Source organism: Giraffa tippelskirchi, chromosome 9 (genome assembly GCF_054371585.1).
Source record: "Giraffa tippelskirchi isolate mGirTip1 chromosome 9, T2T-mGirTip1v1.2.pri, whole genome shotgun sequence".
NCBI classification, from domain to species: Eukaryota; Metazoa; Chordata; class Mammalia; order Artiodactyla; family Giraffidae; genus Giraffa; species Giraffa tippelskirchi.
In genome coordinates, this window is record NC_137283.1 from 100,723,152 (window position 1) to 101,011,509 (window position 288,358).

General features: G+C 39.8%; 2 protein-coding genes and 1 long non-coding RNA gene across 8 annotated transcripts; 1 reads left to right on the forward strand and 2 right to left on the reverse strand.

The window, feature by feature from the left end:
* The first annotated feature begins 38,205 nt into the window (after positions 1–38,205).
* On the forward strand, positions 38,206–161,601 carry ROS1 (ROS proto-oncogene 1, receptor tyrosine kinase). 2 transcript variants are annotated; one of them, XM_081530933.1, is made up of 44 exons: positions 38,206–38,979; positions 50,893–50,937; positions 53,356–53,415; positions 55,984–56,010; positions 61,066–61,126; positions 65,093–65,241; positions 66,192–66,330; positions 69,247–69,448; positions 70,109–70,185; positions 71,623–71,745; positions 71,909–72,093; positions 73,252–73,349; positions 75,299–75,795; positions 77,152–77,364; positions 78,065–78,175; positions 79,428–79,606; positions 81,666–81,857; positions 85,212–85,312; positions 90,755–90,969; positions 91,292–91,452; positions 91,825–91,969; positions 99,996–100,258; positions 102,430–102,493; positions 103,140–103,342; positions 105,103–105,308; positions 106,414–106,697; positions 109,710–109,889; positions 115,080–115,282; positions 116,803–116,947; positions 117,814–118,046; positions 118,134–118,310; positions 121,852–122,020; positions 123,893–124,010; positions 126,977–127,167; positions 129,022–129,105; positions 132,785–132,917; positions 134,160–134,322; positions 135,612–135,676; positions 136,604–136,733; positions 143,192–143,289; positions 143,505–143,708; positions 145,094–145,228; positions 152,642–152,805; positions 159,509–161,601. In XM_081530933.1, the coding sequence occupies exons 1-44, from the start codon at positions 38,857–38,859 to the stop codon at positions 159,817–159,819; spliced, it is 7,026 nt and encodes a 2,341-aa protein (XP_081387059.1). In that variant the 5' UTR covers positions 38,206–38,856; the 3' UTR covers positions 159,820–161,601. The 2 variants fall into 2 exon arrangements, with proteins under 2 accessions (XP_081387059.1, XP_081387060.1); XM_081530934.1 differs by having other exon boundaries at positions 109,713–109,889.
* LOC145521985 (uncharacterized) lies at positions 49,861–175,343 on the reverse strand. 2 transcript variants are annotated; one of them, XR_014065823.1, is made up of 6 exons: positions 175,195–175,343; positions 118,587–118,642; positions 81,714–81,846; positions 80,140–80,277; positions 51,187–52,704; positions 49,861–50,980 (listed from the first exon to the last, which is right to left on the reverse strand). It is a non-coding gene; the product is annotated as an uncharacterized LOC145521985 (long non-coding RNA). The 2 variants fall into 2 exon arrangements; XR_014065824.1 differs by lacking the exons at positions 49,861–50,980; positions 51,187–52,704; positions 118,587–118,642; positions 175,195–175,343 and adding exons at positions 77,472–77,783; positions 90,712–90,815.
* Positions 175,344–177,875: 2,532 nt separating this feature from the next.
* On the reverse strand, positions 177,876–185,593 carry VGLL2 (vestigial like family member 2). 4 transcript variants are annotated; one of them, XM_081529565.1, is made up of 4 exons: positions 185,301–185,593; positions 182,714–183,026; positions 180,255–180,782; positions 177,876–179,000 (listed from the first exon to the last, which is right to left on the reverse strand). In XM_081529565.1, the coding sequence occupies exons 1-4, from the start codon at positions 185,379–185,381 to the stop codon at positions 178,960–178,962; spliced, it is 963 nt and encodes a 320-aa protein (XP_081385691.1). In that variant the 5' UTR covers positions 185,382–185,593; the 3' UTR covers positions 177,876–178,959. The 4 variants fall into 4 exon arrangements, with proteins under 4 accessions (XP_081385691.1, XP_081385690.1, XP_081385692.1 ...); XM_081529564.1 differs by having other exon boundaries at positions 177,876–179,145; XM_081529566.1 differs by lacking the exon at positions 180,255–180,782.
* Between the last annotated feature and the right edge of the window lie 102,765 nt (positions 185,594–288,358).

A 288,358-nucleotide genomic window follows, 5' to 3' on the forward strand; every position in this document is an offset into this window, starting at 1 on the left:
AGTCTGTTCACACATGCAATCCTTTTTTCCTCTATTTTTTAACTAAATAAAGTTAGTCGAAACTTCCAATGAGATTATCTTTGGGGCTTTGCTTTCTGAAAGGCAGCAGAACTTAGAGGAAAGAATTTAGGCTTAGAAATGATGTTGATCCAAGTCTCGATCTCGGATCAGCCACTGGCTGGGACTGATTCTCTCTGGGCTTCTCTTCAATGGGGAGTGTAATACCTAACTTTCCTGGCTGTCACAAAGACAAGACAAAATGTGTATAAGAAGTTCTAGCATACTTCCTTGGTGGTCCAGTGGTTAAGAATCCACCTGCCAATGCAGGGGACATGAGCTCCATCCCTGGTCCGGGAAGATTCCACATGCCATGGGGCACCTAAGCCAGGGGCCACAACTACAGAAGCCCTTGTGATGTGCTGTGCTTAGTCGCTCAGTCGTGTCCAACTCTTCGCGACCCCGTGGACTGTGGCCCGCCAGGCTCCTCTGTCCACTGGATTCTCCAGGCAAGAATACTGGAGTGGGTTGCCATGCTCTCCTCCAGGAGATCTTCCAAACCCAGGGATCAAACCCAGGTCTTCCACATTGAAGGCAGATTCTTTACCATCTGAGCCACCAGGGAAGCCCAAGAATACTTGAGTGGGTAGCCTACCCCTTCTTCAGGAGATCTTGCTGGACCCAGGAATCAAACTGGGGTCTCCTGCATTGCAGGCAGGTTCTTTACCAGCTGAGCTACCAGGGAAGGCCCATAGAAGCCCTTGGGCAGCCACAAATAAAGAAATAAAAGGGAGATTTTTTTTTTTTAAGTTCTAGCATGTGAGTAATCAGTAAATAATAGGTTTAGCATATTTGTATTGAAAGCAAATTTATACCTATGAAAATATTATATATTCTTGCACGCAAAACACAAAAAGATACTTTGATACATTGAATCATTTCCTAACTCCATTTTTTCCTTTTTTTTTTTCTTTCATTCTTTCTAAGAAGGTGGGTATGGGCAGCTTCTGGCTTCTACCAGGTGTGGCTCCGAGAGTAATGAATGAAGATAAACAATGGGAGCATTGTTCACCCTGAGGAATTCATAGGGTGGGGCAGGTGGGCTCCCATGGGGATCTTTTCTGTCTAAGACAGTACCTTGATGGGAATCCAGTAGTTTATTCTACACCAGAATCCTGAGCCAGATCAGAAATTTTGGGATCAGGTAATGAGAAAACTAAAAGGCCAGGTGGATCCTAGTACTTTCAGATGCCATTCTTTCCTTAAAAAATAAAGTCTCTAGTCAAAAAAAAAAAGAGCATAGTAAAAGAAAAACATGAAAATACAACAGAATATCGATTATACTTTTGTATATAATACAATAGATAAGCCTCATTGAATTGATATACTTCAGCCACACAGACTTTTATGTTAGGCATGTGTGCCTGTTTTATTCTTGAGTTCGTACCATTTTGATTTTTCTTTTATAATGCATCTCTGAAGTTCATGTAAAGTTCCAAGATGCTATTAAAGATTATAATTGTTAGAATCCATCTACAACATCTCACAAACTAAGATCTAAAAATTATTTATCATGTGAAACATTTTTCAGAAGGGTCTCTCACAGGCTATCTAACCCCTACTCCAACTTACTATCTAATCTTGCTGTATTTTGCATATCTAACTATAATTTATGCTTATATTTGCTAGCCCTTCTGTGAAAATTGAGAATAGCTGGTCAGGGCTCCTTTGTTTTATGTATAAAAAATGTATTCTGTATTGCTTAGATAAGACAGAATTTAAACAGAACTTCAAGCCTAGTTTTATTCTAAAGTAGTTACAGTTCTTCAGATTGTCAATTTGACGACCTAATCAATTTTGTCCTAATATTTAGTAACCCTGATTGTGACTCTCTGGAGTAGACCAAATGAGGTATCAGTTTGAAACCTTTACAGGATACTGCTTCCTTAACACCCTCCCTTTTCTAATTCAACTCAATAAATATATTTTGAATATTTTCTATATGTGAAACAATGTGACAGAGATTCAATTAAAACAAATACAGGTACCTCTCTCCCTGATTCATGATCTATTGATAGAAATTTGAGACAAGTAATTATATAGGTTGGTAAGTACAATGAATGGAAGAGATCACAGAGGTGAGAAAGGTTCATAACTTGGGAGGACAGGGGAAGGGTAAAGATGGGAAATAGGAGAAATAATGTTTGTCAGATGAGAAGAACTTGTGAGAAAGCAGAGAAGTAGACTTGACAGGTGCTTACAGGAATGGAGTCTAATTCATGGGGGCTGGAACAGTGAGCCTGAGACAGAAGTGGGTGCCTGAAGGCGAGGAAGGAGACAGCAGCAGAATCTGAGGCTCTGAGGGTTACGGGAAGCAGAAAAACTGGCAGAACTTGTTTAGATTTGCATTTTTGAAAGACCACACTGGCTGCAGCATGAGGAATGGATTGGAAAAAGAGGCAGGGAGACCAGTTAGGAGTTTACAACAATACTCTAGACTAGAGACAATGACAGCTCACCTCTTATACTCTAAGTTTCCCGAACCAGCAGCATCTGCAACACGTGGGAGCTTTCCAGGAACACAGACTCCTGTCCCCACCCCACCAGGACCTCTGAACCAGATTCTGCATTATAATTGTATTCCCAAGTCAGGATAGAGCCATGGGCAAATCTGAGCAATAAAGGGTGACAATACAAGACATTTATTGAGTCTTAGAATGTAAACAGTGCGAAAAAAGAAAGATTCAATTTTGAATGCCATGGCCGAAATAATTTGTATTATCCACATTATTTCTTCATCTCTAACTCCCTACTGACTTTTCAAAAACTGGTTGCTGATGTTCACTAGTAGCTCCGTCATCTAATCTCCAGCAGGAATTCTTAAATGCTGTAGCTTACCGTGGCCAGGTCTCACCTTCTGGGCCTCTCTTTTGTGGGCCCAGAAACTTGTTTTCTGTCAATGTGCTTGCAGTGGGTATACTGCTCCATGATTAAGTTAGTCACAGAAATATACAAATCAGCACCAATGCCAGTATGTTAGATATCAGTGAGAACTATAAGATGGTGAGGTACAGTTTCTTCAGCCTGAAAACAATTTTGGGAGCTAGACTCCATCAGAGGTTGTTAGGTAAACATAAAAGAAAAGCAAAGTTGACTGTTTGAGGGATTCTAATGTTAGAAAGCAACAAAGTAAGAATGCTTGTCCTTCCCACCTCTCAGTCCTATTAAAGACAATCTTGTTCTGACTCTTATTAAAACTGTAAGGAAGACTTTGCTCAGGACTATAGCAATAGGGGTCAAGACTATGGCAATAGTGGAGAGAGATCAAGGTTCACCTCTGAATATGGCAAAGACAGCCGGGGATTTCCAGGCAAGGAGCAGAATGACAAGGAGTCGATGGGACAATACTAGGAGGAGACATCAATGCGAGGGGGATTCTTGTTGAACCCACTTAACAGGATTCCTGCTGAAGGCAGGTCAAGGATTTACACATCAAAAGTGGAGAATGAGGAACTCAATCAGATATCAGGGGTAATCAGATGTTAAGGATGGGGGATTCTCTCTAAACTGACTTAGCAGAAATCTTGCTAAAACTGAACTAAGCAGGCCAGAGAGGACACAAGAACGAGGCTTAATCAGAAAGGGGGCTTGGAGGAGTTTGACGTTAGTTTGATCAAGGAGAGAGTCTTTGTCATCCCCATCTGTGCAGTTCTGCCACCAGCACTGAGTAAGTGAGTCAGTGAAAGTCACTCAGTCGTATCCGACTCTTTGCAACCCCATGCACTATACAGTCCATGGAATTCTCCAGGCCAGAATACTGGAATGGGTAGCCTTTTCCTTCTCCAGGAGATCTTCCCAACCCAGGGATCGAACCCAGGTCTCCCACACTGCAGGCAGAATCTTAATCAGCTCAGCCACAGGGGAAGCCACCAGTGCTACACAGCTAGAATAAGCTGACCAAATCCCCTCCCAGCACAGAGCTTAACAGAGCACTGTCTAGCTTGCCTCCTAAGCTAGCCTTTCTCTAATTTCCGTTTCTTCTTTGAATGTTAATGAGAGAGTTGGGCTTTCTCCTGCTGAGACTTTTTCCCGTGTTCCCTCATTCTGTTCCCAATTCATCCTCTATTGATTTACAGTGTTAACGTTCAAGGAATATCCCTGCTTTCAAGTTCTAGCTGCCTGTAATACATTTGTGTAGTTTAAAAAAATAGTTTTGGAAGAACATTCATATACTTGATCTGAATGAGTTCTTAGTTAACCTAATTGGGGGACACTCAGAGAGCCCCTGAGGCTGGAAAAGTTGTGGGAGCCAAGAAAATGATTTATCGAAACTATTGTTTCCCAAATGGATTTTATTTCTGTTTCCTGTGGTGTGTTGGGTGAGATTTAGGGTAACTTCATAGTTTCTATTTTGTTTTTTTTCCAAACACCTTCAGAAGAGGCACAGTGGGGCAGCTTCCCCCTACACGCTTAAAAGAGACCGTGACTAAGCAGTGGCCTGTTTCCCCTCTCTTGTGGGAGACTGAGATGGAGGGGAAGATCAGTGTGGATTTCTGGAGGAGAGTTCTAGGTTCTGTTGTCATCACAGTTGCCACCTGCAGTCCAAAGACCTGAGTTGTTTGCCTGGCTGAGAGGCAGGGATGGGGAATTTTGAGGCTGGCTCATTTCTGCAAGCAGACTGAGCCAGGGTCCTCTTACTTCTCCTGGAACTGCATGTCTTTAATAGCTGTCATGCAGACACCCCAGAGTACAAGAGAGCCCTCCACCCCACTCATAACAGCCACAAACCCTTAACTTGAGTGTTGAAATTTGTCCTGGGGGCTGAGTGTCAGCCTTAGCTTATGGGGCTAAGATCATTAGGGCTCTACCTTCATGACCTGATTACCTCCTAAAGGCTCCACCTTTGAATACAATCACATTGGGGATTAGAGCTTCAACAAATTAATTCTGGGGAAGACACAGCAATTCAGTCTATAGCAGAGGAGCTACTGAAAACAACAGTATTAAATCCAACTTCCTGGGCCAATGTTTTCTGGCCCTACTTGAAGGTGAATCCAATTGGCTTTATTCCTAAGGCATCTCTTGAGGACTAGGACACACTCAACAGTGGGACTTGATATTATGTACTATTATCAAATTTAGGGGCTGGTGACCTATCACATCTTTACACCCATATTATTAAGTTTTCTGCTCTGTTTAATGTAATTGAGATTCAATGCACCAGCTTGCAGTCACCAAATTTTCCATGGGAAGTGAGGTTGGTCTTACTTTTCATTGGAAGGAAGCAAATACACCCAATTTCCAGCTGGAGACATGACAGGGAAGTATCAAAGACAAAAGAGGGCAATGTTAGGATCACTGAGACCAAGCAAAAAGACTACAAGCCAGAAGTACTATCAGGATGAGGGTCTCAGAGCCAAGTCAGCAAACCAACCTGATTTGAGGACAAGGTCTACTTATGAAGGATAGCAAGTTCTCATCATGCTGTTCATGCCCATCTGACTGAGGTGTGAAAAACAGCTTTGATGCTCAAAGAATAGAAGTACAACAGTGGAAATGACAAGCTGAGGAATTGAAGATTTTGTTGAGGTCTCAGCTGCTTGCTTCTGCACTGTATACTGGCTCACTTCTATTAGTGTACAAGCTTGATCAGATTATTACCCTGGAGAAAACTGTCCTTTTCTACCTGCCTGGCTTTGATGACAGTAAGGCTTAGTTCTTCCTGTTCTTCTGTATGTTCAGATATTATAGAAATTCTATAAGCCTCTTAATTTACTCTGCAGCAAATCTGCTCTAGAATGTACTGTGCTGTATTATCAAAATGTGTTATTTAAAAAGAAGCAGGTTCAATCCCTGGTCTGGGAAGATTCCACATGCCACGGGACAGCTGGGCCCAGGAGCTGCAACTACTGAAGCACAGGCATCCTAGAGCCCATGCTCCAAAACAATGGTGATCACTGCAATGAGAAGCCCCTGTTCACTGTAGCTAGAGAGTAGCTCCCACTCTCCACAACTGGAGAAAGCCCATGCATAGCAATGAAGACCCAGAGCAGCCATAAAATAAATAAATCTTTAAAAAAAAAGATTCAAGAAGGTGAATGAATCTCAAACACTATAAATACAAAGAAATCCACAGAATGGCATGTCATAATTAAACTTCTAAAAATTAAAGACAAATAAAAAAATTTTAGAAAATAGAAAGAGAAAATAACACCTTACTATGGTGGGGAAAAATATCAGAATGACAGCAGATTTCTCATCAGAAATCATGGAAACTAGAAGGAAGTTGAACACTATTTTTAAGTACTGAAAGAAGTCAACCAGGATCTTGCATCCAGAGAAAATGTCTTTTAAGAATAAAAATGAAATCTACACATTCTCAAAGGAAGGAAAAATAAGAACTTATCTCCAGTAGATGTACTTAAAGAATGGCTGAAGAAATTCCTTAAACAGAAAGGGAAGTTTAATGAAAGAAACCTTGGAATATCAGGAGGGAAGGAAGAACACAAAAACCAAAAATAAGGGTAAATACAAACTAAACCCATAGCAAGAAGAACCAAGGAAATAATAAAGGTGAAAACAGAAATCAGTGATAGCAAATTTTAAAAAAAAATTACAAAAAGTCAATAAAATAGTTGGATCTTTGGGGAAAAAAACAAAATTTGACAAATCTCTAGCAAAACTGATAAAACAGAGAGAAGATACAAATTACCAATATTAGGAATGAAAATAGAGATAGTAGCTCAGATTCTGCAGAGATCAAAAGGATCACAAGGGAACATTTACAGTATAAACTACTCTATACACATATATTTGGCAACTTAGATGAAATAAACCTCTTTTTTAAAAAAGATGTGGACTACTGTAATTCACTCCATATGAAATACTTTGTAATCCCTGTAACTATTAAGGAAATTCATTTCATAAGTAAAAATCCTCCAAAAAACAAATCTGCAGGCCCAGATGCTTTCACTGGAGAAATCTACCAAACATTTAAAAAAAATTAGTATCAATTATATACAAACTTCCCAGAAAACAGAAAAGGAGGGAATAATTTTAATTCATTTTATAAACCTAATTTTACCCTGACACCAAAATAGACAGCAAACAAACAGCAAAAACATCCCAGAAACATACAGACCAATATTCCTCAACAGTACATATTCTAAATCCCTAACAATATAGAATTAGCAATGTATAAAAAGAATTATATTCCATAACCAAGTGGCGCTTATGCCAGATTTACAAGGCTGGTTTGATATTTGAAAATAAATCACTGTCATCACCGTATTAGAAGGCTAAAAAAGAAAATGTACATGCTTATTATATCAATTGAAGCTGGGAAAATATTTGGTAATTCAGCATTCACTCACTCACCAAAAAACTCAGAAAAATAGAAATAGAAAGAAAATCCCTCAACTTCATAAAGAAAATCTATCAGAACCCCTACAGCTAGCATCATATTTAATGCGAAAGTCTTACGCCTTCCCACTAAGATTGGGAACAAGTTAAGGATGTCTGCTCTCACCATTAGAGGCTCTAGTCAGTTCAATAAGACCAAAAAAAGAAAAGAAAGGGCATAAGATCGGAAAAAAAGAAAATAAAACTATTCTTATTTGCTGAAAACATGATTGTCCACGTAGGGAAAACCCCAGGAATCTACCAAAACTTCCTAGAACACAAAGGTGAGTTTAGCAAGGAATAGCTTGATTTGTGAGTTTTTGGGCAGGTCCAGACAGTCCTCTCTCTCTTCCCACTTACTAATCTACTGGCGGGAGTAATTCGGTTTGTATTCACTGTAGGATTCGGTGGATATTTTCACTCAACTCATATTCTGTACTTATCAAGTCTGTCTGCCCACACTACCCCAATACTAAAACAAAACAGCTTTTTTATTGAAAGCAAAAAGCTACCATTTTTATATAGCTAAAACAGATCATATAAATCTTTTCACCTTGATTGTGTAGGGAACAGCACATACAGGTAGCCTAGACTAAACTGTCATAAAAAGAAATATGGACTCATTTAGGTTTCAGAAAGAACTAAAAGCACAGCCATAAGGCAAAAATAATTTAGGTGTTTGAAGCAAAAATAAGAATTTCTGTTTTGCAAAGGACATACTGGACATACTGGTAGATGAAAGACTGGGGGAAGATACTTGTGACTCCTATACAGACAAGGAACCAATAGTTGGAATACATTCATATATGTATAAATCACCCTGAAAAATCAAGGACTTGTTTCAGAAAACAGGAAAATTGTATGACATATTATTTACAGAAACCTAAATGCCTAACATGTGTATCGACAGCTGTCCAAACTTAATAATGAATTTTAAAATAGTTTTTATTGCAAGACATTTGTTTTACAATATTGTACTGGTTTCTGCCATACATCAGCATGGATCAGTGATAGATATACATATGTTCCCTCTCTCTGAAGCCTCCCTCCCACCTCCCACCTCGTTCCACCCCTCTAGGTTGTCACAGAGCCCTGATTGGAGTTCCCTCAGTCATACAGAAAATTCCCACCGGCTATCTATTTTGCATATATTAGTGTGTATGTTTTCATACTAATCTCTCCATTAGTCTCATCCTCTCCTTTCTACCCCCACCTCCCTGCGTCCACAAGTCTGCTCTCTCTGTCTGCCTCAATAATGAATTTAAAATGCAATGAAACACCAGCTTACACTCTGTGAGAATGGCAAAAATAAAAGGTAATATAAAATTTGGTGGGGACATGGGATAATAGGGACCCTCCTGCACTGCTGGAAGGAGTATAGACGGGTGCAGCCATTCTGGACAGTAATTTGGCAGTGCTCAATCAGATTAGGTACCCACGGCTCTGTGACCCAACCGGGAACATAATGGGACATGCATGAGGATGTAGAGGGATCAGGACATCCATCACTTGAGGGATTGAGCAAAGTGAAATGTGGTGTTTGTACACCTTGGAGCACCATGCAACATTTAGAATAAATAAATTTGATATGCATATAACAACATAGATATTAAAAACAGAAAAGTAAGACCTAGAATAGGACTTTGTGTGTGCAAATTTATATAAAGTTTTAAAACACACACTCAAACAACAATGCTTTTTATAAAGTTGCATGTAAACTCAAGAAAACATATAAACTACATTGGTTTTGTTGCCTGTAGTGGGGAAGAAAACAGGGTGGTATATAAATAACTAAGCATAAAGGGGCTTTGTATGGACTCTTGACATTGATGACGCTGTGACTTGGAATGAGTATCTTAGCTCAATCCTCTGAATCTAAGGTAATTAAGGAAGAAAAGATGGAGGAGTAACGGAAGGCTGGTTGTATAGAAGAGTGAAAGCTGAGATGATTTCATGTAACATCATCTAAGTGGAGCTGATAAATTAGAAAGTCACATTGGGCATGCACAGCTCAGCTGTTTCCTGCGTTCTTGGGAGGGAGGCCTCCATCATGTAAGCCTGCTTCCACCCAGGGCTGTCTAGGGCTGGGTGGGAAAATTTTCCTAATTTTGTAGTTTAGTCAGCAGGCCTAGTTGGGTCTCACATTTGCAACCAAGGACTATTGGTAATGGCTTCCATTTTTACTGTATTACTTAAATTGTTTAAAATGGGTCATGGGAGAGGGGTACTATTTATTGGAAGCTGACCCAGAGACTGTGACTGTCATAGGCACTCCCTAACCTGAATTGCATTGCTTTTATTATTTGGCAACTAATTTTTCTACCATCTTACCAACCTGGATCAAGATACAGCATAGAGTTGGCAAAAAGCTGTGGAGTACTGAGTTGATTCGTAAAGGTCATGGTCTCACCGCTGGAGAGGAGTGAAGCCATTAACAGAGCTTGACATTGATTTCCAGTGGTGAAAATCTGAAAGACGGACCTCAGTTCTTGTCTTCTTTGAAGAAAGAATTCGGCCAAGACTGTGAAAAAGGCGAAAGCATTTATTAGAAGCAAAGTATGTCTGGAAGAAACAAAGTGCGTGGAAGAGCATGCAGGTGAGCTCAGAGTGAGTTACCCACAATAAGGGCGGCTTAGGTTGCTTATATAGCGGCAGTTTTCTGGGTTGTCTCGGGCCAGTCACGTCTGTATTTGGTCCTGGTGTGAGCCTGGAGGGGCTTCCCAGGTGGTGCTAGTGGTAAAGAGCCCACTTGTCAATGCAGGAGACATGAGACGTGGGTTCAATCCCAGGGTCGGGAAGATCTCCTGGAGAAGGGCATGGCAACCCACTCCAGTAGTCTTGCCAGGAGAATCCCCATGCACAGAGGAGCCTGGCGGGCTACAGTCCATGGGGCTGCACAACCGAAGCGACTTAGCAGGCAGGCAGGTGGGCACGATCTCTCAGTGCAGATGGATGCCAGCTTCTCCCTCCTTTCGTCCCTCCCCTGGGCTGAGGGCCTTCTCTGTGTATGTGTCAGGAAATCCACAGGAATGCACCCAGTCAGGGTCCACTGCTGGTAAGCCATCTCGAAGCGTTGGCAGGAGACCAGGTGCAGCTACTCAGACTGGGGCCTGTACATCTCCTACCTCAATATCAGAGCTTGTTGACTCAGGTTTGTGAGTAAAATTACATGAGCTTGCTTATCAGTCTTTTCGCTGGCTACTTTCAATTATTCCTGTGTTCTTAGGGTGTGGCATACTAGGAGAGAACATGAGACAGGGGCTGTAGCATGCTGGGAAAAACAGGCAGCGAAGGAGGTAACAAGGGAGCCAGACAGCGTGTAAAACCCTTAGTCATCGTGGCGTGCCTCCCGCAGCACAGTCCCTGATGTCCCTGAACCTTAGCACAAAGGTGAAGTGTTCCTCTGTATATTCTGTTCAGTCAGGCAAGAAAATGTCTGTTACAGCTCTAATAGATTGCCATTAAAACGAAGAGGCTATTTAATACAGCTAACTTCAGCTATCTTAAAAATTGCTCATGTAACACACCTAATTTCCCAATCTTGTTTGATAAAGACTTATGACTTGATAGTACTATTTTAAAATAACTATTATATTTACAGAATCTACTCTTGGTACTTTTCTAAAAATGTATATCTTAGGCTTCTCCACAGTTGTCGAAGTAATAAATCCAAGTTCATTATTATGAGTTCCAAGTCCTTTCCTAAAGCCAATGAAACGTGTAAGAGTTTTAAACAAAAGAGGTATCTGTAGTTTGTTGTTATTTATTTCAAGTTTTCTATTGCTTTAGGGAATGTTGTGAATTTACAACGTATATATTTTGTGTTATGTAATTGTACACTTTGATCAGAAACACACAGTTAAATAGTAACCTGTAATACATTTATAATACATGTGTGGCTAGGTTTGCAAATTCTCTGTCCAACTTAGAATGATAATAACTTTTAATTTCTTCAGTTCAAGTTTGAGGAAACTGTGACTGTGTTTGAAAACCTGGGCCGGCAGCAATGTTTCTAGTAGGACTGTGTGTATGTGCTCGGTCACTTATTCATGTCCAATTCTTTGCAACCCCATGGACTGTAGCCCAACTGGCTTCTCTGTCCATGTAATTTTCCAGGCAGGAATACTGGAGTGGGTTGCCATTTGCTACTCTAGGGGATCTCCCTGACCAGGAATCAAACTCATGTCAAACTCATGTCTCTGGCATTAGCAGGCAGATTCTTGACTGCTGTGCCACCTGGGAGGCCCCTCTAATAGGACATCAAACACACATTTTGCAGTGTCTGTACTCTGATCTCTGCAGCCCTCGTCGTATTCACTCAGTTGCTTAAATCTCTGTGTGCACTGAATTAGAAGGAATCACTATGAATGAGAAAACATCTTTATAATGCAGAGTAGAAATTTGCTGGGAATTATTTATTGATCATGCAAACTCCAGAAGCTGAACATAGTTTTACATTGTTTTTCTGCTTAAAATACAGTATGTGATTATTGTAAAAAGGTAAAACATTCCAGAAGTATAGGACAGAATTAGGATTTTTGTCTTCTTCATTCCTTTTCCTCACCCACACCAGAAAACCACTACTAGGTTTTTGTGTGAATTCCTCAAGAATTTGCAAAATTGAGTTTTGATTTTTGCCTCAAGAACATCACTATTTACATATAAGTAATATTTTGTGATTATATTGCCCATCACATAGATAAACTGTTTAAAAGCAGATGAAATTTGGTTCACTATCTGTAAAGCTATCCTAGGGACTTTAAGGAATCACTTCGCAGTGTTAGACGTGACTCATTTTATTTATTTATTTATTTTTTATTTATTTTAGTTGGGGGCTAATTACTTTACAATATTGTAATAGTTTTTGCCATACATTGACATGAATCAGCCATGGGTTTACATGTGTTCCCCTTCCTGGACCCCCCACCCACCTCCCTCCCCATCCCATCCCTCTGGGTGACTCATTTTAGATTCCATTCTTTGGAACAAGAAGAGCTGGTTAGGCCTGTTTCTCTTGGTTCCCACAATCTTTTCATGACCCAGTCCAACTTTACCTCAAATTATTACACACCCAGTAAAACTTGCTTTCACGTTATTGATGTATTTTTCTTTTTAGTAGTTCTTAGATAAATTATATTTTTTGCTTCTTTTCTGTGTAGGAAAAAAGTCAGCTGGTGGAAGTACTAGCAGCTTAAACTTTGATGAAAGCCTCTGTCAAAGCAAGAAAAGCTTTGGGGGCAATTAATACCAAGTTCTTTGTATCCTGTGCTGGGCTGTGCTTAGTCACTCAGTCGTGTCTGACTCTTTGCAACCCTATGGACTCTAGCCCACCGGGCTCCTCTGTCCATGGGATTCTCCAGGCAAGACTACTAGAGTGGGTTGCCATGCCCTCCTCCAGGGGGGTCTTCGCAACCCAGGGACTGGACCCAGGTCTCCCGCATTGCAGGTGGATTCTTTACTGTCTGAGTCACCAGGGAAGCCCTCTGTATCCTAGATAGATACAAAAGCTTAGCAATTTGTCATTTTACACTTTCCAGTCCATTAAAGAGGTAGATAATTGATCTCTGTTGATTTGCAACCAAAATTCTTGGCACATTAAATGGATGAATAAAAGTAGAAGAGTAATTCTCAATCTTATGTTTCCAGTTAATAATGCTTAATTAAAGTGACAAAATGCTTACTAAATAAGTGGATAAATGTGCTTTTAAATTAATGGTTAAATACATGGCTTTAACAAAGATGTGGTAATATTTTCTCATCAATAATTGAAAAGCTAAATAGTTCTGAGTCCATTCGTTAATTCATTCACTCATTTGTTGTGTGGTTAATATATCCAGCCATCTGTGCATCTATCTTTCTTTTTATCCATCTATCATCTCAAAAAGTACTTTGTAGAACATCTTATCTGGAGGTGGCACTGGGAGAATAAAAAAGCAAACAAAAAAATCCCATAAAACATCAAAGATATCCCCAGAGGCTAAACAACAATGCTTTGGATATAATTCTTGAAGTGGATTTTTTGGGGGTAGTGTTTCTCTTTTAAAAATCATAAAATTGATTTATATGGATCTGAAGGGGATATTCTAAGAAACTGAAGTTAGAGGTAAAAATGTATACTTTCAAAGCCCCACCCTAGAAGATCTTGATTTAGGAGGTCTGGATCTGTCATTTACTAACTGTGAGCTCTTGTTCAAATAGTTTTATTTTTCTTTGCTGGATTCCTCATCTATAACAGAGAGATAATAAAACCTACCTTTCAAGCCCATCAGGACTATTAAGGGAGGTAGTATACATAAGAACCTTTGCAACTCCAAAGTGTTATACAGTTCTAAGGTAAGTCATATATAAGGTGCCTCAATGAAGCACAAACACATTTTCAGGGGCATAGAGCCTTTTTCTTAGTTTTGACAAACACTGTTAATGGCTAATGATATTCTGTTCTAAGTAATCAGTCAATGTTTGTGAGTTAAGAAAAATATGTATCTAAAATTTTTTTCTGATTGATTCCAGTGTGGAGTGTGGGGAGGACTGGGAGAGAGGAAAGATGGGCAGAAGAGAGAGGAGGTGTGGAATGTGGGGTGAGAAGATGGAAGTGGGCAGGAAGAGTTGGTGTGTGGGATGCTGGCTCTGCAGATCAGGGCTGACCATGGATGGTCTTGTGTTGGTGACCCTTCTGGGGATCTCAGTCATCCTGAGAGCCCTTGGAAATTTTGAAAGTACACTAGAGTGTTAACTCTAGAAAAGAATGCACAGTTATCCATTCCAATGTTCCCAGTTTTGAAAGAGGAAATAGTACCAGAGAGGTTCAGTGACTCAGTCAAAGTCACACAGCTAGTTAGCGGCAGGGACCCATGATAATCAGCATGAGTTGATTTGACACTGGGCCATTTCAGAATTTTAAAACATAAAGTGGTTTAGTTGCTAAGTCATGTCCAACTCTTGCGAACCCAAGACCCTGTGTACGAGGGATTTCCCAGGCAAGAATACTGGTGTGGGTTACCATTTCCTGCTCCAGGGGATCGAACCCAGGTCTCGTGCATTTCAGGCAGTCTCCCACATTGCAGGCAGATTCTTTACTGGCTGAGCCACCAGGGAAGCTCTACAACATAAAGTGTTGAATTTCTATTCTTATTTTTAAATAATGTCTACAACAGACATGGGGCATATCTTATGCCCGTATCACACTGGTGTCAGGATTAGTGAGGGGCTGGGATGGGTGCGGCTCAGATGTATGTCACTAGAGCACGTGTTTCTAGCACTAGTCGGGTGACCACACTAGCTCTTCCCAGATTTTGGCCCCCATTCTATGAGAACTCTCTTATCTCTCCATGGGGTTACATCTTACCTTCTATGATTTCACTTTTGAAATTACAATATTTTTTATTTTTTATATTTAAATGTGTGCTTTTTTATTGGTGATGTAAAAAAACAAATATTGATACCTGAATCCAAAGCTATTATGTATTCACTTGCTTTAAGTTCTCCATTTATGGGACTGTTACTAAGTAAGTGGAAAGCACCCCAAATATGTACATTTCAACTCTGCCTCTTACTAGCTGGATGAATTTTGGCAAATAACTGGGCCTTTCTCAGTACTGGTTTCCTTACTAGAAAAAAATTTTACATAATAAAAATAGTAATATTTACATAGAGGGCTATAGTGAGTACTGAAGGAGAAAAATGTATGGGAAATAGTCTGTCATAAATAATAGGTCCTCAGTGCAGAGCACTTTCTTTATGGAATTTTATCATTTTATTACTTTGTCTCAGCAAATGGTCTTTAATTTTATGAGATAAGGTTCTAGTACATTTGAATTCTACCTTTCCAAGCAACTTGATTATAGATTTATGCAGAAGTTTAAGTTGGCAGGAGAACACAATGTTTATTTTTATTTACTTTAAATTAATAAATATATTTGTCTGCATAACAAAGGAAATGGATTTTCACTTGACAGTCTAAGACATGCCTTAGCTGATGATAGTTTTTCTAACAATGCTAATCTTACTTGAGTTGGTATAGAGAAGACAGGTGATGATGGAGAGATATTTGGATCATAGTATGATCTCTTAAGTCTCAGTTCCACACTGTTCAGAAAAATCTACAATTCAATTTTATCATTTCTCTCAGTACTCAGTAACACATATGCTATACTCAAAGTTATCAAATGCCTAAATAATGTTGGTTTTGGCCAACCTTTCTGCAACAGATTTTTGTTAAATGTATCTTCACTGCCTTAAAGATTATAGAAGTAACAGATGTATAAAAAATTCAGACAAACAGATAAATAAAGTGGAAAGAACCTTGAAATGGGGCAAGGTTAGGGAAGGATAAGAGTCAGAGACATACATAATAAAAAATAATGTTGCCGCTATTAAAAAAAAACCCCAGCAAATAACAACTTTTGGTGAGGATGTGGAAAAATTAGAACCCTTTTGCATTGTTAGCAGGAATGCAAAATGGTGCAGCTGCTATGAAAAGCAGTATAGAGCTTCTTCAAAAAATAAAAGAAAACTCAGAATTACCATATGTTCTGGCAATCCCACTTCTGGGTATATATCCAAAAGTGCTGAAAATAGGATCTTGAAGAAATATTTGCACATCCATGTTCATTACAGCATTATTCACACTAGCCAAGAGATGGAAGCAACCTGTGTCCATCCACAGATAAATAAACTGTGACATGATATAGGTATTAATGCTACAGTGAAAACCATACTGCAAATATAAATGTATCAATCAAACCAACACATTGTATACCTTAAACTCACACAATGGTATATGTCAATTATATCTCTTTTAAAAAAGGGGAAATGTGGTCTATACATATAACAAAACATTATTTAGCCCTTAAAAAGAAGGAGATTCTGTCATATGCTACGAAATGGATGAAACTTGTGTACATTGTGCTTAGTAGAGGAAGCCAGTCACAAAAAGACAAATACAGCATGATTTCACTTAAATGAGGGATCTAAAATAGTCAGACTCTGAGACGCACAAAGTAGAAGGCTTGTTGAAGGTGTTGGGGGGAAGCGAAAAAGGGGAGTTGTTGTTTTATGGCGTTTGAGTTTTGTAAGATGAAAAAATTGTGAGCTCTGTTGCACAGCAATGTGCATATAGTTAGCACTAAGAAATGGTTAAGATGGTAAATTTTATGTTATGTGGTTTTTTTTTAAAAGCACAATAAAAAATAGAACCCACATGTTCTTGAAACAAACAAACCCCAGTGATTATGTTTTGATGGAGGGCAAATGTTCTGTCTTAGTAGTTCTGGGGCTGGAGCTCGAGTTCTCCAGCTTTCTAACTTGTGAGATGGAACCTGTGCCCCTTGGCTATGTTGTCTCTTAGGCTAGAGATACAGATGTTTCCCAGGAAAGCCCCGTCATCCCTGGGGAAGGGGCCCCTGGCCAGCAGAGCGCTGCTGGAGAATCAGCCCCAGCTTCAGAGTACTCTGCACTGAGTACATCTGAGTACTCTCTGCACTGAGTACATCTCTGCATCTCTCAGCCTCAATTTCCTTGTCTGTACATGTGGATAATATCTACTTTGCTCTGTTGTGAGGATTAGACCTTGAGCCTTCCCAAGTGGCTCAGTGGAAAAGAGCCTGACTGCCAATGCAGGAGATGAGGGTTCGATCCCTGGGTCCAGAAGATAACCCTGGAGGAAGAAATGGCAACCCCTGCCACTATTCTTGTCTGGGAAATCCATGGACAGAGGAATCTGGTGGGCTATAGTCTGTGGCCTCGCAAGAGTTGGACAGGACTTAGTGATTAAACAACAACAACTTATTAGCAAAGCATTGTAGCTATTTTGATTGCCACCTCCAGGCTGTTCTAGTTTGATTTTGGGGGCCCCTCTGTTAGCAACTCAAATTCTAAGTGATCCAAGCAGGCAATTCCAGAGGAAACTCTTGGGGACAAAGTTTAATGAGCTTGGAAGGAGGGCATTGCTTTCCAGAGCAACCAACAGTAGGCACGTTATCTGAATGGGTCTTTGAAAACTGTTATAAAGGTGAGCAACCATCCCTAAAAGAAACATCAAAGACACAGCTCTCAAAAGCATCATTCATAGCAAAACAGTGCTTATATTGCCTTTTTATCAAACAGGAAGTTGTTATGTAAACTTCAGGATCTATTGAGAAACCGTAAGTGGGAAAGGCCTGGCTTCCTGTGGAAGAGAGTGATGGAATTAACTAACTAGTGACTGAGCCCCCCTACACGTATCAGGCAATGCGATTTACAGAAAGTATTAACTCAAGCAATATATTCCATTTTTGAGGAAAGTAGCTTTCACGGCCTAGATATGTACTTTAGGCCTCAAAGATCCTCTGCCACAGTGGACTGACGTCCTGGAGGGCACTTGTTAATACAATAATAAAAACAATATTGAAAACAAAAAAATGACTCTATTCAATCTAATTATAGCTATTCAGTGTCCATTTTTACAAGAGTTATAAAAGTGGGCATTTAGAATTTCCAAACAGAAGTTCATAGACAGAGTAGGACAAGAATTTAAACATATGCTACCTTCTCTCTTAGAGAATTTGGTAGAATTAGAGGAAATTAGGTAGTCATTGTCTACCTGTTCAAATTTCGGCAGTGTCATGATAAATATCTGAGTCAAACATGGGCAAACAAGAGACAAGTAAAATTCGGACTGAAGACTCCTAGAAGAAAACAGATGGCAGCCCGGGGCACCCTTAGAGATCAGATTGATCTTTATGCCATGAACATTGGGACCTGACATTAAAAAGTGAGAGAGAATATACGTCTCTAGATTCATGTTTAGTCTGTGTTTTCTTTTCCTCCTTTAGTTTTACTCAGTTGTTGAATCTATCAGTTCAGTTCAGTTCAGTCGCTCAGTCGTGTCCAACTCTTTGCGATCCCATGAATCACAGCACGCCAGGCCTCCCTGTCCATCACCAACTCCCTAAGTCCACCCAAACCCATGTCCTTTGAGTCGGTGATGCCATCCAGCCATCTCATCCTCTGTCGTCCTTCTCCTCCTGCCCAATCCTTCCCAGCATCAGGGTCTTTTCCAATGAGTCAGCTCTTCACATCAGGTGGCCAAAGTATTGGAGTTTCAGCTTCAACATCAGTCCTTCCAATGAACACCCAGGACTGATCTCCTTTAGGATGCACTGGTTGGATCTTCTTGCAGTCCAAGGGACTCTCAAGAGTCTTCTCCAACACCACACTTCAAAAGCATCAATTCTTCTGTGCTCAGCTTTCTTTACAGTCCAACTGTCACATCCATACATGACCACTGGAAAAACCATAGCCTTGACTAGACGGACCTTTGTTGGCAAAGTAATGTCTCTGCTTTTTAATATGCTGTCTAGGTTGGTCATAACTTTCCTTCCAAGGAGTAAGCATCTTTTAATTTCATTGCTGCAATCACCATCTGCAGTGATTTTGGAACCCAGAAAAATAAAGTCAGCCACTCTTTCCCCATCTATCTGCCATGAAGTGATGGGACTGGATGCCATAATCTTAGTTTTCTGAATGTTAAGCTTTAAGTCAACTTTTTCACTCTTCTCTTTCACTTTCATCAAGAGGCTCTTTAGTTCTTCTTCACTTTCTGCCATAAGGGTGGTGTCATCTGCATATCTGAGGATATTGATATTTCTCCTGGCAATCTTGATTCCAGCTTGTGCTTCCTCCAGCCCAACGTTTCTCATGATGTACTCTGCATATAGTGCTGCTTTATTAACAAGAGGTGAAGGCTGGCCTGGTGCATTACTTAGAAACTATAAGAGAGAAATGGTTTTTCTCAGTAATTTCAGTGTTGTCTTTTCATCTTGCAAAAGAGAGCCCATACCTCCCTTTACCCCTACCTTTAATGATGTGAACAAAGTTTCCAAACTCCAAGTCTGCTGTTGTTTGCAGTAAAATGTATACATTTCTTTCTAGACTCCTTTTTTAAAAGTAAATATAAAAATTTGTGAATATCATGTCTGCACCATTGGATTTATGCTAATAGAGCCAATTCAAACTAAAGGTAATTGGTTTTGTGTTCATTTCCCAGATAACTTTGAGACTGTTCAAGAAAGGGATTCAAAAATGTTCAAGAAAGGTTGGACTAGAATTACATTTTCTCAGTTTAAGAATTTTAACACACCCGTGTGTCGAGATTTGGTGTTAAGCATATAAAAGTAATTTATATCTAAGAAGCAAGTATTGAAGCTAGTGAATGAATAAATTAAAAACTAGACAGGATTCAAGATTATCCTTATATGCCTGTCACCTGAATTTCAAAATTCTTCCTTAAATTGAGGGAAAGGAGTGAAGTTACAATTCATGAAAAGTCATGGGCATGTGTAGTGTCTGAAAATGTGTTTTGTGTTTTTTTTGTGGAAAAAAGGCAGAAAACACTGAATTTTGTGATTTTTAAGGCCCTAAGATTCCATAATTTTGTCAAAAGAAATTTTTAAGAAAGCTTTAACAAGGGCATGCAATGTTAGCCTTTGAGCTGTTTGATTAAATTTGTATTTCTTCTGCCATACAACCTAGCAATCCCACTGCTGGGCATACACACCGAGGAAACTAGAATTGAAAGAGACACGTGTACCCCAGTGTTCCTTGCTGCACTGTTTACAATAGCCAGGACATGGAAGCAACCTAGATGTCCATCAGCAGGCGAATGGATAAGAAAGCTGTGGTACATATACACAATGGAATATTGCTCAGCTATTAAAAAGAATGCGTTTGAATCAGTTCTAATGAGGTGGATGAAACTGGAGCCTATTATACAGAGTGAAGTAAGTCAGAAAGAAAAACACCAATACAGTATATTAACGCATATATATTGAATTTAGAAAGATGGTAACGATAACCCTATATGGGAGACAGCAAAAGAGACACCGATGTAAAGAACAGACTTTTGGACTCTGTGGAAGAAGGCAAGGGTGGGATGATTTGAGAAAATAGCATTGAAACATGTATATTACCATATGTGAAATAGATCGCCAGTCCGGGTTCGATGTATGAGACAGGTGCTGGGATGACCCTTAGGGATGGGATGGGGAGGGAGGTGGGAGGGAAGGTCAGGATGGGGAACACATGTACACCCATGGCTGATTCATGTGAATGTGTGGCAAAAACCACCACATTATTGTAAAGTAATTAGCCTCCAATTAAAATAAATTTAAAAAATGTTTGCATTTCTTGTTAGGGCTCCAGGGTGGTTTGGAAACATCAATCCTTAACCATCCAGCTCCATTTACCAGCCACAAAATAAAGCCACTCATCTCAGGAGGAGTTGATTGGCCTTTGCCGTTTCCCTATAAAGATAAAGATTAGGTTTTATTAACACAGGCGTTACTTAAATTCCATTTGGGTTCACGGAGTGTTACACTGCCCCCCTGTGGACATGAGGCTTTTCAGCTTTTGGGTAGTGGTGCTCAGTCATGTCTGACTCTCAGTGACCCTTTGGGCTGTAACTGCCCAGGCTCCTTTGTCTGTGGCATTCTCCAGGCAAGAATACTGGAACGAGTTGCCATTTCCTACTCCAGGGATCTTCCCCACTTAGGGATTGAACTCATGTCTCTTGCATCTCATGCGTTGGTAGGCAGCGGATTCTTTACCACTGTGTCTCCTGGGAAGCCTGTTTCAGCTTTTAGGGAGGTCTTTTAATTATTAACTAGTACCCTGCCTAAAAATATTCAGGGCAAGCAATTGTAACAAACATACCACTTTACTGGGAGACTTTGATTATGGAGGAGGCAATGTATGTGTAGGAGCCAGGGGTATATGGGAAATCTCTATACCTTCCACTTTATTTTACTGTGAACCTGCTCCCAAAGATAAAGTCTTAAAAAATATCAAACAAGGAAAATAAAAATGAAGGGCAAATAGTATGTATCTACCTACCATCTAGTAGATAAATATGTATAACTTTAAAATAGTATATGTGAAACTGTGAAATTTTGGGGCATTGTTCACCAGGCAGGAATTAAAAGAATAATGGTTTTCTACTCGAATGAAACTATGTAAAACAATAGTTACTCCATAGGCCAGTTTAAAAAATATAACTATAACATCACCAGAAACCACAAAACTCATTCCAGGAAATGTAAAACAATAGTTACTCCAGAGGCCAGTTTAAAAAATATAACTATAACATCACCAGAAACCACAAAACTCATTCCGGGAAGGTGGGTTTCTTCTCTGAGCTAAGTCCCAGTTGAGATTGGCTAACCATCCTGGTTTGTCCGGAACGAAAAGTTTTCCTGGGATGCAGGAATTTCCATGTTAAAACTGGAGAAGTTCTGGGCAAACCAGACTTCCCTGGTAACGCAGACAGTAAAGAATCTGCCTGCAATGCAGGAGACCTGGGTTCGATCCCTGGGTCGGGAAGATCCCCTGGAGAAGGGAATGGCAACCCAATTTAGTATTCTTGCCTGGAGAATTCCAGGGTAGACCATGGAGTTGCAAAGAGTTGGACACAATTGAGTGAATAACGCTTTCACTTCACTTTCTGGACAAACCAGGAAGACTTGATCACCTAGAGTGTGACCCACATATTGCTATCTTGCCCAGGGATTTTAGCCTTCTTTCTTTGTAGTAATTTGTCACAGACATAGGGGAGCTCATTGTAATCACTATAGAGTAAAAGGGAAGTATGGTTAGCTGAAAGCAAATGGAGCTAGTGCCATGAACAGCATTATTCACAATCATCCCAAAGTGGAAGCAGTTCAAAAGTTTGTCATCTGTTGAATGGACAAATAAAATGTGGTATATTCATACAATGGAATATTATCGAGCAATAAAAATGAATTAAATACTGATACAGGCTATAACCCTGGATAACTTATGTTGAAGACACCACACTAAGTAAAAGAAGTGGACCTAAAAGGCCACAATTGTGATTCCATTTATATGAAATGTCCAGAGTAGGCAAATCCATAGGGACAGAAAGTAGATTAGTGGTTGCCAGGGGCTGGAGGGAGGGGAAACGAGGAATGTTAATGGGTATTGGTTTCTTTTTTGGATGATGAAATGTTCTTAGATTAGATGGTGGTAATGATTTCACAACTCTGTAAATAGACTAAAAGCCATGGAATATCAGACTCTAAATTGGGCAAATTGTCTGATATGTGAATGATATTTCAATAAAGTTGTTTACAAAAGAGAATAGATCCTCAGTGTCATGCTTCTACTGTAGCAGACTGTCAGGAAACAGAATGATGAATAATATGGAAAAACATGAAATATTAATGTATGTGTAAAAGTTTCCATGATTAACCCCTTTCAGATCTATAAGCTATGGAATCAATTAACTTGCAAATAACTTGAGAGTAAGGAAGCCATCAATTTCAGATGCAACTTTGCCTGAGAGATTCAGAGATATATCTATCTGGGTTTGACTCCTGACTGAAGTACCTCAGTGCTCAAGCCTCAGTTTCCTCACCTGCAAAATGGGTTTGATAACATGTTCACTGAGTTGAGCTGCTGTAAGGACTGAAGGCAGATGGGTCTTGAGCAATATGATTGGCCTCCTGAAGCACAATTGTTGTGAGTGTTGTTCATGCACATCCCATTTTCCTGTTGTTGTTGTCACCCCAGATACTGACCAAGTGCTGGGTTGGGTGAACTGTCATTCTGGGTAAACTATTCAGTATATTCAGTATAAAAGTTAGGGGAGTTTTGGCAAGGCATCCCTGGAGAGGAGCTCCTAACTGAGAGAACCAGTTATGGTTTTAAACAATTAAATTCAATTCAGGAAGGGAAAGTGAAGAAGGGCATCTGAAGCAGGTGTGTGGCAGTGCAAAGTCTAGATCTGGTCCTGGTTCCTCCTTCCACAGGTAGGAGGGAAATCCTGTGGAATTCACCTGTAGGGGCTCCCGGGAGCTCCAGGTATGACTATTTCAGCTAAATCTATAGAAGAATGAAGAAAACTCACATGAATAGAAAACTGGCCTAAGATCAAAGCAGTAGAGGGAAACTACTGATGTATTTCAAGTAGGACCCGTTCTTTAGAATTCATTATTGCATTTAACTTTGAAAAAAATTTGTGTGAAACCCAATTAAAATTTTTCAGTTAGCATAATTTGATATTTTTAAAATAACATTTAATACATTTGATAACAGTTAAAATTAGCGTAATTTGAGATTCTTTTAATAACAGTTAACAATTGCTGAACACACACCACACACACATAAATCCTAAAACCACAGTGAATGTTTTTTAATGTGTTTGCTTAATAAGTATTTGTTGAACAGGTGTTAGGTTGAATCATGTGAAATTGATGTTCAGATATCAGCCCATTTCACATGCTTGAACCTATTGGCTAAATTTTAGTTCAAAGAGTCAGCAGTGAGAACACTGCTACTCTCAAGTTATTGATACTCTAGTAAGGAATACAGCCTTAATACAGATAACTGAAGCGTAATTAATCAGCAAATAATTACAGGTGTGCCAACTATGAGCTGAAAGAGGGACCCAGGGGACCACGGATGAGGGAACCAAACTAGTTTTGGGAGGGCAGCTGAGAACATGGTGGGAGGGATGGGCAAAGGGAGTCAGATGGAGAAAGGGGTAGGTCTTCTAGGTGGTGGAGACTGACGAGGGAAGGCCCGCTTGGGAAGAAAAGAACCAGAAAGAGCTCTGGCCAGTTGGTGGCTGATGTAGGAGGAGATCAGAGGGAGAGGAGGCCTGGGTAAACCGTATTCGTTTTAGGGACTTTTAGATGTTGAACTATTAAAGGGTAAACTGCGGCACATTAATAATTTTAAGAGTTTATGTGGGCAAATATAGATTCTAATGGGGCAGCGCCACATCAGAATTTGTTAGGAGGGAAGTGGGTAGAAGTGTTCTGTGGACAGGAGCTAGGGGAGAGACTCACACAGCTAACTGAAGAGGCAAAGCAAGGAAATTGTTTATCTATTTTATTTGGCCTTGCCGCTTGACGTGTGTGATCTTATTCCCTGACCAGGGATCAAACCCCGACCCAGGCCCCTGTACATTGGCAACGTGGAGTCTTAACCACTGGACCGCCAGGGAAGTCCCAAGGAAATTATTTGATTAAGCAGTTGCCTTATTTGGGAAAAGCCCAGTTGGCTGTTCATGATGGATTGTTCTCAGGTTTCAATTTCTCAACCTCAAGAAAGTTTTGGTTTGCTTACCTCTACCACGAGAGCATTAGAGCCAACTCAGACTAATGGCCTCCCTGTTTAATTAAACAGTCTAAAGGGAAATGGGAAGCCACAAAGTGTTTTAGGTAGGGGAGCAGTTGATTTTTATTAATACATTGTGTATTGGTATAAAATTAGTCTCAGAGACCATCTAGTTGGCGTTTCCAAGTCTGAACAGAATGAAGCATCCAAAGTCTGAATTGGTGCCCAGTCTTAGGAATGCAGGCTGTGTATCTGTGCCTCTAGGAGTGTCCACTCATGATGAGGGCAGTGCTTGTCCTGGTGGGTAGAGAGGCATTGATCACACCACAGCCCTCACAGCTGATTCCCTTGAGATTCATTTACATTACACAGTCATTTAACTGTGACTATTCAGTTTCCAGTGGAACAGATGGAAGTTGAGATTCAGAAAGGTGGTGGCATATGGAAGACATCCTACTTCTCTTTTACACTTGAAATAAATGGCTTGGGGTAGATTAACTGCTGAGAAGTCCCTTCAAAACAATTGAGCCAGGGTTTTAAAGTGACTATTTCAGTAAGAATTCAAGGTAGGTAAAAGCATCTGAAAGAGTACAATACTGATTACAGTAGGTGATCTGCTTTATGTAATCACACTACACATAATATTGAAACATACAGTCATGTTGATTGTAGATAGTGCAGCAAGTTTGGTTGTTGTTGTTCAGTCACTGAGCCATGTCTGGCTCTTTGTAACCCCATGGACTGTAGCATGCCAAGCTTCCTTGTCCTTCACTGTCTTCCAGAGTTTGCTCAAACTCATGTCTATTGAATCAATGATGCCATCCAATCATCTCATCCTCTGTCACCCTCTTCTCCTGCCTTCAATCTTTACCAGTATCAGGGTGTTTTCCAATGAGTCGACTCTTTGCATCAGGTGGCCGAAGTATTGGAGCTATAGCTTCAGCATCAGTCTTCCAATGAATATTCAGGACTGATTTCCTTTAGGATTGACTAGTTTAATCTCCTTGCAGTCCAAAGGACTCTTGAGTCTTCTCCAGCACCACAATTCAGAAGGATCAATTCTTCGATGCTCAGTTGTCTTTATGGTCCAACTCTCACATCTGTACATGAAATGTTAGAAAAACTGTATGCTGGAAAAACATAGCTTTGACTATAGGGACCTTTGTCAGCAAAGTAATGTCTCTGCTTTTTAATATGGTGTCTGGGTTTGTCATAGCTTTTCTTCCAAGGAGCAAGCATCTTTTAATTTCGTGGCTGTAAGACTGTTTAATACCTGGAACAAACCTTACTAGTAAACAGCTCTGTGCTCCTGAAACTTAATTAGGATCCATCCTTTCCATGTAATTAGGATAAGCTACCAGAAAAAGAAAAATAGAGTTATTGTGAATTTTAGACAGTAAATCTTTTCATGTTTGATACCAATATTATCACCCACAAACATTTTTGTATGACCTGCAAGATGTTAGGCTTCATTTTTATCTGTTATCATTTCATATTTTTTGTTTTTATTATAGTGTATCACTTTAGAAGCTCTTGACTAAGAATCACAGTAACAAATTGAAAATGTCTTAAACAACACAAACAACACAAACATGATCTCATTTAAAGAAGTCTGAAAATAGGTGGGCCCCGTGTTAATTCAATAAACTGCTAAATTAGTATGAATTTTAAAGTCAAAACTAGAGATAGAAAGAAAATTTGAGCTCGTGAATGGCTCAAAGCCCAAAACACAAACCCAAGTCCAGAGATGGCCATCATCCCCATTTAACTCATAAATTCTCCTTTGCTGTTAGAGTTATCCCAGGGAGAGGATTCAAAAGCACAGAACATTGTGATCTTGTGAACATAGTGGTGTTGGTGATTAGAACAGGCCAATGAAGTTTAGTTATCTCACACATGTCAGAGGGATTTAGTTGGATCAACTTTTCACAGTTCTAGAGATCAGGGAACAATCTGATTGACTTAATGACATATTCACAGGGACAGTTTTAGTTCCCTGTAAGCAAAAATTTGGGCTTCCGTGGTGGCTCAGGCAGTAAAGAATCTGCCTGCAATGCGGGAGACCTGGGTTTGATCCCTGGGTGGGGAAGATCCCTTTGAGAAGGGTATGGCTACCCTCTCCAGTATTCTTGCCTGGAGAATTCCATGCACAGAGGAGCCTGGTGAACTGTTACAGTTCATGGGGTCGCAAAGAGTTGAACACAACTGAGCGACTAACACTTATTTAAGCCAAAGTTTAGTCTTTTGTCCAAACCCTATTTCATCTTAGATCTTTGTCTTGGTAACTCCTTTGAGAAATAGGTAGTATATTTCATATATTCTGGGAAATATCTAGTATAATGTAAGTCTTATATAAAGAATGTTACTATTACAAATGATAATAATATACTTAAAATGTTGCCATTCCTCCAAGAACTTAATTCAAATCTAAAACTTGAGAAATGATTAGTTATGGCAACAATCAGAATGTAATATATTATAATTCAGGGATTGCTTTTCTCCTGTTATTATCATTATTTTAAATTTGGGGGTGAAGGTGGGGAGTGGGAACTACTCTAAACTTTAAATTGATAGTGTTAAATAAAATGCATTTCTACCTTAAAAGGAGCAGGAACATTCTCTAAATTAGATAGTCCACTTCAGAAAGATGAAAAGATTGCTGATGTGCCTCTGAAAACATTACCTGGCTAAAGACAGTTTAACGTCAAGGTTAATGTTAAGATTAAGGTTATGGACTTTCAGTTCAATTCAGTCGCTCAGTCGTGTCCGACCCTTTGCGACCCCATGAACTGCAGCATGCCAGGCCTCCCTGTCCATCACCAACTCCCAGAGTCCACCCAAGCCCATGTCCATTGAGTCGGTGATGCCATCCAACCATCTCATCCTCTGTCATCCCCTTCTCCTCCTGCCCTCAATCTTTCCCAGCATCAGGGTCTTTTCCAATGAGTCAGCTCTTCACATCAGGTGGCCAAAGTATTGGAGTTTCAGCTTCAACATCAGTCCTTCCAATGAACACCCAGGACTGATCTCCTTTAGGATGGACTGGTTGGATCTCCTTGCAGTCCCAGGGATTCTCAAGAGTCTTCTCCAACACCACACTTCAAAAGCATCAATTCTTCTGTGCTCAGCTTTAGTTATAGTCCAACTCTCACATCTATACATGACCACTGGAAAAACCATAGCCTTGACTAGACGGACCTTTGTTGGCAAAGTAATGTCTCTGCTTCTTAATATGCTGTCTAGGTTGGTCATAACTTTCCTTCCAAGGAGAAAGCATCTTTTAATTTCATTGTTGCAATCACCATCTGCAGTGATCTTGGAGCCCAGAAAAATAAAGTCAGACACTGTTTCCACTGTTTCCCCATCTATTTACCATGAAGTGATGGGACTGGATGCCATGATCTTAGTTTTTTGAATGTTGGGTTTTAAGCCAACTTTCTCACTCTCCTCTGTCACTTTCATCAAGAGGCTCTTTAGTTCTTCTTCACTTTCTGCCATAAGGGTGGTGTCATCTGCATATCTGAGGTTATTGATATTTCTCCCGGTAATCTTGATTCCAGCTTGTGCTTCCTCCAGTCCAGCGTTTCTCATGATGTACTCTGCATATAAGTTAAATAAGTAGGATGACAATATACAGCCTTGACGTACTCCTTTTCCTATTTGGAACCAGTCTGTTGTTCCATGTCCAGTTCTAACTGTTGCTTCCTGACCTACATATAGATTTCTCAAGAGGCAGGTCAGGTGGTCTGGTATTCCCAACTCTTTCAGAATTTTCCACAGTTTATTGTGATCCCACAGTCAAAGGCTTCAGCATAGTCAATAATGCAGAAATAGGTATTTTTCTGGAACTCTCTTGCTTTTTCGATGATCCAGTGGATGTTGGCAATTTGATCTCTAGTTCCTCTGCCTTTTCTAAGACCAGCTTGAACATCTGGACTTTAGGGTTAGATAAATATGGATTTCATTCCCAAATTCTGCTACCTTTCATCTATCTGAACCTAAGAAACTTTTTTAACCTTTCAGGCCTCAGTTTTCTCAACTGCAAAGTGGATATGCTAATAGTTATTTTTCTGAGTCTTAGACTATAACAAGATAACCCACATAAACCATTTCTCACTGTGCAGTACACAGACATTGCTCATTCTGTGTGAATTAATCACAGCATCTATATTTGTGTGTTGATACAAAACTCATGATGGAAGAAAACCACAAGAACCATCCTGAATTATGTGTGTACATCCAAACAGAGAAATTAAACTCTGACACATAAACAAAAACATTTGGATAGCATATTTTCCAAACTCCAATTGCAGACATTTTTTCTTAGTGATTGCCTTTTAAATGGTAACCCTGATATGCGAGACAGAATAAGAGACACAGATGCATAGAACAATCTTATGGACTCTGAGGGAGAAGGTGAGGGTGGGACGTTCTGGGAGAATAGCATTGAAACATGTATATTATCATATGTGAAACAGAACACCATTCCATGTTCGATGCATGAGACAAATGCTCAGGGCCGGGGCAATGGGATGACCCAGAGGGATGGGATGGGGAGGGAGGTGGGTGGGGGGTCCAGGGGGGGGAACACATGTAAACCCATGGCTGATTCATGTCAATGTATGGCAAAAACTATTACAATATTGTAAAGTAATTAGCCCCCAACTAAAATAAATAAATTTATTAAAAAAAAAAAAAATGGTAACCCTGATTGAGGCCCGCAAAGCAATTTACCTTGCTCTTGCCAGGCAGATAATGGAGACTCTTGCCTCCTTGATGATATTGCAGCTCGGCACTGATCGCCACCTTAGGCTGTTGGCTATTGATGTCCAGATGCCTGTACTTTGAACTAACCTCCTTCTCCAAGACCAATCTTTGAAATAAAAAAGTAAATATTATAGTATTTTAAGTTACATTGTTAAATATATTTTTAGTAATATTAAACTACATTGTTTAATGATATTTAATCGTATTCTATTATAATAGTATATCATATTATTACTTATATTTAAAATATTTGATTAAATTTTAAAATTTAAAATATTTAATGGCATAAATCTGTTATTAAGACTTAAATAATTGATAAAAATAAATATTAATTATTTACAATACAAAATTATATTATTATAAACTATTTTAGAGGGGCTTTGCAATCATTTTGTGTTGTAAAATTTCTTTCTAGAGAAAGGTTCAATTGGCACGTTTGTCTGAGGTATTTGTTGAAATATTTGCAAATGCAGATCTGGTGATTTGATAAACAAACAACCTTGCTAAGTCTGAAGTCATGGTTTCCTAGTTCATCATCTCTGAGTTTAAACAGTGTGTCTATCGTCCACAATAGCAGTAGGAGTTTTGAAAGAAAGCACTTTGCTCTTGGCTCTAATCTTTGCTTGTAAGTGGTCAAAGTATTCTTGTTGAAAATATGTGAGAGAGATGGAGATGTCTTTTTACTAAACACAAATAGCTAAAGAAAATAATGTTTGTGCAAATGTTTTTAATTTGTGAGCAGATAACCTTATTATATGGAATTAATTCATATAATGGAACTAGTTCACTGTTCCAGTTAAAATCACAGTCTTAAATATATTTAAATAATAAACAAAGTTATATAGAGTTTACTCAGTGCTATAGTATCTAATATAGCAACCTGCAAACTCAGCTCTCTATCCCCCCAAATCTGTTCTTTTTCCTCTTTAGAACTTATTAGCATCTAATAACTTAGTATGAGTTTTACCTGTTTGTGTCTAGTGTGTCTTCTGGTCCCTACCCAAGTGACGACAGGGATTTTGATCTGTTTGGTCCACTGGTGTCTTCATAGTTCTCTGCATGGTCTTTGGCACATAGTGCCAAATAACTGTTCAAACAGTCAATTCAATAACTGTTAAAGAGTCAATGAACAAGTCATTAGAACTAATTTAACCTCAACTAGAGCAACCTAGATCAAATCCCTTATGAGTATATAGTGGAAGTGACAAATAGATTTAAGGGACTAGACCTGATAGACAGAGTGCCTGATGAACTATGGACAGAGGTTCGTGACATTGTACAGGAGACAGGGATCAAGAAAATCCCCATGGAAAAGAAATGCAAAAAAGCAAAATGGCTGTCTGAGGAGGCCTTACAGATAGCTGGGAGGAGAAGAGAAGCAAAAAGCAAAGGAGAAAAGGAAAGATATTCTCATCTGAATGCAGAGTTCCAAAGAATAGCAAGGAGAGATAAGAAAGCCTTCCTCAGCGATCAGTGCAAACAAATAGAGGAAAACAACAGATTGGGAAAGACTAGAGACCTCTTCAAGAAAATCAGAGATACCAAAGGAACATTTCACAAAGATAGGCTCGATAAAGGACAGAAATGGTATGGACCTAACAGAAGCAGAAGATATTAAGAAGAGGTGGCAAGAATACACAGAAGAACTGTACAAAAAAGATCTTCACGACCCAGATAATCACGATGGTGTGATCACTCACCTAGAGCCAGACATCCTGGAATGTGAAGTCAAGTGGGCCTTAGATAGCATCACTACGAACAAAGCTAGTGGAGGTGATGGGATTCCAGTTGAGCTATTTCAAATCCTCAAAGGTGATGCTGTGAAAGTGCTGCACTCGATATGCCAGCAAATTTGGAAAACTCAGCAGTGGCCACAGGACTGGAAAAGGTCAGTTTTCGTTCCAATCCCAAAGAAAGGCAATGCCAAAGAATGCTCAAACTACTGCACAATTGCACTCATCTCACATGCTAGTAAAATAATGCTCAAAATTCTCCAAGCCAGGCTTCAGCAATATGTGAACCGTGAACTTCCAGAAGTTCAAGCTGGTTTTAGAAAAGGCAGAGGAACCAGAGATCAAATTGCCAATATCCGCTGGATCATCGAAAAAGCAAGAGAGTTCCAGAAAAACATCTATTTCTGCTTTATTGACTATGCCAAAGCCTTTGACTGTGTGGATCACAACAAACTGTGGAAAATTCTGAAAGAGTTGGGAATACCAGACCACCTGACCTGCCTCTTGAGAAATCTATATGTAGGTCAGGAAGCAACAGTTAGAACTGGACATGGAACAACAGACTGGTTCCAAATAGGAAAAGGAGTACGTCAAGGCTGTATATTGTCACCCTGCTTATTTAACTTATATGCAAAGTACATCGTGAGAAATGCTGGGCTGGAAGAAACACAAGCTGGAATCAAGATTACCGGGAGAAATATCAATAACCTCAGATATGCGGATGACACCACCCTTATGGCAGAAAGTGAAGAAGAACTAAAGAGCCTCTTGATGAAGGTGAAAGAGGAGAGTGAAAAAGTTGGCTTAAAGCTCAACGTTCAGAAAACTAAGATCATGGCATCTGGTCCCATCACTCCATGGGAAATAGATGGGGAAACAGTGGAAACAGTGTCAGACTTTACTTTTTTGGGCTCCAGAATCACTGCTGATGGTGACTGCAGCCATGAAATTAAAAGACGCTTACTCCTTGGAAGGAAGGTTATGGCCAACCTAGATAGCATGTTTAAAATCAGAGACATTACTTTGCCAACAAAAGTCCGTCTAGTCAAGGCTGTGGTGTTTCCAGTGGTCATGTATGGATGTGAGAGTTGGATGGTGAAGAAAGCTGAGCGCCGCAGAATTGATGCTTTTGAAGTGTGGTGTTGGAGAAGACCCTTGAGAGTCCCTTGGACTGCAAGGAGATCCAATCAATCCATCCTAAAAGAGATCAACCCTGGGTGTTCATTGGAAGGTCTGTTGTTGAAGCTGAAGCCCCAATACTTTGGCCACCTCATGCGAAGGGTTGACTCATTGGAAAAGACCCTAATGCTGGGTAGGATTGGGGGCGGGAGGAGAAGGGGACGACAGAGGATGAGATGGTTGGATGGCATCACCGACTCGATGAACATGGGTTTGGGTAGACTCCGGGAGTTGGTGATGGACAGAGAGGCCTGGCGTGCTGCAATTCATGGGGTCGCAGAGAGTCGGACACGACTGAGCGACTGAACTGAACTGAGAGCAACTTGGGTACCTAGAGTGACAAAATTCTTAAATGTGAAGAAATTGACCAAGAACATACCAAGTGGCAGGTACTAATACACTGTGATTGAATCTGTTATAATCTCCATCTACAGATGAGGAAATCGGGTCAGACAGAACTGAAGTAACTCCAAAGCTCATAGGTGGAGCCAGAATTGGACACAGGCTAATATAGGAGTCCGTATTCTAACTACTGTACTATTTCCAGAAGACGGGAAAGGTGAGGGCTCTGACATCAGGGACATGTTGGGAGTGGGGGACATAAGAGAAATAAAGTGCTTTGAAATCTAATACCATGTCTACCATGATGGTAGTAACTGATCTTTCCATACACGCTAAGGATGAAGAACTGTTTTCTGACATACCAAGAGCCTCTCTTTACCACTGCAGTAATTTCTGAAGCAAAGAAACACCTGGAAGATTCCTTTTCTTCTCTTTCATAGGTGAACTTTGGTGTATTCTTGGAAAGACATTAGTATTTAAAGATAATTGGTTTTGTGCTCAGACTAAGTCATAAACGGTAAACAACAATTAATGATGTAATAGAAATAGGAAGGAAGGGGGCAGGGCACAACCATTAAAAGAATGACACAGCTGTTGAGGACACAAGGAAAACTGGTTAGAATCTACCAGGCTCAAGATGGTGGAAGACTGGACTTGCAGTAGACCTTGAACCTCCTTATACAGTCATTGTAATACGTTAGCAGGCTAAACAACACACCCACAGGCACCATGGCAGCTCTGAGGCTGACCAGAAGAGGCCAAAAAATGGGCAGTGCCCCAGTTCCTGGAAATCTCTACCCATTCTCAGAGATAGTTAGAATATTCCTCCTGCTCGGTAGCCTATGAAATTACCCAGACCATAAAAAAGTATTGACAACTACTCCTGCACCCTGGGGCTGCTCTCACCTTCTGAGATGGACCTTATTCTGACTTGGGAATGTGTATCTGTCTAAATAAACTTGCTTTCACTTTACTATGGATCACTCTTGAATTCTTTCCTGTGTGAAGCCAGGGACCCTCACTTGGTGGCCCGTCCCAGGAATTCGCCCAAGACCTGGGACAGGACCATCCTCTTGATCCCCATTTTCCTGCAACTTAATTAGTTATTGGGTAAGTTTTCCTGTTCTTCCCCCTCTTTTGTTTGTTTCTCGATATCTGTAATAAGGGCAATGTTGGAGTTTTCCCCACATCACAGCTTAATAATTACAATTATAATCCCACATTTCTTAGAGTGTGTGACTTCATTACAAGATAAAAGTCCTGGGACTTGCTTCTCATGAGTCAGAGTCGCTGCCTCCCTTACCTACTCCCATGTCCCATCGAGGTTCCCTGGCTCAGTGAGCTGCGTCAGTGCTTTCCTGTCCTGAGCCCACCTTCTGTCCTTTAACAGTTGCTTTCTTTGCTCTGTTCATGTATTTCATGCCTGGAGTAGGGTTTGAAACAGCAGCAATTCTGTTCCAGTGGGGTGCTGCGGGTGTGGATGGCAGTCTGCAAGGTGGTGCTGTGTGATGTTGCGGAGTTCCTGGGCCCCAATGCCACACTGGTAGGAGAAGCTTCATTAAGAACAAAAGTTGGGACTCCCCTGGCAGTCCAGTGGTTAAGACACTGCACCTCTCCTGCAGAGAGCACAGGTTCTATCCCTGGTAGGGGAACTGGAATCCTGCATGCTGTGGGGTGTGGTCAAAAAGTAGAAAAAAAGAAAACAAAAGTTGGGGGCACTCTTGATGGAGAGGAACCATGAGAACCTTGCTGTAGATTCTGACTCCTCTGATCTGGAGGCTGGGAGAAGAGGGCCTGATTTGGCATTTGAAAAACCTCTCATCTTTATTACAAAAGCAGTTTTCACTTCAGGGCTCGCAGTAGGTAAAATGTTAAGTGGTCATCCAGTGTCTGGATTCAATCTCTGAAAATATTTTCCCTGAAAACACATTGCCTTTTAGTCTCAATTAGATGGAAAAGGCTCAAAAAGTGCAAACACTTTCAAAATAAAACTGAAAAAAAATCGGTAGAAATACATCAGAGTATTTTTTCCCTGAGTGGTGAAGAAAGAAAGAATGGAGAAAGGAGGGAGGCAGAGAAGGAAAGATGGGAGAGGGAGAGAGCTGGTTTTACTTTACATACTTGAGAGCAGTCTCAGAATACATATATAATTTTACACACTCCTTTCTACCTAATATTACAGCATTAATTTCCTCAAGCCATTAAAAAACTCCTCCTGAGGCAGATTTTTAAGAACCGTTAAGTACCTGATACAAAGAGCAACCACTTAAAAACCAGCCTCCTAGAACTTTATGATTCTGAGAAATCTCCAAACTTGGAAGCAGCAGGGAAACAGGCTCTGAACAACAACAACAATAATAAAATCCCTGAGCACTCAGGTAAATAAATATACCAGAAGAGCCAAAAAAAAAAAAACCAGCAAAAGACTCCAAATGATGCCTCTATGTTATGATTTTTATCTTTTGTTATTCTATGTAAAAAGTGTGGCGTGATTGATCCTATTTCCACCTTCAAGTCTCAGGGAAGGAGTGTGGAGGACACCAGTGCATTTCAGCCACTGAGGTCCCAGGCTAAAATGGAACTTAAATTTAAAATAATGTAGCAAATCCAAATTGCAGACCAGAAACTTAAATACGTGTTTCTGGCTTCGGTTCCTCCTGGCGAGGACATTGGCTGTTGAATCTGAAAAGCTAGTAATTTAATATTTTCCTCCTTGGCACGCCGTAGCATCATCCCTTCCTTGAGGCATGGAGAAGAGATGCACTGGCTCTGACAAATGTCAGTGGGGGACCATACCCCCTCGATTGATACTACCAAATATCCCACCATAGGAATAATTATTGCCTTGGTGATGGCTAGTGTATCTGTCTTTTTAGCCAATTTCAAGGTTCACCATATGTGCTATGATGCGATCAGCCTCTAGTGGGTCTGATAAAGCAGTAACTCAGGGTGGCAAGGCCGTGTGCTTGAGTAAGAATTCGGTTGCATGGCAAATTCTTAGGCCATGAATGTTGACATGGCCCTTCTCAAGCTTGGTAATGTGAAATGTCCTTCTCTGGGGCTCCTTTTGATGATTGTAAAATTTTATTTCCCTGTAAAATTTCATTCCCCATGTGGTGCTGATAGACTGCAACTGAGTTTGAGGATGTACATTGTTTATTTTCAATATATATAATTTCAAAACTCATGTATTTGATCACGTCAAATCTGTTGTTAACCATCTGTAAAGCTTATTCTAACGAAATAGGATTAGAATAAAGGAACATTTTAACAGTTTCTCTTTTATAGTGCCACCTCCCTGATTCAACTATGAACCAGGCCATTGTTTCAGAATGTGATCTCTTCATTGCAGAATTGATCCCATGGGAAAGTCAATTTATTCTAAGGGATTTTGTGGGAGTTTAAGTCTTATTTGTTAGGATAACATTTTTAACGCATGTACAAAAATTGTGTTCAAAGCCATCTTGGAGGAACTTGTTTGGTGTGAACTCTAGTCGTATGTTTCAAGTATCCTATTCTAACTTGAGATGAATTTGGAGGCTTGCAAGTAAGTCCTATGCTTTCAAATTCTCATTCAGAATATGTTAAAAAGTTATTAGTTAAACATTAATTTTTTGAAGCTGTAATATGTACACATGGTACAAAACTCAGACATTACAAATAAATATTAACCTCTTGTCAGATACGTGATTTAGAAATATTTTCTCTCATTCTGTTAGGTTGCTTTTTCATTTTATTGATGAGTTCCTTAGCTATGCATAAACTTCTTAGTTTGCTATAGTTCTCTTTGTTTATTTTTGCTTTTGTTGCCTTTGTTTTTGGTATCAAATCCTCAATTTACATTTGATTCAAATATCACTTCCAGTTTTATCAGTTTTTATTTCTCTGTTGCAATTTTATCTTTGTCGGCCAATTCCTTTTTTCAATTATCCATTTTTCTAAACATTATTTTGCAAAATGTCATGTGGATTTATCACTGGGAGACAAGGAGGCAACACGACACCTTGCTTTGCTGTCTGTGTAAGAACCGAATAACAGATATGCAGTGAGTGGCCAATCACTGATAAACTTTGAAAGAAGTGACATGATTGATGTCTGATCTTAATGTGCATCTGTTATATACATCTGATTTGTGGACTGCAGAGATAGAAGAGAAGTTTGTATTTCATGCATAATACTCTCAGAAAATGTATTGTGCTAACTGAAGTTTGAACTGTGTTATTAGTTAACTAAACTGTGGTAACTGAAATGTCTACATTCCAGTCATGACTGCCTATACAGTGGCAGATTTTATTCCAAAGATGGTGCAATAGTCTCTCCCATCCTACATGTTCTTCTAGGACTTTGCCATTCCCATCTCAAAAGGCAGGGTCTATTTCCCCTTTTCTTGAATCAGGGCAGTTTTGTGCCTTTCTGGTAACCTATAAGATGGGGGAAATAGCCTCATTAAAAAAAAAATAGCTGAATGGTTTCTAAAGATGAATCATTAAAGTCAATACACTTAACACTGGCACACTTTTATCAAAGCTCTAAGTCACCATGTAAGCCACCCAATTGCTTGGTGACTATTGTGCTGTGAAGAAGTCCAAAGAAGTGTGTTTGCAGAAATCACCTGGACAAGTTGTGTGAATTGGTTGATCCACTATTAGATTATTGAAATTTTAGGTTAGGTCTTTTGCTAATATAATTAATTTTATAACAAACATCTTGGAACATACTTCGTTTTTCACAAGTGCGAATCTATGTGCCAGTTAAATTCCTCAAACCAGAATAAGCACAAATCTTGATATTGAAAAGATACACCAAAGAATTAGATTCAGTTCAGTTCAGTCGCTCAGTCGTGTCTGACTCTTTGCGACCCCATGAAGTGAGAGTAAAGATTATATTTAGGTTTTCAAGGAAGTACTTAGTGGTCCACTTCCTAGTGAAGTAACAGTTACAAATATTACTTGTGCTAATAAGACAGAAGGCGCTAGTGGCACTGGGAAGATACATTTCTTTGGGAAGAGAAAACTCCATAGGCAAGAAAGTTTATTCTCTGATTTAAACATGCTTTTGTAGAAAAATGGCCATATCCTCTGACCAAGAAATTGAAGAGTTGCATATTCTTTGATCTATGTTCTTTCAGATGCAGACAATGAACAAAAAACAGGCAGACGGTGGGGAATTTTTTCAAGAGCACAGGTTTTAGGGGTCAATCTAGAGTCAGTACCATTCTTCTTTATGTTGTTCATCAGTTTGGTTAGCATCTACTAAAGGATGCTCAGCTTGAAACAAACCCTCAGGTGGGTGTTCCTCACAATGAGAACTTCACATCATTAACACAAGGGTAAGTTACATCAGTATAATTTATTTAAGAAGACAAAGAAGTTGATTTGATACTATAGATGTTCATGAGAAAAAATACCAACATGACAATATCTGGCCTTAAAGAGTTAACCCTCAGCAATCTAAAAAGTAGCTATCCAGATTGAGTCACTTCTGTACATTGCAAACTTTTCAAATTCTTTGTTTCGGGCTTGAACTTTATCTCCATGCTGAGCTGATTGAAATTTATACAATATTTCCTTTTCAAGACAGTTACCCTCAGACATGTCTTAGGTCTCTGTGGTGGCTAGTTTCAGTTCTCTGTCTCAATAGACTTGATAAGGCAGTGTTTAGTTAATATGTAGTGAAGTTCTGAAAGTGTCTAACAAACTTCCTTGTCTTTAGCTGACCCTCAGAGTATTTGTCTATTAATTTCAGGTTTGTTTGCTTTTTCATTTTAAAGTATGTGTGTTAGGTTTCAAAGGGTTATGTTTTTCTTCTCTGCTGCATCATTTGATTTGGGCGCTTTGATTTTTTTTGATAATTTTTTATTAGAATAGTGTTACTGTTTGCTAAACATGGTTAAAGCCCAGTTTCCTGCATAGCTGAACAAACCTCAAAGAAGTGAAGTGGTGGAGGGTCCACTGAGTCTGATCCCGTCTCAAACTGTGCACGTGTCACATGCTGGCTGAAATACAATTTGCATTCTCTGCTTTGTTTATTTTCCATGTGAAGCGCTCTCCTAAGACCTAACCTTTACTCAGTGGGTGACTTTCTTTATGGGAGTAGAAGGAAGCCTCCTTATGAAATAGCTGTTACGGGAATGATACAAACTATCTAGGATTCAAAGTTCTAAACTTTATTTAAAAGGCAAAGATATTCCAACACATCAAAACAAGACCAAAAAGGCCACCAGCCACACTTTCAACTGAAGTGATGAAACCCAAAGAATTCAGATAGCGAAATGGAGAAAATGAGAAGAAAGTTCATCTGAAAATCCGCCATTAGTGAAGTGATGAAGAACGTTTACTGGCTTAGTCTGAAACTTGTCAATTTTGCAACTCTTGGCTGCCTATGGATTTCTGTGGTCCAGTGTACAGTTTTAAACAGCTGTTTAAAGTCATGTGTAACTAACCTGGTAAGTTTTCCTGGTCTAATATTTGTCTTTGTAGGAAGTAGAACAGATAGAATTCAGCTTGTTATATTGGTTGAATTATTTTCTTTTTATGAGGAGTTTTCTCATGAGAAATGATGGCAAGCCAAGATTCTTTTTTCCAAAATAAGTTAGGAACGTTAGTGATTATAGTAAGTAGGGCAGAGCTACTTTATTTCTTTCAAGTTGTCTGTTCATAGATTATTATTATTATTTTTGCGATGGAGGGCATGGGATTCGGGCAAAGGAGGTGTAAATGAAATCAATTTGCACACCTTAAAAAATATCAGGTAAACTCATTTATTACAAAATCATTTATATTTGTCTTAAAGCATGAACTAGGTTCGGCCACAGGGCAATACTTTGTCATTGCAGGCAAAAGTACTATTTATATTGTGGATAGATGATTGTATCGGGAGGGGGATGATGAGGGAAGCAGATGTGGATGCCATGTAGAACACTTTATCTTATTATTAATCATTATATATTTACATATTATTTTATGTATTATATACTTATATATGATTATCATTATTAAATGACAGAATTGTTTGTAAATTCCTGTCTATCTGTGCATTTATAATTTTTTTGGTGAGTTTTTCTGGACATTTATGATTTTCTTCTCATTTCTGGGTGTCATTCCTCCTAAATAGTGTTTCCTATCTTTACAGTTATTGTGACTTATTTGTGCTTAAAACAGTCACTGAATCAACTTTAAAAGCCAAATACATTCTAGCCAGGGAAAGATGTACTCTTGTTATCTAAAGACAATGTGACAATACTTATAGTCATATTTTTAAAATAAAAAAAATACCAAATACAGTATTCATTATTAGACTAAAGTATTAGAGATAGAAGTCTGTGGTAGAGTAAAAAAGGAAAGGTATTTGTGTTATACTCTTGGTTTAATTTAAACTATAATTTTAAACACTACTTAAGCTTACTATTGTTTCAGCACTTTTTAAAAATATGGTTGGTATTTTATAGAATTCTTTGCTGAAGACTTCACTACCATGAATGTAGAAATATGTGCTTTAGGGTTTTTACAAACCTAAATATCCAAACTTAAAAATGGAAAACTGGGACCATTAAATGTTTTCTTTTTTATTAAAATTTTTTCTCTGATTATAAAAACAATACATATTCATTGTAAAGTGTTTATAAGGTAGAGAAGCATAAAAGAAAAAATCCTGTAACTCTACAACTATTGACCTATAATTATATTTTCTTTCAATGATTTTTCCGCAAGTATGTATATAATTTTTCACACACTGTGCACCCAGCTCTTTCACTGAACATTACTTTGTGGATTTTCCTGTATACCTTGATGTTTTTATAGAAATAGGGTCCTTAATACATTTTAAATGTTCCATCGTATGAATGAATGTGCCACTACAATTTGTTTATTAATTTCCTGACTATCAAAACTGATGTTGGCTGTTTCTATTATTGGAGTCTCCATTTTATTTTTTAGCTAAGCTTAGTTTTATCTTATTTTTGTGTGTGGGCTCCTTGATTTCGGGGTTTGGCAGAAGGAGTAGACAGTCTGTTCCTTTGCTGAGTTGCCTTCCGTTCACCTCCTACAGAGAAAGGCACAGCTGATACGGTGGCAACTGCAGAAGACACGGTCTGCCAGTTTGACTAGTGATTGTAATCATGTTCTCCATCTGTTCCTCCCACATCAGGGCAGGGGAGACAAAAGCTAGGTGAAAGAACAATGAATAGAGCCACGGATCAGAGGAAAAAGATGAAAAGTGCTGGAGTTTATTACACTGTTTGAATTCTTTTTTTTCGGTGCTATCCTTTCTAGCTTGGACTTTGCGATGAAGGTCATCTTTGATTTCATTGGGTGGTTCTTTTTGTTAATTAATTTTTTTGTTATCATGCTTGGTAGATAACATACAACATACTCCCTATAACTGCCAATTCATGTATCTGAACATTTTTAGAAAATTATTAGTCATTATTTCTCAAAAGGTTGCCTCTACTATATCCTTTTCTTGCCTACTGATACTGTGTCCATGTTCAGTCTCTCAGTCGTATCTGTCTCTTTGCGCCCATGGATTGTAGCCTGCCAGGCTCCTCTGGAATTTCCCAGGCAAGGATACTGGAGTGGGTTGCCGTTTCCTCTTCCAGGCGATCTTCCCTACCCAGGGATCAAAACTGCGTCCCCTTTTGGCAGGCAGATTCTTTACCACTGAACCACCTGGGAAGCCCTGAGACTCAAATTAGATGTATATTATATTATCATTCTCACTGAGTGATTCTTGATATTGAGGCATCTTTGCCTTTTAAAAAGAAACAAAAGCATGTTGTACAAAGGAATGTTAAAACTGCTGTCCCAAAATGCACAAACCATAGTTCTATGTTTGAGTGTGGGTTTTACACTAATGGAGGAATCTGTATGTATTAGTTGAGTGTATTAACTGACCTGATATTTTAAGAATGCATATGCCATGTGCTGCAGAGAACAAAAAATAATTATTATTTTTCAGAACACTAGCATTGTGAGATCCTTTATGAAAAAGAAACAAAAGAGATCCATGGCCAAATAATTTGTGGAAATGCTTTTTGCCATACCCTCTTTTTGTAGATTCACAGGATACAACCTCATATTGATGGCTTTGTTTAATCGCAATTTTGTGATCTTCTTTGGCAATAAAACTTTTTTTTGGAGTAACAAATCCCAACAGTTGAGGACCTAGTGCTCAGAAGTGCTCTTTTAGAAGCCTCAACTCAATTCAATAAGATTGTCAGAAATAATAAGATTCAGAAGGTTGTCCTGTTTAAAAAAGTATATGTATATATAGAATACCTTTCTTATATATCAATATACAACTTTATAAAGTGCGTGCTAAGTTTCTTCAGTCATGTCCAACTCTTTGCGATGCTATGTACTGTGGCCCTCCAGGCTCCTCTGTCTATGGGGATTCTCCAGGCAAGACTACTGGAGCGGTTTGCCATGTCCTCCTCCAGGGGATCTACCCAGGGATCCAACCTGTGTCTCTTTTGTCTCCTGCATTGACAAGTGGGTTCTTTACCACTAGCGTCACCAAACCACAATTCCAAAATTCCATAAAATATCCAGAAATTAGTGCAATATGTACTGATATAGGAATAGGCAAGCCAGTAAAACATAATATGCTCCAGAAATTATACCATGTACATATCATATTCCACAATATGATAAAGATGATAATTCAAACCAAGTGAGGCTATCCATTTAGAATGAAAAATAACTCCTTCCTTCAGCAGGTAAAGAAATAAGTAAACTGACAATTCAGGTAAGGAAATATTATTCAAAGCTATTATAAAAAGAAATGAGCTATCAAGCCATGAAAGACATGGGGAAACCTAAATGCCTATTACTAAGTGAAAGAAACCAATCTGAAAAGGCTGTATGACTCCAACTGTATGATGTTCTGGAGAGGGCAAATACTGGAAAGATCCGTAGTTGAGAGTGATGACTTTGGGCTGTGGGGAGATGAATGGGCAGAACACAGAGGATTGTCAGAGCAATGAAAGTACTCTGGATGGTATTATATTATTATACTTTTGTCCAAATACCAAGACTGAACCCTAAGGTAAACTATGGACTTTGGGTGACTGTGATTATTCCACTGTAGGCTCATGCTTACTAAAAAATGTGCTATTCTGGTGAGTGGTGTTGATAATGGGAGAAGCTATGCATATGTGGGAGCAGAGAGTTGATGGGAAATCTCTGTACCTTAAACTCAATTCTGTTGTACATCTTAAGCTAATCTAAATAAAATAAAATAAAAAATTAAGTACTCTTTTCTTTGAAAAGAAAAGTGAAAAAAAAAAGATTCAAAAAATTTCAACTCCTATTAACATATTACTACCAGATTCAAATAAATTCCATGAGGTATTTTAAAAAAATATAATTTAAATACAAACAGACAACAAAAACAGAACAAGACCTCATCCTATAAAATATTTTGATAAGTTAGGGAAGACTATTTGTATAATCTTGGAGTGGGAAAGAAGTCTATTTCAAAAACCTAGACTCACTAAAAGAAATTATTAATAAATTAAACTGCTTAGAAATTAACTATATGACAATAAACAGAAGACAATAAAAACAAAGCCAAAGAATGGAAAAAAGTTTTACATATGATAAACACAATTTTACCAACTCTTATAAAGGAGAGTATTTAAATATTGTTCAGAACAAGAAGGCCTGCTTTTTTAAAAACAGAAACATTAATGGCTAAGAAACATTAATGACTAAAAAATGTGATAGATGTTCAACCTCACAGCAACATAGAATTGCATAGGAAAAATGAATTATCAATTTTTATCTATCAGATTGGCAGAGATAAAGACATCTTATAACTGGCCAAGTTTGGATAAGCTGGAACTTCCATGTGCTTTTCGTTAGGATGTAAGTTGATAGCATTCTAGAAAATAGTGGGTAAATAAATATCAAAATTAAAAGAGAAAGCATACCTTTAACCCTGAACATCAAGAAATTTGTCTGAAGAGATTATTGCATCACTAATGATATGTCTGCCAAAGGCTGTTTATAGCAAATTTGCACATAATATTAATAATAGATTTCTAAGTGCCTGACCCTGTACTATAATAATGAATATATAATATAATTTAATCCCCACAGAACTTTAAGCACTAATTATTATCCTATTTTTGTTTCAGATGAGAATACTAAGTTTAAACAACACAGCTATCTTTTAAAATAATCACATCAGGAGCAAATATCATATGTGGGATTAAAATGCAGATCATTCTGCTCTGTTTCATTATTAAGGTAGGAAGTAAAGAGTGAAGCTGGTTCTGGCTGAGGTGGACAATATAAGGATGCTTTGCCAAGAAGTAGGTGTTGGGTTGAGGATTTAAGATCTGGGACTGGGACAGTGTCTTTCAAGCAGGTAATTGGAAGAGGTGAGCTCAGGTAAATGATGAGAACTCTCACTCCAAAGTGAGGAATTTGGTACAGTTTACAGGAGGCATCCATTCTTTGGTTAAGGGCACAGGCTCTGGAGGCAATTAGCACCCCATTCAAATCCAAACTCTTAGACAATTTACTAGACCTCCCTGTCTCTCAGCTGCAAAATGAAGTTAATAAAAGTATGTACCAAATAGGGTTGTTGGGACGTTGAATGAGATTCAGTGTAGAACACCGAGAAGAGTGCCTGGAACTCGAGACTCACTCACTAAAGTTAGCTATGATTATGGGGAGGAGGGGGATGGTGGGGGAGTTGGAAATTAGGGAAGAGTGTTGACAAAATCATCTTCATCTGAACCTCCTAGACCTGACTCATGAGGCTACCTTGCCCAAGACCATTTGATGGGCATGCCATTCAGTTTATTAAACTTAATTTTGAGAGCTGCCAACAGAAAGACTCAATACTATTACAGTGTGACTTGAAGGTCACCAAGAAACTTTTCTGTTGTTTCATTGTTTAAAAACTACCCAGGCATCCACCCTTTTGCTGTTATGAGCTAACACTGATTTTTGAAGTGATAGGAAAAAATTCAATTGCAAATTCGCTGTCTTACATGTCATTGTATTTGGTTGTGTTTCAATCACATAAGGGGGAATCAAAAGCTTCATTTTGAACAAAATTATGAACACAAAGAACTATGAAGCGTGTGGTTGCACAATTAACCTAAAACATACAGTTCTTACTCTCTATGTACTTAATTATCTAAAAATAAAAAAATATTAAGCTTTCTTCTCCTCTCTCTACAAATATAAATGGTTAGGGAATGGCGATTAGAGGAATCTTTATTCACACACCAAATGAGAGGAAAAGAAGTCAACATTTGTCCTTTGGTTCCTGTGTCTGATTACTTCTCAAGTAATGAGAGTAATCCCTCATGATCCTAGGCCACTGGGTGATGCTTCCAAGGCATTTCTGGACCCTTCCTGAATAGTAGGCCATCTTGAATTCTTGGATTTATTCCTTCAGCATATAGTTATGGAACACCATTATCCTTTTGGCATTGTTCTAGAAGCTGGAGAGACTGAACAGCAAAGTGGATGGTGCTTACATGGAATGGAAAGAGAGGGCTCCATGAACTCAGTGATGGTCCTCTTTTTGCTTCCTTCTGAAAAGCACAGGCTGTTCAGAAGGCCACAACAGATGCTTAAGCCACCTTCCAAGCCCTTTTAGATTTTCTATTGTCTCTTGAAAAGTATCTTGCTCATAGTGCTGGGTCAGCCCAGGACAGATGGTGTGCTTCTTGCTAAATTAATCACCTCTCTAATTCAATGGCTCAAATTCAGCAACCTTTAAGGAGAGGTTCTGGTCAGTACTGGACTTTCTAAGTGACTGCGTGGGAAAAAAATTTGCCTGCCAAGCCAGGAGTCACAGGAGGCACCGGTTCCATCCCTGGGTCAGGAAAATACCCCGGAGGAGGAACTGGCAATCCACTCCAGTATTCTTGCCTGGAAATCCCATGGACAGAGGAGTCTGGCGGCCTACCATCCATAGAGTCCTAAAGAGTCGAACACGACTGAGTACAGGCAGATGCTGGTGAGCACCAGTTAGAGTTACTAAAAATATTCACTTAGTATGGGGTGCTTCCCTGGTGGCTCAGACGGTAAAGCGTCTGCCTGCAATGCAGGAGACCTGGGTTCGATCCCTGGGTCAGGAAGTTCCCCTGGAGAAGGAAATGGCAATCCACTCCAGTACTCTTGCCTGGAAAATTCTGTGGATGGAGGAGCCTGGTGGGCTACAGTCCATGGGGTCGCAAATAGTCGGACACAACTGAGCGACTTCACTTTCACTTTCCTCTGCCTATAATTCTAAGTCAATGAGTAGGGCAGGTTGACAACTATATCATACCTATGTGAGGTTATTTGGGTGCATACCAGGTTATCATAGACTCAGCATTGCCATCCTTTGTAAGCCTTTCTGCTCATGAAGCACTCCTCTCAAAAATGACCAGAGAGAGGATGAACAATTCATAGACTCATCCTTCTTAGTTTCCATTTATTTTCCTTCAGCATAAAAAAGTTCTTAAAATTTGTGAAAATGTGAGAAATAAACAGAGGAATCTGTTGTTTCACTATATGCAAAATTCTGAATTTGTATATTTCCCTTTGCTCTTATTAAGACTGCTTTTAAAAAAAGAAAAATGCCATGTGCCATAAGGTAGGGTTAGAAGGCCTGATCCCTAATTTGTCACATGGCAGCTGTTGCACTTGCTTGCACACATGTATGCAGACACACTGCCTCTGTGTAAAGTTTAGAATATGTTTGCAAACCGGGCTTTTAAGAATTATTATCAACCTCATATCTATCTGGAGAAGGCAATGGCAACCCGCTCCAGTACTCTTGTCTGGAAAATCCCATGGACGGAGGAGCCTGGTGGGCTGCAGTCCATGGGGTCACGAAGTCGGACACGACTGATCGACTTCACTTTCATTTTTCACTCTCATGCATTGGAGAAGGAAATGGCAACCCACTCTAGTGTTCTTGCCTGGAGAATCCCAGGGACAGAGGAGCCTGGTGGGCTGCCATCTATGGGGTCGCACAAGAGTCGGACATGACTGAAGCCACTTAGCAGCAGCAGCAGCATATCTATCTATGAGAAAAATGAGACTTTAGTTTTTGTTTGTTTTAAGAAAAACACCCTGGGTTTCAATGAACCGTCAGCAAAAAAAGTTGAAGCCATGACTCTATGAATGAAAAGAGGATGGTCTTCAATCAAAATGCTGTTAAACCTGCACCAAGCTTGACCTATTGTACTCTTTGTGAACAATCTAGAAATTTCTGGGTTGTGATTGTATGCTAACTTGGTGATTCATGGGAAATCCAGATGGGAATCTAATAATTCTTTTTGCCCGGCATGCGGGATCTTAGTTCCCACACCAGGGATTGAATCCATGCCCCCTACAACAGAAGGGCAGAGTCCCAGGGGAGTCTGGTGGAAATCTAGTAACTCTTAACGACCATGGGTGGTATTCTGTTTCATTTTACAGTAGCAGGCTCTAGTAGTCACGTACAAGTTGTTCCATCTGTGAGATTCAAGCAATGTGAAAGGAAGATGGATACAGATACTCAAAAGCTTAAATACTAACAAGGTTGATGGCCCTTATGCTTATGAGAAGCTGAAAAAGATGGAAAAAATGTTTAATTTTTTTTAAGATTGGCATCCAAGTTATAGAGATATGAGCAGAGAAATCTTTCAAATAGGAGCACAATTTTAGACTCTGTGCCTTAAGTCTTCATGGCAGACTGATTGAAAATGTAGCACTGCCCTTCATTTAACTATGGATAGTTGACATTTTAAAGGACTGGGTGGCAGAAAATTATTTTTATATAAAAATTGCTTCATCAAATGTGAACACTTTGCTAAGTGGCTTATCATGAAATTTGCCAAATCTCTGAAAAAGCAACAGTTCAAAATGAGGTTGAGAGTGTAATTTGAAACAGGATGTCCTATTTTGTTGGTTTGGCTGCTTTGATTAAAACCTTCTGTGAGGCAACTTTCGAGATCGACTGAGATGCAAGTTAACATGACAACAATATGTTGACCTAGTAAACAAAACGCACAATGGCTCTGTAACCATGAACAGACACAGTTACTTCACTGCTTAGTGAAAACAGCACACCCTAACCCCTTAACCACTGCTCCCTGCCCCTCTGTCCCAAGGGGGGGAAAAAACAGTTTCAGCAGTGGCTTCTTTTGGACATATGTAAATCCCTTCATGGAAAAGTTATGAAACTCCAGGAAATCCCACCTGTGAATTATTGTAGTTTTTGACCCAGAGGTTAGTTCCTATAATGCTCATTTCAAGAAAAACTTCCCCCAACCCTCATTTTTTTTTTCCAACCCTCATTTTTAGTGGTTAGTTTGTATAAAAAAAGCTCAAGACTATAAACCTGAAAAACCATAATTTTCCCAAACAGGCAGGATTTTCAGCAATTAACAGGTTAAGCTCATTATTCAGACAAAGTCAAAGTCTCTGAGTATGATTGTATGTGTGTGTGTACCTGCTTAGTCCCTTAGTCTTGTCTGACTCTTTGTGATCCCATGCACTGTAGCCGGCCAGGCTCCTCTGTCCATGGAATTTTCCAGGCAAGTATACTTGCCATCCAACCATCTCATTCTCTGTCATCACCTCCTTCTCCTCCTGCCTTCAATCTTTCCCAGCATCAGGGTCTTTTCAAATGGTAGTCAGGACTGATTTCCCTTAGGATTGACTGAATTGTTCTCCTTGCAGTCCAAGGGACTCTCAAGAGTCTTCTCCAACACCACAGTTTAAAAGCATCAATTCTTCAGCGTTCAGCTTACTTTAGGGTCCAACTCTCACATCCATACATGACTACTAGAAAAACCATAACTTTGACTATATGGACCTTTGTTGGCAAAGTAATGTCTCTGCTTTTTAATATGCTGTCTAGGTTGGTCATAGCTTTTCTTCCAAGGAGCAAGCGTGATTTAATTTCATGGCTGCAGTCACCATCTGCACTGATTTGGAACCCAAGAATATAAAGTCTCTCACTGTTTCCATTGTTTCCCCATTTTTTTGCCAGGAAGTGGTGGGACTGGATGCCATGATATTCATTTTTTGAATGTTGAGTTTTAAGCCAGCCTTTTCACTCTCCTCTTTCACCTTCATCAAGAGGCTCTTTAGTTCCTCTTCATTTTCTGCCTTAAGGTGGTGTCATCTGCATATCTGAGATTATTAATATTTCTCCCAGCAATCTTGATTCCAGTTTGTGCTTCATCCACCCTGGCATTTTGCATGATATACTCTGCATATAAGTTAAATAAACCAGGAGACAATATACTCCTTTCCCAATTTAGAACTATGATTATATGTGTCATGTGGAAAAAATCATTCAAAGGACCCCAAGGTGATGATGGTATAGGCCACTGTAACCTTGGGGTACTTTGAGTCTTTGCATGACACATATAATTGTAAGTCTGATTAGCATAGTCATTAATCTATTTCTGGTATGCATATTCTACATTTATGTTTTAAAGCTCCCGATACCACCTTCGTCTCTGTATGAGACAATTTAAGTGACTTGTGTTTTAAGGGCATTGTGGCATTCTCCAAATCATATGCTTGGCAATTTATTCAAGTAAAGTTGAGTACAATGTTTTTTCATTATCCCTATTTTTGAGGGCTTCCAGGGCTTCCCAGGTGGCACTAGTGATAAAGAACCCACCTGCCAATACAGGAGACTTAAGAGATGTGGGTTTGATCCCTGGATCAGGAAGATTCCCTGGAGAAGGAAATGGCCACCCACTTCAGTATTTTTGCCTGGAAAATCCCATGGACAGAGGAGCTTGACAGGATACGGTCCATAGAGTCACAAACAGCCCAACATGACTGAAGTGACTTTGCACACAAACACTAATTTTTTACACCATAGCTTTATACAAAACTGTTTAATCTGTCTTCTGGTGGTATAGTATTTACAACAGAAATGTTGTATGTTAAATGGTGTACTTTTCAAGCAACCCAAACACCTGGTTAGCATAAATCTTTTAGTGGTATTGCCATTCCATTAACTCCTTTGTTTCCAGAAGTTCTGAAAATCCCTTTGCTAAAGAGTTGGAGACTGACTGGTCATATAAACCTCAAATATTGCATAGCCCAATGGCTCAGCTGGTAAAGCACCTGCCTGCTAATGCAGGAGATGCAAAAGACGTGGGTCTGATCCCTGGGTTCAGAAGATGCCCTGGAGAAGGAAATAGCAACTCAATCCAGTATTCTTGCCTGGAGAATCCCAGGGACAGAGGAGCCCAGCAGGCTACAGTCCATGGGGTCACAAAGAGTCAGACATGACTGAGGATGCATGCGCGCGCACACACACACACACACACACATTGCATAGCCATGAGAATCAAGAAACACTGTTCATATTAGAACATGAGACTTTATAAGGAACAAAATCAAGTTGTTTCTGGGCTTCAGGTTATTAACCTCATGGTCAAATAGATTGTTTAGCTTATGACTTTATTTTTCCATTTCCAAGGGCACTAATAATATTTATGTAAGAAGTACTTTCTTGGATGGAGGAAAATAGCTTTTCACATTATAAAAACAAATCCAAAATAATAAACATAGAAACACGAGGAAGAGATACACCTTGAAAAAATCTTGCCTAGGGCAGCTGTTATTCACACTTTTACCTTGTGTGTCGTGAACACAAATGTATACAGATTTAGGTTAGAATATGAATGCATTTTTTGTATGGTTTGTTACATAATGTTAATTAAATGCAGTCAATTGTTGTTTTAGTCTCTTTAAAAAAAAGAAAAATGCAAACACAATTCATCTCTAATCCAGGAGTCCTTGACTGACTAATGTCACAGGCTTATTTAATACTATATCTCCCCATTGTTCTTAATCATTTCTTTCGGCTACATCCTGACTCCCACTTTTATCATTTCTGCAGAATCCTTAGGCATTGCATCTTATCCAGGCACACTTTGTTTTATTGCACTCTGCATATATTGTGGTTTTTTACAAATTGAAGATTTGTGATAACTTTGTGTTGTTCCATAATGGTTAGCATTTGTTAGCAATAAAACATTTAAAATTAAAGCATGTACTTTTTTAAAAACAGTGCTATTGCACACTTAATAGATTATAGTATAGTGTGAACATGCTTGTATATGCACTGGGAAGCCTCCAAATTTGTTGATTTCCTTTGTTTCAGTAGTCTGGAACCAAACTTGTGGGATCTCCAAGGTATTCCTGTTAACTTACAGAGGCATCTTGCCTGGTTTTATGACTGATTTAATGACTTTAAAATATTTGGCTCCTTAATTTACAGTTAGAAAACACTGGAGGGGCAAAAAAAGGAAGCTTTTTTTTTTAAAGTTGTGGTAGTTACACCGAGCACAAGATTGATAAGGTATTCATTCCCTTTTTCTTCATTTCAGGGCAGACAGCTTGACGTTGGCACACCTCACAATCTGAGTGAACCGGTGAGTAATCGCTTCCACTGCCCGGGACTTTGCAGTGTCTGCACTGATAAAAAGGGACAAAAGTCAGGTTTGATTATCATAATAATAATTCCTAAGTAAAAGCTCGTTTATTTGTGCCTGATGGAGGAAGCTGGATGGGAATAGCGAGAAGTCTGCCTTACAGATTATTCAAACATGAATTCAGGGACAGTGCGTTGAAGTGGAAAGAACATAGGACTAAGCCAAGACCATGATTTTGATTATACCTACCTGTGTTCAGTTCAGTTCAGTCACTCAGTCCTGTCTGACTCTTTGTGACCCCATGGACTGCAGAATGCCAGGCTTCCCTGTCCATCACCAACTCTCAGATCTTGCTCAAACTCATGTCCATCGAGTCAGTGATGCCATCCAACCATCTCATCCTCTGTCGTCCCCTTCTCCTCCTGCCTTCAATCTTTCCCAGCATCAGGGTCTTTTCTAATAAGTCAGTTCTTCGCATGAAGTGGCCAAAATATTGGAGCTTCAGCTTTAGCATCAGTCCTTCCAATGAATGTGGCTTTGGCCAAATTACTTAAAATTTCTGAGATGTAGTTAAAACTACTAAAATATGGGTATTCTGAGAGGGTTGGATTAGACAGTGTCTGCTCTTTCCTCTATCAATTACATTTATGGTCTTATTTCTTTCCTGCACCTGTATCCATTTACACAATACATGTTTGGTGACTCCAAGTATAGGTATAAACCAGGCACTGTGCTGGGTAGTAGAGAGTTAAGAATGAGTAAAATAGGGTCTCTGTTTCAAAGGACTCACAGTCTTGTAGGAGAGACAGACATGTACATAAAATCATAGCCAGACAGCATTGTGAGAGTCAGAACAGCAGTGGGTGGGAGGAGAAAGACAAATACATAGGAGGAAAAGCAGCTTGGTTGTCTGCAGGGCTTGCATGGCTAAAACTAGAAAGATGAAGAGTTTTCTAGAAGGACTAGAGGGGAAAGGTACACTAGTCAGAGGGAGCCCTTTGTGTCCAAACCCAAAAGTTTGAGACAGCTGAGTTGTGCAGAAAAGGAGGGGTACTTCAGCTTGCTTGGGGGAGTGTGGGTGTGCAGAGACAGGAAGCAGAAGACTGGGCTGACAAGCTAGTTGGGGCCAGATGGTGGAGAGCTCAGTATACCATGTTGGGAATATTTGGTTTCAATAACACACAAGGTTTTAGATAAGAATATGATTAGGTTTTGTTGTCCCCCATGAAGCTGTTAGCCAGCGGTGGTGGGCCCATAAAAGCAAGGCCAGTGAATGAGCAAGGAATGGAGACAGAGTCCAGGCAACAAAGAAGTGAATCCATAGAACTTGGTGATGGATTGTCCATGAGGATGGGGTGGGAGGGCAGTGAAAGAAGGAGAAGCTGCCCTGATTCCTGGCTCAGGCAGCTCAGAAGATTGAAGCATATTAATGGAAAACACAGGAGAGAGAGCAAATTCGAGGGTACAAAGGGAGGAATTTGATGTTTCATATGCTGAATTTGGGGCTTCCCAGGTGGCCCTAGTGGTAAAGAACCTGCTTGCCAATGCAGGAGACGTAAGAGACACGAGTTTGATCCCTGGGTAGAGAAGATCCCCTGGAGGAGGAAATGGCAACCCCCTCCAGTATCTGAGGTGCTTGTCGGGACTCAAATGGAGCCATTTAACGAGCAATTGAAATCTGGGTCTGGAGCTCAGGAAGGGGTCTCTGCTGAAATTCAAATTCGATGGTTGGTACTGAGAAGGGCAATGAGCTCAGTCTTGTACAACCTGAAGAGTAAGAAGAGAAAAAGTTGAGGATAAGACATAGACACCAAAGGAAAAAGGAGAGTGAAAAGAGATGGCAGAGCAGAAGGAATCGAGGAAAAGGGGAAGGCGATTTAGGTGTTACTGTGACCTGTGGACTGAATGGTCCACACAGTCACAGGCACAGACAAACCAGGCAAGGAGGCACCAGCTGAATCTGTCCAGTGGGAGGCCAGGGCAGCCAACTTCCCAAACTATCCACCTACTTAGGTTTTGATGTGCTGCCTCTGCTTGAGTCTCCAGCTTTAGGTTTTGCTTGTTGCGTGACACACCCCAAGGACATATATGATGTGCTTGACGCCACGCTGTCCTGGACTTCCCCTGCACCAAGCACCCAGTGGACAGTGTCTTCCCAGACAGTCCATTGCTCCCTGGGATCTAGGCCTGCCCACCCCAGGCTGGACTCCACTCAGCAACCCTGAGCCACACGAAGCCCTCCTCTGTCTGTGAATACGACAGCTCTGCTTAGAATCTCAAAAATCCTGATTGCTGCAAGGCCACAGATTCTTTGGTAGATTTCTACTTCAGAAACACTTTATGTTACTATTTGCACTTTCAGGTGACTAGAAAAATCACACTTCTTCAGTCATCATTGTCTCTTACTCTCTCTTATAGTGCATCCAAGGATGTCATTTCTGGAATTCGGCTGATCAGGAAAACTGTGCTTTAAAGTGTGTAAGTATTAATTATATTTCTGTTTTGATATTAATGTTTCCCTCAAGAGAAATATTCTCCATGAGGATTCCCATTTGAGTTTCCATTGGCTTTTAATTAGCTTGCTTGACTCTAAAGCAAAAGTAATGAGTAATACATAATGGAAATGGAAAAAATGAGATCAGTATTATTATTTTTTAATTAATTAATTTGGCTTTGCGGGGTCTTAGTTGTGACACATGGAATCTTTGTTTGCATCACGGGAGATCTTTCACTGTGGTGCATAGACTCTTTAGTTGTGGAGTGAGCTCAGTAGTTGCAGTGTGAGGGCTTAATTGCTCTGTAGCATGTGAGATCTTAATTCTCCAACCAGGGATTGAACATGCATCCTCTGCATTGCAAAGTGGATTCTTAACCCCTGGACCACCAGGGAAGTCCCAAAATCAACATTATTAATGCAACCGGTGAACTGGCAACCAAAAGAAGTTAATGCAAACCATGGAAGTCAGAAATGACCAATTGCTCCAAACTATAGTGACCTTTTAGTAGAATGTTAAGTATTTGTTAAATTTCTTAGTCCTGTACTTCTCAAATTTTAATATGCAAATATCTGGGATCTTGCTAAAATGCAGACTCTGATTCACGAGGTTTTGTGTGGGGACTAGAAATTCTGTGCTTGTGACATGCTCCCAGGTGATGCAATGCTGGGTGTTTCCAGACCACACTTTGAAAGGTCCTAGATCACGTACAAGGTTTTTGTGCGGGGTGCATGGAAGCAGTCTAACCCAGAGGGCACACACACCTATGTTTACTTCACTTCATGTAGGAAATACATTCCCTAATATTTTTTCACTTTTCATTTATCCTGGCTTTGCCAATTAGTGTGTGACTTTGTTAAGGTACTTTACTTTCTTAATAGGTAAATTGGGATAATAAGCTAATCCCTGCTAAGGATAGTGCTTGTTACACTGTAATTAATTACTTCAATCTCATGGATAAGAGCTTTGTAATTTAAAAATGGGTTTCTTTGTTCAGTTCAGAGATTAAATTAGTTAGGATCATGATAACTTTAGGTAATATCATTTTCTTAAACTTCCTTGGTGGCTGAGATGGTAAAGAATCCGCTTGCAATGCAGGAGACCTGGGTTCAGTCCCTGGGTTGGGAAGATCCCCTGGAGGAGGGCATGGCAACCCACTCCAGTATTCTTGCCTGGAGAATCCCCATGGACAGTGGAGCTTGGCGAGGTAGAGTCCATGGTGTTGCAAAGAGTTGGACACGACTGAGCGACTAAGCACACAGAATATCATTTTCTATTAATGACTCAAATTACAGCATTGAGATTTAAATAAGGATATTAACATCTTCTTACGTATAGTCAGTCCTCACAGCTTTTCTTGTACAGTGTGTCCTCACAGATCTCAGCTACAGGAGTCACTTAAACCCACTCTCCTGCTTATGATGCTGTGCTTCATAGACTGGAAGTTACCAAAAGATGGAGCAGGTGCTGTTTGGACTTGTGAACAATCACACACTCTAAATACATTTTTCCAGGGACTTCCTGGGTGGCCTGGTGGCTAAGACTCCACACTCCCAATGCAGAGGGCTGTAGTTTGATCCCTGGTTGGGAAACTAGATCCCACATGCTTCAACTAAGACCCAGTGCAATCAAGTAAATAAATAAGCAAAAAAATAAAAACACTTTTCCTTCTCCTTGATAGCAGCACATTGTCCAGACGGTAGTTTGAATCATTATTTGCCTAGTTACGTGTTTAATATCCTTTGCCGACATGTAGGGCCATCGGGAAGGATGCTTTCTGTCTTGGTCACACTGTCCCCTGCACCGAACACAGTGAGGAGCACGTAGCTAGTGCTCAGACTGCACTGACGGAGTGAAGGAATGACAGATACCACTGTTGGGGAAATCAGTCCAGGAAGCAGAGTGGATGCTGGAGTGGCCAGTTTGGGCAGAAGAATCTGCTGGCCTTTCCTAACCAGACCTATTGGTGGCTTTTCATTCCGATTCTGTCTCCCTGGGCGCCTACCAACATCCCTTCATTCTCTAACCTGGTCCATCATGGATTGCTGCTTAGTTGGGATTTTCTAGTAGACCTCACGTGTCCTTGTTTTTCTAGTGATGCAAAGAACATAATTTTTACAGCAGTTTGTACAGTGGCCTTCCTGAACGGAAGGCCCAGCTCTGGAATCCTTTGCTTTTGATTATTCTTCATTGATTATTTTGTCGATGTGCTCATGCTCATGCCCCATTGCTCAGTCTTATCCAGCTCTTTGTGACCCTTTGGACCATAGCCCACCAGACTCCTCTGTCCGTGGGATTTTTCAGGCAAGAATACTGGAGTGGGTTGCCATATCCTCCACCAGGGGGTCTTCCTGACCCAGGGATTGAAGCTGAGTTTCCTGTGTCTCCTGCATTGAAGGTGGATTCTTTTACCTGCTGAACCACAGGGGAAGCATTTTGTCAATGGTGGGGCGTAAATTAATTTGGTAGAAATGCCTAGCTAAGTGTCATTAAAATTATTTACAACTTTAAAGATTTTAAGTAATTTTTCTTTCCTTTTTCCTCTGTGCAGAATGAAACCTATGCTGCAGTTTGTGAGGTGAGTGCCAGTCACTTGCAAAAAACGTGTCATTAAACCCCACGTCTTTCTCTCTTATCCTTAAAACACTGTTAAAATAAGGATAAAGAAAGCTGAGTCATTCTTGATGCACAGAAATGTTCTTCCTAGGAGTACTTTAACTCTGGGTGTAAAAATGACTGTGTATTTCCATCTTTGACACAGGTATTTGCTGTGCTCTACATATCTATGTGCATATATAAAATGCATATATGAACGTACATAGATGGATGTGTGCACTCATACATATTCACACGTACATATATCTTACTCTAATCTGGTTTGAAAGGTTCTTCTGATTCCTGAAGCCTGGGTGGTGGGAAGAGAGGAAAAGGCACAGTGGGGATGCCCTCATCTCTGCTGATTTCACCTCTTCCCCCTAAAGCCTGTGGGTTATCATTAAATACAGGGCATTTGAAGAGAATCCTTTATTTATTTGTTTATTTATTTTATCTTTTGGCCACACTCCACAGCAAGGATTAAACCCATGCTCTCTGCATAGGAAGTGCAGGATCTTAACCACTGAACTACCAGGAAAGTCGCAGAAGAGTACTCTTAGGTTGCAATCTTCTTCCTTATTCAGCAAACTCCTTTGACAACACAGCTCTTTAAAATTTAAATTTCAGTTAATTAATTTACTTCTTGCTATGATAATAAGGGGCTTCCCTCTTAGCTCAGTCGGTAAAGAATCTGCCTGCAATGCAGGAGACCTGGGTTTGATTCCTCAGTCGGGAAGATCCCCTGGAGAAGGAAATGGCAATCCACTCCAGTATCCTTGCCAGGAAAATCCCATGAACAGAGGAGCCTGGCGGGCTACAGTCCATGAGGTCGCAAGAGTCGGACACGACTTAGTGACTAAACCTCCACCATGATAATAACGGACCTCACACTGACTCTGGCTGCCCAAGTGCCTTCCAATTACCCTCTCCTCTAGCCCCATGGGAGCCCTCTCCCCTGCACTTGACCTTCTTCTCCTTCAGTCTTCTTCAATTAAAATTTCCTGTCCAGGATTCTATACCCTGCAGAATTTATTTTAGTTTATTTGACAATAGGTACTTATGATGAAACTGCATTATTTCTCAGTTTCGCATCTATGCTGTATTCTATTTAAAATGTCCTTGAAAACAGAGAACAGAACCATCCTATCTTGCATGAGGAAGAGATACAGATGATCATTCATTAGTAAAACAGAAAAAATTCCTTCGAATAGAAAATAAAAGCAAAAAATTAAATTGGAATATCTCTCAATAGTCTGTGGTGACCCTGTATCTGAATGATTTTTCCTTGGGAGTGAATGGTGATTGAGTTAGCTAAGAAGAAATAAAACAAAGAGGAAAAATTGCTCCTTATGTAAATAGACAATTAAAGCTCATTCCTGGATGAGATTAAAAAAAAACCAAAAACTGCCTGAGAACTCTTTTATGTGACCAAAACAAAAGCAGCAGCCAAAATAGCAGGCCCTTTGAGGATTGCATTTAGAAGAGCGAAAGTGTCTGAAGCATCCAAGCAGTTCAGGACTGGGTTTCTTTCTCTTTTTTTAAACTTTGTTAATTTAAAGCATTTTTTTTACTTGGAGGATAATTGCTTTACAATGTTAATTTCTGCTGTACAGCAACGTGAATCTGCTGTATGTATACATATACCCCCTCCTTCTAAGCCTCCCTCCCACTCCCTGCATCCCGCCCGTCTAGGTCATCAAAGCGCACAGAGCTGAGCTCCCTGCGTTATACAGCAGCTTCCCACTAGCTATTTATTTTACATATGGCAGTGTATACATACCAATGCTATTTTCTCAATTCGTCCCACCCGCTTCCCGCCCTGTGTCCACATGTCCATTCTCTACATCAGCATCTCTGTTCCTCTAGGACTGGGTTTCTAGTGTGACAGTCCACTGTTCATCAGTATGCTGCTTATGTTGTGCTTATGTAATGTGTACCTTTTCTCTCTATTATAACATGTAATTACTCTATTCTTTTCTATTATATTTTGCTATTTTATACGTTAAATAATGTAGACCTGAACAGTAATACATGCTCGATAGAGGTGGAGGTAAAGAGACAGATATAGAGATAGATATTTTTAACTCAGCTGCTCAGACCTTTAGGAAATTTGAACTCCTTGACCATCAATGCTTCCACCTAGAAAGCTTGGGATTTGCCCACACGTTTCTTGGAGGGAATACTTTTAGAAGTGGTAGCTTGCAAGGTGTAACTCAGAAAATGATGTGAGCAAGTGAGATGGCTTATCCCTGATAATTTAGAACACAAATTAGATTATCCTAATCTAGAAGGTTCTAAAAACCTTTCTATGACTTCTCAATGCCATTTGAGAAAAAGTACAAACTACCAGTGTTTGCTGGCTCCTCCACCTCATCTTGCCTCCTGTTTCTTGTTCTCTGCACCAGCCATACTGGCCTTTCCCTCATCTCCAAGTCTATGAGGCATACTCCTACCTCAAGGCATTTGCCCTTGTCCAGATTTTTGCAAGTCCAGCTCCTTCTAATCACTCAGGTCTTGTCTTGAAGGTCACCTCTGCATGGTTCTTCCTGACCACCCTAACTAAAGTTAGTCCCCTTCCTGTCTGGTCATGCCTTATGTCTTTGACTTTTATCTTCCTCATGGGTGCGTGCTAAGACTCCTCATTCATGTCCAACTCTTTGTGACCTTTTGGACCATAGCCCACCAGGCTCCTCTGTCCATGGGATTCCCCAGGCAAGAATACATTATCCAAGCGTACTTTATTTTTTAAGTTAGTTACTTTGTTATTGTGTATTTTCTTGTAAGAGAATATAAATTCCATGAAGTCAGGGAACTTACTGGTCTTATACATTGCCCATAGCCTTAAAATCTAAAATAGTACTTGGCATGTAAAAGGTATCAGTAAATATTTTTTGAATGAATGACTTTTTAGGAGATGAAGCCACAATTCACATGGAGACTCTGCAATAGAGGCATCCAGGGAGGGTGGTGGGGCCTGTCCTCCTTGAGCTGCAGAAATAACAAAAGGCACCGACAGCAGGTGTGACAGGAGTGGAGCCAGAGGGATGATGTTAAAAGTAGTGATCTTACTGCTATGAGAACAGAGACAGCAGATGGGTATAGCCCCTGGGAAGGATGAACTTGGCTTTCACAGTGGGAATGGCAGCTCAGTAGCCTGGAATATGTTGTATAAATGCCCCATCCAGGGCTTTTGGCTCAGATTCTGTGAACTTCTTAAATCCAAATTCCTTTAAGTTCTCTCCAGGGCAACTTGAGTTTGAGAAACACTGGATAACTTCATTTGAAGTCTAATATTAGATTAGAGAGAGAGGGAAAGCAAGATAGAGGGAGGAAGGCACAGAATGGGGGGGGGGGGTAAGGAAATCCTATTCAATAGCTTTGCCTCCACTCGAGATAACATTTAAACTCTTTGGAGTACAAACTTCTAGTTATAAGATTAACAAGTTCTGGGAATCTAACGTACAGCATGGTGATTATAGCTAATAACACTGTATTACGTTCTTGAATGCTGCTGAAGAGTTGATCTTAAATGTTCTCATCACAAAGCAGAAATGGTAATTATATGATGGAATGAAGGGGTTAGCTAATGCTATGGTGGTAATCATTTATCTTAATAAAGCTGGAAAAAAAAAGGCAAGCCTCATCGAAGTAAACAAAACATTTAAGCTCCTGGATAGGTCCGAACTAGCTGTATTACCAAATACTCCTTATTCCATTTCCTTTCTTCTTTCTCAGTTTTCTTTCTTGAAAAGAAAATCCCATGTTAATGATAATTTTGCTGCCACTTGTTACATTTATTCTCTGCAGTTAATGAATGTGTTGAGTGTATTTTACTGAAACCTCAAAGAAGATGTGAAAAGTATACTAGACCCTTAAGTTAAATAATCCTGAGCCCACACTGAGGTATTTAATCCTTAACTAAGCAAACCTGGGCTTATCAGGCTCCACTTCCTTGGAGAGCACAGATCAAAAATGGGACAGTTGAGTATTTGCAAATTAAAGAGCCCTTCTCTACCTGGACATTCAGAGTAAAGGCACTGAGTCATGGTTTCCCCTATTATCATGAGAAACAACAGAATGTTGTCCCAGGTATTATAACTATAAACTGAATGAGAGTGGGAAGATTGATCATGCTTGTGTTGTAGTTTTGTGATGTGTGCCTTTTCTCCTTGTTTTTTCTCCTCCTAACTATTGTTGATGTTGAAAGTTGCAGGAAATTTTTGTCTCAGCCACCAAAATGTTTACTCTGTTTTCAGTTAATGAGATGAGATGTTAATCAGCATTAGGTTTTTGTAGACCTTAAAATTTAACTTTGGCCCTAAGACATTCACTGAAATGTTCAATTGCTCTAAAGTTTATAGTCCACTTTTAATTTTTCCAGGAAGGCAAAAAAAAAAACAATAGGCCTCATTTGAGGCTAGAGTTTTAGGTAACTCACTAAGCCTTTGACTACGAGAGCAAACATATAATTGCATTGTTGAGCTCAGCGTTTTGTCACCTTGCGGGGTGTCACCCATTAGAAGGTCATGAAATTAACTTACCGAGTAAAGAGCTACAATAAATAAAATGACATAGAATAGAACATATAAGATTGCATCACAGCTCAGGATTCTTTTTGGAGGTGAAAATGTTCTAAATTCAGATTGTAATGATGGTTTTACAATTCTTTGAATATTCTAAAAACCACTGAATTATGTGCTTTAAATGCGTAGATTTTATGGTATGTAAAATATATTTCAATAAAATTGTTTAAAAAAAGGGAAAAAACTACCATTTCAGCAATCTTTTTTCCCCAACTTGTATGTGTGTAAAAAGTTGTTTTGTTAAATGTATTTTGGAATTTGGGACATGGTCAAAAAAGATTGAAAGGTGTTGTTCTAATCCCACTAGCAAATGGGAACTTGAGTATTACAGCTCAAATTCTTGATATACAGGTATACTTGTATATCAAGCATTCATATTTCAAAATTTGGTTGAAACTTGTGAGCAAAAGTAGTACAGAGGCTGCACTGACTGGCATGCTACCTGTCTTCCACAGCGAGAATCCTGTGAAGTTGGCTGCAGCAGCGGGGAAGGTGCATATGAAGAGGAAGTGCTAGGTAAGCAGACTCACACAACTATTATTGAAAATAATCTACACCACTCCAGGTACCTGTCCTGATGTAGGGGTAATGAGCCATGTCTTAAAATATCTAAACTTCTACGTCTCAGTATGATCAATATATATATGTATATAATTGAATATATATATATTTTTATTAACTTCAAATGTGGAATCCATATTTAGAGACTCAGCAAAAGTCTTCTTTCAGAGAAAAATAGGGGAAACAGCACATGACATGTTTAGAACTTGAGATGTTGCCCTCAGTTCAGTGGATGCAATCACTTCTCAATGAGAGGGACAAATGTGAATCCTGAGCAACTTGATATCAGGAAATGCCACTGTTTTAATAAATGAAAGCGTAGAAATATTTTATTTAATGTGAATTTCATTACTCAGCTAACAGCTATTCAATTGATTGAGTACCTACTATAGTTATGGCTCCCTACAACACATTGGGAAATTTGCAGAATGTATAGAAGTTATGCTTCTCAGTGTTAGATTTGGAGTAAGTAAGGAACTTGACTCCAAGTATATGTCTCCAGTTCCCTCTGACTTATTTCAGAGCAGATTGGATGTCTTTAAGAGACTTTGCTTGAGTGTTTTAATTCTCTAGTGGTTTCTGAAGGACCAACACTTCGATAAACTATAGGCTATGTTAGCAGCTAGCTTTTCCAGAATTCCGTTTTTCCTCCCACTGGAAGATAAACAGTTCCTTCTGGAACAAGAGATGATTGGCTTTTCCATAAGTTGCAGTCCCTGTTTCAGTGGCTGATGGAAATTGGCAGGTGAATCTTGCCTTGCTATCCTGATTTGCTTCTGAACCAGAGTGGTGAAGAAACCTTATCCTCTAAGTTCAGGAAAAGATGCCTGCTTTTGCCACTTCTCTAATAATGGATGTCCTAGCCAAAGCAACTAGGCAAGAAAAAGGCATACAAGTTTGGAAGGTAGAAGTAAAATTATCTTTGATTGCAGATGATATGACCTTATATGCAGAAAACCCCGAAGATACCACAAAATACCCTGATAGAACTAATAAACAAATTTGGCAAAGTAGCAGGAAACAAAGTTAAAACCAGAAAATCAATCACATTACTATGCACAAGTAATGAACCATCTGAAAAGGAAATTATGAAGAAAATTTCATTTACACTAGCATCAATAAAATACTTAGAAATTAATGAAGGAGGTGAATGACTTGTAAAGTGAAATGTTCACAAAACATTTCTGAAACAAATTAAAGAAGGCAAGTAAATGGAAAGACATCCCATATTCATGAATTAAAAAACCTGGTATATTGTTAAGATGTAAATATTATCAGAGCAATCTACAGATTTAATGCAATCCCTATCAAAATTCCAAATACATTTTTGCACATGTTTTACATGGGATAGAAAGACTGAGTCTGCAATTTATATGAAATCTCAAGGAGCTCCAAATCCTGAAAAGAACAGAGTTGGAGGATTCATACTTCCTGATTTCAAACTTATTGCAAACCTATAATAATCAAAGCCAGTATGGTTCTGGCATAAAGACAGACATATAGACCCATGGACTAGAATAGAGAGTTCAGAAATAAATTCTTACATATATGGTCAAATGATTTTTGACAAGGGTGCCAAGAACAATGAATGGGGAGAAAGACAGCCTTTTCAGCAAACAATCTGGGGAAACCTGACTATCAACAAAATAATTAGGTTAGATCCTTATATAATATCATATGCAAAAATTCATGCAAAATGTATCCATGATCTAAATGTAAGACTTAAAACTATAAAAATTTTAGAAGAAAACACAGTGCCAAAGCTTCACAAATTTGAATTTGGCAATGATTATTTGGACATGGCATGAAAGGCACAGGTGACTAAAGAAAAAATAGACAAATTAGACTTCATGTAACTTAGAAGAAAAAAAATTAAGCACCAAAAGACACTATCAAAAGAGTAAAACAGCAATCAATAGGATAGGAGAAAATATTTGCAAGTCATATATCTGATCAGAGATTAATATCAAGAATATATAGAAAACTAAAACAAAAGGAATATATTGAAAATTCCTAAAACTCAACAACAACTCCAAACAATCCAATTGAAAAATGGGCAAAGGAGGATTTAGATATTTCTTCAAAGAAGATATACAAATGGCCAATAAACACATAAACTGATGCTGAACATTACTATTCATTAGAGAAATGTAAATAAAACCTACAGTGAAATACCACTTCACACCCATTAAGATGACTACTCAAAAAAAAAAAGAGCAGAAACCCCCAAAAAAATATGTGTTGATGAAGATGTGGAAAAAAAAATCTGAATGCTTGCACTGTTGGTGGGAATGTAAAATGGTATAACTCCTGTGGGGAAAAAAACAAAAAATTGAAGACAGAATTCTTACATTATCTAGCCATTCCACTTTGGGGTATATGCAAAAAAGAACTGAAAGCGAGGTCTCAAAGAGATATTCATACACCTATGTTCTACTCGAAAGTTGAATTCACAACAGCTAAAATGTGAAAGCAACCCAAATGTCCACTGACAGATGAATGACTAAGCAAAATGCAATATACACATATAATGGGATATTGTTTATTGAGACTTAAAAAGTAAGAAAATTCTGATGTATGCCACAGCATGAATAAATTTTGAGGACATTATGCTAAGTGAAGTAAGGCAGTCACAAAAAGACAAATACTGTTCAATTCCACTTATTTGAGATATTTAGAGTAGTTAAATAATAGAGATGGAAAGTAGAATGGTGGTTTCCTATGGAAAGGGGAGGGCAAGGGGGAATGGTTAGTTTCAATTTTGCAGATGGGTGGTCATGATGGTTGCACAAGAATATAAATGTACTTATTATCACTGAACTGTACACTTAAAAATAGTTAAGACAGTAAATTCTATGCTATATGTATTTTACACAATCAAAAATTTCCGCAGGACTTCTCTAGTGGTCCAGCAGCTAAGACTCCACGCTCCCAATGTAGGGAACCCAGGTTTGATGCCTCGTCAGGAACTACATCCCACGTGCTACAACTAAAAATCTCACATGCTGCAACTAAAGATCCCAGTTGCTGCAACTAAGATGCAGTGGAGCTGAATAAATAAATAAATGGAAAAAGTTCCAGGAAAAAAGCAGGCTAATCATGATTTTGAAAACAGAAAAAGTAAAGTTAAATTTCGTACCAGAGGTACATATCATTCAGAATTCTAACACTTATATAGTGTCCAGGAAGTAGCACCAATAACTGCATGTACCAATTGTAATGTTGCTAATGCTTAAAAGTCATGAAATATTTCACAATAAAAAAGAGCAGAATATAGGATCCTTTGGAGCTCAGACAGTTACTTGCACATATAAAAATGTGTTCGACACAATGGGCTATAGATATATAGTGTAAAATTTTAAAAATATCTTGAGATATGCGCCTTGAGTCAGTGGATGGTTCTGTTGCCCTACACGCACCCTTGACACCCACCCCTCTAACCTATATAGAAGTGTTATGACAAGAGCAAACCAGACAGTCTCAGAACACTCCATGTGGCTTGCCTGTAAGAAAAACTATCTTCAAAGATTAGATGGCTCAGTGAGTAAAGAATCTGCCTGCAATGCTGGAGACACAGGATATGCAGGTTCAATCCCTGGGTCAGGAAGATCCCCTGGAGAAGGAAATGGCAACCCACTCCAATATTCTTGCCTGGAAAACCCCATGGACAGAGGAGCCTACATCCAAAGGGTCACAAAGAGTTGGACATGACTAAGCATGCAGGCAGGATGAGGGGAAAAAAGTTGCCAGACCAACTGGCTGATTTAAAGAAATAAACCAACTGAATTATAGGCATCAGTTACTGTTCAGGTGAATAACTGTGGCAAGATGTAGCAAGAGTGTGCTGAGATGAAGCAGGGACACGCTGTCTTGTGTCGACAGACATGGGATGTGGTGAATGAAATCTTGTTTTCTCCCCAGAAAACGCAGACCTCCCCACTGCACCCTTTGCTTCTTCCATTGGAAGCCATGGTGTGACATTACGATGGAAATCGGCCAACATCTCTGGAGTAAAATACATCATTCAGTGGAAATACACACAACTTCCTGGAAGCTGGACCTACACGGAGGTATGAACCACTGCCTATGTACCTGCGTGCTCATTCAGTCATGTCCAGCTCTTTGCGACCCCATGGATTGTAGCCCACCTGGCTCCTCTGCCCGTGGGATTCTCCAGGCAAGAATACTGGAGTGGGTTGCCACTTCCCACTCCAGGGGATCCCAATCCATGGATCTAACCTGTGTGTCTTGCATTGGCAGGTGGATGCTTTACCACCGCTGAACTTCAATCTTTGCTACTCTTCATGCTAAACCTTTTATTTTTGAGGAAAATATATTATTGGATACAGATATTATTCCTTCAGCTCAGCATCACATAACCAACTACTCATATCATTGGTCCTTATCTGTCCATCCCATTGAAAATGATGCCAACTAGGGTGGAGGTCAGGAAGGTCATCCAGGTGGGTCCCTTTTAAGACAGCAAAAGCAGGTTCAGAGAACAGTCTCAAGACACCAAGTATTTTAACACAGAAAATTAAAGGAAAGCCTTGAGGTAAATGCCAAATAATTGAATCCATAATCTTACAGGTTTGAAGAAGGAAGGAATTTCAGTGTGAATTGTGTGGACTGAGATCGGGATGTCTCAGCTCTGAGCTCCAGGCCTCCCTTTCAGCTGGTCTGGCAGCCCTGCGCTGTGTGTGCTTAGTCGCTCAGCCATGTCTGACTCTTTGCGACCCCATGGACTGCAGCCCTCCAGGCTCCTCTGTCCATGGAATTCTCCAGGCAAGAATACTGGAGTGGGTAGCCATTTCCTTCTCCAGGGGATCTTCCCAACCTAGGGATTGAACCAGGTCTCCCGCATTGCAGGTGGATTCTTTACTGTCTGAGCCACCAGGGAAGCCCTGGATCACTTCATATCCGGAAGGCTATGCATCATCTACAAATGAATCTGTGCTCTTGAGTCACAATATACGGAAGCGATTCCATAAATACTAATGTTTGATCTCTCATTGATTAGGCTGTGTCCAAGCTCTCTTATGTGGTAGAGCCCCTGCATCCCTTCACTGAATATGTTTTTCGAGTGGTTTGGATCTTCACAGCCCAGCTGCACCTGTATTCCCCTCCAAGTCCCAGTTACAGGACTCATCCTTACGGAGGTATGGCATGTACACCTTGCTAGAGAAATCAGGTGTCATTCCAAAGCTTTGGTTTAGTTTGCTTTTGTTTTAAACAGTGAAACAGATTTATTCCTTTGTTAATCGATCCATCTAACAATGGGGTACGTAACTGGGTGTCAAGTGGTCTTCTAAGTGCTCACCATGAAAAGCGAAAAGTGTTAGTCGCTCAGTCCTGTCCGAATTTTTGTGACCCCATGGACTGTAGCCTACCAGGCTCCTCTCTCCATGGGATTTCCCAGGCAAGAACACTGGAGTGGGCTGCCATTTCCTTCTCCAGGGGATCTTCTCGACCCGGGGATTGAACCCAGGTCTCCCGCATTGCAGGCAGATTCTTTACCATCTGAGCCACCAAGGAAGCCCAGGTGCTCACCGTACCTCTGATCAAAACAAAAGTCTCTGCTCTAGTGAAGCTCTCATTTTGGTGGAAAGGAAATTCCCTCGACAGTAAATCTAATAAATAAGGAAAGTATACTGTGAGTAGGAAGACATGGGTTGCTATGGTAAGAAAAATGCTTTGAGCAGGGTCTGTCCATGAAAAATGGGGAGTGCATTAAAGAAGTTGGTCAGAATAAGCCTTGTTATGTGATTAGGAGTTATAGAAGGTTTTAAAGGAGTAATTGCTTCAAATGCTCCTTAAAAAGATAATTGGCAAATACACATAGAATGCATTGAATGATATTGAGTGATAGAGACTGGGAAGTACAGAGGTAGCAAGACCAGCTGGGAGGTTATTATTGTACTTCAACTTTTGGTTAGAGATGATTTTAAAAAATAGTCGATATGTTGGAACATTTTCTGATTTCTTCTTTCAAAGATTTGACTTCCATACTGGGAAAAGGATTCAAGCCTAGAGCCTTTCAGGGAGATAAATGCCAGGGGAAGACATTCAGGGAGAGTTGCTGGTGTTCTCAACATCTGAGTTAGCCAAGGGGACTTGGGAGGGCTTATTCCAAGCCAGATGTTGGATGTCCCTACCCCTCAGTTCTGGAGAATCAGCTGCGTGCAGAGACCCTCACACTGAACTAGGCCTTGGAGCAAACCTCAGCAGGACAGCTGATGAAGCTGATTGTGGCATTTTCCCTCTCCCCTGATTAATGCCTTCTTTTTGCTTATCAGATTTTAGGGGACATGTGGCCCCTCTACTGATTATTCCCTGACCATCCTCAGGACCTCAGATTAGACATGGGTCTGGGGCAATATTTGAAATGTTACAGATCAGAGTAGAATACATAGATCCTTTTTCTTCAGAGCAGTGCTTCATGGACTCCAACAGTATGGGAACATTTTTCAGTACTGGAGACATACTGTGGTCCAGGGCGGATGGCTAGTTTAAATCAAAGTGGTGAAGAAGGGAAATTTTGCTTTCCATTTCTGAGTCTTTCTCTAGATATGCAAGCCCCCATACCCTCCATGTGTTTCAGTTCTTGTACAGGGTATCCTTTCCATGGATAACATCTCATGCTTCAATTCTGTCTCACTTTTTTAGCCACATCAAAACTTACAGAGTTATCCGTTTTGTGTTCCGTCACCTTGTGGCCCTTTTCTCTTTCAGCTATGGGAAATATATGACTTTAGATGGTTATTATCACCTTTTAACTGAGGCCCTTATGAAGATAACTTTTTAATCAGGTGGAATAATTACCTTGCCTAACCTGACCAGCCTTTTCAGGGATGACTTTTGTCAGGGAGATTTGGACTACTCACAACTTGCCATGGAGGTGGCATGGAATGTACTTGTAGCAGGGTAGATCATGCCTGTCTGGGTGTGGACTAAAGAGTTAGGTTTTCTGACATCCTGATTCGGATTCGCTAGGAGATGATTCCTACTTCCCTGTTCACCTGAGTCACTTAGTGCATGGGGCAGAGGAGTGAGGCAATGATATTTGTGTTTGCTCAAGCTCAGTCTGAGAGTTGGGGAGGAACCGTATCAGAGATCAGCTGAAGGGCCTTTAAAAACCCCGCCAGCGGGAGGGCTGCACTGTCTTCTCTCTCCCCACTCTGAGGGGACAGGGCTGATGCAGCGCAGCTGCCAAAAATTGTTCAGAGGGAGAGAGCCTGCTGAAGAGCACAGTGGTATCAGTCTGTCTTTCTATGAAAAGAGGAAATAAATGGGTGTGGTTGTAGGGCATAGGAGGTACGGAAAGCAGGTGGGGACCGGGCTAGAAGATAGGCTGTTAGATTGTTTTCCTTTCTGTTCTTTGCCACTGGGGTAGATCCTACAGTCTGAGGGTGAATGCTTGGTTAGCAAATGCATGCTCCTTTTCGTTTTTCATGAGGGAAGGGAAGCTGTTGAGGCACAGAAAACCTGGATTTGGAGGACCTAGAGAGCTGGAGGGAGGAGAGTGCCCTCTGGGTCAGCAGAGCTGGTGCCAGCAAAAGGGAAGCAGACTGTTCTAATTCAGGCTTATCTAAATCCCTATCTTTAGCTAGAACTGGCCTGGCCACAGGACCCTAGTGAGGGAAAAGGCCCCAGGCCTTACTTCTTTCAACTCATGTTAATCATTGACTTCAGTTTTGTTACAGAGTCTCTTCTTCCTAACCTGGTTCCATCCCGTGTTTCAACTCAGTCAGGGATCTGGAGATTTTTAACAGTTTTTCTTTTTCCCCTACAGCATTATCCTATTTGTTTACTTCCACATTTAATTTTATTGCATAAATTAGAAGTGAGGAAAATACTTTCTTTAAAGAGTCCCTTAGAAGAGTAGCTAACTGATATTGCTCAGGGGTCAAGAATTGCAGTTCATAGAAATATTACCACCTCCTACCACTTATTGTGACTATTAAAGAAAACATTTCATTTATGCTAAGTTTTCAAAAAACAAGACTTTTACCCTACCCTATTTGAATTTTTCTCTGTATATTTTCTGCTCACAGTATTACCATTATCTCTTCTAGTTCCTGAGACTGCTCCTTTCATTAGGAATATTGAAAGCTCAAGTCCCGATACAGTGGAAGTCAGTTGGGCTCCACCTCAATTCCCAGGTGGACCTATTTTGGGCTATAACTTAAGGCTGATCAGCAAAAATCAGAAATTAGATTCAGGGACACAGAGAACCAGTTTCCAGTTTTACTCCACTCTGCCAAATACCACCTACAGGTAAGAATTTAGTGGTACATGAAGAATGTAACCAGCATGGGTGCATTCATGATAATTATCTAAGAAATATGGCTACAAAATAGTTTAAAATGTATTTTGAGAAGTCCCATTGACTTTGTGCTGCTGGTTTGAAGTTGTGGTTTCCCTCAAGTTTGTATGCTTATTAGATTACACCGTCCTAAGCAAAAGCATTTTCAAGCCTTTCTATTATATTCAGAGAAAAATACAAATGTGGGCTAATAAATATGGGCTAAAAAAGACAACATAGGCACCATCAATATCATTTCTTCATTTAATCCAACATGAAAAAAGAGGTAGAATTCTGTTAATGGTATTTTTGCATTAACTGTTAAGGGGATTATTTTATTATTGTTAGCTTTTCTAGCATTTACTAAGACCTCCATAAATTAGGGCATGAATGAGGGTCATGCAGATAGCAGAGTTCAGTTTTTGACCTCTGTGACCCTGAACTATTCTGTGGGGAATGCAAACAAGGACATGATTGATGGTCATTTTAGTGCTGAGCAGCGGCACCAAGTAACTAGATACACGCATTGCCACCTTGTCCTTTAAATAGAAATGTTATTGCTCTTTCTATTTTTATCTTATGTTCACACCATGCCGTGTAAAACACATCTCTCCAAATTGTTTTTGGAATAGGTTTTCTATTGCAGCAGTAAATGAAGTTGGTGAGGGGCCGGAAGCAGAATCTAGTATTACCACTCCATCTCCAGCAGGTATAGACTGGGGGTGTGCCTCCTGTTACTGGGAAGTTGAGGGGTGAAAGGGTGGGTTCAGATCTTACAGGTCCTGAGTCATCCGGTGTTCCTTAAGCCCCTACTCGTCTGCCCAGATAACACTGTCTTGTGAATACTTGATAAGTTTCAATTTTAAATGAGAAATCAGTCCCATCTGACAAACAGGAGTAAGTTGTTAGAGCGAAGTTTTCACACTGAAGTTTAAAAATTAAAATAAGAAAAAAAAAGGAATTGAAAAAATGGCCCCAAGCAAACTCTTGGTTTCAGTTAAAGTCACTAGTGATTATGACTTTCATTTATATACTCAGGGAATACATATATCCTTTCTACTCTAACCTCCACTTTATGGGTCATCATTTAATACAGATCAGATATCTTTTTCTTCCAGTTCCTTTAGGTTTTCAAATATATCTGGACTTAGTAAGTTATATTTTACTATTCTGAATATTCAAACTACCAAATTAGCTTTTGTTATTATTTGGCAAGTACCTTTTTTTTTTTTTTTTGGCTTCAGCGTTTTAACGTTTGCCTTGGGAGACTAAATATTTACTGCATGATTCCCACATGAGCAAAATTTTAATGAAAGAAAGTGCTCTCTAAGAAGCACCAGAAATACTTTGGGAAAAGTTAGTTCAAAGAGTGTGTTTTCTGTCTTCATGGCAACTCTGTTGGCTGACTTGATCTCCCATTACCTGAATCTGCCCTCAGATATGCCGGTGGGTATTTATTGAATGTCATCCATTACTAACCTTTAGTTTCTTTGGCTGTTACTAGACTCTAGGAAAGGAGAGGTATTTTTGTTATGCAAGAAGCATCCAAAGGACGAGTTAAATATAGAGCAGGTTTAAGGTCGTTATTACTGTGATTACTGCATAACATTCATTAATTACCCTAAAAGTGTTGATCAAGGCACAATGCATCTCCAGTCGAATAGCACGTCACGCAGAGTTCTGCAGTCCTCAAACTTCATTACTACAGGCTTTTCTCCTGCCTCACAGGGAGAGATAATTGAAGACAAAACAGAGGCAACCAAAGTCTGTCTATATGTGTGTGTTATGCAACCAGCCCCTCCAGCCTGGGCTGGACTACCTCCACCAAGCAGTCAGATTCCCGAGGTGGAGGATAATGAGCTGAGCGCCTGTCTGGGCAAGGCTGTTGAGAACAGTGATACTGCCCGTGATGTTATTTCGAGGGCATTCAGGGGCACGCAACCCGAAATCCTACTTGGTTGACACTGTGCTTCCCACCCCAGTCACAGAATGTGATACCACAGTTGAAATACCCCGGTATCTTCAGAGAATATCTGGCAAAACTCTTCCATGTGCCAGTCCCCTTGTTTTTAAGGGTGGTATTGATCTTTTTTGTGTCAATATGTATATGATTGGTCTGTCTGTCTATAAAATCGTGTTGTTTTAGTTCAAGAAGAGGAACAGTGGCTCTTTTTATCCAGGAAAACTTCTCTAAGAAAGAGATCTTTAAAACATTTAGTCGATGAAGCACAATGCCTTCAGTCAGATGCCACACACCATAATATTACAGGTCAGTGGAACAGAGAAAAACGTTTCCTTAGTGTGAAAGGAAAGATCCAGGTTGACTTCAATTTTAATACCTTCATTAAAGATTAAATAAATCAGTTCTCTTCAGTGTCGGTGTTTTGTCTGGTTGTTACATAGTAACACATGTATTTGCATCACTTTTCCAGGAATATCAGTTAATGTCCACCAGCAAGTTGTTTATTTCTCTGAAGGAACTCTCATATGGGTGAAGGACGCTGCCAACATGTCTGATGTGTCTGGCCTGAGAATTTTTTACAGAGGTTCAGGATTAATTTCTTCCATCTCCATAGACTGGCTTTATCAGAAAATGTATTTCATCATGGATGAACTGGTTAGTCTGAGAATTTAAAGTGAACAACTAGATATTGAAAATCTAATGCATATCTTGACATATTAATATTTACAAGTAAACATAATTCTTTCATTCAATAATTAATCATTGAGTGTTTACTATGTTTTAGATACTGGGTTAGCAATGAATCATACACAGAGTCTTATAGGAGGGTCTAGACTTTACCTAGTACTAAGTACTTTACTTAGTCCTGATATACCATTAAATCATCTTTCTTGTGATTTTTCAGAGCTGTGAGTTTTCACTAATGATAATTTGACTTCCATGAGACAGTGGTACCTGAATTATCACTGGATAGCAACTGCCAATCATGATTAAAATCAGCTGTGAGCATTTTAAATTATGTAATAACCATGGATAACTTTAGTAGGTCTCTGAAAATATTGGTATTGTCAAATCTTTGAGAGGACACAATATGCTGTGTTTCAAGTTTCCTTTTTTGAAAGAGTGGCTGGATTCAGTCACTGCGTCTGGAAGCCCATAAGCTTCAGTTCAGTTCAGTTGCTCAACTGTGTCCAACTCGTTGCCACCCCATGGACTGCAGAGCGCCAGGCTTCCCTGTCCATCACCAACTCCTGGAGTTTACTCAAACTCATGTCCATTGAGTCGGTGATGCCATCCAACCATCTCATCCTCTGTCGTCCCCTTCTCCTCTCGCCTCCAATCTTTCCCAGCATCAGGGTCTTTTCAAATGAGTCAGCTCTTTGCCTCAGATGGCCAAAGTATTGGAGTTTCAGCTTCAAAATCAGCCTTTCAGGACTGATTTCCTTTTGGATAGACTGGTTGGATCTCTTTGCAGTCCAAGGGACTCTCGAGAGTCTTCTCCAAGACCACAGTTCAAAAGCATCAATTCTTCGGTGCTTAGATAGGCCCATAAGCTTATATATAGCTAAAATATTAATAAAAGTAGTTGAGTATCTCCACAAATATGAAAAATATGTACTTGTATTTCATGGATACCAAGAGGATATGAACTCATTAGGATATAGGATATAAAACTGCCTTTTAAGGGCTTTTTTATGTTTTCAAAAAGTGCTCTGTGACTAGTGAAATTCTAAGCACAGAACAGTTGCTCAAGGAATATTTGTTGGCCAAATTGACTATAGACACTAATGCTACTGATGTACTTTTCTCTAGGTATGTGTCTGTGATTTAGAGAACTGCTCGAACATTGAGACAATTACACCTCCCTCAATCATTGCACCTCAAAAAATTGTGGCTGATTCATACAATGGGTAAGTGTTAGCCTTGTAAATGTGAATTCTCTTCCTTTGGCAAGAATCTTGGGGAAACTTGCTTGCTAGTGCCAGATGAGCCAATCTGATTTCATATTTAATTAAATCCAGGCAAAGTTTTCATTCTTATAGAGCCACGAGGAAATTTCTTTCAAACTTTATCCTCAACTTTTCTAGGTAAGCAGGTTTTCCTTTCTCCTTTGCAGTGGATTATGGGCATATGGGAAAAATCTCCTCTCTGGGACTCAGGGACCTGGCTTCTCGTCTTGGGTTTGTCATGATTTTATGCATGACTCCCTGAGACTGCAAGAAGATCCAACCAGTCCATCCTAAAAGAGATCAGTCCTGGGTGTCCACTGGAAGGACTGACGTTGAAGCTGAAACTCCAATACTTTGGCCACTTCATGCGAAGAGTTGACTTATTGGAAAAGACCCTGATGCTGGGAAGGATTGGGGGCAGGAGGAGAAGGGGATGACAGAGGATGAGATGGCTGGATGGCATCACTGACTCGATGGACATGGGTTTGGGTAAACTCCTGGAGTTGGTGATGGACAGGAAGGCCTGGTGTGCTGTGATTCATGGGGTCGCAAAGAGTCGGACACGACTGAGCAACTGAACTGAACTGAACTATGCATGACTCAGAGTTTTATTCCACTTCAGCTCTCCCCATGAGAAGCCCTTTCTGCCTATCTTTCCTCTTCTCATTACACCATGTTCTCTTGCTGAGCAGTTCAGTGTCTGTTTGTTTTTCTGGTCTGGCTATCATGTCTGTCAGGAGCCGGGTTTAGCATCCTTCCACTGACTCCTTTCTGCTGATTTTGGGTGGCCCTCCCAGCTGTTTTTACTCATTTGTGGGGTATTTCATCATGACTTTGTAAAATGCTAACACTATTGCCTCACTCAATTGTGAATATTTTTAAAAGCTTGTTACTGTTGTTCAGTTACTAAGTCGTATCTGACTCTTTGCAACCCCATGAGCTGCAGCATGCCAGACTTCTCTGTCCTTCACTGTCTCCAGGAGTTTGCTCAAACTCAAGTCCACTGAGTCAGTGATGCCATCCAGCCATCTCATCCTCAGTTGCCCCCTTTTCCTCCTGCCCTTAATCTTCCCCAGCATCAGGGTCTTTTCCAATGAGTTGGCTTTTCGCATCAAGTGTCCAAAGTATTGGAGCTGCAGCTTCAGCACCAGTTCTTCCAATGAACATTTAGTGTTGATGTCCTATAGGATTGGCCTGTTTAATCTCCTTGCAGTCCAAGGGACTCTCAAGAGTCTTCTCCAACACCATAATTTGAAGGCATCAATTCTTTGGCACTCAGCCTTCTTTATGGTCCAACTCTCACATCCATACTACTGGATAAACCGTAGCTGTGACTATACGGACCTTTGTCAGCAAAAAGCTTAGTTTAATACAAATGCAGGATTAGTATTGCTGGGTAGCAACTGTGCAAAATAATACCATGAAATTTTAAGAAAATGGCTTAAATGTTTATGTTTTCTTCCATTTTGTCATTCACAATGCATGGGAATATTTATTGACAGATTTTGACTAAGAATTTCTGTATATCAGAGAAAAATGTTTCATAATAAATGACAGGTTCAGTCATGTAAGTTTTATATAGTATGCTTTCCTTTAAGAGTAGACTTCATTAGAAAACCTTTAAAGACCCCTGTTGTTCTTAAATTCTGATTCCTTAAAAAGTCACATGTAATAAATAGGAGATTAAACCTTATAAGAGAGGCTGACATTTTCCAGGATTCCAACTTCTAACTTAAATGAACAGAGCATATTTTTAATAAATGCCTTTACCAGTTTGCATCTTGGGAAACCCTGTATTTATCCACTCTGGAGATACTTGGTTCTGATTGCCCAACAGGATAAGACAGTGGTGTTGTTCCTCCTTCACCCTTGCATTGACTCATACCAGGCTTCTTTTGCTCCTGTGTCAGGTATGTCTTTTATCTCCTGAGAGACGGCATTTATAGAGTCGATCTTCCTGTGCCTTCCAGTGGGGGCTCAGAAGCTATGCGTATTGTGCAGAGTGGCACTTTAAAGGACTTTGCAATCAAGCCACAGTCCAAGAGAATCATTTACTTCAACGACACCGCCCAAGTGTTCATGTCAACCTTTCTGGACGGCTCCGCATCCCATATCGTCCTACCTCATGTCCCCTTCACTAATGTGAAGAGCTTCGCTTGTGAAAACAATGACTTCCTGGTCACAGATGGCAAGGCTGTTTTCCAACAGGATTCTCTGTCTTTTAATGAATTCATCGTGGGATGTGACCTGAGTCACATAGAAGAATTTGGCTTTGGCAACTTGGTCATCTTTGGCTCATACACCCAGCCACACCCGCTGCCGGGCCACCCACAGCAGCTCTCTGTGCTGTTTGGCTCCCACCAGGCCCTGGTTCAGTGGAAGCCCCCCACCCTCGCCATCGGAGCCAGTGAGTTCCCTGTCCCCCGCCTGGAGGCTGGCCTTGTCAGAAGGAGAGGAAAACTTAATAGGCTTGGTGTGGCAACTCAGCTTTGAGAGCCCTTATGTGATTATTTAGCCATTAACCCAAAGCCCTACTTAGCAATCTCTCTGTCTCTCTCTCTCTCTCACACATACACACAGTATTATTATGTTTGTTCTACATTTATCAATTTTGATAAATTAAGAAAATTTCTATATTTCATCATCGACATCCCAACAGAAGGGTTGGAACATTTATTGAGTGTCTCTTTGGAGCCAGGCACTGACATTCTAGTTGGAGGGAATGCATTAGCCAGGGGGATGGAATACTTGGGTTGAGATTTTGTATCCAGGGAGAACTTGTGTGAATTTGAGCCTAAAACTCTCAGGACTTGAATTTTCATCTCTGGAGAGGCAGCTTGTGTGGTGGGTATGCAGGGGGGCTCTGGAGCCAGCCTGCACGGACTCAAAGGCTAGTCTCACCAATTATTAGCAGAATGACCTGGGCAAGTTACTTAACCACTTCATGCATGTTTCCACTACTGGAAATAAAAATATTAATTATATCCTTCTAAGGGATTGTCATACAGACCAAATTAAGATGCATACGTAGAACACAGAACAGTATCTAGCATAGCAGTTGGCAATTTTTTTTTAATAAAAGGACCAGATAATAAATATTTTCAGTTTTGTGGGTCATAGAGTTTCTGGGATAGCTACTCAACTCTGTCTTTGTGGTATGTAAGCAGCCATAGATAATATGTAAATAAGTTACTGTGACTGTGTTCCGTTACAACTTTATTTATAAAAACAGTCAGTGGGCCAGGTTTGGCCTGTGGGCTGCAGTTTGCCAACCTCTGGTCCCCTAGTAAACTTTGGCTACTTTTACTTTAAGGCCAAGTTAATTATGCCTGTTTGTTGTATATCTCAAAGATGGCTGAAAATGAATTAGCAAAATTTTTTAATTTTTATTTTTTGGGCTTCTAAGGGAGTGATTCTCTGCTGACACTGGAATGATATTAGAGATTTATCATTAAGCGTTTGTTTATTAGGAGCTTGTATAGTACACCCTTCTGATAGTTCTGTGCAGCCAGTCGCACAGCACAGACAGGGGAACAGTGGCCTCCCATTTGTTGGCCAGATGTCTCCTTTGATGAGACAAAATGAGTGAGTAGAATGGCCACTGTCCTAATCATGTCATCAAGTTAACCCTGGCGATTAAGGGGTAACAGGCCCAATTATCCTTCCACTCAAGGTGAAGCTTTAGATAAGTTTACTGACAATCTTTTGTTTGCCCTTGCTGATGTCATCCTGGTCAGTAATATTGTTTAACTCTTCCACGTAGGCCCTTCTGCCTGGCAGGACTGGACTTATGAGGTGAAAGTATCAACCCAAGACCTTCCTGAAACCATTCATGTGTTCTCTAATATAAGTGGGACCATCCTTAATGTACATGACCTTCAGAGTGCTACAAAATATGAGGTTTCTGTGAGAGCAAGTTCTCCCAAGGGGCCAGGCCCTTGGTCAGAGCCCTCAGTGGGAACTACTCTGGTACCAGGTGAGAGAATGCTCTTGATTTAGGGAGTGATTCTGACAAAAAAGTCTTTCTCCCTGTCTTCTTTAAAATTTCTCACCTTAGATGTGGTAAAGAAATGAGAATGAGGGTGCATTGACGCCTTGAGCATGTTTATTGTCTGAGATTAGGAAAGCAAATAAAGCACAGTGTGGTATTAATGTTTCTAACTTTCTATTTTAAACTGTCCAAGATGTTTTTGAACAAACAATATAATTTCCTTCTTCTTCGTGGTTTTCTCCTTTCCCGTGGCTTATTAAGCTGTAGCACTGCTTGGATGCTGAAAGTCTCAACGAGAGAAGTTGAGGGGCTGTGAATTATGTTGAATTCTGTCCTCTTGGTTGAAAGAAAATGGAAAAAACTGACCCATTTATACTACTGTTGCTTCTGAGTATCACCAATAGCTAAAGCAAAACCACAAAAAAATTTGCCATGATGTGACATTGCTATAGTGGCAGCATCAATACACATTTCTCTTCACATTCAATTACAAATATTTACATAAAAATCAAAGTGTGTTTAATATGATAGAGTATTCTTTTAAGCAGATACAATTATTCATATACTTTCAGAGTATTTTTCAAAATGCTGATTTACTTTATAAAAGAAATCTAACAAACAAGATGTGTACCTAAAAATGCGTATTTTCTGTGATATTTCTTTCAATTTTTTTTAAACCAAACAGCTGCAGAACCACCATTTATCATGGCTGTGAAAGAAGATGGACTTTGGACTAAGCCATTAAATAGCTTTGGCCCAGGAGAATTCCTATCCTCTGATATAGGAAATGTGTCAGGTAAACACCAAGTTCCCTGTACACTTGGATGGCAGGTTTCTACTTGTTGGACTTCCTGAGATATTCGACCAATCAGAAGGATTGAGTATATTAATATTAGGTCAATAATGAAAGGAAAAAATATTGACTGAATTATGCTGCCAGTGACATGAAGAAAATGTCTGTTCTCAAGGAGGAGGGCCATTTATTACCTCATAAAATGTGAGATTATTTAATGATGTATGCCCATTTCAGGACGGCTTTGATATACTTCTCGTGTATTTTAATCTCTCAATGTCATCTCAGAGTAACAGCCTATCTTGTTCCATGAAGACAGCTATAGTTAAGTAATTTGTTATGAGTTTGCTATAAGACCGGGGCAGAGAACAGCTATGTGCTGCTGCTGCTGCTGCTAAGTCGCTTCAGTCATGTCCGACTCTGTGCGACCCCATAGATGGCAGCCAACCAGGCTCCTCCATCCCTGGGATTCTCCAGGCAAGAATACTGGAGTGAGTTGCCATTTCCTTCTCCAATGCATGCATGCATGCTAAGTCGCTTCAGTTGTGTCCGACTCTGTGCGACCCCATGGACAGAAGCCCACCAGGCTCCTCTGTCCATGGGATTCTCTAGGCAAGAATACTGGAGTGGGCTGCCATTTCCTTCTCCATAGCTATGTGAAGTTCTAAATAAAGGGTAAGAAAGAATTTCATGACAAAGAAGATTATGTAATAAATGCCTAAGGCAAAAACTACCCATTTATTACTTAATGGCATTTTCCATAATTATCTAATTATTTGATTTCTTTATTTGGTCATTAAAAATTACCATAGCACTTCTGACCAAAATGAGTTGGGCTTAGGAGGTAGTGTGGTACTAATGGAAAGAATGATACTTTGAAGTTGCCTCAAGTCTGGGTTCCTCCTCTTTTCATCTGTGAGACCTCGGGCAAAATAGATAATTTCACCTAGTCTTGGGTTTGCCATGTCAAAAAATGGAAATTATTTCTACTTTAGAGCTTTAAGAGTTGAGTGAGATATGTAAAAGTGCCCAGGACAATGTTAGCAAAGAGGAGATGCTCAATGAATATTAGTTCCTGTGTCTAGTTCCAGGGCTTAAGATTTTAGAATAATATTATTGAAACATTCTTGACACATCTCTGAAGCTCTAGTGAATATCTGTGTTATTGTTGAGGTACATGTGTGGTTTGCTGACGCGCTATGTTTACACTGACATACATGAAAAAATAACTGCTACCAATTCACTTTGTTTTGAGACATGGATTGGTATAACAACAGCCTCTACTACAGCGACATGAAAGGTGATGTTTATGTATGGCTGCTGAATGGGACAGACACCTCAGAGAATTATCACATACCCAACATTGCAGGAGCAGGGGCTTTAGCTTTTGAGTGGCTGGGTCACTTCCTCTACTGGGCTGGAAAGACCTATGTGGTAAGTTAAATCCTACATTGCTCTCAAACAATGCCTACCCACTTCAGTGACTGGAATGTCATTTTCATGATTTTTTTCATACTTGTGTTTCACCTATGTTATTATTTACTTAATATTTGTCTCTAAGCCTACTCACCTTTTAATTAAAATATTTATGTAGAAAGGAAATTCTGTATCAGTATTTGATTAGTCATATATTTTCAATAATATCTTGAAATAAATATATTAAACTGTTCACCGGTAGAGTAGTGTCCTGGGGAAGATGGCACACCCCAAAGGCATAATGAAAAGAAACTAAGTGAGGGGACTATTTTCAACAGTATGGACAGGGCTAAGGAAAATGAGCAAAGGACAGTGAAGCATGCTCGGGGCTAGCAAGTGTGGGAGGATATTACTGCCTCTAGGCATAAAGGACAAGGGAAAGGAGGGAAAGAATGGTGAGGGCTGTAGCTTTAGCAGAGTCGCCGACATGAAAACCAGACATTGTCAAAAGGTATAGTCCAGCAAGGAGGGTTATGATAGCACATATGTACCTCCATCCCTCTTTTCTTCGGGCCTCTGATCTTCTGCCACTGCTTCCATTGGCTGAACCTCCCTGGAAGCCAGCAAACAGGGAGCTAGGTCGATGCTGTCCACTGAAGAAAAGAACGGTTGATGATGAGATCAACGGTCTAATAGATAAAGAAAAAAATTGTTTCAGTTTTATGATACAAAAAAGTCATTTTGGTTTTATGGTACAAAAATTGTTTTCTAATCAGGAGGGCACATGCCTATTTGTTTATTTATTCATTATCTGTTACCAGTATGTTTAGAGCCTTGAAAATAGGCATAGTAGAGAGTATGAGGCAAATAGTAGTCATGTCTCTGTCCTTGAAAAAAATACATAAGCTTTGTTGAGATATAATTTATGTACCATGAAACTCACCCTTCGATTATATAAAATGCAGTGGTTTTTAGTATGTTTTGTGCTGTGCAACCATCACCACTTGCCCTTGCTCTTTTCATGACATAAAAATAAATTCATGAGGACTTCCTTGGTGGTCCAGTGGCTAAGACTCCGCATTCCCAATTCCTGGGGGGCCTGGGTTCGATTCCTAGTCAGGAAACTAGATCCCACATGCCACCACTAAGACCAGTGCCAAAAAAGAAAACATCATGAGTCATTAGAAGAAGCATACAGCAACAACATTGTTGTTGTGTGCGCTCAGTCGTGTCCGACTCTTTGTGACTTCATAGACTGTAACCCACCAGGCTCCTCTGTCCATGGAATTTTCCAGGCAAGCATACTAGAATGGGTTGCCATTTCCTTCTCCAGGGACAGAGCATTGTATTTAGAAGCAAAGTAATATGGTATAGTCTGAGTTCATAAGTGCCAATGACTTGTAGGCAGAATGGAGCTGAGTGGGGTTAATCAGAGAATGCTTCCCAAAATGGATTAGTTTGAAAATAGTTTTGAAGGAGGAAGTAGAAGAGTAGTATAAAAACTGGTTTCAAGTATTTGCTCTGTTTCTTATAAAGTGATTTAACTTCTTGAAAAATCACTTCACCTCTTTGAACCCGGCTTACTTGTGAAAAAGTAGGAAATGGAAATTCTTTACAGGCTTGATGTGAGGGTTATAATAACTAACATTTTAAAGATAAAAAAGAAGTACAGTGCCTGGCATATAATAGGTATTCAATAATGACAGTAATTATTATTAGGGAGATTAAACAGACAGAGAGGAGCAAGGAGACACATCACTATTTGGAGTATACATCTTTGGGAGTCTAATCAAATACATTCTTATGTTTTGATTGTCTAGGTGTATGATTAGAAAGAGCAAGTATTAACTCAAAATAAGTGTATCTCCTTTCTCTTTAGAGACATGAAAAGGAGTAAGCTTCCTTGTAATTACATTCCCGAAGCTAGGCACATGACACAGCACAGAGTGCCAGTAAATATTTATGGTTGGAGAAATGAATGGATGAATGCAGTAATTTACTAACAATTGCAATAAACTATTCAGAAATAATGATGCCATTTAAAAATCAATAAAACTGAGTTATTGTTATTTTATAGATTCAAAGGCAGTCTGTGTTGACAGGACACACAGACATTGTGACTCACGTGAAGTTGCTGGTAAATGATATGGTGGTGGACTCGGTTGGTGGATATCTCTATTGGACCACATTATATTCAGTTGAAAGTACCAGGCTCAATGGAGAAAGTCCACTTGTGTTACAGGCACAGTCTTGGTTTTCTGGGAAAAAGGTGAAAGTTAAAAAAATAAGATCTGATCATTTAATTATACTAAATAATGCTGTTGTATAATTATAATAATACTATTTCCACTTGTTCTGAATACTTCAGGTAGAATCTGAAAGGAAATACTACTATGGTAAGATCTTGGTATAACCAAATTTCTCTAAGTCTTATTTGATTGTCATAATTGATCAAATAAAATATAATATGGAGATTTTTATATTTTGCTTTATCTTGAATGGACTCACACTTTAAGAGCATTTTAATTTGTCCATTTTTATAGTCTTTAGGAATTCTATTGGATATTTTAGAACTTCTTCTTTGGTGATTATTAGGTATTTTATTATTTTTAGTCAGTTTCTGGTACTGACTGGTCTAATAACTATGCAGCTCCTAGGAATGTTACTTGACTTTTCTGTGACTGTTTCATTAACTGAAAAATGGGAATATTAACAATTATCCTCCCTCTTAGGGTTGTTGTGATGATTAAATGAGATCATTCATGGAAGTAGTGAGAACAACCACTCAACAGTTAATTTATATTTTATAACTCAATCTAAAAAATGCACTAATATATTAAGAGAAATGATTCTAAGACAAATTTTTTTTACCTCCTTAACTTCTGGAAGCAATATCTATTTTTCTTGATCCTATTTAACTTCCCTCTAGCTATCCATCTATATTTTGAAATTTTATTTTTTCTGATGATCTTAAGAATATGTCTACTGTAGAAATTTTAGAAATTACTGAAAAGTGTGAGGAAGAAATAAATCATTCATACTATTTCTATCTATTTGATATTTCATAAAATTTTTTATCCCTTTTTGTTGTCAATAAAGATAAAACATACATAATCAGGTATACCAGATCATTTATAAACAAACCAAGAAATTGTTGAATCATTTGATCCTCAATTCCAAAAGACATGCTGGTTATAATTCCTAAGATTTTCATATATGGATTATAACACAGATATTTAAAAGAAATAGAAGTTTATACACCATATCCAGAGATTATTCATTTCTGTCAAATAATGACAAGATCCCTTAATTGTATTTGGGGGCCACTCGAGTCTGAAAACAAAGTATATTTTTTATGTTTCAATTAAAAAATGTTAGGGGAAAAACTCTTTTTTGTAAAAGCATATTAAAGATAATAGTATCTCAAGAGTAACTTCCTATTCGTCCCTTTGACTTCATCTGTAATCATCCTGCTGTCCTGATCTCGTCCTTTGGGATACATCTACTCAGGATAGCCCTGGAGTGGCCCTGGAGACTTTTCTATAAATGAGTGAATTTTTAGACTTCTCAGCATGTTTGAGGAAATACATTTTTATCTAAAATCCACTCCAAATCCTCTCACAGGCTGGCTAATTGTGCTGCTGCTTGTGTCAATATGTGTTCGGGTTCCACTGTTTGATGTTTTATTCATCTATCTCTGTTAATGCTAGTGAGTGTTTTGAAGGTAATATGTTTTGCACTAAGTAAAGTTTTCCCTCTCACTGTCATTCCTTTACATGTTACTCACAAATTTATCATGGAGTCATAAGATACTTTGCAATCAACAGGTATAATAAAATAGTCATTTACAGAAAGACTCATTTGTATGATGAAAAGGGAAAATGAATGAGATATTCCTTTAAAGTGAAAAGATGTAGGACTCATAGTATATAGTACATTTTACCACAGGATTAAACTTCAAGGTTTTAATTTAGATGAAAGGGATTATTTCCAAGGGATGGGCTTTATTAGACATAATGATGGTTACCAAAGGTTTATGGAACACCCTCTGACACTGTTTAACCATGGGCTCCAGTGGCTGGTGTAAAGGAATGGGGTAATGACCCATCCCCTGAATTTGACTTATAGCTGGCATAGTTTGTTGTATTTCAGCAAAGGGAGTTGTAGAATCTTCTTTTTTAAGAGATAAAGTAGAGTTAGTCTGTAATTTAGAAAACTCTAGGGCATCTCATTATAATAAAAAGCAATATTAACCTGGTTTCACTTTAACTGGAAAAATTATCAATAAATCTCTTTTAGCCTGAAGCAAGAACATAATTCAATTCCCAAAGGCTGGGAATTGCTAGAATAGTTTTCTACCTTTTGGAGAAAGAGTAGGTTGAGTTTTCTTAAAGACAGAAGGCTGTGATTCATATGATGACTGAAGATTCTGGCAGCCATGAAACTTGAGATTATTTCTTTATAGCAAGTCTTGGGTAACCAAGTACTTTTAGTTCTTGGATACTTCACTGTATTCTTTTTATATTTTTCACTGGTTGATGCTTTTGTTTATATGCTGTTATATCTTGCTAAAGATATAGTCATCAACTTTATTTTATCTGATACCTCTTAGCCTGCAGGTCTGCTCTAGAAAGACTCCACTACTCTGAGGTCAGACTCCTTGTTTTTCTCAATACCTATAAAGCCAAAGGAAGCAAAAAAGATCCCTTGGATTGTAAATTCTATCTCTTGCACTCTATTTCATAGGAGACTCAGTCTTTCCTAATCAACTTTCCTTTCTCTACCTAATCAACTGGACTTAAAATTAAGACACAAATTATAACAAGAAGACAAAGAAAGACTAATAAAAAGTGGTTATAAGATGTCAGCTGGAAACGGGACTAAAGTTCCATATGTACACCACTCTATCCAATTGTATCACATGAAAACCATGTCTGTATTATATTTTAGAAAATTATCAGAATGTTTTTGGTCATAATTAACAGATATTAATATAATTTAAGATGGTTTGAATGGTTGGTTCTCAAACTTGGTGACACATTGGAATTATCTGGGGAATTTGAAGACATACTGGAGACTGAGTACCATCTCTAGAGATCAAAATTTAACAGGATGCCAGACTAAAAATTGAGATATTTAAAGAATCACAGGTAATTCTAATCTGCAGCAATGTTTGAGAACAACTGATTTAAACAACGATCAGATGCATTGGCTGAAGAGTCCAAAGTTGTGCTAGCTTTAGACAAGGCTTGAAACAGTGGTTCAAAGTTCCTCATTCAGTAGGACCTGGAGTGTGGTTGAAAATTTGTATTTGTAACAGGTTCCCAGGTGATGCTGATGCTGGTAGTCCAAAAATCAAACTTTGAGAACCACTAGAGATAAGTGTATAGAAGTGAATAATAGATAGTTCCTGCCATTTGAGGATTTTTAGAAAACCAGTGCCTATATCCAAACTACATAGTAATAGCATATTCACATGATATTTATATTCAGTGAAAGGTAAAAATCACTAAGTTTATTATTCCAAAGAGGATGCTAAAGAGAAATCTGTAGCTTAAGCATGACATAATCACAAAGATTAAACATGTATTTGATTTGTTTTCTTTCCTTATTTTCTATTTAGGTAATTGCTTTAGCTTTAGACCTTAGTGATGGGTTCCTATATTGGTTGGTTCAAGACAGTCAGTGTATTCACCTGTATACAGCTGTTCTTCGGGGTCAGAGGTGAGTAATACTGAAGGCAATTGGTTGAAAAAAAGAAAGTAACTTTTCCCTTAGTTATAAATGATAGTGCTTAAGAATTCATTTATTCTTTCAACAAACATTTACTAATTATCCACTGTATTTGCAGGCATTGTGCTTGCAAGGAAAGATGAGTTTGTAAACAGCTAATTAGTGTAGAACATGGTGAATATTCTATGGCTTTCCTCTTAGCTCAGTTGGTAAAGAATCTGCCTGCAATGACAGAGACCTGGGTTCGATTCCTGGGTTGGCAAGATCTCCTGGAGAAGGAAATGACACCCCACTCCAGTATTCTTGCTTGGAGAATCATATGGACAGAGGAACTTGGCAGGCTACAGTCCATGAGGTCGCAAGAGTCAGACACGACTTAGCTGACTAAACCACCACCATGGTGAATATGGCAATGGGGTATAAAGAGAGTCCAGTAGAGGCACTGAAGAGAATGCCCCTCAAGAGCCTAGGAAATGAGTGGATAGGTTTCTATGCTTCTTAACATGGTCTCCAACTATGATTATAGACAGGCCTATAGACCTCTTTAGTTGATGTATCTGAATGCTTTGTGTTTAGTATTCTTATCTATATACTTGATTATATTTCCTTTTGTCACTATGAAATATTCTCATTCATCTATGGTAATACTCTTAATCTTAAAGACTATTTTGATATTAGGATATTAAGAAAGTCATAGCAGCATTCTTATGCTTAGTTTGCAGGGCACAGCTCTTTATCTCTTTCAATTTTTGTCTTTACCTTTAAAGTGTGTTTCTTGAAAACAGCATATAAGTTTTTGCTTTTTTATGCAGTCTGACAGTGCCTGCCTTTTAATTGGGGTGTTTGGTTCATTTACATCTAATATAATTATTTATTAATATGTTTGGATTTAAGTCTACCATCTTGGTGTTTGACTTCCATTTGTCTCATCAGCCATTTATTCCTCTATTCTACTTCTATGCATTTTTGACAGTGAATAAAATACTATTTTAGTATTCCATTTTATCTCCTTTCATGACATTTAAATTATGTGTATTTATAATTTTCTTTAGATTGCTTTAGAGAGTAAAATAAGCACTTTTAACAGTAAACATCTTCAAGTTACCATCATCATATTCAAAGTGTTCTTATTTCATAAATGATTTTAAAACTTTATGATGATATGTTTCCAATTATTACCCTCCCCTCTTTGTGCTCTTATTGTCATATATTTTACTTTTACCTATACTATAAAATCCATGTTTATTACTCTTTTTAGTTTAAACAGCCAATAGTTTTTAACTTCAAGGAAAACAGTTGCATATCTCAAATTAAAACAAGGACAAAAAGTCATTAGAGAACAGCAGTCAGAGGGAGAATTGAGAGGTCATACTATTTCATAGATGAGGACATTGAAACATTATACACATTGAGATGTGTATAATTTTTGCTGACTGTCACACAGTAAATTGGAGAGATAGTCAGAAAAAGGTTAAAGTAAAGCAAAAGGTCCTGCTCTAGGGCAGAGATTTCTAATGCTGGGTTCTTGGACCCCCTAGGGAGTTCATGGCTGGCTTCAGGATGTGTGTGAGTGCTTGGAAGCTGAGCATCCAACATTTCATCAAATTTTCAAAAGAGTCTAATCTTACAAAGGCCAAAAATTCCTGTTCTATAAATACAATTTCAAGATTAAAAAATACTTTTGTTTGGTTTGTGGAAAAATTCTTAATCATAGAGAATATGAAAAAGGAATATGCATACGTATATAAACATATAATGGTGTGTGTGTGTGTATATATATATATATATATAGTATATGTACATGCATCCTCAATCACTCAGTTGTGTACAACTCTTTATGACCCCATGGACTATAGCCTACCAGGCTCCTCTGTCCTGGAATACTCCAGGCAAGAATACTGGAGTGAGTAGCCATTCCCTTCTCCAGGGGATATTCCCAACCCAGGAATTGAACTCAGGTCTCCTGCATTGCAGGCAGATTTTTGCCGTCTGAGCCACCAGGGAAGCCTATATATATATATATATATATATACCTATAATGCATACAAGCATATACATAGCAATCTGATTCATCATTTGTTGTATATCAGCTATAACATATAGCTCTAGCTAGTTTCCCAATTGTGAACCATAGAAAACTGGCTGTTCCTTTTCCTAGAAATGTGAAGTACTGGTAATCTGATTGTCAAAAGAATCTGTCTGTGTGATATAGACAGTGCTCAAAGTGACAGTGTCCCGAAGGATCATGATTCTCTGTACGTGTCTGCACATCACAGAGGACAGTCTAACTGGAGTTGTTTGAGAGTCCTGCTCTCAAGTGTCCAGAAAACCAATACTTTTGGATTCAGCAGATAAGAGAAGGAAGTTTCTCCTTTAAAAATGCATTTCTTTATTTCAAGGTTAATTTTCCTTGTATGCATGCCCAATGGAGTGCAGCAGGTCTTGACAAGGTTATACAAATGACAGGCATTTTGCCCTCCAAGTAAGTCTTGCCTTTTTATCACACCAGAAAAAAGAGTGGCAGATAAAGATAGGAATTCCAGAACCATTTTAAAAGCAGAAAATTTTCCCTAATATATAACCAAAATTCCTTCTTCGGCATTTCAAGTTCCTTACCTCTAGTCTAGATCATCACTGCCCAATGCAAATAATGTGAGCTACATACATAATTGTAAATTTCCTAGTTGCTTCATTTTAAAAAGTAAAAACATGGTTAAATTATTAATGAGCTATCTGCACTCTTTTTTCATATTAATTCTAATTAATAGCCTGGGTGTATTTTACAGACATAGCACATCTCAATTTGCACACTAAGTTTTCATAGGAAATATTTGATCTGCAGTTAGATTTTATAAAATTTACAATTGAAAAGTTGATTTATGTACCCAAGTTTTTCCGAAATACTTGAAAAGTTTTCTAATAAATCATATATGTGATTTATAATGTATAAATAAAATATTAGCTTAAAATTCTAACCTAAATTAACTAAGATTAAATAACATAAAGATTCGGTTTCTTAATTTTAGTAGCTAAGGGCTCAGCAGTCACCTGTAGCCTACCTTATTGGACAGTGTAGTTCTAGTATACAGTAGAGATGAGATCGGGCTTCCCTAGTGGCTCAGTGGTCAAGAATCCACCTACCAATGCAGGAGATGCAAGTTCAATCTCTGGGTCAGAAAGATTGCCTGGAGAAGGAAATGCCAACCCACTCCAATATTCTTGCCTGGAGAAATCCCATGGACAGAGAAGCCTGGTAGGCTGAAGTTCATGGAGTTGCAAAGAGTCAGATGTGACTTAGTGAAACAGCAGTAGAGATGAGATTAGCTGTTTGCTGTCTTTCAGCATACTCTGAACTTGGCGACAACTGTAAGTGGCTTTTCAAACTGTTCTTCCCTCTGCTATGTACAGCCATTCCCTTTGGTTTATTAAATAATGAATCTATCATCAGTATAACACCATATCTGTCTTGGAGGTTGAAAAGGGTGAATCTGTCGTAAAAGTTCAGACATATTTAGTCATGTCAGAACTGAGTATATTGCTCCAAAGGTACCTACACCCTGCTGTTCTCTCTGAATAAAATGGTCCCCAAACCTGGTTCTCTTGGTTACTTTGTGTTTAGACTGCAAGGCTCAGCTTAAACATGGTTTTCTCGGAGAGAAGCTTTCTCTGACCAGACCCTATTAGGTCTCCTTGTTAAGGAGCCCACTCTAACTTTCCATTTACAGTGTCATTCAAGGATGTAGTTATTTGCTTCCTACCTGCCTATTCTACTAGGCTGTATAATCTAGGAGGGCAGGGATTGTATTTGTCTTATTTACCACTGTATTCCTAGTGGCCACCACAGAACTAGGCACCCAACATTTGCTGAATAAATGAATAAACCTCTAGTAGAGTAACCTCAGCTGACCTCTATATGTACCTCATGCTTCATGGAAGGATTTACCTTTTAGTGATTTTTTTTGTTGTTGAGCTTTGATTTAAATCCAGCTCTACCTATTGCTGGGGACTGAAGGGTTTGAGGTACTGACTTGCTGCAAGTGAGGAGGTTGTGCTGAAATTGTGATGAACACTGGATGTCAAGAATTTTTGGATTGGCCCAGGAGATATTTACAGAAGAGAAGTCTTCAGCTGGGAATGAGGGGCAGTTCCAGCCAATGACAATTAAGGGATTTCCAGTCTCAGCCTGCAGGGAAGTCTCTGTCCTGGAGACTGTTTTGGGAATGCTGAATAAACCACTTGTGAACAAGGCTAACAGGAACATATCTGTAGGATCTAGGCTGCAGCAGCCCTGTGCATGGTCCAGAAGGGCCGGCCTTCTCAGGTCCAGTGCATCCTGCTTGGTGAGCTTCTTTCCATATGGAATTTGGTTTTATATATCTCACCAAGAGATATACTGGAAAGGTCTCATGAGAAGTGGAAACAAGAAAGTGTAAAATTAGAAAAGGTAAAAATCCAAAAGGCAAGCCAGGTGCTGTCTTCACGTCTGAATAGGTATGAATAAAGAATCTTTTACAAGAAAAAGGACTATGGGAATAGTACGAGTGAATGTAGTTTTTCTTTATAAGGCTTTATAAGGCTCACAACTCACAGGTCCTCTGAGGTAATTTCGGTTTTCTCGAGGAGGTATTACGAAACTCTCAAAACAAAACATTTGTTTATTTTGATTTTAAGTGCCATATTTTTCTAAAAAGCGGAATGTCAACACTTTAAAAGATTTAGAGAAATCATTTTTTTAAAAGTGAAATGACTACTCCATAAGGCTGAGAATCATTGAGATAGTTATTATTGAGTATTAGAAAACCAGAGTAATTTTAGATAAAACCAAGCAGATTTTTAAAGTAAAAATCATTATAAAATTCCTTGTCATTGAGAAAAACTTTAAAAGCAGTCTTAAATGACATTCTGTTTACTTGAAGTCCCTGGTCTGAAACAGAGCATTTGGACTAAACTGTGGAAATTGGTAAGTATCAGTGAAGCAACCAACAGTCGTGAATAGTATAAAGTGAAGGATCAAACAGCTTAGAATAAGATTGGTGAGTAAATAGTATGACTAACCAAGAACAAGAGGAAGGCAGTGAGGAGAAACCAATCAGTGGATTGTGCCTTCGATGTAGGGCTATTATGAAAAATCACGAGGATTTATTAAGATCTGTGTAACACTTCCTATTGCAATATCATGTTCGTAAGAAAAGCCCTGGAAAATCTACTTTAGGAATACTTCCTGAAAAAAGTGCAAAAAGTCAACTTTACATAGAAATAAGAATAATGAGAGTTATTGTCGCAAAGTATGTTCTCTTTGTTTTCAAACACACACACTAAACAAACACACACACTAAACAAACACACATTCTCTCCTCTTGAATTCTCTGCTTGAATGTACCAACCCTTACCCCACTCCAGACACAGACGTTAATTGGCGTCCTGTTTCGGCAGTGCTGGGGATACCGCCATCACAGAATTCGCAGCCTGGAGCACTTCCGACATTTCCCAGAATGCACTGATGTACTACAGTGGTCGGCTCTTCTGGATCAATGGTTTTCGGATTATCACAGCTCAGGAAATCGGTCAGAGGACCAGCGTCTCCGTTTTGGAACCAGCTAAATTTAATCAGTTCACAATTGTTCAGACATCCCTCAAACCTCTGCCAGGTACGATATTTTATTCCTGCTTCCCCTCTCTTCTCCATATTTTCTGTTAAATAAATTTTAAGGTTGTTTTTTTTTTTCTTTAAAATTATGTTTTAAGAGGGAAAAAATGCTTTAGTAGTTTCTGTGCTTGCAGTCCTTTTAACTCTTAACCCAAATTTACAGCCTGAAACAGTCAGAAAAAGATGATTTTCAGGATATATTAAAGGAAAGAAAAATTTTATTTTGGTTCTAATTATCAGTGGTTTCTATTAATATTCGATGTGTCCGCGATACTTGATAATCCCCATTTTCTTCTTTCTCTATTCTTTCTTTCATCCCATAGGGAACTTTTCCTTTGCCCCTAAGGTTATCCCAGATGCCATTCCAGAGTCTTCATTTATGACTGAAGGAAATGCTTCGAGATTTCACATCCTCTGGAATGCTCCCCCAGCAGTGGATTGGGGTGTAATTTTCTACAGTGTGGAATTTAGTGCTCATTCTAAGGTATGGCAGTGGTTCTAGTAACTTCTAGTTTTCAAACAGACTGTACCATCTGCATCAGGCCTGCCTATACTGATTTGCACTTTCTTTACTTAACTGAGTCCATCTCCCTCACTGTTCCTATAGCATTTGGTTATAAAGATTATTCCTGAGAATTCTGTTTTACAGCTAGTCTCTGACTGCTTTATGGTTAGTGTTAACCATTCGTATGTTACATACACTAGTGTTGTGGAACAACATGGAACTTACCAACATTAGCATTTCCAAAATTGCAAGGTTAACTTTCATGTGGACCAAAGTTTAAAGATTGTAATCTGGAAAAAAAATGTTATGATTCTCTCCCTAAGAAAATAATGTTTTGTGCTTATATTTTAGTTCCTGGCTAGTGAACAGCAGTCTAAACCTGTATTTACTGTGGAAGGGCTGGAGCCCTATGCCTTATTTAATCTTTCTGTCACTCCTTATACCTACTGGGGAAAGGGCCCCAAAACATCTATATCACTCCGAACACCCGAAACAGGTACAAGGGTTAAAATCTCTTTCTAAAAAAGGCAAAATCTTGCTTTCTATGATCTAGAATGGATAATTAATCATTTTTAACAATCATTTTTAGTTTTGTGTAGATGTATTTAGATTGAATACTCTTTCAGTGACTTTTTGGGTATTAGAATAGCACAATTAAAATAAATCTGCATAATTAATTTCAAAACAATATTTAAGATTTCTTAAAGACTGTTTCACTTGACTATGATGATGTATGTATAAAATGCAGAAACATGTTTCAGGTTATTTGTGAAATGCTTCATCAGGACAAAGGGGATTTAAGAACGTAAAAATTTCCCAGAAGGCAGGTTTACCAGGAGGTGTTCTTACAGATGTAACTCAGAATCTTCTGTAGGTGAATAACCGATGTCTAAACTTTTTAAAAGTGTTTTTTCTTTGGAATATATTTTTAAAAAGGAAATTAGCCTCATCTTTACATGTGTATATCACTTTAAAAGTGTACAAAGTACATTTATATGTATCATTTATTAAACATTTATTCCATCCCTATCATGTGTCAGAAACATCATTGTATCATTTTATTTGATCCTTACACAGCTCTGCAGTAAGTAGAACAGGTGTTATTATCTCCGTTATGCTGAGAGATAACAATCTCTTAGCAGGTTATTACCTTATGTTAAGCCTAGGACTTGCCCTTTGTAAGATAGTAAGTGGTGGGGCTGGGGCTTACTCCGGACGTTTCACTCTAGTTTCTTCAAATTTCCATTCAGTCAGTTTTGTAAATATTGGCAAATGATCATATCATGTTAATTTAAGTTATGTAAACTTCCCAGCATGGGACCTGGCAGGCAGTAAGAGCACAATAAACAAAGAAATCCATTTGTCATTGCACTTTTTTTAACTGTTAAGATTTTCTCAGCAGTATTTATTCATGAGTCACATAACAGGAGCATAGTGGAACCTGGGCAGGTTCTGGAGCGGTTAGCATTTGGATTCAGGTATGTGCTCTTTGAGATTGCCTTGGGATGTTAACTTTGGTAGAATTCTTCTGTGGAAATGGACTTGACTGCATCCATCAGGGGATGCAATGGGAACAAGGGATCATCAGTACTCGGCAATAAGGAAGAATGATACGATTTGGCACTTGCCTCCGGGAAATTTATAATATAGTTGGAAATTATTCAAATTGACAAACATTTATTAAGCACTTACTGTGTGTCAGTCCTCTACTAGGTTTGGGGGGAGCACTCATCTCACATGCTAGTAAAGTAATGCTCAAAATTCTCCAAGCCAGGCTTCAGCAATACATGAACCGTGAACTTCCAGATGTTCAAGCTGGTTTTAGAAAAGGCAGAGGAACCAGAGATCAAACTGCCAACATCCGATGGATCATCGAAAAAGCAAGAGAGTTCCAGAAAAACATCTATTTCTGCTTCATTGACTATGCCAAAGCCTTTTGACTGTGTGGATCACAATAAACTGTGGAAAATTCTGAAAGAGATGGGAATACCAGACCACCTGACCTGCTTCTTGAGAAACCTGTGTGCAGGTCAGGAAGCAACAGTTAGAACTGGACAAGGAACAACAGACTGGATCCAAATAGGAAAAGGAGTCCGTCAAGGCTGTATATTGTCACCCTGCTTATTTAACTTCTATGCAGAGTACATCATGAGAAATGCTGGGCTGGAGGAAGCACAAGCTGGAATCAAGATTGCCGGGAGAAATATCAATAACCTCAGATATGCAGATGACACCACCCTTATGGCAGAAAGCGAAGAACTAAAGAGCCTCTTGATGAAAGTGAAAGAGGAGAGTGAAAAGGTTGACTTAAAGCTCAACATTCAGGAAACTAAGATCATGGCATCTGGTCCCATCACTTCATGGCAAATAGATGGAGAAACAGTGGAAATAGTGGCTGACTTTATTTTTCTGGGCTCCAAAATCACTGCTGATGGTGATTGCAGCCATGAAATTAAAAGATGCTTACTCCTTGGAAGGAAAGTTATGACCAACCTAGACAGCATATTAAAAAGCAGAGACATTACTTTGCCAACAAAGGTCCGTCTAGTCAAGGCTATGGTTTTTCCAGTGGTCAGGTATGGGTGTGAGAGCTGGACTATAAAGAAAGCCGAGTGCTGCAGAATTGATGCTTTTGAAGTGTGGTGTTGGAGAAGACTCTTGAGAGTCCCCTGGACTGCAAGGAGATCCAATCAGTCCATCCTAAAGGAGATCAGTCCTGGGCGTTCACTGGAAAGACTAATGTTGAAGCTGAAACTCCAATACTTTGGCCACCTGATGCGAAGAGATGACTGATTTGAAAAGACCCTGATGCTGGGAAAGATTGAGGGCAGGAGGAGAAGGGGATGACAGAGGATGAGATGGCTGGATGGCATCACTGACTCGATGGACATGGGTTTGGGTGTACTCAGAGAGTTGGTGATGGACAGGGAGGCCTGGCGTGCTGTGGTTCATGGGGTCGCAAAGAGTCGGACACGACTGAGCGGGTGAACTGAACTGAATAAGGATTAAGAAAAGGTGCTTTCTCTCTTTCTCTGATGAAGCTCATAAAACAGTTATGAGTTCTGGGGATCAAAGTACATCATGGTATACTGTATTATATACCTGAAAGTTGCTAAGAGAGTAGATAGTAAATATTATCCCCACATTAAACAATTATAATTATGTAAGTTTATGTGTTAATTGACCTTAATCATTTTGCAATATATATGTGTGTATCACACCATCACATTGTACACCTTAAACCTAAACAACGTTATATGTCTATTGAAAGTATTAGCCACTCAGTCATATACAACTCTTTGCAACCCCATGGACTGTAGCCTGCCAGGCTCTTCTGTCCATGCAATTCTCCAGGCAAGAATACTGCAGTGGGTTGCCATTCCCTTCTTCAGGGGATATTCCTGACTCAGGGATTGAATCTGGGTCTCCTGTATTGCAGGCGATTCTTTACCATCTGAGCCACCAGGGAAGCCCATATATCAATTATATCTTAATAAAGCTGGGGGGAAAGTTAAAAAAAATGCAGAGAGATAAACACAGATACTGCTAATAATAATAGAAGTGAGACAGTGACAGTTGACTAGCAATAGCATAGAGTGAATAAACAAGCCATGAAACCTTCACCTCTATCAAGTGAAGCATTCTTTTTTTTTTTTCCGATTTAATATTTTCTAGACTTTATTTCCAACAATTCTTACATGAACTGCAAGATTTATGCCCTCTTTTTTTTTTCTTTTCTTTTTTTTGAATGTTAACATTTATTTTTTTTTTTTATTTTATAAATTTATTTATTTTAGTTGGGGGCTAATTACTTTACAATATTGTAATAGTTTTTGCCATACATTGACATGAATCAGCCATGGGTTTACATGTGTTCCCCTTCCTGGACCCCCCACCCACCTCCCTCCCCATCCCATCCCTCTGGGTCATCCCATTGCCCCGGCCCTGAGCCCTTGTCTCATGCATCGAACATGGAATGGTGTTCTGTTTCACATATGATAATATACATGTTTCAATGCTATTCTCCCAGAACGTCCCACCCTCACCTTCTCCCTCAGAGTCCATAAAATTGTTCCATGCATCTGTGTCTCTTATTCTGTCTCGCATATAGGGTTATCGTTACCATCTATCAAATTCCATATATATGCATTAGTATACTGTATTGTTGTTTTTCTTTCTGGCTTACTTCACTCTGTATAATGGGCTCCAGTTTCATCCATCTCAGTAGAACCGATTCAAATGTATTTTTTTGAATGGCTGAGTAATATTCCATTGTGTATATGTACCACAGCTTCCTTATCCATTCGTCTGCTGATGGACATCTAGGTTGCCTCCATGTCCTGGCTATTGTAAACAGTGCTGCGATGAACATTGGGGTACACGCGTCTCTTTCAATTCTGGTTTCCTCGGTGTATATGCCCAGCAGTGGGATTGCTGGGTCATATGGCAGTTCTATTCCCAGTTTTTTAAGGAATCTCCACACTGTTCTCCATAGTGGCTGTACTAGTTTGCATTCCCACCAACAGTGTAAGAGGGTTCCCTTTTCTCCACACCCTCTCCAGCATTTATTGCTTGTAGACTTTTGGATAGCAGCCATTCTCACTGGTGTGAAATGATACCTCATTGTGGTTTTGATTTGCATTTCTCTAATAATGAGTGATGTTGAGCATCTTTTCATGTGTTTGTTAGCCATCTGTATGTCTTCTTTGGAGAAATGTCTGTTTAGTTGTTTGGCCCATTTTTTGATTGGGTTGTTTATTTTTCTGGAATTCAGCTGCAGAAGTTGCTTGTATATTTTTGAGATTAATTGTTTGTCTGTTGCTTCATTTGCTATTATTTTCTCCCATTCTGAAGGCTGTCTTTTCACCTTGCGTATAGTTTCCTTTGTTGTGCAAAAGCTTTTAATTTTAATTAGGTCCCATTTGTTTATTTTTGCTTTTATTTCCAATATTCTGGGAGGTGGGACATGGAGGATCCTGCTGTGATTTATGTCGGAGAGTGTTTTGCCTATGTTTTCCTCTAGGAGTTTTATAGTTTCTGGTCTTACGTTTAGATCTTTAATCCATTTTGAGTTTATTTTTGTGTATGGTGTTAGGAAGTGTTCTAGTTTCATTCTTTTACAAGTGGTTGACCAGTTTTCCCAGCACCACTTGTTAAAGAGATTGTCTTTTCTCCATTGTATATTCTTGCCTCCTTTGTCGAAGATAAGGTGTCCATATGTGCGTGGGTTTATCTCTGGGCTTTCTATTTTGTTCCATTGATCTATATTTCTATCTTTGTGCCAGTACCATACTGTCTTTTTTTTTTTTTTTTTTTATAAATTTATTTATTTTAGTTGGGGGCTAATTACTTTACAATATTGTAATAGTTTTTGCCATACATTGACATGAATCAGCCATGGGTTTACATGTGTTCCCCTTCCTGGACCCCCCACCCACCTCCCTCTCCATCCCATCCTTCTGGATCATCCCATTGCCCCGGCCCTGAGCCCTTGTCACATGCATCGAACATGGAATGGTGCTCTGTTTCACATATGACAATACACATGTCTCAATGCCATTCTCCCAGAACGTCCCACCCTCACCTTCTCCCTCAGAGTCCATAAAATTGTTCTATGCATCTGTGTTTCTTATTCTGTCTCGCATATAGGGTTATCGTTACCATCTTTCAAATTCCATATATATGCATTAGTATACTGTATTGTTGTTTTTCTTTCTGGCTTACTTCACTCTGTATAATGGGCTCCAGTTTCATCCATCTCAGTAGAACCAATTCAAATGTATTTTTTTTAATGGCTGAGTAATATTCCATTGTGTATATGTACCACAGCTTCCTTATCCATTTGTCTGCTGATGGACATCTAGGTTGCTTCCATGTCCTGGCTATTGTAAACAGTGCTGCGATGAACATTGGGGTACACGCGTCTCTTTCAATTCTGGTTTCCTCGGTGTATATGCCCAGCAGTGGGATTGCTGGGTCATATGGCAGTTCTATTCCCAGTTTTTTAAGGAATCTCCACACTGTTCTCCATAGTGGCTGTACTAGTTTGCATTCCCACCAACAGTGTAAGAGGGTTCCCTTTTCTCCACACCCTCTCCAGCATTTATTGCTTGTAGACTTTTGGATAGCAGCCATTCTCACTGGTGTGAAATGATACCTCATTGTGGTTTTGATTTGCATTTCTCTAATAATGAGTGATGTTGAGCATCTTTTCATGTGTTTGTTAGCCATCTGTATGTCTTCTTTGGAGAAATGTCTGTTTAGTTCTTTGGCCCATTTTTTGATTGGGTCGTTTATTTTTCTGGAATTCAGCTGCAGAAGTTGCTTGTATATTTTTGAGATTAATTGTTTGTCTGTTGCTTCATTTGCTATTATTTTCTCCCATTCTGAAGGCTGTCTTTTCACCTTGTTTATAGTTTCCTTTGTTGTGCAAAAGCTTTTAATTTTAATTAGGTCCCATTTGTTTATTTTTGCTTTTATTTCCAATATTCTGGGAGGTGGGTCATGGAGGATCCTGCTGTGATTTATGTCGGAGAGTGTTTTGCCTATGTTTTCCTCTAGGAGTTTTATTGTTTCTGGTCTTACGTTTAGATCTTTAATCCATTTTGAGTTTATTTTTGTGTACGGTGTTAGGAAGTGTTCTAGTTTCATTCTTTTACAAGTGGTTGACCAGTTTTCCCAGCACCACTTGTTAAAGAGATTGTCTTTTCTCCATTGTATATTCTTGCCTCCTTTGTCGAAGATAAGGTGTCCATATGTGCGTGGGTTTATCTCTGGGCTTTCTATTTTGTTCCATTGATCTATATTTCTATCTTTGTGCCAATACCATACTGTCTTGATGACTGTGGCTTTGTAGTAGAGCCTGAAGTCAGGCAGGTTGATTCCTCCAGTTCCATTCTTCTTCCTCAAGATTGCTTTGGCTATTCGAGGTTTCTTATATTTCCGTACAAATTGTGAGATGATTTGTTCTAGTTCTGTGAAAAATACCATTGGTAGCTTGATAGGGATTGCATTGAATCTATAGATTGCTTTGGGTAGTATACTCATTTTCACTATATTAATTCTTCCAATCCATGAACACGGTATATTTCTCCATCTATTTGTGTCCTCTTTGATTTCTTTCATCAGTGTTTTGTAGTTTTCTATATATAAGTCTTTTGTTTCTTTAGGTAGATATATTCCTAAGTATTTTATTCTTTTTGTTGCAATGGTGAATGGTATTGTTTCCTTAATTTCTCTTTCTGTTTTCTCATTATTGGAATATAGGAATGCAAGGGATTTCTGTGTGTTAATTTTATATCCTGCAACTTTACTATGTTCATTGATCAACTCTAGTAATTTTCTAGTAGAGTCTTTAGGGTTTTCTATGTAGAGGATCATGTCATCTGCAAACAGTGAGAGTTTTACTTCTTCTTTTCCTATCTGTATTCCTTTTATTTCTTTTTCAGCTCTGATTACTGTGGCCAAAACTTCCAAAACTATGTTGAATAGTAGTGGTGAAAGTGGGCATCCTTGCCTTGTTCCTGACTTTAGGGGAAATGCTTTCAATTTTTCACCATTGAGGATAATGTTTGCTGTGGGTTTGTCATATATAGCTTTTATTATGTTGAGATATGTTCCTTCTATTCCTGCTTTCTGGAGGGTTTTAATCATAAATGGATGCTGAATTTTGTCAAAGGCTTTTTCTGCATCTAAGTGAAGCATTCTTAAGAGAGGGCCATGCTTGTGGACTGGTGTGACTGGGGAAGGCCTTCCTTCGGGGAGTGGAAACTTTAGCTGGGCTCTAAGGGATGAAGCAAGAAGAGGTTTATCCCATGTATGTACAATGTAAGAAGGCCTGGGGATTGGATAATGATGTGAATGCTGAACATTAAGGAGCAATGGGATTGGAGTGACAGACTGGGAGAAGACCTTGTGGGGGAATCCTGAGAAAGAAGAAGAATGTCTTGGATGGCACGACTTTGAGAACAGGCAGTATTTCTCTTGATTGACATACACCCAGAGAGAGAAAGTAATTAAAGGACTGTGAGAGGCTCAATTGCTTGGTTTGGCTCTAGAATAGATGGCAACAGTCAAGCCATACTCTCAGAGAGGGTTCAAGATGAGATGACCTGGACCCTGGATATGCTTTATTTTACACCCTGAACTGTCTAAAATCTAGATAGAGATAGTGTCTTCCTTCCAATGGTGACTGCCATTTACACCTCCAGAATGGGAGTTAATACTGTATTTTATAAGGAGAACTAGTCAGCTTCCATGTACACAAACACAGACTAGAAAGATGAGCCTCAGTGGTAGTAAGCAGGATTTGGGTTGGAGAAAAGGAAGACTGGCAGAAATATCAGGATAGGTTCCTGAAGAAATCTATGGCGTGTTCTCTCCAGAAGATCTTTAAGGACAAGATAGATACACCTTAACTGTCTGGAATGAGAAATATTTATTACGATGTTGCTCTGCACCCTCATCATGAGTGATAGAAGTCGACCTTATATTCTTTTCTGCCCTGTGTCTCTGCTTTTCAGTTCCATCAGCACCAGAGAATCCCAGAATATTTATATTACCAAGTGAAAAACACCATAACAAGAATGAAGTTGTGCTGGAATTTAGGTGGAATAAGCCTCAGCATGAAAATGGTGTGTTAACAAGATTCGAAATTTTCTACCATATATCCAACCAAAATGACACAAACAAAACATTTGGAGACTGGATTGCTGTCAGTGTCCCTCCCTCAGTGATGTCTTTTCAACTTGAGGGCATGAGTCCTGGGTACAGTGTTGCCTTCCAGGTACGAGAGTGAATATGAGGATACGGGGGTCTTAGTGTAAACAGAGTGGATTAAAGGACTAGGTTAAGAATTCTGCTCTGTTAATAATTTGATGTATGCTGTAATCACAGAAGTCAAGTGGGCAGCAAATATACAGCAGGGAGAGGGGACAGCTAGGATAAAGGACATCTTGACACTTTCTTGCTTCCAGATTTCCAGATTCAGAACAAATAATTATTTTTGGCTCCATCACTAAAGGCCATGTATCATGGTAGGTGCTTTTATATTGATTATCTAATTTGATCTTCACATTGTCTGAGAAGAAAAAGCCATTTCCCTGGGTGTATTGGTGAGGTACCAAAGCTGTGTGGTTGGGAAGTAGTGTGCTGTTTGATCTGGCTTCTAGAATCCCTTCCATCATATCACATCAATTGCTGGGAGGCATCCAACAAGTGGGGATGCCTTTATTTCCAGTTACCGAAGGAAATAAAAGCTGAGGGTCTGGGTAGTTGACATTTCACACTTTTCACCTGGCTGCTGAGAGAAAAGAAATTGAAAGAGTGGGAATCAAAAAGAAAAAGCTACTGCTACCTGATTGGGCATTTTTAATTTAATATGACAAAGCTTTCCCCTTATGGTAGATGACTTGATGATTTTTAAATCCTCATTATATATCAGGCTAGTGACAAGATTGTGCGTATTTAGAGTTATTTTTCATCCTTTTTGGGAAACATGTTTTTGGGGAGAGTTTTAGAGATCTGTGATTTCCAAAAGATCTATTTTCTTTTTGTAAAATTTTAATTCAACATTTATTTTTATAATATATTAGGTTAACATATACTAATAAAAATTATACATAAAAGTGAAAGATAATACACATTCCTATTTGTTAAGAATTATGTGTGTTCCAATTAAACAAATATTCTGGTTAAGTGTATTTGCCTCTATGGTTTGTCAATGTTGTTTAGTCTCACAGTTGTGTCCGACTCTTTTGTGACCTTGTGAACTGTAGCCCACCAGGCTTCTCTTTCTATAGGATATCCCAGGCAAGGATATTGGAGTGGGTTGCCATTTCCTCCTCCAGGGGCTCTTCCCATGTTTCCTGCATTGGCAGGCAGATTCTTTACTGCCAAGCCTGTATGGTTATAGTGGTTCAAATCTCAGTCAGCACAGAACTTTGCAAAGTGACACACATGCATAGGCATGAGTTTTGCTTCAAGAGTCCAGTGCAAAAGTGAAGACTGCTTGATACATATAAAATATATGTATGTGTATATATATATGCACCATGTTACACACACACATACACACACACACCATAGATAGATAGTAATAAATAGACTACAGTAGAATTGATTTAATAGAAGTATAATAAAAATGAACCAATATTTTGTTGATTGAGAGAACACTTGAGGATCTGTCTTTCAAGGTCATCATTATGGATGGCAATTTTCTTGTAGGCTACAGTACACAGGCAGGTTTGGAAGTGGAAGTGATTATTATATAATAAAAGACATTTAATAAAAGTTGTTAAAAAATGTTGCTGTTGGAACGCAACATGGCACAATGGGAAGAAAAGCATACAGACCTCAGAAGACTTAGTTCTTATGCCAGTTCCTACATGTGTCATTGTGGCTAGGTTACCTACCCTAATGATGATCTTTGTCCAGTTTCTACTCTCAGTAGTTGGGAGGATCAAAAGAGATAATATATGTAAAAGTGGTTTGAAACACACAATTCATTTTCAAATATAAAGGTTAATGATTATTTTCTTTTTATAAATCTCCTTTGTAAAAAGTACAGTAAATTTAGTTATTTGAAACTTCATGTTGATTTCATGATAAGTGGAAGTTTACCATAATCTATATAGTTTTGTTTCTGTTAAATATTCCATGTAACTTAATTTTGGAAATAGCTAAAGACCTTTTTAAAAAACTTTAGATCTTTTGCAATAGGGATTTGTGCCATTACTTTGTACTTTTCTGAACAAAAAAGACCTACCAATAGTAGTTTAGGACAATATTTTTCCTTATAATTTTTGCTGTATACTTAGATGTGACTAACTGAAACTATTCATAATGTATCTTATAACTCTGAAATGAAGCATTCAGTAATTTATCAGTCTCAGAACTTAATTATTGTCACTCAGGACACTTCTGAAGGCACTTCTTTATATCCTTTTCTTTCTTTAGGTTCGAGTCTTCACATCCATAGGACCTGGACCATTTTCTGACATAGTAAAGTCCAAAACATCAGGTATTTATTATCTGAAACCTGTGCAAATGTTAATAACAATTAGTGATTTAATTATAAAATATTAATATTGTATTAATTTTATATAAATATTAATATTATAATAATTTTATATAATATAAATTTTATTTAATTGTCAAATACTAATAATAATTTGTAATTTAATTATTAGGAGCTTCCCTGATAGCTCAGTTGGTAAAGAATCTGCCTGCAATGCAAGAGACCCTGTTTCGATTCCTGGGTTGGGAAGATCCCCTGGAGAAGGGAAAGGCTACCCACTCCAGTATTCTGTCCTAGAGAATTTCATGGACAGTCCATGGGGTCTCAAAGAGTCGGGCATGACTGAGCGACTTTCACTTCACTCTCTCTCTAGTGATTTAAAAACATTTTGACCCTTAGTATTCTCAGGGATGTCCAAGGACTATCTTTGAGCTGAAATTAAAGTCAAATAAAGTAATTGACTTTTATCATCACCAAACCTGCTTATATAAACGTGGGCTTAGAGTGCTTGGGCAGTCTCCGTTGAGACAGGTGTAGGTCTAGTCCGTGAGCCCAGAGACTCATGGGTTTCAAAATGGTCTGATACTGAATCAGGGGGTTTTGGTAAAGTTCTTTTTCTCATACATATTATCTACATGTTTGTTTTTAGAAATTAACCCATTTCCATACCTCATAACTCTTGTTGACAACAAGATAACTTTGTTAGATATGGATCGAAATCAGGTCGCATGGACATTTTCGGCAGAAGGCGACGTCGGTGCCATGGGCTACACAGCTGATGATGCAGTGGGGTACTATGCTCAGGGAGACTCCCTCTTCCTTCTCAAAATGGACAACCGGTCCAGCACTAAGGTATTTTGCTATGTAATTCTTTTGAACAAAAGTGGAGTATTTGCCTATCACACAAGCCTGTGATTAAAATGACTGGCCAGTGGTTGAGACATTAAGATTAGAATGGCTGAAAAAGACAGGTGATGTATAATTATTTAGTTACAAATGAATTCAGGTTAGATTTGGGGCAAATGTGATTCAGGCTTAATTTAGCAAACAGGGGGTTTAAGGCCCTGTGTTACCTGAGATAGAGGTAAAAAAAAGAAAGTCACTGTCTTTGAACAAATCCAGTCTAGTATTAGTCTAAGATGATGAAGACAGTGTTGAGTAGTAGTTAAGAGGGTGAGATTTGAAATCTGACAAGCTAGAGTTTAGTTCTGACTCTATTACATGCTAGATCTGTGACCATCAGCAATTTCTTTAACCACTGTGGTTGCGTAGTTAGTCCCTCATGTTAGGGTGAAGATTAATGAGCTAAGCCTTGGAAGGCGCTTAGCACAATGCCTGGCATGTGGTAGGCATTCACTGAGTTTAGCTAGTGGAGGGGATAGGCAGAAGACTGTAAGAGCTGTGCTAAGGGCAGGATGCAGTGGGACTGCAGAGAAGGCAGACTAAACCCAGGGTGGAATGGTGATGGTAGTGGCAGAGTGGAAAGACATCTTGGGTACAAAGATGATGAACCAGCTTAAAGTGGGGCGTGGCTGAGAGATCAGCAAAGTCTGGGAAACCAGAGAGTCACAGCCTGTTTGGGGAGCTGGAAATAGAAGGAGGTCCTCCCTGGTGGCTCAGCAGTAAAGAATCCGCCTGCAATGCAGGAAACGTGGGTTTGATCCCTGGGTTGGGAAGATCCCCTGGAGAAGGAAATGGCAACCCACTCCTGTATGCTTGCCTGAGAAATCCCACAGACAGAGGAGCCTGGTGGGAGTCCATGGGGTGGCAAAAGAATTGAATGTGATTAGGTGACTACACAACAACAAGTAAAAGGAACTTGGAATGGAGATGGAGGTGAGGGCACAGTGAAAGGCAGGTGTTGAAGCTGAAGAAGTGGGCGGGGGCCTCAATATAATGGGCCTTCTTTACTGTGCTAAGGAGTTGAGTGTCAATTTTAAAGCCAACATTAAGCCATTCAAGACATTTAGTGGATCATTAACTCAATCAACTAGTGTTTCAGGAAGACCTCTCTGTTACCTGTCTGAATAACCTTAGAGAAGGTTAAGTCGGAGGCAGTAAGGAGGCTATCACAGAAATCCAGACAGGAAGTTTTAAGCAGGAAACCAGAGACAGTGAGTGAGAGAGGAGAGGATAATAAACTCGGAAGATATTTAAAATAGGACTAATTCATTATGGGTAGTAATGGGAGGAAGAAGTCAAGGGTGAATGACAGTTGTTGAGATTGTTCCTCAGGTGAGTGTTGGACATCCATAATAATATAAAATGCAGGAGAAAAGGAGATTTGGGGGTGGAGTGATGCATCCTGTTTTCTGGGATCATTCATTTGGAGATTTTCAGTAGGTAGTTTGATATTTGAATCCGTAACTCAGTGAGCCCCCTTGCCTGAAGATGTAGATTTGTAGCAATGGTCTATGGATTACAGTTGAAGTCATGGTGATTGAAATTAACCATGTGTGAAAACAGGTCCAGTACACAATCCAGAGTTATCAAGGTTTGATATTACAAAAGAGAAGTGCAGTTAATAAGTAATATGAATTTTTAAAAAAAGTCATCAGATTTGAGGAAAATGACCACTATCTTCTTGATTGTGCTTTCTATCTGTTGTTAAGATTTTCAGAGATTCACTGGTTTTTGATATCACAATTATTACAATTGACTGGATTTCAAGGCACCTCTACTTTGTGCTGAAAGAATCACAAAACAGAATGCAAATATTTGATATGGATCTTGAAAACAAGGTGAAATATCCCAGGAAGCTGAAAGTTTGCAACAGAAATTCAACAATAACTTCTTTTTCTGTGTATCCTTTTTTAAGGTATGTGAAGTGTATCTGTTTCTATTGTGATGAAATAGACATAAACATATTTAATGTGATATCTTTGGTTTAATATCAGAGTCAGGACATCAGATGGGACAATGAGATGCTTAATGTTCTTGATGTTAACTTACAGTCAGTAATTCTATGTATGAATAATGAGCCCATAACCACCAATGTATAAAATTAATCCATATTGAGAATTCCTTTAACCTAAAGTTAGATTAATTACCGGCAGGAAACTGAAGTGTATTTTTAATCCAGTGAATTTAATAAATACCCCCAGTTGCTAAGGACAGGAATGGGATTGAGACAGGAATGGGATTGAGACAGTGGCAGGAAATGAGCAGGAGATAGGCAGTTTGTTTTGCACAGTAAATGATATTCTGGGCTCATTTGCCTTTAATTAATGTCTTCATTAGATGAATTTTAAGACCTCCATTCAGCAACTGAAGGGCAGTTTTTTAGGCTGCTTATGTTCGTGCCATTAGCATGGTTATAGTCTATCTTGAACCTAGATTGGTGACTAGTATTAAGAAGTAGAAACAAACTTGAGAAGAAAGCAATGGAGATGGTGTTGATGGAAAGTATGCAAATGTATTTCATATTTAGAGCCATTAATGAGCCATTTAATGCAATACCTAAGATCATTAAGGCTTCCCTGGTGACTCAAACAGTAAAGAATTCACCTGCAGTTCAGGAGATACAGGCTTGATCCTGGGTTGGGAAGATCCCCTGGAGAAAGGAATGGCTATCCACTGCAGTATTCTTGCCTGGAGAGTCCCACAGACAGAGGAGCCTGATGGGCTACAGTCCATGGGCTGCAAAGAGTCGGACACAAATGAGTAACTAACACACACTTATAAGGTCATTATAGTCCAAGGCTTTTGTTGTAAACACATTTATTGAGAAATTGTTGGAAAATGTTACATACTAAACTTCTTGTGACCTCTTCCATTAAAAGGTTTTTGAGCACTGAGACATGTTGTCTCTAAAAGTAGCATTTGTCCCCACAGTCATTAGAAATGATTTCTCTTCATTAGAAAGTGATATGTGTGATGGTATGTTTAACTGATTAAATTGGAGGATCTTTTTTTCCCAATAGTCGCCTGTATTGGACAGAAGTTTTAGATTCTGGATCTCAGATGTTCTACTACAGTATTATCAACCAGACTGTGCACCAAATTCTGCAACCCCCAGTCATAAACCATCCAAACGGAAGCCAGTGTTCTTGCAACGTGACTGAATCTGAGTTGAGTGGAGCAATGGCTGTTGACACCTCTGACCTAAAGAAACCGCAGATATACTTTGTCAAAGGCCAAGAGATCTGGGCAACAGATCTAGAAGCATGTCAGTGTTGGCAAATTATCATCTTGCCTGCTCTGCTTGGTAAGACACATGTGTGTTTGTAGATCTTCACTGGTGATGGGAGACCTTCCTGTCCCATTAAAAAGGGGTTACATTCAGCATATACTCAAATGGATATATATATGTGTGTATATATATGTATATATATACATATATATATATACACATACATATATATAATATACATATGTGGTATTTACAAACGACGCCAAATGTTTTTGTGGAATTCAAGTTGTATTCATGCAAATTGTACATAGGCATTCACATAATTTTCTGGATCTGTAGGAAACTTTTTTCTTCTTGTCATTTTACAGTTAACAGAACTATTAATATAACTTATTGAGCTGAATTACATATTCTAAACAGGTTATTAAATGCATTATTGCATTTGATCTTCAAAATACCTCAATGAAGTAGATATTAATATATGCGTTTTACAGATAAGGAAACTGAGTCTGAGAAAGGTAAGGTCACATGTCTGTAGGGCCACAATTAATACAGGAGCTGGTGTTTGAAACTGGGCCTAATTACAGCATCCCTGATCTTCCTACCAGCACCTCACTTCCATGTTGATGATCTCATTGCCTCCACATTTAGCGTGACTTGGTCAATATTTGACAGGTCTATTTGCTGAAATTCACAAGCTTGTGGAGGAAATATTTTAAAGTCATTTGGTAGTCTCCTAATTAGTAGTACTTGTAAAATTTTAAAAATACCCTAAACATCCCCATATATTATTAAGGCTCTAGTCCTCACCATCCAATATAGTAATCGCTCATCGCATGTGGTGATTTAAGTTTAAATTAGTTAAAATTAAATTCTAAATTTAATTCCTCAGCCATACTAGTCACATTTTAAATGCTCAAAACCCATTAAGTGGCTAATGGTTACCGTATTGGGCAGCAAAGATATAAAAATTTTCCATCACCAAAAGTGCTGTTGGGCATTTTGAAACTGCAAATGCGTGTGTGTGTCTGTGTGGTATAACTGAATGCATGGTTTTGTTGACATGTCCCAGAGCATTCTAGAAACAATTGCAATGTACTTTCAGTGGGCTTCAGATTAGAGATAATGTTTTGAACTTCTCTTACTAGGAGAATAACTTGCTGCTGTTGAGTCTGTGACAAAGATTCACAAAGACACTCACAAAGACTCACAAAGACAAAGACTCCTTGGTCAAACTTTAATTCCTTTTTTTTTTTTTTGTCCATGCCTTGTGATCTGCTGGATCTTAGTTCCTGTATGAGGAATCCAACCAGTGCTTCATGCCGTGAAGTGTGGAGTCCAGGGTCTTAACCACTGGATCGCCAGGGAAGTCCCTGATTAAACTTTGGTTACACTCTTGTGAGGAGTGTAACTAAACTAGGCCTCACACTTGACCTTGCACGTCCATCCTTGTTGAGTCCAGTTTTAGCAAGAATCTTGCCAAATCAGTTTAGAGAGAATCCCTCCCACTCATTATCTGACCAGATTCTTTATCCCCACTCTTGATGTTCTTGGCTTGCCTTTAGCAAAAATCCTATTGGACCAGTTTAGCAGAAATCCCCCGCCCCTGCCCCTTGACGTCCCCTCTCCTTGTTGGCTACAGCCCCCAGCTGTCATTGTATCTGAGTTGTGCATGTCTCCCTCCCCTATTGCAATATTACAACAGCCTTGGTTAAAGTCTTCCTGACCATTTAAACAAGTGTCGGAATAACTTTCCTTACCATCTGATACACAAGAATTATCTAATGGGCCCTTATCTTATAGAACTAGTCAGTCTTTCGTGAAGCCACAATTGAAATCCATAATCCAAAAATTGGAAAATTAGAATGACTTTAGAGATCATTTAGCTGACATAATATTGGAAGAAATCTCCTTTACAAAAACAGCCTTTCTTGAGCTCTTGTTTATAAAACATTTACTACCTTATAAAGAGGTCTGTTTAATTTTTGTGCAATTCTAAATATTATATATTTTTCTCATGTTTAACCAAAGTTTTCTCCCATTCCTCTATTCATTGGCTTGAATTCTGATCTTTAAATTTACAGAGAATAAATCAGTCACTTTCCACATGATAGCCACTTAACTGTAGAAACAGCTGTCATAGCCCATGCTAAGCACTTCCTTTAGAGGAAAAAATTCAAGTATCCGTAAGTACTCCTTAGGCGATGTGGCTTCCAGATCTTTCTTTGCCTTGGTCACCCTCCTGAGATTTAGCTCTAGCTGCTTAATCCTCTTAAATGGTGCCCCATAATAACTCACTGTACTTTGAATATGTTCTGGTCAGCACAGAGGACCTCCGACTACCCAGGTCTTCTTTTACTGAGCTGAGAGTGACATCAGGCCTTTGAGCTGCCTGCCATTTGAAGAACCCATGGTCTTCTTTATGTTAATGATTATAAAGCCAGGTTTCTTTCCTAATTTACAGACTTAATTTTAACCTTGAATTTAAGATGTTATATTTGTTATTAAATTAAATGCTATTAAATTTCCATCCATTTCATGATTCTGCTGTGATAGTTTTGAATGGTAAGCCAAAGACTGAATGCACTAGTGACATTAAGATTCATGTATTATCTGCGAATTTGATAAATACGTTTGTCCTGCGTTCATACTAAATCACCGATAAAAATATTGAGCAAGGCACTGAGCACTGAGCCTCATCTCTTACCTCCCTTCAGTTAGTGTTGTTTGATGTGAAATCACACAAGTAAGTTTTAAATACTGGTTCTGCCCTTGGATAACTTTGTAGCCTTGAGGGGATTATTTCACCCCTCCAAGCCTCAGTTTCCTAATTACAAAATTAGACTAATAATAATAGTATTTGCTTTAATATGGCTTGATATGGCAAGTTGGCTTGATATGGCACTAAAATGAGAAAATATCTGTAAAATGCTTAGGCTAAAAACTCAAAATAAAATTATTTTTTTGTACTGAAATAATAGTTTCAAAATTGATCAGAAAAAAGACTTCACATATTGCTTAGAGCAGAAAATGTCAGCTATGTGTTTTGTTCTTTATGTTCTTTCTTTCATTTATGTTTTTCATCAGCAGGAAAAATGCTTGTTAGCTTGACTGTGGATGGAGAATTTCTATATTGGATCTCCATAGTAGAGGACAGCACACAGATTTATCAAGCAAAGAAAAGCAATGGGGCCATCCTCTCCCAGGTGGAAGCCCCAAGGAGTAAGCATATCTTGGTTTACAGTTCAGTTCTACAGCCTTTTCCAGGTAGGAAAGTCATATTTTTTATAAGCTTGTTCTCCCTGTTTGGGTCGGGGAAATCTCATAATGTCTCTTCCTCCAGAGCAGTCCTTCCAACTCTTCATTGTGCTTTCAGCAGTGCTCCAAATGGTCAGGGCTTGGTGCACGCTGCAATTGCTATTTGCCCTGGGTCACAATTTATCTCTATCTGTACTCGAGGCTGGGGCTGCGGCAGGCCACTTTCGATGTGGGAAATCCTTGTCCTGTCAATCTCTCTGTTCCCTTTCTCTTCTCAGTCACATAACTTCCCTTCTTTTTGTCTTGTGTCTCCACTAATGGTATTTTAGACTTCCTAGTGGTGTCAAAAAGCTTTGAATTTACTTTCAGGTCTTTTTCAAGGTGAAGTGACTTATGTATTATAGTATTATATGTGTCAACTATTTAATGTGTGTATATGTGTGCTACTATTTTTATTGTTTCTATCTTGTTTATTTCATGTGTCACTTATGAAGTTTTCTAGTGTTGTGCTCCTAAATCTATTTCCCCCACAAACCTTCTGGATTTTGTTTAATGCAATGACTTTTAGGAATGTATGTATCATATTATGGTGGTACTGACTATATTTTTTGCTGAGAGTCATAATAAAAAATGTTTGAAATATAAAAACCAACCAACCAAAAACAAAAATAGCATCATATAGCCTTATGGGTGACATTCAAGCCTAAAGTGGTTTTTTTAAGTTCTCTCTTAACCTAAAGTCACAATGTCTTTCTAAATTCAGTATAATTCCCTCTTAGAGATGGACAGAAATGAATAAAAGAAACTCTCTTTGCTTAAATGTATTCAGTTATAAAATACATGAAGTTATACAGTATGAAAAATGGGAGAATTCATAAATACACTGAATGTATATTTTGGTAAAAAATTCATTCAGTTCAGTTCAGTTCAGTCGCTCAGTCATGTCTGACTCTTGCGACCCCATGAATCGCAGCATGCCAGGCCTCCCTGTCCATTACCAACTCCTGGAGTTTACCCAAACTCATGTCCATCGAGTCAGTGATGCCATCCAGCCATCTCATCCTCTGCATCCCCTTCTCCTCCTGCCCCCAATCCTTCCCAGCATCAGGGTCATTTCCAATGAGTCAACTCTTTGCATGAGGTGGCCAAAGTATTGGAATTTCAGCTTCAACATCAGTCTTTCCAGTGAACACCCAGGACTGATCTCCTTTAGGATGGACTGGTTGGATCTCCTTGCAGTCCAAGGGACTCTCAAGAGTCTTATCCAACACCACAGTTCAAAAGCATCAATTCTTCGGCGCTCAGCTTTCTTTATAGTCCATCTCTCACATCCACATGTGACCACTGGAAAAACCATAGCCTTGACTAGATGAACTTTTGTTGACAAAGTAATGTCCCTGCTTTTTAATATGCTGTCTAGATTGGTCATAACTTTCCTTCCAAGTAGTAAGCGTCTTCTAATTTCATGGCTGCAATCACCATCTGCAGTGATTTTGGAGCCAAAAAAAATAAAGTCTGACACTGTTTCCACTGTTTCCCCATCTATTTCCCATGAAGTGATGGGACCAGATGCCATGATCTTAGTTTTCTGAATGTTGAACTTTAAGTAAACCTTTTCACTCTCCTCTTTCACTTTCATCAAGAGGCTCTTTAGGTCTTCACTTTCTGCCATAAGGGTGGTGTCATTTGCATATTTGAGGTTACTGATATTTCTCCCGGCAATCTTGATTCCAGCTTGCTTGTGCTTCCTCCAGCCCAGCATTTCTCATGATGTACTCTGCATAGAAGTTAATAAGCAGGGTGACAATATACAGCCTTGACATACTCCTTTCCCTATTTGGAACCAGTCTGTTGTTCCTTGTCCAGTTCTAACTGTTGCTTCCTGACCTGCATACAGGTTTCTCAAGAGGCAGGTCAGGTGGTCTGGTATGCCCATCTCTTTCACAATTTTCCACAGTTTATTGTGATCCACACAGTCAAAGACTTTGGCATAGTCAGTAAAGCAGAAATAGATGTTTTTCTGGAACTCTCTTGCTTTTTCGATGATCCATCGGATGTTGGCAGTTTGATCTCTGGTTCCTCTGCCTTTTCTAAAACCAGCTTGAACATCTGGAAGTTCACGGTTCACATTTTGCTGAAGCCTGGCTTGGAGAATTTTGAGCATTACTTTACTAGCGTGTGAGATGAGTGCAATTGTGTGGTAGTTTGAGCATTCTTTGGCATTGCCTTTCTTTGGGATTGGAATGAAAACTGACCTTTTCCAGTCCTGTGGCCACTGCTGAGTTTTCCAAATTTGCTGGCATATCGAGTGCAGCACTTTCACAGCATCACCTTTGAGGATTTGAAATAGCTCAACTGGAATTCCATCACCTCCACTAGCTTTGTTCGTAGTGATGCTTTCTAAGGCCCACTTAACTTCACATTCCAGGATGTCTGGCTCTAGGTGAGTGATCACACCATCATGATTATCTGAGTTGTGAAGATCTTTTTTGTACAGTTCTTCTGTGTATCCTTGCCACCTCTTCTTAATATGTTCTGCTTCTGTTAGGTCCATACCATTTCTGTCCTTTATTGAGCCCATCTTTGCATGAAATGTTCCCTTGGTATCTCTAATTTTCTTGAAGAGACCTCTAGTCTTTCCCATGCTATTGGTTTCCTCTATTTCTTTGCATTGATCGCTGTATGAAAAGGCACAATGATAGGATACTGAAAGAGGAACTCCCCAGGTTGGTAGATGCCCAATATGCTACTGGAGATCAGTGGAGAAATAACTCCAGAAAGAATGAAGGCATGGAGCCAAAGCAAAAACAATACCCAGCTGTGGATGTGAATAGTGATAGAAGCAAGGTCCGATGCTGTAAAGAGCAATATTGCGTAGGAACCTGGAATGTTCAGTTCAGTTCAGTCGCTCAGTCGTGTCTGACTCTTTGCGACCCCATGAACCGCAGCACACCAGGCTTCCCTGTCCATCACCAACTCCCGGAGTTTACCCAAACCCATGTCCCTTGAGTCGGTGATGCCATCCAGCCATGTCATCCTTTGTTGTCCCCTTCTCCTCCTGCCCCCAATCCTTCCCAGCATCAGGGTCTTTTCCATTGAGTCAACTCTTCGCATGAGGTGGCCAAAGTATTAGAGTTTCAGTTTCAACATCAGTCTTTCCAGTGAACACCCAGGACTGATCTCCTTTAGGATGGACTGGTTGGACCTCCTTGCAGTCCAAGGGACTCTCAAGAGTCTTCTCCAACACCACAGTTCAAAAGCATCAATTCTTCGGTGCTCAGCTTTCTTTATAGTCCAGCTCTCACATCCATACATGACTACTGGAAAAACCATAGCCTTGACTAGACGGAGCTTTGTTGGCAAAGTAATGTCTCTGCTTTTTAATATGCTGTCTAGGTTGGTCATAACTTTCCTTCCAAGGAGTAAGCGTCTTTTAATTTCATGGCTGCCCATGAATCAAGGCAAATTGTAAGTGGTCAAACAGGAGATGGCAAGAGTGAACATCGACATTCTAGGAATCAATGAACTAAGATGGACTGGAAGGGGTGAATTTAACTCAGATGACCATTATATCTACTACTGTGGGCAGGAATCCCTTAGAAGAAATGGAGTAGCCATCATGGTCAACAAAAGAGTCTGAAATGCAGAACTTGGATGCAATCTCAAAAACGACAGAATGATCTCTATTCGTTTCCATGGCAAACCATTCAGTATCACGGTAATCCAAACCTATGCCCCAACCAGTAACGCTGAAGAAGCTGAAGTTGAACGGTTCTATGAAGACCTATAAGACCTTTTAGAACTAACACCCAAAAAAGATGTCCTTTTCATTATAGGGGACTGGAATGCAAAAGTAGGAAGTCAAGAAACACCTGAAGTAACAGGCAAATTTGGCCTTGGAGTACAGAATGAAGCAGGGCAAAGGCTAATAGAGTTCTGCCAAGAGAACGCACTGGTCATAGCAAACACCCTCTTCCAACAACACAAGAGAAGACTCTACACATGGACATCACCAGATGGTCGACACCGAAATCAGATTGATTATATTCTTTGCAGCCAAAGATGGAGAAGCTCTATACAGTCAGCAAAAGTAAGACCGGGAGCTGACTGTGGCTCAGATCATGAGCTGCTTATTGCCAAATTCAGACTTAAATTGAAGAAAGTATGGAAAACCACTAGACCATTCGGGTATGACCTAAATCAAATCCCTTATGATTATACATTGGAAGTGAGAAATAGATTTAAGGGACTAGATCTGATAGACAGAGTGCCTGATGAACTATGGATGGAGGTTTGTGACATTGTACAGGAGACAGGGATCAAGACCATCCCCAAGAAAAAGAAATGTAAAAAGCAAAATGGCTGTCTGAGGAGGCCTTACAAATAGGTGTGAAAAGAAGGGAATCGAAAAGCAAAGGAGAAAAGGAAAGATATTTTCATTTGAATGCAGAGTTCCAAAGAATAGCAAGGAGAGATAAGAAAGCCTTCCTCAGCGATCAATGCAAAGAAATAATTCATTAAGAGATTCAAAAGGCACATACAATATCTGGTTGAGGTTGAGCACACAGGCATATTTGTAGAATGAAAGTCCTAAAGGTGACATCAGTTTTCATCATAGGAGTTCATCGAAAAATGTGATTGATAGAATGCTCTCATTACTTTCTTCAAAATAAAATAGGGTCCATTTTGCTACTGTCTAGGTACATAATTAGGGCTTCCCTGGTGGCTCAGTGGTAAAGAATCTGCCTGCAATGCAGGAGACCCTGGTTTGATCCCTGGGTTGGGAAAATCCCCTGGAGGAGGTCATGGCAACCCACTCCAGTATTCTTGCCTGGAGAATCCCATGGACAGAGAAGTCTGGTGAGCTACAAGTCATAGGGTCGCACAGTCGGACACGACTGAAGTTACTCAGCAGCAGCAGGTACATAATTAAGCGTACTTTATCTCCATCTGCTGGAATTTGTAAGCAATTACCAGTTACTTTGCTCTTTTCCCCAGACGTTTAGCATCCTCAAAGAACATGAAAAAAAAAAAAAAGTGTCTTCTTGTCCAGAAAAACATTTCCAACACTCCAATATATCATACCTTATCAGTTAAATAAAAATGAAATGCAACATTATCCTTGATGTTACATAAATCTGCTGTTTCTCTCTTATCCGTATGTGTGTATATATTTAATCATTTTTATTATTATTTTAGATACAGCATTTCTGTCTCTAGCTTCCAATCTTGCAGAACCAACTATACTTAACACCACTAACACCAGCCTCACAATCAGATTACCACCTGCCCGGACAAAACTCACATGGGACGGCATCACCAGTCCCACTCCCACATACCTGGTTTATTACAAAGAAGTAATTGACATGAAGAACAGCTCTGAACTGAGAGATAAAATGCTGGTAAGGCTGAAGCCAGTTGTCTTGTCTTTTTCCAAGATGCCCTATTTTGATATAAAATCTTCAGCTGAAGTATTTTCTGTATAATGTTCTGAAATATTCTATTACTCTGATTTTTACAGCTGAATCATCAAACCATTTGTATTCTAGTCTCTTGCCTGGGAGTAAGTTAAGCTTTAAGGAAGTACATTAACTCTAACTAATGATAGATTGCCTTATAGTAACTGTTCCCTGAGTGTCCTAAAAGAGCTGGGTTTGTTGCCTCTCTAATTATTTTATCTAATTATACCCAGAAAGTGATAGAGACCTGTTTTTGTGGCCATCCCAACAAATTGAGGGGTAAGAAGTAAATTGGACAGAAAGAACATTATTGTGTACCTCTCTTCCATCGTAGATAGCTAATATACAAGTTGTACATTATATTTTTATTTTCTATATGTTGTGAAATGTGCAATTAGGCAGGGACTACTTTTTTATTCATCATTGTATTCCTAGCACCTAACATACTACTTGGCATTGTGTAGGCATTTACTAGGTATTTCTTGAATGGATGAATGAACACAATTCATTCCATCACTGGCACTGATGTTCCAGTTCCATGTGACGGAATCATGTGTTTCTAGTATTTTTCTTTGTACTTATTTAATCAAGTCAGAAGGTGAAATTGACCATCATCTATTGGAGGTAACAAGCACTATACACTTTGACAGAAAGTACATCTGATTCTTGTTACTCCGTTTGTCTATTTAAAAATATATATATTATTTATTTTTGAATTTTGTCTATTTTAATCTTCCTTTACACATTTCTGAAAGGAGTTGTTTCAGAGACAGATTAGATCATTTGGCCGACTAAGACTGGGCTTCTGGCATTGACATTTCTCTTATTAGAGCTAATCTATCGTATTGGCTTCACAGTGATTAATGTGGATCAAAGGCAGTGAGGGGTTCTCAACCTTGATGGTTCATTGGAGTTTTTAAAGTCTCTGAGCACATGCTTCACCTAAGACTCTAGGTGAAGTCAGCTCTCTAGGGGTGGGACCCAGACATCAGTGTTTTCTTAAAATTCCCCAGATGATTCCAAAGTATAACCAAAATTGAGAACCGTTGGTCTAAGGAAAGCCTTTTCAGTTTCTTAAGCTTTATATCTAAGAATGATTAGGTAACGTAGCTTAATCTTTTACTGTATTCACTTATGTGTCACATCCTCACAATACCTTCCTGCAGAGTTTCTAATGCAAGGCTAATAAGACAGTTTTGTCCTCTGGGAATTTAACATCCTACATGAAATAATTAAGTCATAATTGACTGAGGGCTGCCAATCATTTAGCATTTATTCTTGGAAACATTAAACAACTCAGGTCTGGGCAGACTAGGACAATGAAGACCATCAGTCACGATCCAAGATTTAAAAATAAATTAAAAAATTTGAGTCTTTTCCTTTTTCTCTCTTTGATTAAATAATTTCTCCCCATTTGCACAAAAAATAAGAATAAGATCTTGATTTTTTAAAATTAATTACAGGAATTTCAGGGGAGTATAGCCCTTATTGACGGTTTACAACCATTTTCAACATATATGATACAGATAGCTGTAAAGAATTATTATTCAGATCCTTTGGAGCAAATACCTCTGGGAAAAGAGATGTGGGGAAAAACTAAAAGTGGAGGTGAGTTATGGGCATGGTGTGGGTTTCTAGAGTGGGATTTTGCAATTAACGTGATGTGTGAGCCTATATTTGGTTTTTATTTGGATGTTAAGAAATCTTTCTTATGTGAGTTTTTTTAAGCTTAATAAGAAAAATGTGTTTGTAGAAGAATATTCTGATGACACCCTTACTCTAACACCAGAAGATGATGGATAATATTCCATCAAAATGAAAAGTAACTATATAGCAAAACATCATAATCAATTCTGTTACTGGAAACACGTTCTTTGGTCTCACCACACAGTGTCACTCTCTTCCTGTATATTTATAGGCCTCTGTACAAGTGGTGAGACCCAGGAAAGTCAAACTTTTCTCTATGTGAATTTTAAAAAATTTATTTATTTTTTAATTGAAGTTTTAATTTAGTTGCTTTACAGAATTTTGTTGTTTTCTGTCAAGCCTCAACATGAATCAGCCATAGGTCTACATGAATTTTACTGAGGACTACTGAGATGTAAAGTCATGTAACCTCATTGCCTTAAAGAAAATGGATTTAGAGTCTGAAAATGTGTTGTAAGAGGTGACGATTATTATGAGGAAATGCCATTTCTTTCACATGTCTCCGATGGCTTTCACAAAACTCCCCAGAATTGGCCAGATCCTCGAACTGGAGTCAGAGAATGATTTAGTCATTAGTCAAAAATAAGCGAGAGCCTTTCAGGCAGCCTGGTAACTTAGCATTATATAAGAGGCTGGCTTTCCCTTGAAACATCTGTCATTCATTCTGCTCACATGATATGCTTATTCCTCAACCAAGACCCTATGACTTATTTCCATCTTTCAGTGCTGTTGCAACATCCCTTATTGTGCGCTGCTATTTATTTCAGTACCAGAGGCGGTTTGGCTCATTAACACAACCGTGCAGTCAGACACCAGCCTCGTTATATCCTGGAGGGAATCTCACAAGCCAAATGGACCGAGAGAGTCCGTCCGCTATCAGGTGGCAATCTCTCATCTGGCTCCCATTCCAGAGATTCCACTAAGGCAAAGTGAATATCCAGATGGGAGTCTCTCTCTCCTCGTTACTAGACTGTCTGGTGGAAAACACTATGTGTTAAAGGTACGGCCAGTGGATTGGGTACTTTAATTACCACTCTCGAGAGCAAGGTTTGAGAAAGGTTAAGCAATTGTTCTTCTTTACAAAAAGGTTCTGGCCTGCCATGCTGAGGAAATGTGGTGTGCGGAGAGTCACCCTGTCACTGTGGAAACATTTGACTCGCCAGAGAAACCTTATGCCTTTCTTCCAGAGAACACTAGTTTGCAGTTACATTGGAATGCTCCATCAAATGTTCACCTCATCAGATTTTGGTTTGAACTTCAAAAGGTACATCTCAACGTACACTTTTAATGCATATCTTTGTTTTATGCTATAGAATAAATCAAAAGGACTTTTCAAAAAATATCTTGAGGGCATTCACTTGTATTAAATGAGTGATATATTTGACAACATTCATTGATTCAGATTTTCCAGATAAATATGGTAAGCTATCTAGACTGATTTCTGATGGAAAAAATTCCCAGAGAGATTAATTTGCTCTTAAAAGGCTCCACATAAAAGGGTATAAATTACGGTTTACTGGTTTCATAATGTTTTACTTACTTTAGATGTTATCAGCATGGTTCTTTGGTTTGAAGTCCATAGCAATTTGTTTTATTCTATGGGGGAAAAAAATGGAAAGAAATGAACAAACATAAACCTAAAACCTGTTTATAAATGTTCTTTCAACCATTTAAGGATTGTATAGCAACAGGAAAGAAGTAAATGATAAACTAGTTTATTCTAAAGTAGTTGGATCTTGGCTTGTAAACTTTAAATAGTTTCTCATTCAAAAATCTTCGTGCATTAACCAATGTAAAGATATCCACTGAATTTAAGCATCAATTAATCTGATTAATTCACTTCTAAGGAAAATCTACATTGATTTTTATACTGGTACACTTAATAGATTGTTAAGTTTTTATAATTGTGACATTTCATTTTTCACTAGTATATATTTGTGTGTCCATATTTGTAAAGACTGGTTAGGAGTGTTTTGTAAAAACAAATCAGTATGATCATGACCTCACTTTTCTTTAAAAATGAAATTGCTCCCCAGAGGTTTTAAAATTTTACTATATAAAATATTTCTTAGCATCTTGTACTTTTAGATAAAAACTATGAAAAATAAGCAACAGCAGTGATAAATTGCTCTAAGTATTAAGTTGATAAGACCAAAGACCATAGTTTAATTGGATTTTTTCCATTGAGCATGTTTATGATGATATGTTGCTGATTTAGAAAATATTCATTTCATAAAAATTCAGTTTTAAATTGGAGAAATTGAAGGATCATCTGTTTGGGGGACATCTACTTAAGTAAGCTTAACACAGTTCAGCTTTAAGTCAAGGGGAGGAATGTAAAGTTCATTTCCCATATCAAGGGTGTGAACTGAGGAAGGACCTTAGAGGTGATTCCAGCCTCTCGTGTTACTGATGAGAGGCTGGAGACTCAGGCAGGTGGCCCGATGAGTCAGAATCATGGCTGTGCAAGGGAGGACCCTCAGGGCTGACTCATCTCTACAGAGGCTTTCCTTAGGAACGTGAGTCATCATCACCCACTCTACTTCTTAAAGTTTAGGAGAGGGGCAGCAGACAGGGGCCACCTGGTTCTGTCCTCATGACTTTCATATGATGCTTTTGTTTCAAGACCTCCTCTACCCTTGCTCAGAACAGATTTTTAGATAGACACTTGAGAAATCATGAAGTTGAAAATGTAAGATGGTAATTTCTACATGCATGATCCCCTACAAGTACTAAGTTAGAAGGTACTAATGTAGAAGGCTGTGTTCTGAGAGGGTTGGTGATGACATCTAGTCGGAAAGGTCTGTTTCTTTTGAGCAAGTTGAACCTACCTCATCATGATAGGAAGTTAGGAATAGTCTTATAACTCCACACTGAAACTCTGAGGGGTGAGTGACAAAGGTGAATATGCATATTTTAATTAATCTTTTTTGTTCCTGTCCACCTCTGCCCTTCTCCTTTCTGAAAAGGGAGAAAAAGATAAACTTCCAGTCCTCATCTTTTCCTTACATGGGAAAATGAGAGTTAGAGCACAAGGGATAACTTTTTATCTTGGCCTTTAGATTTCATAGATTCTTTATTATAATAACACATAAAAAAAGAACACATTCAATTTAAGATTGAGGAGAAACAAGTAATTTTGCTTTGGTAACTTTTTTTCATGAAAATTCATTAAAATTGTCTTTTTCTCAGCTATCCAGGGGAATCCCTACCAGAACCAGACATTTCCAAAATTTCTATCTCTGAGACATCATAGTCTGCACCATTTCCCCCACACCCTTGCTCAATAATTTGGCAATCTTCTCTGGTAGCCTTCCCCCCGTACTTGTTGGCCTCTGATGAATGAAGATCCCAACTCCCTTGTGATTTACTGGGGTAGCCCATGGCATCTCTCCAAGTTAATGGTCTGCCCAGAACATTCATTGCTGTGGTGAGGTCAATATGCTACAGTTTTCCAGCAAAACCCTTGGCCAAACATCTCCCTGACATTCCAAGAAGTTCTTATGATTTCTGGGTGGTGTGGAATGTGGGGCCATCTAGACTACTCACTGAAGGAGGCATGAAGGAGGCAGAACCAAAAAGGGCTAACATTTTTCAGCCGGGACTCATCATCTCCCTTCCTCCTTCCCCCTCACCCCGCTCAGAAGGTTCAGAATAAATATTATTCTGCATCTGCATCTTTTTCATTAGGCTATATGAATCAGTGGGACTGAGACCTTTATGGGTTTAACAGGCAATGTCTCTGACATCAGCATTTCTGGTTTTTCTTTTCGTTCCTTCTGTTCCTCTTTCTTTCTGTAATCAGGTGGTCTACTTCCTGAAGGTGCTATAGTGAATTATTTCTAACTGAATAGAAAACTAATATAAAGTGCCCATCCAATGAAATGGTGTGACCTTGTGAATGCTAAATGAAAAAGGAGATGTAAAGTAAGGTTTATTTATGGAAACTGATCTTCTTAGGAAACTTTACTGGGGAAAATACACAAAGAACTCTTGACGGAGGCCGTATCCTCTGTCTTCTCCTATTTGTATGTTGAAAAAAGTCATCATTTTCATATAAGATATTAAGGATCTTGTATCTTATTTAAAATACACAGATATTAAAAAAATACACAGGTTCTTTAAAAGCAGTGTTTCAGAGAAGGAATTTTAATATAGCTATAATTACAGACCCAGTGAAATGAAAGTAATATTTCTTATATTGAACTTCTAACCTTGCTACTTAGTGATTAAGTGACAATAGGCAAAGATTTCCTTCTTTTAGGGAACTAGGCTTCCTAAGTAGAAAAATAAGGAATGTTGCTTAGATGCCTGAAGAGGGTTTGGGAAGGAAAAACTAAATGTTTTCATTTATAAGTCACTGTGGGCTTCATCAATATGTGAAATATTGTGAAAATATTACTACTTTGAAATCAGCAAATGTATGGAATTGAAAATATCACAGTTTTAATCCATCATTTCCCTTCAAGTGTGAATTTGCATCCTCAGCCATCCTGATTTGATAAAGAGGTCTATGATTAGGGATACCAAGAAGCCAAACAATCCTCCCGATGATAAACAGTCAGAGGTGCATGTCTCACCTTGGACTTATCCTCGGGACCATCCTTCAAGTAACTTACAACTTGTGGTAAAAAATAAAATTGCTGTTGGTGGAAGGGGATACTATCTGGGATCTGACACTCATAAAGAAGCTCTTATTTTAGTATAAACTTTAAGCTTTAATGCTTGCTACAGGCTTTTGAATTTCTATGTTAAGAAGTTTTTCTTAAAGAAACAAAAATGTTAATTGAGACTTCTTTCCCTAGTGGAAGCACAATGAGTTTTACCATGTTAAAGCTTCGTGCAGCCAAGGTCCTGCTTATGTCTGTAACATCACAGACCTACAGCCTTATGCTTCCTATAATGTCCGAGTAGTGGTGGTGTACAGGACAGGAGCAAACAGCACCTCGCTTCTGGGAAGTTTTAAGACTAAAGGTGAGTACTAACATGTTCAACACTTAGGAAACTCTGGACATTTCTCAATTTTTTTCTCATCGCTTACTTCACCAATCCTAGAGGTTGGGATTTTTCTTAAAAGAGTAAATTACTATCTTTAGAGCCTGATTGAAGAAATTGAAAAGAGGTAGGGGTTTCTTACAGGCAGCCATGAGATAATACTCGTCTGGTTTTGCAGGATCCTAAACTAGGAAAAATTATTTCACCTTTCATTATTCTGATTTTCTGTCTAGCTATGATATTTTATAGTAAAAATGTAAATGAAAACAGTGTCACTGTGTGTTCAAATATTTACTTATCGACTGCTACAATCAGATGTTAAAAATAAAAAATCTAATAAGTTTATTAAATTAACCAGTGTTTTAACAGCTATACCATAACTCCAAGTTGATCTGTGTAAGAATCAGTGAAAAATGCTCCAAATCTTACAATCATTTTTTAACTTGCATCACTTATTTTGTGTCAGGCTAAGATCTGTTGGTACTCCTATCATAAATCTATCTAATCCGTCACTAATAAAAATCTTCAGTTCAGTTCAGTCACTCAGTCGTGTCCAACTCTTTGCGACCCCACGAACCGCAGCACGCCAGGCCTTCCTGTCCATCACCAACTCCCTAAGTCCACCCAAACCCATGTCCACCAAGTCGGTGATGCCATCTAACCATCTCATCCTTTGTTGTCCCCTTCTCCTCCTGCCCTCAATCTTTCCCAGCATCAGGTTCTTTTCAAATGAGTCAGCTTTTTGCATCAGGTGGCCAAAGTATTGGAGTTTCAGCTTCAACATCAATCCTTCCAATGAACACCCAGGATTGATCTCCTTTAGGATGGACTGGTTGGATCTCCTTGCAGTCCAAGGGACTCTCAAGAGTCTTCTCCAACACCACAGTTCAAAACCATCAATTCTTCGGTGCTCAGCTTTGTTTATAGTCCAACTCTCACATCCATACCTGACCACTGGAAAAACCATAGCCTTGACTAGACGGACTTTTGTTGGCAAAGTAATGTCCCTGCTTTTTAATATGCTGTCTAGATTGGTCATAACTTTCCTTCCAAGGAGAAAGCATCTTCTAATTTCATGGCTGCAATCACCATCAGCAGTGATTTTGGAGTCCAGAAAAATAAAGTCAGCCACTGTTTCCACTGTTTCCCCATCTATCTGCCATGAAGTCATGGGACCAGATGCCATGATCTTAGTTTTCTGAATGTTGAGCTTTAAGCCAACCTTTTCATTCTCCTCTTTCACTTTCATCAAGAGGCTCTTTAGTTCTTCTTCACTTTCTGCCATAAGGGTGGTGTCATCCGCATATCTGAGGTTATTGATATTTCTCCCGGCAATCTTGATTCCAGCTTGTGCTTCCTCCAGCCCAGCATTTCTCATGATGTACTCTGCATAGAAGTTAAATAAGCAGGGTGACAGTATAGAGCCTTGACATACTCCTTTTCCTATTTGGAACCAGTCTGTTGTTCCTTGTTCAGTTCTAACTGTTGCTTCCTGACCTGCATACAGGTTTCTCAAGAGGCAGGTCAGTTGGTCTGGTATTCCCATCTCTTTCAGAATTTTCCACAGTTTATTGTGATCCACACAGTCAAAGGCTTTGGCATAGTCAATAAAGCAGAAATAGATGTTTTTCTGGAACTCTCTTGCTTTTTCGATGATCCAGCGGATGTTGGCAATTTGATCTCTGGTATCTTCAGGTACTCACTTAAACATATGCACTCATATGAACGTATTTCTGAACATTTCTTTAATGTATTTGGCTTTTCTCTTAGTAAATGTTGTCTGTAGAAAGATGTTATGCAGAATATTTTATACTTCTAACATATCAATCAAATTTTCTTTTGTTTCCAAAGCTGGAGTCCCAAGTAAACCAGGCATTCCAAAATTATTAGAAGGGAGTAAAAATTCAATACAGTGGAAAAAAGCTGATGATAATGGAAGCAGACTTATGTACTATATCCTTGAGATCAGGTATGTCTGTTTACAAAAGTGCTTTGTAAACTACAAAGACCTAAGCAGTTGATTGTAAGGTATTATTGAATCAAAATTAACAATATTTATGAACGTGTATTTATAAGTAAACATAAGTTTACGGGCTTTGCATGCCTCATTACATTCTTTGCACAATTCCTAGTGGTCACCCTTGGCATTCAGTTACAAGGCAGATAGTCATTCTTCTCAGAAATCTGCAACAGCTTGTCAATGGAAACAACTCAGTCTTTTGAGCATGCACCAATATTTACTTGATATCGATTCTGTTTAAGAAGCGAAATTGATGTTTGATGTTAGATGATGGTCTGCATGTAAATTTCTGAGACTGATTTGTTTTAGAAGATGAATGAGATCTAGTGAGAACTGACAATGAGCTGGTATATTTCAGAAGGTGAAGTCAAGTCAAGATCTGAAATGGTCTGTAATGTATAGGCAACCTAGGATTCTCTCTTCATTTTCAAGGTTACAGTTTGTAGTGTGTTCCCAGGGACTAAAATTGTGCCTTTGATGAAAACCTGATGAACATACGCAACCTCAGATCCGGCCAGTATGGGGAGCTCTGTGAATCATAACTGGCTCAGATGAGCTGATTTCATGCCAGCTTGAGGAGAGAATTCCAAATTCCACAGACACTCCCCTCACGGGACTATGAAGCCATCTTTTAAGAAGCTCCAAGGACAAAAGTCACTTTCATAATTATAGTCCTAGCAACTTGAGCTTTAGATCTATTTTTGCTTCATCTTGCTCTGGCATTCCCATAACCTTAAAAAAATTTCCTGCTCACGCTAGAGAATTATATTTGCTTATTTCTGACTGAAAACTTCATGAAATTTCTGGTACTTTTTTTTTTTAAATGCAGAGTGAAGTACATTCTGACCTGTAGAACTGTCTTGGTGGTCTATGACTGCAGCTGTGTTCACCAACCAGGCCACACCATAGTCTTACTATAGCCTTGCTAGGAGCACTGTAGTGTCTTCCCCTCAGTAACATGTTAAGTGCATAGCTCCATAAATACTCTGCATTTCCTTGCCGCCAAGTCTCTACTCTCAGGAGAGGGACTGTAGGATAATGTAAAGTGTCATCTGTCTCAGAGGACCTCACAGTATCTCAGAGTAACTTCTTTGGTCAGGACATTTGTGTGTCCTTGCTCACGGTGTACTGATGGTCTTAGTGCAAAGCTCAGGCACTTAGGAGCTGAGTAGATTGCATGAGTTTCCCAGGGCAGCCAGAACAAAGTACCACCAGCTGGGTGGCTTAACACAACAGACATGTATTCGCTCACAGTTCTGGAGACTGGAAGTCTTAAGTCAAGGTCTTGGCAGGATGAATTCTAGGGAAGCATCCTTCCTTGCCTCTTCTCAGCTTCTGGTGATGGACCACAATCCTTGGTTTGTACGTGCATCTCTCCAGTCTCCGTCTCTGTTGTCCCATGATGTTCTCCTTGTGTGTGTCTCTTCTTAAGAGGGCCCTGGTCATCAGATTTAGGGCCCACCCTAAACTAGGACCATCTCATCTTGACTCAATTACATCTGAAAAGACTCTGTTTCCAAGCAAGATAACATTCATAAGGTCTGGGTGGCATGAATTTTGAGGGGGATTAGCCAACCCAGTACATACACTATTTAAAATCCTTGCTCTATTTCTTTTTTGAACTTAAGCTTTCTCATCTGTAAAATGAGATGATGATATCTACCTCTTCACGTTGTTGTGAATATTCAGTGAAATGATACAGCATATGAAAAGCCCCAGTATGATGTGTTGTAAATAGAAGGTGCTCAACTAATATAAAAATTCTTCCTTCTCTTCCTTAGTGGCCAACATCTGTGAAGAGCCACTTTATACATTTGAAACATTTATTTATTTTTAACTGAAGGATAATTGTTTTACCACTTTATACATGTTTAAAGGTCTCCTTCTTTTGGATCAGAGTTGTTTGGGTTGAAAATTGAAATTGCCAGTTCCCAACATGAGGCTTCCCACAATGCAGGAGAAACACCGTCCCACAGCTTTACTTGGGATGGTCCAAGGGACACTTAGCTGCTGGTCGCAGTTGTGACCATCGCTGCTGTCCTGGTCCTCCCGATGTCCTAGCTCATCCTCTGTCCCTTGGAGGCTCAGCTCTTGCTGTCCTTGGTGCTCTTTCAGGACAATCATTCAGTTAGCGGGGAGCAGAACTGACTTCCATTATTTATCTTCAAGTTGACTGTGGGTTGGTACCATGCCCTAAAACTGCTGTGGTCTGAAAAGTTTCAGACCTTTTCAGACTTGAAAAGGTCATTGTCAGAAAAGACATAATGGGAAGGCCTTGAGCTTACCTTCAGTCTATGATTCTGTTGAAAGTCATTTTAGTATGGCTTTGAACCCAGCGCTTGTTCTCTTCCCATGTTTCATTATGAAGAGTAATGAGGACTGATACTGAGGTAGAGTGTAGGCTAATTGGAAGCAGCGAGGCTCAGAATCTCAGCTACAATGATAATTTTGGTAGCTGAAATATTTTATTTTCTTTTTCAATTTTATGTTCTGTGTTTTATCCAGATATGGTATCAGTAAATGACAGCATAAGAGACTGAAAATTAAGAAAAATTTAAAAATTCCCAGTTAAAAAGTATGATATCACTGTCTTATGTGTTTGAAATTCTGAAGAAAGTTTGCACACTCCAATAGTAAGAAGAGGCTCTTCAGCTGTCTCTCAGCCATTGATTATTCATCATTTTCCAGATGGGCTGAGTTGGTTGGCTCCAGGCATTGCTGGGATGACTTTATAAGACTCTGCTATGTTCTGTAGCCAAACCATGTGAGAGGAATGAGATCAAGGGCAAAGTGTGCAACAGGAGACGCTCTGGAGTTCTGTCATTAAAATGATATATGAGCATCTAGAAATAACACATATATTGTCTTGTATATTTCCTATATTTATGATTCTGCCCTTTTTTTTTTTTTTGCAGAAAGAGCACTTCAAATGATTCACGAAACCAGAATTTAACATGGAAGATGGCATTTAATGGCTCATGCAATAGCATTTGCACATGGAAGTCCAAAAACCTGAAAGGAACATTTCAGTTCAGAGTAGTAGCTGTAAATAATCTGGGGTTTGGTGAATATAGTGGAATCAGTGAGGATATTATATTAGTTGGAGGTATGTTACCATGTCTGTCTGCATACTAACTTATTACACAAGGATTCAGAGATAAAGATAAGTGTATTCTTAGCATTAGCCGTAATTGAGTGACTATATAACTTCACCAAACTACCATAGAAACTATTGAACTATTCATTTTATCTGATGTGAGCTTCCTGAAACATCAATATCAACATATCCTTTTTCTCCTCAGTAACCATCAGCTGATCTTTAATGCCTACCGCATCAAGTCCATGCTCCTAGATGGACTTCCAAGGTTGTTCGCAGTCTGGTTTTTATCCAGCCTTATTTTTCTGTTCCTGGTTCTCTCATCTGCTACACAACACACCTGAAACTCACTTTGTCTCTTCCCCAATATCTACATCTTCCACTGGGTAGCCTATTTTCGTTTATAATACAGTGTCTTTCTAATCACATAAGCTAGAAATGTCAGTACCATGTTTGATTTTTCCCTTTATTCAGTCACCAAGTTCTGTTGACTTTATTATCTTGACTTCTATCTACTAAGTTCCTTTCTTTCTGTTTCTACTTTGGCTTTCCTAACTTAAGCTACCACTTCTTGCCCGTGCTCTTGGCTTAACCCCACTGCTGACAGCTAATCCAGCTGAAGCACAAGCTGGATCACTGCATTGCTCTCTGAAAATCTTGAAGTTGCTCTCTATTCACTGCCCTCAGAATCAAGCACATACTTTTCTGTGGCATTTAAGGCCTTCCATGATTTGCCCTCCAATTGTGGTTCCTCTTTCCCAATATTTATCCTTACGGCTGTAGCCATACCAAACTGGTAAACAAACAAACAAACTTCCATGACATCATGTTCCCTCAGCCTCAAATGCAGGCTTGCACCACCTACCACTTGCCCTTAACTGGGATTTTCTTTCTCTCACTTTGTCAGTTGAAATTCTTCTCATCCATCAGTACCCATTGTGATGCTTAACTGCTGCTCCTTAGACACACACAGAACATTATTCTATGCAAAACTGACATCATTCTTATTTGTATTATAGTTAGTTACCTGGAGAAGAGCTCCACAAACCTTTCCTAAAAGAACCAAATAGTAAATATTTTAGGCTTTTCAGCTACATTCGGTCTCTGTAGCATCTTCTTTTTTTTCTGATAATATTTTTAAAATGTAAAAATTATTCTTGGTTCACAAGTAGTACAAAATCAGTGAAACTAAGAGCAGGTACCACGTTTTCACCAGGTGGCGCTAGTGGCAAAGAACCTGCCTGCCCATGCAGGAGATATAGGAGATGAGGGTTTGATCTGTGGCTCGGGAAGATCCCTTAGAGGAGGGCACGTCAACCCACTCCAGTATTCTTGCCTCAAGAATCCCATGGACAGAGGAGCCTGGCAGGCCGCAGTACATAGGGTCCCACAGAGTCAGACATGAGACTAAAGTGACTTAGCAAGCACACACACACACACCATGTTTTCATGTTTATATTCCTCAGTTAAATACTCATGGAATTAAATGTTTATGAAGATATTATAGAGGAAATAATGCTCCCAACTGTATGATAAATGAAAGTTGAAACTTCTTTGTCCCAAATTCATTAAAACGATTATTCAAGTTTTATCAACCATTTTAAAGTAGAAGATAGGGTGGGTATATCCCAATGATATATTGGAAACCAGATCACTGGAAATGAAAAAAGAGAAAAAAAACCTTGATTTTGATTACTCACAGTGTAAATACACTCTTTCCATGGATGATTTCAAGCTACTGATGGTTTAACTATTGGCTTCCAAAAATTCAGTAGGAGCTAACTTTGGCATATTCTGGCATAATACTGAGACAATCAAGTTTTACTCTTTGAATTATTTTCTTTTTCTCATTTATTTTATTAGATGGTTTTTGGATACCAGAAACAAGCTTTATACTTACTATTATAATTGGAATATTTCTGGTTATTACAATCCCATTAATCTTTGGTAAGTATAATAGATTTAAAAATACATCAATAGGAAATAAACTGCTTACTTGATCATATTAATTAATTTATCTGAGTTTAGTTTTATATCTGATTAATTTTCTACATGAAATAGATTCATGAAATTCACAATGTTACCTTTGGCTATGCTTCAATAACCACTAAACCCTGTGAATTTTTTTTTTATAATCTGGGGTAACCATTTTATGAAAAATATATCCATATTTATACTTCACAGTATTCTTTAGATAAAACCACTTGCAAAGGCACCAACTTCTAGCCTTTTTTAAAACAGTTTTACAGATTGGCTATATAACAAGTGTTTGTAACTTATAGTTTGAAGTAAGTAAAAGAAAAATAACAGTGGGTATAAAAAAAGTGTAGGATTAAAGGGAGACCAGTGAAACCCTTGTTTGGGATAGTCTGGGTCTCCAGGCAGACAGTCTAGTTTAAAATGAAGAGGCCTCTTGCAGAAGATCCATTTCTGGCTTGTAGCATTCACTCTCGCATTTGGATGTCTGATCTATTTGTTTCAAATCTCTGCTCATTTGTAAATAACCAGGAAAGTAGAACATTTTGGTTAGATTGATAGAAAGCTAGCTATTTCTCATCACTAGTTTTATACTAATGTGTTAGTCTTAAAAGTCTTTCTTTAAACATTTAATAATGAGAAAATACAGGGACAAGCCCCCAAAAGATGATTAAACATTAGACCTATGAGGTTATCATACATCAGGGCTTCCCTGGTAGCTCAGTTGGTAAAGAATCTGCCTGCAATGCAAGAGATCCCAGTTCGATTCCTGGGTTGGGAAGATCTGCTGGAGAAGGGATAGACTACCCACTCTAGTATTCTTGGGCTTCCCTTGGGGCTCAGCTGGTAAAGAATCTGCCTGCAATGCAGGAGACCTGGGTTTGATTCCTGGGTTGGGAAGATCCCCTGTAGAAGGAAAAGGCTATCCAGTATTCCATCGACTGGAGAATTCCATCAACTATATAGTCCATGGGGTCGCAGAGAGTCAGACACGACTCAGAGACTTTCACTATCAGGTTATCATAGTGGATCATACATCCTGCTTTATTCCCATCGTTCCATTATAGTCATTACTACTACTTTCTTTCAGGCTCCTAAAATGTCCTGATTTGGATTATAAGATACACAGTCACTCTGTCATTAACATATGAGTCTCTGACATGCTGAAGCATTACAAAAAAGACATGATATTTACCAGAAACCAACACTCAAGCATATATTCAGGAAACTGGGGCTTCTTTTTTTTCATAAATAGGGAAAAGTTTAAGGCAAAGTCACAAGCATAAAGTTGAACTCTCAGGATAAAGAAAGTCAATATTTCACTCCATGTCCTAAATCTGTATTCTTTCCCCAAACTGATTAGAGTCATAGCTATTAGCATGTTGAAACTTGAATTGAGATTTCTTTTCAAACATTCCACACCAGACAATATGTGGAATATATGATTCCTTCAGCTAACTTGGAAAGCTAAAAATTTCAGCTGACCCTGCCAGGATTTTAACCTGTGGTTCCAGGGAGTCTAAGTACTACACAGCTGATGTTTGTGCCACTAAGCCAGCCCCTCCAGAATTACACATATGACTGTATATTTGGCAGTTGGCATATAGGCTTGACTACTTGTCTGCTTTCCTACTGGGAAGGAGTATTACATGAAGGATCCTTCATCTGACCTTTGCCTGCCTACTTGTACATCACCATCGTCTAAACTCATGACTCTAGTGGATGAACATGAGATAATTTCAGACAACCTATTGTGCTTTCAAGACACTTCATGGATATCTGACTTTCTCAGGATTTAAAGGTCTTTATTCTACTTGGAACTCGTGCATTTTTGAGTAGAGCTAAGCTAATTTTGTGCTTTTGCTTTTAGTAGTAGTGCATGTGGTTTTACTGGTAGGATTGTGTGAGTGCATGAGGAAAGATTAAGTTATTCAAATAATGAAAATACCAATTGTTTAAAAATTTGTATTGTGCTGAGGGCTCTCATCAGTCATACTTGTAAATACAAAATTGAAACAAAGATTTTAAAATAAGCACCAACAGCCTACTCTTTGGTGAGTGGTTATATCTACTGTGCAATGTGAGCCTTATGCTGGGAGCAAAGGAAAATAAGCTGTAATGGTGCTCTGTGACCACCTAGAGGAGTGTGATGGGAGTGGGAGGAAAGTTCAAGAAGGAGGGGATATATGTGTACTTATGGCTGATTCATGTTGTTGTACGGCAGAAACCAACACAACATTGTAAAGCAAGTATCCTCCAATTAAAAATAAATTTTAAAATATAATTGCTGACCTCAGGAGCTTGTTGTTTAATGGGGGAGGTAAGACATATTCGTTTCCCTTGTGGCTCAGCTGGTAAAGAATCTGCCTGCAATGTGGGGGACCTGGGTTCGATCCCTGGGTTGGGAAGATGCCCCAGAGAAGGAAAAGGCTATCCACTCCAGTATTCTGGCCTGGAGAATTCTGTGGACTGTATAGTCCATGGCATCACAAAGAGTCGTACACGACTGAGTGACTTTCACTTTCACTTTCAAGACATATCCTGTGCAAAAAGTAAAATAATGAAAGATGTGTTAAATAGCAATAAAAGGAAGTAATGAATGGAATGTAGAAGACAGTGACATAGCCATGCTGACTGAGAGCCACAATTGGTCTTATAAGTTGAGATGAGAGATCAACAGAGGTTGCAGAGGTCTTGGATAGCATCCTTGAGGATATGGAGTCTCGAGCTGGGTCTTTAAAAATGAAAGACGGGTGGTAAGAGCATTTCAGGTTTAGAAAAATTGCATTAGCATAAGTACTTAAGATCTTTTCCTGTGTGGTCCCTCAGATGGAATTTCACTTGTATAAAACTCTCACCTGTTGGATACAGAAGCTACTGTGGAATAAAGTTCAAATTTTAATCATCATCTTGCAAAGCATCCTTACTGTTTTCAACTTCTGTGCCAATATTCTAGTATAGATGGGCAATCTTAATGACATAAATGTATTTTAATCTTTGAAAAATATGACATGTTTTATGATTATTAAAATAATATTTGCCCATTGTATGAAGAAAACAATACAAATCACCCATGATTCCACAACTAGGGAGGAATCACTGCTAACACTTGGTAGATTTCTTTCTAATAATCTTTCTGCGTATGTGAGTATGTGTATTATGAAAAACAATGAATATACACTCTGTACTCTGCATTTTAAAATAAAGCATGCCATTATATAGAAAGTGTCCTTCGGGTATGCTGAGGAGAATAACCTGGATGTATCTGGATTCAAAAATGAATTTGTTCACTAATAATTATAATGCAAATTTGTTTTGGTTTATTTTTATTCTAGTCTATGAATGATTTTGTGAAGTAAGTTCTGATAGTAAGATACTTCCATGTGTTTATAACAGCAATAGGACATATATTTAAGATTTACACTAAGAAGTGAGATAAAATGTGATCTGGTATAAGTTATACGTTTTCATATGGCTTTTTACCTGGATTTAGTTAGTTTTTCTATTATGGGCCTATTTTTTCAATCAAATTTGGTTATTCTATCAATAGTGTTATTCAGTATAAACTTTAAAAATGTATTGTTAGCAGTATTTTCTAAAGAAAAAGCAATATTTTATTTGGTAAATCATGCTATTTTTTTCTTTATAGTCTGGCATAGATTAAAGAATCAAAGCACTCCCAAGGAAGGGCTGACGGTTCTCATAAACGAAGACAAAGAGTTGGCTGAACTTCGAAGTCTGGCCACTGGAGTAGGGCTGGCAAACGCCTGCTATGCGACACAGTATGTAACCGGGGCCGGCATCGCGGGCACCTAGATGGAAAGTGTTCGCGTGCTAGGTCGCTTCAGTCGTGTCAGACTCTGTGACCCTATCGTGGGCAACTCTAAAAAGAGTGCCCATGCGTGCCACATTGCCCAGGACTGTCCTGGTTTATGCCCATTTTTCTGGCATATTCATTCTCAAATGTGACCTGGGATGGATGACAAATTGTTGTTATCCTATCCTAAGAAACGTGAACAAAACTGAGTTGTTTTCTAGTGTTTTAGCACATAGTTTAAAAATAAGTAAAACAAAGAGATAAATACTACATGGAAGGGAGTAGATGGTAATATGATTGATTCAACGAGAAGAGACGGATTCTCTTGTGTGAGCTATTAAGTCAATTTTTTTCTGTTTTCAGAAATTGTATGGTGATTGTCTACAAAACTTCTCTAAAATATGAGGTTTTAACTTCCACTGTCATCATAATTTAAGAAAATATTTAAATGTCTCATTTAAAAGACACTATACTATGCTCTATGCAAAAAGGATTATATATAGTCATAGGCCTTGTTTCTAAAAATTTATTTAAAGACATAAGAACACAGGACTTGAAGTAGACACAGAGGTGACCTAAATATGCTTTTCAGAGATGACTTTTCCTTGAGAAAATATGAAGCATATCTGATTTTAAAGATTTTCTTTTAAAAACTCAAAGCATTTTTAATGCTGATGAATTTTCTCCTCCTCATAATAGTCCAAGTGAGAAACTTGACTTTCTAAAAGTTAATCTGATGGACAAGAAATGATGTTGTGGTCATAGTAAATTTTGTATTACACGAGAGATTAGATGTATGAAGTAAAGTAAAAGCTTTGAGATCATAAGCCCAGCTATATTTGTTACTAATTTGCTATACAAATAGGTGACCTGAAGAAAATACGAACTGATAATTTTAACAAAACAAACTACAGTGAAAAATTTTGAGGCAATGCACTCAGGCATGTTATCAAAAGGAAGCTGCCTAGAAGTGAAGTAACCTACTCTGTCTGGGTTTCAGAAGACAGAAGGAATATTCTAAAAGGTGGAATAGGACTGGAATAGGAATGCAGACACAACACCATGTCACACTGAAGGCAGTACAGTGTTGCCAACCCATGAGATTTCTCTTCCCTTTATCCTCCTTTTTTACTCTCAAACACTAACACCCACATCCACTTATAGACCATATGCATTTTGGGAGACCAAAAATAATGTTATTTTCCAGTACTTTTCCGACCCAAGAGGAGATTGAAAGTCTTCCTGCCTTCCCTCGGGAAAAACTGACTCTGTGTCTCTTGCTGGGAAGCGGGGCCTTTGGAGAAGTGTATGAAGGGACAGCGGTAGACATCTTAGGAGTTGGAAGTGGAGAAACCAAAGTAGCTGTGAAGGTAATGTGGATCTTTTAACTCCTCGGCTTGTTATCTGCATTATTGACAGGGACTTATTTAAGTATAACAATGAGAAAAGAGGAGTGATCTTGACTGAAAAGATGACTGGGAGAAGGTAGAAGCCTATCCATGGCTACCGAAATCACAGTCCTTTTTCCATTTCCTGCATAAGTTCTGTTATTAACAGTTACCTCTGAGGTTACTAATTCGCTAAGACCAGCAGAGAGTTTTTCCCTTCAAATATACTCTAAGAGAACTGCGGTGCTTGGTGCTAGAGCAGATAGTGAATATTTTAGACTTGCTAGCCAGATGGTGTCAGTTCTAGCTATGCAGCGCTGTCACTGCACCATGAAATCAGCCACAGTCAATATGTGAATGAATGGGTGTGTTCCAGTAAAACTTTGTTTATAAAAAATGGAAATTTTCATTTCACATAATTTTCATGTGTTATGCAGTCCTCTTATTTCTTTATAACTTTTTTCAGCCATTTCAAAATGTAACAAGTTAATTATACCTCAATAAAACTGGAAAAATAAAAATATAACACTTATTTTCAGATTATAACTGTACAAAAATAGATGATAGGCTGGAATTGGTCCACAGATTGTAGTTTGCTGACCCCTGTACTACAAAATTATTCATCATAGCGTATTTGATGCAGTTAAAAGGAAGCACTGGATATACTTTTGTATTTTTACAAAACTTTCTTTTGATCAACAGATGACATATCTTTTATGTAATTGAGTAATATCCTGATTATTGCTTGTTAAGAATTTATTGCTTTGAGAAGTTGTCAGAGAAGTTGCAAAATTCTCTCCATTTCCAGTTGATAGCATTTTAACATATTTTAATCTCAAGTGGTTTAAACAAGTGTTTCTTTTTCTTACATAACAAGATGACTTCTGGCTTTGATGTAGTACTGTGTCAAGCCAGAGCTAGTATATCTGAAATTCTCTCAACTTGGTACATGTGTAGTGCCTCATGGTTCCAAAGAATCAAGCATCACATCTTCATTCAGGATATGGAAAGGGGGAAGGATAGTGTTAGATGTATATGTTCAAGAAAGTAAAAAATTTCCACACACTTCCTCAACAATTTACCCCTTATATTTCATTGATCAGAACTGAGTCATATGACCACCCTTGCTTGCAAGAAAGGCTGGGCAATTGGAGAACATAGTTTTTTAAGATAAAGGTGGCTATTACAAAAACAAACGTTGTCTCCATTAACCTACTTAGCTCACAGAAATGTCTGCTATACTGATTCCTGGCTTGTTTTATGTTGTGCAGACTTTGAAGAAGGGCTCCACAGACCAGGAGAAGATTGAATTCCTGAAGGAGGCACATCTGATGAGGTATTAGGCAGTTCTGAAATAATTTTCCCTTGGTATGGGTAGGAAGCTTTTACATATGATTAGTGGATTTTTAACTTTCAAAATCAGCTGACATCGCAGATTATGTTCAAAATAAACATGGCTGAAATTTAAAAGGAAGTATGTCTGGAGTGACAAGTATTCTGTAGAATAGATTTTTATGATAGAGTCTCTGAGACCGGGCATAGGCAGTCCTTAGACAATAGGTCTTCTTCTCTTTTACCTCCAATAAGAAGCATGTTTTGCAAGGGACTTCTGAGGCTGATAAGCTTTAAATATTCTTATGTTCTTCTAAATGTGTAAACGTAAGTCAAGTAGACCAAGTAAGGGAGACTTCTCTTAAGCATGGTGACATCAATGAAAATATCCTTGGTCTTGGTAAACTTGTCTTCAAGTTAGAGTTAGTTGACAGTAATGAAAACGACTCAGGTACACTTTAATAACGCTGAGGCAGTGGTTGACAGGGTCCCAGGTTGCGGGTTCTGATGAGACTGGGGCTTATTTGCTTTGAGCTCTCGAGAAAATAATTGTAGCCAAAACTGTGTGTCTGAATTGTTTCTCTAAAAGGGAGAGAATTGTTTCATACTTGTCATGACCAAAAATGTAGTGTTTTAAAATGTCTTTTGAAGAAAGGTGTTAGTTAAAATTACTTTCTTTTCCCAAAACATAAAATACTTGATATAAATGCCACTTCTGAAACTACCCCTATTCTATCCACATGCCTTGGCCACTAGGGGTTGCCATATTACCTCTGTAAGGCAGGCATGAAAAGGAGGCTTTCATTTATTAGAGGGGGGAAAAACTCAGGGGTTGAAAGGAAACCAGAGATAAAGATTTGCTGTTTCACAAAGGCCTTCACGAGACTCTGGGGCTGACATGTCATCCTGCCTGTCTGTCTCCACCTTTTAGCAAGTTTAATCATCCCAACATTCTGAAGCAGCTTGGAGTTTGTCTGCTGAACGAACCTCAGTACATTATCCTGGAACTGATGGAAGGAGGAGACCTTCTTACCTATTTGCGTAAAGCCCGGATGACGCCGGTAGGAAATGGGGTCCACACTATTGGTTTGATAACACAGATGACCTTTAAGTTCCTCTTAATCTTCTTTTAAATTCAATAGACTGCAGTTTTGCCCGATGGTAGAAATTTAGAAGACTTCCATCAGAAAAATTCTTGTATTTCCTTCATGTTGGATTTCTCAAACCAGAACACTGGGCTAATGTCTGGCCTTTTCTGGCTGATTGAGCCTGTTTTTAGTATCTAGTGGAAAAATAGGTTCCCCACCACCACCACGCCACCAGAATCATGTTCTCTCAAGAACAGAGAGTGTGTGGAATTTCTCTGTACTTAATTTATCTGCCTTTATGTCACAAATTGAAATTTCCAGCCCTCATGTCTTTACCAAGTACTAAGTTATACGTCCTTCCGCAGCTGACATTTTCCGTATGGATTTTCACAGGCATCTCAAAAACAGATCTCTTGATGTCATGCATCCTCCTTCATGCTCCCCATCCAGTTCCTTACTTTCTCTTTTTCTGCCATCATGCTAAAAGGTCCTGTCTGCTCCGGGGTTCCTCTTACAACATGCAGTCCCAGTCCACCCTCCCCCGAGGGCAGCGCCCTGCACAGGTGGTCGCTGGACATCCTGTGACCTGTGAGTTGAATCAGGCTCTGGGGCCGGGGCGGTGTCTCAGCTCCTATGGAATTTGCTTTAGGTCTCAGATGAGAAACACCTGAGACAAAACAAGTAACTAAAATTTAAATCCGTAGTTTTAAAACTTCTGTTTTTCATTTCTATCAAAGTACATGTGCGTGCATGTGTGCTAAATTGCTTCAGTTGCGTCCAACTCTTGCAACCCCATGGACTGTATAGCCCTCCAGGCTCCTCTGTCCATGGGATTCTCCAGGCAAGAATACTGGAGTGGGTAGCCATTACCTTCTCCAGGGGATCTTCCCAACCCAGGGATCGAATTCAGGTCTCCTGCATTGCAGGCAGATTTTTTACCATCTGAGCCACTAGGGAAACCCATCAAAGTACACATTATATGCGTAAAAAACTGAACTATATGACAAGGTTTATGGTGAAAAATAGGTGTCTGCTCATTCCTTCTGGTGTTTACCTCTGTGTTCCTAAGTACTCTGCATACATGGTACACAGTGAGTTTTCAGCCTTGGGGGAAATCTATTGACTGTCTACCATGAGAGGCAAAGATTTAACCTCTTAGTCATGTACCAGCCCAGCCCCATCAGCTCTACACACAGAAAAACTTCGTTTTCCCCATTCTTTCACAGTCACCCCAAATTGCAGATAAATCACCTTTGCAGGTTTACATTGCTATGCCTATTTAATTATTATTTGCTAAGATACTCAAATACTATGATTGTGATTTTTCTCTTGAGTAGTTTAATAAATGACTCTTTCCCCCCATTTGCTTAGCTTTCTATATACCTAAACTTTCTGGCAGAACTGTAACCCTTTCTCAACATGGTTCAATGTATCAGATAATCCAGCTTCTCACAACTTTTCCCCTGGACACTTCCCTCATGGAGTTGATATGGACACCTTGTCTTCTGGTCTCTACAGTGCTGTTATCTAGGGGATTCCTTCATGTTTACCCTGGTAATTTCCACATTGGGCCCTTATTTCCTCAATTCCATGACTTTATTCTGTTTTAGAAAAGAGAAAGCACAAGAGGCAAAAATCTTTTTTTTCCACTTTGAGGAAACGTTCTTTTTCATGCCCTCACACTGGATTAATGATTTGCTGTGTTCTAGGTTGAGAATCCCTTTCCCTCAAAACTAAATCCTCTTTGTCTTTGTTTTCTAGCTTCTAGAATCGCCTTTAAAACCTTTTATGCCATTCTGATTCCTGGACAAATGATCAGTGACCTGCTTGTTTGCCCTTCTCTTTGGAAAATTTTAGGAACTTCTCCTTATCTGTGGTACTTTTTACTCATCTGGACACTCAGCCTGGAAAATCATGCCTTTCAGTTCTGGGATTTTTTTCAATATCATTTCTTTGGTAACTAACTCTTTGTTTTCTTTATTTCTTTGTTCTAAAAATCCTGTTATCTGGATAATGGTCATCTTTGTTTTATCCTTTTATTAACTGCTTTCTCCTATTTTCTACTCTGTAGTTTTGTTGTCAATTCTGGTATATTTCCTCAACTTTGAAATAGAATTTAAAAATTTAATTTTCCACAGACTCATTCCTGTATTTTGACTGCCTCTTAAAATAGTATTCTGATTTTTCCATACATGAAAAATCTTCTTTTATCTTTCCTAGGATACTAAATATAGTGTTTTTTGGTAAGTGTTAATTTGCTTCCTACATTGTCTTGACTTCCTTTTTGCCTCTTTGTTCTGGGATCTGTTTGTAATGTGAGAAGCTTTTCTCAAATGTGTGGTAATTTGTGGCCGGTCTGCATATTTAATAGTGAGCCCTAAGAAGCTGATTGGAGCCTATGTATCCGAGCAGCTTCCTTTTGTTGTCAGGTAGGACTCTGCTGTGCCGTTGGGGTCCCCTAATGACAGCATCTGGATGTCTTCCTTGGCATATGGCAGTTTCCCCCAGAGAGGAGTCTGCTGGTCTCCTGCCTGGGCAGTAAATGCATGAGCCTCAGTTCAGGGAGTTGAAGCAGGGAAGAGAGCTGGGGGTCTCAAGGCTCAGAATGAGGATGCTTGTTTAATTCCCTTCTCCATTTTCAGCACAGAGCCTCAGCATGACTAGTATCTTTGAACTTGGAGCTGTTTTGGTTCTGTGTGTATGTGTGTGTGTGGCGGATGAGGGGGTGCGGTTTGCAGAGGAAAGCCTCCTGCTGCAGTGAGGGGCTCTAGTTAGCCCATAGAACAAGCTTTTAAGTATTCACCTTGCTCTTTGCTCTACTCTTCACCCCTGCATTCAGAGATACTTGCTGCCTTCAATTTCAGAGTACTTACAGGGTTCTATAGTGAAAAAAAATCTCTTAATTCTTGTCTTCTTCTCTGCAGGCAGCTAGCTTTCATCTCTGGGCTCAGCTAAATGACCACGCCTCCATCCGCTTTCCTTCCTCCAGAACATTGGCTCGCTTTCCTTCCTCCAGAACATTGGCTCGTGCTCTATCTAGTCTCGTCTGTTCATCCTCGTGCGATTATAACATTCCCTCTATAAGGTCAGTTTAGTAAGGTTTGGGAAGAGACTTTAATAAGAAAGTTTCTCGATAGATTTGTTTTAGTTTTTGTTGGAGAGAGAAGAGACAGTGAAGATGGGCTGAAAGAACTCACAGCGCTGCTTTTCTCTAATGAATTCTATTCAGCCAGTGTCCTAGTGGCTCACATGATCGGTTCTCAGGTACGCATCAGTCCTTCTGTTGTTTTCCCTGCTGGCTACCCAGGCAGCTTCCATGCTTATCTCCCTTGCCAGGACCCTATAGGACAGGGTGCCCTTAGGTGCTCCGTGCTAGAATTAAGGTCTGGGGTCCGCAGCAGAACACCACAGGCTCTAAGCCCCCGTCAGGCTAAGTTCATGTGGGGCCAGCTGTCTCTCCACAGAGGGTACTCAGAGGCACCTTTCTAGATTTGCCACAAGCATCCTTCTCCCCATCCCTGCTCTAAGACTGTTTTGTTGAGTTGAATGCCTGTGGATTGACTGCAACTGGGTTTATAAACCTTAGGCTAGTCCTTCATTTTCAGGACACTCAGTTTCTGTACCTGTAAAATGGATTATTGAATCCAAAACTTTCTCAGCTCCTTTTAACTTTGACATTCTAAGATGTACTAAGATAGAAAAAGTGAAAAAACAAAAACAGTGAAAAAAGAAAAAAATACAAGCTCTATCAAAAAAAGCTCTATAGATACAAATCTATTATTTGTATCTATAATACAAATCCATAGCCAGATATGATTCAATTCGTGAAATTTCTGCTGCCTATTTATTTCATTTAATACAACAGTGGGGAATGTGGCAGTTACTTTCAAGGACCTCTCCGTATGGTAGGGTGGGTAAGTCACGCGTGAATAACTCATTTAAGATAGAATTTAAGGTAGAAAGATGGAAGGTTCATTAGAATGGAGTAGAGAATATACTGCTGAAGCTCAGATAGAGAGAGAGATGTTACCAACTAGGAAGATGTAAGAAGGTTGCATGATGGAGGTCTTCTGTTTGGGACACAACCAAGGTGCAAGAGAGAACAGTTTCTGAAACTACACTCATATGAGTTGTAAGAGGCTTTGACTAGGGATATACTGAGATAGAGATTCGATACATCTGGAGAGTTGGCAAGAGAAGACAGATGCCCAGGGTAGCATCTGGAGTTAAAGAGGCCCGACATGGGGTGATGAGGTGTCCTGATAGGTTGTCACGGGGACTAATAGGTGTAAGTTTTAGTTAGAGATCCAGGCAGGCAAGGAGCATCTGAAAATCTGTCAGCAGGGGACAAGGCACCAGCCATCAGACTGTCATTCAGGAGGAGGATTCTCTGGGAAGAATGTCTTCAGGAGTAGAGTAGGTTTTGCCAGGAGTAAAGCAGGGTTTTGTTTGTCAAGGAACCAGTGAACCTGGAGGGAGACCCAGAAGGGACTGAGACACAAGGCTGTGAGACAGGCTTCTGGTGGACCATAACAGGGCTTCAGGGGACCGATTCTTGGGAATAAAATCGGATCGAGTTATAAGATGTAGGTGTGGTTGAGTAGGATCATGGCAATACTGAGTCCCAGATCATCAGGATTCTTCCTACTCTGGGGACAAGACATGAGCTTGTCAGAGGAGGCAGAGGGAACAATATTTAAGAGCACCTATGAGGAATGAAGGGATTCATTCCTTGATTCTATGAAGAATCAGGGGATTTCAAGGTTGTGAATCCTTTGAGATGCTCAGTGAAGGATGTTGATAGAAATCAAGCACAGGGAAGGCTTTCCAGGAATGACAGCAGGAATAATATACAGAGGTTGAGAAATGCAGAGCAGGTATAAGGAACTGCAAATGGCCCTGTGTAACTGAAGCACAGATTGTGGGAGGAGAATCTATGGAAAATAAATAGATGTGAGGAGAGGCTGGTGCAGCCTGGGGCTTCTGTGGAGGCTGTGCTCAGGGATCTCTAATAGACTCTGCAGGCAGTGGGTCACAACAAAGTGAGCTAATTAAAACACAGGGGGCTGGAGACATGGGGAGTTTGGAAAGTGTCAGATAGGGATGATAAAGGCTAGAAATAGGGTAATTTCAGGGAAATAGTAAGGGACAGACATATGAATATAGCCTCCAGGAAAGAACTTTGAATTTTTTCCATATGGTCCTAATAAAAACTCCAACTGGCTTTTTTCACGTAGAAATCATTGCAGCTAGTACAGGCTCAACTCTCTGTTTGTGCTGGTTCTCCTAGATGAGAGGAATAATCTGTGACCTTGAAGTAGAGGATTGCTAGCAATTTCTATGGGGCTCATATAGAGAACAAGCCCATTCTCATGATAGGCATTATTGTGTGACATTCAGTTCAGTCGCTCAGTCGTGTCCGACTCTTTGCGACCCCATGAATTGCAGCATGCCGGGCCTCTCTGTCCATCACCAACTCCCGGAGTCTACCCAAACCCATGTCCATCGAGTCGGTGATGCCATCCAACCATCTCATCCTCTGTCATCCCCTTCTCCTCCCGCCCCCAATCCTACCCAGCATTAGGGTCTTTTCCAATGAGTCAACCCTTCGCATGAGGTGCCCAAAGTATTGGAGTTTCAGCTTCAACATCAGACCTTCCAATGAACACCCAGGATTGATCTCTTTTAGGATGGATTGATTGGATCTCCTTGCAGTCCAAGGGACTCTCAATGCGTGACATTGGGCCAATAATTAAACTATCATAATTACTACTTATGAGAGCAGCTACTGATTATTAAGTGCCTGGTATGTCCCACCAGATTACATATCTCATCTCAGATCCAACATAATCAGTCTTATTGTTCCCATTTTATACATGAGAAAGTTGCTTAGTGCATTAAGCCTTGTAAGCAAGTTCACACAACTTGTAAGTAACAGAAATAGGTTTTAGTTAGTCCATTTGACTAACATCCTGAGAGCTTTCCAATGAAGATTCTACATTGCCTCGGCTTATTAAACATAGTCTTATTTATGTATATTTTGGTGGAAAGCCTATAAATGTAGCTCTTTTCCTCTTTGTTTGAATTCCTTAACCATAACTAAAAATTCCTTTAAAACATCATATATATGTAGTCATATGTATGCATGAATGCTAAGTTGCTTCAGTAGTGTCCAACTCTTTGTGATCCTATGGACCCCCCAGGCTCCTCTGTTCATGGGATTCTCCAGGCAAGAATACTGGAGTGGGTTGCCGTGCTGTCTTCCAGGGGATCTTCCTGATTCAGGGATCAACCTGTGTCTCTTAAACCTGTCTCCTGCAATGCAGGAGGGTTCTTTACCACTAGTGCCACCTGGGAAGCTCAGCCATATATATATATATATATATAATAAAATGGAAAAGTGCCTGTAATTTTTCTTTTGTTTCCTACAGTTTCATGGTCCTTTACTCACCTTGGTTGACCTTGTGGACCTATGTGTAGATATTTCAAAAGGCTGCGTCTACTTGGAGCAGATGCACTTCATTCACAGGTATAGTGACTTTCTGGATACCGGGTCCTTACGAATATTGATACAATAGTCACCTTAGTTTGGGTGAAACTTACAAGATAAGTAACATTTTCATTCCTTCAAAATAACAATACTTTCTATTAAAATCTCGCTTCTCTCCAGACCCACTAGTGTTGCTTGTCTGATCTCTGGAACTTTATTGTTATTATTATTATTAAATATAGCTTCTGCTATAGGGATCTGGCAGCTCGGAATTGCCTTGTCTCCATGAAAGACTATACCAGTCCATCACGGATAGTGAAAATTGGGGACTTTGGACTTGCGAGGGACATCTATAAAAACGATTACTATAGGAAGAGAGGAGAAGGTCTGCTCCCTGTTCGGTGGATGGCTCCAGAAAGTTTGATGGATGGAATCTTCACTACTCAGTCTGATGTATGGTGAGCTTACAGGGCACAGAGAAACGTAGGCAGCACCATCAAATATCAGAGCCAAAAGGGACCTTAAAAGGTCATCTTGTTTTGTATGTGAGAAAACACAAGACCATAGAGGTTGAGTGATTTTCCTCAAGCTAAAGTGAAAGCTAGAGGGCAAGAAGGGGCTATTTCTGGGTCTCAGCAGTTTATACCAATTCTTTTTGATCCTTTAGCTTACTGGTGTATGTTCAAGAGATCCATTTACTTCAGCTATCTTATTACTCTTCAAAAATGTAGAGGCTATGACTAATAGGAATTGGCACCTATAAATTAATGTCCAAGTTTGTGTCCAAATGCCTACTATTTGGGGATGTATGGTCATTAATTTATAAGCGGAATTTAAATCATGGATTTCAAAAGGATTAGGACATGAGGGAGGTTTGGACAGCTCTTTATTATTTGAATAGAACCCCTCATTTTTGCTTGTTGACCCCAAACTGTTGATTAGAGCTCCTCAAAATGTAAAGATACATCCAGTAACTTTTAGTAAATTACTAAAAAGTAATTTTATTTATTTATTTATTTGGCTATGCTGAGTCTTCGTCAAGCTCGGGCTTTTCTCTAGACGCAGTGAGCGGGGGCTACTGTAACGGGGGCTACTACCTAGTTGTGGTGTGCGGGCTGCTCATTGCCATGGTTTCTTTTGTTGCAGAGCACAGGCTCTAGGGTACTCGGGCTTCACTGTGGCTTGTGGGCTCAGTAGTTGTGGCTCCCGGACTCAAGAGCGCAGACTCAGTAGTTGTGGCACACAGGCTTAGTTACCCCGAGGCATGTAGGATCTTTCTGGACCAGGAATCAAACCCATGTCACTTGCATTGACAGACAGATTCTTCACCAGGGAAGCCCTCCAATAACTTTTAAGCTGGACTGGACCTCTGCAAAATTGGGGATAAGATAAAGTCGGCCCTCAGTGTTGCCAGTTTTTATTCATGCTTTCCCGCTCCACGTTTGCTGGCACTCAAACTCAAGTAGATGAAAAGCTTTCTTGCTCACCCCTAGTGAGTTTACATAATGAAGCTATGAAAGCCATAGGTAACGGAGGTCTGCAGTGCAGGTTCAGCTGGGGAGGAGGAGCAAAGTGTGTGTGTGTGTGTGTGTGTGTGTGTGTGTGTGTATGCCCCTACTAAGCCTTCCTATCACCTTTGAAGTGTTGCTAGTAGGCAGTTGCTTGTTCTACTTTTTGTTGAGGTTGACTTGCTTTTAAGTCTCCCATTTGCCTTTTATGGGGCCAATAATGCCAATCGCAAAGTAGACTCTTGATAGCCACAGGAATAATTATGTTGGAAAAACTACTGTAAACATGATGTTTGTAATAAGTATAATTACAGTAAACTCTTTAATATCCTTAGGTCTTTTGGAATTCTGATTTGGGAAATTTTAACTCTTGGTCATCAGCCTTACCCAGCTCATTCCAACCTTGATGTTTTAAACTATGTGCAAACAGGAGGGAGACTGGAGCCACCAAGAAATTGTCCTGATGATCTGTAAGTTAATTATGTTCCCATAAGCATCTCAAAAGCAAAAACACATGTACATGCATTCTTATGCCTCATTGGTATGGTATTTTTAAATAAAAACTGGAGTTCATATATTTGTATATCCTATTTAAAATGTAAATTGATTGTGACATTTAACTTACTAAATATATGATAATTTCTTTTTATTTATATGTATAGATATACACGTAATATTTTACTTCAGAAGCAAAATCTAGAACAGAATATGTTTATACTCTTGGTTAAGTGAATTCTAATAAGTAAACAAAAGCTCTTTGTGTGTTTGTGTGTGTGTTCACACACATACTCATTTTATTTTGGAACATGTGATTTGACTAACATCTTAACCTGCATATTTAAAGGTTCTTTTAAATAGGGATATATTGTTTAAAAGCTGAATTGCTTTTGTTAATATAGCTGATATTGGGATATAGTACTATATCCTATAACTTATATAGGTTGTTATCTATTTATGGACTTAACATAGAGTAAGTATTAGAGACTCTATCAGATTGGTCCTGGCAACTACTGAATTCTAATAGATTTGTGATCCTTGGAACAGTCAGTGATTTTGACCTAATTATAAAGGGAAAGCAAACCAGGTTATTTTGCTGTGTACTGATCTACCTTCTTGTGAACAACCTTTTAGCAGAAATAGGAAGTGTTGACACTTTTTCTAAAAGGTGTCTTGCCCAGGATGTTTCTGAAAGAACATAGAATCAACAAGTATAAACTCCTCTGTTGTATGCACTACACCATGCTACAGATTGTGTGGCACACAGAGGTGTTTAGACCAGAGCCACGGCCCTTCAGCATCTCCGAATGTATTTTGAAAGAACAGACACACACATGGAGCAGTTGGATAACAAGCCAACGTGTAATAAAGTGCTAAACTGTGTGGTACAGACAAGTGCAAAAGGAATTAGCAGTATGCGGATACACACCATGGCTGTACTGCCTTGACTATGCTGTGTTATTTAGAGGATTGTTCAGACTGGAGCCAAAAGATGATTAAGAACTGGGCACCTTGGTTGGATGTTCTGTGGGTGAATGTTTTTGTATTATTTAAATCTTCCAGCTCAAAGAAGATTGGAATCACTGTCTGTTTCTGATTTAGCTTTTATAGCCTCTGGGATATTTACAGAAGGATCAGTTATACACATATCTGAACGAGTTTGGTGGCAGTGCCTAAAAATATGATTCATGATCCTTTTGGGGCAGATGGAAAAACTTCTGTAAGTTAGGGGTAAGAAATTCATACAAAATTTTAAAAAAGTTAGTCTAAGGCTTGAGGGAAAAAAAAAACAACCCTAGCATTCCTAAGTATGAAATACATTTGTATCAAGTAGTTAGCAAACTAATCACTGTTTTGCATCTCTTATATGTCTATTGAATACTCAGAAAATTTCCCCCAAATTTCAGTTGCACAAAATTTTTCTTGTGCTGTTAGAATTCTATTTGGCGTATCTTCCCCTCTAGGGGGTAATGTATCTCATAGTAATTATGCATTTCTTTTTTTCGATAGGCACTCTAGGAATCTCTCACTGAATTATACATTTTGATTAATGTGTTCATTTATTCTGTTTGGGGAGGAAGAAGGTAGATAATTGATTGTTCTATTGTGAGGAAGAAAAATGCAGTTATGTTGAACTTGCTCTCTCCAAAAGTATCCAGAAATTTAACTAGAAGGAGGAGGAAGAAGGAGTGCTAGAAAAGTTCTAGAAAAATGTTCCTGATTATGAGTGAAAAAAAGATAATGTTCTATATGATTTTATCTTGAGTAATTATTCATTTGGATATATTATTGCTCTAATTTTATGAAAGTATAGTTTCCTTGAGGCCAAAATTCCCATTGCTGATTTTGAAGTTCATTTGAACATCAGTAATTAAAAAGCAAACAATGCTCCATGCCCTCCGAAGGCTGCCTGCTTCAGATCCCCAGGAAGGGTTAATGATCCATGGCCAACTAGGAAGACAAGCCCTGCTAAGGAAATGGAGCTCTCGGCGATGCCATTCATCTGGCCACGGCCTTAAGTTGTCATGATAAAGATTAACTACTCTCCTTAGAGTACAGAGGAAACTGATTTTTATTTGAAGCCTTTCTCTGAGATCACAGGCCCAGCTTAGAGGGTTGAAAGTCTGTGCTGAGCCGGTCTGCACCCTCTATTCACTGCTTAAATACTCAGCACCTGGATGCACTCTGGGTCAGGTGAGCCCATAGATGGCTACGCTGTGCTTAGCTATTAATGGAATGTGAGAGTTCAGAGCATTCCCGCCCTTCTTTCCATAGTCTGGGATGTATGGTGCAAAGCCCAGTCCTCAGTGTTCTCTTCAGCTTTTAGTTTGCACAACAACCTTAACACTCTCAGGAATAAACGGGATCAAAGGGCAATCTACATCAAGTGAGAGCTCTTTGGGGTTCTCAGCCACAGGTATCACAGGGGAAACAAATTATTGTAGAGTCTCTCCGATGCAGGAGGTCACAATAGAGAACATGGAGGCTCATCATCTTATTTTTACCCTTAAGAATATGTATAAGTGTTAGTTGCTCCATCATGTCTGATTCTTTGGGACCCCATTGACTGTAGCCTGCCAGGCTCCTCTGTCCATGGAATTCTCCAGGCAAGAATACTGGACTGGGTGGCCTTTTCCTTCTCCAGGGGATCTTCCTGACCCAGGGACAGGTCTCTTGCATTGCAGGCAGATTCTTTACCATCTGAACCACCAGGGAAGCCCAAGAATATGTATATCTGGATGTTAATTGCGTCTTTCCAGGATTGCATATAATGAGTAAGGGAGTTTTCCAAATCTGAATTTTATGTGATTTGCTTAAATCCCTATTAATTAACCTTCCCTTAATTCTGAAAGATACCATGCAGTTTTCATCTGTTGAATTTCAATTGCTTTATGAATCCAAGAACTTTACTCATAAAAACTAATAATGAGCATGGTTAATGAGTTTTGTGCTATTTTGGAAAAAATTGAAGCAAAGAGAAGTAAAAGTGTTGGTATGGTGAATGGAAGAATTCGAACTGAAACACTTAGCTAAATGAGATATTTCAAGTATCAGAGTATCTGTTTAGAGGTAGAAACAGCCCAGGTAAATTTTAACAAAATTGAAGGACCTGTCACTTTATTTAGACTAATATGATTGAATATTTGTAACTATAACTTGGTAAAAGTATTTAATGCATGATACTGAATTGTGACAAGGAAAGACCCCTATTTGTAAGGAAAGACCTCTATACCAAAGAAATAGTTGTTACAAGATGCAAGAAATGCATTTTTTGGGTCTGATAATATTTAAAAGCCTAGTTATTTATTCCATTGCCATTTTAATATTGTTTAAGAGCACAAGTTATGTGTGTGCTCAGTTGTGTCTGACTCTTTGTGACCTCATGGACTGTAACCTGCCCTGTTCCTCTGTCCGTAGGATTTCCCAGGCAAGAATACTGGAGTGGGTTGCCATTTCCTTCTCTAGGGGATCTTCCTGACCCAGGGATGGAACTCATGTCTCTTGTGTCTCCTCCATTGCAGGCAGGTTCTTTACCACTGCACCACCTGGGAAGCCTGAACAAGTTGTACTGTTTACTTTTAAATGACTATTGCTTTATAGAGTGCGCCTCTTTTCTTAATCTAGGGCAATCCAGTACTCATTTGACCTGGACAGTGGGAGAGAAAGGTTTTATATATTTATCAAGTCACTTGTTTTTGCCATTAGAGAGTTAAGAATAATGTAAATTAAAGCCTCCATAGACGAAAAATTAGGAATATGTGCTTAAATCACTTACATAAATTAAACTTTTGCAGGAAAGTAGGAGTGGGTGAGGTGCAGAGTGGAGAAGGGGCAATTGTCTGGGTGCTTTCTCTCCTTTCTCCCTCCCTCCTTTTTCTCCTTTCTTCTCACTATGTCATCTTCATTAAATGCCTTGAATACTTTGTAGAATGAAGTGGATTATAAATAAAGTAAAAACTTCATAATTGAAATATGACAAGTTTTGAGAGATTCAACATATCCTTTGGTAATATCTCAGAATTACAACTTTGTAGAAGAGGTTAGGCTTCTTGCGGCAAGTTACACTTTACTTTCTCCTTTCACCTGTGTGCTTAGTTGCTCAGTTGTGTTCACTCTCTGTGGCCCCACAGACTGTAGCCTGTCAGTCCACAGAATTTTCCAGGCAAGACTACTGGAGAGGGTTGTCATCTTCTACTCCACAGAATCTTCCTGACCCAGGAATAGAACCTGCATCTCTTGCATTTCCTACAATGGCAGGTGGGTTCTTTACTGGTACCACCACCTTAGAAGTCCACCATTAGGTTAGTCATTAAGATTCTATTTTAAATATTGTTTTAAATTCCATGATCGAGTATCAGTTACATGATATTATTTCAGAGTCGAATTATCCTTCTTTGAGTTATTTGTTTCATTCCTGTTGCTAAATGCCAAAGGTTATAAAGCAATATGTAGAGGATTAGGTTCCTAGTGATGATTCTAATCAATAAAAAATACAGCCATGTTCAGTACTCTATATCCAGAACGTAAATTGTAATATAAATGAAAAGTCATCAGATCAATACCGAAAAAGATCAATATTAAGTTTCTCTATACTACTCTGATATTGAGTATTAACACTGACCTGAGGTGCTTGTCAAGAAATAAAAGAGATGGAAGTGGAGTTTTTGTGCCACATACAGATATTACTATTCAGTCAATACCTAGGATGGTTTCTGGGTCATTGTCACCTAGAGATTGAATGTATTCTCAGTCCATTGTCATTGCTTTAGTCCAAACCTCCATCGTCTCTCACCTGGCCTTCTCTAATAACTTCCTTGCTTCCAACTTGCCCCTCTGCAATCAGTTCTCCATATATATCAGCTAGAGTCATCCTTTAAAAATGTAAAGATCATGCCCGCTTTAAAATCTTTGACAGCTTCCGTTGTGTTGCATAAAGTCTAATGCCTAGGCTGATCTTTGACCTTTGCGATCTCGCCTTCCTCTCTGGCCTCATCTCTTATACGCTCCCCCTCAGTGACCGCTCTACAGCCATACTGGCTGTCCTTCACATTCTAAAATGTGCCAAGTTCTTTCCAAAGTTAGGAATTTACACATGCTTTTGCCTCTTCGAGTGTGTTCCCTGACTTTCATCCCCACCCAGTTCCCATGACTAGCCTCTTATTTTTCTACAGAGTTCATTGGCTGAAATGTCACCTCTGCAGAGGTTCTTCTATGAGCAACTTACCAAAAATGTTCCATCTCTAATTAGAGTTCACATTTGTTTTCTATAGTACCATTTTTAGAACTTATAATTTTTAATTATGTATTTATCTGTTGATATGGTAGTAGTAAAATTTTTAAATACTTCCCAGCTGATGTTTCTTTATTAGTCTTCCTCTCTCTGCCTCCAGTCAGCCTTCTAGCTCCAGACAGTGAAAGAAGAGAACAGGTACTTGACCTTTTTAGTGAGTCAGCAGACTTGGAAACGATGCTTGGAGCAGAGAGAGGGTTATGTAGAATCCTTTAGCTCCTTGTTAGTTTGCTAAATGGCAACTTTGAGCTACTAAACCTATAATTCTATATAATCTAATAAACAAGAAGAATTGAAGAGAAACTCCACTCCTTCTAAGCCCTGGACAAGGGTAGGAAGAAGAAACCTTGACAGAGGTAGGAGGGTGAAGATGTCGGATATTTAGGTCCTGAGACCTCTGTAGGCTTCAGTTAGATGAGGTGTGGGTGACACCAAACACAGGGAGCAACTGCCTACTCCTCCCAGTCTGGCAGGATGGCAAGGAGATCCCCGAGTACGGGACCCCCCGCATTGACAGGGACACTCAGCATCCTGAATAGGATGGACTGGCATGTCCAGATAGAGAACATGTAGCTTGTACTTCCAAGCCTCCTTTGTTTCCCTGTGTAAAGTGAATGTTTTGTTGAAAGCTCGAACTTTGGCTAGGGAGCATCCTGTAGGCATGCAGCAGAAACAGGAAAGGATTCCGAGCCTTGTCAGCAGATGTAGGATGTGATGTAGTCTCAGAGAGGCCTGCAGCTAGAGAGAGAAACGGGAGGACCAGTTCCGTGAGAAGGACCAAAAGAGCAGCTAAAGAGATCATGGATTGCAGATAGCAGCCGATGCCTGCAGGATGGACCAGGCCAGTCGCTCCTTATGGAATTCCTCATCATTCCACTCTGAGACTAGAGAAGGCCTGGAGGGACAGTGGGGCCCAGAGCATCCTTCACGGGGCCAGTACAGCTCATGTAAATCCTGACACCACCTTGGAGAGGAAGACAGAGGGAGTAGGAATGGCCTGAAGATAAGAGACAGCGAGTTATTAGCCGTAAAAGACTGAGGATTACCTAAAAAGGGTGGTTTTCAAAACAGACTAGTTTATAATTGACATTGTTCTAAATGAAGTCAATTTTCTTCTGCTGGGTGGGGCTTTGAGAATCAGTTACAAAGCTATCAAAAGAGCTACATTTTCCCCCTGCTCCTGTGAGTTGCAGTGGGTAAATTTTGCCACTCTCTTATATGTGCTTTATATATCCTATGAGGACAGGAGCCACACTGCCACATCTCTTGCTCTTGATATCCTGCTCATATACAATGTGTCTGACAAATCTTTGCTGAATGAATGAATGAACACTCATTAAGAGTTCTGCACAGACATGTCTTAGACAACCATTAAGGAAAAGATAATATTAAACAACCAGCTATTTATGGCCAGGGGAACTGAGTATCTTAATTAACCTGACAGTGAGGAACTGGATCTGATTTCTGCCTCTGATTCTGCCACTAAATATCTGTGTGGCTTGGAGTACATCTTAGATTTTGTTTCAGATATCAATGTATAAATGTAAAATTCAATCTCAGCTTCTTCAATAATTTGTATAGCTGTTGGTTTCCTTATTGGTTCGGTAAACGTTTTCTAACCGTATATTTATCTATTTATTTGATTAATAACTGTTAAATGTTGACCTTTCAGAAGGAAGATGTTTTCTAATAAAGGTAGTTATATTGCCAGCAGCTGTTATCTTCCTGACCGTGGCTCAGCAGTAAAGAATCTGCCTGAAGTACAGGAGACATGGGTTTGACTCCTGGGTCGGGAATATCCCCTGGAGAAGGAAATGTATTCTTGCCTGGGAAATCCTATGGACAGAGGCGCCTGGCGGGCTATAGTCTGTGGGGTTGCAAAAGAGTCAGACTCGACTGAGCAACTAAACAAAAACAACAAATTAAATAAATAAGAAACAAAAGCTTTTGTTCTGATTCAGTTATATTAATTATGGAAAACTGGCAATAACTCAAATTCTTTTCCTTTTTAAATAACCTTACCCAGATTATCGGTAATGACTACCTAATGATATCCAGTCACCATTTACTTTCATGTCTTTACCCACATATCCAGGTGGAATGTAATGACCCAGTGCTGGGCTCAAGAACCTGACCAAAGACCTTCCTTCCATAAAATTCAAGAACAGCTTCGGTTATTCAGAAATTTTTCCTTAAAGAGTATTTCTCAATGCAGAGGAGAAGCAAACCCCAGTGGAGTCATCAATGAAGGCTTTGAAGGTAAGTTTGATTCTTCTTCAGAATTTCTGGGTTTTCTTGCCAGTGTTAACTGAACAAGGTCAAAATGGGGTGTGCCTGGAAGATATCTTACAGTGCACAGAAGGAATAATATACTGGCACCATCCTCATAATTAAGTATTTATTATCCTCCTCTTTGAAAGTAATTTTGATTTGTTCATTACATTTAAAAAAAATAGAATAATGATATGGTCCCTGGATTTATAATCTAAGATAGTAAGGAAGAGAATTAACATGTTAGACTATACTTTCATGAGGCCTGTTCTCTTCATTCTCCAATTCTCATGCCAGTTTGGACATCAATGGCAGAGTTGAGTTAATTACAGTTGATGGTACATTGTCATCATTGATCTATGCAGGGTTTCTCTTTCATTTTTTTGTTTAGCCCCTTATTTCCATATTCCTCTTCTGTTCTAGTTCCTCTCTCTACCTGCCAGGTAGCCATTTAATGTGTCTCTGTTAATTTGTATGTTTTCTACAAAATGTGTATTGTATGCATGGATACTTTAATACAGTGCTTCTTTTCTTCCTTTTTGCATTAATACTATGTTTTTAAAGGCCATCCTCAGAATAAGCCTTGTTAGTAATCTCACATTGGCGCTACCTGCCATCTCATCATGGAGCCGAGCTGATGATTCTCAGAGTGTCAGTGGTAGAAGACAGAAGACTGACTGACTTTTCTTGGTGGGCACTGAGAGAAGTCAGAATGGGAAGAGGAAGGTTGTCATGGAAATCAAAGAGACTCACAGAGGCAGGAGAGGTCAGATGCTGCAGAGAAAAAGAGTTCTTTGGGGATATGAGGAATTTACAGTTGATTTGTATTATATTTCAAAATTCAACTCTGCTCACAGAAGCCTTTCCTTCTAATGTGTACAGACGTTTGTAAAAAAAAAAAATAACAAAGGCTGCCATAATGGGTGTTAGAAGACCTGAGAGCTTAGCTTTACCTTAGGGTCTACCAGATGTCTCCATGAACACTTACAGAAATCTTTTTGCCATGTAGCATTACCTAGTTTATCTATGAAGCTGAAGTAAGTACCAAACTGCTCATGGTACCTATAAAGGACAAAACCCTTTTAATGAATGGCTTTTAATTGCAATATTATGTAACTTTATTTTAGCACTTTTGAATATACCACTTGTGCTATTTAACTCATTAAATCCTCACAATAGCCCTATGAAGTGGGCATTATGATGTTACCATTTTACAGATGAAAAGACTGAGGTTAGTAACTTGCCCATGGTCATCCTGATGAATGGGGCTGGAGCAGGACTCTATTCTAGAGCCTTTACTCTCAGCCTTCACAGAGAGGTAGCTAAGGCAAGGAAACTTTGTTATCTTTAGTGTTCTGCATAGTGAAAGAATGTGCTACTTTTGGCCTGCTAGAAAAGATATAATAATCTGTCCTGGTTATATCTAATTTATTGAGGAGCCAAGTTGTTGACAGACTGAATTAAAATTCTAAAGGATATTTTTTAAAAATAGAGAAGCAGACATAACTAGGCAGAATAAGGATACTGGAAGAGGTTAACAGGGAATATGATCAAACTCTAATGATTTTTTAGAAACAAGTCTGTGCCATGACAGATATATGATTTTGGTAACAAGAGAAATTCGCACTCTGAAACCTACAACAAATGTAAATCGTGACCATAAAGAATGGGAAGATAGATGGGGATCACCAACATTTCTGGTAATTGGCATGTGGCTGAACAAAAGCGACAGAGAAGTGAGAAGAAATAGAATGAAAAGCAGAGTTTGAATATTTGCAAAGGATAGAAATCATAGAACAGTCACTTTAAGACAAGCTTAAACTTAATTAACTTTTAAGTAAAAGAAATGTGTTTAATAATAGTTTGCTGTTTTGCAGACTGGTGGATGTATTTAACAAAACAGTAAGAAGTCTTCTTTGTTATTGTCAGAGATATATAAGAAGACAAGTAAAGCCACTGTGAGGACTTTTTGGAAAAAAAAAAAAAGAGAGGGGCATTAGGATTAAGGGAGCAATAATACCATGCCTATGCTATGGTCCTACTGACCTAATGGGGTGGAGAGGGGATAGAGAGAAGATTAGTAACATATCTGGGCATCTAGTAAAAATATCCCAGTGACTTCATCCAAACATTTGTGTAAACATCACCTCATCAGTCCCAGAGAGCTCTACAGGAAACAAATCTAAATGCTCCTCTGCTGTTCTAAACATAGCCAGTCAGCCGGCATATGTCTCGTCTGTAAATACCCGGTCTTACTTGGAAGTCTTTATTTTAATATTTCCCTCTTAAACCAAGGGTTGCCAAGTGCATGCCGTCTTTGCTCAGGATCTCGGCTCTAAAGACCTGCAAGTTTTCCATTCAGTAGTTTTTAAATCAAAATAAACAACCCACTCATCTCTCATAAATTCCTTATGCAATAAGAAGATGTACTCATTGCTGAAAGCTTGCCAGGGTCAAGTTACTAAATATTGTCCTAAGTACTATGAAGCGATGAAATAGTGAGCTAATGATTTTTCTTTGACATATTGCATTAGAATTTGTAAAAATAGAATTTATTTGCTTTATGGAAAAGAATTTTTTTCCAATGTAGGCAAAAAAATTAAATCATGTTTCCCAATATACTATTTAATGAGCCAAAGGTATGGCAGTGAAGAGGCTGATAATGTGAGTACCTAGACCTATGTTATAAGCATATGTTTTTGTTGAAATTTTAAACTCCTTTAGCCTAATTTCTTTAAGCCCTTCAGGAATATCATCCTAATTTCCTCAATAATCTGGGCCACTGGAAAATTTAATCCTATTTTTTCCTATCATATTTTGATATTTTTATTGCTATTTTCATGCATAGCAAGTTATTCTTATGCATTTCTCAATGGCTATCAGTACATATTGACAATAATCATAACAGTTGGATTCTTCCATAGATATTCAGCACATAGGCACTAATCAAACTTGACATCTGATAAGCTTATTTCTATGGGGGAGATATTTTAGAATAACTTGACTATTCACATGGTTTGAAATATACTAGAATGATTTTGGAATAATGAAGAGGAACATGGGATGATACCAAAGAGCCTGCAGCCTAGCCTCTGTGTTATTCAGCAGTGGGGGAGGGCCTGAAAAACAAAATAAACACCTACTAAGACAGAGCAAGAACAGTGATTCATATGTTTTTATAATAAAATAAGCTTTGTAGTTCAGATTTGGAACTTGGTAATAGGTGTGTGCATGCGTGCTAAGCCACTCAGTCATGTCTGACTCTTTGTGACCCCATGGACTGTTAGCCTGCCAGGCTCCTCTGTCCATGGGGATTCTCCAGGCAAAAATACTGGAGTGGGTTGCCATGCCTTCCTCCAGGGGATCTTCCTGACCCAGGGATCAAAACCGTGTCTCCTGCATCACATGCAGATTCTTTACTGCTGAACCACCGGGGAAGCCCTGGTTAATAGGTTGCTGCTGCTGCTGCTGCTGCTAAGTCGCTTCAGTCGTGTCAGATTCTGTGCGACCCGATAGACGACAGCCCACCAGGCTCCGCCATCCCTGGGATTCTCCAGGCAAGAATACTGGAGTGGGTTGCCATTTCCTTCTCCAGTGCATAAAAGGGAAAAGTGTAAGTGAAGTCGCTCAGTCGTGTCCGACTCTTAGCGACCCCATGGACTGTAGCCTACCAGGCTCCTCCGTCCATGGGATTTTCCAGGCAAGAGTACTGGAGTGGGGTGCCATTGCCTTCTCCGGGTTAATAGGTAGATCAATTAAATTCCATCAGGGAATAAATAGGTGCAATGGTGCTTCCCTTCATCCTTTGGAATTGTTTAAATTTTTCCGATATTTCAATTTAAATACATTCCAAATAAATCCAGCCTGGGGTATGCACAGAAGCTTGGTAGCCAGACTGGTCTCACCTACGCATTTGGACGCTCTTGTGCTGAAAGTATCATTAGGAGAAAGGGAGGGACCTTCATCTATTGACTGAAATGTTTCTGATTTGTAAAATGTGATGCTGTATGAAAGGACAGTTACATTTCTTTTTTTTAAAATTTATTTATTTTAATTGGAGGCTAATTACTTTATAATATTGTAGTGGTTTTGCCATACATTGACATGAATCAGCCATGGGTGTACATGTGTCCCCCATCCTGAGCCCCCTTCCACCTCCCTCCCCATTCCATCCCTCAGGGTCATCCTAGTGCACCAGCCCTGAGCACCTGTTTCATGCATCAAACCTGGACTGGCAATCTGTTTCACATATGAAAATATACATGTTTCAATGCTATTCTCTCAAATCATCCCACCCTCACCTTATCCCACAGAGTCCAAAAGACTGTTCTATACATCTGTGTCTCTTTTGCTGTCTTGCATATAGGGTTATCGTTACCATCTTTCTAAATTCCATATATATGCATTAGTATACTGTATTGATGTTTTTCTTCTGACTTACTTCACTCTGTGTAATAGGCTCCAGTTTCATCCACCTCATTAGAACTGATTCAAATGTATTCTTTTTAATGGCTGAGTAATATTCCATTGTGTATATATACCACAGCTTTCTTATCCATTCATCTGCCGATGGACATCTAGGTTGCTTCCATGTCCTGGCTGTTATAAACAGTGCTGTGATGAACATTGGGGTACACGTATCTCTTTCAATTCTAGTTTCCTCGGTGTGTATGCCCAGCAGTGGGATTGCTGGGTCATATGGCAGTTCTATTCCCAGTTTTTTAAGGAATCTCCACACCGTTCTCCATAATGGCTGTACTAGTTTGCATTCCCACCAACAGTGTAAGAGGGTTCCCTTTTCTCCACACCCTCTCCAGCATTTATTGTTTGTCGACTTTTTGATAGCAGCCATTCTGACCAGTGTGAGATGATACCTCACTGTGGTTTTGATTTGCATTTCTCTGATAATGAGTGTTGTTGAGCATCTTTTCATGTGTTTGTTAGCCATCTGTATGTCTTCTCTGGAGAAATGTCTGTTTGGTTCTTTGACCCATTTTTTGATTGGGTCGTTTATTTTTCTGGAATGGAGCTGCAGGAGTTTCTTGTATATTTTTGAGATTAATTCTTTGTCAGTTGCTTTGTTTGCTATTATTTTCTCCCATTTGGAAGGCTGTCTTTTTACCTTGCTTATAGTTTCCCTCATTGTGCAAAAGCTTTTAAGTTTAATTAGGTCCCATTTGTTTATTTTTGTTTTTATTTCCATTACTCTGGGAGGTGGGTCATAGAGGATCCTGCTGTGATTTATATCAGAAGAGTGTTTTGCCTATGTTTTCCTCTAGGAGTTTTATAGTTTCTGGTCTTAGGTTTAGATCTTTAATCCATTTTGAGTTTATTTTTGTGTATGGTGTTAGAAAGTGTTCTAGTTTCATTCTTTTACAAGTGGTTGACCAGGTTTCCCAGCACCACTTGTTGAAGAGATTGTCTTTTTTCCATTGTATATTTTTGCCTCCTTTGTCAAAGATAAGGAGGACAGTTATATTTCTGACTGTAAACTTTTCACCCAGGCAGTAACACTCAGCGATTGGGAAACATGGATAAAAAACAAATAATTCTTACAATATACATTTATATGTTTATCTTGTAGATTCCCTAGAATTTTGTGGAATGTTTCAGAAGCTCTGCTATTAGGTTTCAATAGAATTCTTATATGTTTCTAAGTAAGAAGGTCATCCTTTAAGTAGAGAAAGACAAAATAACATGAGCACAGTTGTGAAGAAGGTCAGATTTCCCTCTGATTATCCGTTTTTCTGCAGGCACCCCCACCTCACACATGTGTGTCTGGAGTCAGTCCCTCTCAAAGACTCCTGTGGGGCATACTGCCCACCACCTCCTCTGCACACAGTGCGGCCACTCCTCTCTCTGCTTGGGGAGGTGAACGTGAGGACAGACTAGAGCCAGACAGTTTGGGTTCAAACTCTAGCTGTGTGACCTTGGGCAAAGTATTAAGCTTCTCTGTCCTCAATTTCCTTATGTGTTGAATGGAGATAGTGCCAGTACTTAACTTAATAGGGGAAAAATGAGTTAATATATGCATATAGCTTAGAATAGTGCATGGTATATAATTAATACTCTGTAAGTATTAATTATTATGATATATTTCATATCAGTGTTTATTGCCACCTGACATAGATTTAATTGTCCACTAGTTTATTGTCTATATCCCCCCATTAGAGTGTAAACCCCAAATAGCAGCAAATGTTGATACCTAGGACACAGCCTGGTATGCAGTATGCAGGCAATAAATATTAGCTTAATAAATAATTGAATTCCTAGATCTAAAAAAGTACCTCTTTAAAGGTAGATATTTTAGCTGATGTGGCAAGATGAAAGGGTAAGCACTTTATACAAAAAGGGCCATCCTAGGGCCACTTAATTCCTGTCACAAAGACCAGACCTGCGTCACCTGTTATGGAAGAGTTACCTCTATGCTCTTACTGCTTCATGTATTCCTATCTTACATAAGCACATATAACCTTCTATCATATTTTATGACTTCTGCTCTCCTACTAGACTGTAATAGTGTCAAGGACAGGGAACATGTCTTTTATCTTTGTGTTCCCTCAGTGATCATCATAAATGTTTACTGAACCAATGAGCAAGGCTGGTGTTTTTCTAATTCTCATAGAGCCTGGATATTACAAATACAGGAAACCAAATAGATGCTAGAATAATGTTTGTATTTTTTTCACAGATGAAGATGGTCATCCAATTTGTTTGAATTCAGATGACATTACGTCAGCTGCTTTAATGGAAACCAAGAACCAAGAAGGGTTAAACTACATGGTACTTGCTACAGAATGCAGACAAGGTGTAGCCAATTCTGAGGGTCCTCTAGGCTCTAAGGAATCTGAATCTTGTGGTCTGAGGAAAGAAGAGAAGGAACCACATGCAGACAAAGCTATCTGCCAAGAAAAACAAGTGGCTTACTGCCCTCCTGGCAAGCCTGAAGGCCTGAACTATGCCTGCCTCACTCACAGTGGATATGGAGATGGGTTTGATTAATAGCTCTGTTTGGGACATGCAGGGTTGAGATAAACACTCTTCCCATTAAGTGGTCACTGAAAGAAAACCTAGTAGAGTGATAGATGTTGTGGTGTGGTGGTCTGTGACTCCAAATTAATACTGGGAAGTTCCTGTATTCTAATTTTGGTTCTAAGAGCCATTTAATTTAGGTTAAGACAATCCCCATACCAACAGTCTAACCTTGAGCAGAATTCTGTGAGCATTTGAAATGCTTAGAAAGACTAATGAGTCTGGAAATGAAACTGTGATTCTTTCCCCCAAAGTCCCTTAGGCCACTTCCCACCCTTCAGTCTGGGCTCTAAGAGAAACATTTTAGTTAGATGGGAAAAAACAGGTACATTCAAAGACCTGAAGGAGGAGAACAAGTGTGTGCAGGGGGCCAAGGGAACTACAGATTATCCCAAGCAGGACAAAGGAAATGACTAAATAACTTTACACATACGGAAGGAACCAGCACCCAAGACATGAGTCATTAAGAAAGCTATTAATACAATAAAATATTGTCCTTAATGACTACTCTAAAATATTTTGTTTTTTGGGTCTTGGGACAGCAGTTTCAATCATATTGCAAAGAGGACCATGAAGATCTCTATGTCCTAAAGTTTAGCATTCCATGATCTTTGGATCATATACAAATGACTCTGTGATATGTGTGCTATTAATATTATAGAAATTAGCTAATATAGAGATTTTTTATTTGTTATATCTACTTTCTACATAAAATACTTAAGGTTACGTTTACTATGAAATTGTCCTTAAAATTAAATATAAATGATAATATAATGTTAATTCAAGCTATATGATTTTCAGCAACCATACAAAATAATAAGCACCTAAATGATTACTATTAAAAAATTGCTTCAGGGAAACACTGATTTAAAGCCAGTCATTCTTTGCGGTTACCCATTTAAATCTGAAAGCCTCAAGCGTTCTAACAACAGATCTAATGAAAGTATTCGATGTGTTATTTCGTTGCAGCATACAGAATGTTCACAAGATACAAAGAACACTTTGATCATACTAGTAACATTTGCTAAAAACTATTGTGGAAGCAGAACATGGATCCATTTTCGCTTTGGATCGTTTAGTTCATTTTTAAATTTGTCCACTGCCTGAGAACTTGCAGAGATGACAGGCTGTTTGGTGAGGTACACAGGGAGGTCAGTGCGTTTGTTCTGTGGTGAACAGTCCCCAAGTAAAGGTCCAGGATTTATGGCCACTCTATCACATCTGGCATCCACTAAACAAGGCAGAATATTTTCCCTCTGATCTTCAGACTTTTTAATGGGCATTGATCATTCTTTTTGTTGGCCCACCATATGACGCCCCTTTCCCTGCTGGGGAGTTCCTCTACCTTTATCTTCAGATGGGGAGCCATGTTCTATTTGCTTCCCTAAGATCTCATGCAATATGAAGGCAGGCAGTGACCCTAGCCCCCACCACTCAGACACACCCACCACAGGCTTCTGAGAGAGAAGGAAGCAAAGAAACAGGGACCCCGCTGAGTCATGCCTGGTCATGGTGGCAAGTGGAGTTAGTCTGGCTCCCAGAATGCAGCGACCAGGGCCAGGGGAGCCAGGAGAGCAACCCTGGAGCCTGGTGCCTCTGGCAGCCGGGGCAGGCAGACTGGGGGCTTGGTTCTGCTGTCTGCTTCTAGCAGGGGTTCCTTGCTCCATAGCCTCTGAGTTCGGTTCTCAAGCCTTCCCAAGGATTCTGTGACTTATCTCCATATCCTTTTAATAAATATTTTTCTTTAAGTCAGCCAGAGTCAGCTTCTGTTTTTTGCAACTATGACTTTTGCTATGCCAAAGTAATACAGAAATTCTATTTTGGAATGCACAAAGAAACGTATAGAAGAGTTGGATTTTCGATATAATACACTTGCATTACAATCTAGATAATAGAGAAGTTTACAGAATATCTGAGGAGAACAGCCCATAAAGTATCATGCTTTAGCTAGGATATAAGTGCAAATTATAGACTTTTAAAAATAATTCATAATAAATGATATTGGTAGAAATATTTACTATAACATAAAATAGACAGTGGCTGAAATCTCATAGGAAAATTTATTATAGATCAAAGTAATTGATAAAAATACAAATGGCTGATAATATTGAAAACTGTAAGTTTATTCTGGAAAAATTAGATTTTGTAAATAAGAGGGAAAAATTGGCTATGGCTAAAACCAGCACTAGTTAAAATGTATTATTCACTAAAAATTAACAGAAGAATAAAATCTCATTGATAAATTTTTTTATCTGCAAAAATGACCTGGGAATATCAGACTTGAGAGAAATTATGGCTCCCAAAGGCAGAAGTTATAATTGGTATAAACAAAACAAAACAATACAAAAGCCAATCAATAACCTTCATTTTAAATTGTTCAAGGAAAAGAAACAGTATGTAAGAAAAATATTTAAGTTGAAAATGAAAAACTTTTTTTTTAACGTTGCCAGTTGAACAAAGATTTCTCTGGATAAAATTAATATGTTGCTCTAATTCTGCTGCAAATGCTTTATTCAAAATGTCCTGGAGAAAAGAAACTGTCCGTGATCTCAGATATCCTGTGCTGCTTACCCATCCTGGTTTTCCCTGGCCTATTGGAATGTTCTCACCTATTCTTCTCTGCTTATCTAAATTCCAGACATCCTTTAGGGTCAGCTCATATTCCAACTTGTTGGAAAGGCTTGTCTCTAACTACCCCCCCCATCAGAATTACTGCTGTGCTTGTCTTTATGTCTAGTTAACTGGCACTTACGGTATTGTGGTATGGTATTTCTACCTTATTCCTATGTGTTTTATTAACTTGAATAAATTGCAAGCTTTCCAAACTCAGGTGGTGTCTTTTAACCCTTTGTATCTTTAATATACAGTAAGTATTCATATTTAATGGGTGAATTGGCTTTCTCATCATCCTTTTCCAACACATTTCACAAGTTTTCACTTTTAGCTCATAAAAGAGATGCCAGAAGACAAAGATAGAAATATAGATCAATGGAACAAAATAGAAAGCCCAGAGATAAATCCACGCACCTATGGACACCTTATCTTCGACAAAGGAGGCAAGAATATACAATGGAAAAAAGACAATCTCTTTAACGAGAGGTGCTGGGAAAACTGGTCAACCACTTGTAAAAGAATGAAACTAGAACACTTTCTAACATCATACACAAAAATAAACTCAAAATGGATTAAAGATCTAAACGTAAGACCAGAAACTATAAAACTCCTAGAGGAAAACATAGGTAAAACACTCTCTGACATAAATCACAGCAGGATCCTCCATGACCCACCTCCCAGAATATTGGAAATAAAAGCAAAAATAAACAAATGGGACCTAATTAAAATTAAAAGATTTTGCACAACAAAGGAAACTATAAGCAAGGTGAAAAGAAAGCCTTTCGAATGGGAGAAAATAATAGCAAATGAAGCAACAGACAAACAATTAATCTCAAAAATATACAAGAAACTCCTGCAGCTCAATTCCAGAAAAATAAACAACCCAATCAAAAAATGGGCCAAAGATATTTCTCCAAAGAAGACATACAGATGGCTAACAAACACATGAAAAGATGCTCAACAACACTCATTATCAGAGAAATGGAAATCAAAACCACATTGAGGTACCATTTCACACCAGTCAGAATGGCTGCTATCCAAAAGTCTACAAGCAATAAATGCTGGAGAGGGTGTGGAGAAAAGGGAACCCTCTTACACTGTTGGTGGGAATGCACACTAGTACAACCACTGTGGAGAACAGTGTGGAGATTCCTTAAAAAACTGGGAATAGAACTGCCATACGACCCAGCAATCCCACTGCTGGGCATACACACCGAGGAAACCAGAATTGAAAGAGACACGTGTACCCCAATGTTCATCGCAGCACTGTTTACAATGGCCAGGACATGGAAGCAACCTAGATGTCCATCAGCAGATGGATGGATAAGGAAGCTGTGGTACATATACACAATGGAATATTACTCAGCCATTAAAAAGAATACATTTGAATCAGTTCTATTAAGATGGATGAAACTGGAGCCCATTATACAGAGTGAAGTAAGCCAGAAAAAAAAACATCAATACAGTATACTAATGCATATATATGGAATTTGAAAGATGGTAACGATAACCCTATATGCTGCTGCTGCTAAGTCGCTTCAGTCGTGTCCGACTCTGTGCGACCCCATAGACGGCAGCCCACCAGGCTCCGCCGTCCCTGGGATTCTCCAGGCAAGAATACTGGAGTGGGTTGCCATTTCCTTCTCCAGTGCATGAAAGGGAAAAGTGAAAGTGAAGTCGCTCAGTCGTGTCCGACTCTTAGCGACCCCATGGACTGTAGCCTACCAGGCTCCTCCATCCATGGGATTTTCCAGGCAAGAGTACTGGAGTGGGGTGCCATTGCCTTCTCCGATAACCCTATATGCAAGACAGAATAAGAGACACAGATGCATAGCACAGTCTTATGGACTCTGAGGGAGAAGGTGAGGGTGAGACGTTCTGAGAGAATAGCATTGAAACATGTATATTATCATATGTGATACAGAACACCATTCCAGGTTCGATGCATGAGACAAATGCTCAGGGCTGGAGCAATGGGATGACCCAGAGGGATGGGACGGGGAGGGAGGTGGGAGGGGGTTCAGGATGGGGAACGCATGTAAACCCATGGCTGATTCATGTCAATGTATGGCAAAAACCACTACAATATTGTAAAGTAATTAACCCCCAACTAAAATAAATAAATTTGTTAAAAAAAAAAAAAAAAGAGATGCCAGAAGACTGGTATATTGCTGAGAGGGACACTTATGAGGATTCTTTTGATTCTGAGTTATCTGAGACCTAGATTTATTACAGAGGTTTGTGGACTGCTTTGAGTTTCAGATCAGGCTTAAATGAGCCTGAAATGCTGAAAGTCCTTGAAATGATGGTAAAGGATATTAAAGAAGACAAAAAATTATTTTTCTTCCTCATTGTAAGCTGAACTTTTATCTTCAGAATGGTCTTATGGATGTGGAATAAATGTTAACTTGTCTTTGACTTCTCTTTGACTTTCTCTCTTTGGTAAAGAGGAGCCCATTCAGTTTTGCTTTTTACAGTTGATCAAGGCTCTGGGTTGCCCAAACTAGAAGACCTATCGCAATCCTTCTAGGCTTCTTCACAACCAGAAGAAACAAAAGGCCAACATATACAACCCAAATGCCATTGTATGTAATACAGGATATTTCCTTTTAGGTTTCTTTTTTTCTTCCTCAATGTGAGCTTATTTTCGCGGCTGGGTTAGTTTCTCTTTTTTTTCCCACTTACTTTTTTGCACATGCTTTCTCTCTTATCATTAAAAACTCCTTATTTTTCTAATAACTGCATACAACCCCTTAGGATGGATACACTGTAGTTTAGTGTTCCCATGTAGATTCATTCATTCATAAATATTTATTGAATGTTTATTACACAGAAAGCATAGGTGCTAGGAATAGAACAATAAACAAAGCTAAGTCACTGCCTTGATGGTGGCTACATTCTAGCATTCTAGATGGGGGAGAAGACATAGTCAATAAAACATAAAAGTATGTATGACAATACATTAAAAGGATGATACATCATGATCAAGTGGGCTTTATTCCAGGGTGCAAAGATGGTTTAAAATTCACAAATGAGTCAGTGTGATATACTGCACTAACAAAATGATGAATAAACATCATATGATCATCTCAGTAAATGCAGAGTAAGCATTTTGACAAAACTCAGCATCCATTTATAATTAAAAACTTTCAGCAAAGTGGGCATAGAGGGAATGTACCTCAACATAATAAAGACAGCATATGACAAACTCAGTTAACATCATAATCAACAGTGAAAAGCTGAAAGTTTTTCCTCTAAGGTCAGAAACAAGACAGGGATGACCACTCTCTCCACTTTTATTCAGAATAGTATTGGAGTCCTAGCCAGAGTAATTAGGCAATAAAAAGAAATAAATAACATCCAAATTGAGAAAGAAGAAAAACTGTCATTATTTACAGATACTATTATATATAGAAAACTCTGAAGACTCCATAAAAAGACTGTTAGAACTAATAAATTCAGTAAAGTTACAGGATACAAAATTAATGCCCAAAAGTCTGCCACTTTACTTTACATTAATAATGAACTATCAGAAAGAGAAATTAAGAAAACAACCCCATTTATGACTGCAACAAAAAGAATAAATCTAATCAAGGAAGTGAAAGAACTATATTTTGAAAACCTTAAGACATTAACTAAAAAAAATTGAAGAAGACAAAAAGACTTTGATTAGCCAAAGCAATCTTGAGAAAGGAGAAGGAAGCTAGAAATATCATGTTTTCTGATTTCATACTATATTACAAAGCTATAGAATTAAAATAGTAGTGGTATTGATATAAAACAGACACATAGATCAATGGAAGAGACTAGAGAAGCCAGAAATAAACACAGGCATATATGGTCTATTAATTTATGGCAAAATATGGAGGCAAGAATGTACAATGGGGAAAGGATTGTCCCTTCAATAAATGGCATTGGGAAAATTGGACAGTCATATGCAAAAGAATGAAACTGGATTGCTGTCTTATATACAATGTCCTTTAGTTAACAAAAGTTAACTTAAAATGGATTAAAGGCTTGAATATAAGACCTGAGACCTTAAAGCTTTTAGAAGAAAACAGGTGGTAAGTTCCTTGACATATGTCTTGGCAATGATGTTTTGAATCTGACACCAAAAACAAAAGCAAAATTGAACAAGTGGAACTACATCAAACTAAAAACCTTTTGTACAATAAAAAAAAAAGCAACAAAATTAAAAAGCAATCTACCGGATGTGAGAAAATAATTGGAATTATAAATGTGATAAAGGACTAATACCCGAAACATAGGCTTCCCTGGTAGCTCAGACAGTGAAGAATCTGCCTGCAATGCAGGAGACCCAAGTTTGATCCCTGGGTCAGGAAATCCCCTGGAGAAGGGAAAGGCAACCCACTCCCTACTCCAGCATTCTTGCCTGGAGATTTCCATGGACAGAGGCGCCTGGTGGGCTAAATATACAAAGAATTCATATAACTTAACAGCAAGTAAAACAAAAGAAAGGACGGAGAGGAGAGTGGAAGTGGGGGTTAGATCATGCAGACCACTGTATGGACTTTGGCTTTTTACCTGATAGGAAGACACTGGGGAGTTCTGAACAGACACAAGACGTGATTTGACTTTGGTTTTAAAAGAATCGTTTCAGAGCCTGTGTGAAGAAGGGAATGAGAGGAGGGTGGGACAGAGAGGTAAAAATAGGAAAATCAACTAGAGAGTTATGATGATTAACCATGAGATGATGGCTTGGCAGGGAAGGAGTCGAAACCGCAGTAAAAGGGAAGAAAGTGGTTGATTCTATGTTTCTTCTGAAGGTTTTGCTGATGGATTAGATATAGAGCACAAGAGAAGAAAAGATTAAGGTTTTCAACCTGAGCAGTGGGAGGAACGTGAGTTACCGCTTATCAGATGGGAAAGACTGAAGGAGAGAAGATTCAATTTGAGAGGTGAGGTGGCAACTAGAGGTTTAGTTTAGGATGTGTCAGTTTTGAGAGGATTCTTAGAGACCTAAGGGGAGAGGCTGAATATGCAGTGGGAGAGGGGATTAAGGAGGGGGTTCTGGCTGGAGAGTTGTCAGTATATAGATACGGCTGAGACTCGCCTCGAGACTAGCCCAGCTCAACCAGCAGTGTGGATAAATAAGAAAGAAGGGCTGAGGGTAGAAGCCAAAGTCTTTCCATGTTTAGACATTAGGGAGCTGAGGCGAGACTAGCAAAGAAGACTGAGAAGGAGGTATCAGAAAAGTAGCATGAAAATCAAGAGCCCATGGAATCCTGGAAGTCAAATAAACACAGTGTTTGAAAAAGGATGGAATTATGAACTGTGTCAAATATTATTGACAGTGACGGTAACCATATGTTTTAGTTTGCCTGGATACTCCCAGTTTATGCCTTTGCCCTGGATTATTACCCATGTTCATTTCACACTTACAAGTGATCTTGTTCAGACTATAAATTACATGGTCCCCTGTGGTGGACATGGAGGTGTGCTATTTAGATCATCTTTCAAGAGAACATGCCTTGGGGAGCATGGCTAATTGACACATCCAGCTGCTGTACCTTCAGATCTACTGTGACATTCATGCCAGGTCATGCTTCCCTTGGGCCATTTCCAGCCACTGACTAAACACAGGAGAGTACCAGAAATGGGCCATTCCTGCCTGATCTGGACATTATTTGGCCACTGTCAGGCCATTCTGACCTGGGGACTGACACCCTCTCAGTCTGGCTGACACCTAGCCAGAACAGCACTGTAGCTGCAGGCTCTCCTCATCCAATCCTCCTGCCTCTCTCTTCTTAACAGGTTTCAGGCCTGAATTGCAATCTGAAGGGTTTTTTTTTTAAACCTACTCTTTCTCTCCCTCCCTTTACCTTTCCCAAGCATTTCTCCCAACATATCATTTGCACATCTATTCTTCCTGACATCTGTTTCTTTGAGGCCCTTAACTAAAATACAGATAGTAGCAGGAACAGCCAAAGAAAAGAGGTAGCGAGATGGGGTTTGGGGTCTGGCTCACTCATCACTCAGGGGGCTAAGAGGACCTCATCGTGAGGGATATGTGGGATGTGGACAGTCCTGGGCACAAAGTGGGGGCCCCAAGGGCTAAGGACTTCACCAATGGTGAATAAGAAAAATGTCCCGTGGAGGGGAACCTCTGCCAATGGGATGATTCAGGCCTTTGAAAGACACAGAGGTGATAATGTCTATGAGAAAGTGGAACTGGCTGGCTCTTACTAAGATGTCCTGATTTCCTGAAGAAGGATCATGAGAAATCAAGGTTATGTAACAAATAAAGGCTAAGTGTGAGAGCTAGAGGGTGTCTCTGATAGGTTAAAAAGAGGTGTTTATAAACTGTCAAGAGCAGACACAAGTAAGGGGCAAGCCTTGCATGTGAGTGTTACAGAGCTCCAGAGAGGTGGGACTGATCGGTCAAGATACATCTGTTGAGAAAACCTAAGACCCTGAAACTCCAGATTGGGGAAAGAGACTGTATGGATGTCCCCAAGGAATTTGGCTCAGCACACCCCTCTCACCCCTCCCTGCTTGTTGAGATGGCTCATCACTCTAATGTAAGAGCCAGCACTCTGTACAGGAAGATACTCCTGTGGCCTCTCCACAGCAAGAAACGTGGGCCCCCTCAGGAGCTGCGCACACCTCCCCTGGACACTGCCAGCTTGATAACCAGGTTAAATCCTAGACTAGCCTGGCTTGGGATAGACTGGATCTGATAGAGGAGGAAGAGACTACATCTCAAAGGAACTACACGAATTAGCTAACACCTAATGGTGGGAACCAGGCATCCCTGGCGGCTTAGTGGTGAAGAATCTGCCTGCCAATGCAGGGGACACAGGTTTGATGCCTGGTCCGGGAAGATACCACATGCCTGCCACGGGGCAATTAAGCCCATGTGCCACAACTAATGAAGCCCGTGTGCCTAGAGCCCGTGCTCCACAATGAGAAGCCACCGCAATGAGAAATCTGAGCACTGAAATGAAGAGTAGCCCCCACTCGCAGAAACTAGAGAAAACCCGTACAAAGCAATGAAGACCCAGTGCAGCCAAATAGATAAATAAACAATTTTTTAAAATGTGTAATAGGGATTGACATACTTGGTGGTTGGCTCACTGGACCTTTAACCTGTGGGGTGAAATGTATCATGGTGTGTGGAAGGCCAAACAGACATCTCTGGGTCTGTGGCTCTCCTCTCTTCCCTCCCTTAGCCGATACTGTAAGTCAAGAATACAATAGGATCCCAGGGAATTACAATGATTGGCACCAGCATTTATGTTTGAAAGGTCACAGGGTTCATGGCTTCTGTCTTATTTCCTTTTATTTCACCAGAGCTCCTGGAAAAAACCACATGGATTCTGGAGAATAGCTATAGTGTAGCATGAGTCAAATCAAATACTAACTCCGATTGCAGCTGCCATGCCAGGTGTAATATCTTTGCTGTGTACTGTACTTAGTTGCTCAGTTGTGTCCAACTCTTTGCAACCCCATGGACTGCAGCCCGCCAGGCTCCTCTGTCCATGGGATACTCCAGGCAAGAATACTGGAGTGGGTTGCCATGCCTTCCTTCAGGGGATCTTCCCAACCCAGGGATCGAATCCAGGTCTCCTGTGTTGCAGGAGGATTCTTTATCATCTGAGCCACTATCTTTGCTAGAATATATTAATAATGCTTCAAGTGCATGGTATGTGTCTTGACATCTGCTTATCAGAGGATCTTAACTGATGCATCACCCTATTGCTGAGAGAAATAAAAGATTATTGAGAGCTGATCTTCAGGTTTATATAGAACTAGCTGATGACCTTGACAAGTGTGTGTAGTAGAATCTAAGCCAGAGTTGGTACAAGAGAAGATGTAAAAGTCAGTGGAGAGAGCAGGAAGATGACTCATTTAAGGCCTGTTGCCATTTAAAGTGGAGAAGGCAATGGCAACCCACTCCAGTACTCTTGCCTGGAAAATCCCATGGACGGAGGAGCCTGGTGGGCTGCAGTCCATGGGGTCACGAAGTTGGACACGACTGAGCGACTTCACTTTCACTTTTCACTTTCATTCATTGGAGAAGGAAATGGCAACCCACTTCAGTGTTGCCTTGAGAATCCCAGGGACAGGGGAGCCTGGTGGGCTGCCGTCTAGGGGGTCACACAGAGTCGGACATGACTGAAGCGAAGTAGCAGCAGCAGCAGCAGCCATTTAAAGGGAGCAGAGAACTGACTTACTAAGTAAAAAGTGCTGTGCTGTGCTAAGTCATTCAGTCGTGTTCGACTCTTTGTGACCCCATGGACTGCAGGCCTCCGGGCTGCTCTGTCCATGGGGATTCTCCAGGCACAAATACTGGGGTGGGTTGCCATGCCTTCTCCAGGGGACCTTCCCAATCCAGGGATTGAACTGAGTCTCCTGCATTGAAGGTGCATTCTTTACCAGCTGAGCTATCAGGGAAGCCCAGAAACTAAAAGGAGATGGCGTCAAAGAAGGTTGCTTTTTTTTTAAGGCGGGAAATGTTGCAGCCTGTTTTTATATTAATGGGAATGATCCAGTAGAGAGGAAGAGATGATGGTACAGGAAGAGAGGACAAGTGTTGAAGGGATGTCCTTGAGCAGAAGACCCAGATTGAGGATCCGGATAGAAGTACAGAAAAAGGATGTGTGCATGCATGCGTGCTCAGTCATTCAGTCGTGTCTGATTCTTGTGGCCCCATGGGCTGTGGCCCACCAGGTTCCTCTGTCCGTGGGGTTTTCCAGGCAAGAATACTGGAGTGAGTTGCCATTTCCTGCTGCAGGGGATCTTCTCAACCCAGGAATCGAACCCACCTCTCCTGCATTGGCAGGCAGATTCTTTACCACTGAGCCACCTGGGACACCAATTGCCTCCTAAAAGTGACAGAACCTCTCCCCACTCCTTTTATTAAGAGGATTTTTATTTTTAACTGAAGCAAGCTTTTAGACTATTTTTCTTTTTTTTTCAACTTGTACATTAAACTTTAGATGAACCTATATTTTAAAATTGCTTTGCACATAATAAAACAATTAATGCAATAATCTGTGTATTTTTCTCACAAGAGTTGGTGGTACCTGCTCAATCTACTTAATATCTAGTTGAGAGGGTAAAGAACATTAAAGTCAAGAGAGAATGAGATAATCTTTAGGGTTATTGCAACCTTTTAAATCCTGAACTCGTGTCACAAGATGTTAACTAATAAATGGCAAATACATGGCATAGACATTAGGTAGTAAGAGTTCTGATACAGGTGAGACCACTCACTGTGTCTAGTGTGGAGACAAGGCTTCGTGTAAGAGGCAGAACTTAAGTGAGACTTCGAAGAATTGATAGCATTTGGATGAGAGGGTAGTTAGGTTGAAGGTTTTCTAATAGCACAGAAGGGAGGAATTTACCAGGAAGCTTCTGTAGAATATGAGAAAGACATTGCTGACTGTGCTAACCCAGAGGAGCAGTCTAGTAGAATTGTGTGAGATGAGGTACCCTTGAGCTGAAAGCATCTGATGGTGAGCTGGGTGTCCTGAGAACTCGGACAAGGCAGCTCTAACCTCATTCTGAGCATCCATATGGACATAAGGACTAGGAAGCATAAGAACCAGATCAGGAAATGAGCAGACAACATGGAAAGCATTTTTTATAACGTCACTTTTAGAACTTTTCTGTTTACAGTAAGTAAGGAGAAGGAAAATAAAGCATGTGTAATTGAGTTCAAATTAGAAAGTCCTCTAATAAAGAAGTGACAAAAATTAAATTTGTACTCTAAAGTAGCAGTAAAAATGTAGTCAGAAGCTTTCATGATCTAAAGAATATACATTATTAAGTGGTATAATTTTGTTTTAACTTAACGTCTTGCCCTTGTTGTTGTTCTGTATACCCAGATGCCCCAAACTTCAGTGAAAGATGACAGAGCCTATATTATCAATTTTCAAATTTATTAGAGACTTTGAAATAGTTAAGTGTAAAATTGTGAATAAAAATTTCCTCCTCGTTAATCCCAAGTGAATGCGACTGTATCATGGTTTTCCCTTAGGATACAAGTCTGACACTTCCCTAGACTCTTTTCTTATTCCTTTCAAAAAGTACAAAAATGTGTTTTTAGAAGAAGCCTTTGAACAAGGAGGAACAAATATCATAAGCCCTGTTCTTTGTGTTTCTTACCAAATCTGTCAACGCCCTCTGTCAGTTTCTGAGTGTGAAGGAGAAACTGCCTGAGGTAAAAACAGGATTTCACACTCCACAAAGCAAGGTGGAAGAATACAAATAATACAGAACCTTTAGATATATGGAAATGACCTTCCAGATATGTCAAGAAATTCCCCCAAAAAGCAGGTACAATGAAAAAAGTACTATATTACCAGATGAGAAAACATCCCATTGTTTTCTGAGGTGTATTACACAGTGGGTAAAATGCACTAAAAGGAAAAAAAATAGGATTGTGCCTGGTAAAAATAAAAAGCAGTAACAGAAAGTTTAATTTTTTGTTTGGTTTCCACCCTGTTTCTTGATAATACCATGACTGGCACAAGGCCAATAATGTCGTTGCCAAAAATAAGGGTAAAGTGGTAATAACGAGAATTAGCAGAAAAAGAAATAAGTTCTGACATTCCCATCAATTATAATGCATATTTTAAGCAATCGTGTGTTCATATTTTTAAGATACTTGATTTGTTCTTCCTAAGTGAAAACTATTTTTATGTGAAGTACTCTAAAGAAGCTTCCAAATTATGAGGTAAATAGAGTGTTTTACTAAATACATATATAGACTATAAATACATATATATATTTGTACATCTATAAGCTATAAATACATATATGATGTATACCTATAAATACATATATAGACTAAACTATGTACTCGTGAAATAAATGTTGGTAAAAATCTCTAAGTGGTAACTAGATCATTAGTCATGCAACTACTGATTAGAAATAAAAATAGTTAATATTTTAGTTTTGTTTTTCAAATTTTAGCCTCCCTGTCACCTGAATTTCTTATAGGTAATAACAATTGTATACTTATTAATTATACGGTTTTGATAGGAAATGGAAATAATAATGACAGGGGAGGATAGTTTGAACAAAATCACTCTTTAGTGAACCAGAAATTCTGGGAGAAAAGTAGGACTAGAGCTTACTAGGAGATTCTAAGGACGAAACAAAGGAACAGAGAGTACGCTGCTATTGTTTTTCTAGATGAAACAAATGAATTCAATATGATAAAGGAAATTTGCTTTTGTTTTAGAGGAGCTTAGTTCCATAAGAGTTCACTGGTAGACCCCTGGAAACACTATAATTTGAGGTAGAACATGACACCATGTGTGGAGAACTTCAGATTTTTCTCTTACTGGGTTAAAAGTTATAAAGTGAAAAAATCCAAAGAGAGGGTAATGTTTTACCAAAGTATTAATTACCCCAGTAAATTCATTATATATATTGCTCTGAACAATGTTTCCCTAAACATTAATTCTTCAAATATTTAATTCTTTTCCCCCAAAGAGAATTTGCCTATTTTCTTAAAGTGAGCTTGAATTAGCAGAATCACCTCTGCCGACTCTCGGTGGCCATTCTGCCTGGATGCAGTGTTTCCACTGGGGTGGAGGTCAAGGCTGGAGACAACTGGGCGCTCCTCCTGAAGGCTGCCTTGCCTTTTTAGGTTATGAGGGTCTCTCTGTGTTTAGGATAACATGATTGACAGCTCCATTCCAGCTCCAATTAGCACCCTATAATTTATTAGCTTCTGCTTTCAGATTATGCGTTAACTTTACAAATATTCCAACCATGGAAACAGCAGCTATCAAGTGTCTCTTTCCTGATCCAGCCCTCTGGGGCTGGAGTGAAATACAAGGAAAGAGTGGTACAGTTGGTCTGTCAAGTGAGAATAATCATTTGTGTCTGTGTCTGTCTGAGGGCATGGGGTCTCTGATTTCTCTTTAGTCTTGCATTAGTGATGTGTGTGTCTGTATGTGGTATTGGTAGATAAATAGATTTTATCATGTGTGCATATGTGGTAGATAAACAGATTGTATCGCGTGTGTGTGTATGTGGTATTTATAGATAAACAGATTCTATCGTGTGGATCCTGTATTTGTATTATGAATTTCATTTATTTCTGGGACAGGAAGGAGAACTGGTAATGAGGAAATATGACATTTATGTTTGCTTTACCCTGTTGTTTGTTTAAATGTCAAAACATCAGTTACGTGCAGAGAGCAACTGTAATAATGATAGTGTCTTTAGGATGTTTTTTCCTTAACTCCAGATTTTAGAAATATGCAACAAATAATGAATGATGATAAATCCTAAAACTCTTGCAAGGAGGAAGGGAATATAGAGAGCAAGGACTTTCACAGGTATAATCAAAATATGAATTATCTGCATGCAAATGATCCACAGATTGTCAAAGCAATTTTACAAAGGAATCTTATATTTTCTGGTTTCTTTTAAAGTCTTTTCAAATATCTTTCCATTTTTCCTCCATGCTTTGATACCTGGTGAGTTGTGTTTAAAAATGCAGCTTATGGAAATGGCATTCATATGGAAAGCGGCTTAAGTTTTATTTTTAAAAATCTCCTCCAGCTCTGAAGTAACCAATCACTAAGTGTCTAAAAAAAAAAAGCTTGTTTATTTTGACAGAAGGTATACGGGTGCCTGCATATAAGCACAGGATTTATGATTCTAAGTATTAATAAATGGGAGGTTAAAATTACCTTATGAGTTGTTTCCTCCAGTTTGAAAGGGCACAGACAATGCAGTACTTACCCAGGAAGAGTGGCAAGGGAAGCTTCCAGCCAGGCAGTCTGCGTTCGTTCCCAGCACCCACCACCTCTGCCCTCCCTCCCATCCAGGCCTGAATCAATCTTAAGTCATTGCTAGAATTTGCCACGCATGGAAATAGAACTTCAAAGGGGAAATGGGACAAGATGGCAACTCCTATTAAACCAGAGGAGTAGAACAGATAGAGTTCCCTGCAGTTGGGTGACTGAGTTCTCAGCCAGAGGGCAATCGGTAACAGGATTACTTGGTAGCAGAGAGCTGTCTCTCCCCTTTTCGTCACCTCTCCCTCAGCAGAGGCCAAGTGCAAAGGGAAAACCGTGGGTAAGAAGGACACTGGTGCCAACTGGGATGATTAGAGGAGAATCTAATCCTCTTAGACCTCCATATGCAAACACATCATGTTTACCTTTTTCATGTCATCCACTCCTCCTTTCCTTCAATGTCTTTTTTTCAACTACTAGGGCCTCCTCTAGTCTGCATGGTTTCACCAATACTAGCAAGACAAGCGTGAGAATTCATCCTTTACATGACTTGGTAGGCCTAAGAGAATGTTGAAAAAATGTTGGGGCTACAAATTCACCAAAGTTCCCTCTGAAACTATTACACAGATCTGAATGATGGGAGTCCCAGGGCTTCTTGTATTTCTACTTCGGAACATAAAACATGGAGGGAAGTGCTCTGCTCTTCGTGTCCTACGCGCCAGGTCACTGGAGTCCTGCTCGGCAGTCTGGAAGGTCTGTTCAGGACTGCCCTGAAGGCCAGTTCCAGTGAAGGAGTCTCCTCATCAGCAACCTGATATTCACGTTAGATGCAGCTCAGGAGAGAGGCTTCAGTAATCAGAACCTCGTGACTGGGAAAAGGCTCCCTGTGGGTTCTGATCAGAGATCTTGAGTGCTAACATAGGTGGAACTCAGGGAAAGCTTCTGAGAGAGGGAAGAGACTACTAGGAAAAGATGTCCAGCAGGGAACACACTTGCTGTCTTTATCTGTACACTCATTGGCAAGTTTTTAAAAGTGCACTGAAAGGGAATGCATTTTATTTATGCTTGTATACACTGGTGATCCATGCCAATGGAACATGGATTTAAAAAATCACAGAGAAGTTCAAAGTTAATTTTAGTTATTGCTTCAGTGTCCAAACCTCAGACTAACATGCTTAACACGACCTGGTTAGGTTGGGTGTGAAGAGCTTCAGAGCAAAGAAGGCTAAAAATACTGAAATGAATTAATAAGAGATGCAATAATAAGTCCTTCCTAGAGATGAATGGAACTCCGCATCTGGTTGCATGGTCTGCAGGTAGGAGTCTGGACAATGTCCTGTGATGTTTCCTTTGAGACCTGGGATTCTGTACATTCTAGCATGCCAGTCTTTGCTGCCCAGCCTCTTTTCCCTTCTTTATTCGTCTTCTGTGGAGGAGAAAGTAAGCCCAAAGTTGAGCATCTCAAGACAAGTCAGAAGTGTATCAGCAGTTACTGCTGTAGGTAACAGTGCGGTCTCTGCCCCCTGGATGCCTGGGTTGGTTTCCTGGCTCTGTTACTTATTAGCTATGTGACTGGGCAGATTATTCCTCCTCTGTGAGCCTCTGTGGTAATAAGTACCACCCAGAATTGTTGTGAGGTTAAGGGAGTTAACCTATATATAAAGCCCTCAGACCAGTGCCTGGAAAAATGATAAACAATTAATATTTGTTGTTGCTATATACAATGCAATTGTTAATAGTTATTACTGATTGCTATCACATCTGGGGTAGTATAATCATATAGTACCTTCCATCTGAGCAAAACCAGTAGCAGGTTCTTTAATGCTCACAGTCTACTTAACAAGTACCAAAATGATAGAAAGAAGAGATGGGTAACTCTGCTAAGCCATGCTCTGAATAAGGTTCCCTAACTGTACTCAACTCTTGAGAATATTATCCAAGATAAATGGTATTTGCCTCTTGTGTTATAATGAAGGAGGAGAATCCCCATGGACAGAGGAGCCTGGCGGGCTACAGTCCACGGGGTTGCAAAAAATCAGATATGTTATAATGAAGATCAAGATTTGAATTAATATTTTATGCTTTAACAGCCTTCAAGTGCAATTTGGGCATAACATTAAATCTCTCTCTTTAGGGAAAGAACACAAATAACTTTGGCATCAAGGGAACATAAAACCATTAAGTTCTTAATAAATTCTTTTTTTTTTCTGGCCTAGTTGTACATTTGGTTTCTTAGTCTAGCTGATCAAAGTATACAACAACCAAGATTTCAAAAACATTTTTAAACTGAGTAGTTTACTATCTTAAGAGTCTAGAATCTAAGAAGTAACGATAATTCTCTTTTGGAGAATAATGTGTGTATCTGACTGAATGGTGCACAAGTCGGTTTTCCTACACATCTCTTTTACTTGATGAAGGCTATCAGGTAACCCGGGCTTCCTTGGGCCATGACTTTCTCATTTATGAAACAAGGCGGGAATACCTAACTTCTCATCTCCAAGGTTGATACAAGGTGGAAAGGAGTTCTCAGATTTCATGGCGTGGCAAACACTTTGGAAAACCAAAAATATTTATACAAAATGATTTTACTTACTGACATCAGGTCATACTACTATAAATTATTTTATTCTATTAGAGAAAAACTAAGACATTTGTTTTCCTTTGAAGAAATAACACTGCAACCTAGTGGTAAACAAACATCTTTAATGTTCGTTTCTTCTTCCTCATCACCTTCAGTTTTGCCCACACATGTACCCTTCCCCTGTCCCAATACTAATGTGATCAAATCATGACCATAGAGACTGAGAAGAATATCTGAGGTACACGAGACTCCATGGACATCTCTTCCCCTTGTGGTGATTCCTAGTTCTTCTTGGAGACAACTGGGGTCTCTCGAGGCTCAATTTTTTTTTTTTTTTTTTCCATCCAGAGGAGGATAGAGGGAGGGACAGAACTTGTGGGAGAGAAGGCAGAGAGAGTTTTTTCTTTCATCATAAAATGTCCTTTGTAAAAAATATGATATACACACACATGTATAAAACATATCCAGTGCAATTGCAATTGTTGTGCCAAACACTGGGAAGTGCCACCTTGGTCGATGTATTTCTGGAGTTTTAAACAGTTGTCCTACGACAGCTGCATTTCAGTAAGACTTGGGCAGGTGGCTCCAGATAAGCCACTTGCCACTCACATTCAGGCTGAGGCTTCCATGTTCACAGTCCGAAGGAAAAGGTGTGTCTTTGTGTCTGGAGTGGGTGTTGCAGGGAGGGAGTGGGCAGGAAGGGAGCTGGAGGCTACAGGTGAGGAAGAAAGAATTGGCTTCTTTTGACTTCTCTACCATATAGTCTTCGATGCAAATACAAAGACATTTTCAATGTGAGGATATTGACGTCAGCAGCGCTGTGATCCCACTACTTAATGAAATAATTCACACCAGCATAAAAAAATATTCACACCAAAACGTCTCTTTTTCTTTCCTTCTTTCCAAGAAAACCATGATATCTTGTCACCTGAGTGATCTCAATACAGATAGTTCCAGTGATTTGCCCAAAAGTCACTGAGCGTCATTCAGAGTCTTTGGGTCTGCTCTTTTGGCAGAAGGCATTATTTTTAGATGAAAATTCTGTTGCTGTGTGTTTTGGTTCTCCCGATATACGGAGCAGTTTGAAGTCTCTGCCTTCCCCCATGTCCTCATCCATGAAGTGAGAGGCACAGATGCTGAGCCTCCATGGCTGGTCAGAAGGGAAGGGGCAGGGGGAAGGTCAGCAGATCAGCTCAGGAGGGATGCACCACAGAGGGAATAACGACGAGCTGCAAACCAAGATCAGAAGCTGTTACAAACCCACTTGATTTCAGCTCTGAGTGTCACCAAGTGCGCTCTGCAGAGACCTACAGGGAAGAAGGTGGGTTGTCTAAAACCAGTACAGATCCTTGCTTTTGTCCTGAGGCTGCAAACCTGAAAACAGAGAGAAAATAAAAGGGAGAGAGAGAGAGGGAGAAGAGACAGAGAGAGGGAGAGAGAAGGGGGTGGGGGAGGGAAGGCACAAGATATTTAAAGAAAGAGAAAGACAAACACCACTGTTTTATTGTGAAAGTCACAGAATTCATCTAAAGGGCATGAATGAAAGTAAAAGCAAAGCAAACAAATGTCACATCTGCACCTGAGGGAACAGAGAGCAGGGCAAGACTACAAGCCAATTTATTACGCAATTTTTTTTTTCATTTTGCCATAAAAATAAAGCAAACAAAAAAGTAAACCCTTATTTGAATGTACCTTTCAAATTCAACTCTTTAAGCTAGGGACGTAATATTACCACTAACACCGTATTCTTGTTAAGTTTTCTGTTTTCAAAGACCTATTTCATTTGGCAATTAAGTTGATATCAGTCATGGGTCATATTTGTATGACTTGTAACTATCACTAGGTGACAAGACCCTCTCCACCCCTCAAGTTGTAGAGGATTTTAAACTACATTCTTAGCAGGTACTCTAGATCAGCGCTGTCCAATAGAAACAATGGAAGCCATGGGTATAATTCTAAATTGTCTGGCAGCCACATTGAAAAAAAAGTAAAAAGAAACAGGTGAGAATTAATTTAGTAATATATTTTATTTAACCCAATATATATTTAATATGCAATGTTGAAACATGCAATCAATATAAAATATAATGAGATGAATTTTACATTCTTTTGGGGAACAAAGTCCTGAAATCCAGTGTGAATGATACACTTACAGCACACCCCAATTCAGCCTGGCCACGTTTCATGTGCTCAGCCGACACACGTGGCTGCTGACTACGGTACTGAACAGCACAGAGCTAGAACCTCTCTGACAAATTTTATTCTTAAAAAATCCTCTGTAATAGTAACCGGCCACTTTCTCATTTGTCCACACCGATGACAGAGTCATCTGTCTGCTGAAACACAACCCCGCTATGTGCAGACCTTAGCGCCTCAGGGTCACTGGGGTCTCCAAGGAGAACTAAACGGGGTCCCCGGCTCAGCCCAGTTTGGGGCACAGGGCAGGAGGGGCCCGGGGATGCCACATCCCCTCTCCCGCTTACCTGAGTCCACGCTGAGGCCCAGACCCCCGGGCACGTCCCCCGCGGGGCTCGCGAAGGGTCCCCCGGGCGCGGCCCACGCGGCGCTGGCCGGCTCGCCCTTGGCGGACAGCTCGCAGGGCGGGCTGCCGGGCGCGGAGGCCGGCGCCGGCGCGAGGCGGGCCGGACGCCCGGAGGCGGCGGGCATCAGCAGCGGCCCGTAGCGCGGGTCGAAGTGCGGCGCGTAGACCTCGTGCACGGCGGCGGGCCGCGGGTAGGCGGCGGCCTGGGCTCCGAGAGCGCCGCCCAGCGCGTACGGATGGTGGGGGTGAGCGTGGTGCGGGTGCGCGTGGGGCCAGGGCTCAGCCGCGCCCTGGTGCAGGTGGCCGTGCAGCGCGGCCGGCGAGTAGGGGTCGGCGGCGGCGGCGGCGAAGGGCAGCTCCGAGTGCGCGGCGGCCAGCGGGCTGCCCAGCGGCGCGGGCACCGGCGTCTGGTAAGCGCTGTTCCAGAAGGAGGCGGGGAAGCTGCGCTGGCTCATGGGGTAGGAGCCGTCTTCGGGCGGGCGAGGCGGAGGGAAGGAAAGAGAGAGAGAGAGGAGCGCATCACCGTCGGGAGACGGTCGCCGACCGACCCTGCGCGGCCGCTACAGAGCTGATCGCTCTGCTTGGGCGAAGGGCGGGAAGGGCGCTTGTCTCCACGGGGCTGCGGCCTGGGAACGCGAGGTCGCAAGTGGCGGTCGTATTCGCGCTGCGGGAACCCCGCGAGTGGCGGGGAGAGGAACTGTGGAGCCCAGTTTCGGGGCGCGGGGAGCTTCCCTCGGACTCCGAGCAGGGCCACCTCGGGCCAGAAGCGGCCTCGCCTTCCCGGTCAGCAGCCTCTTCTCGAGTTGAAGCTAGCTCTTCCCGCTCTTGGTTGGTCGCCTAGCGATCTCACTACCCGCTCTCGCATTTCAGCCTCCTTTGCTACAGAAATCGCGCCCCTCCAAGGCCTCTGATAGACTGGAAGTCCATCGACATATTTCGGAGTCTTGCTATTATTAGCCTCCTTTCTAGAAACTTTCTTTCAAAAAACTTTTTTTCCCCCAGACAGTAAACTTGACATATTAAAAGGGCAGCTGTATTATTTGCATAGAGGGACACTAATGGACAGGCCTTTTCCGTTTTAATTAACAAACTTTATGCGTCAAAGTGTGGGCGCCAGGAATAACAATAATTATAATAATAATTATTATTGCCCGTGTCATTGTTGACCCTTAGTTTCTGGAAGCATTTTAAGAGAGCAGCATTTAGATCAAATTTGTTGCCTTTAGTGGGGAGGAAAGGAAGGAAAGGCATTTAATGAAAAGGACCTTGGAGAAGGCATCTGCACTTCATAGTCGATAATTTAAAATGCTTCGAAAATGCATTCTAAGTAGTGAACAGTCTATTAAAAACATTTAGGCAACTGGAGAATAAAAGGAATGTTTTGTTTTTGGATCTTGTCTAGGCAAGGCTTGTACAAATTATCAGATTTAAGAAAAAAATGGATGGTTGTCATTTCCCCCAAAATGTAATACTTGTTTTCCTTTTTACAATAAAGTCCTCACTTCTCATCTTGGTACACATCGAAAACTAAGATTAGTGAGAAATTTTACCAAATAGTTACCTCCACCCTTGTCTCGGTAATAAAGGGAGGTAGAGATTTCAGAATAGAAGGGAGAGCTGCTTGACTTGCCCAAGAAGCCATTGTCCCAGGGTAGCTAAAGCAGGGCTTTGTGAGAAGGGTAAAGTAATAAAGAGGGGATGTGTTTGGGGAAAATCTTTAAAGGTGTTTTGGCTACCCTTAAAGTCTTATTTCTTTTTTACTTTACTCGCTTATTGAAAGACATTCTCTGCTTCAAGATTTCCCAATTAATTGAAATCTGGCAAAAGGCATAAGTAGGTTTTAGGAGACATTCTTCAGCGGGTTTTGCTTGCAATGCATTCTCAGACATTTTTCTTTGGAGACATTTTCAGAAAGGGAGGAAGGGCCCTGAAAGCTATTGTACTTGAAGATCCACCTCCCCCCACCCCCACACCTGACTTGGGAGACTGTTGGAAACCTCACATTTCCATAGCACATTTACATATATTTTCTTGCTTGCCTTACTGTCATCTCCAGGGGTAGTTAAGAGGGCAAGTGTTATTCTAATTTTAGAGATCAGTAAATAGAGTGACCTCCAAGAGGTTAAGAGACTTGCCCAAGGTCATATTGCTAGGGAGTGGTGGAATCCAATGCACAGATCAAGGGCTCCGAATTCAAGGCTACTGATTTTCCTAGGCCACTGCTTTGCTCAGCCTCCTCAAGAAGAGATCTTACGCCTGCCTTTATCTATTCCTCCTCCGATTTCCTTACCCTTCCCCACGCCCCATTTCACCTCTTCTCTAACACCTATAGCTCTTTCAGCCGCCTCTGCAGGCTGTGGGAGCTCTCAATTCCCTCTTGTTAGTGAGGCCCGTACTTACCCCGCCAGGGCCCGGAGCTCCGCGGCGTTTTGCTGCTTGTGCAGCTTGGGGAATAGCTGCTAGGCTGGCTCAGAGCCCTGCTGAAGTGCTCGTCTACAACAGAGCTGATGTCCCCCTGGAAATAGGTGAAAAGGACGCAGCGGGAGTTGATGTACTCTGCCTCTGGTGGGCGCTCTTTCTCCGGGCTGCCTTCTTCTTCTTTTATACTAGCCGGAGTTTGGCTGGAGAAGGAGGAGCTGCCACTGCCGCTGCTGTTGCTGGGGCTGGCGTTGCACTCCTGGGCTTCTTGCATTTTGGAATAATAGGCTAGTTTCTGCTCAAAGGAGAAATAATGGAGAAGTCAATTTCAAAAGACATAACAAGTTGGGTTCCGATTGCACTCCCTCATCCGGATCCCTAAGGTAAACAGGAGCAACTGCCTTCTGTGAGTGCCTATGCCGGGTCCTCAATAACCTCAATAACGTGGGCCGCAGTCCGCAGGCCTTCCAACCTGCAGCTGAACAAAGGTGGGGTTCCTGAGAGGTGAGGTCCTTCTTGGAGCTTGTCTCCCCAGAATTGTTGCTAGGCCACAGAGAAAACTGTCTGAAGGTGTCAGGGTGAAGGTCCTGGAAGAAGCCTAAGCAGTTTGACCGCAGAGGCAGGCTCAAGGCAGATATATTTTTAAAATCAGGCTCCAAGGGTAAAGGGCACCCAAGTCTAGTTACAGCCTGACTGTTCCTTGCTGAGAATTCAGGGCAGAGGTACAAGATGCAGGATTAAGCATCTTCATGATAGAACATGAAGGTAACAAAATGCACTCTACACAACCAGGATGTAAAGGAAGAACTGCCATGGGGTAAAAACATGGAATAACAACGTGATATGGATCATTTTAATAAACGGAAGTTGGTATGTGGTCATCCATGAACTGGCCATTTAAAAAATCTCAGCTTCTAGAGAGACCTTCTTTTGAGAAAGGAAAAGCCAGTGGGCTATTTCGACCCTCACCATCTCTGTGTACTGAGGGAAAAAAAGAAATGAAAAGAAGCAGAGGATGATCTTGGCTGTGAGGCTGGGTAAATCATGACTGTCTGATAGTGATTTACAAAACCAAGTGTGGTTGCTGAAAACATTTTCTTAGCAATGAGCAATGGACAATGCAATGCTAAAGCAGTATGCAGACAGAGGTGTCCTTCAAGGGAGACCCTGATCATACAAAACTGAACAGAGATCTTGGTGATACAGATTGGTCCAGGGTCAGGGAGGAGAAAGGACCAAACAGATAGAAAACCAACCCATCTTTTTCTCTTTGTTATACTCCCAGCCAGGGAAGCAGCTCATCTTAGACACTGAAGCTAAAAGACTGAAGTTATTTAGCAACATCACAATTTCTACTATATTCCCACTTGGCTTAAAATGAGAGACTCTGGTGATTCCTAAAGTTAACATTGAGACTAAATAAACTCCTAGTTGCCAAGTTTTACAAAGGAGAGGAGGAGGGGAAAAAGCAAAAACCAAAATGCAAAATCTACCCATTCCATCATTAATTCATCAGGAAATTTTCTAATATATATTTTGCAAACAAAATTTGGCAAAAAATGGACTCAGGCACCGGGGTGTATTTCAGTTTTCCCAAAACAAGAGTCCAGGCTCTCACTTTGGAACCCGCTCAGGACTGCTAGGGTATCCCTCCTCCACCCACTGGAGTGTGTGATCTTATTCATTTCCTTGACTACTGTCACCGGTTTCAACTACATCAGCTGAAGACTGAAAAGAAAAATGTTCAATCAGAAAATACCCAGAGAATAGAAAAATTGTAATAATTAAACGAAACTTGAAGAGTTGGCAGAACCGGGGCCAGTGGTCCTCTCGAAAGCGGGTTTGTTGATGGCAGGGCAGCCAGATTCAGCTACTCAGGCTAGCGAAAGGCGAAATATTAATATTTTCTATGAAACTGGCCCCCTGCCGGGTCAATCGTCCCCAGAACTTTGGGTCAATTAATATTCCCCAGAACTTTGCAAAGCAAAGATTATAAAGTCAGCGAATTTCTTGCGGTTCTCTTTATAACGAATTCGCTGGTTCTGAAATTAACTGGCCTGATCGCCTAAGAATTGAAACGGGGATAAAAAAGGCTTTGATAAGCTTGCATGGATGAGAACGCGAGTCTTTGCATCTTAGAAAGACAGAGGCAGACACTTGCCTTTGTTTCGTCGTCACTCTCACCTTTGGGACCAAAGTTTGGTTTTCTCTGCGTGAGCTTTGCTGGCATCTCCACGAGCCGGCACGGGGCTCGGAACAATCTGGAGTCCAACAGACTCCAAAGAAACAACGCGGTCCGCGCGATCCTAGTCTGATCATTCGCAGGAAATCCGGGGCGCGCATTAGCAGGGCTTAGCTGCCTTCCCGAGAGAGCAAACGGGCAAGCTAAAGGGGTTAGCTCAACCTATTGGGTGGCAGCGCGGGCAATCCCCGCATCCGAGGCGCCCGCGGCTGGTTGGTCTCCCTCGGACCGGCGCGGAGGCACCGGGAACCTCGGAGTACTGGCAGTACTTGGGGAAGCCGGGGCGCGCCACCTGTCTACGCGGTCCGGACGAGAGGAGACACATACCTGGTGGTAGGGGGTGTAGGCGGCTGCGAAGTAAGGCTGGGGAGGACCATAGACTTGGTACATAACATCCAGACAGCTCATGGCTTCCCGCAGCGGAGACTCGTAAGTGTTTTATCGTCAACTCTCCTCGGACGGCGGAGGGCAGGGATGCTGCCTGGGCGCCACTTGGACCCGAGCTCCCGAGTCATCCGCGGTGGAGCGAGGGGCAGCGCGCTGCGCGGCTCAGGATCCCGCTCGCACGCTGCCTTCCCACCCCTGCAGTTCCAGCGGTCACCGCGCTCCGAGCTGGAAGCGCCCGGGCTCCCGCTAGTGGGCATTTAAACCCCACGCGGGGCAGGCGTGCTGACGCCACTCCTGGGCCGCAGAGGCGGGGGGGCGGGCGTCGGGGGCGGGTACCGGGGGCCCAATGGATTGAGAGGGACTAGGGACCGAGGGGCTGCCGGTGCGTTTCCCCGGGACACCCCGCGGCGAGCCTGTGCCCAGGGGTGCGGCGACTTGCGCAGCCCAGAACTTGAGCCCTGAGGCTTCGCACCGTGAGGAGTAGGGATTTTCCAGGCTAAAGCCGAGGCGGGGAGGACGCAGAGGAGAGGGGAAACCGGGGATCTTACATTTGGAGAGAGGAAGTTGTGGCGTGGTGGGGAAAGGTCTTTGGGGAGAGCCCCGACCTCACAGTGGAGAATTGAGCGTGTGCATCGGGGGTGACGAGGTGGGGGAGAGTCTCTGCGCTCTGCTCCTAGGGGGAGGAACGGCGCCATCCCCAGGAATCCCCTAGGAGATCCGGATCTTCGCAGATAGGATGTCAGAGTCCGGGAACTCCTCTCTGCGCGGAGGAGCTCCCTCTGCGGGGAAATGGCTGCGGCCGAAGCCTGTTTAACCATCGCCCGGCGGCACCTCCTTTGCGCCCCTTCGGAGCCGATCCACTCGTCAGCTCCCACACCTCTCAATTCCTTTCACTGGGGCGGGTCCTTACTACCCCTCTAGAGTAGATCCCCGCCCCTTTCTCCTGGAGGTCCTCCATCCGAACCCGCTGGGTCCGCGCTGTTCGCGCCCCGCCTTCGGGTCCTCCCGGTACGCGCTGCTTTCGAGGAGTCCAAGAGGCCTTACCCGGCCCCCAGCCGCCCCGAGTCTTCTCGGCCGGCATCCTTTGAAGTTTCAGTAACTTTTTGGAACAAAGACTCGTTGGCTGCAAGAGGAATTATCTAAGGCACTGCAGGGAGGTCAGAGAGGGCTTTTGCCCTCTCAGTCGGTAATACAGCAGCTGTGAAAGAGGATACACTCCAATTGTGAAACTCGCCTTGCGCATCGCCGTTCTCTTTCGTTTCCTGAGAGCTCTCCCGGCTCGGACCGGCTTTCTGCGACGCTTTCCATCCTGTCCAAGCACCCCTCCCCCAGCTCTGGTGTGCTCGGTCCTTAGAGTTTAGGAACGTATTGAGACGAGGCTTTTTAAACATCCGGTCAGGCGGGGGAAAGCACATTACGGAAATACCTGAGGGGCGTACTTGGAGGGTAGAGAGGGTAGCGTTTGCGAGCTGTAAGAGCCCAGACCCAAGGAAGTGACAGCGTGGATTACTGATAGAAACGAACACGAGTGAATAACTAGAGTTTAAATACAGTTTAAATACAGCAAAAAGTCCCACAGTGATTCACAGGCTATTAAAAGCTGCGAACAAATGCGTCTTTAAAGATATATTTGTCTTTAAAACGTGAATATGTTAAGCCAAATAGTTTTGGAGTTGAATTCTGGTTTGCCCGATTTATAAGTTGGCTTCATGTCCCCTCCAGTTCAGTTTATAAATGGTGAGAAGTCCTCAGTGATTGAAATGTTTCTTTAATTAACTACAATGCAGCCTGTTTAAAGAAAATTAAAATAAAGACACCTCTGCGGTACAATTTCAGGCAAATCTGCTTTCAGCAGCCGGGCTGTCTTGTGGCTGAGCTGGGCGGTTTCTGCAGCCTACCGCGGTCCGGGCGCACAGGTGAGGCAGAAAGAACATCCCTCCCACCGTTACACCAGCCTTCCCTCCCCAGGAGTTTCGGAGGAGGGCAACAACCGCTTTATCCGCTTCTCTTCTGGGGACAAAAAAGCAAACACTCCAGGGAAGGCCACTCTCGTTGCTGGGATCACTCCGCTTCGCACCGCCCTGGGCCCAGGGTGGGCTCGACCCGCAAGCCCCGAGTCAAGTGTAAGGGCAGCGCAGAGCTGCGCGGGGGAACAGATCACCGCCAGCCGGCGCAGCCTCCGTGAGTCACACTCCCCGCTTTCGCTCAGATCCAGCTGTCCATTCTTGAACATAGAGTTTCGACTCTGGCTTCCTTGGGTTAGGGCATCTCTGGGCCCGAGCATTCGTCGCCTGAGCGCGCTCCTTGCCTCGCAGCCCGGGCTCCGCAGCGTGGCCAGAGGCTGGCAGTACTGAGCTGGGAAAACCGGTAGGAGGCGGCCACCGAATCGCAGGTCTAGCTAGTGCCAGGGAGCTGGAAACCTGTCCCTGACTACCTCCTAGTAACGACCTCCTAGTAACCTCCTCACGTTGACATTTTAATTCTACTTTGGCCATGAACTTTACCTTTCCCTCAAATGCAGGAAAAAAAGAACAACCTTTCAGGCTCAGCAAGGCCCAACGAATTGTTATTTTTCACAAGCATTATAGGAGCAACGATTTTCCATATTTTGAAGAAAGGAAGAAAAGAGAATGTGAGGCCAGCTGCCCCAGACTGCTTTCTGTTCACATTTCTCAATCCTCTCTTACGGGAAAGAGTTTTTAAAAACATCACTGAACCTAACTAATGGTCCAAGGGACTCTCAAGAGTCTTCTCCAACACCATAGTTCGAAAGCTGTGCTTTGGCGCTCAGCTTTCTTTATGGTCCAACTCTCACATCCATACATGACTACTGGAAAAACCATAGCATTGACTACACGTACCTTTGTCAGCAAAGTAATGTCTCTGCTTTTTAATATGCTGTCCAGATTTGTCATAGCTTTTCTTCCAAGGAGCAAGCATCTTTTAATTTCATGGCTACAGGCACCATCTGCAGTGATTTTGGAGCCCAAGAAAATGAAGTCTATCAGTGTTTCCATTGTTTCTCCATCTATTTGCCATGAAGTGATTGGACCAGATGCCATGATATTCTTTTTTTGAATGTTGAGTTTTAAGCTAGCTTTTCACTCTCCTCTTTCACTTTCATCAGGAGGCTTTTTAGTTCTTCTTTGCTTTCTGCCATAGGGTGGTTTTATCTGCATATCTGAGGTTAAATAACATTTCTCCCGGCAATCTTGATTCCAGCTTGTACTTCACCCAGCCCGGCAATTTGCATGATGTACTCTGCATATACGTTAAATAAGCATGGTGACAATATACAGCCTTGATGTACTCCTTTTCCAATTTGGAACAAGTCCGTTGTTCCATCTCGGGTTCTGACTGTTGCTTCTTGACTTGCATACAGATTTCTAAGGAGGCACGTAAGGTGGTTTGGTAGTCCCATCTCTTTAAGAATTTTCCACAGTTAGACTGCAAGAAGATCAAACCAGTCAATCCTAAAGGAAGTCAGTCCTGAATGTTCATTGGAAGGACTGAGGCTGAAGCTCCAATATTTTGGCCCCCTGATGCGAAAAACTGACTTATTGGAAAAGACCCTGATGCTGGAAAAGATTGAAGGGAGGCGGAAAAGGGGGCAACAGAGGATGAGATGGTCGGATGGCATCACTGACTCAACGGACATGAGTTTGAGCAAGCTTTGGGAGTTGGTGATGGACAGGGAAGCCTGGTGTGCTGTAGTCCATGGGGTCGCAAAGAGTCAGACACGACTAAGCGACTGAACTGAACTGAACTAAGGGTACTGACTGCACAGGAGCTTAAAGGAATGTGGAGAATTGGGCCAGTGAGCATCAGTCCTGAATTTAGGCAGGAAAAAATCTTCTTCCTCCAAATCCAAAGTCAAGAGAGGAAAGTGAAAAGTCTGCAGTGCATCCAAAGCATATTCAGTCTTTTCTGTATGTCTGAAAAGCTGTCATTTACATATGGATGGTATTTATCAATCTGATGAGGTCGCTTCTTGTTTCTGTGTTGAGGCAAAAAGTAAAACAAATAAATTTAACCCCTCTACTCTCCCAGCCATTCAAACTGCCAAGACATTAGCAGGTCAAAAGAGTCAGGTTTTGATTCAGAACCTTGGGGATAGGTTACAAGTTGAAGGAGAAAACTGGGAGAAAAGTTTCTCTCCTCTTCCCTCTCTCTCGCTTCCTCTTTCACAGTTATTCTAGGAGAAGAGACTACAAACCAAACAGTTAAATGTCTCAGAACTTGGATCCTGAGGAAAAAATGTACTAATATCCCCAGAAAAATCAGCTGTTTTGAATTGCATCTAATCTAATTGTTTCTTAATTTCTTAATTGGGCTGAGGGAATATAAAACTGAGTTTAGAAAGGAATTTTACTTTATGATAGCTTCATGGCAATTTATTGAACTGCCAAGGTTGGGGGTGGGGGAAGTTGCTATATGAAAATTGAATTAATTCCATCAAAATTCCCCTGAGTACTCTAGTTCTCATGTACAATTCTAACAGTATCTATAACTGTGAAAATAAAAGGTGTCTTTACTCTCAAAGTTAATAAGTGAAGCCAGGTTACCTTTGAGTGAATACATTTCAAGGTAGCATCACAATGAAATTTCCTCTTCAGAAGACCTGCCTTTCATTTTTTAATAAGCCAACTGACTTCATTACCTTCTGATTTTTTTCTGTCCACCTCTATTATCTCTTATTCTGAAAACTGCAAAGAAGCTGCTTTAAAGGAAAGATGTATGGAATAGAACTAATTTGGAGCACTGACCTGCAGCTAGCCCAACCCCTCTCTTGGCCATGGTTTATTTGAATCATTGAGTGTTGGCATTTTATGCTGCCTTATTCTGCCAGCAAAAGAGGATGAACACATGGTAATCTCCCAGGCTGTTCTGCCCACCGCCAGCGGCCCCCCCCCCCCGCCCCGCCAAACCCATCATTGCCTGTTTTACAGAGCAGAGATGTGTTTGGAATTTGGAGAGTAGCTGACAAGATTTTGTGGATTCAACTTATTATAGTATTAGTTGAAAACATGTCTGCAGAAGCCAGCTTTTTCAGTGTTACTTAGTAGTGATACTGGAGTGATTAATGGAATCTGAATGGTGATTTTATTTTAAAGAAATAAAGGAAAAAGAAATTCCTGTTTTCTGAAATCTCACTAAAATGCTAAGTGGAGGAATTCCAGTTTGCTTAGTGAAAAACCAAGAGAAAGAGTGTTCAATTATTTTCATATAAATTAATATGAGTGTTAATAAATTAACACTCTTAATAGTGTTTTCAAGTAAAAATCCTTCATGGTCTATCCTGATGAATAGATGAGGCTAGTTTGTAATGATTAACATATATTTGATTATTATAAGAATGTTAAACTTTTCCTTCTTTATATTTTAATGACTATTTTCATGTTAGGTGTAAGAAAACTTTAGCTAAGTCTAAATAATCACAACTTCCTGAGTTTTTTGTCTTGAATTCATGTTGATAATAAACAACAGTTCTAAGACTTTAAGACCAAATTCATCTTTCAGAAATGAGTTCTTTTTTACTGGGTCTCTATGAGATGCTTAGTATAAAGGTATTATTATACAAATATAATTGACAAGACCCAAACCTTTAAAATGATGACAAATGACAAAAAAGTAGATTTGGAATAGCTGTGTGTAAAATATTTTGACTTGTTAGATTTTCACAAGAGGACAAATATTAGAAGGAAATTTACATCCTCTGGTAGTTGTTTGGACACAAAGAGTTAATTTAGAGAATATGTATAAATTATTTCTTAACGGGAAGAATTTGTTTTTCATCTTTACTTAACTGGAAAAGTCACGCTACTTGTCTTTTATTTCTGACCATAGTCTGTCTGACTCACTCATAGGAATTTGTTTTTTCTTTAAAGACAGACAGTCTGAAGATAACAACCTAGAAACAAACATAGGCTGGAAACTAACATGTGTGTGAAGCCTCTTTTGTAAGATGCAGAGACATAGAGGATTTTGCACATTCTGGAGGTGTAAGTAGACCGAAGGATTTAAACTGTTGACTTAGATATTTGACAGTATTGGTGTTGATCCATCCCCAAACTTCTGTTTATAAACTTCATTTCAGCAGGATGCTAAAGGGATTAAAAGGAGACCACAGAAATAACAGACAGAAGGTGAAGATACCCATCTGAGTGTGATGTCCTGTCACATGTCTCAAGAGGTCTTGAAACAGCTTCTTAGAAACTAACTCATAGCAAGTTTCTCTTGGCATGTGCGGAAGAAATTTTAGCACTGACTCTCAGGCTGGCATTTTTCTGTTTTTAACTTCTTTGGTTATCATGATTGATTTTTAAGTATATTTCATCGTGGTATAAGTAAGTTGGCTTTAACTATGTTTTAAGTATAACATAGAAAGAAGATCGATGGTGCACGTAGCCTAGCAGACCTTAAGGCAGACTTCACATTTAATTTTGTTCTTAACTTTATGCTATAAATACTGTGCATCATATTTGAAGGTAAAAGTTTAGCTATTGACCATGACTTTTTAATCTTTCTTTATGAGAGGAATGAATCAATTTGTAAAGTAACCTAACCCATGTCATTACCTGAAAAAAATTGAAGTTTTAAAAATTTGAAATGTACAATTTAAGAACAGTACATCCTGTTCAATTTATATGCCTCAATCAAGATATTGCTACACCGTGAATCGAAGTGAAAATTTGGGGCTTCCCTGGTGGCTCAGTGGTAAAGAATCCCCCTGCCAGTGCAGGAGACACGGGTTTGATCCCCAGTCTGGAAAGATTTCACATTCTGTGGAGCAACTAAACCCATGTGCTACAATTATTCAACCTTTGCTCTAGAGCCTGGGAGCTGTAGCTACCGAAGCCCACACACCTAGAGCCCGAGCTCCGCAGCAAGAGAAGCCACCTCAGTGAGAAGCTCGCATACCACAACTAAAGAGTAGACCCCTTCTCACCACAGCTAGAGAAAAGCCCCCGCAGCAGCCAAGACCCAGCACAGCCAAAAATAATAAGTAAATAAAGGTATGTAAAAAGAGAAAATTTGGCAGTCGTCCAGCTAATTTGGAGTGAAAACCAGCTAAATATGACCATGTCAGAAATCGAACTGAAAAATTCGGATCTCAAAGTGGGCTTTCACCAAAGAAGTTTCTTATTCTTCTGGGTGCGTATAATCTTGAGCACAGCTAATTCTCCAAAGAAATCATGTACTCAGAATGTGGCCATGACCTTAGTAGTGTCTGTTGGTGTTTGTAAATATTTTAAGAAGATGGTGATTCTGAAATAATTCAAAATGAACATGTATTTTTATCTTTTAGCTTTCTTTTTCTCTGCAAGAATTCAGTGGTAAAATAAATTTGAATCCCTGACCTGCATCAATGTGTATAGCTTTGTTCCTGGGCATATGAGGGAGTAGCGAAAAAGCAAGGCACTGCTCCTTATTAGTTTTGTAATGGATATGGTAAAACAGCTTTCCAGAAATGCTGTAGGATAACTCTATTAGTAAACAACTATTGCAGTGGTAAAGGATCTGCCTGCCAATTCAGGAGATGCAAGAGATATAGGTTCAATCCCTGGATTGGGGAAAGATCCCTGGGAGAAGGAAATGGCAACCCACTCCAGTGTTCTTGCCTGGAAAATCCCATGGGCAGAGGAGCCTGGTGGGCTACAGTCCATGGGGCTGCAAAGAATCGGGCATGACTGAGCAACTGAGCATGCTCACAGACACTTGCTATTAGAAAAATAGGCTGCAGCTCTACATTTAAAACAAAGGACTGTCAATAAATTAGGGACTTCCCTGGCGGTCCAGTGGTTAAGACTGTATTTCCAATGCAGGGAGCATGGGTTCCATCCCTGGTTGGAGAACTGAGATCCCATATGCCAGCATGCAGCTGAAAAGTTAAAACATGAAATAAAACCAAGTGCTAAATTGAAGAAACTCTCCCAACAAGTTAAAAAGAAACCAAGATCCTTTCCTCTCTTTTTTACCGTGGATAGTAGACCTGAAAACTACACAGAATTATTTCAGTAGAAAAAAAATTCCAATAGCTGATGTCAAAAAGTAGACAGTGGGCTTCCCTGGTGGCTCAGTGGTAAAGAATCCACCTGCCAGTGCAGGAGACACGGGTTTAATCCTGATCCCACATGCCTTGGAGCAACTAAGCCCATGCATCATAACTATTGAGCCTGTGCCCTAGAGCCCAGGAATCACAACCATTGAGCATGCGTGCTACAGCTGCTGAAGCCTGTGCCCCGAGAGCCTGTGCTCCTCAACAAGAGAAGCCACAGCAATAATAAGGCCTCCCACTGCAATGAAGAGCTGCGACTAGAGTTGCAAGTTGCAATGAAGAGTTGCCCTGCTCCTCGCAACTAGAGAAAAGCCAGTGCAGCAGCAAAGACCCAGCAAAGACAAAAATAAATTAAATAAGTGAATACTTAAATTAGAAAAAGAAGACATTTCAGGGCACATGTTGTCAAATAGTTATGTGAACAAGCAGTTGAAGAGCTGGAGAGACCTGTTAGCTCTTAAAAGGAGAGAGGAAAGGTGGAAGGGCATGCTGCTGATTGCCACCTTTGAAGCACAGGAGGCTGCAGACTTAATCCCTGGGTGCCTGTAGCTGCAGAGGTCACATACTTTGGGATCTCAGCCCAGTGGCCGCATTTCATGGGACATTGCCCTGTCTTCTCTCTGAAAGTAATACACCCTCAACCTGATGACACTATCTTAGTTACTTTCCTAAGAATGGAGGAGGCTAATGAGTATCATGGAAGGAGTGATGGACTGGGTATCAAGACCTGTGGTGTGAAATGTTGTCACCTCTTAAGCCCTCAGTTTGCTCATGTCTACAAAGTAGAAACTGGACTAGGTGATCTCTATCGAAGGATGTTTATGATTCCAAACTCTGAGATGGGAACAAACTCACATTTGATTTGAAAATAGTGTACAGTAGTTTTTTGGGTTTTTTAAAATAAATTTATTTATTTTAGTTGGGGGCTAATTACTTTACAATATTGTAGTGGTTTTTGCCATACACTGACATGAATCAGCCATGGGTTTACATGTGTTCCCCATCCTGAACCCCCCTCCCACCTCCCTCCCCATCCCATCCCTCTGGGTCATCCCATTGCCCCAGTCCTGAGCATTTGTCTCATGCATCGAAACTGGAACGGTGTTCTGTTTCACATATGATAATATACATGTTTCAGTGCTATAGTAGTTTTTAAAAATTTCTAGTATGAGTGTTACTTCCAACCAAAGATCCTGCTTGGAGATGTAAAGATAAACTTTACTTGAAAATGTCCTGTGTTTCCCGAATCTCACCAAGCAAGGGCGTGTTCTTAAATGTTGGACAGAATTAGTTAGCCAGGGATCCTTTAGAATTCCAGGGAAATGTAATACAAAAGGGAGCTGTGTCTTCCAAGCATAAGATCTCTGAAGTAAAGCTGAGATCTCTGGCATGCAGTATTGGAAGCAAGCCTCTCATTACATTTGCTCTCTGTGGGCCTGAGTGCATGTATGTTAGTGTCTGTTCCTTGGGAAATAAAAGTACAGACTTTCTGAATTTGAGACCAGGAGCGGAAGATAACCATGTTTTTTTAATCTAGTAAAGCTCAGACTTTGAAACTAGAACTTTTTCAGTAATATGTAATTAACATAATTTCAATGTGCGGTAATATATAGCTTAATTAATGGAGGAAACAAATTACTAGAATTATTAACCGTAATATCCAGCTTAGTGATTACCCATAAATGCCCTTTCTCAGGACAGGTGAAATGATGAAATGGTAGATTACTGGAAGAAAACAGGCAACAACACACATTATGTTAGGAGTCTTAGTTTAGATAGAAATTATGTTATTTGGTTTTTCCTAAAGAATACATGAAAATCACTTTCTGTAGAGATGAGAGTGAATTAACCATTAGATCCACTCCTTTTGCTTCAAACATATACAGATAATAAAGAAAATGGAAAAAGAGATAACCAGAAAACACAACAGGACCCCAAAACACATTCTAAGATAAAAAATAAGAAAACTCATAGCTGTGAGCTAGGCTGATGCCCTGGGCGCCTCCTAGTCCACAACCTGGTCTGAAGTGTGTTTTTCAGAGTTCCTGATGCTCTTGGATAACAAAGACAGTGTGGATATAGGCACTGGGTCAAAAGCCATCTGGCCCAGTCCTTGTCCATGAGGCTGTTGCCTGACCCTCCTTTCCCCCGCCCAGCCAGGATGAGAGCTTTAATAAAGATATAGCCATTTTTTCCTTTTAGCTTTTTTGTGGGTATGAAAGCCCTAGAACAAGCCTTGGTTTAGGTAGTGAGTCCAGCTCAAAACTTTTCACCTGGTTTCCCCTCAGGAATCAAGCACCTGATTGCCAGCTTCCAGCCCAGAGCCCAGAAAGCCTATGGCTGTACATTTTTATGGGTAGGTAAGTAGTACAGTTGCCCCTCGGAGCCTTTGGAGGACTGCTTCCAGGATATCCATGGATACAAAAATACATGGTGCCCAAGTCCCTTATCTAAGACGGTGTATTTTATAACCTACAGACAACCTCTTGTATACTTTAAATCATCTCTTTGTTGTTGTTCAGTCCTTAAGTTGTGTCCGACTCTTTGCGACCCCATGGATTGTAGCCCACCAGGTTTCTCTGTCTGTGGGATTCTCCAGGCAAGAATACTGGAGTAGGTTGCCATGCCCTCCTCTAGGGGATCTTCCTGACCCAGGGATTGAACCAGCAGCTCCTGCAGCTCCTGCAGTGCAGGAGAATTCTTTGCCACTGAGCTACCAGGGAAGCCCTTATAATACATAATACAATGTAATTGTTATGTAAATACTTGTAAATATAATGTAAATGGTTGCCATCATATGAAAAATTCAAATTTTTGTTTTTGGAATGTTTTGGAATTTAAAAACATTTATTGAAATAGTTGATTGCAATATTATTTTAGTTTTAGGGTAACTACATAATTATTTAACATTGCATATTCTGAAATGATCGTGAAGATAAGGATGGTAACCATCTGTCTCCATAAAAAGTTATTACAATATTATTAACCATAGTCCTTATGCTGTACATCACATTCCTGTGATTTAGAAGTGTACCTCTTAGTCCCCTTAAACTATTTTGCCCATCCCCTCTCTGTTAACTGCCCTTTTGCTCTCTGTGTCTGAGTCTGTTTTCATTTTGTTTTGTTTTCAGATTCTACATGTAAATGAGATCATGTAGTATTTATTTTTCTGTTTCACTTATTTCACTTAGAATAATACCCTCTAGATCCATCCATGTTGTCACAAAGGGCAAGATTTCATTTTATTTTTCATGGCAGAGTAATACTCCAGTGTGTGTGTATGTGTGTGTGTGTATAGAAATTAGTGTTTTTGTTTGCTTCAGGTAAATACCCAGAACTGAAATTGATGGATCATATATCAGGTCTTTTTAAAAAATTTTAAGGAAAATCTGTACTGTTTAATCATAGTGGCTGCACCAATTCACAATCCCACCAAGAGTCTATGAGGGTTCCCTTTTTTCCACATCCTTTCCAAAAGTTGGTATTTGTTGCTTTTTGATAATAGCCATTCTAACATATGTGAAAGTGAAAGTGAAGTCTCTGTCGTGTCCGACTCTTCGCGACCCCATGGACTGCAGCCTACCAGGTTCCTCCAGCCATGGGATTTTCCAGGCAAGAGTACTGGAGTGGGTTGCCATTGCCTTCTAACATTCTGCTGCTGCTGCTGCTAAGTAGCTTTAGTCGTGTCCGACTCTGTGCGACCCTATAGACGGCAGCCCACCAGCCTCCGCCATCCCTGGGATTCTCCAGGCAAGAACACTGGAGTGGGTTGCCATTTCCTTCTGAGGTGGCATCTAATTGTGGCTTTGAATTGCACTTCCGTGATAATTAGTGATATTGAGCATCTTTTCATGTGTCTTTTGGCCATCTATATGTCTTTTTATTTATTTATTTATTTTTTCATCTGTATGTCTTAAGAAAAATGTCTGTTCAGGTCATCTGGCTATTTTTTAATCAGGTTGTTTGGTTTTTTTTGATGTTAAGTTGTATGAGTTCTTTGCATATTTTTTGTATTAACTCATTATATATATAGTTTGGAAATGTCCTCTCTCATTTGAGATAGGCTACCTTTTCATTTTGTTGGTAGTTTCCTTTGCTGTGCAAAAGCATCTTTGTTTGATGTAGTCTCATTTGTTTATTTTTGCTTTTGTTTCCCTTTCCTGAAGTCACATATCCAAAAGAATATTGCTAACACTAAAGTCAAGTGCATACTGCCTATGTTTTCCTCTAGGAGTTTTATGATTTCAGGTCTAACATTTAAGTCTTTAATCCAGTTTCAGTTGTATATGGACGATAGAGGATGAGAACATTGGGTTGCATCACTGAGTTGATGGACATGAGTTTGAGCAAGCTCTGGGAGTTGGTGATGGACAGGGAATCCTGGTATGTGGCAGTCCATGGGGTTGCAAAGAGTCAGACACAACTGAGTGACTGAACTGAACTGAGATTGTTGTCCTGCTTGATTCATTTGCATGCAGCTCTCCAGTTTCCCTGGCACCATTTACTGAAGAGGTTAATATCATCTATTAATATCTTCCCTCATAGCTCAGTCGGTAAAGAATCTGCCGGCAGTGCAGGAGCCTCGGGCTCGATTCCTGGGTCAGATTGTAAGAGTTAGGGCTTCCTTGGTGGCTCAGATGGTAAAGTGTCTGCCTTCAATGTAGAAGACCTGGGTTTAATCCTTGGGTCAGGACAATCCCCTGGAGAAGCAATGGCAACCCACTCCAGTACTCTTGCCTGGAAAATCCCATGGACGGAGGAGCCTGGTGGGCTGCAGTCCATGGGGTTGCAAAGAGTCGGACATGACTGAGAGATTTCACTAGTGACTAAACCACCACCATTAATATCATCTATCTTGATAAACATTGAACTGTATGAACAACTTAAGGTATAACTAGATTTCAACAGGTTTATCATAGCAATCTTCTTTGTATTTATTTTCTTTTTGTGTTTGACAAATATTGTTTAATCGCTAAGTTGTGTTTTGACTCTTTTTCGACCCCATGGACTATAGCCCACTAGGCTTCTCTATCCATGGAATTCCCCAGTCAAGAATTCTGCAATGGCAATCTGCCATTTCCTTCTGCAGGGGATCTTCCTGACCCAGGGATTGAACCCTCATCTCCTGCATTGGTAGGCATATTTTTACCACTGAGCCACCAGGGAAGCTCGTAACAATTATTTCCTCATTATAAATTTATAAATTATCTCTACTACGTGAAGTTAGAGCCTACTGACCATTCTTCTTAAGTTTCTTTTGAGATAAATATTCTTGTATTTTGTAAACAATAACATGGATCAGAGTTCTATGGTCTTAGTGTACAATTCATAACTAAAGTCCTGTCTGCTGCAGAAATGAAGAACTGATCTCTAAAAATTAAAGATTCAACTGAGTGAGAAAAATATTTAACTCCGTGTTTTAATAAAGCATTTCCTTGTTTTTTTACCCCAACTTTACCATCTGTGATGAACATGGTTAAACAATGTATCATTTAGTTTTGTCTCTTTATGAACTTCATGTAAATTGACTCATACTGCATGTGTACTGTGAGCTGCTTCTTTCACTCAGATTTATGTTTTTGCTCTTTAATCAGGTTGATACGTAAAGTTGTAGTCCATTTTCTTCCTGTTGTGTGTACTACTGTATGTAGTCTGTTGTAGAGAATGAAACTACAGTTTTATTCATTCTATTGTTAAGGGGCATTTCAGGCGTTCATAGTTTTTTGTCCGTTTGTTTGTCTTTTGGCCATGCCACCAGGCTTGCAGGATCCTAGTTCCCTGACCAGGGATTGAACCCAGGCCCTGGGCAGTGAAAGTGTGGTGTTCTAACCACTGGGCTGCCAGGGAATTCCCAGTGTCCACAGTTCTTTGATACTGAAAAAAATGCAACTATGGACATGTCTCCTGGTACACACATGTACAAGAATTTCTCTGAAGTATATTATACTTGGGAGTAAAATGGCTAATCAAAGGGTTTTGCATGTTTAACTCTACTAAGTAAGGCCAACATGTATTTCTAATTGATTGTAACTGTTTGTCATTGTGGTTCAGTCACCCAGTCATGTCCGACTCTTTATGACTCCATGGACTATAGCACGCCAGGCCTTTCTGTCCCTCACCATCTCCCAGAGTTTGCCCAAGTTCATGTCCATTGCATCAGTAATGCCTTGCAGCCATCTCATCCTCTGATGCCCTCTTCTCCTTCTGTCTTCAATCTTTCCCAGCATCAGGGACTTTTCTAATGAGTCAGCTGTTTGCATCAGATGACCACAATACTGGAGTTTCAGCTTCAGCATCAGTCCTTCCAACAAGTATTCAGGGTTGATTTCCCTTAAGATTCTGTTTTGATAGCTTCATTGAGTTACACAAGCCCCTTTGCCATGACAAGGCAGTGATCCGTGAAGCAGGTACCTTGTTATACTCCCACAAATAAGGAATGAGAGAGTTCTCATTCCTAAACATTTTCACCAGCACATGGTCTTGATTATTAAATTGGCCAATATGTTGTGTGTGTATTGGAGTCATATCCATTTTCTTTTTCTTGATTACTTATGACAATTAGCCATAAGTTTTGTCTTTCATGAAGTGTTATGTATTCTGCACACTTTTCCTATTTGGTTGCTTGTTTTTTCTTTTAGATTCATAGAAGTTTCACATATATATTGAACACTAATCCTTTGTTCTATGCAATGTAAATATCTTCTCCCATTTGTGGCTTGCCTTTCCACTCCTTTATGGTAGGGTGTATTTCCATACCTTGTGGCTTCTCTTTAGAGCATCCTGGCTATATTTCTATTTTGAATCACCACATAAAATTTTAAATTAGCTTGCTAGGTTCCACGAAAAATCTTCCAAATCTATTTGGGGATCGTTGACATCTTTTTGCCATTGGATATATTCTGTGCAAATACATGAAATAGCTCTCTATTTATTTAGGTCTTTTAAAATGTCTTTCAAGATGTATTCCTAGGCATTTTCCATTTTTTGTTCCTCTTTTTAATGATATTTTTTTAAAATTAAAATTTCTAATTTATTGTTGCTGGAAAAGACAGATAGTTGTGCGTTGATTTTTTTTTAAATTCAGCCAACTTGCTATATTTGCTTATAAATACCAATAATTTACTCATAGATTTTTCAGTATATTTTATGTGGACACTAATATCATCTATAAATGGTGATGACTTTACTTCTCACATTGAATTAATTGAAATGACCAAACTTTCTCCTTAATCTATTAATGTGGAGAATTTCATCAGTTGATTTTCTATTGATAATATTAACCAACCATGGTGATGATGTCTCATTATTTTTTCATAATTTTTGCATTTGGTTGTGAATATCTTATTTAGGAATTTGTATATATGTTCATGACTGAAGTTGTATTTTTTCTCTTTTGTAGTATGTTTAGCTGGCTTTGTTATCAAGACTATGCTAACTTTATGTAGAGTTGGGGATGTTCCCTCGTTCTTATTTTCTAAATGAATTTGCTAATGATGGAACACACTTGCAAATATTGCTTGCAAAGATCAACATGAAATCATCTGAACCTACTCCTGAAGTCGTTTTTAAAAGACATAGGTGTGACTATTTGAAGAAAATTTAAATCCTTTCAACTTTAAAAGATTTTAGTTTGGGAAAATTACAGCAGTAGAGAAAGTATATCCTGTTGCATCTAGTACTGCCTCTCTCTCTTTCTGTCGTCTAAATTCTTCTTTATGATGAAAAGAATTCACATCTATGCTATGGGATAATTTATACTGGTATATGAAATCTAATAAAAGTTAGATACAGGAATATGACGAGATACTAATTCACCATCTCATAACTGGTCAGTAGTCTTGGAAAGTATCCAGCAATTTGAGAAAAAAGGTTGCTTGTTAAAATTTGGGTATTTCCTTTCTGAGCAGGGTGGGTAGACTGACAAACTGGAAAAGTGGCCTGGGAAAGTCACAATAACACCTCAAGTCTTAAGATTGTCAGCTTCTTGAAAAGGAAGGAAACCTACTTTAGTTTATGTAATCAAATACACTTTACTCTGAAAGTCAGAGAGCAGAGTATAATTATCTTCAGGAACATGTGTTCTTTGTTTAACTATTGCATGGTTGAAGCCCGTGTTTGTTAAATTGGGTCACCATACCAGTTGATTCCAAAGGATTATCTTGGCAACTGATTCCAGACAACTTTTTCCTAAACCTCTATTATAAAAGTTCAGCTCCTTTATAACTGCCAGAAGATTGGGTTACTGCTTATAGTAACTGCTCACTTATGTTCTTCAGTCTCAAAACAAGGACTTTCAAAACATTTTACTTAACACATTCCATTTCTGCGTAAAAAGCCTTCAAGTGAGATACCTTTTTAGTCTGGGTTATATTTGAGACATAAGTATGTCAGAATTTAAATGGAGTAGAATAAATAAGTGAATTGTGCATTTTTATCTCCAATCTAACTGCTGAGGTTTGTCAAGACAGTCTGAAGATACATCAGTAACTTACAGATACTCTTGATTTCCAACTAGCAGTTATGATCTAAGTTTCACAGGTAATGAGTGGAGTGTCAGAAACTGAAGATGCAAGAAGTTGGAGAAAAATTGCCAACCAAATTATAGCATTGCAACATTTCCTTACATTTTTCTTGCCCTTTTTATTCAAGAATCAGTCACAAGAACAATATATCATTATAGTTTAAGAAATACCTTAATACTTTTTTGTTTTAGTTTATTTATTTACTTCCTTTACTTTTTTGTGTGTGTGAACATTTTTTGCATTCATTTTATTTGTTTACATTAAAATTTTTTAATGATTGTTGTGTTAGTTTTTGCCATACAATGCAAATCAGCTGTCATTGTACATATATATATCCCCTCCCTCCCCAGCCTTCCTCCCCTTCCCCTCCCATCTCTCCAGGTCATCACAGAGAGCAGACTGGGCTCCCTGTGGTACAGCGGCTTCTCACCAGCTGTCCATCTTACACCTGGTAGTGTATATATGTTGATGCTACTTTCTCTATTCGTCCCACCCTCTCCCTCCCCTACTGTGTCCACAAGTTCATTCTCTACCTCTACATCTCCTTTCCTTGCCTGTAAATAGGTTCATCAATATAATGTCTCTAGATTTCGTACATATGTGCTACTATACTATATTTGTTTTTCTCTTTCTGACTTACTTCACTATGTATAACAGGCTCTAGGTTCATCCACCTCACTAGAACTGACTCAAATTTGTTCTTTTTTATTGCTGAGTAATATTCCATTGTATGTATATACCACATCTTTATCCATTTATCAGTTGATGGACATCTAGGTTGCTTCCATGTCCTGGCTACTGTAAACAGTGTGGCTATGAACATTGAGGAACATATGTCTTTTTCAATCATGGTTTTCTTGGAATACCTGCCCAGCAGTGGAGTTCCTGGGTCATATAGTAGATTTATTTCTATTTTTTTTTAAAGGAATCACCATACTGTTCTCCATAATGGCTATATCAGTTTACATTTCCACCAACAGTGTAGGAGGGTTCCCTTTTCTCCACATCCTCTCGAGCATTTATTGTTTCTAGATTTTATGATGATGGCCATTCTGGCTGGTGTGAGGGAATACATTATTATAGTTTTGATTTGCCTTTCTTTAGTAATTAGTGATCTTGAAGATCTTTTCATGTGTTCATTGGCCATGTGTATATCTTTTTGGAGAAATGTCTGTTTAGGTTTTCTACCCATTTTTTGACTGGTCTTTTTATACCTTAGTATTATAATCCCATTTTTTCCTTAGTAAGAGAATAAATGATACAATTAGTTCAATATGGTTTATAGTTTATTTGTGCTTGCAGGAGATGATTAATTGCTTGAAGGCTATAGTTTTAAACTTTACCTTTTTTTTCTATTCTTTTTTTGTTTCAGTTCCTAAAACTTAAGAGGTAGTGGATTTGAGCGAGGCAGACAGGTCTGTCTTGGTATCACATTTGGGAAAGATAGAAAATTTCACTGCTCCTTTAGTAGAGAGAATAATTAGGCTCTTAGGGAAGTTTCCATTTTTATATATTCAGAATGGTTTTATCCGGTATTCCTAATCTTTCTGACATAATTTGATGTTATCTAAAAAGCATCAAGGATTGTTATTCTTCTTTCTTAACTTATGTGCTTTGTGGATGGTTTTTGGTTAGTATCATGGGGTTGCTAAGAGTCGGACACGACTGAGCGACTTCACTTTCACTTTTCTCTTTCATGCACTGGAGAAGGAAATGGCAATCCACTCCAGTATTCTTGCCTGGAGAATCCCAGGGACGGCGGAGCCTGGTGGGCTGCCATCTATGGGGTTGCACAGAGTTGGACACGACTGAAGCGACTTAGCAGCAGCAGCAGCATGGATTTTTCAGTAGTCATGTACAAATGTGAGAGCTGAGCACCAAAGAATTGATGCTTTCAAACTGCAGTGCTGGAGAAGACTCTTGAGAGTCCCTTGGACAGCAAGGATATCAAATCAGTCAATCTAAAGAAATCAACCCTAAATATTCATTGGGAGGACTGATACTGAAGCTGAAGCTCCAATACTTTGGCCACCTGATGCGAAGAGCTGACTCATTGGAAAAGACCCTGATGCTGGAAAAGATTGAGGGCAGGAGGAGAAGGGAGTTACAGAGGATGAGATGGTTGGATGGCTTCATCGACTCAATGAACATGAGTTTGAACAAACTCTGGGAAATAGTGAAGGACAGGGAAGCCTAGTGTGCTGCAGTCCACGGGGTCACAAAGAGTCAGATGCGACTGAGTGACAGAACAACGTGTACTCTAGGGTTTATGAATTAAAGTTTGCTAAGAGTTACTGTGAAAGTTTCTAAGCTTCATTGTCTAATCCAAATCTCTTAATTTGGTGTGGGAAGTCAAAACACAGAAAAGAGTGTCTTCAAAATAATGAGATACTGGTTGGTCATGCTGTTTTACTTGTTTGGTTTAAGCTAGCTGTAGAATCTTTCTTTTTACTGCATTTTTTGAGAAGGTAAGGAAAAATATTTTATTGTCATTTTTATGAAAAGAGTAAAAGGAAAGGGACATTTAAAAATATTGATCCTAATGAAAGGAAAATTAAGCATGTCATTTATTGGAAGTTGACAATTATTTGAGGACAGCTAATTTTCTGCACTGTGTATGCACTGCTGTTATCTAAATGTTTTCCTGCATGAATTCTACTGTTAAATGTTAAGAATTGTTTTCTGTAGGTCAAAAAAGTGAATCACACTGCTTTCTAAACACCCACACACATAGGCACACACACATAAAACTTTACCTTTCAGATCTCAGTATAAATCAACTGACTTTGTCAATTAATTTGTCTCTTTTTTCAGTTCCCAAAGAGCTGAGAAAATGACACCAAATCTCAAATGAGAGGGGTTAAAGGAGTTCATAGAAAAACTGAGATCACTCAGTGACTCCATTTCAGCTGTCACTGATCTGGTGAGTGAAATGATTTTAATTGTCTGGTGAGTGAAATGATCTTAATTGTATAACATGTGCATGCACACACACACACACACACACACACACACTGGTGGCATGCATGTAACTTCCTTCAGGGAAATGACATCACAGCAGAAACATACTTCAGATGAACTTCCCAGGTGCTATATATTTCACCTTGCCCCTACTTCTGGATCACAGCTGACTAGTGTTACTTTTTGTGGACAGGGCTGATGTAATGTAAGCCATGAGTGTGGAAAGAAACCTGGACTTGGAAATGTAACGTCTGAGGTCAAGTTACACATTGACCTCTTATCAACTTTTCTACCTGGGACTGCTCACACCTTTTCTGACCTTTCTGGCTTTTGCCTCTAATAGGGGCACTATACCACATGTCTTTCTTTCCTAGTGTTTCAGATGAAATCATGGAAGTGAACAATCTGTAAATGCTGTCATGGTTCAAGAGGAAGACAGTACTAATATTATTCTATCACTGTTAACAACTATAAAGCTTTTGAGAATCAGGGTGTGAAAACAGTGATGAAGGGCAACCACGGAAGATGTACACATCCTGAGTACACAGAGTCATATCACACCGAGAACATTTGAAGAAGCACTGAATGATTGCTTATCTCGTTTCTTTCTCACTTTCTCTAAATGACGTTCGTGGCTCCTAGGAACCCATGGCTCCTCATGGAACTTCCTGAATTAATCTCAAAATGCTGAGAAAACTTTAAATCTCTTTTTGGGTTGCCACAATAGCTCAGTTGGTAAAGAATCCACCTGTACTGCAGGAGATCCTGTTTCAATCCCTGGGTTGGGAAGATCCACTGGAGAAGGGATAGGCTACCCACTCCAGTATTCTGGCCTAGACAATTCCATGGATCATGGGGTCCAAAGAGTTGCACACGACTAAGCGACTTTCACTTTCTTTTTTTTTTTTTTCCAATTTTCACAGTGCTTTCTCTTTCTCAAGATTTTTGTATCCCTCTCTTAAAGACTGTATCATGCTGGGATGTTGAAACCTTGAACTCCGCTTTCCCCCCACCCCCGCCCAGTGAAAGGATGGGGAAAGTGGCTGCACACTGAAAAATGCAAGGCATCTGGAAAGAGTGCCCAAAGGCTGTAATGCGCCTTGGTGACCAACTGGCTGCCTGTATCCTGTTCTCTCATTCTTTTATTCCCTCCAGACATCCTTGGTTTCTTTTCCAGCCCTGAGTAGTAATGACTTCTTCATCTGGCACAGCCACTGGAGAGGGAGAATGAGGGCCTTGCCAGGCCCTGGGGACCATGTCCCACTTCTATTGGCCGGAAGAGATGATGGACGAGCAGCAGATGCTGCTGTCAGCTCATCCCCATTGCTTTGCCTCCGGAGATTATTGATACACAGTAGAGGCTGGTCAGCTGTTCAGTGGAGGAGACCTAGGGTCAATATGGGTCCCCAATCCAGGAATATTGGGGTTCTCAGAAAGCAACTGCTTCTCAGCCATACACATAGAATGGCAGTGTCCAGAAAAGTGAAGTGAAAGTCGTTCAGTCGTGTTTGACTCTTGGCAACCCCATGGACTGTAGCCTGCCAGGCTCCTTTGTCTGTGGAATTCTCCAGGCCAGAATACTGGAGTGGGTAGCCATTCCCTTTTTCAGGGGATCTTTCAAACCAAGGGATCGAACCCAGGTCCCTTGCATTGCAAGCGGATTCTTCAGCATCTGAGCCACCAGGGAAGCCTGATAGCATCACCTCAAAACTTGACGCTTAAGTGTACTCCCCAAATATACACTCGCAAAAAAGCAGCTGTGGAAAATTCACTGATCTCTCCATTCCAGGGTCCCAGAGAGGTCCTAGCACTTATTGGATATTGCCTCTTTCTTGTCCCACTTCCTCCTTACCACCTTAGTCTATTTCCAGATTTAGTGATAGTGGCATTCCTCAGACACACCTGACAGTGCTACAAACCTCAGTCTGGAAAACACTGTCCACCGATTAGTGCCAACCCAGTATTAGACTCCAGAATGCCTGTTCAAACCCCTTTGCTTTTTCCTAGTTTTCTCTCAGGAACTAAGGTTGGCCTGTTAATTGCCAGTTTGCACCTAAATCTTTGATATGCCTACAGCCCGAGTCCCTATTTTGTACTGTGTTTGTAAAGAGAAAAGGGGATGGAGACACTGTTTTTTCTATGACCCAGACCTCTTAGATTCAAGTGAAAGTGCACAAGTTGCTGGCCCTCTACCTGGTCTCCATAATGAACAGCTGAGTGGTCTCTTGATGTATTTCAGCCCATGATCTCTGTATGGTGGAGGTGAAGCCTGGGACTGACTGAGGCAGCAGCTGCTGCCGTCTGTCACTCTCTGTCTGGCCAATAGGCAGACTGAAGGACCTGCCTATAGGCAGGATAGGCTGAGTGCTAACTGACAAATGAAGGATCATTACTCAGGGTTGTAAGAGAAACCGGGCATGATGGGATATAAGTCTTTGATAGTAGACCTTTGCTCCAGTGCTCCTTTGATAGGTCAAATACTTTTCAGATTCAGAAATGCCTGTTGACAATGTGTCATTGATATTAATTCCTTATGATCGGATTGCATGGTTTAGGGGCAGGATGTTATTTTGGGAAAAATGACATGGCTCATAAGGCTACCTAAATATATCCTCAATGCTGAAGACTTGAAAATATGAAACATAAATTGTTACAAAGTTAGCCTGACTGGCAAAAGTAGTGCAGAATTAACTTACACTTCAATGTATAACAAATAGGTTAAAGCAAATATTTTTTTAAATGGCAGAGAAATAAAACATTTAATTTTTTCTTTCTCGCAGTGACCTTTCTGGTATTCTTGCCTAGAGTAAACTCACATTCTGGGTATTTTTTCTTTGCCTGCCCATGGGACCTCAGCTAGCACCACTATCCAAGGCCACAGCACCCCCTCTTTGGGGCAGCCTGAGGTCCAGGACTTGTCAATGGTATGTGTAGTGCCTCATGCCTTTGCCAAGTAAGGTTTTTTTGTGAATGCATCACAGTTCAACTTCCCCCTCTGCCCGATCCTGCTTCCTTCTTTTCCCTTCTCTTTCCCTCAGCAGGTATTGTTCTAATGAACACTCTTCAGTGAACTTCCTGCATACAAATCTGATAATCAGAATCTGCTTCTTTTTATTGAGGAACCCACTAAATGACAAGGAAAGAGTTTTTAAAAAAATTATTTATTTTAATTGGAGGATAATTACTTTGCAATATTGTGGTTTTTGCATACATCAGCATGAATCAGCCATAGATGCACATGTGTCCCCCCATCCTGAACCCCCAATCCACCTCCCTCCCCACCCTATCCCTCTGGGTTGTCCCAGAGCACTGGCTTTAAGTGCCCTGCTTCATGTGTTGAACTTGCACTGGACATTTATTTTACATATGGTAATACACATGTTTCAATGCTGTTCTCTTAAATCATCCCACGCTTGCCTTCTCCCACAGAGTCCAAAAGTCTGTTCTTTACGTATGTGTCTGTTTTGCTGCCTTGCATATAGGATTGTCGTCGCTGTCTTTCTAAATTCCATATATATGCATTAATATACAGTATTAGTGTTTCTGTTTCTGGCTTACTTCACTCTGTATAATAGCCTCCAGTTTCGTCCACCTCATTAGAAGACAAGGAAAGAGTTTTTAAACATTAAAATATTAAATTCCTGAAGTGTAAAGAATTAAATAGAAAGACTGGTAGATGATGTCAAGAAAATCACCCAGAACTTAGAATGACTAAGCGAGTTGTGAGAAAAAAATCTGATGTTCCTCCAAAAGGAGTTTTGAAGAAGGAGGGAACAGAGGAAAAAAAGAATAATTTAAAAGATAGAAAAAAATTCCCAGACTTAAAAGGACACAAGTCTTCCGATCGAAAGCATTTACAGAGTATTCAGCTAGATGGATGGAATGAAGATTCACCTTTATTTGTTTATTTTTAATTATTTGGCTGTGAGGCACAGCATGTGGTGTCTTAAGTTCCCTGACCAGGGATTGAACCTGTACTTCCTTCAGTGGAAGCACAGAGTCTTAACGGCTGGGCCACCAGGGAAGTCCCAGGATTCACCTTTAGACGCATCATCATTCCATTTTAGAACATTGACAATAACGAGAAGGAAGAAGAAGGAAGGTTTAACTGCCACTTTTAGGGAGTAGATCTGGGGAGGAGACAGGGAGGGTGTAGGAGTTTTTTATTTTTCATTTAATACCACTCATATACTGCTTGCAAGAATTACTTTGTAACAAACATACAGATGAGTAAATAAAACCGTCCATCTTTGATTCCATGTAATTTAATTGTCTAGGAAGTTACAAGGCTTCCCTGGTGGCTCAGACATTAAAGAATCTGCCTGTAATGCAGGAGACCTGGATTTAATCCCTGGGTCAGGAAGATCCCCTGGGGAAAGGCATGGCAACCCGCTGCAGTATTCTCGCCTGGAGAATTCCATGGACAGGGAAGCCTGGCAGGCTACAGTCCATGGGGTCACAAAGAGTCTGACACAACTGAGTGACTAATATACAGAAGATTTTGAGTTCAGGCTCTGGAGTAGAACTCTGCATTTGAACCCTGACTTTCCTGTGTTCTTCTTGTGTGGACTTGGACAGTTTCCTTAACCTCTCTACCTCATCCATCCCCTGTAATGGGGATAATAATAGAACCTATTCATAGACTCTGTGAAGCTTAAAGGAGGTAATAGATACATTTTGCTCAGAGACAGGCACATAGTAAGAAAAGCAATGAATGTTAACTGTTATTACTTTATGAACATAAACATAATAAAGGTACAAATAAATTTATATACAAGATATTTATTCCAGTATATTTTGATAATAACAACTTGAAACAATTCAGATCTTTAACAATAGGCAAATGTTTAAATGTTAGGTGGTATTTATAAGACAGTAGTCAGCTGTTAAGAAAAGCTCATTTCCTAAGAGTGTTTATCGACATGAAAAAAGACAGGCATACAATTACCTATATCTGTATACAATATACATACATATTATGTATATAGATGTATATTCTAATTTTGTAAAGAAAAATTCTAGGTATATATCGATAGTAAAAGCCTGAAAGAAAATAACTAAAGTGTTAATGGCGATAGTCTCTTTAGGTGATGGGGTTACTACTGTCTTCTTCATGGAGCTCCCATGGGAGGGGAGTCATTTGTCTCGTTTGAAGAGAGTACCTCCTTAAAGTGGAGGCTCTCCAGGCAGCCTGTGGTTGCCTCTCAGATGCTGCTGGAGTTCTGCTGCTGTCGGCTGTGTCTGTTTCTCACGGAAGCACCGGACAACGGATGGGGAGAAGAGAGAAGAGGGAGGAAGCGGATGGGCAGAGTGGGAAGGTTGGCAACTGACTGTCTTCAGGGCCGTGATAGATCAGCAGGGGCAACTGTGACACCATGAGCTGTGGGATCCGAGATGTAAGGAAAGGCTCTCTATTGAGATCCACAAGGTTTGGTGAGCAATGAGGAGTTAAGAAAAGTGAGTAGAGGCTGTGCATCTAGATGTGTGGCTTAGAGGACATTTGAAGAAACACCTGTTCAGGTTCTTTGCCCATTTTTTAATTGAGTTGTTTGATATTTTGCTTTTGAATTATTAGCCTTTCGGATATTAGCCCCTTACCAGGTATACGCTCTGCTAATATTGCTTCCCATTCCATGAGCTGTGTTTTCATGTTGTTCGCTTTGCTGCTTCTCACTACTTTCTAATCTCATTGCCCACATTTCCTCAGTAGGACTCACCTTTCCTGCCAGCCTGGCTGGGGTACAGACAGACCTGTCATTTCCCATGCACCCTTCCCTGGGTCATTCCACCGCCTACAGGCTTCCTGGTGGCTCAGACAGTAAAGAATCTGCCTGCAATGTAGGACAGTCGGGTTCGATCCCTGGTTTAGGAAGATCCCTGGGAGAAGGGAATGGCTACCCACTCCAGTATTCTTGCCTAGAGAATCCCAAGGACAGAGGAGTCTGGTGGGCTACAGTCCATGGGGTTGCAAAGACTCAGACATGACTGAGCAACTAACCCATACACTCCACTGCCTGCAGTGCCCTCCCCCCTTCACCTGATGAAACACTAGGCTGTAAACATTTGTTGGTGGAAAACCATGTCTTCATCACTTTCATCTATCCTAAGCCTTATATAGTGTTTGCAGTTAGTGAATATTCAATAAATATCCACAGCCTCCCGTCCTCTTTTCGAAGGATCCACCAGGTATCCTTTGGCTCAGCTTCGTCCTTCAGATCCTTGGTGGCCCAGCACTTATCCCTGCACAGGACACACACATGTCTTTCAGTGCTGCCCTCTCCTTCCAGCCCATGCTTGCCAGCCCTCCTTTAATCTCCTGCCTTCCAGCAGCCTGCACACCCAGCGCTCCACGCATTCCACTGGGTCAGGACTCAGCTCCCAGGGCTCTGTCATCATTGGAAGACTAGACGGTTGTTGCTAAGCAGAGTATACAGGGCACAACTGTAGCCAACTGTTTAACTCAAGCTAATTCATGGTATTTCTCAGTTTGCCTGGATTATCAGTGGGGGAAGCAATGATTTCCCAGTTTACTGCAAAGGTGCTATACCTCGATGACCTGTTATGAAAATGATAGTTATGTCCTATGACTTAAATTTTACTCAGACCCCAGGAAGCAAACATTTATTCAGTTTACATTATTTGTGGCCTAGTGATTAGCTCTGCAGGAAAATAAGAAGTCACAGGAGAAATAGGTGACATTGAACCTGATTTAGACAGTAAGACCTCATTTTTGAATCGGGACAGACTGGCATTTATGTGGTTGCTTTTTCTTCAGTTTTTTTAAATTGAAATATAGTTGAACTGCAATTTCGGGTTTGCATTTTGTTCCATTTAGCCAAGTGATGGAGTAAATATGTATGCCTGCACAAGTTCTGAACTCTGACACATGGAAATCGCTTGAAATTAAAGAGAACTAAAATAAAATTCTGGTTACACCTTGTACAAGCGTTGTGACAGGTGGCCAATTGTCTCACTTCTCTGAGTCTCAGGGCTTCCCCAGTGGCTCAGACGGTAAAGAATCCGCCTGCAATGTAGGGGACCGGATTTTGATCCCTGGGTCGGGAAGATCCCCTGGAGAAGGGAATGGCTACTTACTCCAGTATTCTTATCTGGCAAATTCCATGGACAGAGGAGCCTGGTGGGCTACATTCCATGGGGCTGCAAAGAGCAACCGGACATGGGAGTGTCCAGTTGCTCTGGACACGGAGCGAGTAATACTTTGACTTTTTCTGAGTCTGTGAAGTGGAGATGATAATAGTCACTGTGAAAGTAAACAAATAGTGTGAAAGTAGACATATATGTTAAAGGGCTTCTCTGTGTGCACCTACAAGGTCATTGCTCGGCAAATGAGTGCCCCTCCCCCCCAACAATGTCTGTTATATGGACTTCAGTGTAAAGTTGAACTTTGTTTTAATCCTGAAAAACTGCTAAAATAGTCAACATTTATTTATTAAGGAATAATAAATACTATGAAGACTGGTACAGTGGGAAATGGAATGATCATTTGGAACTTTCTGTTCTGACATAATTTCTGACTTAATTCAAACTGAATGTCATTGGTTGTAGAGAGCTGGCTGGAGACCTGATGAAATAACTCCATGGGTCTCATTCTCCTAGTTTTTACATATATGATGAAATATCATGTAGCCCAACATTATCAGATTCCAAGATCTTAATGGTTAAATGGATGGGAAATATCAAGCCTGGTGTCTTTATCATAGTAGACAAACATTTTTTTGTTGTTGTATGATGAAGGCGTAGTGATTTTCAGGCTAGAGGCTGTGACTGGTTCTGTGTGTGGAGTCCAGGGATGTTCACTGTGGGAGAGCTCTCACCTGCTCTGGGGTAGGTAATAGAAGAGCCTTTAAACATCCTCCTCCTGTGACTGACAGGCTGTTGACATTTATTGGATGCTGCCGGGGTGCTAATCACCTCACTCATTTACATCCTTATCTCTTTCATTTCTCCCAACCATGCCTTCCCATGGACTATTTCTGAACCAAATCAGAGCAGTGTCTCCACAGCTTGGAAAATTCACACATTTCCCAAAGCCCTCTGGACAAATTTATAGTCATCAACACATAGAGAACAGTTAAGTGGGGGTACCAGCTTAGGGGAAAAAAGCTAAACCAAACCAAATTAAGCTCGAGCATACTGAGAGCATGACTCTCAGAGAGTTGGAAAGGAAAGGAATATTTGTGTGGTGCCAACTATGTATCTGGCACTATGCATACATGACCTTGAAAGAATCTGCTGCAGTGTCTTCCCTTTTAGACCCCAGCCCTCTTTATTGCATAGTGTCTTTGAAATACACATGAAATACACATGGACAAACTGGAGAAATTTGTAGGGTGTAGGATAGAGAGGGGAAAATGTTAAGGGAACCTTTGCCTTTTTCCTTTCCCTAAAGTTTTGCATAAATCTGTCACCATACTCTGGGGTGTCCTTCTTGAGCTTAGAAGTAATGCCTAATGGGGAGAACATGATCTCAGGGCTTAATGCTTATGGCTCTGCTCTCCTTACTATATGACTTTGGGAAGCTAGACTCTGACGGCTTCAGCAGTCTCATGTGCAAAATGGGGATAATATGTACCCCAGAGGGTTATTTGAGGATTAGAAACAATGTCTGTAAAGTGCCTAGCACATATTTAGTACTCAAAGTGCTATGGTTATTACTTGAATCTATAACTGTCCCTATATCCAGTCCCTTATAATCACTTGCTGAGATTATATAAAATTTTTAGTTGATCCACTAGTATCGTTACCTGATTCAGCATCAGAGTGATCTTTTTAAAATAAAAATTTAATGTTCTTTTTCTACTTCAGAATCTTAAGTGCCTAAATCTTTAGTATTGTTTCTTAAGGCGTTTAAAGAGTCCCAATACTATTTGAAAAAGCTTTCTTTGTATCCTCCATCCCCAAGGCAGGCTTCTCAAGCATGCGTTTGTACAGTCACACAGGGCCCTGCTTTCAAAAGGGACCCCATCCTTGGTCAAATGCTCTGCTATGCACTACTTGAAACCCTTGATGGTTTTATCTTGGAAATTCTATTCTGTGAGCTACCACACAAGTTTCAATAACAATAGAGCATGGGCATAAGCCGTGCAGACATGTTAGGCTGTAGCTTAGTCGTGCATGAGCTCAGCTCTGCTGCAGCTAATGTGTGCATTGCCTGGTCTCCTGGCATGTACCTCGGACAGTCTGGGATGACTTGGGTTCCCCAGGGGGCATCCAGATTTAGAACCTGGACCGAGATTGGCCGTGGCCATCGTGGCACTAGATGCCGAAGCTGTAGCAGTGGAGCCAGTTACGTCCCTGGAGAGAAGGGCTTCTGTAAGGGGTGAGCACCTTCACTGTGGTGGGAGACAGGCTTCTTGTCCATCCCTGGAGCCCATCTGTGTGAGTTTGCACAAATAGGAGCTGGATCTCCAGCCTGAGTGCAGGGTCGGGAACTCTGGAGACGGGGCAGTAAACTTTGTAAGTAATTACAAAGTCAAAGCATACACACAGATATTGCAATAAAGCATATCAGGAAGTTATTAGAATTTTTCAAAGAGTTTTGAATTTCTGATTTGGAAAACTGCTGCAGCATTATAAAGCAAATATCCACAGGCTTCAAAACAGAAATTAAATTTAAGAATGATCACACTTAACAGAAAAGAATGCTATTTTCATGTGACACTTCACATGAATCATTATAAGGAGACAATTACAAAATCAGATTTTCCTTGTAATTGAAGATACAGAGATGGATTGCATAAACAGGTATTTTGAATTATATGCAAATCATGAAGCTACTTTTAGCTTCTTATACAGCCTCCACTAGTTTTAGGAAATGTCAGAGGAAACATTAAAATGTCATTGTATAAATTTACATTTAAAATTAAATTGAGATCTACATGAAATTGATTCACAGGAAAAGTCAGATCTTTAAAAAAAATTGTTCTGCAAGAGTTATTGGCTCTGGTTGTACTAAAATTCATATTATGAAATAATTTATCAGAAATGTATCTCAGTGTAGCCACTGCATATGGAATACCCTTAACAATTTAAGTAAATTAGTGTCAGCAGAAAGACCATTAGGAATTATCAACAAATATTTGTGATCTATTTCTGTTAGCAGCTGACATTGCTTTTAATTATATTGTTTGAAAACTAAGTTCCTAAGGGTACACATTCTTTTTTCTTTGTAAATGAATTTGTAGAAAAATGAATTAGAAACCAAGATACCACATTAATAAATATTATTATTCATTGTGTTACGTAAAATTATGACACAAAAATATTATCTTTTTTGCAATTTACAAGTATATATTCATATATCATTATTATGAGCCTATTACTTTTTTTTTTTTTAAGTAAAAAGCTTTTTTTAGTACCTTTAATTGCACTTTTCCCCTGGTTTTTGAAGTAAGACCTCACAAATATATAGCTGACCCTGCCCATCCCCCCACCATTGTAGGTGTGGTAATTGCTCAGTTATGCTGACTTTTTGCAACCCCATGAATTGTAGCCTCCAGGCTCTTCTGTCCATGGGAATTCTCCAGGCAAGAGTACCGAAGTGGGTAGCCATTCCCTTCTCCAGGGGATCTTCCCTGGCCCAGGGATTGAACTGGGTCTCCTGCATTACAGGCAGATTGTTTACTGTCTGAGCCACCTGGGAAGCCCCCTTCTCTGTTGCCCCTCCATTGCTCACCTGCTATTAGGCACTGAACAAACTTCTTTCTAACATTTGAATCCGCAGTGTTCTTCCATATTGACATTTCTTTGGTTATGATGTTTCTCCTGCTGAGAATGACCTTCATGCCCTCTTCCCTGTACAAGTCCTACTTATCCTTTAATTCTCAGTTGCACCTATAGACACATTCTTATAGCACTTTTTACATACATTAGCTATAGCCTTACTATTTTGTGATATCATTAATTGTATGTTTCTTACTTTTGCTAGATTCTGATCTCCTTGAGGGCAAAGACTCTACTTCTTTAGCAGATACTGTTTCTTAGTACCTAATAACTGTGCTATTCATATTTTAGGAATTTAATGAATATGATTAAACAGAGTATTGAATAGAACAACAGTCAGCATCATTAATAATAAGGAGGTACTGATCGTTTGGCTGAAGCATTGATGCGGGTTTGTCCATCTGATCAGCTAGCATCCTTGCTTTTTCAGTGCTATATTCTTGGAGAAGTGGCATAGAATCCAAAGTCTGACAAAAGGGAGGAGGTGAGAAGAAGGCAGCCTCAAAGCAGAAGGGATACCAGATGTACAGACCCAGAGAACATGGTGAGTCCCAGGAACTAAAGATGCTTTCTTCCTCGAGATATATCCTTTTCCTGAGAAGGTGGTCTTCATGAAGAGAGAAGGAATGTTTTTTGACCAAAAATTATAGAAATATTTTTCTCCCTCTCCAGGACCCCAAAATAAACTTTTAGAATTAATTTCTAGGTCAAAGATGATGGCAGTCAAAATATTTAACAAAATATTTAATGTAATGGGTGTGTGCTCAGACGCTCAGTCGTGTCCAACTCTTTGCAACCCCAGGGACTATAGCCCACGAGGCTCCTCTGTCCATGAAATTTTCCAGGCAAGAATACTGGAGTGGGTTGCCATTTTCTCCTCCAGGGGATCTTCCTGACCCAGGGATCAAACCTGGGTCTCTTATGTCTCCTGTATTGGCAGGTGGATTCTTTACCACTAGTGCCACCTGGGAAGCCCAAAGTAATGGGTAGAACTTTCTTTATCCCTAAAGTTTGGGCTTCCCTGGAGGCTCAGATGGTAAAGAATCTGCCAGCAATGTGGAAGACCTGGGTTCAATCCCTGGGTTGGGAAGATTCCCTGGCAGAGGGCATGGCAACCTACTCCAGAATTCTTGCCTGGAGAATCCCCATGGACAGAGGAGCCTGGCGGGCTGTAGTCCATGGAGTCGCTAAGAGTTGGACACAACTGAGTGAGTAAGCACAGCACAAAGTTTGAATCATTAGGTGTGTCCCTGGATCCTTTCCACCTACCAGCTCGTTAGCTAATCAGTGATGTTATTCAGTGATGTTATTGATCCAATTGGATGGTCTCCTGAATTAATTAGCCTTTGTCACAAAGGTTCACTTCTGGGTATGGGATGGATAAGGATGACTTAGGCCTGTAGTTAGATATGGTGTCCCTACCTTCTGTGTCCAAGTCACAGTGGGAAACAGGTAAGAAAAAAGGATGATGGCAAACACAATCAGCACAAGAAAAAAAAAATAGCTTCTTAAAGTCATTGCATACAAAGGGGAACTCGAGTCTGGTTTTCTAAATCCAGTGTGAAGGTCATATGTCTCCCTGAGTGGGACACATATCTTAAGAGTTTCCCTAGGGTAAAATGCTTTTCTTTCTTTCTTTTTTAGTTCAGAACTTTAATTACATCTTAAAATATTGTAGTTGGTTGTATTATTTGTTGATTCCTTGATTTTGGCAGCTATAGGTAACTAACAACTAGAAAAAAATCTGAAAAAACCTAAAGATTTTATGCTGATTAAGGTCACAGACCTTATTTGTCTTTTCTGATCCTTGAGACTTTTGTTTTTATGTGTCTTTCTTATGTAGTCTAGGGAATTAGTCCTAGAAAAAGAGTTTATAAATATGATATTTTTGCATTTGTCCTATAGTGTCTTAACATATGACAAAAGTTTCTGTAAAAAGGGTATGAAAGCCCCAAAAAGTAAAGGAGACATGAACATACAACTAAATTTAGGTATTTATAAATACAAGTTATGTTTATAGGCTTATACATAATTTTCTTATTAAATATGCTTCAGTTACTGCTGATGATCAGAAGAAGGAAAGATCAGAGTGAGAATTCATATTTCACTTACAAAAACAAGTCCAAATGAAAGGTAGTGAATGAAAGAGGAAGAAGGAGTTTGCTTTGTATAGTAAAAGATGTTAAGAGTATATGTTATAAGCTGAGGATGTCTTAGGACTTTAAAGATGCACCCTGTGAAATTTTAGAAGTTATTGATGAAATAGTATACCAAGGTGAACTATATTAAAATACTTTTGCCAGCCATTCCAGAAATCATGGTCCAAGTTGGCGCGGCAGTCAAGGCTGGTAGGTCGTGCACTTTTGACTGTCGCTTGGATTGCTGGGAGACACATCTTCCTCATTAGTTTCAGGTGACGGCTCAGTTCACTGTATGGGAGAGAGCCACTTGTAGAGAAAGAGAGAAGAAGGAGAGAAAGATTTAGCACTGCATTTTCACAGGGCAAGAAATTCCACCCCGGCTCCAATGTGTGTTGGCCCGTTGCCTGGGATCTCGTTAAGCACATGACCATCACTCTTCTGCCTATTTCTGGCCTGGATTTGGATCTTGGTGGCTAAGCAAACTCTAGTTGCAGCTAAAATTAGGCAGCCACATTGTGACAAGATATACTTTCAACAAAGAGGAGAAATCTATTTAAGAAAAAGTGAGGACTTCCCTGGTGGTGCAGTGATTGAGAGTCTGCCTCTCAATGCAGAGGACATGGGTTTGATCTCTGGTTTGGGAAGATTCCATGTGTGATGGATTAGCTCAGCCCATGTGCCACAACTGCTGAGCCCACGTGCTGCAACTGCTGAAGCCCAGGCACCTAGAGGCCCTGCTCTGCCGACAAGAGAAACCACCACAGTAAGAAGCCGTATACTGCAATCAAGAGTAGCCCCTGCTCACCACAACTAGAGCAAAGGAGCAGCAACGAAGACCCAAGGCAGCCAAAAATGGATAAATAAATATTTTTTAAAAAAGAGAAAAACTGGATCTATCCTTGGGTGAGTGTCATTTGCATGTATCTTAGCAGTCTGTCTGTATTGTGCAAAATCTGAACTAAAATAAACCAACTAACTAGACTGCATTCTGATTTCCAACCCTCTAGTACTGCCACAGTAGCCCAGTTCTGTTATAAACAGTCTGGTTTAGCTGGAGAAGAGTTTAAGGAGTGCAGCAATGTAACAAACTATTGACATGGATGGTGAAAAACTGTGGGAATAATTATAACCCTATCCTTTGGATTAAGGTAACCTTGTGATTTCAAAGATGTCAAAAATTTGAAGTCATTTGCATCACAGGAGGAATGTATTTAAAGTTTGAGAGTTACAGCATTCTCTTTCACTTGATGAGTATCTAATAGAAGAGGGATTGTCATCAAAACTAAAGCAAAGTATAGTAACACTATGCCTTATTTAAAACATATTTTTACATATACTTTTGTGAACATCTCAGCCAAGATCTTTTGATCATCCACTTTATGACTGACTGACTGAGATGGATGACTGAGATGAATCAGAGATTTCTCTGGCTTTCTAGGAGCATAGGCTATATATTTAGAGGCAAGAAATAAACACAGGGAAAATGAAACAGCAAAGAAGAATTCAATAGCAGTTTGAGATAATATAGAGGCAATAGTTGTTATTATACAGGAGGTACAGAGCTGTACACTTACTTGAGAGATGAAGCCCTTGTAAGTCCAGAGGAAGTCTAAAGACAGAGCTCTTTAGCTCTTTTGTGCAAGGTCTCAAGCTCGAGGAACCAGACAATTAGATTGTCAGTCTTTACACTACACAATATGTAATACTAGGGCCAAAATACAAACAACAGCAACAAAAATGAACCAAACTAAACCACCCTCTTCTCTCCTCCAAATATAACCACTTTAGGGCTCCTGGTAATGCTAGGTTGATACCTCCTTCTCTGTCATCGAAGTGATTCATCCCATTTCTCTTAAGACAGCTCACATATACTCATTATGATCTCTGTTCTTGCAGAATATCTTAGCTCTGTGAATTGTGTTACCATCCATCCAGCCACCTAAACCTTTGTATCAGGATTAAGCTTTTGTCTTGTTGACTCCTTGTCATGTCTAGTCCTTCCATCTAGTGGGGAGGAAGAGATTTAGCAGAATAACACCAAAGTTATACTCTAGTGGGAGGGGGATCAAATTAGGAAGGGAGAGGTGTGCTTGTATTATGGGTGCTGTATTCTGAGAAATTCCCAGAGTGGAGGCAGAACTGAGTTTTGGCAGCTTGAGACAAAAGGGGTTGGAATCTTGCTGGCCTCAGCCGCAAGGGGCAGACAGTTGCAGGCTGGAGCCTGGACTGTCAGAGTAGTAAGATAAAGGAAGGAGGTTGTAGGCATCTTTATGAGGCCAACTTTTTGAATTGAAATAGCAAAAAATTGTTTTATACCCTGCTTTGAACCCTAACCCAATAACTAATGCAGTAAAGGTAGTTTCTGTTTGGTGACAGATTAAGTCTTCCCAAACACCATGGAGCATGTAAGAGCAAGGTAACATTGGAAACCTCTGGGTCATCATTGATTCATTGGATTGCCTCAAAAAAGTTCATGACATTTCACGTCTTCCTTATTTCAGGTATCCAATTGCCTTCTAAAATCCATAAATTCTTTCTCTTGAAGATTTTTGAATCAGTCCAACTCTTCGCAATACAACTAACAATCTCTTAACATCAGCTCCCACTTGGATTCCCATCATGACATATTAAATGGCTTCACTACCTTTAGCTTTGATCCCTTGAAACCTTCCTCCAAGCAGTGGCCACGACTTCTGGTCAGGCCATTCCCTGGCTTAAAATTCTGTGGTTTTCCACTGCCCTCTGGGTCAAGACATGTTAACTCCATTTAGGTTGTCAAACTTGCTCTACCTCTTCTCAGAAACTTTCAACGTTTTCTCTTTCTAGCCTAGAAGACTATTCCCTCTGTTTTTACTTCACGAATTCTAGCTCCTCCGTCAGGTCTTTCCTAATGCCTCCCGCTTCTGCCCCATCTTAGATTGTACATTCTTGTTTATATAGCATCTTGTACGCACCTTCCCCCACAATATAGCACCCAGGATGTTTTTTATAGTTGGTTTTAAATTTAATTTTTAAAGCAGTCTTCCCCACAAACATATAAGCTTTATGAAGTCAGAGACCATGATATCTTGCTCATTGCAGTATGCCCTGACTCATAGTTAATCAATGAAAGCCTGCTCTAATAAATCCAAGAGAGACCCCTCTTATTATACTATCAACCAAATATAAAGCATTTTGCGTGAGGTGAGATAACTTTATAATGGCTTCTGTAAGGTGTTTTAAGCAGCTGGACAATAATTAAAATAATCAAATCAAAGCATCCAAGGAAAGTATAAACTTCTACTAATCTTGCTTATTTCATGTCACACTGAACAGTTGTATTCATTTAATCCAGATTCTCTAATGAGCACCTATGTATGCCAGGTTTTTTTCTAGGTATTGGGCAACAGAAGTGACCTCAACAAGATTTTTCAGATGGCTATTATCTGTGCTTTCATGGGGCTTCCATTCTAGTGGGGATAGACAGACAATAAAATAATAAATATCAGTGAGATAATTTTACTTATAAAATGTTAAAGCAGAGAGTCGGAGTTGGAAGGCAATTACCATGGAGATGGTATTGAAGTTGAGACATGGATGAAGACTAAATACATATATTTATTGGAAATATATATATATGTATATTCCTTATTCTATGATACAATATCACAGAACCCGAAAGAACTTCTGTTTACATAGTTATATCTATTGACATTTATCATATTAGAAATTAAAACTGAGAATTAACTAATATTTGCTTATTAATTTACTAAAAATAATAAATCTATTACATGTTAACATATTTTTTATAAAATACAGCTATATTTTCCAAAACAAAATAATTTTGGTGAGAATAATGGCATTATTCTATATTTTTTCAAGTCTATTTAATATCTAGCTTAACAAAAGAGTTGGATTCTTATATCTGCTTCTGTATTTAATCTGTTGCAATATCACGTGTCCTATACTCCTTGGAAAACTCCACTGTTGATTCATACAAGAGTAAGAGAGAAAAAGACAAATAGCATCTTAGTAATATTATGAAAATAGTTCATGGATTTTCCCTGAAATGGTTTGAGAGCCCTAGATTTCCCTGAAACACATCTTGAAAACCATTTCTTTATACTTCTTTTATTTTTTTCCCAGAGTGTGGGGCCTGAAGTAGATGTTCAATATATATCAATATTTATTTACACATAGAAATTGAAATGTGGTTTAACTTTTTTTCTGCTTGCAGTTTTGTTTATTATCCTTGCATACGAAAAGATGCAGAAATCCACCAGTTTTCAGCCAATGCAGAATTATAACTGTTTATTTGGTGAAGTGATAGAATGTAAGCATGTGGAGGGGTGGGGAAGATATGTAATGCACACACTGCCCTGTGTCACCTAAAAATGGCAGTGCACACATGGGCAAGAGAAAGCTGGGATTTCAGGAGTTTCAGGAAAGAGTGCAGGGAGAGATGGATATGGAGCCAATACTTGGTGCATTAATACAAGAGGTGCTTAGTCAATGTGATTTTAATGCTCAAGAGAATGGAGTAGGAGTTGGTGAGGTCTCATGGGTCATGAAAGAGCCACTTGCCAGGCTAGGGTGAAACCTTGTGGATACTAATTCTCTCTAACCATTCATAAATCTCAAATGGCTTGTATGTGTGCGTGGTAAGTCGCTTCAGTCGTGTCTAACTCTTTGCAACCCCATGGACTGTAGCCTGCCAGGCTTATCTTTCCGTGGGGATTCTCTAGGCAAAACTACTGCAGTGGGTTACCCTTCCCTCCACCAGCTGATCTTCCTGAACCAGGGATCGAACCTGTGTCTCTTATGTCTTCTGCATTGGCAGGTAGGTTCTTCAGGATCTTTACCACTAGCACCACCTGAGAAGCCCTCAAATGACTTGACTTGTTATTAATATTAAAGTACTTTCAGACTTTGTATGGCACTGACTGTAGCATCTAATAAAGTTTAATAAAAGACATAAGTTCAGTTCAGTTCAGTTCAGTCGCTGAGTCGTGTCCGACTCTCTGCGACCCCATGAATTGCAGCACGCCAGGCCTCTCAGTCCATCACCAACTCCCGGAGTCTACCCAAACCCATGTTCATCGAGTCGGTGATGCCATCCAACCATCTCATCCTCTGTCGTCCCCTTCTCCTCCCGCCCCCAATCCTACCCAGCATTAGGGTCTTTTCCAATGAGTCAACCCTTCGCATGAGGTGCCCAAAGTATTGGAGCTTCAGCTTCAACATCAAACCTTCCAATGAACACCCAGGATTGATCTCTTTTAGGATGGATTGATTGGATCTCCTTGCAGTCCAAGGGACTCTCAAGAGTCTTCTCCAACACCACAGTTCAAAAGCATCAATTCTGCGGCACTCAGCTTTCTTCACCGTCCAACTCTCACATCCATACATGACCACTGGAAAAACCATAGCCTTGACTAGATGGACTTTTGTTGGCAAGGTAATGTCTCTGCTTTTAAATATGCTATCTATGTCGGCCATAACCTTCCTTCCAAGGAGTAAGCGTCTTTTAATTTCATGGCTTCAGTCACCATCAGCAGTGATTCTGGAGCCCAAAAAAGTAAAGTCTGACACTGTTCCCACTGTTTCCCCATCTATTTCCCATGGAGTGATGGGACCAGATGCCATGATCTTAGTTTTCTGAACGTTGAGCTTTAAGCCAACTTTTTCACTCTCCTCCTTCACCTTCATCAAGAGGCTCTTTAGTTCTTCTTCACTTTCTGCCATAAGGGTGGTGTCATCCGCATATCTGAGGTTATTGATATTTCTCCCGGCAATCTTGATTCCAGCTTGTGATTCTTCCAGCCCAGCGTTTCTCATGATGTACTCTGCATATAAGTTAAATAAGCAGGGTGACAATATACAGCCTTGACGGACTCCTTTTCCTATTTGGAACCAGTCTGTTGTTCCATGTCCAGTTCTAACTGTTGCTTCCTGACCTGCATACAGGTTTCTCAAGAGACAGGTCAGATGGTCTGGTATTCCCATCTCTTTCAGAATTTTCCACAGTTTCTTGTGATCCACACAGTCAAAGGCTTTGGCATAGTCAATAAAGCAGAAATAGATGTTTTTCTGGAACTCTCTTGCTTTTTCGATGATCCAGCGGATATTGGCAATTTGATCTCTGGTTCCTCTGCCTTTTCTAAAACCAGCTTGAACATCTGGAAGTTCACGGTTCACGTATTGCTGAAGCCTGGCTTGGAGAATTTTGAGCATTACTTTGCTAGCATGTGAGATGAGTGCAATTGTGCGGTAGTTTGAGCATTCTTTGGCATTGCCTTTCTTTGGGATTGGAACGAAAACTGACCTTTTCCAGTCCTGTGGCCACTGCTGAGTTTTCCAAATTTGCTGGCATATCAAGTGAAGCACTTTCACAGCATCACCTTTGAGGATTTGAAATAGCTCAACTGGAATTCCATCACCTCCACTAGCTTTGTTCGTAGTGATGCTTTCTAAGGCCCACTTGACTTCACATTCCAGGATGTCTGGCTCTAGGTGAGTGATCACACCATCGTGATTATCTGGGTCGTGAAGATCTTTTTTGTACAGTTCTTCTGTGTATTCTTGCCACCTCTTCTTAATATCTTCTGCTTCTGTTAGGTCCATACCATTTCTGTCCTTTATCGAGCCTATCTTTGCATGAAATGTTCCTTTGGTATCTCTAATTTTCTTGAAGAGATCTCTAGTCTTTCCCAATCTGTTGTTTTCCTCTATTTCTTTGCACTGATCGCTGAGGAAGGCTTTCTTATCTCTCCTTGCTATTCTTTGGAACTCTGCATCCAGATGAGAATATCTTTCCTTTTCTCCTTTGCTTTTCTCTTCTCTTCTCTTCCCAGCTATCTGTAAGGCCTCCTCAGACAGCCATTTTGCTTTTTTGCATTTCTTTTCCATGGAGATTTTCTTGATCCCTGTCTCCTGTACAATGTCACGAACCTCTGTCCATAGTTCATCAGGCACTCTGTCTATCAGGTCTAGTCCCTTAAATCTATTTGTCACTTCCACTGTATACTCATAAGGGATTTGATCTAGGTCATACCTGAATGGTCTAGTGGTTTTCCCTACTTTCTTCAATTTAAGTCTGAATTTGGCAATAAGCAGTTCATGTTCTGAGCCACAGTCTGCTCCTGGTCTTGTTTTTGCTGACTGTATAGAGCTTCTCCATCTTTGGCTGCAAAGAATATAATCAGTCTGATTTCGGTGTTGACCATCTGGTGATGTCCACGTGTAGAGTCTTCTCTTGTGTTGTTGGAATAGGGTGTTTGCTATTACCAGTGCGTTCTCGTGGCAAAACTCTATTAGCCTTTGCCCTGCTTCATTCTGTACTCCAAGGCCAAACTTGCCTGTTACGCCAGGTGTTTCTTGACTTCCTACTTTTGCATTCCAGTCCCCTATAATGAAAAGGACATGTTTTTTGGGTGTTAGTTCTAGAAGGTCTTGTAGGTCTTCATAGAACCGTTCAACTTCAGCTTCTTCGGCGTTACTGGTCGGGGCATAGACTTGGATTAACGTGATATTGAATGGTTTGCCTTGGAAACGAACAGAGATCATTCTATCGTTTTTGAGATTGCATCCAAGTACTGCATTTTGGACTCTTTTGTTGACCATGATGGCTACTCCATTTCTTCTAAGGGATTCTTGCCCACAGTAGTATATATAATGGTCATCTGAGTTAAATTCACCCATTCCAGTCCATCTTAGTTCGCTGATTCCTAGAATGTCAACGTTCACTCTTGCCATAAAGATGCTGAGAAATGGGAACACTCAACCTCCTTACAAATGATCTTTGCAGAAGAGCTTACCAGTAAGGTTTGCAAATGAGAGAGCACCATGTAACCAGAGGGTAATGATGGTTCTGACAGAGGAAACCTCTCAGCATGGACATCTAACAAGCCAAACGACAGATTGCTAACTGAGTAGATTGTTTTGAGGGCCTTTTCTCTAAATTCCTGGGCTTCCTTGGTGGCTCAGATGGTAAAGAATTTACCCATAGTGCGGGAGACCCAGGTTCAATCTCTAGGTTGGGAGGAACCCCTGGAGAAGGTAATGGCTACCCACTTCAGTATTCTTGCTTGGAGAATCCCAGGGACAGAGGAGCCTGGCTGGCTACAATCCATGGGGTCGCAAAGAGTCATACACAACTGAGTGACTAACACTTTCACTTTCTCTAAATTCCTATAGGAGTGAAAAGCTCCATAATATTTTATGGAGTATGTGATATTTCTAAGTCATGGAGGGTTTTAGTTACACTGTACTGAGGACACGTGAAAGCAAAGACCCTTCTGAAGCTTTTAAAAAATGTATGAAAGTACCAATTTACTCCCCAGAAATCTAGTACTGTTACTTTAGAAAAACACCAGAGAAGAATAGAGGAGAAACTAAGGCACCAATGATATTTCTAGTGAAACTGGTGGCCAGCCTTTGTGCAGAGTCACAGTAGTGATGATAATTCTTTGGTTAAAATTCAGACATCAGGAGTTGGAACAGTAAGAGTGTGAGACACTGAAGGAATCTCTTAAGGATATATGTCTCACGTATTTTCTAATAAAGATGCATGTTTGGCCTTTTATAAGTGAACTAGAATGCAAGTAAGCTTTTCCCCTGAAGCACCTCTTGTGTTGCTCAGTTCAGGCATGACCTTGACACTTGAGAAGCCAAGCCATTCTGTTCTTTCCTGAAGTCATCTGTTAACACCAGAAGTGTCCAGGCTGAGGGGAAATGAGATTTATGGTGGGCCAAGAAGATGGAGGACGAGACAAAAAGTTTTATGAACATCTTATGACTTAATTTTACATTGGTTTCCTTAGGCTGGAAGTTCAGTTAGAAAATAAAGGATGTTTAATTGACTCTAAGACACTGTTGAACAGTGCAAAATTTATGAATCATACAGTCATTCTAATGTGACTGATTTTTTCATGTTAACTTTCCCCCTCTTCATTGCATTAACCTAACTATGTGAATTAGCTGGAGGTAACCTTAAGATATTCAGTATGCCAGCTGGTTTTTACAGAATATCTTAAAAATTTAAATCCAGTACTCCATAGCAGGATGAAGGCCAATATTTTACAGGCATTGTGCTGAATAGAAATTTCACTGTTGTTCATTGACAAGATAAGACTCCTTCCTGATTTGGGGTTTCAAGGAATTCCTTCGATGTGTTCTTGAGTCATCAACAAATTGAAAATATAGAAAATATCTGTAGAAAATGAAACAACATTCCACGCCCCCCCCCAAACCAAACAATGAAGGACAGCTGCTGACAGGGAGATTGGATTAACAAAGGAGCAAGTGTATGAAATGCAGTGGTATTTGCCCAGACACTGAGTTTCTTTCAGCCTCTCGGGCTGGCAGTGGTGACAGCCATCTGTCCTATCGTCTTGCCCTCTGCAGTCAGCCATCAATTTTCCACAAGGGCTCTCAGTGACAGCTCCCTCATAGTGACCATACTTGGACACGGAATGTATGATACGTTTTATGAGAGTAGCTTCAAAGATTCAGGACTTAAGATACTGAGTCTGTGGAGAAGGAGGAATAGCAACATTTGTTGACAAGTCAAAGGCAGATGAAAACTTAGACATTTACTTATTTGAGGAAACCACTATATTTCTTTGTTATGTTTGGTCTTGAAATCCCATGCTGTATGGGTTTGACTCTTGGTTCACATATACTGAGGCTTGTTGTCTGAGTAAATCTAGAAAGATGCTAATACGTTGTTCCTGAAAGTCAGAGAAAAGGTAAAACACAAACTTTCCTACATCTCACTTTGGGATGATTTTCCTTTTTTGTTTTAATAGCAAAGTCCACAGAATTCTCTTCTACTTCCCAGTTCTCTCTCTCTCTCACACACACAGCTGTTCTGCCCTCACTAGAAATAATATGCATAAAAGAGTATTCTACAAATATGCATCAAAATTGGCATGCTATTTTCCTCCTGCTTGCACTGATGCTAGAGAGCACTCAGGCTTGGGTTTTAAAGCTCTAGGTTTCATGAAGAAAGATTTCAAGGATACATTTAAAATAATCTCCTTGAAATATCATTCTGATAAAAGAGCATGAGGTCATTGTGAATAGCCATGGAAAACCAACATTTTGTTTCAGGGAGAATTCAATAACTACTTGGAATTGCTTTTGGTTGTTCATTTCCAGTGCTGTTCATAATAAGTGAACTCATTTTCTGGGTAAAGAAACATTTTTGTGATTTGAAGAGATACAAAATGTAGGAATTTGGGCTAGGAATTCTATTTTTCTCTGTGTGTGTGCTGTAGAGGACAGAACTTTATATGTCTAAGATCATTTGCAAAATGTCTTAAGACTCAGGCTTGAAATTAGCTTAAATTCTAATCTAGAGAAGAAGTTTACTAATCAATATGCTTGATTCTAGTTGATAAAAAACAATTTTTAGAACAAAGAGTTTTAGATGGCTATTTAATATAGTATCAGCAAATGTCAGAGTTCAGAGAGAAGATTAAAAGACACATAGAAATTAAGAAGTTACCAAAACAAAAAGCAGATTAGGAGAAAATGCAATGCAACAAAATATGAAGTTCTCTGAATATAAGGAACTCCTACAAAAATGCAAGATGATGTAAACACAAAAATGAGCCAAGAATATAGTCAAGTAATTCACAAGAAGAATAGTAAACATTGAATAAATAAATGAAAATATGTTCAACCCAATCGGTAATTGGAGAAATACCAATAGAAAAAAGAAAGGTAATTTTGCCTATTTTGGAAGGTAATAAATATATATCCAGTGTTGGAAAGGGGGTAGAAAAAGAATAAAATGTATTATGAGGACCTTTGATCTAACTTTGCAATGACACACAACTATACTGAGACAACTGGGGAAATTTTAAATATGGGTTGGGTATTAGAAGGCATGAGGGGATTGTGGTTGAAAAATCAACCACAATCAACCACACAATTGGCGTGATATAGCTTATAAATATGTAAGAAGTTCTTATTAAGATGCAAACTAAAATACTTACAGGTGAAATTTCATGATGATCTAAGATTTGCATTAAAAACACTCCAGAATAAAAAATATGTGGGTGTGGGATAGATGAAATTAGACTGACAAAATGTTGATAATTTTTAGAGATGGGTGTGTTAGTTTACTACAGTTGTTGTAACAAATACCACAGACAGAGTGGTTTAAATAACAGAAATCTATTTTCCACAGTTCTGGAGCCTAGAAGTCTAAGAGTAGGGTGTTAATTGGTTTGGTTTCTTCTGAAGCCTCTCTCCTGACCTTGTAGCTGACTGCATTGTTGCTGTGTCCTCATATGGTCTTTCCTCTGAACATACACATCCCTTGTGTTTCTTCTGTGTGTCCAAATTTCCTCTTCTTATAAGGACTCTAGACAGATTGGATTAGGGTTTAACCCAATGATTTCATTTTAACACAATCACCTCTTTAAAAGCACTATCTCTAAATACAGTTATATCCTGAGATACTGGGGGTTAGGGCTTCCACATGTGAATTTGAGAGGGATAGAATTCAGTACATAACAACAGTAGAAAATGAGTTTATATGGATTTATTATGCTCTTCTGTCTACTTTTGGTACTCAGTGGATGAACATTTCCATAATATATTTTTTTAAAAGCACATTTGCTCGTACTATTTAGAAAAAAGAGGAAAAGAAAAAAGTGAAGTAAAACCTATTCCCTGTCTATCTTCTAATCTGTCTGCGTAATTGCAAAATTAAAAGATGCTTACTCCTTGGAAGGAAGGTTATGACCAACCTAGATAGCATATTCAAAAACAGAGACATTACTTTGCCAACAAAGGTCCGTCTAGTCAAGGCTATGGTTTTTCCAGTAGTCATGTATGGATGTGAGAGTTGGATGGTGAAGAAAGCTGAGTGCTGAAGAATTGATGTTTTTAAACTGTGGTGTTGGAGAAGACTCTTGAGAGTCCCTTGGACTGCAAGGAGATCCAACCAGTCCATCCTAAAGGAGATCAATCCTGGGTGTTCATTGGAAGAACTAATGTTGAAGCTGAAACTCCAATACTTTGGCCACCTCATGCGAAGAGCTGACTCATTGGAAAAGACCCTAATGCTGGAAAGGATTAGGGGCAGGACGAGAAGGGGACGACAGAAGATGAGATGGTTAGATGGCATCACTGACTCGATGGACATGAGTTTGGGTAAACTCCGGGAGCTGGTGATGGACAAGGATGTCTGGCATGCTGCGATTCATGGGGTCACAAAGAGTCGAACTCGACTGAGCAACTGAACTGAACTGAATTGCAGAAAGGGCTTTCCAGGTGACACTAGTGGTAAAGAACCAATCTGCCAATGCAGGAGATGTAAAAGATGCAGGTTTGACCCCTAGATCAGGAAGATCCCCTGGAGGAGGGCATGGCAACCCACTCCAGTATTCTTGCCTGGAGAATTGCATGGACAGAGGAGCCTGGCGGGCTATGATCCATAGGGTCGCCAAAAGTCAGACATGACTGAAATGACTTAGCACACACAATTGCAGAAAATGGGTGGCAATACACAGACCAAACTGCTAACAGCTGTTACTTCTGGAGAGGGTAGTGGAATAAGAGGAGGTAGAGGGGTCTTTTATATTTATTTTATATTCTTCTATACATTCACCATGTTTTTTGTTCTTTGCTCTCTCTGTTGAATTGACAGTTTGCTTCTTTTTTAAACACAAAAAGAAAAATTTAATCATTTATTATAATTTGGTAGCTTGACAGTGATTTTTAAAAAATACATACCCACTTAGGTAAATACATTGAAGTCTTCCAAACAATGAAAGATACAGTGCTTTATTATTTCACTTACTACTGTGTAATTTTAAAAAATATATGTTACTTTTTATATTAGTTTTAGGGCTTCCTTAGCAGTCTGGTGGCTAAGACTCTGTGCTTCCAATGCAGTGGGTGGGAGTTCAGTCCTTGGTCAGGGAACTAAGATCCCACATGCCATATGGCGTGGCCAAAAATTTTTTAAAATTAAAATAGTTTTAGGTTCATACCAAAATTGAGCAGAAGGCAAAGAGATTTCCCATGTGCTACCAGCTCCCATATGTACATAGCCCACTCCAGTATCAAAATCCTGCACCAGACTGGTACATTGGTTACAATTGACAAACTTACACTGACGCGTCATTATCACTTAGAGTCCTTAGTTTATATTAGAGTTTCCATTCTGTGGATTTTGACAAATGAATGATGACATGTATCCACCATTAGAGTTTCACTGCCCTAAAAATCCTCTGTGCTTCGCCTATTTATCCTTCCTTCTTCACCAGCCTCCGATGAGCACTGATCCTTTTACTGTCTGAATAATTCCTTTTTCATAATGTATTATAGCTGGAATCATACGGTATATAATCTTTTTATTTTGTAATATGCAGTTAAAGTTCCTTTGTGTCTTTTCTTGGCTTGATAGCTCCTTTCTTTTTAGTGCTAATAATCTATTGTCTGGAAGTATGACAGTTTGCTTATCCATTCACCTGCTGAAGGACACCTTGGTTACTTCTAAGTTTTGTTAATTATAAATAATGCTGCTATAAACATTCATGTGCACATTTTTGTGTAGACTTAGGTTATCAGCTCTTTTGTTAAATATCAAGGAGTGCAATTGCTGATCATGTGATAAGACGAGTATGTTTAGTTTTGTGAAAAACTGCCATCTGTCTTTCAAAGTGTCTGCACCAATTTGCATTCCCACCGTTGTGATTAAGAATTCCTGGTCCTCTGCATTCTTGTTAGCATTTAGTGCTGTCAGTGTTCTAGATTTTGGCCATTCTATTAAGTGTGTAGTGGTATCTCACTGTTATCTTGTTTTGGATTTTCCTGATGATATATGATGTGGAGCATCTTTCCATGTAGTTATTTGCCATCTGGATAGCTTCTTTAGTGTGGTGTCTATTCAGGTCTTTAGTCCATATTTTAATGGTTGTTCAGGTTGTAAATTTTCTTATACTTGAGTTTTATTTTTGCTTCTTTTTTTCTCAGGTGCTATGGATCTTATTATCCTTTATTTTAGATTTTTTGGCTCTTCTAATGATTACCCTTAATATTTTAATATGTCTTTTAAAAGCTGATGTCTGATAATAATCTGAATCTATATTTTCTCAATGAACAAACAAAATGTTTTAGCATAGTTTTACTTGTCTATATACATCACTGTTTTTGTCTCACATTTTGCAACCATTTGGATTTTTAGATTCAGTTTGCTAATGGTTTTATTAAACATTGTTAATCAACCATTGTTTAGACTTGATTATGTGATTGATTTATGTCTTGGTTCGATACAATTTCTTTAATCCTATATCATTCCTTCTCATTTTTTTTCCTCCAGAAAAAGATTTGTAATGAATAAATATTCTCAATTCTTACATGTCTGAAATGACTTTTGCCCTGGAACTTAATGCTAGTTTTGCTGGGTATAGAATTGTAGGTCAAAATATTTTCCTTCAGGTCTTCAAAGTATTGTATTGTCTTCTAGATTCCACTGTGGCTTGTTTAAAAGTTTCATACCAATTGGAATCTTTTTCCTATTAAAATAACTTTCTCCTTCTTTCTGGAAACTTTTAAAATTTTCCATTTATCTTATGTATTTTGAAATTTCACAATGATTTTCTCATCTATAAATCTTTTTATTTATTATGACTAGCATTGATGGAAACTTCAAAATGAAGGCTAATACTTTTCTAAAGTTCTAGAAAATTTTCTTTGATTAACTGTATTTTCTTCTTTTCTTTATAAAACTCCTATTAATATGTACAGAGAATGGAACATCTAGATCTACCCTTGTATCTCTTAATTTTATTCCAAAACCTCTTTGTGGATTTTTTTTCCCCCTGTGTAATGTTCTGGAGTAATTACCTGATTTGGTGGGGCAGCTTACTAATTTGTTTTACTTTTTGATTGTTATGCTAGTTAATTCATGCATTGAGTTTTAAAAAGCAACAGATTTAAAATTTCCAAGGTCTTTAGTAGTTTCTTTTTCAAGGGGAGGCGCACTACCGTTTCAGATCTCTCTGAGGATGTCCATAATACTTATTTTCAATTATTGTTTTTTGTCCTGTTCTTTAAAAGTGTATTTATTATAATATCTTTTCCCTTGATTATTAGTCATTTCTGCTTTCTTTAGACACTTGGTACTTCCTGGTTGTGCACTCAATTTTGTATTTGATAATTCTCATTCATGTGTTCATAGAGCCTAGTTCTGTGTGAGAAACCAATTTGTGAATTTGGCTAGATGTGCTATCAAATGTTCGTAGTTCGTATCTTTCTTGAGTGAGGGTTTCCTGTTCTTCTGGTTGTATCTGCTAGTTGGAGCTTCACCTATCTAGGCTAAGTTCCCATACTTACTTTAACTTGACAATGGATCTATATTACTTAGTAACTTTAAAAGCTATAAAAATAAATTTTAAAGCATTAAAATATTTAAAAGATGGAATATCAGTGTTTTACTGCAATAAATGATTTCTCACTGCCTGAATCTAGCCAGTGCACCTTTAAGTTTACATTTCAAAAAAATGGTTAGGGTGTGATTACCTCTTAACAAACAGTGTGACAGTTGAAAATCTTTACCTTCTAATAAAACCTTTTAGTGAGAAATAAATATATATGATATTAAATATTTATATATCTATAAATTTATTTTTATAATAGTTTGCATATATTAAAAAGTGAATGTTTGCATATGCCAGAAAAAAGCAAGCAGGTTTGTGTTTGTTAGTATTGTTATTTCTTACCATTCTTTGATGTTGTCCTAGGGAAAATTCTTACTAACTTGAGTTTTATTTGTCAGGGCAGGAACTAAATCTACTATACTATTTGAACAAGCACAACTCTTAAAGGTTAACCACTCAAGAGTTATTAAAAGTAAGTCACTCTGAATATTTTGTAAGCATAATTTGGGGAGGAAGGTAATGAGACAAAGATAGAAACTGAAATTATTTTCCTTAGCAAAAATCAGTAATGTCTAATCATTTCCATATCATTTCTGTAATGGCAGTTTTAAATAGTGATAGTCAGGCACAAATATAAACTTCCAACCATTGCAAACATAGATTTTCCTTAATACCATTGCAAACATAGATTTTCCTTAATACCATTTATTCCAGTTAGTTTGAAGATTATCTGAAATATGTCACTATTGATATCCTTAACTGATAACTGCTACAGCAGAGATGGTCAAAGTCATTTTACAACTAAAGGACTTAAGGTTCAGACTTAAATATCATTATCAAACACACACACAATCAATTAAAAATGTCTGAAAAGTAACTTGGATTCTAGATGAATAGTTTTTGTTATTCTCTGCACTAGATTGATTTATTTATTCTTTTATTCATTTAGCCACACTCCACTCAACTGACTATCTGATATTTAACAATAAATACTCACTAAACAATGTAGTTCTGCATGTGTCTGTTGGCTGTCCCAAGTCGTTTATAATGTTTCGAATAAATTTTGAAAACCTACTAGAATTGATAGCTTTGATTCAGAATGTGCTAAAATGAGTTATGTCAATCAGCACTTTGATGTAAGTCTCCTTTTAAAGAATAATGTTAAGTGGAAAAGAGTAAAACAGATTTTTTACTAAAGGACTTTTTCAGAGCCTTGACTAAGCTAATGCTCACTTTTCATATCCTAGTAGGAATAGTATACCGAGTTTTTCAAACTTATTTTACCAAGAAGTACTTTTTTTCTTCTCCCCCAAACATCTTGTTCATTGATGTTCTGTGGGTTACACTTAGTATTACTGGGTTGAGGGTTACTTTCTTCTTGTTTTCTGACTTGTGCAACATGCTTTGCTTTTTTCTCCTTGGATATTCCAATAATATTGTGAGAAGAATCAAGAATTTTCACTGTAATTCTTTTTCTGTAAATATGCCATTCTATGACCTATCAAGCAAATGCAGAATGATACTGATATATAGGAATCCCAGTGTAGATACTGCTGTGAAGGTGATTTATCTCTCATCCAAACAATACTTGTCTTTTTCCTTGGTGGCCACATGAGGGAGCTAAAAAGAGTTAAAGCTTAACTTTTTTTCTTTAATAGGACATTTTTTATCCACTTTAAAATACTTATTGATGTGAGTGACTTAATATCAGATTTTACTTTTTTCAAGTTCATTTTTAAAAAGTCTGTTAACAATATTATCTCAAGGAAAAGAAAAGTATCAACAGAGGAGCAATACTCTATATCGCCACAAAAATTGAGGTGAGTATTTAGTGTATGTGTTTGTGTGATTCTCTCTCAGTGGACCAGAGGCTAAGGTGGTATAAACTTTCAGAAGGAAATCTCTACATTTATATATCTAAGAATTAAGATTGTATTTTAATATGATACGTATTTTATGTTTTAAATTACTTACAGTTAGTCTTCTGAGCATTTTTTCCACAATATGTTATATCTAAAATTCATCCAAGTTGTGCATGGGAGTGTATTTCACTTATTTTCACTGGTATATTAACATTCCATTGTTTTTTGTCCCTGCCATGAATTATTCACCGGTTTTATGTATGTATACTTGGATTTTATTTTTAATTTTGTTCGAATGGAGATTACATTTTCATATTATGTCTCACGGTGCAAATTCAAAGTAATTTTCCAAGGATAGTCTGAATTCCTTGGGATAGAGTTGTGCACATATTTGTATTTAAAAGATAATTCTAATTTTATTTCAAAGTTTGTTCTAGAAGTGAATAAGAATTCCTATTGCTCTACATCTTTGCCGACACTTGTTTTTTTCAGTTAAAATTTTTACCAATTGAGTATCTTTCAAATGTGATATTATTGAGGTCTTACGAACATTGCTTTAATCTCTATTGAGATTTGTAATATATATATATTTATTTCGGAGAGGGCAATGGCAACCCACTCCAGTACTCTTGCCTGGAAAGTCCCATGGACGGAGGAGCCTGGTGGGCTGCAGTCCATGGGGTCGCGAAGAGTCCGACACGACTGAGCAACTTCACTTTCACTTTTCACTCTCATGCATTGAAGAAGGAAATGGCAACCTACTCCAGTGTTCTTGCCTGGAGAATCCCAGGGACGGTGGGAGCCTGATGGGCTGCCGTCTATGGGGTCCCACAGAGTCGGACACGACTGAAGCGACTTAGCAGCAGCAGCATATATTTATTTATTTATGACTGTGCTGGGTCTTTGTTGCTTTGCATGGGCTTTCTCTAGTTCTTGAGTAAGACCTATTCTTTGTTGTGGTATGCGGCTTCTCATTTGTGGTGGCTTCCCTTGTTGTGGAGCATGGGCTCAGTGTGTGCAGGCTTTTGTAGTTGCACCTCCTGGGCTCTAGAGTCCAGTCTCAGTAGTTGGGGCACATGGGCTTAGTTGCTCCGCGGCATGTGGAATCTTCCTGGATCGAACTTTTGTTTCCTGCATTGGCAGGCGGATTCTTATCCACTGCCCTACCAGGGAAGTCCCTATTGAGATTTTTTAATAGGCTTGTTGGGCATTTGTGTTTCCTCTTTTGTGAAATGCCGATTTATGGCCTTTGTCTGTTTTCCTTTTGGAGTGTTTGTGTTCTCATTGTTTTATGCAGTTTTTATCTTCTACATATGAATCTTTTATGGTTATATGTACATTTTGCCTTCTTATTCTCCTTATGGTATATTTTGATAAAAAGATCTTAATTTTAATTTTTGAATTTATCAGTTTTTATTTATGGTTTGTGCTTTTTTGTGCTCTTTAAAAAATTTTTTTTAAAAAGATTTTTTGATGTGGACCATTTTTAAAGTCTTTACTGAGTTTGTAACAATATTGCTACTGTTTAATGTTTTTGTTTTTGGGACACAAGACCTGTGGGATCTTAGCTCCTCGACCAGGATTGAATCCACATCTCCTGCAGTGGAAGGAGAATTATTAACCACTGGACTGCCCGGGAAGTCCCTGTGCCCTGTTTAAAAATCTTTCTCTATGTGTGTGGGGGAGGTAGTTAAGATAAGATATCCTTCTAAATGTTTACATATTTTGACTTTCACATCTTCACTTTTTAAAAAAATCTGAATTGATTTTTGTGTAGAAGATGACGAAAGGATGCAATTTGGTTATTTTTATATAGTTAATAAATTGTAACAGCTTCACTAGTTAAATAGTTTATCCTTTCTTATAACTAGCCTCCTACATTAAACTCTCATTAATTCTAATAATTTGTAGGTTATTTTGGAGTCTTCTATGTTAATCTGAATATTATGATATTTTTGTTTCTTTTTTTCCCAATAATTGTACCTTTTGGTTCTTCGTATCTTTACATATTTATCAGGTATCTTGTCTCATTCCTTAAATCTATTTGTCACTTCCACTGTATACTCATAAGGGATTTGATCTAGGTCATACCTGAATGGTCTAGTGGTTTTCCCTACTTTCTTCAATTTAAGTCTGAATTTGGCAATAAGCAGCTCATGATCTGAGCCACAGTCTGCTCCTGGTCTTGTTTTTGCTGACTGTATAGAGCTTCTCCATCTTTGGCTGCAAAGAATATAATCAATCTGATTTCGGTGTTGACCATCTGGTGATGTCCACGTGTAGAGTCTTCTCTTGTGTTGTTGGAATAGGGTGTTTGCTATTACCAGTGCATTCTCGTGGCAAAACTCTATTAGCCTTTGCCCTGCTTCATTCTGTACTCCAAGTCCAAACTTGCCTGTTACGCCAGGTGTTTCCTGACTTCCTACTTTTGCATTCCAGTCCCCTATAATGAAAAGGACATGTTTTTTGGGTGTTAGTTCTAGAAGGTCTTGTAGGTCTTCATAGAACCGTTCAACTTCAGCTTCTTCGACCTAGATCAAATCCCTTATGATTATACAGTGGAAGTGACAAATAGATTTAAGGGACTAGACCTGATAGACAGAGTGCCTGATGAACTATGGACAGAGGTTCGTGACATTGTACAGGAGACAGGGATCAAGAAAATCCCCATGGAAAAGAAATGCAAAAAAGCAAAATGGCTGTCTGAGGAGGCCTTACAGACAGCTGGGAAGAGAAGAGAAGCGAAAAGCAAAGGAGAAAAGGAAAGATATTCCCATCTGAATGCAGAGTTCCAAAGAATAGCAAGGAGAGATAAGAAAGCCTTCCTCAGCGATCAGTGCAAAGAAATAGAGGAAAACAACAGATTGGGAAAGACTAGAGATCTCTTCAAGAAAATTAGAGATACCAAAGGAACATTTCATGCAAAGATAGGCTCGATAAAGGACAGAAATGGTATGGACCTAACAGAAGCAGAAGATATTAAGAAGAGGTGGCAAGAATACACAGAAGAACTGTACAAAAAAGATCTTCACGACCCAGATAATCACGATGGTGTGATCACTCACCTAGAGCCAGACATCCTGGAATGTGAAGTTAAGTGGGCCTTAGAAAGCATCACTACGAACAAAGCTAGTGGAGGTGATGGAATTCCAGTTGAGCTATTTCAAATCCTCAAAGGTGATGCTGTGAAAGTGCTGCACTCGATATGCCAGCAAATTTGGAAAACTCAGCAGTGGCCACAGGACTGGAAAAGGTCAGTTTTCATTCCAATCCCAAAGAAAGGCAATGCCAAAGAATGCTCAAACTACCACACAATTGCACTCATCTCACATGCTAGCAAAGTAATGCTCAAAATTCTCCAAGCCAGGCTTCAGCAATACGTGAACTGTGAACTTCCAGATGTTCAAGCTGGTTTTAGAAAAGGCAGAGGAACCAGAGATCAAATTGCCGATATCCGCTGGATCATCGAAAAAGCAAGAGAGTTCCAGAAAAACATCTATTTCTGCTTTATTGACTATGCCAAAGCCTTTGACTGTGTGGATCACAATAAACTGTGGAAAATTCTGAAAGAGATGGGAATACCAGACCATCTGACCTGTCTCTTGAGAAACCTGTATGCAGGTCAGGAAGCAACAGTTAGAACTGGACATGGAACAACAGACTGGTTCCAAATAGGAAAAGGAGTCCGTCAAGGCTGTATGTTGTCACCCTGCTTATTTAACTTATATGCAGAGTACATCATGAGAAACGCTGGGCTGGAAGAAACACAAGCTGGAGTCAAGATTGCTGGGAGAAATATCAATAACCTCAGATATGCGGATGACACCACCCTTATGGCAGAGAGTGAAGAAGAACTAAAGAGCCTCTTGATGAAGGTGAAGGAGGAGAGTGAAAAAGTTGGCTTAAAGCTCAACGTTCAGAAAACTAAGATCATGGCATCTGGTCCCATCACTCCATGGGAAATAGATGGGGAAACAGTGGGAACAGTGTCAGACTTTACTTTTTTGGGCTCCAGAATCACTGCTGATGGTGACTGAAGCCATGAAATTAAAAGACACTTACTCCTTGGAAGGAAGGTTATGGCCGACATAGATAGCATATTTAAAAGCAGAGACATTACTTTGCCAACAAAAGTCCGTCTAGTCAAGGCTGTGGTTTTTCCAGTGGTCATGTATGGATGTGAGAGTTGGACGGTGAAGAAAGCTGAGTGCCTCAGAATTGATGCTTTTGAACTATGGTGTTGGAAAAGACTTTTGAGAGTCCTTTGGACTGCAAGGAGATCCAATCAATCCATCCTAAAAGAGATCAATCCTGGGTGTTCATTGGAAGGTGTGATGTTGAAGCTGAAACTCCAATACTTTGGCCACCTCATGCGAAGGGTTGACTTCTCCCAGGAAAAGGCCCTGATGCTGGGTAGGTTTGGGGGCGGGAGGAGAAGGGGACGACAGAGGATGAAATGGTTGGATGACATCACCGACTCGATGAACATGGGTTTGGATAGACTCCGGGAGTTGGTGATGGACAGGGAGGCCTGGCGTGCTGCAATTCATGGGGTCTCAGAGAGTCGGACACGACTGAGCGACTGAACTGAACTGAATTGAACTGTCGAATTCTTTATTTTAAAAAGAATATTTCCAATATTTCACCATTAAAATAATTTGATTTTTGGAGTTTAACCCTTTGCCAGCTTAAAATATTTCCCTTCTATCCCCAGTTTGGTTAGAGTATTTACTAAAAATGGGTACTGAATTTTAAGAAATCTATTCTCTACATTTATTAGGATTGTCATAGGTTTTTTCCCTAAACAGTTAATATGATAAGTGACATCAATGGATTTGCTAGATTTGATTTACAAATATTCTAAATATTTTATTCAGGATTTTGTGTTCATGTTTATGAATGTCTAGGAAAGTAATTTTCTTTTCTTTTTTTTGGTGTCAAGCTATATTAACAACTTAGAATTAGTTGGGATGTATTTCTTCTTTTGTTCTTTCTGATATAGATTGTGTAAGGTCGGAGTGGTCTGTTCCTTGAAAGTTTGACAAAACTTGTCTGTAACTTGCTGAAAAGTTTGATAGAATCAGATGCTTCCTTTGTAGAATAACTTTCAAGTGTGATACAATTTATTTAGTAGGTCTTTCTTTTGAAGACTATACAAGCTTTCTATTTCTTTTGCAGTTGATTTTGGTAAGTTTTAAAAATAAGAGTTTAGCTATTTCATCTTAGTTTTCCAATTACATGAAAGAACTTATAGTAGTAGTTTCTTAACTTTTTAAGTACTACTGTATCTGTGACTATATCTTTTCTTTTAACTAGTATTTGAAATACTAGTAGTTTTGACTTTTTCTCCTTTGCTCAAACTTGCTAGAGATTTGTCAGTTTTATTTGTATGTTTAAACACTCAAATTTTGGCTTTATTGGGCCTCTCATAGTTTTATTTCCTTCCTTTAAAAATAAAATTTTGCTTTATCAAAATTTTCTGAGCACATAACTTAAGCAGTAAAATAATTTAAAAAATTAGTTTTCAAAAAATAGTAGGCTTCTGACTTTTTTCTCCCATTCCTTCCTTTTTGGACACATCACTTTCATTTGTTTTAGCTGATTATATTATTTATTGCCAAAACTCTAAATGACAGGTTTTTACTGTTACTTCCTATTTTTTTAAGGTCAGTGTTAACAGTGATAAATCTCATTCTAGTCTCCCATCCTTGCTTATTTGTAAGTTACTAGTCCAAGAGTCTAGTCAAGGCTATGTTTTTTCCAGTAGTCATGTATGGATGTGAGAGTTGGATGGTGAAGAAAGCTGAGCGCCGAAGAATTGATGCTTTTGAACTGTGGTGTTGGAGAAGACTCTTGAGAGTCCCTTGGACTGCAAGGAGAGCCAACCAGTCCATCCTAAAGGAGATCAGTCCTGGGTGTTCATTGGAAGGACTAATGTTGAAGCGGAAACTCCAATACTTTGGCCACCTCATGCGAAGAGTTGACTCATCGGAAAAGACCCTAATGCTGGGAAGGATTGGGAGCAGGAGGTGAAGGGGATGACAGAGGATGAGATGATTTTATGGCATCACTGACTCGATGGACATGGATTTGGGTAGACGCTGGGAGTTGGTGGTGGACGGGGAGGCCTGGCGTGCTGTGATTCTTGGGGTCGCAAAGAGTTGGACACGACTGAGTGACTGAACTGAACTGACTGAGTCTAAGAGTAAGAAATCTGGCTCTTATTTATTTAGTTAATTGTTTAATTCTTATATATACATGTATATATACACACATGTATGTATATGTTGGTAGAAGTATCAGAATTGTTAATTGGAAATGACTTTATTAACTAGAGAATACTGCCTATGTGCTGTTTCTTTTGCCTTTAGTTTCACAGACTCCACTAATTTTTAAGTTACTGAGGGCAACATACCCCCCTACTCCCCAACAGCAGGGGACTGTTTCATACATTTGTATAGATTGTGTCACATTCTGCCTTCCATTCTGTGATTCTCCTCAACCTTCTAAATAATTTCCAAAAATGTGCATTCATTAAGGTTATTCTTTGTGCTGTAAAGTTCTATAGTAGTAGTTGCTCAGTTGTGTCTGATTCTTTGTGACCCCCATGGACTGTAGCCCCCCAGGCAGGAATACTGCAGTGGGTTGCCATTTTCTTCTTCAGAGGATCAAACCCAGGTCTCCGCGTGAGCTACACGGGAAGCCCAAAAAAGTTCTGTGGATTTTGACAAATACATACTGTTTTGTATCTTTAATTACAGTATCATATAGAACAGTTTCACTGCCCTAAAAGTCACCTGTGCTTCTCATAGTCAGCTCCTCCTCTCTACCCTGAAATCTCTGACAACCACTAGTGTTTTTACTTTTGCATTTTTCAGAATGTCATAGAGTTGGAATCATATGGTATGTAGCCTATTAGATGCTCCCTTTAACTTAGCAACATGCATTTAAGGTTCATGTATGCTTTTTGTGCGTTGATACCTAATTTCTTTTTTAAAAAGATATTTATTTGGTGTGCTGTGTCTTAGTGGCACGTGAGACCTTTAGTTGTGGCTTACAAGATCTTTTCTTTTAGATGGGCATGTGAACTCTTAGTTGCCATGTGGGATCTAATTCCCTGACCAGGGATTGAACCTGGGCCCCTGCACTTGGGAGCGCAGGGTCTTAGCCACTGGACCACCAGGGAAGTCTTGCTAACTTCCTTTTAACATTGAATAATGTTCCATTGTATGAATGTGACATAGTTTTTTTTTTTTTTAATCCTTTCACCCATTGAAGGACTTCTTCATTGCCTTTAGTTTTGGGAGATTATGAGTAAAGCTATTATAAATTTTTGTGTGCAAGATTTATGAAAACATGTTTTTAAATCAATTGGGTAAATATCCAGAAGTGTAGTTGCTGCATTGTATGGTAAAACTATGTTTAGTTTTGTAATAAGCTATCAAACTGCTTTCCAAAATGGCTATGTCATTTTGCATTCCCAGCAGCACTGAATGAAAATTCCTGTTGCTTTTCACCCTTGCTAGCACTTGGCATTGTCGTTTTTTTGTATGTCAGTCATTCTAATAAGTGTGTAGTGGTATCCCATTATTGTCCTAAAATAGTTTTAAATAGTGAATTGAATCAAAACCATTTGTGTTAATTAGTGATTTGGATTAGCTAATATATCTGATTAACTTTTGATTGTTTTTAAAAATAACTTGATTGCATTTAAAAAATACAACTTATTTCATTTTTAGGATCTACACGTATACCTCAGATATTTAATGGAATGTAAACACTCGTAAAAACTAGAGAAAAAGACATGATTCTTCTATGTAAATATATTGAGATCATTTGCCTCCTATAAAATGCAAGATTAATACAAAGATTGATTTTTAAATGTTCTTATATGGTATATTGAGAGCTCAATTTATTTAAGAACCACTTGAATTATTATTTTCAATTTTATATTAAAAAGTTTAATGTTTTAAAAAGATCAAACTAGTAGGGGAAGAGACCAAGGTATTTGTATATCCCCACAAAAGGAAAATCCTATAGAAGTGAAATTGCACAATAATAAGGGAACAGAAGCAAAGAGAAGAGTGGGAGAGCCTGTGTACTGTATTATTTGTTAAATGTTTGCTGAATTATGAATGAATTCATTCATTCAATTCAAGTATTTTTTGAGCCTTTCCTACATAGACAGCTGGGAACACAGCAGTGAGTAAAAACAGGCAAGATCCCTACTCTTATGCAACTTCTAGGCTAGTAAATGAATTTGGAGGATGAATGAATGAGTAAATACTACAACATTCTTTTATGGTCATGTCATAAGCTCTCGCGGTCTTAAATAATTTGAATGAAATATTTGAAATTTCATCTCACCAGATGCTAGTTGTGCTATGACTGCTTATCTCTTTGCCCATTTTTAGGTTAATTTTGCTCTAGAAATCCCCAGGCTTGGTCATGTGCATGGCTACTGTCTGCAAGGTAACATCCAGAGAGCTTATTACATCCATACACTGGGGGGATAGGGAACATGTTTCTGGGATGGGTGAATGATTTTTCACTTCTGTCAGAGAGATCAAATTATCAGCAGGGCTGCTAATCTGCCTATCTGCAAAAATAGCCAGAAATATGCACAAATGTAAACATAAAAGGAGACACTCATAATTTGCATAGCTCTCGTGTTTGTCCGTCAGTCACTCTAAGTGCTTGTAAGCTGTGAGGCTGGACACAAATGTACTGTAGTTTGAGGAATTGCCGTTTTATCTTCCGATGAGATACTTTATTATCGCCATTAATTGATTAAACATTTTCAACACTCTCGGAATAAACCCGTCACGCCGTCTATTTCTACCTTGTACTTCTGTTGATGGTCAGAGTGTGCCAAACATCCAGACTAAATGAAAATATACCCTCCAGGAACCATGCGCGGCATCCTCATAACAAGCTACAGCACCTCTCTGAAGCACGGCTGCTATGTCGTGGGGAATCCCGGGAATCTTTAGCTTAACTCACGGTGCTAGGAGGACCGGAGCGTGAGTGGCACTGGAGGCTTCATGCGTGCGGATGATTGGCATACTTAGGTCCCTCATTTTGAGGGCAAAGAAGTAGTGTCAAGGCACAGATTAGGTACCCTGGGATAACTGGGATTTGTGATGATCCCTCAGTTGACAATGTGAGTTCCAGCCAGATCTCCGAAGCTGTCCCAGGGCTGAGCTTCTGTGGTTTGGTGGATCAAGGGAGGGTGCTGATTTCCCTGTTGCATGTGCCTTTACCATTTAAAATTCTCTATCAAATTTAAGTAAAGAGAGAAATGATCCCCCGCTGGCTGCTCCATCTCCAAGATGGTTCTAAAGCCTGGGAAAGAGAGTGGGAGTGGGGAAAGGGAAGAGCTTGGCTAAATGGAAAGTGTTGAGATGATTCAAAGGGCTTGTGCTGACAGAGCAGGGGTGGCTTGACCTTCTGTGGGGGCCGCGGAGGCAGCTTTCTGCTGGTGGTTATTTTGGGTGCTGGAAAGCCTGCCTGCCCTGAAATATCTCTCCGTGCCATCTTGCCAGGTTCTGAAATTCCCACAAGAGTCAGCCACTACTTAAAGGCATTGTGTCTCCAGGAGGCCCTGCCAGGAGCGCAGCCACCCATAGGGCCACTGCACACAATTAACCCGTAATCGCCCGTAAACTCGGAACCTGGCTGCGGAGAACAGCTCCCAGCTGTTGGTAACCCAACACTGCCTTGCTAAGAGAAGCTTTTCGACAGCCTCTTCACATAAGTGGGGGAAATGGGTGCCGCAAAGCTCTGGATCGGGAGCGTAATGGCTTCCATGGGAGCAGCAGATCGCCACAGTGATGGTGTCTCCATGCCTCCTCCCTGGGTAGGGAAGGCTAGACTGCAGCTACTGAGAGGAATGTGGAAATGCAAACAGCATCCAGGCAGTGCACATACGTTCATGGGTGATGGCTCCTATGTGGGATCAGGGAGTGCTTGGGTCACACCCTTAGCTGGTTAACTCTGAGGGAAGAAGACCACTGTCTACTCGGCTTGATTTGGTGTTCATCCGCCCGCCCCCCCCAATATCCTGTCATCGGTCTGTAAATATGTCTGAAAGTTTCGCCGTGGTTATTTATTTGGAGGTTATTTCCAGGAGGCACCTGTTAAAAGGTAAACATGTTCTCAGAGAGGGATAACCTGGCATTTTTCAGAATTGAGAGCATTCACGAGAATTAAATCATCTCATAGGATAGTCTGAAAGAAAGCTTGGTATGCTGCTGCTATGCATGAGAAAAACATTCTTCACAAAGTACTGGAACCCGCCAGCCAGCTAGTGGGGGAGTGACCCCTTTCCTATTAAGGGTGGTTAGAGGGTCACGTGCTCTCTTCCTAAAACTAAATTCTTAGGATGGTTATTTAGGGCTGCCTTTCTCTTTTCTGGCTTTGCTTCTCTTCTTTCTTTGTCTTGGTGTCTCTTTTTGAATTCCCTGCAGGGGATGAAAAGCTGCACCCGCATATCCCCCTCTACTTTCCTCATTTTCTTTTGGGCGCTCCTTGCACAACCCAGCACCTGGTTGGACAGAAGAGAGCCACTGCAGGTGCAGGCAGGCCACCCTTCCTTAGAACATACTTCTGGGAGCTGTCTATGTACCTGTGCCTCGCAGGCAGCCTACCGACTGTGACAGTTTAGGAGCCCTGAAGGGGTCCTGCTGGCGAATCTTCCCTAAAAGCAACAACTGTGGGTCCCAACAGAGAAAGGGTAGTGAGCACGCTCCCCCAGGGGACAGACAGGAGCCTGCAAAAGAGCAAAGAAATAATAGGGTCTTCAAAGTCAAGCAGTACTAGGAATGCCAAAGAGAGAGCAAGTAGAATTGGATGTGAGAAGAAGTCAGATGGACTTGGGTTTAAAACTCAGTAAAATTTTAAAGTGTGCCTCCTTGAAGTTACTTAATGTCTTTGAGTCTTAATTTTCTTTTACAAATGATAGGTTAATAGTAATATCTGCTTCATGAGGTGTAATTAAAAGCACATGGTTGATGAGCACTGTGATTTGGGCTCAAATAGGCATTTAAAATATTCATTGTCATGCTGACTGTTAACAGCCTTTTCAGTAGAGTGGTGGACTGAGTGTGAATAGGAAGTTAGGAAGTGAAGTCCAGTTGGAAAGGGAGATAGAGTTACAGGGTTAACTTTTGGCTCAGGTGGGGTTGAAATAATGATTTTTTTTAGGATGAAGGAAACTTGAGCATGGGTGTATATTCAAAGAGAAGTTAGAGATGTGATATTCAAGAAAAAAGGATAGTTTATAAATCAATAATAACTGAATAATACTGAATAACTTAATAGGAAGTAGATGTGATCTCAAGACAAAGATTATTATCCTAAAGGAGCAGGGACTTATTTTACTTTGAAAGAAAGGGAAGCTTTGTAAGGATGAATAAATATTTCATGAGTTTTGAAGTGGTGGAAACAGAGGGAATTTGAGAGATTCGTGCCTCATGGATTCAAATCTACAGAAAGCATTGGTAGTAACTATAGGATCATGGCCTTTGGAAGAATAATAAAACCTTGAGAAGCCACAAATCTACAAACCAATGCTCTTCACGATCCAAGGGCTGTTACTGGATTTCAATATGAGACATCATAAGGGTCTTATACCCTTATGAATGAAATCAGTTTTATGGCTAAGGACATTAGTTAATTCAGCCTTTTTTTTTTTCCTTAGCAAGACTTTCTCAATGGTGGAAAGAGTGTTTTCTTTTACATTCTGGTTCAAGCTTCTTGCCTTGTCGTAGAATGGTAACACATAGTCACACATAGCCATGTAGACTGGCTACCCAGAGTTGCATTGCTATAAGCCACTGAATTTTGGAGGGTTGTTTGTTGTTGCAGCAGAGACTGACCCAGTCAATTGCTATGGTTTGAATATTAGTGTCCTCCCCAAATTCAGACTTTGAAATCTTAACCCCCAAAGATGATGGTATTAGGAGGCAAGATCTGTGGGAGGTGCTTAAGTCATGAGAGTGGAGCCCTCAGTGAGTGTGTGTGTGTGTGTTTGTGTGCATGCTAAGTTGCTTCAGTCATGTCCGACTCTTTGCGACCGTATGGACTGCAACCTGCCAGACTCCTCTGTCCATTGGATTTCCCAGGCAAAAAATACTAGAGTGGGTTGCCAGGCCCTCCTCCAGGGCATCTTCCTGACCCTGGGATCAAACCCTTGTCTCCTGCATTGGCAGGTGGGTTCTTTACTTCTAGTGCCACCTAGGAAGTTCTCAGTGAGTGTAATTAGTGCCTCATAAAAGAAGGTCCAGAGATAGATGCCAGCCCCTTCCACCATTTGAGAACAAATGGTGAGGAGGCTCCAGTATGACCAGAACACCACCATGCTGGTGCCTTGATCATGGAATTCGTAGCCTCTAGAACTGTGAGCAATGGCCACCCAGCCTATGGTATTTCATTGTAACAGCCCTAACAGACTAGGACAGTTAACACAGCAGGTTTGGGGAAATAGAAGAAAAGGCAAGGATAAGTAAATTGTAGTCAGGGAAGGAACATTCAGGATTCCAGATGTCAGAGGACTTGTGGAATGCTCTGTGTGCCTTAGGTGTAGGGAGGCAGAAAGATGGGTGCTAAAGAGAAAGCCCATAAATGGAATGTAATGGCTTTAGAATTCCAGTTGGAATTTGGTATAGCATTCTGTCATCATTTAAACATTCTTTTTCCATGTATGGTGAGGACAGTTGGAGGACAGTTGTCTATGTCTATGGAGATTTTGGAGTTAAAATTGCCTCGACCTGTATCTCGGCTCCATCACTGTCTGGTTGTTGTCCTTGAGCAAGACATTTTGCTGAAATTCAGTTTCCTCATCTGTGAACTTATGGACAAGCCTGTGTACTCTACACTGTGGAATACAGTTCATGATAAGCCGGGATAAGACATGTAAAGCAAATGGTACCTGACTGAGCTCTTATTGAGCCCCCAATGCAAATGACTTTCTCTGTTGCTGTCATAGCCAGAGTGGAGGCCTTCCTGATCTTGCTACATGGGCACTCTCCAATACAACTTTTTTGCAGTTATAGGGATGTCTATAATCTACACCTTCCAATGTGGTAGATCTTACCTCTATGTGGCTGAATACTTGAAATGTTTGCCAGTGCAGCTGAAGACTGATAGTTTAATTTTGTATCATTTTAATTAATTTAAAATTTAATTTAAATAGCTACATGTGACTAGTGGGTACCATATTGGATGGCATGGCCTATAGGCATTATTGTTCTAATCTGATTCAATCTGTCTTTTTCTGGTCCATCTTCTGTACTGCTGTCTGAGTTAGCTTACTGAAGTACCCTTCTTGTCATATGATTCTTTCATCTCAAACATCTTTAGTAGTTCTGTGTTTTCTAGAAAACAAAATGAGATAGAGCCTGAGCAAGGAAGGAAGAAGCCAAGAGAAGAGAAGTGAGAGTCAGTCTTCTTTGGAGAAACAGAAGCAACAGAATATGTACATATATGTATGGGTGGGTAGATAGATAGATAGGGATTTATCTTAGAGAATTGGCCCATGTGGCTGTGGAAGCTGGCAAGTCTAAAATCTGCCAGGTAGGCTGCAGGCTGGAGACCTGGTAGAGAGTTGATTTTGTGGTCCAAAGACTGACTCCTGACAGGATTCCCTCTTCTGTGAAAGATCAGTCTTTTTCTAGAAGGCCTTTAACTGATTGGATGAGGTCCACCCACATTATGAAGAGTAACCTATGTTACTGATTTAAATGTCAATCTCAATGAGGAAACTAACCTTCAGAGTAACATCTAGAATGATGTTTGACCAAATATCTGAGTACCATGGCCTACTCAAGTTAACACTTGACATTAACCATCATACCTAATAATACCTCTGTCTAGACAGTCATCACCCATCCTTGGTATCAGAGAAGAAACGAAGTCGGGCTTTCCGCACGGGGACAGCATTCTTTCTGCCATACCATAGGGCAGGCATTGTAAAGCTTTGTTTTTCCCTCAAAACCTCTATCCCCTGTCTCTTTGGCCATCTCTGTGGACCACACCCAGGTCTTCGGCCCTTTTCCTGTTTGCAAAACCCAGCACTTGGCTCTGCTGTCTCCGTGTGGATTCTCATCAGACTGATTCTGGAAATGACCCCTGACACTGGGTCTACAGGGTCTTGACCAGCAGCGTGTGCACTTTGGTCTCTTCTGCACTGGGCTTGGCCTGATTAAAACCAGGGACTTGGGGGGGAAAAATCTTTATATCTTGTTATCAGTTCACTGAGTCGTTTAGCCTCTGCCTGACTGTAAATGTGATGGTGTTACTAACAGCTTGAGCCCAATTTGATTTATTGGTGAAATTAAATTCTATACTTCCACAATGATGTCAGTACTTCCTGGGTCTTAAAAAAAAAAAAAACAAGGCAAAGCAGCAACTGCAAGCTTAACGGGCTAATCCATAAGTTGTCCAGGCCAGTTGCTCTCTAGATGTCAGGAGAGTGGTGCACTGCCCATTTGGCTCTAGGGAAACAAAAAGAAACCTCACCTTCAAATGTCCAGTGCAGTCAAGCTGTTAAAATACTAAGCCCTCTCTCAAAATATTTTGGGGAAAGATTATAATTTGCACTTCTGACTTTTAATGATGTCTTTTAATGGTGGTATTATTATGAGAGCAAGTTTTCTTCCTCACAGTATGTAACAAGATTTTTTAAGAAGGAGATAAATATGTGAAGCACAATTTATTATTATTATTGAAATGAAGCTGGCAAATTTGGTCTACTTGACAATATGAAGATGACAATCTGTTACAACTATGAAGATCGGTAAATTATGTGAGCATTTCTATACTCTGCAAAATCATTTCTGTCATTCTTACACTATGCTTTAGGAAAGCCCAGCTGTAGAAAAAGCCATATGCAGTTAGATAAAACACAATTGATACAATTGCAATGTTCATCTCAAAAATACTGACATTGGGGAAATAATTTGGATAGTCCATTTTAATAGATGACACAACCCACCCCCCTGGTAAGTGTGACTAATGAGGAGAGACAGGATGGTGAAATCTGAGCTCCCAGCATCTCCAAAATACAGGTTTTTACTCATGAAAGTAAAACGGGACTTATAAAAAGTAAACCTGCATTTAAATCTATTATTTCTTTGTGGACGTGTGGAGTGTGACTTTATTAGTCAGCCCCATGTTTGTTTGAATTGAAATTGAGCAGCCTGTTTGGATTAAGGGATTTTTGGGGGTCCTAGAAGATGGGGGTAAATTGACTTCAATCTTATATAGATACCATTGTTAAAAAGATGCAATTTCAGTGTTATAAAATGATTTTGTGTAAAGTGTCTGGTTGCAATTTGGAAAAGATTGCATGGACCATGAGCACACAGTAAGGATGAACAAATCCAATTAGTGCTGTATATACATACATGACTGCTTCTGATGAGGAGCTGAATATCACTTACGGGGTTCTTGGCTGCCTGTTGCCCGGATCTCTAGAGAGAGGCATTTGAGACACAGGAAGACACTTCAGTCCATCAGTGTTTGACCTGAGATGCTGTCAGGCCTGCTAGCCATGTCAAGCATGTTCTTCAATCCCAGGAAACTATAATTATGATCAAGTGACTTAAAACACCAGTGCTCTAGAATACAAAGGAAGTCCATTCTTAAGAAATCTGATGGGAATGGTGTAAATGTGAGCGTGCAAAAAGTGAGGCAGAAGTTGAAGCCAGAATAAGTGGGATAAAATATTGGATTGGATTCAGATGTGCATTTGTTTGAGGAAATCTGTCCTGTCTGGGTGGTCTTGGCCTTTTGTCCTTCTCCAAGCCTTTGCTATAGAACAACAATCACTCTTTGAGGTCAGAGTCAACTTTTTATTTTGCTTTCATGACATTCATGCGATTGTACATGTTGTTGTTGCTGTTCAGTCACTAAATTGTGTTTGACTCTTTGTGACCCCATGGACTGTAGCATGCCAGGTTCCTCTGTCCTGCACTATCTCCTGGCGTTTGCTCAAATTCATGTCCATTGAGTCAGTGATGCTATTTAACCATTTCATCCTCTACTGTACCCTTCTCCTTTTGCCTTCAGTCTTTCCCAGCATCAGGGTCTTTTCCAAGAAAACCCTTTCCCTGGGTGTTATACTGTTGAACTGAATTGCCTTGTTTATGGTATTTAGAGCTCCCTTAGGCTTGATTGTTGGAAATCTCCAGTAGTGTTTGAATTAGAACTTAAAACTAGAAGCTTAGCATTTTAGGAAAGAAATAAAGAGAATATAGTATACATGTGTCTGCAAAACTACAGATGGTGAGGCCACACATTATACATGAGCACTATGCATATATGTGTATATCACTGAGCATCTGTTTATATTCTGTGAAGTAGTTATTTTGGAATCTGGGTCCAAGTATATAGATTTTCTCAAGTCACATCTGTTGGGCTACTTTAAATATAGTCATAAATTAAAGGAACTTAAGATAAATTTTCCTTTATTCTATTTCCTTGCATACATTTTTCCCTGATGTTTTCTTTCTAGATGGTAGAAGCTTTGTACTATATCAGCTCAGACCAAGTCTGGATACAAGTAATGTAATACTTAAGAGAGATTTTTTTTGCCGTGGTATAAAGGATTCTTGAAGTTAATGGTGCAGGCATGCATTCAGCTTCTCAATGATGTTATGAAGCCATATGTTTATCCATATAATTACATTCTAATTTTTTATCCTTTATGATAGCATATTATTTTGAAATGTTGCTTGGTATTTAATTTTCCTTTTTGGAAATCCCTTTTTCTTTAAAAAAAAAAAAAAAAAACTCTGTAGCTCTTCCACCAGTACAATAGACAATGATAAAGCATTTTTGGTTTCAGGGAGGGAATCCCTGAAAGTAGCAAAGAGCCAAACTATAGGCTTTTGAGCAATTAAGTAGACTTTTCTAAATTTATACCAGAGCCAATAGGCTTGAAAGATATGACTTTGAAATGGAAGAGTCAGTTGGGCCCTCAGTTCAGTTCAGTCACTCGGTCGTGTCCGACTCTTTGCGACCCCATGAATAACAGCACGCCAGGCCTCCCTGTCCATCACCAACTCCCGAAGTTTACCCAAACCCATGTCCATTGAGTCGGTGATGCCATCCAACCATCTTATCCTCTGTCGTCCCTTTCTCCTCCTGCCCCTAATCCTTCCCAGCATTAGGGTCTTTTCCAATGAGTCAACCCTTCGCATGAGGTGGCCAAAGTATTGGAGTTTCAGCTTCAACATCAGTCCTTCCAATGAACACCCAGGACTGATTTCCTTTAGGATGGACTGGTTGGCTCTCCTTGCAGTCCAAGGGACTCTCAAGAGTCTTCTCCAACACCACAGTTCAAAAGCATCAATTCTTCGGCACTCAGCTTTCTTCACCATCCAACTCTCACATCCATACATGACCACTGGAAAAACCATAGCCTTGACTAGACAGACCTTTGTTGGCAAAGTAATGTCTCTGCTTTTAAATATGCTATCTAGGTTGGTCATAACTTTCCTTCCAAGGAGTAAGCGTCTTTTAATTTCATGGCTGCAATCACCATCAGCAGTGATTTTGGAACCCCCAAAAATAAAGTCTGACACTGTTTCCCCATCCATTTCCCATGAAGTGATGGGACCAAATGCCATGATCTTAGTTTTCTGAATGTTGAGCTTTAAGCCAACTTTTTCACTCTCCTCTTTCACTTTCATCAAGAGGCTCTTTAGTTCTTCTTCACTTTCTGCCATAAGAGTGGTGTCATTTGCATATCTGAGGGTATTGATATTTCTCCCGGCAATCTTGATTCCAGCTTGTGTTTCTTCCAGCCCAGCGTTTCTCATGATGTCCTCTGCATATAAGTTAAATAAGCAGGGTGACAATATACAGCCTTGACGGACTCCTTTTCCTATTTGGAACCAGTCTGTTGTTCCATCTCCAGTTCTAACTGTTGCTTCCTAGATAAGGTTATTTTGGAATTCACTTAAAAGTATTCGTTGAGTACTTACAATATGCTGGGTGCTGTAAATATTAATAAACAAAATACCCTACTCTCATAGCACTTATATTCTAGCCAAGAGGAGAAGACAAGAAATACAATAGGACATAAGCAAATTATTAGGAGGTATGGTGGATACAGTAATGTTCCACTGGAAAACTCCTTCTAGAATGAAGGACTTACTTCTCTTGGCTGCTGACAGAACCTGGCCTTCAGCTGTTAGTCTCCTCTTGGGATTGCCTTTAAACAAAACTCTTCACTCAAGGTTGGGTCTCTTTCCAGAGGTAGCCCACATCCAGATGCAAAGGCCCAATGCTTTCATCCTAACTTGGAATATCTGAGCTCTAGAACTCCCAGAAGATCAGCCAAGACCTCTTCACTGGGACCATATTACTAGTCAACCTTTCCCCTCTCTGCCAAGCCCTGTTTCCCTGCCCTCACTTTCACAGGTACCTGGTCACAGGTACTCTCTAGTAAACATTCTGCTTGCTTTTCAACATCTGAGAATCTGCAACCCCAGGAAACTGCCTGAGAGAGCAGATGGTAAACACGGTTAAGAGGGGACAAAAGGAAGACGGGCAATTCATTTAAGGTGGAGCAAGGTGGTAGCATGAATCAAAGTGTTCAGAGTAGGCAGCATGGAGAAAGTGGGATTTGAGCAGAGATAGGAAGGAGTTGAGGGAGTTATCAAGGAGATTTTGGGGAGCAGAACATTCTAGGAAGAGAGAACAATTAGAGCAAAGGCCATCAGGCATAACGTGCATGCCTGGCATGTTCAGGGAGCATTAGGAAGGTCAGGAGGGCTGGAGTTAGGGAGGTCAGAGTTAAGAGGGTTGAAGTCACGTGGGGCCTTGGAGGCTATGCTAAGGCCTTCAGCTTTTACTGAATGAAATAAAGAGCAACTTCTAGGTTAGAATAGTGTATCAGAATCTGACATGTTTTAGGCAGATTACTCCAGCTTCTTTGTGGAGAACAGACTTTGAGAAAATAAGAGTAGAAGCAAGGAGTCCAGAAGGAGACTTAACCCATTTGAGCTGCTATAATGGAGTACCATCAGTTGGGTAGCTTACAAACAACAGACATTTGTTTCTCACAGTTCCAGAGACTGGAAGTCCACATTCAGGGCATTGGTGGATTTGGTGTCTGGTGGACCTGCTGACTAATTCACAGACAGTATCCTTGTGCTGTGTCTTCACATGATGGAAGGCCGGGGAGGGGAGGGAGCACTCTGGGGTTCTCTTTTATACAGGCACGCATCCCCTGGATGAGGGCTTTACCCTAATGATTTGATCACTTCAAATACCATCCTAACACCATCACTTTGCAGATTAAGTTTCAACACATGAATTTCGGGGGGACACAAATATTCAGCCTATGGCAGAGACTATGGCAGTAGTCCAGGTGAAAGGTGATAATGACTTGGAGTACAGTGGCAGTAGAAGAGACTATGAAGTTGGGTTCTGAATACATGATGAAAGGCCTCAGAACCAATAGGGTTTCTTGATGATTTGGAAAAGAGAGCTGGATTACAATTTTAAGTAATCTGGCCTGAAAGATGAAGTGTCAAAAATGGAATGAAGACACCATGGAGTTTATTTCTAAATAATACACTATGAGAAGAATATACCATGAACTCCGAAAGAGATGAAAAGGCTGACCAACTCATGGCAAGGAGGAGATCTGGAGAGGATGTAATCAATTTGCAGTCTGTCTTTGAGAAATGCCCAGTATCCTCACCCTTCCTGCTCCAAAAGCCTGGGGGTTTACTGGGCAGTGAACACTCTGGACAGGCTGAGGGGAAGGCGAGGACCATTGCCAGGCTTCCCATATGGCCTGGAAGATGGAAAGAGTAAGGGAGAAGATCCTTATCCAACACAGCGTTTGAGCAGTGGTTTATCTGTGAGTGAGGGAGGCATCCAGGTAGATGGGCCTGAGAGGAGCCTCAGTGTCCTCTGCATCAGAGTGGTGTGGGGAGCGTCTGAATAGAGAGAGCCATAGGCAGGGTTGCCATAGTAGAGACCTGTATGAATGAAGGAGACCCAGGGCCCAGTGAGCCCCAGTGAGTAGAGATTGTGGTGAGACCAAGAGCATCAGTGATGGACACCAGAACATGACAAGATAAGCTGAGGCAAGCTGTCCCTTAGAGGTTCGTATAGATGGAGGAGAATAGTGGAGTCATAGACTCTACCTGGATCCCACCATGACACACGAGGCAGAGGTATATGCTGGGAGAGAGTGGCCTACTTTGCATTGTCCACTTTGAATTTTCTATTGTAAAACCTTCAATGGACGTGAGATCTCAAAAGCTAAATTAATTCCAGTTAATATAAAAGGAAGAAGAGTGCATCTTGACACCCTGAACTTTTATGACTTGAAAATTCATACCTAGTAGATATTTATTCATTATTCAAAATTACAGTGTAAACCTAAGTCTTTGGCATTTTTAGTGTCTAAAGATATTTCTTTGGCTACCTGATATGAAGAGCTGACTGTTTAGAAAAGACCCTGATGCTGGGAAAGATTGAGGGCAGGAGGAGAAGGGGGCAAGAGGATGAGATGGTTGGATGGCATCACTGACTCAATGGACATGAGTTTGAGCAAACTCCAGGAGATGGTGAAGAATGCGGAAGCCTGATGTGCTACAGTCTATAGGGTTGCAGAGAGTTGGGCATGACTTAGCAACTGAACAACAACAACAAAGATATTTCTGAATTAATTTAGTGCTAATAGTTATATATGTATAACATCCTGATGACATGCTGTTTTCCATAATCTACACAGATTATCCTGATCTCTTTAGCATCTTCAGGGTTGACACTATAAAATAGAAGTATATCAAAGAATGCGGGTGTTTTTGTCCCCATTTCTTCATTAGTTAAATCTATAGTTACCCCCCACCCCCACTTAATTAGGGACTTCCCAGGTGGTGCTACTGGTTAAGAACCCACCTGCTAGTGCAGGAGATGTAAGAGATATGGGTTCGATCCCTGGGTTGGGAAGCTCCCCTGAAGGAGGGCATGGCAACCTAGAAAATCCCATGAACAGGGGAACCTGGCGGGCTACAGTCCATAGGGTCGCAAAGAGTCCAACATTACTGAAGAGACATAGCACCACTGAATTAAATTCCCTGTAGCCAAAACTTAGACTCATTCATTTGAAAAGAAGCCCAAATTCTTTTTTTTTTTTTAAATTGAGATATCAGTCAGTTCAGTTCAGTCGCCAGTCGTGTCCGACTCTTTGCGACCCCATGAACCACAGGACGCCAGGCCTCCCTGTCCATCACCAACTCCCGGAGTTTACCCAAACTCATGTCCATTGAGTCGATGATGCCATCCAGCCATCTCATCCTCTGTCGTCCCCTTCTCCTCCTGCCCCCAATCCTTCCCAGCATCAGAGTCTTTTCCAGTGAGTCAACTGTCTGCATGAGTGGCCAAAGTATTGGAGTTTCAGCTTCAACGTCAGTCCTTCCAATGAACACCCAGGACTGATCTTCTTTAGGATGGACTGGTTGGATCTCCTTGCAGTCCAAGGGACTCTCAAGAGTCTTCTCCAACACCACAGTTCAAAAGCATCAATTGAGGTATAATTTACGTCTAATGAAGTATACACATTAAAGTGAATGTTTGAAGTGTTTTGATAGTGTGTACACCCATGAAAGGCTTCCCTGGTGGCTCAGAGGGTTAAGAATCTGCCTGCAAGGCAGGAGACCTGGGTTCGATTCCTGGGTTGGGAAGATTCCCTGGAAAAGGAAATGACAACTCACTCTAGTAATCTTGCCTGGAGAATCCCATGGACAGTGGAGCCTGGTAGGCTACAGTCTGTGGGATCGAAAAGAGTCAGAAACCACTGAGCAACTAACACACACACACACATGAAACCAAAAACCATCACCACAGTCAAGATGGTGGCCATTTCTATCACCTCCAAAAGATTCCTCATGATTCTTTGCTCTCTCCCTCAGCTGATAAATACAGGCAGTCACTGATCTGGTTTCTTTCACTACATATCACTTCACATTTTCTAGAATTTTACATAAATAAAGTCATCAGTATAGACTTTTTTGGGTCCAACCTTTTTCACTTGGCATCACAATTTTGAGATTCCTCCATGTTGCTAGCTAGGTGGAATTCCATTGTACTGATATAACACTTGTTACTCATTCACCTGTTTTTGTACATCCACACCTACCATGTGAAAATGAAAGTGTTAGTCGCTCAGTCATGTCTGACTCTTTGCGACCCCATGGACTGTAGCCCACCAGGCTCCTATGTCAATGGAATTCTCCAGTCAAGAATACTGGAGTGGGTAGCAATTCCCTTCTCTAGAGGATCTTCTTGACCACACCAGGCAGTGGGTTAAATTGTGTTCCCTAAAATCATGTGTTCAAATCCTAAGCTTTAGTACCTGAATATGTGACCTTATTTGAAAATAGGGCCTTTGCAGATATAATTGGCTGACATGAGGTCATCCTGGATTAAGGTGAACCTTGAATCTGTTCACGGGTGGCCTTATAAGAAATGGACAGACACATAGAGACACAAAGGGAAGAAAGCTATATGATAACAGAAGAAGAGCTCAGAGAGATGCAGCTGCAATCCCAGGGAATGCCAGGGATTGCCCAGCAACCCCCAGAAACTAGGAGAGAGGCATGGAACAGATTCCTCCCTGGAGCGTCTGGAAGCAATGCATCTGCTGACACCTGGTCTCCTGAACTGTGAGAGAAATCAATTTCTGTTGTTTAAGCCACCCAGTTGGTGGTAATTTGTTACAGCAGCTCTAGCAAACTAATATATCCAATTTTCAGTGATTTGACTTAGACTGCTATGAATATTCACATATCATGGTGTGGATATATGTTCTCATTTCTTTGGGATAAATATCTAGGAGAGGAATGGCTGGAACATAGGTTTAACTGGCATCTTAGTTCCCCAAACAGGGATTGAACCCATGTCCCCTGCATTGATTGGAGGGCAGATTCTTAACCACTGGATCACCAGGGAAACCTCAGGTTTAACTTTTAAAGAAACTGCCAAGTAGTTTTCCAAAGTGGTTGTACCACTTTATATTTCCACCTGTGAGGTATGAGGGTTCCAGGTGCCTCCCTTTTTGATGAATTGTATTACAGCATTGCCAGTATTTTTAATTTGTCTTTCTAACATGTATGTAGTAGTATTTTGTGTGCTTTATTTTCTTTTTTACTTAAAAATAGTTGTATTTAAATTTCTGTTTTATTTATTTATGAAATATAATTGACTTACAATTACCATATTAGATTCAGGTGTACAATATAGTGATTCATTATTTTTACACATTATAAAATGATCACCCCAATAAGTTTGGTTACCATCTTTCACCATAGAAAGATATTACAGTATTATTGACTGTAGTCCATATGCTGTACATTGCATCCCTGTGACTTATTTTAAAACTTGAAGTTTGAACATCTTAACCTTTTTAACCTATACTACTCATTCCCCCCACCCCTTCCCTCTCCTCTGGTAACCACCAGTTCATTCTCTGGACCCATGAGTCTGATTCTGTTTTGTTATATTTGTTTATTTTGTTTTGTAGTTTCCCAAAGAAGGGCAATCACACAATATGTACCTTTTTCTATATGACTTATTTCACTTGGAAAAATATCCTCTAAGTCCATCCATGTTGTAACAAGTGGCAAGATTTTATTCTTTTTATGGCTGAGTAATATTCCATTGTACATATATACCACATCTTCTTTGTCCATTCATCTATTTATGAACACTTAAGTTGCTTCTATATCTTGGTCACTCAGTTGTGTGCGACTCTTTGTGACCTGTAGCCCATGAACTGTATCCTACCAGGCTCCTGTGTCCATGGGATTTGGGATTTTGGATTTTGTTTTATCTCCTGAACTTTGTTTAAGCTCTTTTATCTAGGTTCCCTGTTGAGTTTTTCCTCAGACCTCCACACCATACGGTGGTAGTCCTCTGACTCTTTTTTCCTCCTGACACAATATTATAAATGCTTCTACATATGGTATCTCATCTCTTTTCCCTGATCTTTTACAAAACACTTCTAACTGTGAGATGGCATAACAGTCAAGTGAGCCATTCAGAGGCAATTGCTCTTCTGTTTCTAACATATATTGGGTCCACACCCTATTATAGTAGGTGTAGTCATAGGCTTACAATTATATTTTGCCCATTTATCCAATATATGCCCAAAAGGGCTCTCCTTTGAGATAGATGGAGTAATTCACATTTATAGATGGAATACTTCCCATTTTTAAAAGTATGACCACACCACAACATGTATAGCAACTCCAATATAAAGAATTCCACAAAAAAATTGCAACATCGATACACCAACAAATTGGCTCCCAGCTCCCAAACTTACCTTACAAGCCAACGGATTAATTCCAATTAGGGTAGACTTAACCCCACAAGAACTAGTTCCCCAATAAACTGGTTCCAACTGAACATGTTCCCAACTCAGATAAATAAACTTACCCTTCTGTATCTTGGCTATTGTAAATAATGCTACAATGGACGTTGGGGTGCATATGTCTTTTTGAATTAGTGTTTTAATTTTCTTCAGATAAATAGACAGAAGTGAAATTGCTGGATCATATGCTAGTTCTAGTTTTAATTTTTTGAGGAATCTCTATACTATTTTGCATAGTGGATATTATGGTTTTAATTTGCATTTCTTTAGTTCCATTTAGCCTTTTGTGTATCTTTTCTCTGTTCAAACCTTTTGGGAGTTTTGTCTTATAATTCTAAATAAAAGTGTTTTTATTTGCATGTGTATGTATAATATATATATATTCCCTCATTATATCCTATGTTCACCTTTTTATTTTTTAATGGTATCTTTTAAAAACTATTTATTTATTTTTATTTATTTGCCTGAGCTGGGTCATAGTTGTGGCACGTGAGGTCTAGTTCCCTGACCAGGGATCGAATCTGGGTCTCCTGCACGGCAAGTGTGGAGTCTTAGCCACTGGACCACCAGGGAAGTCCTTTAATGGTATCTTTTGAAAAGAAAAACAGGTCTTAATTTTGATTATATAGCATCAATATATCTTTTGTGTTTTCTATCTTTTTGGCCTTTCTAAAAAGATGTGAAGTTCACTTACACCCCCAGTGACAAATACTTGCTGTGTTTTCCGCAAATGTATGTTTCATAACTCTGCTTCTTTGTTTTGGCATGCACAAATGCTTTTTGTTTCAGGGTTCTATCATATCATAATATTTTAAAGATATTTTAAGCACAATTACAAATTAAAGATCCACATTGAGTTACATCCAAATAGCTCAACCAAAGTGGCAATTGAATGAACTGACTCATTTGGCAAATCCATTAGTAAGTTCTCACATGCTTCGCATCCTCCTCTTGGTGGATGGTACTCAGGAGGTGCTGACATTCATCCACTTACCCACCTTCCTTCACTGCTGATGTGTATGGACATTGACATTACAGCTCTAGCCTCTGCCTGGGGACAGAGAGAGGAAAGCAGAGACAAAGAAAGCAGATGAGGAGCAGCAAAGAGTAGTGAAGGACTTTTTGCCTAAACCACAGCCATGGAAAGAGCCAGCTGCAGTTTTAATATAACTTTGCCTGCTGTGATCAGGACAAAGCACTTTCACTTTAAAGAAACTTGACTGCAACAGTTGCTCTTTTAGAGTGTTAAAAACTGGGGATGAGGAAAACATTAAAAAAAAAAAAAAAAACCAAGTTGTATGGTGGTGTGAGGATGGAAGGAGGGTTTAATTTCATGGGAGGGGAGAAAATATAAAGTTAGAAATCTACAGATGTTTCCAAAAAGTTTTCATCTGACTTATGTTGATGTACAGTTGGATTCTAATTAAAGCATCTTAATTCTGTAATGTGGGCTTCCCAAATGGTTCAATGGTAAAGAACCTGCCTGCCACTGCAGGAGAAGCAGGAGATGTGGGTTTGATTTCTGGTGGGGAAGATCCCCTGGAGGCAGAAATGGCTACCCACTCCTCCACTCCAGTATTCTTGCCTGGAAATCCCATGGACAGAAGAGCCTCGTGGGCCCCAGTTCATGGAGTCGCAAAGAGTCGGATATGACTGAGCAACTGAGTACCCACGGATGCAGTTCTTTAATGTGGCAAGCCTATAGGAATGATCAAAATCTAAAGTGACCATAAAACTAAATTAAGGACATATAATATAATTGTCCATAACAGGTTATTTAAGTTTATACCACAAGCATAACACTTTCACTAATTGTTTTACAGTTTCATTTCCATATGCTGCAGCTCATTTCTCTCTCCTCTTCACACTCTTTGGCACCCCTTGAAGCTAGATTGAAGGACTGAGTGACAGAGTGGGAAGAGGAGTTGAGAAGTTTACATTTTGTAGCTATAAAAGACAGCAAATGTGGTAGAGCTGGGAGTTAGGGAACTGCTGCCTTATGGAATTCCAGAAGGATTTAGTCAATTTGATTTTCTGTTTGACTCCCAGTAACGGAGACATTCCAATCCCACTGCTTTTTGTGGATCAAATGTATTGTTTTTTGGCCACCCAGCTGGGTGACTGGGACTTGGCAAGAGTAAGAAACCGTCTCCTGAAGAGTTGTGAGCGCCTGGAGGAGGGGTGAGTGCTCCCACTGGAGTCTGGGCTATAAAGGCGTTGCAGAGAAACGTTAAAGACGAGCAAAGACACCTGCTCTGCCATGCTCTGCAGGAGTGTCAGGCTCCAAGTGAGTGTGACTTTGGATTTAAAATGTTCTAGGCAACTGAAATGAGAATCACATTGGAAACAAGGAGGTAACTTGTGTTTCAGTGACACCGTAATTCACAGTCTACAAATGCAGCAGCAGCAACCAAGGATAGATAGCTGTAGATACTTGATTGCTCGTCTTTTATGGTACCCATGCTCCTCTCAAATTTCTACCCATTCATTCAACCAATGTTCACTGAGAACACGTTGTGCATCTGGGCGCTATTGCACGCACTAGGGGTACAGTTGTGAACCAAATAAAACCTCTCCTCTAGGAGCTAACATTCTAGGTGGGGGAGACAGGCCACAAACAAACAAGCAACTATTCCATGCCAAATAGTGAGAAATACTGTGGGGAAAAAAATACCAGCTTAAAGACAGAGGCAGTTTTAGGGTAATACATTTTGGAATGTGAACAAGCTTTCCTCTTTGTTAAATTGATACCGCTTACAATGTGTGAAGGCCAGGCAAGGTGCCTGACAGACACATTTGTTGGACACCATGTTTATATAACGATATCTGTGAACATTGTGTTTTCACTTGTATTTCCTTTCTGGCTGTCACAACCACCCCCAAATGGGAAACAGGACAGGTGTGCTCCTCCTGGGATACTGAGACTTGCAGAGGTTGGTGATCTGCTCACTGACATGCACTTGGTTATAAGCAGACTTGAGATTTAAGTAATAAGTGACTTATACCATGCTTATATCACACTTAACTTTTCATTCATTCAGCAAATATTTATTTAGTGCCTGGAATTTTGTGGGTCTGGTTTTGATTTCTGTCAGTGGCCAAAGACATAGATACTGATCCAGACTCATGGAATTAAGAGTGTTGTGGGGAGACAGATATTAAGCAAATGATTAGATGTGACATAAAAGTTAGGAAGAAATATTTTGAGCTGGGGAATCTAGACACGGGAACCTGACCTTGTCTGGCCTAATAGTCATCTGAATAATCTAGTTATAGTTGGAAAACCATAATGTAATCTTGTTGCATTAAAAATTCCTGAATATGGCATAGTGGAAAAAATGTTAGTTGCTCAATCGTGTCCGACTCTTTGTGACCCCATGGACTGTAGCCCGCCAGGTTCCTCTGTCCATAGGATTCTCTAGGCAAGAATACTGAGTGGGTTGCTATTTCCTTTTCCAGGAAGGAATGACCTAGGGGTCAAACCTGGGTCTCCTGCATTGCAGGCATATTCTTTACCAACTGAACCACCAGGGAAGCCCAAATATAGCATATTTAAAGTTAATTGGTTGACCAAAATTATAACTTATGTGTGCACCATTAAAAATTGAACTTCTACTTTCATATATTTGTGTATGTATGCAATTCTCCCTCAGCCATGACTGAATAGCTCTAGGATCACAGCACCTTGGAGATAATATCCAGGTCTTTTCTTGGTGTATCATGAAAAAAAGACCACTGCTTATTTATTAACTTTTTAGTGATGGTAATTGCCCTTTGTAAAATGGTAAAGAGATATCATAATATTTTATCATTATTCTGACTTATGCAAGATTTTGAATACTTGAAATTTACCCATTTACCTATCGTGTCTTCTCAAATAAATAGTAATTATTAGCTTCTATGGAGCCCCTTACTATGTCCTGGTCACTGAGTAAGACAGTATACATGGAGTATCTTTGAGGCAGGTTCTATTAAAGCCTGTGTTTACTTGTGGTTAACAGGAAGCTCTAAGGAGTTAATAAAGCCACTCAAGGTCATAAAGCTGGTAAGTGGGGAAGCCAGAATTTGAATGCTTAACTCTTATGCTGTGATGAATGAGTAAGAGCAAAGCTGTGAGTGTAAATGAAGTTTGATAGTAGCCACAACTGCTTTTGTAGAAGCAGGTCCCAACTAATCTGTGCTCACTGGGGCACTGAAACATGCTGAGCTTATGTGGACATCACTGGGGGACATTCACTGAGAAACTGAGCTGGCAATGGAGGAAGAAGTCACCCAAAGGGAAGCAAGCCTCAGGAAGCAGCAGTTTGGTTCAGGGACAGCGGTCAGCATTGGAAGGCGGTTGTAATCCCAGCCAGCCCCACGACCGTCATCTGAATGCTCTCTGACCCTCTGGCCTGCCCCTGTGCCTTCATGCATGAATTCTGGGGCAGGAGTGAGGGGAGAAGGATCAGTGTGTGTTGGGGGAGCAGAATAAGAGTGTAAGAACTCTAGAATCTCTGTGGGAAGCACAGGTTGAAACGAGAGCGTCAGTATCTGTGTTATCAGGGATGGAGAGTGACATTTTAACGTCAGGAGAAACATAGAAACACTGACCATGATAGTGTGTGGAAGAGCCTTTTCTACACTTACCCGACCCTAAGCCTCAGCTCCTCTCCAGTCCTACCCCAGTAGGCTCAGAGATGGGATAAAAAACCCTCTCTGTTTTGTATCATAAACTTTTAAGGATGTATGACATACGTGCAGAAGAATGCACTAGTTATAAATGGACAGCATAGTGAGTTTTCATGAAGTGAACACCATATGAAGGCCAAGAGGCAAAACTTAAATGTATTCCACAGCCCCTTCACTCTCCACCTCGCTGTCTTGACTTCTCACAGCGTATGTTAGTGGAAGACACTGCATTTTTAATATTTTTAACGAAATTAGTTCAAAGACCAATGAAAGTCTCCCAATTGCAAGCCTGTTTTTTTCTAGTTGATAAAAGAATTTTCAGCAACCGAATTACTTAGTGATGGAAACTTTCCCAAAATATTCTTTTAAAAGCATGAGTGTCTTTCAAAAAGCAACTTCTTTCCTCCCTCATCTCCCTTATAGGAAACCCATTTTTGAGTTTCTGACTCAGGAAGCCTGGGGTGGGGCCCTAGAATTGGTATTTCTAACAAGGTCCCAGGTGAATTGATGCTGCTAGTCTGCCTTGAGAGAGAGCCTTGAGCATGACTGTTTGAGGCTAAGAGCTAATGGGGAAAAGATGAATAGGTTTGCAAGGCTCCAGGCTGGAAGCCAGAATTTATTTTAGCTGATGGGTAAGGAGTCACCTCGCCCTTTCTGGGTGAGGAAAACGGAGGCCTGCCTATGCCAAAGATTGCCACACTTGGCAGGCTCCTTCCAGAAGCGTCAAGTGTCCATGAGCAGTGCCTCTGTCACACTTCCCTTTGAGACCAACAAATACGTCGCATGCACATCTTGAGACCTATTTGGAGGGTCTCTTTTATTCATCGTCTCCTGGGTGCGGATGATAACAGTTTATGCTGAATTGTTCTAATTTTCTTACTTTATATCTGAGATATATGTGATTTATGTATATATCACATTGATTAATTTTTTTTTTTAAAGTTCTGTTTATCTATTTATTTTTGGCTGTGCTGGATGTTTGTTGCTGCACGGATTTTCTCTAGTTTCGGCGAGTAGGAACTACTCTTTAGTTGCAGTGCATGGGCTTCCCATTGTGGGGGCTTCTCTTGCAGGGGCTTCTCTTGCAGGGCTCTAGGGCTTGCAGGCTTCAGTAGTTGTGGCACCTGGGGTCAGTGCGGCTTCCAGGTTCTCGTGCACAGGCTCGATAGTTGTGATGCATGGGCTTAGTTGTTCTGAGACATGTGGGATCTTCCCAGATCAGGATCTAATCCATGTCTCCTGCATTGGCTGGCAGATTCTTTACCACTGAGCCACCAGGGAAGCCCTTAATTTTTCATATATCCTATTTTTAATATTCTATATTTTCCTATTTATTCTTATTCCTAAAATTACTTCTTATTTGTGTTGTAAATCTCATTAGGAGACAAGACCATTGTGCTTGAATTTTAAAAACTTTATTGCCATAACTACCCACAGTATTTTAGAGCTCTTATCGTTTGCTTTTTCTAGGCACTTGTTTTCATCAGAGTTCTGATTGATTAAATACTGCAGGGTGTCGTTCGCTTATGATACATCCACATTGAAGATACACATTACAGATCTGTAATTAAAGGGAGCAGACATTTGAAATGAAACATCAGTATTGATAAAAGAGAATTATATGATGCTGATAAAATTGTTTATGTGTGTGTGTTTATCGCTCAGTCATGTCCAGCTCTTTGTGATCCCATGGACTGTAGCCCACCAGGCTTCTATGTCCACGGAATTCTCTGGGCAAGAATACCGGAATGGGGTGCCATTCCCTTCTCCAAGATTGCTTATATACTACATCTAATATTTGGGCTGAGTCGGAACTAGGGTCAGCCTCATTTATCCTGTCAGCTCAGTGACTTGCAATCTAGAAGAGGCTGTCTCTCAAATGTCACCCAAAGTTGACTTATTGCAAATGAACTATGAGCAGTTAGAATTCAATCTTAGAAACAAAGTTTTTTCTTAATGATAGGGTTATATGGAAAAAGGCTATGTGGAGCACCGTAACCTCTGCTGTAAATATTCTTTCAGTTTTAATGATAGGTGTTACTCTGGCCATGAAATCCTACCCATTATCTACAGCTGTTCCTCTTGTTCTCACCTGGAGTGACACACTGGTCACTGGGAACACAAGGCGAACTACTTTGATGCTCTCAGAGGGTTAAATGCTGCTTATCGACATCTGCTGGGATCTTATGCTAGACTTTACTGCAGGCCCCAGTTCCTTCCACTGTGGAATCTACTCCTGCTGGTACTCACGCTCTTTGCCATGTAACTTTCAGTGACCTTTAACTATGGGAGGAGAGTCTCTCTCTACACCTTGGCTTTTGGTTTAACATATGCCTTGTTTCGGAGAAGGCAATGGCACCCCACTCCAGTACTCTTGCCTGGAAAATCCCATGGACGGAGGAGCCTGGTAGGCTACAGTCCAGGGGGTTGCTGAGAGTCGGACACGACTGAGCAACTTCACTTTCACGACTGAAGCGACTTAGCAGCAGCATGCCTTGTTTAGGCTAATAGGATGGACAGAAGTAATGATGTGCCAGTTCTGAACCTAGGCCTCAGGAGGTCTTACGTGTTTCTGTCTGTTCTCTTGCACCTCCCATCACCATGAAAGAACATCTGGGATAGCCTATAGATCCCAGCATTAGAATAAGAGACACATGGATCTGAATTGCCCTTGCCAAGTTGTACTGGCCAAACCCAGCTTAAAGCAGAGCTACCATTCAATCCTCAGATACATGAGCAAGCTAAGCCTAGTTCAGTTGATCTCCCGCTGACTGTAGATGTATGAGCATGCCTTGCTGCGATCAGCAGAGTCATACAGCTGCGCCAAGCCTGGATCAGCCAATCTGTGGCCAGCTCACAGATTGCCTAAGCTATAATAGACGATTGTTGTTCTAAGCCACTGAGTCTTGAGGTGCTTTGTTATGCGGCTGTACCTGATTGATATGTTTTCTGATGCCAAAGAGATCACCAAAATGTGACAAAAAAGGAAATAGAAATCGATTGTGTGGAGAACTGAAAGCTAACGTCATACATTTCTGTGTAAAAGATACATCAGTAGTAAAAGGGACGGAATTTCAAAATAGGAAGAAAAGAAAAATGAACAAAATGTTTAGAGATAAGGATTAGCCAAAGGTAAGATAAGATTAGATATATCATTGAACAAAAGCATATAGAATAAATGCACAGTGGATGGTAAAAAAAATGCTGTCTGAGGATTCTGGAAAATCTTCAAGCTTCCCAATTAAATGACCAAACTATATGCTTTCTGGAAAAAAAGATCTACTAGAGGAGATAGAAGGCAAAAATGTTGAAAACTTTACTTAAATAGTAACTCATTATTCAACCCAATGACTGCTAATTTCTAGGCAAGAAATGTTCATAAAATGGCTGTAATTGAAGGCATTTTGCTCCAATAGAGTAAAATTCAATCTTAAATCCATGGCATTTAAACTTATTTGTATGAAATTCTGGTAAACGCTTTTTGGACAACATCAATCCTTAGAAATGTGTGAGCTTTTGTTTGTTTTTGCTCAATATGGATACCATGAGGGAAAACATGAGCTCATTGGATCAGTATGACTGAAACAGCTTATATTTTTGTAGTCAGTTCCTAATTTGCAGTGTATTTTCTTATTGACAATGTTGTTTATGTCATTATCATCCTTAATTTATAAGTAAAGTAAATTAGAGAACTTAAGTGGCTTGGGATTTAGTTACTTCTGGTTCTGGCTTCAGGTAGTGATGTGTCCATCAGCATGGCTCTTTTTAAAAAATTTATTATTTATTTATTTATTTTTGGCTGTGGTGGGTCTTCGTTGTTGCATGGGCTTTTCTCAGGTTGCAGCGAGCAGGGGCTACTCTCTAGTTGCACTGCACAAGCTTCTCGTTTCCATGGCTCCTCTCGTTGCAGAGCACAGGCTGTAGGGTGTGTGGGCTTTAGTAGCTGCAGCATATGGGCTCAGGAGTTGGGGCTCTTGGGCTCCAGAGCGCAGGCACAGTAGTTGTGGTGCACCGGCTTAGTTGCCCGGTGGCATGTGGGATCTTCCAGACCAGGGATTGAACCCGTGTCTCCTGTATTGGCAGGCAGATTCTTCACCACTGAGGAACCAGCGAAGTCCAGCATTGCTCTTTTTAACATAAATGTTGGAGACAAGCTTGGAGCAATTCTTCAATCTGAATTATAGGAGTTAAGATGGAAGTATTACCATTCTGGAAGCATGTAAATTATCATATGTGAAACGAATCGCCAGTCCAGGTTCAATGCATGATACAGGGTGCTCGGGGCTGGTGCACCGGGATGACCCGGAGGGATGGGATGGGGAGGGAGGTGGAAGAGGGGTTCTGGAAGGGGAAAACATGTACACCCATGGTGGATTCATGTCAATGTATGGCAAAACAAATACAATATTGTAAAGTTAAAAAAAATTAAAAAAAATAATTTATTTTAATTGGAGGCTAATTACTTTACAATGTTGTAGTGGTTTTTGCCATACATTGACATGACTCAGCCATGGGTGTACATGTGTCCCCCATCCTGAACCCTCCTCCCACCTCCCTCCCCATCCCCTCCCTCAGGGTTGTCCCAATGCACTGGCTTTGAGTGCCCTATTTCATACATCGAACTTGGACTGGTGATCTATTTCACATATGGTAATATACATGTTTCAATGCTATTCTCTCAAATCATCCCACACTCGCCTTCTCCCACAGAGTCCAAAAGTCTGTTCTTTATATCTGTGTCTCTTTTGCTGTCTCACATATAGGGTCATCGTTACTATGTTTCTAAATTTCATATGTATGCGTTAATACACTGTATTGGTGTTTTTCTTTCTGACTTACTTCACCCTGGGCTCCAGTTTCATCCACCTCATTAGAACTGATTCAAATGCATTCTTTTTAATGGCTGAGTAATATTCCATTGTGTATATGTACCACAGCTTTCTTATCCATTCATCTACCGATGGACATCTAGGTTGCTTCCATGTCCTGGCTATTTTAAACAGTGCTGCGATGAACATTGGCGTACGTGTGTCTCTTTCAATTCTGGTTTCCTCGGTGTGTATGCCCAGCAGTGGGATTGCTGGGTCATATGGCAGTTCTATTCCCAGTTTTTAAGGAATCTCCACACTGTTCTCCATAGTGGCTGTACTAGTTTGCATTCCCACCAACCGTGTAAGAGGGTTCCCTTTTTTTCGCACCCTCTCCAGTGTTTATTGTTTGTAGACTTTTTGATAGCAGCCATTCTGACCGGCATGAGATGGTACCTCATTGTGGTTTTAATTTGCATTTCTCTGATAATGAATGTTGTTGAGCATCTTTTCATGTGTTTGTTAGCCATCTGTATGTCTTCTTTGGAAAAATGTCCGTTTAGATTTTGGCCTGTTTTTTTGATTTGGTCATTTATTTTTCTGGTATTGAGCTGCATGAGCTGCTTGTATATTTTTGAGATTAATTCTTTGCAATCTGACATAATTCTGAGAGAATTCTTTAAGCTCTGAAATAAGATACATTAGAAATGGTTAAGGGTGGAAGGAGGCTCAAGAGGAAGGGGATGTATATATGTGTATATAGATACATACATACATATATATATATATAAAACTGATTCACATTGTTGTACAGAAGAAACTAACACAATAAGACAATTATACTCCAATTAAAAATTAAAAAAAAGAAATGGTTAGGAATTTTGGGTAAATATTCAATATAGACTATTTTGAGAAAGCTAAAAATTTGTCATATATTTAGAGTGCTAGATTGAATAACACTTAGCATTTAAATTGTTTGGTTTTGGCACTTGGGTGCACACTGCCTTTTTCAGTGTATTTTATGGATGTGTCTTATCTACCCATATGATGATTCCACTCATATATTTCCCCAATTTCTTAGAAGGAGCCAGAAATTCTCTTGGGGCCTTTCACTAATGTTAGTTTCCTTTATCCCACAAACTTATTTTAAAGGATGTCTGGCCCACTGCAGGTAGGAAACAAACATTTGTAAAATCAATAAGCATGGCCATGCTAAGGGGCAGCTTGCTGCCAGCAATAATTGTGAATCTGTGTGATAAAAATAGACTGCCATTGTGCTAGGTGCCTCACATATGTTATTTCCATTCATCTTTATAACAATACCATCCAGTATGCATTCTTTTCCCTATTTGCAGATGAGGAAAATGAGGCTCAGAGAGATTAAGCCGTTTGCCCAAACTTGCACAGCGTTAAGTGGCCAAGGCTAGATTCATATCTGTGTTTGAAAGACCAGAAGCCTAAAATTGTTTGTCTCTAGCTCTTTTCCTGGGTTGGGAAGATCCCCTGGAGAAGGGAAAGGCTACCCACTCCAGTATTCTGGCCTAGAGAATTCCATGGACTGTATAGTTCCATGGGGTCACAAAGAGTCGGACATGACTGAGTGACTTTCACTTTCACAGCTCCTTTCCTCAACAAATCAAGAAATCTGAACTGTTTCCTTATCATTCGTATAAAATGGAAGAAAATAACGAGCTGTAAAGTGCAGTTTTTATTGTGTTCTTTTATGTTTAACTTAAAGTAGATCTTGCAGGTGGGGCCCAGAGATCTTAGGTCTTGGTCCAAGCTCAGGGCTTTCCCCACCCATCTTCTACTCTTTCTTTCTTATTTTTAAAAAAAATTTTAGTATACTTGCTTTATAATGTTGTGTTAGTGTCTGCACTACAACACAGTGAATCAGCTATATGTATACATATATCTTCTCTCTCTTGAGCCTCCCTCCCACCCCCACCATCCCACCCATGTAGGTCATCACAGAGCACTGAGCTGAGCTCCCTGTATACATTTGATTCTTTCTTCATGCCCATGAGCTGACACTTCTTGATGATTTCTCACAAACATGCATTCTGATGAAACTCAAAGCCTTCTCAGATGGTTGCTTGCCCATGGATCTTTAGAGATTTTCTAGCATCTGAGTGCTCTGGACAAACCTTTCCTCCTCACTTCCCCCTTAGCATGTCACAATTCCAGACTTGGCCCGGTTTGTGGGATGGTATAGCTGGATGGGAAAGGGGAACAGCAGTGGAGGAATATAATTTCAGAGGACCTTACAACAAAGATCAAGATGGTGGGCACAGTAGCTGAGCTGAGATTGGATGTGAAATATTTGGTGATCCCCAGTTACTTTAGGCAATGGCCACTCCAGTACTCTTGCCTGGAAACTCCCATGGACGGAGGAGCCTGGTGGGCTACAGTCCACGGGGTCGCTAAGAGTCGGACACGACTGAACGACTTCATTTTCACTTTTCCCTTTCATGCACTGGAGAAGGAAATGGCAACCCACTCCAGTATACTTGCCTGGAGAATCCCAGGGACGGTGGAGCCTAGTGGGCTGCCGTCTCTGGGGTCGCACAGAGTTGGACACAACTGAAGCGACTTAGCGGCAGCAGCAGCAGTTACTTTAGTGACATTTTCTTTAAGCTTGTGAACCCTTTGTCTTCCCATGAGAATATCTTCTGTGATATAGCTGAAGGGGCAAGCTGAAAGTGACTGGGACCTTGCTGATGTGAAACCCAAACTAATATATAGATTGTTGATTGCTAGGATTCTGGAAAGAAGGAAAAGGCCAGCTGACAGATAACCCTGGACCTTCACCAAGACTCTTTTTTCCACTCATTAAAAATAGGAACTAAATTTGGTATGAAACCACCAAACAAAAATCGACCAAAGAATGCAGTGTGCATGTTTTTATACTGGCATTGCAGTCATCCCACAAGCCAATAATAATAATTTCCCAAGTTGCATTTGGCCAGGTCTAGGCCTTTTGCCTTAAGCATGTTTCCCTCTTGATGTCATACTGTCTCCTCTTTGGCATTTTACTAGATCTTGTGGGTCTCCGCCAAGGGCACCAGACAAGCTTTCTGTCAGGAGTTTTTCCAGGCTAGGAGCCAAAAAAGTGGCTTGGGGTTGTCCAAAACCTCCTTAACTGTTCTTTTCAGCCTCATCAGTTATAATAGAGGTGAGAGGGTACAGGACACAATGGCTTATGTCATTGAGTGGGTTTGCTGACTGTTTATTAATTGGCAACATATAGAAATCTGTAAGAAGAATGTGACTTGTTAATACCAGCATGCAAGTTACGTCCAGCAGGAAGAAACTAAGAATTGGAAATTGGAAATAGCTTCCAATTTGATCTGTCTTCACCAAAGGAAGGAAAATCTTCTGGTTTCGACAGTGTGAAAGCTCCAATTGTAACCAACAATCAGCTTGATATTTGAGTCCTGTGTTCATTGTGGTTTTCACATTGTGTGAAGTCGACTGGACTTACATTGTAACACAGACATCGCACTGGAGCTTTCAGACCCAAGATGGAAAGCTGAGCTGCCTATCAGTAAGCAATATTTTTAAAATCTTGGAGCCTTTTCGTCATGACGTCCTTTGGGTTCACAGCTCAGATTGCTTCCTAGCTGATATTCTTTCCAACCAGAATCACAACGTGTCCCTTGGGGCACTTGGGAAATGCCTTGAGACTTTCACTCTGCTTTTACTTATAAATAGATTTCCACCATTACCATATAAATCAAATTGAGATTAAGTCACCTTGTATTAGTATCCAGAATATTACCATAAATTGGAATGTGGAATAAGCTGTAATGAGACCAAACTCGGTTAGTGGACACAAAAATATGAGCAGCTAACATACAGACTCACAGTTTATTCAGTTAAAAATATTTTTTTAATTAAAAATATTTTTTTAAATTCCTTTTCATCTAGCTCAAGTTAACTTGCTTAAGTTTCCATTTTGTATCATTTCTTCTAGGGAGATTAGAAAATCATCATCAGTTGCCTCCTGGGGTTATTTGATTTGAATTTTAAATTGCCTGTTTATCCACAGGATACCTGAAGTTGATAGTTTAGATTGCAGAGCACAGTTCAAAAACAGGCAAGCAGCCTCAGAATAAATACTCCAACTTATTTTTTTCATAGATTGCTTAAATTCTGTTATATTCAACTGTGTAGAGACAAACAGAGAGTGCCTTTAGCAAGATGAGCCATCACTTTATTTTTAAAGCTCGCTTATGTCAACGCTTTCTATCCACGGCTAGGTTAGCCACCATTATTCAGGGGTGAGATCAGAGTCCTTTTCTTTCCTAGAGCTGCTTGCCATTTTCTCAACACCTGCCTTACAAGTGACAGCTCTGTGGGTGTCCTCATAAATTACAAATCATGTGCCTTGGTCCTGATGCCTTGGGACAGGCACAAAGTTAGAAACTGTCCTGTAACTTTAGAACTGTAGCTGCAGGATGGGACAGCTGAGTAGAGAACAGAGATGCACATCAGCAGGGGTTCTGTTAAGACACTATCAAGCCCCCTGCCTGAGGCTGGTGGACAATTTGTCCAATTTGTACTGGAAACTGAGTAGAAGTTGTAAAAGGAAATGGGATGGTCAGCAGGCAAAGGGGATGGGAAGATGCATCTGAAAGGGAGGGCTTTTTCCTTTTGTAGTAATAATCAGGTCTGTGATCATGTGGTAAAAATATACTCCCATTCAGCATCCTCACTTTGTTTAAAAACGTACTGGATTTGCTGAGACCGATGATGACATTCTGATATCTGAATGGAATAAGGATTTTAATTTCCTCCTTTAAAATTTCTCCTCCCATAGATTTCATAATAAAAGCTTGAAGTAAACATAAGAACAGCCAAAAATGTAAATGTATATATTGAGTAACTTTCCACATAATTTTTCCTAGGTATATCACATAACTGACACACCTAAAAGGAAACACGATATATCAGTTAGCTCTAGCTGTGTAACAAATCACCCCCAAAGCTTACTAACTTAACAGAATCATTTATTATTTCTTATGGGTCCACAGTTCTGATGGTCAGTTTTCCTAGTCTGAGCTACAGTCAGCTGAACTCTTTCAGGAATCCATCATCATAGCAGATCCACTAGGCAGCACTGTTAATCTTGGCCAAATTCTCTCATATATCTAGGGCTTCAGTTAGGACAGCTGGGCAGATCTGACTTTGTTCCACATATTGCAAATTTACCTAAGCATATAATCACTGTGAAAATTTAGGAATATAAAGACAGTAGATTTTTTTTTTTTTATAAATGTGCCAAAGCTTTATAATGTCTCTGCTTATGTCAGTTTGCTACTGCCCAATTGCAAGGAGATCCAACCAGTCCATCCTAGAGGAAATCAGTCCTGAATATTCATTGGAAGGACTGATGCTGAAGCTGAAACTCCAATACTTTGGCCACCTGATGGGAAGAGCTGACTCATTTGCAAAGACCCTGATGCTGGGAAGGATTGAAGGCAGGAGGAGAAGGGGACGACAGAAGATGAGATGGTTGGATGGCATCACCGACTCAATGGACATGAGTTTGAGTAAGCTCTGGGAGTTGGCAATGGACAGGGAGTTGCAAAGAGTTAGACACAACTGAGTGACTGAACTGAACTGAACTGCACTGAATTGGCTGAAGCAAATCATATGAAAATCCCAGAGTTAGTGTGGGATGAAACAACAGTGTAGATACATGAACACATAAGAAAACAGATTTTTTTTTTGGTATTCCACACATGGCAAGCAGCCTAGCTTTTCCAACTGAATTATTGATGTAATAGAATGTTATGATTAGAGCTGTACTGACCAAGAACTGTGGAGGCAGTCTGAAAGACCTCTCCACTCCCCCAACCCCCACCAACCTGTCAGGTGTTATTCTTCCACCTAGAATAAGTTTATTTATAATATTAGGACTAAAACATAAAGGTCATGTCTTTAAAATTCCTTGGTTGTATTACAACAGCAAATCTCGGTATTTCTGCCTTCTTAAATGAAGAAAAAGGTTAGAAGGAGGGTTAAGGGACTTTCTTTCCCCCCCGCACCTGAAATATGTGTTTTCCAGGGATGGAAGCTGCAGTTGACCTGCACTGATATTTAATAGTGCATTCCTAGGATAAATCAGGCGCTTTGCTGATGCTACGCTTAGCGAGGAAAAAATTAATCAAGTTTTCTGACATATGGATTTTACCAGGTGTCTAGTTTGGTCTTGATGATAGAGGATTTTCTCTTTTGCCCCCTGCTAGAGTGGAACCAAGGCTTAGGGCCACACAGGCAGACATGCTGTATGTTCTGATTTAGAAGCAAGCAGACCTCATCTTCTCTAAGACAGAGCAAAATTGTTCATGGCCTTGATGAGCTCCACCTGCCCTGTTTTTCTAGTGTGGTAGAGGCAATTCTAGGAAATCTGCTGACTACCCAGTGTGTGTGTGTGTGTGTGTGTGTGCACGCTTGTGTGTGTGTGTTTGAGCTAATAATTATATAATGGTCAGTGTTTCTCTCTCCAGGACAACACTCTGTCCTGGGAATCTAAAAGTTGGGTGACAGTTTAGTGCTCTCAGTGTATGGACCAGCAGCCTCAGAATCATCTGGGAACCTGTTTTAAGTGCAAAGTCTGGAATCCTCATTCCGTTCCCACTGAATCTGAAACTCTGGAGTGGAAGAAGAGATCAAGTGATCTGATCTGTGTTTTAACAGACCTTCCAGGGGATTCTGATGCTTGCTAAAGTCCAGGGGATTCTGATGCTTGCTAAAGTTGGAAATCACTCATTTGGAGCATCTGTAGCTGTGCTGTCCAGTATGGTAGCTACTACCCACCTGTAGCTATTTACATTGACATTACTTAAAACTTAAAATTCAGTTTCTCAGCCACACTAGCTATGTTTCAAGTGCTTGATAACCACGTGTGGCTAGAGGTGACTGTATTACATGGTGCAAGTCTGGAGAATTTCATCTATCACTGCAGTTATGTTGCACAGTTCTCTCCTGTAGCTTTTCAAGTCTCTAGCTAACACTCTGGGAGTCTCCGTCCTTCAAGTACTCCTCTCCAGGGTGCTTCCCTTTTCAACTGGGAGGGTCTTGACTCTTGTAAACTCCGAGGTCTTTTATTATCTTGGGTATCTTGTACATATGACAGCTTCCTTTCCTCCTTGTCTAATGTTCTAATTGGCACACGGTGGCGCTAGTGGTAAAGAACTTGCCTGCCAATGCAGGGGACGTAAGAGATGTGGGTCTGATCCCAGGGTCGGAAAGATCCCCTGGAGGAAGGCATGGCTTCCTACTCCAGTATTCTTGCCTGGAGAATCCCATGGATAGAAGCGCCTGGTGGGCTACAGTCCATACGGTCCCAAAGAGTTGGACATGTCTGAAGCGACTTAGCAGCAACAGCATACTTAACAATGGAATTAATTTCCATCACTAAAAATTTGGATTATTTTTTACACAAAAATTTTCATTTATCTCCCCCAAAATTGGAATATCTGGCCACCAGGACTTCTATCTGCCTGTAACCTGCTGGGCTGGGCAGCAGTTTCCCCCTCTAGTTGGGTGTGTGCACTCCAGTTTGCCCCAAGCCCCCTCTACCCAATTCACTCATCTATGGTCCCTGCCTCACACCTCACTTGAATTTTGGATTGCCTGATATAGGCTTCCCATCTTCTCTTCCTTAGTTCCTCATTTCAGGGGCCTTTGGGATTCTCAAAATCTCTGTAAAAGTCTCTGACAAGTTCTCTGATGACAGGTTGGATTGTAGTTCCTCGATGAAATAAGTTTTTTAAAGAGAACTTTTAACAGGCACCAAAAATAGCTGAAAGAAGCTGATCAGTTAGCTGAGAATGATATGTTCACGGACACCAACTCACTTATGAGGCAGGATCCATGACCACTAACTTCCGTTTGGCTCAAGGCAAGGCTGTCTGGGTTGCATTGAGGAGTCTTTAAGACTTCAGGCAGGGCCTGCCTCAGGAAGCAAGAACTTTACAAAAACCCTAGAGAAATCTTCGTATGTCTTTATAGAGAGCAGAGAAATCTGACAGAAATGTGTATAATGCAAATGGAAATCTTGAATTACAAAAGAGAAGCTTGGGATGTATTTCAAAAATTGAAGTGTAGTTGATGTACAATATGATATTAGCTCCAAGTGTGCAGCTTAATGGTCTGGCAGTCAGATACATTAGGAAATGGTCAGCACCACAAGCCCAGTAACCGTCTGTTACCAAACAAAATTATGGCAATGTTTTTGCCATATTTCTTATGCTATATATTATATTCCTGTGATTTGTTTATTTTATACCTGGAAGTTTGTACTTATTAATCAGCTCCTCCTATTTTGTTCACCTGACCCATACCTCTCGCCAGTGGCAATTACCAGTTTGCTTCTGTCTGTAAGTCTGATTTGTTCATTTGTTTTGTTTTCTAGATTATACCTATAAGTCAGATCATACAGTAGTTGTCTTTCTCTGCCTGACTTATTCACTTAGCATAATACCCTCTAGATCTATCCATGTTGTCCCCCAAAACAAGATTTTATTAATTTTTATGACCAAGCAATATTCCATTTCATATATTAATATATAACACAACTTCTTTATCTTTTTATCTATCAGTGAACATTTAGGTTGCTTCCATATCTGGCTACTGTATATAATACTGCGATAAGCTTAGGGGTACATATGTCTTTTCAAATTAGTGTTTTTGTTTTCTTCAGTTAACTACCCAGAAGTGGAATTGCTGGCCCATATGGTGCATGAATTCATGTGAAGTCACTTCAGTCATGTCCAGCTCTTTGTTACCTTATGGACCATAACCCGCCAGGCTTCTCTGTCCATGGGATTGTCCAGGCAAGAATACTGGAGTGGATTGCCATTTCCTTCTCCAAAGGATCTTCCCGACCCAGGGATCAAGCCTGTGTCTCTTAAGTCTCTAGCATTGGCAGATGGGGTAGTTCTATTCTTAATTTTTTGATGAAGCTCCATTTTGTTTTCCTTTTTAGTTGTACCAACTTACATTCCCATTAACAGTTTATGAGGGTTCCCTTTTCTCTACATTCTCACAAACATTTGCTATTTGTTGCATTTTTTGATGATAGTTATTCTGATAGGTGTGATGTGATATCTCATTTTGGTTTTGATTTACATTTCCCTTATGTTGAGCACCTTTTCATGTGCCTGTTGGCTGTTTAGATATCTTCTTTGGAAAAAATGTCTGTTTAGGCCTTTGACCATTTTAAAATTGGAATATTTCATTTTTTGTGGTATTGAATTGTGTAAACTCTTTATATAATTTAAATATTAACCTTTTATCAGATATATCATTGCAAATACTTTCTCCCATTCAATAGATGGCCTTTTCATTTTGTTGATGATTTCCTTCACTGTGCAAATGCATCTTAGTTTGATGTTGTCCAGTTTTTTATTTTTGCTTTTGATGCCCTTCCCTGAGGAAACAGATCCAAAAAAATACTGTTAATACTGATGTCAAAGTTTACTACCCATTTTTTTCTATGAGTTTTATGGTTTCAGCTCTTAGATTTAAGTCCTTAATCTATTTTGATTCTGGTTTTACACATGGTGTAAGAAAATGGTCCAGTTTTATTTTTTGTATATAGCTATCTAATTTTCCCAACAACATTTATTAAAAGACTGTCTTCCCCGCCTTGTATACTCCTGCCTCCTTTGTAGAGATTGATTGACCACAAAAGCATAGATTTTTTCCTGGGTTTTATATTCTGTACCGTTGGTCTATGTTTCAGTCTTTGAGCCAGTACGATACTGTTTTGATTACTGTATTTTTGCAGTATGGTTTGCAGAAAGGGAGTGTGATGTCTTCAACTTTGTTCTTTTTTTAAGATCAGTTTGGATATTCAGGGTATTTTGTAGCTCCATACAAATTAAAAAATTTTTTGTTTTAGTTCTGTGAAAAAAAAATGCCATTGGCATTTTGATAGGGATCACACTGAATCAGTAGATTTCTCTGGCCAAGGTCAGAGTCATTGTTGGAAGGCTTTACCATAGGTTGTGGATACATGAGTGTAAACAATAAGGAAATCAATCCATAATAATGTTTAAGAAATACATAAAATAATTATATTTTATACATTGAAATATAGTAAAGAGGAGATGATGATTTTCTCGAGAGGCATATTATAGACTCAATCCAGTTTAGTGAATCCTATTTGATCACTATTTTCTCTAGGCTGTAAAACTGGGATAATAATACCTACTGCATAGTATTTTTTTGAGAACTGTGTGAAATAATTAATGTGCAGTCTTTTCACCAGGCTTGGCACAAAGTCATCCTCAGCATTCATTTATTTCTTTTTTCTACCTTCCTCCTGTCTCTAGACTCCTATGTAAGCACCCTTAGTTTTTCACTATTTAACTATGTTATATAAGGCTACTGAGAGATATTTCAGTGGCAGAATAGATGTATTTCAGAGATGAATCAACTGACTTAGACATACAGAGGTAGTATCACCTTGAAATGCCTTAAAAAGAAAATTCTCATATTGTATAACATCAGTGAAAAGCACAACTCATCATTATTACATATCACAGTCTTTGCCAGGAATTGTGGTCACATTCTGATCCCACGTACTTTGTTTTATGTGAAGATGTTGCTTAGTAACCTTGTATTAAGGGAAAATGGCCAAGAAAGCTGTCTCAGGCATTTCTAACTCAAGTCAATACCACTATATCCTTGGTATGAAATTGGGAAATTCTACTCAAGGTCAATGGACTAAATAACATTTTTCCTTGGTTCCAGCCTTTTTCTCTGTAACACATGATTTAAACTTGAAACATTAACTACTAAGCAGGTCTAAATCATCATTAAATTCAGGTTGAGTATCTTACTGTTCTTGGGGACTTTGCACTTTTCTTGAGACATAATAAATGCTCAAAATGGGTGGATCGTTTGAAGTTTAGCAACAATTATAGAAAGTCCAGTTAAAAAAAGATTTAATTGAACAGTAAAAGGGGATGACATTGCCTCTATATTTGTTTATAAAGGATATTAGTAATCCATTCAGCATTTATTCAAGTTTATAAAGTTTTATACATTCAATTTGATTAATATTTATTGAGTGCCTTTTGAGTGTAAGTTATTGTGCCAGCACTAACTATGCTGAAACTCACAGGAAGGTCCTCATTGTACAGGTCAGTTAAAAGCATTAATGACAAAGCAATGCAGTGATGGTGAGCTAGCGAACCCCTAACTCACAATTACTGTGTTGAGTGTCACGATTGCTTTGTGTCCTTTGTTCATGTATTCAGGCTCCACAACAGGCCTGGAGTCAGCTAGGGTTTATTCCTCAATAAGAGAAGGGTTGGTTGATTGAAAAATGTACGTGGCTTTGTTTCAGAATACTCATGAATGACTGTGATTATTGACTGGTCAAGTTGAGGTCTCATTTCTATTCTGCTGTTTTGTGATGGTAGGATCTGGCCAAGGTAGGACCCGGGACCCCCTTTTGTTTGGTATGGCAAATAATCCGCCATGATTATTATTCCACCATGATGACACAAAATGGGGGTGAGTAATTTCTCAAATTAAAATAGGAATGAGAGGACGTAGGAATGGATGCTGGTTGGATAAAATAGGAAATGTCTAGTTTTCAACCATATGGAATCTAGCAACCTTAGTGATTTTGTGATATCTGTAACTCTCAGAATATTGTATTCTCTTTCAACACTAGAGATACAAAAATTTGCTCCTCCTTTTAGACCTTCTCAAATTTCACTTTTTTCCCTGATGACCTGCCCACTTTTCTGAAGCAAAATAAGGAATTGGTCATACAGTATCTGACAGATGCTTAGTTCATAGAGGCTATATCTCACACATCTTCAAAGCTGCAACAGCAGGAAAACACCATCCCTACACTCTAGCATCTCAAAGGCCTCCAGTCTTGGCTTCTAGGCAATTAGACTTTTGCTTCTGTCAATGAGAAGGGACTCAGCCTACCCTGATGAAGGGGTCCAAGAAAATCTTCCCAGTGCAGGGGCATGCATATCCCACCTCTCCTTTCAAAGGATTTTTCCTTCCTATTTCCATGCCTGTTTACATCTCCTAATGGATTTGCAGAGATGTAGACTTATTCACCTCTTCTAACTAGCTTGTTCATCTCACTAAATTCAGACATAAAATTTGAATGCACAAGGGTCACTATAAATTGACCCTTGTGCAGTGACTATAAATTGGTCACTGCAAATTAGAAATCAACAAATGAAGAAATATTTTCCTTCAGAGGGTAAACTGCTGATATCTTAGGTGGGTTCTTATAAAAGCAGACCTTGAGACAAAGATGTGAGTGCAAGTAGCTACTTGTTTGGAGTCTATAAAATAAAAAGAAAATCCCTTCTCTTGCAGAAGTGGAGAAAAACAGATACTTAGATGTGTGATTGGCAAACAAAAAGGTTGAGGCAAATTCTACTGATACAAATAATTCACCAAGTTCTCCAGTTTCAACCCCACCCTCACATATATTGCCTTCCCCAGCTCCAAGCCTTGAACCTTTCTTGGTGTGTTTCATCTGCATTTCACCCTTAGCACTTCAGTTAGGCTTCTTCAGCTATAAGCCAATGCCCACTAGTCCACTTATTTTCCATCTTTCAAATATTGTTGGCACTTCTTAAATATTTTTGTCTCTTTTCCCATTTGCAAACTAATTTATAAATCCTTTGTATTGTTCTATAATGTGGTTTAAAGAGGACACAGAGATAGAATACATAGGTACACCTAGGTATAGATACGGATACGAATATAAATATAAGTGACTTCCCTTGTGACTCAGTCGGGAGAGAATTCACCTGCAATGCAGGCGTCCACCTGCAATGCAGGAGACATGGGTTTGATTCCTGGGTCAGGAAGACCCCCTGGAGAAGGAAATGGCAACCCACTCCAGTACCCCTGCCTGGAAAATCCCATGGACAGAGAAGCCTGGCAGGCTACAATCCATGGGTTGCAAGAATTGGACATGATTTAGTGACTAAACCAGCACTGTAGATATACAAAGAGGCAGAGAAGAGTTTGGCTGTGGTGCTAAGCTAGAGACATCTCATATTGTCTAAAGTATACATCTAAGAGATAGTGGACATCTTTAATTCCTGTGATCTAGTAGACACAAATGTTTGGATGACTGTATGATATTAAGAGAGTATATAGTCATCCAAATATTTGTGGCCACTAGATCCTGGATTGTGTAGTCTCCTACTTTCTTACTAGGTAGAGTAGAAAATAATTTTGTTAAAATTAAAAGAAGGAACTATTGGATTTCCATTCCCTCTGCTTGAAACATAGACAAATAATAAGCCATAGTTTTAGTGGTATTTGGGAAAGGAGAGGGATGTACACACACATATACACACAAGTATGGATATACACTAATTTTTTTTCTGAGAACTTAAACATCTTTGTAGGTTCTGTGCTTTGCACAGGAAAGTTTGGTCTGTAAAAATAGAATTTATTGAAATTTTCAAAGAAGTCACTATTTCTGGTTTCCTCTCTATTAGTGAGGTAAGGGAATAGGGGCATAATGAAAAATTCACCTAGAATGAAAGCCGAAGCCTTGAGCCAGGGTATGTATCTTTTCATGGACCCAGCTGCTCAGGAAACATCAGACTGAGATATGTCCAAATACATCAATTTGGTCTCTCATCCTGGGCTTAAATTTACTAAGCATTAGTGAATGTCACTGCAGTTCCCAGAGACTAAAGAGGCATCAACTTCTCTGTGTAGCCTGTAAGCCTCCTTGTAAGAAAACCATTATTCTGCTACTCAATTAACTGCTATGGAGACAGAGAACTATGTGCCCAGGATAGAAAACCTTCCTTTGTGGGCTAATCAAAATCCAATGGCTTCTGAAAAGGGCTTGAAAAGATCTTTAATTAGGAAGGAGGCCTAAATTTGGCATTCAAGAAAACGGTGTACAAGTCTAACAATAAAGGCATAAAGAATAAAGTCTACAGACTATAAGGAGGTCTGGGCTCTTCCTGACGTACCCACTAAGGCTTCTGAGCTCCATATGTATCTCTAATCACTGTTTAACCATTTGAATTTGATGGTGGGGTTCTTAGGATCCTTTTTATATATTTATCCCTCTGATTTTTTTAAACTGCCACACCCCAAGAACAATGCATCAAACCAGGAATGGGAAACAGAGGGGCAGTTTATGTATTAAATTGTTATAAGTAAACAATTTAGAAGAACATGGGATGTTCACTATCTTAACAACCATTTGGAGATGACATTTTGACTTCAGCCTCTAGGTGATAGTTAGATAGATCATCAATGTTACTTATGCAAATGATCAAAATATTACTTATTTCCTGTGTCAAAATCATTCTAATTATCTATGGATTAGACAGATCACTTATCTTGTGTGAAAAGATAGAAAGAACACAGAAGTTAAATGCAAAGAGGTTAAAGCTGATGGGGTCGCATAATTGTATGCAGATTCCCCTTGGATTTCTGTTCTGCCTGTATCCACCGAGTAACTGGAAGGGTCTCTGTTAAAACAGAGTATGAATCTGATCTGTAAAAGCCTCTATGAAATGCAACTAAATATAAGAAAAAGCTCTTTTGCATTTTATAAGCAGGGGCTTCAGAGTAACATTTAATCACAATTTTTGTTTTTGTGCTTTTTTTCACCCCGTAGATCATTTCCTGAAGACCTAAACTCCCAACTTCACCTACTTGAAATATAAAAATAATGAATTGAATAGGGATTTTTTTCTGCGATTAATGTTAGTATTTTGATCAACTTGTGTTAGTTTATATATTTTATTGGCAGTTCAAATTGTGAAGCTATCTTAGAATAAAACTTGATTGCCTTAATAAAGAAACTACCACTGTTCTAGTTGTATAATGTTGATAGTTTGTTTACCTTGCATGTGAGAATCCAGGGAAGGTGACCCAACTTGGTGGATATTTCTGCTCCATGGTCATTCAGCCACCACGGTCCTATGCCTTTTTTATTCTGCTGTCCCTTAAGGGATTGTTTGCACTGGTCAAAACTAAGTTATTATTATAGTAGGGTGCAGCTGGCAAAATAACAGCTCTTTATTGTCCCAAGAAGCCAGTCCTACGTGGCACATGACTTCCATTCACTAGCAAAGCTTTAGACCATGGCTAAGCTTCTCTGATGGCTCAGCAGGTAAAGAATTTACCTGCAGTGCAGGAAACGTAGGAGACACAGGTTTGATCCCTGGGTTGGGAAGATCCACTGGAGAAGGAAATGGCAACCCACTCCAGTATTCTTGCCTGGGAAATCCTATGGACAGAGGAGCCTGGCGAGCTAGAGTCCAAAGGGTCGCAAAGAGTCAGACACGACTGAGTGGCTAAGTACACTATCTTAACTACAAAGGAAGCTGGGAAACATGACCTAGAACAGTAGTCAAACTTTTCCTAAGGGTCAGATAGTAAATATTTTAGACTTTATTGGCCAGACTAGTTCTGCTGTTGTAGCTCAAAAGCAGTCATAGGCAAAATGAAAAGAATGGATATGGTTGTGTTTTAATAAAACTTTATTTACAAAACAGGCTATCAGCCTGCCAATCCCTTACGTGCCCACCAAGCCTATTGTGATGGAAGAAGTGGCAAAGACCTTTATTCAAAGCCAGCAGCTTCTGTCATAGCAGCAATAGATTTTAAAAATCAGCCTTATGTTTCTTATCTAAATAGAACTCTTGCCAATTCTACATATAGAACCATACCAGGCTAATATTTGGTTTGTAAATCACCTTGTAGATTAGATAAAGAGAATGGAAACAAATAGCTAGACCAGAGTTATGGTATTTAATGAGGCTCAAAACCTTTATTTATTGTTTCCTCAAACTGCACTGAGTTTGGAAGTTGGAGAATATTTTTATTCTCCTGAGTTTTCCCAGATGTCTTTATGCTGAATAAGGACTGGCTGATTTTTTTAAAAAAATTAAAAAATTTGTCTTTTTTGATTATTTGAATATCTTTGATGTGTGCGTGCATGCTTAGTTGCTAAGTCATGTCTGACTGTTTTGTGCCCCATGGAGTGTATAGCCCATCAGGCTCCTCTATCCATGGGTTTTCCCAGGCAAGAATACTGGAGTGGGTTGCCACTTCCTTCTACAGGAGATCTTCCTGACCCATGGATCAAACCCACATCTCTTGTATTGGCAGTTGGGTTCTTTACCACTGAGCCACCAGGGAAGCCTGGATATCTTCCATAAAAATACCTCCAATAAAGCTCTTGCAAATTCCTATCCATGAATGATTTTAAAGTCTGTACTGTATTAGCAGACTCTTGAAGTAGATGTTTTGTGCATCAAAAGTGGTTGTGATAAGGTTGTCACAAATCCACAAAATCTTTGATGGCACTCCCATTAAAAATTTCTCCTCCCATCCAGTCTGGGATGAGCATGTGACTGTTGAAAAGTAGAATATGGTGGAAGTAATACTGTGCCAGTTTCCAAGCCTAGGCCTTGAAATATCAGTGGCTTCCATTTCCTGTCTCCTTTGGCACTCTCGGGAAGACCCGAGTCCCTTCTTAAAAGTCTGATGACCCTAAGAATTCCCTGGCAGTCTAGTGGGTAGGGCTTCATGCTTCCACTGCAGGGAGAACAAGGTTGATCCCTGGTCAGGGAACTAAAATCCAGCATGCAGTTGAGCTATTTCAAATCCTGAAAGATGATGCTGTGAAAGTGCTGCACACAAGATGCCAGCAAATTTGGAAAACTCAGCAGTGGCCATAGAACTGGAAGTGGTCAGTTTTCATTCCAATCCCAAAGAAGGCAATGCCAGAGAATACTCAAACTACCACATAATTGCACTCATCTCACTCACTAGTAAAGTAATTCTCAAAATTCTCCAAGCCAGGCTTCAGCAATACGTGAACTGTGAACTTCCAGATGTTCAATCTGGTTTTAGAAAAGGCAGAGGAACCAGAGATCAAATTGCCAACATCCGCTGGATCATTGAAAAAGCGAGAGAGTTCCTGAAAAACATCTATTTCTGCTTTGTTGACTATGCCAAAGCCTTTGACTATGTGGATCACAATAAACTGTGGAAAATTCTGAAAGAGATGGGCGTATCAGACCACCTGACCTGCCTCTTGAGAAACCTGTATGCAGGTCAGGAAGCAACAGTTTGAACTGGACATGGAACAACAGACTGGTTCCAAATAGGAAAAGGAGAATGTCAAGGCTGTATATTGTCACCCTGCTTATTTAACTTCTATACAGAGTACATCATGAGAAACGCTGGGCTGGAGGAAGCACAAGCTGGAATCAAGATTGCCGGGAGAAATATCAGTAACCTCAGATATGCAGATGACACCACCCGTATGGCAGAAAGTGAAAAGGAACTAAAAAGCCTCCTGATAAAAGTGAAAGAGGAGAGTGAAAAAGTTGGCTTAAAGCTCAACATTCAGAAAACTAAGATCATGGCACCTGGTCCCATCACTTCATGGGAAATAGATGGGGAAACAGTGGAAACAGTGGCTGACTTTATTTTTCTGGGCTCCAAAATCACTGCAGATGGTGACTGTAGCCATGAAATTAAAAGACGCTTACTCCTTGGAAGGAAAGTTATGACCAACCTAGATAGCATATTAAAAAGCAGAGACATTACTTTGCCAACAAAGGTCCATCTAGTCAGGGGTGTGTTTTTTCCTGTGGTCATGTATGGATGTGAGAGTTGGACTATGAAGAAAGCTGAGCACCGAAGAATTGATGCTTTTGAACTATAGTGTTGGAGAAGACTCTTAAGAGTCCCTTGGACTGCAAGGAGATCCAACCAGTCCATCCTAAAGGAGATCAGTCCTGGGTGTTCATTGGAGGGAATGATGTTGAAGCTGAAACTCCAATAGTTTGGCCACCTCGTGAGAAGAGTTAACTCATTGGAAAAGACCCTGATGCTGGAAAGTATTGGGGGCAGGAGGAGAAGGGGACGACAGAGGATGAGATGGCTGGATGGCATCACCGACTCGATAGACATGAGTTTGAGTAAACTCTGGGAGTTGGTGATGGACAGGGAGGAGTGGCGTGCTGCGATTCATGGGGTCGCAAAGAGTCGGACACGACTGAGTGACTGAACTGAACTGAAGTGAACCATGCAGCCAAAGGAAAAAAATGTCTGATGATACTGAGACCTCCATGTTTGAGAGGCTAGTGTAAGATGCGTCAGTTGACAGTTCCAACCTAGCCCTGCCCTCCAGCCTTCCCACCTGTATCCAGGCAGAGGGAAGCTGCCCTGGAACCTTGGGCTCAGCCAGTCAGCCAACTGAATCCTGCCCAGTGACTTCAGTCAAAGCCACGTGGAGTATAAAAATGGACCGGCTAAGCAAGACCTACTCAAATTCCCATCCCACAAAAATAATGAGATACAATAAAATGGATGTTGTTTTATAGTGCTAAGTTTTAGAGTAATTTGTTCTGCAGGAACAGATACCCAGAAAAGGAAAAATGGAAAATTAAGTGGAAAATCTCACCATTTGGTCAATTGTTGCTGTATGATTTTTTTCTTAAATTTCATGCCAATGCTTGTTGCAATTAATAGCAATTTAAATTAGATCACAAGGTATTTTCATAGTGACAATCTGGTCTAAAATTTTCCGTAAGGAAAGAACATTGTCTCCTCAGGGATAAAAGTGCCTTAAGAATAAAGTTTAAAAATGTGAAACACCAAAAAGGATCCCGATTGAAGATTTTTATAATTCAAAATGGAAATCTATAAACAAGGCTAAAATAGCAGAGTGAAAATAGAAAATGTCTTGCAAAGTGTTTGCAAGTGGGAGATGACATGTTTTGTGGAAGGATTTGGTGCTTTGCAGTTAGACCCAAGGTCATAATCCATCCATTGGTTGGGTGACCCAGGGCAAGTTACTTATCCCCCCTGAGCTTGGGTTTCCTGAGCTATAAAATGGGGATAAAACTGCCTTCCTCATAGGGTTACTATGAGGATTAAGAGAGATAATGTATACAAAGCACTCAGCAAAACACCTGCCATGTGGTAGGTGCTTAATGAATGGCCATTCCCTTCTCTTTTTCAACAAGAAAGTGAAAAAACTGAATGCACTGGTAATACATAGGGTAGTTCTGCATGGAAAACCTCTTCCACTTTTGATTCTGAAAATTATGGTGAGATCCAGTTTCTTAACATGTGACTATCCTGAATATAAGCAAATAAAAAAAGGAGAGAAGGATTTGAAAGGCAAATGCATTGTTTGTTAATGTAGAAAAAGTAGGACTTTAAACAAAAAAAGTTAGAAAACAATAGATTTTGGAAAATCTATGCTTTTGAAATGCTGTGTTCATCCAAACTTATATAATTTTTGTTTTCAATGTTAGAAAGATAAATGTCAAATATTAGCTTGGATTTGATAAATTGGTAGACCATTAATATGTGGTGAAAATACTGGAATACTAGCTCCCTAGGCTTGGTTTCTGTGGAGTAACGTATCCAGAGCAAAAATA

Excerpts from the sequence above, each read along its gene's own strand:
- VGLL2 (XM_081529563.1), bottom strand. The coding sequence starts at position 185,381 with ATGAGCTGTCTGGATGTTATGTACCAAGTCTATGGTCCTCCCCAGCCT. Across the intron at positions 183,027-185,300 it reads CCTACACCCCCTACCACCAG|AAACTAGCCTATTATTCCAA; the intron begins GTATGTGTCTCC and ends TCCTTTGAGCAG. Across the intron at positions 180,783-182,713 it reads GAGCTCCGGGCCCTGGCGGG|ACGGCTCCTACCCCATGAGC; the intron begins GTAAGTACGGGC and ends GCCCGCCCGAAG.
- ROS1 (XM_081530933.1), top strand. The coding sequence starts at position 38,857 with ATGAAGAACGTTTACTGGCTTAGTCTGAAACTTGTCAATTTTGCAACT. Across the intron at positions 73,350-75,298 it reads GTGGCTGATTCATACAATGG|GTATGTCTTTTATCTCCTGA; the intron begins GTAAGTGTTAGC and ends CTCCTGTGTCAG. Across the intron at positions 105,309-106,413 it reads TCTGTGTATCCTTTTTTAAG|TCGCCTGTATTGGACAGAAG; the intron begins GTATGTGAAGTG and ends TTTTCCCAATAG.